Source organism: Onychostruthus taczanowskii, unplaced genomic scaffold, assembly GCF_017590055.1.
Source record: "Onychostruthus taczanowskii isolate IOZ18803 unplaced genomic scaffold, ASM1759005v1 scaffold27, whole genome shotgun sequence".
NCBI lineage: Eukaryota > Metazoa > Chordata > Aves > Passeriformes > Passeridae > Onychostruthus > Onychostruthus taczanowskii.
This window is the reverse complement of record NW_024500017.1, coordinates 4998428-5236852: the sequence shown is the minus strand read 5'-3', so window position 1 is coordinate 5236852 and position 238425 is coordinate 4998428. Positions and strand designations below refer to the sequence as shown.

The 238425-nt window shown below is 43.1% G+C and overlaps 5 protein-coding genes and 1 non-coding gene across 9 annotated transcripts; 3 read left to right on the top strand and 3 right to left on the bottom strand.

Moving 5' to 3' along the window:
• Positions 1–1189: 1189 nt before the first annotated feature.
• CUNH8orf76 (chromosome unknown C8orf76 homolog) lies at positions 1190–10157 on the top strand. The gene is made up of 6 exons (XM_041407630.1): positions 1190–1787; positions 1904–1999; positions 4303–4446; positions 5239–5756; positions 8664–8796; positions 9878–10157. Exons 1-6 carry the CDS (start codon positions 1674–1676, stop codon positions 10082–10084), a joined length of 1212 nt encoding a protein of 403 aa, XP_041263564.1. The 5' UTR covers positions 1190–1673; the 3' UTR covers positions 10085–10157.
• Positions 10158–18738: 8581 nt separating this feature from the next.
• Positions 18739–28928, bottom strand: FAM83A (family with sequence similarity 83 member A). The gene is made up of 4 exons (XM_041407605.1): positions 28344–28928; positions 25344–25511; positions 23971–24095; positions 18739–19285 (listed from the first exon to the last, which is right to left on the bottom strand). The coding sequence occupies exons 1-4, from the start codon at positions 28917–28919 to the stop codon at positions 18739–18741; spliced, it is 1416 nt and encodes a 471-aa protein (XP_041263539.1). The 5' UTR covers positions 28920–28928.
• Positions 28929–30856: 1928 nt separating this feature from the next.
• On the top strand, positions 30857–30929 carry TRNAM-CAU. Its single transcript has one exon. It is a non-coding gene; the product is annotated as a tRNA-Met (tRNA).
• Positions 30930–32264: 1335 nt separating this feature from the next.
• On the bottom strand, positions 32265–55603 carry TBC1D31 (TBC1 domain family member 31). Its single transcript, XM_041407506.1, has 22 exons — positions 55487–55603; positions 53063–53209; positions 52391–52506; positions 50345–50523; positions 47841–47992; positions 47233–47392; positions 46833–47033; positions 45481–45657; positions 44605–44684; positions 44355–44501; positions 43943–44076; positions 42823–42956; positions 42070–42249; positions 40858–41090; positions 40142–40291; positions 38820–38955; positions 37887–37961; positions 36022–36159; positions 34995–35189; positions 34442–34589; positions 33285–33401; positions 32265–32600 (listed from the first exon to the last, which is right to left on the bottom strand). The coding sequence occupies exons 1-22, from the start codon at positions 55561–55563 to the stop codon at positions 32464–32466; spliced, it is 3213 nt and encodes a 1070-aa protein (XP_041263440.1). The 5' UTR covers positions 55564–55603; the 3' UTR covers positions 32265–32463.
• A 179-nt stretch (positions 55604–55782) lies between these two features.
• Positions 55783–72240, top strand: DERL1 (derlin 1). Of its 2 annotated transcripts, XM_041407507.1 has the most exons (9): positions 55783–55859; positions 56183–56383; positions 58392–58503; positions 61689–61753; positions 64452–64478; positions 66444–66539; positions 67199–67251; positions 68428–68538; positions 69610–72240. In XM_041407507.1, exons 2-9 carry the CDS (start codon positions 56231–56233, stop codon positions 69746–69748), a joined length of 756 nt encoding a protein of 251 aa, XP_041263441.1. In that variant the 5' UTR covers positions 55783–55859; positions 56183–56230; the 3' UTR covers positions 69749–72240. The 2 variants fall into 2 exon arrangements, with proteins under 2 accessions (XP_041263441.1, XP_041263442.1); XM_041407508.1 differs by lacking the exons at positions 55783–55859; positions 56183–56383 and adding an exon at positions 56469–57148.
• Positions 72241–85495: 13255 nt separating this feature from the next.
• ZHX2 (zinc fingers and homeoboxes 2) lies at positions 85496–131511 on the bottom strand. Of its 3 annotated transcripts, none has more exons than XM_041407589.1 (4): positions 131429–131511; positions 129050–129107; positions 92905–95593; positions 85496–87698 (listed from the first exon to the last, which is right to left on the bottom strand). In XM_041407589.1, exon 3 carries the CDS (start codon positions 95408–95410, stop codon positions 92909–92911), a length of 2502 nt encoding a protein of 833 aa, XP_041263523.1. In that variant the 5' UTR covers positions 95411–95593; positions 129050–129107; positions 131429–131511; the 3' UTR covers positions 85496–87698; positions 92905–92908. The 3 variants fall into 3 exon arrangements, with proteins under 3 accessions (XP_041263523.1, XP_041263525.1, XP_041263524.1); XM_041407591.1 differs by lacking the exon at positions 131429–131511 and adding an exon at positions 111911–111967; XM_041407590.1 differs by lacking the exons at positions 129050–129107; positions 131429–131511 and adding an exon at positions 111882–111966.
• Positions 131512–238425: the final 106914 nt, after the last annotated feature.

Sequence of the window (238425 nt, the reverse complement as noted above, 5' to 3'; positions counted from 1 at the left end):
CAGGGGCAAGGAAGAGCCAGGGAAAGAAGAAATGGAGAGGCAATTCTTTGCCCATGACTTACTGAAACCACAAGTCAGCTGCTAGGCCCCCTGTGTGGCACTGGGAATCGTGGCTCTCCTATCACTGATTTACCAGACAAAGGCATTCTCTGCATTGCAACACAGAGCCTTTTGTAGACCACGTTGGTATCCTCAGAAGAAACGATGGTCAAAACCCCCAGCCCTAGAGGACTCTGCAATCCAAGCTGGCAGCCAAGCAGCTGCTGTGGGATTTGCCCCTGGGAATGCCTTGCTTTTTGTGTTTTCATTTGAGCTGTGGCCATTTCACTTTGATTACTCATGTTCTTTTTTTTTGGATTTTCTTATTTTTGATTTGTGCTTATCTGTCTTTCTGGATTTTTGTGCCTTGTTCATCAGACCGGTGTGTTGCAGCACGACCTGCAGTCCTGGAGCAGGGGGAAAGGGAACGTGTGTGTCCAGTGTATGTGAGGAGCACTACAGGTGCTGAAACTGTTCCGACACTTGTGCCAACCTCCCCAGTCTGCCCCCCACGTGCTTTGCTTGCCTTTCTGCAGGCAGGAGGAAGCCAGATGGTTTTGATGTGCATATACAAGTGACTGTCCTCACCTACCTTGATACTTTTAACAGAAAGACTGAAGCATGTCAAGTAAACTCCTGATTCTCTCAAGACTTAATTGCTGAACAGTTTTCTCTGTGCTGGAGGGCTTGTTTGCCAACCAGCAAGTTTACAAGCAAAATAAACATTAATCTGCTTTTATTTTTCTGATCAAATCCAACTACCAAAGTTGAGTTTCTACCCTGACATTTATGCCAGGTCATTCTACATCCAGTCACAGCTCTGTTGGTATGGAAGAGTATTTTAAGAACATAAAAAGAAAAAAAACCCAACAAAAGCAAACCACGTTTTACATGCATTCTAGTAGGAAACCTTTAAAATCATCTATACAAGCACTGCTTTGACCTCAAAAGGTGTTTTGGTATAGACAAATTCATTGGCACATTTTGCAGGCTAAGGAAGTACTTTTCAGCTCACCTTCTCCAAACCTGAGTGGTGATTAGATGGGACAAAATGGACCTTCCTGCATGGACGGACTGGAGAGAGGAAACAGCCCGGCACAGCAGCCCCCTAAAACACAGCGCACTGTGCACAGCAGCAGCACAGCAGGGCAGGCAGCCGGGGCACGTACAGCTCTCAGAGAGCAGCCGGTGCCTGAGTCTCGGCACCCTGAAGGAGGTCTGGGATCAGGGTTCGCCTTGCTGTGTCCCCGATTTCCATAGCACAGTGTCTTCTGGGAAAGCCTGTCGTGGAAAGCCTGAAATTTCACAGAATCACACAATTTTTAAGGTTGGAAGAGACCTCTGGAGGTCATCCAGTCCAACCCCCTGCCAAGGCAGGGTCACCTAGAGCAGGTTCACATCTTCTGCTTCGAGACAGAAGTGAACTAAATGGAAAAGTTACCAAAACACATTCCCACTCATCCTATGCACGGCCACCAGGACGAGATGCTAACAGAGCACCTCCACAACCACGCAGTTAATTTACCAAGGCGCGGGACTGTAATCCAGCTCGTTACTGGAAGCACTTCCTTCCCTTTCGCCGAGCGGTGACCGAGCTCCTCCCCCTGCGCGGAGCGGGGCCGGCGGCGGCGGCGATGGAGCCGGCGCTGGGCCCGGAGTTCGAGGACTCCCTGTTCGCGCCGAGCCGGGAGCGGCGGGAGGGCGGCGGGGACGGCGCTCCGTGCGGAGCCAGGCACTGCGAGCCCCGCGTGAGGAGTCGGGGCGGCGGGAGGGCGGGCCGTAACTGCTCTGTGTGCTCTGTGTGCCCGCAGTGGTTCCACAGCGCGGCCCGTGACGGCTCTGTGTGTGCTCTGTGTGCCCGCAGTGGTTCCACAGCGCGGCTGACGCGGGGGAAAGCGCCGGCGGGATCACGAGCAGCAAGTTCCGGGCGGACTGGGCGTTCCGGCAGCGGGACTTCGAGGTATTTCCAGGACGCTCGCAGGTGCCGGGGAGGTTGTGGGGACACGGAGTGGGGCGGTCCTGCGGTCCCCAGTGTACAGCGCCAGGGTGAAGGTACATTAAGTACCGCGGCCTGCGGGTCTGGCGGCCGTGCCGGAGTTAATCCCGCTCCTTGTTCGTGCTGAACGGGCAGGGCCGGGGAGCAGATCTGCGTTCTGCCACGACCCATCCGGGAGTCAGCCTGCAGCGAACCGGGCAGGAACGCGGCGCTGCCCCGGAACTGATCCCAGGCAGGCGGGCGCATGGCAGCAGCTCCGCCGCGGGGCAGAGAGGGTGTCTGAGGGTGTCTGAGGCCGGGGAAGCCGTGGTCAGAGTCAGGCGTGTGGGTGCCTCTGCGCCCGGCGATAATGCCGTGTCGCACGCAGGCTGTCAGATCGCTGGCTGCGGCTCACCTTTCTCGGCGCTGTCAGAGGAAAGCTGCAGTGCCCTCAGGCTCCTGCGGAGCCTTGTGCTTGCCTTGTGCCGGGTCCCTGCCGCCTCCGCTCGCCCCGGCTGTCTTTGCCCGTGTCTGCCCCTGCCCGCAGTGCTCCCAGAGCGCTGCTCTCTGTGTGTGCGTCCTGAGCCGCTTTCCTCATCAGCGATGCTCTCCTGCCTTCTGCAGTGCTAGTTGCAGGATATGGTCTTTCGTTACCTTGTTTCCTTGTTGAAATCAGCATCTTCAGGCCTTGTTTCAGGTGTTGCTTCTTCTTGCAGCCTATGGTTTGTATTACAGGCTCTCTGATTTCAAAGCCCTCCAGCTGACTTCTGACTCTACTCCTTTGGCCTCGCCCACTGGATTTGTAGATCTTTTTGTACCTCGGTTGGCACTGATCCTAATGTTATTTCAGCACTACTGCAGCCCTGTGTATACCTGACAGATATTTTCTAGTCTCAGCTGAGATGCCCTAAAGGGATTCATAAAAGGGTGCTGATGGCAGAGCTGCCTCAGGCTGGTAGCTAAACAGGTCAGACTAGCTGCTAAACAGAACAGACCATTGCTTCCTAACTCTTCTGTTGCAGTGATTCATGTTAGAAATGTTTTCAGTTTTATTGCTAACCTAAATCACTGCTGGAACAAGAACCAGAGCTTGATTGCACATAAAATTACTGATTTGGAAGCATTGATCTCAGAAAGGGGGCTGGAAATACGTAAATAGGGATAGTGATCTCTTTTCTCATCATCAGTTTTTTACTTCAGGATAGGCCACTTGATAGGAGATGTCAAGGACAGCAGTGATCTGAGCTGTGCCCGTTTTTAGGATATAGATGACTGTAGAATCTGCTTGGGATTCATAATGCCTGAACCTTACCAGGTTATATCCTTTGTCACATAACAAGGCAAACAGGGCTGTCCTCAGCCCTGTGATCCATTTTCACCAGTGGCTGCTGCATGCACTGGGCAGGGGGGAGCTCCCTCTTTTGCTTAAGAATGAATGTGAGCTCAGCATCAGGAAAGAAAAATATTTCAGCCGTTTTGCTAGGAAGTATTTAGGGTATTTAGAAGCTCTTTCTGTTAGAACCATTAAAGTTTGCAAGGAATAATTAAATAATCATTTTGAGAGATGGGAGAATGAGCGCTGCTCTTTAGTCTTCTCTCTAAGCACTTACACAAAGGGAGAGAAATCAAGATTCCAGACTTAGCTTCACTGAATACTTAATTTAACGTATTTAAATGTTAATTGGAGTCCTGGTGAGTGCCCTGAGCATTAAGCTGCAGAAGTATTGCTCATTCTTGCCTTTTTCCTTACCCCAATTAATATTTATTTCAAGTACATTAAAACCAGCCTACAGGAACAATGGAGATTCACCTTCCTTCTGGTGTTCTCTGACTTACTGGTTATTTGAGGTGAGGTACTTGCAGGTTCAAACCTTCCCATGGAGATTGTCATAGTTTTGAAAGAAGGTCCCACAGATTTAGGGTGAGTTCTCAGATCACTGAGCTGGGGGGAAAGATGCCTTGTGTCACTTATTACCCAGGTCAGTAGATGATCCCTTCTGGATCAAGCGTGGTGGGAGAGAGGTGGACAGATGTGTGGTGAATCCTGCTTGGGCCTAAGCACGAGTTGGGATTGAGGCTGCTCATCACCGTCCAGGCTTGGCTGTCTGGTACTGGGCCTGGTCTCTTGCTCACACAGGTGGTAGCTGAGTCTGGAGAAATGCAAATGTGGACTTCAGGTTCTGAATTCCCTTTGTGACTGTAGTCCTAAAGGAAATGTGCTGTCAGGCTTGCTTTTAAATGCAAATCTCTCCCTGTTTTTTTGGCTTTTCTTCCTGTCACACTCCTAGAAAGCCCTGTGTGAATACTCAGACTGCCTGCTGCTCTTACCTGCCAGCAACATTGCAATGAGGCGTGATGTCCAGGAGGGCCAGGCTCGGTGTTTATCTCGCCTGGGAAGGCACAAGGAGGCTCTGGATATTGCAGAAAAAATGGTAAATATGTGCAGCCTTTCTTTTAGGCTTTGAACATAAAAACATTGCCAGTAGTTCTTTTATACGGACCATTTTTTGGAAAAATAATTTTCATGTGCATAATCCTTCAGGATGTTCAGTGCTCAGAGTATTTGGTAAACAGAGGGTAACTGTCACTGCAGATATAATCACTCTTTAGAAACTGGAACACCCTGTACCACAATAAGCTCCCTGTGCAGGGAAACTGGTAGTCCTGGAAGGGACTAAATATCATGCTCTGCCAGGCAGAATTAATGCAATGTAATAGGAATTATAAAAAAGGGAATAAATGAGTGCTTAAATCTTTCCACTATACAAGTGACAGTTCAAAACTCCCTTTTATTTCCTTATACTTGATACCAAACTGCCACCAAGAAGAGTATCTAACCACAAATTGAGTTTTTCCCATAAAGGAAAAATTCCAGAGGCTCTGAAGTCTGCTAGAATATTATTGATTATTTTGTTTTGTATAAAAGGTATTTATGCTGCAAAGAAAGTCAGCTTTAGAACACTCTGATGTGACATAAACAAATGACAGCATTTAGGACCTGCTTGCCTCTCAGACTGGGACAAGGCACCTAGAGGGAATGCTGTCAGCTTGATTGTGCAAGATCTGTATCCCACTGTATCATTTTAAATTAAAAGCACCATTTTGTACAGTTTAAAAATTACCTTGTGATATTTGTATGTCATTATTTAGGGAGACATTTTCTTAGGCTCTGAAGCATAATTCTATTCTACTCCTGTTTTTAACCTCTTTTCTTTTGTTTCTAGAGAAACAGCGCCACTAACACAGATCACTTAACGACGGTTCTCAACCTGCAGTTTTCCATTTACCAGGGTCTGGAAAATGTAGAAAAAAAGATGATGTGTCTGCAGCAACTGATCTGCTTACATCCTTTTAATCCCTGGTTCTGGAAGTTACTTGCTGAAGTTTATATGAGCCTTCTACAGAATTTGTCTCCATTGGTCATTCCAGAAGCAAATCTAAGTCAGTCTGAAGAGCTTTGTGTAAGTAATAGTAGTTTCAAAACATCGACTGGCAGAGAGATTAATCTGCAGCCTCACAGATCAGAGGGCCAGAAGGAAGGCCCTTGGTTCAGCCCCGCTGCAGAAACAAAGGGGGAGAATGCAGTGACTTGTCCCAGCAACCACGTAGTGAAAGAATTCCTCTGCACTTCAGGAGAACTGGAATGGACAGGCAAGGAGAAATGTGCAGACTCCAAGGCCTGGAAGCAGAACATGTTAAAGAAAGTTGGGATAAAAGCATGTGCCTCGTTTATTAGAGCAAGGTAACTCAGTGTATTCTTAGAATAATGTTAATTATCTAAGTCAAGAACAATGTAAAGCATATTTTTCCCAGTTTTTGTTTTCAGTTTGCCTTTTCAATTTAAGTGTTTGTTTCAGAGCTGGCAACCCTAACTTAGAAACACCCTACTGTTGCTTCAGATCTCAAGAGCAAAATCTGCTTAGTGTGGTGGCTGTGAAGAGTCTGAATCTGAGTGGAAAGACTAAACCAGTGTCACGCACAGCTGAGAAGGAAAGAGTTTTTCAATGAGCTTATAAATCTTTTCAAGTAATTATATACAAAAGGGTCTGTTCTCCAACAAATGCTCCTGCTAGACCATTGCTGTTCCCTGCTCTGGTATTAAAGATGCAGTAGCAGAAGTGCCCAAAGGGAAGGCACAGCCAGTCTTCCTTCTGCGAGTGCCACCTGTCTTATTTGCTTGAAGCCTCATGCTTGAGTGAAGATGTATTTTATAATGATACCCCAATCTGCATAATGGATGAGGCTGGCAAATGAACTCCGTGACAACTGATTGACAGGGCTGCATTAAAATGTTCTTTCCTTTTCTTTTCCCTCTTCCTAAAACTCTTGCGTACAGCAAAAATCCCCAAAACATAATCTTTCAAAGAGATAATTAGGAACTGGTTTTGTTAAAATAATCTTGGATGGTTTTTCCCGCTCTTGCCTCACAGTAATGTATCAGTCCTTGAATGTTTTTAAAGGCATCTTATGAATGTCCAGAAATGTTTACAGAGAACACTTTATAACTGGGGCAAGATTTAAGAATTTAAGAAATTAAAAAAGCCCAAATATTAGCTTTTAACTGTACTCCAGACTAAGAGATGAAGACTTTAATTGCTACTTGGAAGAAATTCATTGATTTAGTACTGATATTGAATGTTGAAGGTACATTTATATTAATAATTTGTGTTGCTTGTTTCAGTGTGTATGGTTCAGAACTGAGGCAGTTATAAATGGTGGCATTTCCTTGCTTGGCTGCACAGTTTCACAGGGTGTTACTGTGGTTTATATTTGCAGATACACTTGTCCAGGATAAGCTTCTCCCCTGCCCAAGGCTTATGCAGGTTGTCTAATATTTTCAGATCTGTTGGGTTTTAAGTAGGATCTAGATTTTGTATAAATGTATGTGCAGGATAAATTGCACCTGGAAAAAGGATGTTACCACTGATTTTTCTAGGAAATAAGGTTATCTGTTGATGCATTATGAACAATTGACTCTCATAGTTTTGGAAAAAAAATAATTTGAGTATTTTTTGTTTAATTTTCATTAAAAGGTTTTTGGTTTTTTTTTGTTTTACTACATTGATACAAATTTTGAAACAAAAATACTTTATAAATTAAAAATAATTTTCATTTTTGCTTGGAACCAACAAACCATCTGTAAATTCAGTGAAGTTTTAATGGAGAAAATCACATTTGTAAATTTTTATGTTGATAGTGTTCAAATGAAAGTTTTCATTTCAGATCTTGAATCTTTTCCTTAAAAATGCACACCATTATTATAGCACCAGCTTCACTTAACTTCACTAAATGGGATAAAAAAAGTTTGTTGGTGTTCTTTTTTGCATAAAGCTTGAATTAAACACATTTTCAGCAACAACACTGCTAAGTTCTAATGGTCCCTTGGTTAAATATTGTAGAATGATAGAATTCCAGGTTGGAAGGGACCTCAAGGGTCATCCTTTCTTGGCAAAAACATGATCTAGGCAAGATGGCCCAGCACCCAGTCCAGCTGAATCTTAAAAATGTCCAGCACTGGGAAATCCACAGCTTTCTTGAGGAGATTGTTCCAATGACTGATCTCATTGTAAAATACTTTCCTCTTGTGTGCAGTTGGAGTCGCCTCAGAATTAACATTTTACCTACTGTCCTTCATCTTTTCCATGTGGTTCCCTGTATAAAGGGAGTCTCCATCTTTTTTGTAGCTGCCCTTTAAATACTGAAACATGGTGAGGAGGTCTTCCCTAAGCCTTCTTTTGTCAAGGCTGGACAAACCCAGTTCTCTCAGCCTGTTCCCAAATGGCAGGCTTCCCAGGCCTTTGATCATGTTTGTGGCCCTTCTCTAGACCCTCATAAATTATCTAAAACGGATATTTATCTCTGCAATAATGCCCATTATTGTGAATTTCAGTGAGTTCACAGGAGATGGTGCAATATGTCTCTAAGTTCCCAGAAGTGTTAAATAAGCACAGTACTGTTAATCTGTCTGACAGTGGATTTGAGACAAATGCAGAGATACCTGGATATTTCCTCTGCTGACCTGTTTTGCAGCCCTTTTATGAGGAGGACGGTGGAACTGCCACTGTTCTTGCTGGTTGAGCAGTTGGTGATGGGGCCCTGTATGACATAAACCCCTGCTGTGGGCAGAGTGTGCAACCTTCAGCAGTTCATGGTTGTGACTTCTGGGGCACTGCCTGGAACATAAAACTGGTGAATGCTTTTAGAAAATAATCCAGGATTGGCCTGTGTGGGGGGATATTTGATATTTGTCCAAACCCTCACATTTGCAGCTTTCCAGGTTCCATAGGCACAAACATGCTGCTGTCTTGTTAGGCCATGGTGAGCACGTGATGACTCACAGGTCCCAGCCTCACTTTTGAATGGTGTGATGAATATATGGGGACAGAAATGTTTGCATAGAGCAACCAGAGCTATTGGCACCTTGTTTTTCAAAAATACTTCTCAGTAGTTCTGTAGCACAGATATGCAATATCCATGGTAGATTGATACACATATATTGGCTTCTTTGCAGTAGGCAAAAGTCAGGAAGAAGAGCTGTTTTAAAGTATTAAAGTGTTAATTAAAGTATTAATAATTTTGGTTGTTTTTAGGTCTGCTGACTTACTCTTTTTCCAGCTGTGCCAATTTTTAACTGTCTTTCTCATTCCAGGCTTTTACTTCAGCTTACCCAGTCACAACAGTTGTCCTTTGTGCTAGAGAAGAACAGAAAATGTCAGAAAGAAATTGATGACAAAGTGGCTCTGCTTGGTTTCGATGAAAACTCCTTGCTGTTGATGGCCAAAGTAAGAGGATGTTTCTTTGTGTGCAGGGTCTCAGTTCTCTGTGTGGACTGGTTGTGCTCAAAGCATGACACTGCCCTGAGCTCATTAAGTGTGCCAGGAAGCACAGGGAATTAGCTGAGGCAGCTGCTGGCAGGGTGTTACCTGGAACTGACAGAGGTGCCTGTCGAGCCTGTGTCACACAGGTGGATCTCTGATCTGCTGAGATTCTCCTTTCAGGAATGTGCAGTGTTGTTAAGTTTCTCACTGGACTTGTATTTGCAGATGCATCAGCACTGTGCATTTCCTGGGATTTACATTTTATCTCAGGAGTTTTAGATGCCCCAAAGTGAATCACCAGTTTGAAGTGGAAGTCAGATTATTACTTTGATGGCCACAGTAGTATTAAACACTTGCATAAAAAGTACTAAGTATTTCCAGAAAAAGCCAGAGACTTTCTTTTGCATTTCTTTGTTTTGTTTAATGTACTAGTTTTAAAAAAATAACAGAGGAGAACAATATTGCATTTAATCTCTTCACAGAGATTTAACATTTTTTGTGCTATTTAAAGAGCCTCTGACTTTTATTGTAAGGATCAAAATAAAGCCAGCTAGATTCTAACTTCGCTGTCAGCATTACAGCTTTAAGCCAAGCCACTGCTGGGCTGCAGGCAGTCAAAGGGATGGCATCCATGAGAGGGCAGTAGCACACAGGCTACCTCAGGGTTGGGAAAGGCTGCAAAAAGAAACTTCTCTCCTTGCTTCCCTTGCTGGGACATGCCCCAGGAGCAGTTCAGTGTTGACGATGATGCAAGGTGAGCACTGAATGCAGAGCTGGTCTTGAGATTTCTGCTGCTGTTCAGAGTGAAACACCCCTGTGCAAGTGCAGCCTGAGGCTGGAGGGGTTGTGCAGTGCTGAGCTGTGGTCTCAGCTCTCCCTGAATGCAGAATGCCAAGGCAGGCAACTTCATCACGGCTTGGAAACTTCTCCAGGATGGTGTGTGGTCCATGTGACAAGGGCTTTGCCTGTAAAGATCTGCCATGTTTGATGCTTTTTTCTCTGCAAGTTATTTTCTTGATTCTCTTCTTTCTTACTCTTTTTGCAGGCTATGGGGCAGGATCTTATACCAGAAAAACTAAAAGAGGAGTTTCAGGGTGAGGTAAAATGCATAGGCCCTTCAGCACTGTCATCACTGGTAACTGCTTCAGTCGTGGAATTTGAAATAAAATGGTTTGGTAATCTCCAAAATGATTTATGTCACTTTGATGGACAATTTTATTCAAACATTTATCTCCCACCTTCAGTAACATAGACATTTTGTTGTATTTATTCTTGTATCTCCAAATGATTACGGCATGATACATGCAATAAAGTTCATTTTACTTTTTTTAAGAATTCTTATTGTACTTCTTCAAGAGTAGATATAAATCTCTATATTTAAACTCTTAACTTTGCATGCTTTTCTTTGCTCACTGATATGTTTGTATTTAAAATTATAAGGAACACAGTGTAAAATCAAGCTTTCAGCTTTCAGAGGTAGCTTTCCATCATAATCCTCACCAGTTTGTGCTTGAAGTGTGTGTGGTTTTTTTGGAGGCCTGCAGTGCTGGTGGGATGGAACTTCCTTTCTGATGTCCAATTTGAAAATTTCTTATTATCAAATTTGATGTTGTTGCATTTAGAGCCATGGAATTAGCCATTTTCTTAAGTAATTATTTTAATATTTCTTGATTAACATTACAGTGATTTCCTCTTCAGAGATAGATAGCTAGAAATCTCAAATATATTTATGCTGAGAAATTGTCAATAACAATAATTCCATATCTTTTAGGAAGGAAATCTAAGTCATAAACATTTAACTTAAAACTAGGAGATTTTTTCCTTTTGAAGCCAAGTGTTTGTTGCAGGCATTGAACAAGCCATAGTCTTGTGTTCAGTGTGCTTAGACGAGAAGGAGAAGAACTGACAAGGTTGTTTATATGTACTGAAGAGTGTTTAGTCAGATCATATCCTTTGTAAAAGCCTGCAAGGAAGATCTTTGCTGTGAAAACTGGCAGTGTTGTTTCTGCCTCATCCAGCTCTGTCTGTTGTGCTTTCAGTTGTCAGTGACAACACTTTGCTTTGCTTTCTCAAGCACTGGTGCTGTGTGCTTTGGGCATCTAGAAGAGGGCAAAGATCCTCCTGTAGTTTCTTTCACTTGAAGTAGTTTACATTTCAGACAAACATGGTGTGCTCTTCCTCCATCTTCTCTTAAACTGTGAGACTTAATTTTTTGTAGCTTTCTGTAAAAGTGTTCTATAATGGATGTAGTTTAAAACTAGGAGTCTCTTAGACATGCTTTGCTGTCCCTTTTCTTCATGTGTTCCTGTGTTTTCTTTATGGAGTACTAAAGAGTGCCAAAACCTTAAAAAATTCGCAATTGAATGATGATTCACCATGTGTGACTTGTAGCTGCTACTTTTGGATGAATTTTAAATCTTTAAGATACTGATTAGGGAACTATCATGAGTCATATAATGGTTTGGATTGGAAGGGACATTAAAGATCATCTAGTTCCATCCCCACTGCCACAGGCAGGAACCCCTTCCACTAGACATCTCTGGTCATCCTGTTCTAGTGTCTCACCATTCTCACAGCAAAGAATTTCTTTCTAATATCTAAACTAAATCTACCCTCTTTAAGTTTGAATCCATTCCCCCTTGCCCTGTGACTACAAAAAAAAGTCCCTCTTTGTAAAAAGTCCCTCTCCAGCTTTCTTGTATCCTCCTTTATGTACTGGAAAGCCCCAATGAGATCTCCCCAGAGCCTTCTCCAGGCTGCAGAGCACCACTTGTCTCAGCCTTTCCTCATAGGAGAGGTGCTCCATCCCTCTGAACATCTTTGTGGCCTCCTCTGGACTCACTTCAGCAGGGCCATGTCCTTCCTGTGCTGGGGATCCCAGAGATGGGTGCAGCACTGCAGGTGGGGTCTCAGCAGAGCAGAGCAGAGCAGAGCAGAGGGGCAGAATCCCCTCCCTCACCCTGCTGCCCACGGAGCTTTAGATGCAGCCCAGGACGGGTTTGGCTTTCTGGGCTGCAGGTGCCCATGGCTGGGTCATGTCCAGCTCTCGCCCAGCAGCACCCCCAGGTCTCAGCACGGCTGCTCTCGGGCTGTTCATCCCCAGCCTGGATTGGTACTGGGGGTTGCCCTGACCCAGGTGCAGCATCTTGCACTTGGTCTGGTTAAACCTCATGAGATTCTTGAGCTTGTCCAGGGCCCTCTGGATGGCATCCCATCCTCTAGGTGTGTCAGCTGCACCACTCGGTGACACCGCTCAGTGTCATCTGCAAACTTGCTGAGGGTGCGCTCCATCCCTTCGTCTGCGTGACTGATGAAGAGATTGAACCCTTGGTGTGGTTTAGCCCTCTGCTAAGTTGACTGAAACATCTCCAGAAAAATGGAATATTGCCTTCAGCCATGTCAAATTACTTTTGATAGTTTGGTGAGTTAGTGTGATTGAAGCACATCCTGGGCAGCTGGTTACGAAAGACGTGACTTGGCAGTGCCCTTGGGTGAGCACTGGTGCACTCATCGTGCACCACAGAGATCTGCTTTAGTCATGCGAGCGCTTCGCTGGGCGGAAACCTTTGTGTGCGTTTGTCAGCGCTGTAGTCAGGTGGCCATGAAGCCCTCTTGAAGGGCTGGGGATGCTTTTAAGACTAAGAGGTGTTGTAATTCTTCAGAAGAGACTGTCCACAATGTGTTGTAAATTAATTACAATGTTGGCATCAACAGCAGAATCTTACAGCAAAGACAGCAAACGTGAAAAGCTTAATGCTAAATATGTCAGCAAAAAAATGAAACATGGACATCTCCCCCTTTTTTCTTGAACTGAAGGTCATAAGTAGCCACATGAAAAGGCTGTAATTTGTTTTGTCTCAGCTGTTAGGACATCAGAACACAGCTTTTATGGGATCAGGTCTGTATAGACATTTAATGGAAATGCACCAAATTATTTGGCTTCACAAATAGCATTGGAACTGTTTTAGCAGCAAATTAAATACTTGCCAAACGTTGTCATTTTGTGACTGAGATGTCCAAAATACACAGCAGCTAGCCAAGGTGATTTGGAAACTTTTTGTTATCTGTCCAGATTGTTTGACTTGACATTGTCACTTAAGCTGGGAACACAAAGGTTAACTTTCCACCGGTTCCAGGAATTAAAGACAAGTGGTAGCTCTTAATAGCAGGCAGTATTTTCTAAAACATAATAATAAAGCAAAAATGTTGATTTTAACTACTGCAAAGAAAAGAAGATGAATGCTGTTCTGAATGTGTCAGATAGTTACTGTACCAAATAACCAGTGTTTATTGCACTGGGGCTATAAAATGTTCCTTTGTTCCATTTTTATCTCTCATCTTAGCTACTTCATTTCTTCCTCTTTTGGCCTGCCTCTCCCTTTTTTGTGCCTCATCTAACTCCAGTTTTCTGTTTCTGATCATGTCTCTAGAGGGGCTTTGCATTTCCATTTTGCATTGAATGCTTCATTGTTGCCTCTACCTTCTGCATAATTTTACATCTGCCTGTAATAGATTTCTTCATTATTTGGCTTTTATATTATTGTTGGTATTAGTATATACATCACTACTCCATTCTGAGTTAAACAGCCAATTTTAGCACTGCAAATTGCAAGTGAGAATCCACTAACAGTTACTGAGGTTTGATTTTGTTATTTTAACGCTTGCCTGTGGTACAGGTGCTTTGGGAAGGACCCTCTGCTGCTGGTTCTGATGCTCCTGGAGTGATTGCTGTCTGCAAACACCATTATGTGTCTTGCTGTTGAGTGTTTGCTGCTGGCGTTGAGGTGAGGGACTGCATTAGCGCTGTAATTAGTAACGTTCACACAGTTTTTGTCACAGAGTCGCCCTTCACTTGGGTTGGAAGGGAACTTCAAAGGTCATCCAGTTCCAACCTTCCTGCCTGGGGGGGTTGGCAGGGAACTCTCCATTCATCCAGGTTGCTCAAAGCCCCGTCTAACCTGAGCTTGAATACTGCCAGTGATGGGGCATCCATAACTTCTCTGGGCCTCACTATGCTAATCATAAAAAAATTCTTCCTTGTGTCCAGTCTAAATCTACCCTCTTTCAAATTAAAACCTGTCATCCTGTCACTGGGTTGACCTTGGCCTGCTGCCAGGTGCCCACCCCAAATGCTCTATCATCCACTGTACCCCCAGCACCACAGGGAAGGAGAAAATAAGATGGATAGAAAAAAAGACCTGTGGTTCACAATAAAGATAGTTTAATAGAGAAAAAGCAAAGGCTGCACAAGGAAACAAAGGAAAACAAAAATGTATTTATTCTCTCTTTTCATCAGGCAGTCATTGTAAAAACGAGGAATCAAGGGTGTGACGTGGAGTCTTGCTTGTGCTCCCAGCTTAGAGGCACTTTTATTGCTGGCAGTAGCAGAGGAGTTTTAGGTAGTGCCAACTTCTGCCTTTTTTCTGGTACACATACACAAGCTAGATGAAAAATGCAAGCAAACCCATTTTGGCAGTAATCTAGGAACCCAGGTGGGACTCTGTGTGCTCCCCACCTGGTGAGTGAGGTGATGGCATATGACACAGCCAGAGTTCCCCCAATTGTCCTTGCAGGATCCACACTCCCTGGGAAGGTACTGAAACTGGGGACAGCATCAGTCATCGGGTTCAGTAGGTAAGGTAAAGTGGGGTTCACTGGTGACAGAAATTCTGGAAAAGTAGAAGAGAATGGGCAGTACTTCAGGACTGCCATCAAGCTGGGTGTAATTCTGTGTCAGGATGAGCGGCTGGAATGCTGGAGGGGAGACCCTCCGAGCACTGGCCCCTCTGATAGGAGTCAGTTGACCTTCCTGCCTCCTATGTGATACACTGTAAGGCAGAATTGCTTCATACCTGCTCACAGTTCCACATCACCTTGTCCAGAACAGGACAAACTGGAAATAATTTCCAAGATCTGTTGCTCTATCACCTCCCCAGGAATGGAGGTGCAGTTGGCAGGCCTAGTGAGGGTCCTGGAAAAGGAGGAGTATGCTGTGCAATGGTTGAGGGAGGAGTAACACCTGGATGGTCTTTGCTTTCTAGGAGGAATAACAGGGGAAGACCAGGGAACTGTCTGTGTCACAAAGGAAAAAAAAAAAAAAGGAAAAAAAAAGCAGCCTGTGGAAGAACTGGCAAACTGACAACAATGGACATGGAGAAGGCTGGAAGGCTGAGGTATTAAATGAATTTTCTGCCTCAGTTTTCACTGACATCCTCTCCTCTTATGCCTCTTGAGTCAATGGCTCTCAAGGCAGGGCCTGGGGAAGCAAAGTCCCTCCTGCTGTAAGAGAAGATCAGGGTCGAGAGCACCTGAGGAACCTGAACACACCTGAGTCTGGGACCTGGTGAGATGTATGCTAGAGTCCTGAGGGAATTGGCTGGTGTAGTTGCCAAGCAGTTCTCCATGACACTTGAAGTCATGGAAGTCAGGTGAAGTCCCAGGTGACTGGAAGCAGCCTGTGGAAGAAACAATCAGTGAAGTGGTCCCAGGTTCACAGGCAGCAAGCACAGGGAATGTCCTCGAGCACAGGCTCCTCTGGGTGCCTCTAGTGTGAGCAGCAATTGCCAGTGGGATCTGGTGGGAGTTGTGTGTCCAGGCACCAGGATGCACATTCCAAACCACCTGAATGGGCAGCACTTGCTCACAGGACACCAGCTGAAAGACCTGCAGGGCTAGTTCTGGCTGGGGAAGGGACACGGGGACACTTTGGAAAACCCTGGCCAAGCCCAGCCTATTCATCCATCTTAGTGCCAGGGTGTGAATGCTGGAGCAGATGTGGGATCCTGGTGCCCTGCAAAACCTCCCTTCCTGGTGCCTGACAGTCCCCTGGGCAGCGGCACTTGCCTGCTCTCTGCTCCCTGTGGTGAGGACACGCACAGAACCAGCCCTGACAGGAATGTCCTCATCGCTGTCACCACCAGTGGTGCTCTGACATGGCAGAGCTGCCCTCCAGAAAGCACTGGGGCTTTTCTAGGCTCTGCAGGGGCCCACATGGGCACTTAATTGACCTCCAGGGTGCTCTGAGGCCTCACCTGGGCTTTGCTGGGACCTCTTGGAGGCCCCTGCTACCCTCCACAGGTCCTCCCACTCTAAAAAAGTCTAAACATCCCCAAAAAGTAACTTTTAATTAGAAATTCACTTCTGTAGATAATCTGGAGGTTGGTATAGGCTACATTTATTGGAGCTTTTTAGTCCCACCCAGATCATCTTCAAAATAGGACAAAACAGGACAAAATAGGATGGCAGCAGGGGAATCCAATGGGCCTCAGCAAAGCCCAGATGAGATCCTGACTCACCAGGGAGAGTGACCAAAGCAGAGGGGCAGAATCCCCTTCCTGGCCCCGCTGCCCATGGGGCTTTGGATGCTGGCACGTTTGGCCTTCTGGGCTGTGTGTGCACAGCGACAGCTCACGTCCAATAAACATCCAATATTCCCAGGTTCTCCTCTGGGCTGCTCTCAATCCGATCACCCCATACTCTGCACAGATACTGTGGATTGCCCCAGCCCAGGTGCAGGACCTTGCACTTGGCCTTGTTGAACTTCATGGGGTTCACATGGGCCTCCAGCCTGTCCAGCTCCCTCTGGACAACATCCCTTCCCTCCAGTGACTCACCTGCAGCACTCAGCTTGCTGTCATCCTCAGACTTGAGGAGGGTGCACGGTGTGGTAGCCGAGCTTATCGGGGCCCTTCCCTTGGTGCAGGAGGACAGGGCAGGTCAGCACCTGCCATGGCCTTCCTGACAGTTTCTGCAGCTGAACGTTGCCCTTTCTCTCTAAGTTGTGGGGGCCTGTTAGGATTTTTAGTATAACTCATTGCTGACATTGTAAACTGACTGTTTTCCATCAAAACTGAAATTTCATCCACTAAATGTTCAAGTTCAGATGTTGTCTGAACCAACACAAGCTGTTTTCCTGATCCAGCTGAAATTAACTCACAGTGGTCCTTCTGGATTGCTACCTTGACCCTTACCTCCTTTTCATTAGCTATGTTCTCCAAAACTTTTGTATGCAAACTGTCTTTCCCCACAGAGGTGAAAAGAGCTCCTTTGTGGACTTCACAGATCATGGCCTGAGGAAATCAAGGTCTACAAAGTTCTACCCATATCCCCCTCTGTACCAGCCCAGCTGGGCCACAACAGGATCAGTGAAATGAACCATATTTAGAAAGAAAATCTTAATTAGTCTCTTTGGACACCTTAATTCTGTTCCTGTTGATTTCTTCTTCTTTCTGTTTCTTCTTCATCTGGACTTTGACTGCATGGGATTCATTCAGCTTTTGAAAGAGAACAGAGTAAGGTGTACACGGCAGGCAATAGAACATGAAGAAAAAAGTATTCTCTTTTATTTGAATGCTTGCTATATTCAGATAAATAAGCAGAATTATCATAGGAATGAAAATCAAATTTCCCTTCTCCCCAAGGAATCCAAAAAAATGTTGCTATGTACAGAATTTACAATTATATGCAATAGTTGATTATTATTATGGACTCCAAAATTTGGTTTTACTGGTTAAAACACCCATACTGAAGCTAGATCAGGATGTGTCTATCCTGTACCTCTCATGATGTTCTTTAAACTTTACAGGTATGCTTCCAAAATGAAGGAAGATGAGAAACCTTCTTCACCTGCATACAGTTATCATCATCCACAGTCTACATAATTACATTGTATTCCTTTTTTGAGCAGGTGAGAAGTCAGGAAAAACAGGCCAGAAGTGCAAATGTATTTAGGGCACTGTTTTCTGTTGGAGGCATATGAAAAACAATACAAAGCAGGTGTGGAACAAAAAAAATCTACTGATAAATCAACAGCTGTTAGGCATCTTGATAACTTTGGATGGAAATCCTTTGTTTCATGAATTTTCTTACTTTTGCTTACAGAATCTTCCTTAGTTTTCATGGATTATTTGGCAGAGAGTTTTTCTGGTTTGGTTCAAGCTGCAGAACCTCTGTAACTCCCTTTGTAACTCTAGTCCATGGGCACCACAGACACCCAGTTTATCTTTAAAAATTAGAGGCCATGAAGAACTCAGCGGTATCTCTAACTTCACGTTCAATCAGATGACACAGAAAGGATTTTAAAGATCCATGTGCAATTGAATGAATTGGAACTCAGTCCTGGTGTGTTACTAGTAGGACTTTGCTTCTTTAACTCAGCTTCATTTTCCAGCCTGCACCTTCAGAGATGCTCTGCATAAGGAAAGTTGCCCTGAGCTGGTAGGATTGGAGGTTTGTAACCAGGTGTGCTGGACACACCCGTGTTGCTGATGAGTGGAACTGAACTGGGGTGAATGTGTTTTCCACAACTGGAACTGTCGGTCTCAGTCCGTGTCAAGGGTACCAGGCCCCTTCCTAAGAATCCTTGGGAACAGCTGTCCTCGCTGTGGAGTTCAAGGAGAGAGCTCTAAGTGCTGTGGCAGGAGCTGTGCCTCCCTGCCAGCCCAAAGACAGTCCCCCATAAATCAAGATTAAGGTTTGATGAGAACACAAAGGTATCCTGCTGCTGCCACGGAAATAGCAGCCTTCAGTCTCCTTACTCAAGTGCATAAAATGCATAGTAGTAAACTGTGCATTACCCCCTTCCAGTTGCCTGGACATAAGAAAAACAGTTACTGTCCTTCTGGTACACAAATATGCTGCCAGGGGCAGGTGACAGGCAGCAGCAGTGTTGCACTGTGAGCAGCACTATTCAGATGTGTTCTTCCCTGGGATCCTGATGCACCTGAGGTTCACACATTAGCAGCCTTGGCTTTTTAATCAGGGAAATGAAGCATCCATAAGCAACAAAACAAGAGGCTTGAAATCATCCTCATTTGTATTATACAGAATTTCTATATTCATCAGTACACAAGTGATTGCTAAACAGGTCCTCACTACATTTACTTGGATTTCCAAACAAGGTGGTTATTATGCAAACAGGTTAGCTTTGTGGAGGCATCTCCAGGATGAGCTTAACCCTGTCCTGTTCGGTTCCTCTTGCCTGAGCCTTATAGGTCTGTAAATGTTCATGTTGTTATAGGGAACTGTGGAGTTTTCAGCCATGTATGGTGGCTGATAGTAGTTAGGCTGGATGGCCTTCTGTGGAGGCGGGGGGGTGAACGAGACATAGCTGTGGAAGGAATTGACTCGCTGGAGAGGTGACTGGGGGCTGAAGTTGCTGTTGAACATGAGAGTTCTTGGGGTCTGCTTGCTCTGGTGGGTGCTCCCAGCGGAGAGGCTGCTGAAGGGGTCGGAGAGGGTGTTGGCGCTTCCCTCGTCGCTGTAGGGGAGGCTGCGCGGGGGGGCCCAGCTCCGGCTGAACAGGAAGGGGAGGCTGCGCGGCGGGGTCCTGGGGCCCCGCACGGGCTTGGACAGCGCGTACAGGTGCCGGAACTCCTCGTCAAAGAGCTCCACAACCTGGCCCGTGAACTTGGAGAGGAGGTTGCGGTGAACCTGGCCACACAGCCACGTGAAGCTGGAAGAAGAGACAAGGTAAGGGTTAGAGTTAACGCCGCCGTCAGGAACTGCAGATCCCCCGCAGGGGTGATGCGATAGGCAAATGTGTTTTACTGCTGAAGCTTCTTGTCTAAACACAGGATGAAGATGGTGTCGAAGTTGAATTTCAGGTCAGTTCACATCAGTGCTCTTTAACTTGGATCAATCTTTGTTATTGCAGCTGCCTCTAAAACCTTCAAGAAACCTTGCAACGTTATGCAACCTCCTGAAGGGAGTGGTGATCCAGATCCACTGCAGGGATAAATGTCAGATACAATACCCAAGGTGTCTATTCCATGGAAAGGAGTTTAGACCCCTCTTTTGGGGACCTCTCTTCCACTCACAGTGCTTAAATTCCGGTCTTGCCATGTCTTACCTGCACACACATAAACTGTACCTTGTACCCTGCAGGATGCCATTCCACTTGGTAACTCTGTCATTCCAAGTGACATCAAAAAGAATAGGAAAAAAGAACCATCCTTTGTTTCCATTTTTCAATAATCTTTCTGCATTGGGCAAGAGAAACACTTAAAACCCCAACCTTCCTGTCACATCCCATACCACAAAGCAAGCTGCCACAACTGACAAATGCTTGTTTTCTTCACTACAGAGAAAATGAAATTACAAATATTTCCTACAGCATTTCCAAAAATAAATGTAATACTTTGCTATAAAGTAAGGGAGAAACACCACAATAGTTTTAATTCTGGTAGCTCAGAGACACACCTTGGGGAGAACCCACAACTTTTAAATTATTTTCCTTTTATGTGCTTCCCTAATCCACTCAGCAAACATAAATTTGTGCTTTTATAAAACCACAAGGCAGCTTGATTGTGTTGTGCAGGCTGTGCTGTCTGAGCAGCTGCAGCACCAATAAAATGAGCATAGTTGAGAGAATGAAATGTAATTACTCCCTGAACTGACCAGGGCTTGAGCTGTGCAGCAGAGGATACAGAGCAGAGGTGGATTTGAACCTGAGATTATTCTGTATTGGCAAAACTCTGCCATGGTTATTCCTGTGTGACTTTATTAGCTATGCTGGATTTGCACAAGGGCTGCTGAGAGCCAGATTTGGCTGTAGGTGTGTGCACTTAAAATCTTGTCACGTTTTGATAAAACTCTTGTGAAGCTCAGTGGGAGTGACAGCCTGAGCTGAATCTGAGGCAGTAAGACAGACAATTTACATCTGCTTGTCCAGAGCATTCCTGAAGAGGGTTGGGTTTGAGGTATACAGTGATTTTATACTGTTGCTTCAGCAGCAGGGGGAGGAGTGAAGAAATCAGTAGTTCAATGCCACTGGGCACCCATACAATTTATACTGTGCATTTTATGATTGGACATGAAAACACATAGTAAGTTACCAAAATTCATGCACTTCTCATCCACTGTGTTCAAATCATTCTAAATATGGACAAAACCTTGGGAGCCAGGTAAAGAGCAAGCTAACTCCCTGCTGGGAGTGTAACACCTGCTATGCCAGCTCAACATTGCCTTTACTCACTGAGCAGTGCTCTCTAAACCTTTGCATGCCCTTCATCTAACTGTTAAAGAGACAATAGATCAGAAATAAATACAAAAATGCACACAATTTTTCTAGGATATCTATATTGAAGGTTAAAAAATCATGAAAGGGCTGAGGTCTGAAGTATCGTGCTTATACTTTATGTGCTAGAGATAGACCTAGTTTATAAAAGAAAATTTACAGGGAAATATAAATCAATTACCTTGTAAATGGCTGTTAAAAGCATAACAGAATCAGAGGAAAAAAATCTGTTCTGCCCAATTTTGATAATTTACTCCCATATGTATCTTCCTGGAGTACCTGACAGACAGATACTAGTTTGTGGGTCATTGATTTTACCTGTAACCCATGTAAACAGAAAGATCAAATTAATAGCCCAGAGATTCTCCAAGAACCAATGGCAAATGGGTCAGCTCAAAGTTACAAGGTAAGATCTTTGTGATTATAGACAAACACTTGTGGACTTGTTGTGTAGTGAGTCACAGCAATTTACAGTTTGTGTACTTTGCTGGGGAACAAAACAGAGCTTGGCATAAAAGATTTCATTGGCTTAATTCTAAGAGAAAATGCATTGTTTAGGTTTTAGGCCTTGTTTTGCTCCTTAGTTTACAATTCTGAGTGCTCTTTTGGGACAGGCTCAGAGAAGACTGTTATTGTCACCAGCTGCCCAGAGGGATCACTTTTCTCCCAGGTTTTTTTGGGTGAGGCCCATCAAAAGAAGAGAAAGCACAAAGAAATGATGCCTGGCTTGGGGCCAACGCTGTATCATACATTCAGTCACAGACAGATACTGCTCAGCCATCTTTCCAGGGCTTTGTCCTATGTCCTGTTACAGACCCTCTCATTTATGATGTTCTCAATCAAATCCCACCTCTTCTGTTCAGCACTGGACTTGTTTTATAATGGGTGTCCTCTCTGCACTGCTGGAGCTGCAGTTCAGTAGGGATGTTCTCATCCCTGTGTTCACAGTGCTGCAGCAACGTGCAGCACAACACCCATGGAATCTGAAATGGAAGGAAGGAAGGAAGGACGGACTGGGGTTTTCAGCTGGGCTCAGGTTTGGGTTACCCTGGATGTTAGTGTTGCCTGCTGGTGGATAACCTGTGTGGGAGAAACCTGCTCCACCTGAAGTGATGCTCCTGGCAAAGCATGTCCGTGTTAGCTGTTAGGTGCTGACTCTGAAGAGGCCAGTGGCTTTCAGAGTGGCAGCCAGGGAGATACTCAGCTGCCCCTGGGGATCAAGGTCTGTGCTTTCTGCTGTTTTCATTTTGCCTTCTTTAGGAAGGCTGAGTTCATGCACTATCTAATTTCAAAGTCATTAAAAAAATGGAATAACAGTTACCATAGGATGAAGTAGAGTGACACAGAGACAGCAAAAAGAAATACTGCATTCTAACCCCTCACCATAGATACTGGTAATAAAAATTGAGAGTACGTCCTGAAGGGCTATTTTATTTCCTCAGCCTGTTCCCCCCACCACTATTACAACTATCACGCAGAGCTCAGCACTTTGGTGAAATTTGGTATTGTATTTTGAAATCTTTGTATCAGTTTTAAGATATACTCCAATTTGATCTCCAACAAATGAATTGCAGAAGAGCTTTAGTCTGTTTCACTCAACATCATTCTTGTTTATACCTAAAGAGGCTGGTGGATAAGATTTAAGCATAACAAAAATCTTTCAGGTTAATAAAGTGAGAGCTAGCAAGAAATGCCACATTCTGGTAGCCAGCTATAACCCATGTGAACTGCAAACTGGTGCTGGATGTGCTGAAGTTAAATAGTTTTTAATAGTTTTAAATACATTTGTTCCTCACCACCCTCTCTGTTTGTGTGCTAGATATGGAATTACATAGTTTGGCAAGGTACTTGAGATTAGAAGCTATTCAACAACAGTAGACAGAAGTGACTGCACAGGACTTCAGGTGTTTTTAGTGTTTTTGGTATTGAAAGAGAAGCCAAAAGGAAGCTTCTTGGTCAAAGAAAATAGATCTTGTTCTGTCCTCCTCCCACACATCCTTCACTTCTACTCTATACGAGTCCTTTGTTGGATTTAACACATCTTTGACCAGGGATTAAAACCACCCAAAATAACAAGAAAGTAAAAGTACAGTCAATAAAAAAACCCCAACCCTGAGTGTCCACTAAGTTTTGTCTGGTGGTTAATTTGGAAATGGAATGAAAAGTGGGTGCCTGTATTAGTGTACATCTGAGCTCCTGCAGCCCATCCCCAGAAATTCACTTTTTCCTTCGTTACTTTAGTTCTGTAAACTTCCTGGTGGCACAGTTTTATCAGACCAGAGGCATTTAAGCCTCCAAATCGTAAACTGGGATTAAGAAAATTAAATAATCCTTTAAATTAAATAATCACCTCTTGTATTTTTGTACCTGGATTTCTAGGATACACTTGGTCATTTGTGAAACATATCTATGTAGCCATGATGCTCAGAAACTTCATTTATTTGATGCAAACTCAGTCTCCTGAAATTCCCTGACCAGAGGATCTAGGATCTTACTTAAAAATCCAGTTGTTGAGATGCTACATCCATTACCTGAAATAATTATAGCAGCACAAACAAAACAAACAAACAAACAAAATTTTAAAAAAGGGGGAAAACGAAGCTACAGTAGTTACATAGATATATACTGGCTACCTGTTAATAAAACACACAGAAAAACAGTAAGTCTCTGAAGGATTTCTGTTTTACCTTTAATCACTAAATTTGTCATATGAAGAACAAATCCTCAGATAAGCTGAGTGACATATGCTGCATTAAGGGATCCCGAGGGAGACAGAAATGTATCATGCCTCATGATCACAACACTTGAGAACCTTAACAACGAGGAAAGCATAATATTAAGCTGTACACATTTCTAGCTTTGCCCCAGGGGTGCACTGGCAAAGTTGTTTACATTAGTTTCTGAACATTTAAATTAAAACCCATGTTCCATAAAGAACTAAGAGCAGCTTTAAAGCAAGTTAAGGAGATTTTTGAAAAATGGCACATATTTGAAAACATGAGGTGATTTTTGTTAAACAAAAGTTTCTTACCTTACAAAGATCTCCATGGCACTTTTCTTAGGAAGAAGTATTAAAAATCATAACAGAGTACCTAGAGATGAAGTGCAATGGCTTATCTCACCTGTATGATCCAGAAAGCACATATCTCCAGTCACAGATCAGAAATTTTTCTTGAATTTGTCCTGAAAATTTCCTGCCTGACTTGGCACAGTAAACCTCTCCAGTAACACTGCGGACTGAAATATTCTGTAAATAAAAATAAAACTGAGTGAATTACATGTCTTTTTAATAAAAATCAGACAGGGAGGGCCCTTTTCCCCACTGCCTTTAGCTCTTCACTGCCCGAAAGTCAAATTTCTTTATGGACTCTCTGATGTGATAGTTGAAGGTTTGTGTCCAGAAGACAAGGTCTCTCACTTGCCAGGGGTTCCTTGTTTCACTGGGGATATAAACCTGTGTGGAAGCTCATGCAGGTGGAGCTGAGCTGTGTGACAGTAAGTGACCCTACCCAGCCAAAAGGAACACGGATGTGTCCATAGCTGGGAGCAGCCTGCTGTCTTCCACGGACAGCCCAGGCACAATCTGCTGTAGCTGTATATTCCTTTGATTTACATTGCCCGTGCCATGACAGAGCAGGGCAAAACCTCTGCTCCTCCAATCCATCTGGGCCTGCAAGGACACACGTGCAAGGACACACTCTCCTTAGGAGTGAGGGTTTACAGGCATGCAAACACTTATGAACATGCATTATTAATTTCAGCTTCTTTATATATTTGGGATGGAATTCAGCTGTTGAAAACCAGGTGTCTGGTGTATGTGTAAGATGCCCTCAGGTCTCCTGTGTGCCCACAGCTGCCATTCCAGAGGTCTGTGGCCTCTGCAGTATCACCCATCCCCAGGGAGATGCCATAGGAGCTCTACAGCATCTCAAGCAAAACTGAAATAATCCCTAGGAGGTGTTCTTTTAAAGGCAGCTACTTCTGACAGAGATGAAGGCAGATTAAACTAACAGCCACCTAAATTTGAGAGCTTTTAGCACATTTTATCAGAAATGTGTTAACATTTTATAAGAACTTTAACACATTTTATCAGAAACCACCCAGTGCAACCAAGCTATGGCTATGCAAAAGAGTTTTGTGCACCTTCTCCCTGTGGCTGCCAGACCACAGCTGCTGCAGAGCTATTAAACAGAAGCAGCTCTAATGCCTATGTTAGATACCTCTAGAGGGAAATCTACGTCCGGTTTTAAGACTTGAGGGCCAAGATTACTTTCATCTGGGAACCTAATGGAAATGCCTTACCTTTCTATAATATCCATGGGAAAACGTAGGCATCTTCAAAGAGGAACTGGGTGTGCTAACACTACCCCAGGAAATCTCTTGCACCCTTTTAATTAGAAGGTGGATTGACCCTAGCATAACCATGCTTCCAGCTCGGAGTGCCTGCAGTTAGGCAGACAACTCTCAGCCTAAAAGCTTCACAGAGCCACGGTACCTTGAAGAGATCCTCAGAAATCTGCAGCTTGTCACACATCTCCGAGAAAAGATCTATACTGCTGTGATCGAGCAGCAGGTAGACAAAGACCATGCGCTTGTTTGCTGCCTCCAGGAGGTCACAGAGAATCTCAGTGTCTGTGAACACATCCATCACAATGGCTAACACCTTCAGAAAGAGAGCACAGCCATTAGCAGAGTCAATTTACATCATTTAAGGTTGCTATGAGGACACTGTGATGTAGTTTGTTTGTTTAAAAAAAATATTCCAATAACCACAAATATTTAGTTATATGTGCATATTTTTTCTGTTTTTCTCCCTATAAGTGCCTGAATCATTAAACTGATTAAACATATTGCCTCATTGTTTTATTCCTCATCTAAAGCCAATATAACACACAACATATGACAAGCTGACATATGAATTTGTAGGTGAGATTTCAGCACTAGGAAATACATTGAAATACTTACCAGAGGATGATAAGAATGTGGCTAAATAAAAGACCATAGCCCTTTCCACACGGCTCACTAGGTGTCATAAGCCACACACATTCAGCAAGAATCCCTGGATGATGCTTTCTCTTTTATGATTTACACCTGGACAGCCCTGGCTTTAAAAAGCCTCACCCTGTTCTTGTTGGTGGGGTGATAGACTCCGACAGCTCCATATTTTTTAAAACACTGATTTATAAACTTAACTGTTAGACTTTAATCACACATCCATGCTCCCTAACTCACAACTGGCAGAATACTGTAAAAGTCTCAGGACTGGGCATAAAAGCCCTGACAATTGTTTAAATGCACAGCTTGCAGCCAGTGTGGATCAAGGGAACTGTAAATGTGATACAAAACCAGTTCCATAGTAGAAAGTGCTGGTCTTGTCTGATGTCTGCTATTGCCCATGGAAAGGGTCAATTCAGCCCAGCTATTACCTGACTTATCTTCAGGAGGTGCTGGTTTCTCTACTGACTGGAGAGGGAACTTTGGTAACTGTGCTCATGGGATATCACCTTCAATCAAAACAAACTTTACAGCATCTCTGTAGATCTCTCTTACTAATTGCTTCCAGCTTGTTCTGAATCTTACTCCAAAGCCTATGCCCACACCTAACAGCAATCTTATTCCCCTTGCCACCATGAGGATATCCTACAAGACCAGGCATATCCTGTGCAGCCACCATCCTCTTTGTGCTGCCAAACTATTCGTGGAGCAGTGAGGATCCCACACCTACCTCCTGCTGCCAAAGCCTGGTGCTTCAGAAAGAGCTTTGCCATGGCTTGGTAAGCACAGTTATGTCAAATATCTCACATCTACACTTCCTGTTAATGCCCCAGCTCCAAACTATTCTCTCTGGCACTGCTCTTTACCACCTGTTCCCAATTTATATTTCTGCATCTGACTTTTCTCTCTTACTTGCAGTACTCCTCATTTCTTCTGCCTGAATTCCATTTTGTGATTTGCACTAATTCCACAAATGTGTTAAAATTGTAGCATCCCTTGCTAATCCTTTGCAGTTTAAGATCATCCATAAACACAGTCTTTATTCTGTTATTTAATTTTTTAATGCATATATCAAATACCAGGCTATCCAGGATGGACCCTTACCAGATGATAATTAACAACTGGTGTCATTGGAAAACTATGCTCAAAAAGCAGTTCACAAATTTATTTAAGTGATACTAACAGTGTCACAAACAGTGACACTGTTAGTGTCACTTCAGCACACTCTCGTAATGTAAATTAGGTTATTAAGAAGGTCATGTGAACCATGGGTTTATATTACATTTCCCAACTTTTTGCCCACAAGTTTTCTCTTCTTGGGACAGAAAATTGGTCTGGGTTGATATTTTACCTGATGCCTATTTACCTGATTTCCTATTATCCCAGAGACATTTCTTCTGTTTCTGCATCTTTCTGATGCTTCCAACTTAAAAGGACTGATCTCTAATTCCGCTGGTGCGGTAAGCACTTGTAGGCTTTGAGAGAGCAGTTGCCAACGGGGATCCTTCTCCCCTGCCATTACAGTCTGCGTTATCAGGGCCAGCACCTGCCCTTGCAGGGGAATAACAAAGTGGAAGGAATCCAGAGGGCTCGGAAGTCTGGGCAGCACTATTGCATCCTGGCTTGGCTCCTGACCATTCCAGGGTGAAACTGCTGCTGCTCTTTTGACTTTATATAAGGGTAAAACTCCTGGATGATGGTAAACACAGCCCTGAAGTGTCAATTTTTTTTCCCCCAGGAAAATAAGAGAGCTGCTAGAACACACATGACATCAGTTTTCGGTCCCTGCTCCAGCTGCTCAGTTCCTGGTTCCCCAGAGTGTGGGCAGCCTGGCTTTGGCTTGTGCCTGGCACCTCTGTGGCCGCCACCACCTGCATGCAGTCAGAGGCATCACCCGCACCTTTCCCACGTGCCAAGTTATGCTGCAGTCTCCGTATGGAGCCCACATGACATTTTAACTGATATAGGCAACATATTAGGGATGAAATGTCTATTTTCTGGATAATTTCCTTCCTCTGGGAATGGCTGCTGACAAACCAGACATATATGACTTTCTTTGGCCTCCCTTTCACCCACATCTCCCACAAATCCTCTCGAACAATTCCTAATGGTCGAGAGCTCACTTAGGCTTAATTCTCATTAATGGTGCAGTGGTCTGAACAGGTAAAACCATCCTGCTGGGATGAGGGTACATGAGAAGGGACAGAGCCAAGCTGCCCTTTCTGCAGCACATTTAATCCACTGAGCAAGTGGGAGGTTACAACAGAGGAGAGGGAATACTTTTTTTAAGCCACCAACAAAAAAAAAATCTTGGTGTGAGTTAAAAAAAAAATTTAAAAATCACTGCCTGTGTTCAACAACAAGCTCTTCACAGGCACTTTATAGAGCAAAGCTACACTGCAATGCACAGGGCTACCTTGGATTAAACACCATGTTCACCTGAGTTTGTAAGAGCAAGAAACAACTGAGAGCAAAGGGAAAGACAATTCTCTCCTCATACCTGAGTGGTCTTGTGGATGTACCGGCGTATGATGTCTCTAATGTTGCTGTTCTTCTCTGTTTGGAAATACACAGTGGCGGTGGATTTTTCCTTTAGATAGGGCTTCTCTGCTGTAATCCATGTGTGGAGCAGAGCCGGCTCACTGCTGTCAGAAATGGTGGGGAAGTAGGTCCCCGAAGGCAGTGACCCGGCGTCGTTCTGCTTTGGCGCGGCTGCCCCGTCCGCACCTGGGCACTCCTGTGCATAATAAGACTCCCTGGCATTATCCTTGATGTACTGAGCTTCCACCGAGGAGAGGAAATCCACCTCACCCTCTTTGCTTAGAGTTTGGAGGTAAGAGTCTGTCCCACCATCCAAGAAGGCGTCGGTGGCCAATCTTATGCTTTCGTTGTGGCTGAAGTCCACTTTTGTCAACTTCGGGGACTGGTTCTTGATATCCTCCAGCCTCTTCCTTATCTTGCCCATATGTCTGGGGTGGTTCATGGCTCTTTGTCGAAGCAGCCGATCTGCCGGGCAGGCACCATGCATATGCGTGCCACAGGCAGTGCAATCGTCCTTCTTGTTTGAGGACTGCATTCTGGCATGAAATCGCCTCGGCTGAACGAATTAACTATGAATAAAAATAAAGAGATCTTATTACCACAGGCAAATTCACACTCCCTGAATTTGTCTGTACAATTACCTTTAAAACGAACCTGACGCTTGCTTCTCAGGTGCTGGTGTACTCCGGCAACAATCTGTTTCCAGATGGGACACAAACGCAAAGCTGATTAGATTGCTTATCTGAGAGGCACCCACCTCAGCCCCAGGGCATACGAAGGATTCGAGTCAAATTTACCACGGCCGTCGGATTCGATTGTATTTCCCTTCCTGTCGCATCCTGTGAAATATGAGTGAGGAAAGCACTCAAGCAAAAGCAGGTAGGCTCCCAAGCATCATTGCACAATCTTCAAAACAGCTTGAGGCATCTCTATCTTCCCATAGTATTCGTTAGGGAGAAAATACAGCTCTGATGGTGAACTGGAACAGAGACAGCAGCCATGTCCATGGGTTCAGAACAGCAGAAAGGGTCATGGGCTCTGTTCTGCACCTACATGCTGCCAGGCAGGCTTAAAAATAAATGTGAAGCTCGTCACTGTGCCCCGTCCGGAGTATGTTGCTATTACCATAGACGATTCACTCGCTTATTTCTTTAAAGCTTTGTGACTACGCCATCCTATTAAAAGTAAAATACCCCTTCCCAAACATCCTGAATATTACGTGGAGGGAGGCTTGTGAGCTGGCTTCAAAGCATGAGAAATACAAACACTCATCACTTGATTGTGCGCAAAGCTGACTTTTTTTTTTTTTTTTTTTTTTTTTGGTAGGGGGGGTTGGGGTTTTTTTTTCCTTTTTTTTTTTTCTTCCCAGGCTGCAGCTGCTGGAGTCACGTTGCCCCCGTGGCAGGTCTCTGCTGTGTCATTAGCTGGACGGAGGCGCGGGTTGCAGCGGGGTGACAGGCCAGAGCCCGGGGGCAGCCGGGCCGGCCGGTCCGACCGAGGAGAGGCGGGGCGGGAGCGCCTGCCCGAGGTGTCCATACCTGTGTGCGTGCCGGGCTGCAGCGCCACGTGTGACACACTTCCCTCACGCGGGGGGGGGGACTGGCCCTCGCCCCGGCAGCGCTGTGTCCGTGCCACGGCTGTGCCACGGCTCCAGAGGGAGCGCGGCAGCGAGGGGATGTGCCGGCCTGGGCTCTTGTGAGGGCTGCTGAGGCCGGGTGTGGGCAGCGAGAGGGTCCCGCTGCCCCGGCCTCGGGAGCACGGGTGTCTTCAGGGACAGTTTTTCAGGGCAGCTTCACAGATTCTGGGGCTATGTCAGGTGCCCTATGGGGTGGGAGGAAGAAAAAAAAATCACACGTAAAGATGAGACAAAGAAGAAAACAGAAGAGTATGAAATGAATGGCTCGGATATTACTCCCGGAGCGACCACGTGCGGCCGAGGAGGGGCGGTGGCGGGGCCGGCCTGAGCTTCTGGGGTGATTTTAAAACCTACCCCGACCCTCCCTCCGCCCCCAACATCCGCCCGCAGCTGCCAGACGCGGCCGAAAGTCACTAATTATCTCCTGACCTGTTCCAAGCAATTAGGCCGAAAATGATGCCATCTAATTACCCTGACATGCAGGACTGAGCCCTGCCAATGCCGATCGGGGCCAGGGACGGCCCTCCCCTCCTCGGCCGGGATCTCTCATGGTCACTCCGGTGTCCCTCGGGGTCACCCTGGTCCCCCACATGAGCACGGCGGGGCTCCTCACAGGTTATACTGTGGTGCCTCACACTGTCACCCTAGCGAAACCCTGCTGTCACTCCACACGATCACTCCGTGTCCCCGCACGGCCAGCACAGGACCCGGCCCGGTCGGAGCGCTGTGGGCGGACGAGGGGCCGGGCCGGGCCGGGCCATGTCCTCCCGTGGCCCCGGCGGGGAGCGAGGCCGCCGGCAGGACCGAGAGCCCTCACGGAGAAATGCGTTGCAGCCGCCTCGTTAGCGCAGTAGGTAGCGCGTCAGTCTCATAATCTGAAGGTCGTGAGTTCGATCCTCACACGGGGCAAAGGCGGGTAGCACTTTTGCTCTCGGCCGCCTCCCCCGCCCTTTTAGCGGCGACAGACTCGCGCGACACCGCGCTCCGAGCCGCTCGGCGATGTCCGAGCCGTGCTTGTCGTGGTTTCCAAAGCGGCTGTTCACGGTCAAGAGCCCTTTTTGCCGGTGCTGGGCTCCCGGGAATAACTTCTGCGGTTGTTGTAGGTTTTAGGAGAGATTTTCAGCCCCTGCGCTGTCTGCGAGCCCGTGCAGGGATGGGGGGATGGGGAATGGCTCCTGCGGTGGCAGTGGGCACACCCGGCATCAGGCTGTGCTCGGGGGCAGCTTTTACAAACCATAAGCACGAACGCATATAGCCCATGGTACAGGCCAAAAGCTCAGTGGGTTTATTATTTCCCTTTAAATATCCAAAATGATTGTATGTCAACTCCAAGACAATCACCAGAAAAATACAATTTTTCTCATCTACTCCCTCTGCCTCCGAGATGATTCTGGCTTGTTGCATTTTTCTCCCTTTGAAAAGGAATGATGCCTCTTCTCCACACTCTGCTGAGGGCTGCAATGAGATTTCCATGGATCCTGGTTGCTGCTAATGTGACGCTTTCTACTTCCAGATGCAGAGGATGTTAAGGCAAGGAAAACCAAGTACCTTTGTGCTGTTAGGTTTTCATGTAATTTAACGAGAAGCAGAGAGGCTGTTCCCCGCCCCAGGTGACAGAAAGGTGCTGGTTAGAGGTATCATCCTGGGTCTGCCCGGTGCCTCAGCCCCCAGGGCCAGCACGAGCAGTGCTGCTCCCATACTGCTGCCCCAAAGAGCATCAGCAAAACCCCAGGGGAAGCAGAACAAATTAAGATCCCAGTCCTCATATTTTCACAGGGCCAAGTCTACCCCTGTATCAGCACTATGTGTAGCAATTATGGATGATTCACTTTAATTTACTTTGCCCTATTCCTTTTTACTGTAACACCACATAATGTTCTTGACTTGGGTCAAAAGCATTAGCCATCAGTACCACAAGCACTACAAAGAGCAAGGTAGTGCTAGAGGATTTGTTTAGATCCTCTCTCCTATTCTTTCTCATGAAATGAACTTGCTAATATGTGTAACAACTACATGCCTCTCCAGCAGGTGCTCCACACTCTCTCTGGGCCTTGGTTTCAATGTTTGGCTCTCGCTGGAAAGGATTCTTTTCTCTGATTGCAAATTTCCCTGCTGCAACTTGTAGAATCCACTTCCATATCACTGACAAAACCAACATTTTTAATAGTGATTTGTTTCTTCAAGTCAGGGCAGCCACCAGAAGTATACAAATACTGCACACTCAGTAACTTGATGGTAAAAAAATGAGTTTATTTTAGAAGTAAAAAATAACAAGAAGGTTACAAACAAAAGACATATTTTCTAGCTAGGATTTTATTCTTATATAAAAACATCTCCAAAAGCCTTTAATAAGTCTATGGTCCATCCTGAATCACAGTATACATATTTAGCTTTTCACTGATTAATAATTTGAAAGTGCAGCTAAGGTGCAGAGCAAATCATCTCAAGGTGACCACGTTGTAGCTGGGGAACGAGCTGGAGGGTGCCTGGCTTGGGCCCGTGAGGTGAGCCTTCGTCTGAGCCGCCAGACTTCTGCCATCAGCTCCCGCTCCTGGCGTGCCAGTTCTGCTCGTCTCCTGGCTAAAGACAATGAAGTGCAAGAAACTTAACACTGCAACCAGTGGTTTTCCATAAACACTACAAATACCTGTTGGAAACCAGACATTTCTGGCAGAGAAATGCTGGTTTTCAGTACCACTGGATGTGAGGCAGCCCTCAGACTGGTAGGAGCAAGTTCTTTGAAAGCAGTGCCTCTGTTGGCTACCAGGTCAGATGCTAATGGGGGCTACAGCAGGCCCAGAGGTTCCCATTGCTGGCAGACTTTTGTACATAAGGTGCACTGGAATTTAAACTGCTTTCACTGCCAGAGTAGCTAGGACAGACTAGAGGAAATTAGACTTATTCTTGACTATAACTCCCAGTCAGATTTTGATGAAAGACAGCTCTACAGCCTCTCAACATTCCCAAATCATAAACAGCTATGAAGACAGGAAAAACATGTGCAATATGATCAGGTCAGAATGCAATTAAACTAGGCTGAGGCTTACTAGGACCACTCTCATAACGTGACACACTTCAGGCACTTCTTACCTGCACCACCCCTGGAAGCAAAGACATTTTCTGCAGGTGTGAAAGAGAACACAACAATAAACTGGTTTACTATCTACTAAACACCTACACAACTAATGACTCAATCCCACAGCTGGGTGTTCCAGCAATGCTCTGAAACTAAATGTGAAAGAGACTCCTAACTTAAACACTTACTGTGTGGTGATGATGCTAATGTAGACAAATCATTGAGACAGATGCTTCCAGACCTTGGCCTCTGCTGGACTTCTACCCCCCTCTCTGTACACCTGGCCTTTACATCGCGCAGTCTCTCTGTGGCAAATGGAAAGAAGGGTTCTTTGTAACTTAAAAATATTGAAGTTTCTAGTGAATTTTTCTAGCTGGAGGTAAAACAGTTTTTCTCCAGGAAGCAAAGGTAGAACAATCACCCACTCCAGTTAATGGCAAGTACAATTTGCTCAGAATTAGAGGTCAATGTTTCTCCTCTTCGGGTCACAGGTATGCATCACGGCATTTCATTTTAAGGAATTACAGCTCTGTAATTTCATTAATTTCTTAAAATTCCCTTTAAGAAATTGCAGCTCTTTAAGAAATTACATGTGCTGTTTCTTCCTGTATAATTAATCTTCTGACAAACAGGCCACTAAGATCATATGGAATATGGCTACTCATGCTTGTAGTTTTAGGAGCCACCCACTTTAATTATGCACAGTTGCAAAATATTCCATACTAAAACATTAGGTAAATAAGGACAAAGGCTGAAAAAGTTTGCCCAAAGCAACACTAATCATCTAACCCTAATATTAATCATTAATGTTATGTAAGCCTTGGAAGCATGGTGGGGGGGTAGGAGAAATACCTGCAAAAACACAAAAATGCAGCACTTGAGAAGGATGTACTGACCAATTCCAGAAGCACATAACTGTGTTGGGGTTTGTTTGGTTGGGTTTTTTTTAAACAAACTTACTGGTATAAAAGCACTTACTGGTATAATACTGTGTGTCAGTATTATACCACTTCTTGGTATAATACTGTATGTCACCGGACAACATTATTTGACAGAAAATTTCTAATGGAAATTTGTTTTAAGATGAGCTAGACCTGTGCTCCTACCAAAATGCCATTTGTATTGCTGCATTTGATAGGTATCAAACTGAGCTTTCTTTCTAAGTCTGGCCTTGGAAAACAGATACATCTATTTAATGAAAGAATATTGTCAAAAAGCACTTATGGAGTGCTTAGTAAAGGAGTTATGCTTAAGTTTATCCCCAATATTGGACAGTTCATTTGTATTCAGTCATTGAATGCTTCATGCCAACATCCACACAGAACTGTGTTATCTAAATGCTCACCAAAACAGCCATCTTCCCTCTGCAGCTTCTCAGCCAATTCTAACTCATCATTCATTTTGTCATCTAAGAACTGCTTCCTGTGCCCATCTGCAGCAGCCGCCTTCTGCTCTTTCCCCAGTTGAGCTTTATTCTGTACAACGTCTTCCTGCTGTGTAACAGAGATATTAAATGTCTTCAACAGATGTGTTGCAAGGAAAAACCAACAAATAGAACCATCTGGATTATCACTGATTACACTTCACCCTAAAATCAAAATATGGTAGTCAGCTGTATGAAGGTTTCATTTTGAAAAATGTCTCATTCAAACATCTGGAGAAAGGTAGAAGTCTTGGGTCAGAGAATAAAAACGAAAGGAACTTACAGAAATAGGAATTGCTTTCCTAAGGCTAAAACATCCTTACCAATTCACTCTTATGCTTCCAGAAACTCCCAGTCAAAACAGAAAAGGAGAATTCTAACAAAATATTTCTCTAACACATTTCAGCTTTCTGCACTCCCTGTTACAGGTGGTTACATTTTTGCCAGGCCCACTTAGAAAAAGAAATGCAAATACCTTTTTTGATTCTGTCTCCCTCATGGCCTTCAGCAGTTCAGCTTCTTTCACCCTGTTGTCATGCAGGAGCTTGACAATCTCTCTGTAGCGCTTCACCCGGTCCTGGTCATCATGCCTGAGTCTCCGCTGTGGGTGCAGCCTCCCGTCGGTATCAGTGTGCTTCTGCTCAGCTCTGGCTAAATTTTCTTCAGCCACCTAATAAAACGCCTTTCTTACCAGAAATTCAGTCTATTCCAACTGCACAGCCTTACCTACAGACCAGGCAAGACAAACTGAGGTGTCTCCAGGATCCCTGTCAGATGTCCCTGCTAGAGCCACTAGCTGCACTCACAGGTGCAGCTGACATAAGATTGATACCTGAATGCCAATACTTCACCCACATCCATCTGCTTCCAAAAAATCAAATGCTGTTTACAAAATTTCAGACCCATATGTTTATTTCTAGACAATACACAAATGCAGATGCCAAGCATATGGGCAGTGGGATAGCTGCAACTATTTTTCCAACTGTGCAGTTACAAGTTCTGAGCTTGAAAATCTGAGCAATTCCTAATGTCAAGCTACACACATTCATTACTGCAATCTAGAAGACAGCTTCTACAGCAGAATTGCCTGCCAAGTACTACCAACTGAAATCTCCTTTGAGGCTATCTTTTATTTTGTTATGGTTACAAACAAAACATGTTCCTTATCAGGAGGATGACTTGTTTTGAAAAGCACTTTTGAGTCTTACATGCTTTCTGAGTTTTGAGAAGTAAAAAAATAAAAGCTAATGTTTCTGGCAGGTCCAGAGAATTTCAATATTATACAGCTGTTTGGACAATTCAGTCAAATTTTTGGAAATCTCAAAACTTAAACATAGAATACTAATCTATTAATATAGGTATCTAGAAATTAGATTTCTTTAGAAAATATTTCTATATGAACTTGAACTAGTTAATTACAGTCAAAATACTATTAGCCAGTACTACTTGTATAAGTTAGCATATTGACTCCCCAAACACATGTTAAGATCCAGTTATCTTACTGTATGAATTTTCTGTATTTCTTTATCTATTTCTATCAGTCTCTGAACACGTTGATCTTCCAGATCCATCTTTCTTCGATGGGCTTCCACCTCTTCTTTCATTTCCTTTGTAACTACCTCTTGGTCTTTGATTAGATGCTGCCAAGCACACAAACAAAAATTATGGTTGCTAAGCTACTAGCTCACATTAGTAATTCTATCTCTTTAACATTTATTAAAATTTCATTAAACTAGTATTTGAATATATCCACACATCTCATCCCACTACATATCATAACTGTTCAAAAAAGTCATAGACCCTGCTGTTTTATCCACTTGGAATTAGATGAAGCATGAGTCATAATAGTGGCCTGAGTCATGACAAGGGATGTAATTTCATTCTCCAGATTACTGTGGAGAATAAAAGCAGAATTCCAACCTAAATGAATTAGATTCATCATGAAAATATTCTGCAATTTATGGCAAATTTTAGCCAAAACCTCAAAATGTTTCATGACTATAAAGGGTGTTTCAGGGCACTGGGATTTGTAATAAACACATCGGCAGCTTGAACACAGAGACGATTTGCCGAAGAAGTACAACCCAGCAGCAGATCCAGAAACAGCATTTTAGCTTACCACCTTTTCTTCACATTCACCAGGGCACATCTACACAATTTTCTGCTACAGTTAAAACCCCTTCCCAGGCCTGTAGGAATCTACTGAGCAGCTGAGGCAAAGTCACCATCCTTTGAAGCTGGAGTAGGACCCTGGCTGACGGCAGCGAAACAGTGCAAAGCCTGTCTGCACAGACTCTTGTGGGCAAACAGGGATCCTCAGCCAGTTAAATAATTGCTACCTTTCTAGCCCAGAGAGGATGATCACTGTAGAATTAGTTCCTTAGAGAGCTGACTTTACATGTACTGGAATACAGATGAGCTTAGCCTGGTTTGTGTAAATGTAGCCACAATACAGTTGGCTGTGTACTGAATAAATAAATGCTAACAGAAATTTAGCCCAGTCATGCTCAATATGGATTATAACAAGTCTATGACCAAAAGCTTTAAAAAACTCAAATAAAAAATGACATGTTTCAAAATGAGGGTCAGAGAGCTGGATGTCTACTTCTCCTTTATTCCACTGGATCTAGACAAACTCAAGATGGGTACATGTAGCTTTGATTTCTCAACACTTAACTGAGTATTTTAACCAAAATGAACATTTCTAAAGACTTCCATTGGCATCCTTGCTTTGCAGTAATTTATAATAATTATTTACAATAATTAACTAAAATTTAACTTTAAACAGAATTACTGATTAAAGCCATTTATAACTGAATAGCCATATTTCTGAATAAATCAGTCATTTCAGAAAGGAGCTGCACATTCCTGATGAACCATCCACTCCTTTTTGCTTAATGATGTTGTTGGCAACTAGACATTTTTTCGTCACCTACATCAATCTGCTATACTGTTCTCTCCAGAAAATGCAGATATGTCTGGATATCACAGATGAAAAGGTGGGAGTTTCTGGATGAGGAACACATTGTTGTACACTTATTTCTTATTTACATCTTCCTCACTTCCCTCAAGCAGCTGAGCCCATAACTAAACCCTCTAGCAACCAAATGATACCTCAGCAGAGGAAAATAAAATGGGGAGGATCTGACTTTTTCACCCAAAACTCCCCAAGATAACACTGAATTGTGTTATTGCTTTTACAACACGGGATTTATTCTAAAAAAAAATCATTAAAGACGAAAAAGAGGAAAATACCAGGCCCCCATTTCTCCTCACAAGGTGTGGTTGCACGAACACAATCAAATCCAAGAACTTCAAATGAACAACCATTAAATACTTGTATTTAGTATAGTTCTCCAATAATTACATGTTCAAAAAGCTGTTTCTGTGATTCAGGTTCTATATCTTGGACAGCATTTGTTTCCTGCTGTCTCATAGATGCCTTGTGGAGAAGAGAAACACATGAAAATACACTAAAGAAATTCTTCTGCTTTAAAAAAACATTATCAAAAAGAATGTCCAAACCCCACACCCCTAAGTTCTGGTTAATTTTCTGTCATGTGAAGAATGGAAAATACTGCATAACAAAAGCACGGGGCAAGGTGGAGAAGAGGCACAGAAGAGTTCTGCATCCAGCCAAGCTATGTTAGGGAAATACCGGTCTTGAACTGATGTTAAAAACCTGCCACATGCAGCTCTGCATTGAGTAAGGAGTCCCTGAAGCCAGAATGCTGTGCAGGACAGGAGGCAGAAGGGGAAGTGGCTGCTTTGCACCTGGCAGAACCTGTGCTGAGCTGGAGCAAAGGTGTGTTACTGTGCCCTGACTGTGGGAACAGCCACCCCCAGCTTCACTGTGCTCTGCAAAGTGTGTTGCTGAGACACAAGGAATAGCCCTGCAAAGGCTCAGTATGTGCTCATGAGTTGCAAAACCTTCCATTCTCAGCACCATTCTCATGGCACAACTGCATGCCACGGTGCCTGGCTTAGTGATTAGGAAGCAGGGCCAAGCCTGGCCAGAGGCCACTGTGGAGCCTCTCAATCAATGGCAGAGTTAATTTGCAATCTGGACATACAGCCTACAGACAGCTGAGAATTCACTAGTCCTTTAAGAAGCTCATCACATTTTTCAACACTGCCACTAACTGTTAAATAATGCATTTACCACTTGAAGCAGTCTGCCTCATGCTAAAGACACCTCTGGGCTCACAGTATATCAACTAAAATTTTAGTTATGCCTTTTTTCCTTGTTTATTTTCCCTATTAAACCTTGCAGAAAATAATAGCTTGAGCAATACTCAACCTTTCTTGCAATTTTGTCATTGAGACGTTTCAGTTCCATTTGATCCTGATCTTGCTGGTAGTTCAGAAAACGTCTTCTTGAAGCATCTAAAAGTTGCAGTTCCTTTACTTTCAGTTCTCTTTTCACAACAGCAAGCCTTCAAGGCCAAAATGAACAGAAATAAACAAATAACAGAAATAATACTGTATATATAAAAGGTCAGTACCAAAGAGCACAAACACACAATGCAGTTAGCCATTAATCACTATGAGCTCATCTCCACCTTAAGAAAGCTTAGGATGGCTGCTTTCTTTCCTGTAAAATGTCCAGTTTTCATTTATGAGACAAAATTAAATTCACAGACACACATCTTCTAATGGCAATATCTCCAGTTAAGCTTTGAAGTCCTGTGGCCTATTTCTGTTCCATTTTAGTAAGTACTAGTTTAATGTTGCAAGGATCCAAAACTGGAAACTACTCCTTAGAATAACTGCCAGTGTCCTGGCACCTCTTGCTGCACAAAATTATTCCCAAATTTATTTGGTAAATATCAAACTCTTTCAAGGAACAAAACCACAAACTTAAGGATTAGTTTGTAAATAAAGGCCTGCTGTCCTCTTTAAAAAAAAAAAAGCAAACCACCAACTCTGTAGGTTACAGAGGTTTAGGAGATGTGCTCAAAAACGTGGTGGTTAGGGACAGGGTTTAGTGGTGAACTTGGCAGTGCTGGGTTAACCATTACACTTGATGATCTTAAAGGTAATTTCCAACTTAAATGATTCCACGATTACCTGTAGTTCATCTAAGAAATTATGGAGATGTTGAAATTCTCTTAAACCTTCACAACTGCAAAATATACAAACTTACAGTTCAGCTTCATTACTATCACAGCTCTTTGCTTATAAACTGATACACAAAGCAGTTGTTTTTCCAGATCCACTAGAAGTCCAAGACTGTGTACAGTGACTGATCTGATAAGCAACTCTTGTATCTGCAGTGTGGGTCTGCCCACAATGCAAGTCTGAAGTCTCAGTGTGCAGACACAGCAATTGACTGTTTAAGAGACTTCGCAATCTGAAGGAACCAGAAAAATGGCTGGGAGCTGACACAAGAATATGAAGTGACTTGACCTCTAATCTGCTGTATTCCCTCTAGGGAGTAATAGGCAAGGTAGTAATAGAACCCAGATCACTAATTCCCACACCAAAATATGACCCACCAGACCACAGTTATCCCACATTACAATTTATACAAATTAGTGGTTATTTCTCCTTTACTCATGGTTAAAAATGTAATAGAAGGCTACAGTAGCCAGACCCCTAATGCTTCCTGTATTCCAATACCTCTGTCTCTGCTCTGCCAACTTCTCTTCTTCCACTAGGATTTTTTGTCTCTGTTCTTCAGCTTCTTGAAGTAATTTCTGCTTTCGATACCAGGTTTCATCTTCTGCTTTCTGTTCCTGTGCTTTGGCTTCTGATTCATGTGCTAATTGTCTACATGGAAGGAGGTCACATGTTAATCATTCAAACCAAATATCAAGAAATTACTTGATTACTTTGAAATTGATACAGTTCTAGCAAAGAGCTGCTGAAATGAGATGACATGAAAGAATATGGCATCCCCTTCGTAGTGACAAAGTACATGAGGCAGAGGTACCACACTGACTGTTAGAGACAACAGGGTATTACAGATGAGTGTAGGTACTTTCTTCCCACATTCTTAACAAAAACTGGTTTCTTAAACAAAACTCCTGGCCCTTCAAAACTTGGGGCCCACAAGCTGAACAGAGGTTTAGGCTCTGGCTATGAGCTTCCAAGTTCGGTGACTTGTGGCCCAATATCTTCTGCTAATTAGCAGACATTTTTTTATTTAAGATAAGACTAATTATTTAATGTAAAAACATGTCAAACCAAGTAACTCTCAACCTTTAGCACTATTTCAAGTCCTTTTCCTGAATTTTCTTATCTCTCTTCTCAAGATTGCACATTACAACATACAAAGCCAGTTATGTCCACCTGTACTTCCCAGTCTGAGACCATCTTCAATTTCTCACTAATACCTCTCTCGCAAGTATTCAATTTCATCCTGTCTGATCTTCTCCCATTTCTGAGCTTGATAATTCACAATGAACGTGGGATATTTATTAAACACAGGGTACTGTCCTTTTGTAAGTGGTGTGAAGTCATCAAGCATATGCTGTGGATGGATTTCCAGAGGTGTAGCCTCCATAAGATGATAGGCTTCCTTGATCACAACATTAATGTCCACGTTGTTGCGATGATGAAAGAAATACTGTAAGAGACATGCTGCCATTTACATTCTACACAAGATTATGCACTTTTTTTCATAAATATATATTTATTTTTAAAACACATATTTGGGAATTATCATGAAAATTAGCAAGACCTATATTTCAATAGTTAATTTTAAAAGATTTTAAAGTTTTCCCTACCAATTCATAAAACATCACCAGCTCAAGTGACTTGAGCCAAACTTCTTCAAGGTGGGAAAGGATACTGTGGTTCTTTTCCTTGTCTTCAAATGGCAGCTGTGTAAGGGATTTGGGAAGCTGGATGTCAATTTAGAGTGTCCAACAGTGACTCCCTACCACTGGATTAACCTGCCTTGACTTTCAGTCTTCAGCCATGAAGGTCAGAAATTTCTCTTCTTGCAGGACTATTCTTCCTATCAAAGATCTTATCCACCAAGAAAATCTCTAAATGGTCATTATTAAACATAGCAATAATGTTATCTGCTTGATGTCAGTCAAATTGGCTGCTCATAAGGACATTTTAGAGGTGGAACTCTTTGTTTGCCTACAGAGATATTTTCATAAGAAAAAGAATCCTCTTCCCATGGAACATTAAACATAAGGAAACATTTTAATTTAGCTTCAGAGAACATCCAATAATACTACCTAATTTTGAAAATCTGACAAGAGGATAATGAAACAACATCACAGAATTATTGTGTATCATCTCCAGAGGCAGAAGTCCATACTAGATCCTCAAAAAAGAGACAGAATTATTTTGTGCTTGATGAACTATTGAAATCTTAAAAATGGCCTTTAGGGACATTAGAAAGTTTATGAAAGCTTTTAAAGTTCTCCTTGCATGAAACTGCAGGAAACAGCTCAATGTTTTACTCATTTATTGTGTATTTGTCAAGTACCAGATATTAATCTGGAAATGGATCTCCTTGTAACCTAACAACAGATACATAGTTTCATACATCTTTTCCACATGATTGACTTAAATATGAAAATGTTTACCTCAAAATCTGCTGCTTGATTACAGTGGAGCAAGGAAGCTCTGGAACATATAACATAGGCAACGACAATCATTAGAAAGTATGAAGGATGGTTGGAGAAAATATTGTCGAAGGCTTTCAGCCATTCTTCTCTTGTTAGAACCTCAGATAGTAGTGTTTCTAGGAGAGGCCAAGCATAAACCTGAATTATTTGGGAAAATTGACAAAATAATCCATTAGTACAATTTTACTATTCCTTTTAAAGAAACAATGTGATTTTTCTTCCCTTATACCAAGAATCTACTAATTTATGAAAAAGGAAATAAACAGATCATTTCAAGATAAGTTTCACCACCTACTCTAAACATTCAAAGTTAATCTGGGCTGATTACAAATACATTTCTTATTTCACTGGATGTCTAAATGTTCTGTTTAGATTTGTAAAGCTAAAATCATCCCTAATGATAAACAGGCATTAGAAAATTAATTCATCACACTTATGTTCATGTTAAAAAAGGCACATTTATAATTTGATGAGTAGATTTTTAAACAATGTGGACTTGAAAGCAAAGAACTTCTAAAGAATTAAAGTAGCATACATATGATCATGGACAAAGAAATACAGGAAATCAATGATATATTCTTTACATTCCCACATAATTCACTGTTATTTAATGAAAACTCCCCCAAACTAGAAATACATCAAAATAAAAGACCAGTGCACTGTTATTCACTGCAGTATATTTTTGTATACAAAAGCTGTCTAGACTATTACCTGTGAAGTCACATTGTATTTTATTAAATGCTGAAGTAGTTCTTTGTCATGATGTGCCAAAACATTTTCCATCATACCAAGGACATTAACTGGAGGATTGGGAAAGTACTCAAACCAGTGTTGACAAAAATTAACTGAAAGAGAACAAGAAGCTGAACACAATCCACTGTAATCCAGAGCAAAAGACTCATGACAGCCTTGAAGTTGGGTTATTTAAGATGTTGTTTCAGGCAGCAAAACCTATTTAAGATACTCCCATCTCCTCTGAGTATTCCTAAACCATTCCCACAGTACCCTGCTCCTCCAGCTGCACTGGCATGATTTTTTGTGTCAGTACACTGTGAACCAGACTGAAGAACTGATCTGGCTCAAATACAAAGTGAAAAAAAATCTGTGAGCTGTGGGACTAAGGCATGGGAGGCAGATGGGAATACTTAAATCAGTGTTTCTGTCGCACAAAACTATAGCCTGCCTCAAGTAATTTTTAACGCACTAAGAATAATTTCTGTAAACTTGGATACTTATTCACCAACAGCATGTGGTTGCACAGTGGGTATGTATGCTTGGCAGCACATACCTTCTGTAGACTTAGCAGCAGCTGCAACAACTAATTTAAGTGTAAAGCACTTTAATTTAGAATGTTTCTTCAGAAGACTGCCACAGCCAGCGTTCAGACAAATGTCTAGTTTTGAGTTACCACATGCTCAAGACAACTAAACAGAGTTTAGTTGAGAGATCATTCAAACCTTGAAAGAGATCATTCCCTGTTGGCTGGGAGCAGGTGACAGGTGGGGTGGGTGGCTGTGACTACTTTTCCCGTGTCTCAGAGACTTAATTATTATTATATAATTACACTAGATACATATGGTTTGCAAATGCTAGATACCTTTCAATTAGACATTAGAAACACTGTTAAAACTGCTAACTTTTTGCTAGAAACACTGCAAAATGAAGTCTCTTATTTTGAGGTTTTTGTTTAAAACTACATATTAATTCCTGGTAACACCATGGTGACCTATAAATAAGGAAATACCTTATTAATTTCAGCAGGAAAGTCTCTCTTGCTTGGGAAAGCTTAAACATGTTGAAGCATATCTGAGTTTTTTAAATCATTGCTTACCTACTACTGTAGCAACAACTTCAAAGCAGATCAGCTGGTTGTTCTGGAATAATTTTACAAATGGGAATGCTAGCAAAGGCATGTAAGGTGTCTCAGCAAAGATAGCAGACCAGTGGGCTAGAGCTGACAAGGTCCTGTACACAGTGGCAAACAAAAAAATGTGTACAAAACAATATTGATCCAAAACCAAACAAAAATACAGCATGTATTTTACAACCACAACATAGAAAGATTGTGAACTTCAAGACAGATGCAGGATTGTATGAGTTACCAAAACAAAACTGCATGAGGGCACTACTATGTCATTTTAGAATTTTTCTTACAGCTGCTTCCAGCTACTGGATACATTTCAGATGACTATATGAAAACAAAAATCTGTAATATTTTAAAGAAGTACAAATATATATTTTACCTCTGTAGAACTCTCAGCAGTTTCCCACTTTTGATGGGATACTCTTTCTGAATATTTACGAAGGCACTGTGGATTCCCCTATCTATCAGGCTACTGAATGCCAAGTGGTTTTCAGGAAGTTGTAATAAGGAACGCCAAACAAACATCCTGCAATTAAAATGCAGCCTTAGTCAAGGAAATTCTTTTTCATAGGCCAGTAAACACAAGCAATTTTAATTTGTGCAAGCATGAACATGCACACAAAAACCACCTGTACTTAGCTGGATATTCTCCAAATCCTTTCAATAAGGCCTGCAGACGATTCTTGTTTAATCCACCTGGCAATTCATTCTGCAAAACAGGAGATCAAGGATAAATGTAACCATTTTCTCTTTCTTTGCACTCTAATCGATGAGAGTGGCTAAATATTGAGGTTTATCACATAGTGTCAAAGAAAAAAATCAAACATGTATTGCTGTCTGCTACATAGTCCTGGGAACTTCAACAACAGCAAAAAGGTAATTTAATAATCATTTACTGTCTCCTGAACTCAAACAGCTATCATTGATTTCAGTCAGAAGCAGATCAGACCCAAACTGACTGAACTATGTACAATTAAATGATGGATATAGCAAACCATAAAGAATACTAACATAAGAAATAGATCATATGGTAACACATAAACAGGAATATATATATATATATATATATATATATATATAAAAGGCACAAGATAAAGACAGAGAGAGAAAATGACACCATCATGACAGAGGGGAATAAATGTATTTTATCACAGTAATTAATCTTCTAAATAATTAAGAAAAAAAGGAATGGATTCTAGGCAGACATTTTAGATGTGCCAGTTGGCTTTCTGTAGGGAAGCATATCAGATCTAGCAAATGCCAAATGTGTCACAAGTTGCTTGAACAACTGCAGAGGTACCCCAGACTGGAGGCAGCTCTGGCTGTGTCACATACTGTAGGAGTATGGACTAAATAGAGAGAGTAAATGGTACTAATATTTCCTTAAAATCTGCCCTGCTCAAATATACAAGTGCTTCAGTGCCTGAATTTATTTTTTAAAGCAAATGGCAATAAAATATAAACACTGCAGACTGAAGGACAAAATATTTGCAATTTCTTCCTACCTCTTTATTTTCAAGTGATGTATTTGCTTGCAGTTTTAGCAATCTGCTTTGCATTTTGCTTTGTTTGGATTTCCATGGCCGCTTTGACCTTCCTGAAGTCACTTTTGTGATCAGTTTATTTGCCTCTGATGTGTACTTGGGCCCATCTTCTACAACTTTGAACATGAATGGTGGAGGCTAGTATTAAGTACAAATACCTTGGTTAAAATCTTGTAAAACAGATTACACAGAAATATAATTTGTTGTTTATTTTATATGCCACATTTTTGAGTCTGATGGCCATAAAAAAGACTAGAAACACATTTATACTATAAATAAACAGATATAAATTGTATACTCCTGGAAAATGATGTCCACAAATAAAACTGCTCTAACTATGGGAAGGTTTATGTAGCTTCCAAGCTAACTCAAACATCATGTTATTTCCTTGCTTAGCAAACAGTAAAAATATAATTGGGATACTGTAGATGTGTATCATGTACTGTTCAGGTTATTTACTTTAGTGTGTTTCTCAACGTCATTAAAATATTTTGCATTTCTATAGCACCAGTTAAAAGAATACAGAAGACCTTTACAAACTTTAATTAGTCTTCAGTGTCAGGCAGGTATTAATTAATTCAATGCTGGAGATTGTGAAAGCAAGTGACAAAGTGGATATCCCAGTTCATGTCAAACCGTCAGCAAAAGTGCAAATGGAATGCGTGTGACATCTTTACACATCCTTCCTCAGCTCCAGCTCCATCATTATCCAGAGCTGGTTACTGTTTACTTCAAAGACATGGTGATAAAGATATATGGAATTCTGTATTTAGAAACCTGACTCCCATTAATAAATTAATGTAATAAAATAAGAACTGGTATTTAGAATGTTTGTCATTTAGGAAGGATTAAGAGTGTATGATTGTGCCATAAATGATGGGTGCTGGTATCCAATAACACAGTAAGAAGAACAAAATCACAGTAACAAAAACACCATTCATGCCCTCAGCTTAAGAGAACATTAGTTGCAAAATATTTCCTATAGGAAATGGAACAGAAGAGGCACAATTATTCTGTTTCCATCTCCCTCCAAAACACCATTACAAAAAGAAATTGATACACACAAATTGCTGTAGAAAGAAATACCATCTCCCCCTTCCAACCCTAGCACAGTAATATATATATATATATACCTTAAAACCACCAAATTACCTGACAGGCTGGAGGAACTATGAAAAAAACTGTACAAATCACTTTTTCTTTATTTATATTGTTAAATATGGCACCTCTGCAAACTACTGCTGATGCAAAACATATGCAGACAAGTATCATCTTTAAGAGGACTAACTGCTGTTTTAAGAAATGTAAAATACCTTATTTCCTTCTTGAGTCAAAGCTTGGACACTGTATAAGTTAAGGCTTCCATTTTCCATTACTGAGGCAATGTACCGTCCATTTGGGCTAATCACTGCTGTACTAATTCCCTCTTCAGGACTCCCAATGTCAAAAAGGAGTTTGCATGTTTCTATATGGATAAATCTCATAATGTTATCTTGACTTAACACTCCAAGGACCTACAAGTGAAAAGGATTCATCCATTAATACTGCCAACGTAAAACAAAGTGGAATACCTGGAACACCCAATTCAGCACAGTAACTTTCCTTTTGTATCATATACCCCTATACCCACAGAGCCCCCCAAAAACCCTCCAAGTATAGGTGTTGAATCCACTACCCAAATATTTCTGTCTTAAGCTTTATGAAAAAACTGACCTGATTGGAGCCCCCATCAAAACTGTCAGGGAGGAATTCCAGGTGACGGACAGCTCGCACCTTCTCTGGCATCTGGATTATTCTTATCAACTGCTTTAATTCCAAACACCATAAGTGAAGATGATTTGATTTCCCACCAGCTACCAAAGTCCGACCATCCCTGGATCACAGGCAAAGCTTCCGTCAGCATACTATAATTTAAATTAGTGTTAGCTAAAAAGAGAGATTGTTCATTTTGTTCTATGCCCTCAAATCACTTTTGAGTCAGCCATTATTCCTGTGATACCCTCCCAAAAGAACAAAATAGCTCCTAAGTAATAAAATTTGCTTTAGTAAAGGATAGGGTAAAATAAAGGATATTATAAAATAAAGTTTAAACCTTATTTTAGTGGTCACTAAAAATCAATCTAATTTATTTCAACTGTTGGGGGATTGTAATAAAAACTGCTGCTGATCTTTGCTGAAAGTATCAGTCACAGCAGAGTCCAAAAGCTTATCATAGTAGATAGCTTAATACTTCCATAAAACATTACAAATAAAGAAAGAGAACCTATTTAAAGCCAGAGTTTTTATAGTCTGCCTTTAGAATGTTTAAAATAGCAATTTACCTGGTAACAGCAAACACCTTATAAAATAATACAGAACCTTCTACAGGAGCTGACAACTGGTATTTACAGTGAAGAGTATCGAATTCCCATGCAAAAACAGAATTATCTTTGAAACAGCTGAGAATGGTGTTACTCAATGGAAGAAAAAAAACCTGGAAGAATATGGAAAAGAAAAAGAAATGGGATGTTGTCAAGGAAGTACATTTTAAATAACCGAAGTGCATGGCAAAATAAAACATGGCAGGTGTGGCTACTACTGTGACAGCCTAGAGAAGAGTAGGTGTGCTCTCCTTGCACGGGTTTAAAATGGTTGTACCCTTTGCTAAGCCAGTTTAACTCACAGAAAAAACCTGTTACATTTTATCTGTCTTGTTTTTATGACTGTTAAACTTTATTGTTTCCGATGAGTGCAGCAAGGACGCAATATAAACGCTGGGGACATCACTGGCTGAGATTATGCCAGTGCTACAAAGTTCGTAGTTTTGGTCTGAATGATCTCTTGGGTCCTTGCAAATCTGGAAATATGGATATATGGGCTGGGTTTCATCTTAGTGACTGAAAATTGGACATTCAGGCCAAATGAGTCACTTGACAGTGAGCAAAAGTAACCTGTGGGGAAAAGAGTCATCTCAGCTACCAGAGTAATTTATCTTCTGCTGTCTGTCCTCCTTCAGGGTCCCTGAGGAAGACTAGACAAAGAATTGAGAGCAGATGAATTTGTAAACTGGAGTACTAACAGTTGGTAATTTTCTGCTTTGCCATAGAAAAATACTACAGGATGGTCACAAGCAGCAGTTGAATAAACAGTGATGCTTTGGAAATAATCATTGTAGATGTGTTGTATTCTCATCTGCTTCATCTCCTCTCTGCTCACTCTGCACCTCTGTCTCTATCTTTTTCAATTAGCTTTGCCCCACACCAATCTAACAGAAGGTGTATGTTAGAGTGCAAGTGGGCTTAAGAGGCATCAAAAAGCACACAAGATGGGTGTGGCACTGCTACAGTGGCTCAGAGAGCAAGCAAGAATCCAGCTTTGCACACTGAGTGTCAGGCCTGTGGTCTAATAATAAATCTGAACTTCAGTAAAGCATGTATTTACCTGTATGTCTTAGACTGTGGAATAAGAATACCATTACTCTAAAGACAGGAAAATGAAATCTAGATCATTTGCATAATGTCCTATAAGAAATGGTAGTACCAAAGAGAGCAGGCTCCTGATTCCCAAATGTGATCTATTAATTAAATCATAATCTCTTACTGTTTGGCTTTAAATTTTTTTTCCATCAACATCCTCATCCTACCAAATTCCAAGAGCCACTTACCAATAAGAAGTCCCTATACATAGCCTACACAAAGAAAGAAAGATACTGAGAACTAGAAAAATCTCCACTACAGAAATGCATCCATCTTTGGAGGAAAGATGTTGTAATTATTTTTGCAACATGTGCTACACAACAGTTTTAATAAAACAAACAAACAAAAATTTATGGATGATCTTTCACAGTAATTGCTAGGTGACTTTTAAGCTGACAGAATTTCTGCCTGACCCAGAAGTGGGTGAGGACACTCAAATGACTAGCCTTGTTCTCTGCAAAAGCAGCACGGCTTTTTAGTGGCCAGCCTGACGAGAAGCTTGGTTTGAAGTGGTGTTTGTCAGACTATTCACTGCAGGGCAGCACGTGTGCAAGCCATGCTCAGGCACTGGGTCAGGACTTTCTGTAGTACTTAGACCAAAGTGCGACATTTGGTGGCGCAGGCAGACCTGTTTAAAATAGTGTAATGCTAAGGGAGACCTACTTAAACCACTCCTTTGCACAAACATGTCATCCTTCTCATGCCATGCTGTTCCAGTGTGTCTGTGTAGCAAACGGAAGCAAAGGAACCACTAGGCTGAGAAGCAGTGATTTCTTTTTGCTGGGTTCCTTTTCAGCCTCGTTTGTTCCCACATTCAGTGCTTTGCATGCACAGACAGAAGAGCTTTGAATGAGGCAGGTGGTGGTGACTGTTTGAAGTTACCACTATGACACCAAAATGTGTGCTTTGCATGCACAGACAGAAGAGCTTTGAATGAGGCAGGTGGTGGTGACTGTAGTTACCACTATGACACCAAAACTGCTTTTTAACAACACCCTTAAATCCCACTACCATTCAGGTTGGAATCAATCTACACAGGTCCTCTGAGCCCACCCTAGGCTAATGCAAGGTCCACCTAGAAGATGGTTCCAACTTCCAAGTTAACTTGGGTTAGTCAAGGTCATGTCCAAGCAAGTTTTGAGTATCTCTAAAGATGGAAGTTCCTTAAAAGTTCCTAGGAGATCTTTGCAACTACTGAGTCATTATTTCAGTGGTCTGGGTGATGTGATGGGATAAAGTTAAGATGAGATGCTCAATGATAAAAAACATTCACCTGTATTTTAAAGACTATAAATAATGTGATTTTAATATGTGATGTTGCACCTACTGTGATGTGCTTGTTCACCCTTTAGCAATTGCTCTTTACTCACCTTTTGTATACCCACAGACTGACGAACATTCAGCTTTCTTATTCTTTGAAAGGTGTCCAAGTCCCACAGTTGAGCTGTATCAGTGGAAGTAGTGATGGCATACTTGCCTGAGCCATGGACAGAGATGGAAGACACGGAAGATTCATGGCCTCTCATCCAACTAACTAGCTCCTGGTTTCCTGCAGAAGTTGATGAAAAAGATATGAGAGTCAGTCAGAGTGGAACAACTACTACTTTAGTCTTTATTGTCAACACTATGCTGTGAGAGACTTTTAAGCATAACTAGTACATAACTATTTACCATCACAGCCCAACACACAAGAAACAAAGGTATCAGTCTTCACATAGGTATTACACCTTAAGAGGAACAACCTCCTTCTCATCTCCAAATAACATTTTACAAGTTATGCTGAGTTCTGCACGGAAAGCCAACTTGCACAGACTTGATTCATTTAGCCTAAAAATCAATCTTAAAAAGCCATGAACAATGTGATCCGTTAAGTTCAGCATGCCTCATAGAATATCTGATGTGCACACCCACAGAAGCTGAGACTGAATGTTCTAGTTAGAATTCTGCACTTGTTTTTACTTGTGGACAGAATGTGTGAATGATTACACAACTATTTACAGGTGAAAAATAAAAAGGTTTAATGACAACGGGCTATGACTACAGAAGGCAGAGTCAGAAAGCAACAGCTCATTAATTCTTTTAGAACCTTAAACATTTTTCTGCTGTGCACTGCATTCTAAGGAAATGGTCCCTCTGACTACAATGTCTCCCACTTGTGACTGCATGATCACTAATCTTCCCTAAGCAACCAAACTGCACTCGTGGCAATTACACTGTTTACATTGGGTGGTTTGCCTGGCAGCCCATGGAGTGGTTCCAGCTACAGCTGTGGCATCAAAGATAGGAAATGGCTATAAAGCAGCTCATAAAGACTAACAGTCAAACTTTCTGCTGTGCTTACAGACAATGGAGTGCTTAAAGCTATCATCACCTGAGAGGTGACATGGGATGAGAGAGTGTCTTCTAAAGAAGGGGGTGGAGTCCATCAGGCAAGAACTGTCTAATACCCTACAGAACTGTACCAATTTAGGTGAGTACCATTCATATTTTAGAACATTTTTCAGTATGACTTGATATCTGGAAACAGCACCAGATGAATATGCACTACTCTCTGGAGTAATAAAGATTTCTCTAAGTGCATCCAAACATCTAAGATTGATCTTGCTGTTGTTGAAAGGAAGAGAAAGAGTGCAGAGGATTTCAGACCTTAACTCTGACTCTTTCTCTATTTTGAGGAACATTGTGCTACATTAAAATCTTCACAGATAATCTCAAGCCCTTAAACTGTAGATGAGTGATTCCTACAACTTTTTAAATATATTTAATTCCAGGTAATATTTGGATATAATGGAAACATTACAAATGCACTTTCTGATAGGTGAAGAACAATTTATGAAGAATGAATTGTCACTGCTTTGCACCTTCACCATTTAACTTCTAATCAGGACAGAGACACACAGCTGCAATGTTAATTTTTAATATTGCTTTTCAATAAGGATATAGAATTATGCAAATACTCAAAAGTATTGACATTTCTTTTAGTGTACATTGTCACTTTGTTCAAATATTTTACTGTAAATATAGTCAAGAATTTGTTCAGTTGCAAACTAACACACTGTCAACTAGTTTTGGCTTTATTTTAATACAGTACCTCATTCTAAGTAAACATACAAAAAACTGCTTAAAATGAAAGGTAACATACCTAACTACAATCCTGTGGTGGACTTCAGTTAAACAAATGCCTGCGTGACTCAGTGGGAATAAAGAACTTCGGCAAAGCAAAGGGTTCATTTAGGTTCATTTACCCAAGGACTATAACCAACATGGGCCCAAGCTTTTCTTTTTAGACACATGGCATGAAATACATAGTATAATTTCCATAAAACAAACTATCAAAAAATTTAAGATCAAAACTAAAATTATGTAAGTTTTCATGCCAATACAGATAGCATTTAAGCCTTGAAGTTTCTCCTTACCTGTATCAAAGCACTTAATGGAATAATCTGCCAAAGCCACAAGGAACTCTGTCTTTCTGCAGAGATTAAATGCCAAAGCAGTGCAAGCCTGCATTGTTCTCTGAACAAGGTTGAACCTATTTAAAAATACACATTTTCATTGTGTTAGGAAACTTTGGTTCACTTAATGTCAAGTGAAGTAATAATTTAATTGGTTTCAATATATTTCACAGAGAGAAAAAAATAAACTCAGAAGAAGGGAGTAAGGAAATAATATCCAATTATAACAGATAAAAAAATCAGTGCTAGTATTTTAAAAGTCAGTAGTAAAATGCTGAAAGACTGGTTGATGTATTTCTGCAAATGAAAACACTTGGTCAAATCTGCTGTAATTTGTGGCTCACTCATTGATCTGTACTGGCCCAAGAATAACTTCTGGTGGTAGCACTTAAGTTCTATGGCATTGCTGTTCTTTTTACAGTTGCAAGCCTCTGATCTTTTTGAGCAGCTAAACTAAATAAATAACATTTAGGGAGCCTACACAAGACACTGGGTTGAAATTTCAGCCCTGAGCAAACTCTAAAACTATCTAGTTAAAACCCAACCTGTGGGATCCTGTCCACGCAAGTTCCACACCCCTGAATGCTACAGATGCCTCAGACAATTAAGAAGTCTTGCTAGAAATATTCTTACCTGTTCCCATTCAAGTCAAAAACATATATATTCCCTTGGCGGTCTCCAGCGAGGAGAGAATCCCCAGAACTGTCAAAAGCCACATTCAGAAAATGTATTGTCTTTGAATGGTACCCTTGGACACTGTGAATGATGTTCACTATAACTCTGTGAAGAAAGCCAGCAAAACAACCATGCTTAGAATCATTTTATTACCATTTGTATCTGCAAGACATAGGATTAAAATGTTTCTATCTTAGGATTTTACAATTCTGATTTTCCATGTTCTATGAAAAATCTCCCATGAAACCCATGTATTTCTAATATAAAAAATATACTACAAAGGAAGTAATTCACTGGGTTGGAAGGTGGGTAGAACACATGTAAAGCAGATGGGGGAAATTCACCAATCACAATCCTTTTGTGTGGTTCCTGCTTACCTGACTTCCATTATTAATTAATAAGACTAATATATACTGATGTATCTGAAAGCCCAATTCAGCAAGGAACCTGGCTCATTATTACCACTGCAAAGAAATGTTCTTTCAAAGAAAACTGAGAAGCTGTACATTACTGTAAGAAACCAGTCTGTTTAGATGTGGGGAAAATCAATTTTAATATCACTTCTTTTCACAGTCTTCAAAAGTATTAGGATTGCTAAGCCTGGAAAAGAGAAGGCTCTGAGGTGATCTAATTGTGGCCTTCCAGTACCTGAAAGGAGCCTACAAGAAACGGGGAGAGAGACTTTTTACAAAGGCCTGGAATGACAAGACAAGGATGAATGGCTTCAAACTGAGAGAGTAAGTTTACATTAGACATTAGGAAAGAAATCTTTACTGTGAGGGTGGTGAGACAATCAGGCTCCCTAGAGAAGTTCTGGATGCTCCATCCCTGGAAGTGCTCAAGGCCAGGCTGGATGGTGCCCTGAGCAGCCTGGTCCAGTGGAAGGTGTCCAGGCCCAGGGCAGGGGGGTTGGAACTAGATGATCTTTGAGGCACCTTTCCACTCCAAACCATTCTACAATTCTATGAAGAAATCCTTATTTATTACTATTCATCTGAGCTATTATAGAACAAAAGTTTCCAGTTTTCCACTTCTATCCTTGTATGGTTCTGTCCACATAAAACAGAGCCAGATGCAGCAATGTGCAGAATCAGCTGTAAGAGGAAGGGTTTTCCAGGAAGCAAGAGATTGAGATTTGGAAGATCTGCCATTCCTGGATTTATTGCCTAACACTGAACAAGCCAGTCATTTTGTATTATCACTTGGATGTGAATTCACAGTTAAACTAAACACCAAAACTGTGCCAGACATTGGCAGGCTGATTAAAGACTGCAGAGCACTTGCAGAATGCTCTGACCATGGTTATATGAGATGCTGATAGTTCTCTGAGACACAGAATATGCTACCCAGAACCTTCACGGGGCTGTGGGGGTTTGTTACAAAGTCTGAGTGAACACATACAGCTTTGGTGCAGACTAGAGATAAAACTAATTGCACCTCACTGTTAAGCCCACTTTCTTCAATAAAAGGGCCAGAAGAATGAAATGAGAAAGATAAAATATTTTAAAGTGTAATTGAAATCTAGTGATGTTTGTGTGGATTTATGACATTAAAGACCCTAACAAATGAAGTATGACTTCTGCTTCTAAAACCATCCTGAAACAAAAGTACTTATCCCTGCAGCTGCAGCACCTCCTAAGACCTTTTCAGTGTCACTCTCCGCCTTTCAAAAGTTTCCCTGCAACTAAACTAAGCCAGGAGAACACAGTTAGGAGCTCACGGGGCTGGCCCCAGAGTCCCCCAGGACAGAGGCCCCCAAAGCAGCATTTGTGACGCTGCTCTTCAGCTTAGACCAGGCAGTATTTACAGAGCACACAGATTAATCTCCTGGAATTCCCCCACGGCATTTTATTCAATACAATTCCTAAACCAGGGTAAGTGCCGGGCCAAGCCGAGCGCGGGGTTTCAGCCTCCCCGGGGACCGGCTCCGCCTTCAGGAGCGCATCTCGTTAATGCGTGTAAGAATCTCAGAGCATCGGTGCTGCCCAGCGACAGGACGAGGAGCAATGGCCTTAAACTAAAACACAAAAGCTTCACCTCAACAAGAGGAAGAGCTCCACGTTGAGGATGGCAGAGCACCCAACAGGGAGGTCGTGGAGTGTCCCCCTCTGGAAACATTCCAAGCCACCTGGACGCGCTCCTATGTAACCTGCTCTAGGTGACCCTGCCGTGGCAGCGGGCTTGCACCGGATGATCTCCAGAGGCCCCTTCCAACCGCAGCCATTCTGTAACTGAGGGGAACGTGCTCCTTTCGTTATCTAACCGGGTATCCCCGGGCTGCCCCTTTAACCCCCCAGCAGAGGCTCAGGTGGGCCCGGGCCGGCCCTGCCCCGTCCGCCCGCTCCTCTCGGGCAGCCGCTCCCCCCGGCCCGGCCCCGTTACCCCCGCGCTGCGGCCGCCCCCGCCCTGCGGGTCCAGATGGGCCCGCGCCGCCGCTCGCCCAGATCGCAGCGCTCCATCCCCGCCCGGCGCCGCCGCTCCCGCGCTGTCCTCAGGGCTCCGCCCACGCTCCGCGCCGGGGTGCGCTACCCGCGTGGTACAGCCCGCTCCCACTTTACCAATGGGGAGGAGCCGGAAGAGTGGCGAGCGCTCCCCCCCAGATATCGGAGAATGGAACAGCTCCAACTGCTGCCTCGCGGGCTGCTGGGAGTTGTAGTTTCCCTCGCGGGCATCGCGCGGCCACCTGGGTGTGGGCGGAGCGCGGCCAGTGCCGGGCAATGAAGTAAAAACGAGTGAAAACGTCGCGTCCTCACAGGCAAGTGTGTTTATAACGCAGTGCAATAGGTCACTCCGAACATGGGTTTTGCAGCCTGTCGTAGGCACAGGACTTGCCGCCGGTTCCCTCCTGTTGCCCGCACGGCTCGGGGAGGGGAACGCTGGCTGACCCCAACAGCCCCGTCGCCCACCAGCGGCGGCTGCTCCCCGCTCCGCCCCCGGGGCGGAACTCCCGGCTGCCGAGGCGGGGCCGGAAGCGGCGGCGGCGGCTCGGCCGAATTCGGTGGCGCCACGTCTGGCTCGGGGCCCCCTCTGTGACCGGGCGGCGGGAGTGGCTGAGCCCTCGTCTCGTCTCTTCTTCAGTGGCCGGTTCGTGGCGAGACCTGGGCGGCGGCCAGGAGCGGCTGCAACATGTCGGACCTGGGGGACTGGTTCCGAAGCATCCCTCTGATCACGCGCTACTGGTTCGCCGGCTCCATCGCGGTTCCGCTCGTAGGCAAGCTGGGCCTCGTCAGCCCCGTCAACCTTTTCCTCTGGCCTGACGCCTTCATCCACCGCTTCCAGGTACGGGCCGCACTACCGCTCCCGGCGTGCCCCGCGGCGCCCGCACAGTAGCTCACTGTGACTCGCTGCGCGCACGGCCTTCTGGGAGTTGTAGTGCGCGGCAGTGTTGCCTGGCCTCGCTGGGGCTACGCGCGGGGCCGGCCGCTCCCCCGACTCCACGGCCGCACTGGAGGCGCCGTGCACCGAGACGGCGCCCAGGGGTGACCGGGGTGACCAGAGCCCCTCCGGCGGGAGTGGAGCCGCCTTCCCGCTCAGCCTGTGCAGGGCCTGCGGGCAGAGCACCGGGTAAATCCGGGCCCAGCCCGCGGGCCCGAGGGTCCACCGCGGTGACGGGCTGCGCGTCCCTGGCAGGGTGCAGAAGGAGGGCTGTTGCCCTTGGCAGTCCTGTAGTTCGTCTTGTGCCTCAGACTGGTGTGGTTTTTCCTACGTTTTTTGTGGGCGTTGTTGTGATGGGCCCTGGTTGTTGTGCCAAGGAGCTCTGTGGCTGTGGCTACAGGTGGCTTGCCCAGCTCTGTGTCATCGTGTGGCCGTGAGTTTGGGAGCTGAAACTTTGGGCTTGCAGGGTGTGGAAACATCCCAGACTGCAGCTGGCCCAGGGGGTTTTGAGGCAGAGCTGCAAGAGAGACATGGAGCTCCTGGGGTGGGTACAGTGGGGACAACAAAGGTGATCAAGGAACTGGAGCATCTCTGGTGAGGAGTGGCTGAGGGAGCTGGGCCTCTTCAGCCTCCAGGAGAGAGGACTGAGAGGGAACCTCAGCAGTTTCTGTAAGTATCAGAAGGGAGGTGTCAGAAGATGGACAAATGCAAATGGGCAGAAACTGATGCATGGGAAGTTCCACCTGACCTGGGTGATCATCCACTGGAACAGACTGACTGGGGAGGCTGTGGAATCTCCCTCACCGAAGTTATTAAAAAACTGAGTGCAGTCCTGTGTCATGTGCTCTAGAATGAGTGCTTGAGCAGGGAGGTTGGCCCAGATCACCCACTCTGGTCCCTTTTAACATGACATATTGTGTGATTCTGTAACAGAGTGCATTTGCACCTTCTGGTTTGGAATTTGAAAAAGCTTCTGTTTGGATTGTCAACTTCTGTGCATAGATATGGCCCATGTAAACTAACAACTGATGCCTTCAGGTATCAGACATGCAGTGTTTCTGGGTACAATAGCAATATCAAAAATGGTCCCAAACTGGGCATATTTTTCCATGCACTGTGATGTTACAGGTTCAGTGTTGGGGCGGGAGCACTTACTGGAGGAGATCAAAATGAAGGAATTTCAATTTTTAAATTTCTGTTATATCATCTCATCATATCTTCACTGAAGAAATTAAAAAAAAATAAAACCATGACTCTCTCTGTACCTTGATTCATGTATTGTTCCCAAAATTTAGTAGCATAAATGACTGGTTTTTCCTCTAGTTCTTTTATTCCTTCTTGAGCTGTGATGTTCAGGATCCCAATACTCAGTTTGGAAATGTTGCTGCTTAAAGAGCTCATTCATGAATGACCAGGCATTTTCTGTCCTTGCTACGTGCTGCCATGCAGTTGGCTATGCCCAATATTCATAGCTGGGAGACTGTCCCAGAGCAGATCCCAAATGCTCAGAGCAGCACGTGCTGTCTGGAATGGTACACTAAAGGCTGTGGATTCTTTGGCCTCTGTTCAACAGAGAAGAATGGGTTTTGTACGGCTGGTTTTTAAACAGGGTAGCATCCTTGCCAGTGAATCTCTTTTGCACTGCATTAAAGTCACTGCTGCAAAGATGTGATGGAAAGCAGTTTGCAAAGTTGTGTGTTATTTCTGGTGTAGTCTTAGTAGCTTTGCTTACCAGATAGAAAGAAAACACCACAACTAGAAAAGCAGGAGCAATCGATACTTGGGCTGTTTTTAATCTTCTTGATGTTCCAAGTTTTCATTCATTATCAAGTAATGAATGTAAATAAAAAGCCTGTGCAGATGAGTTCATTCTGCAGTTTATAAATATATCTTTCTCTTTTGATCTGGACAGATCTGGCGGCCGATAACAGCAACTTTCTTCTTCCCAGTGGGACCTGGAACGGGATTTCTCTACTTGGTGAATTTGTATTTCTTGTATCAATATTCCTCACGACTAGAAACAGGTATGTTGACCATTAAATTGTATGCACCTGGTGAACCCTGCCTGGAACTGATAAGAGGTGGCTCATCTCTGTGCCAGCTTATGTTGGTCATCATGAATCTGCTCTGAAAACTGATTTTCTGTGGCTGGCTCCTTCCCTTTGGCCATTTAGGATCTGAACTTGATACTTGTTTCAGTAGGAGGGCCTGGTGATTTTAATTGCTGGATTTAAGGAAGTGAGTGAAACAGATTAAAAGATGATGTTTACTTCTGGTTTTTTGTACCTGATGTTTTTTTTTTATCAGAGAAGGATGATAGAGCATAATGTAATAATGGGCTTATCCACTGGGAGAAGATAGCATCAGTTTTTTTCATGTTTTAATAGGGATGCTTACTTGTGTTATTCTTTTGTCTGTGTTGAATTGAGAGATACCTCCTTCAAAGGAAGTCTACCCCTCTGCCTAGCAGATATGTGGAAAAGTTAAGAGACTGGAAGGATTTTCAGTTAAGGGGAAAAATTAAGTGAAAAAAAGGAGATCAGATAATAGATGCGTTCTCTCAAAGGGATTATTGGTACAAGGTAGCTTCAAAACTGGTTTCCTTTTGCACTGCCCAGTTCATTAAACCTAGAAAAAAATAGGCTTAATTGACATAAATAATTAAAATATTTGCAAAGCCAGAATCTCCTGAAAGCCATTGTGATCAAGAATTTCAGTGTTGTTCTAATGGAGTCTTAGAACTGATGATGTAAAGGGGAATGCATTGGATGGTGATGTTGGGAAGTCCCACGAGAGAGGAGATCCCTGGTAGACCTGCCCTCCAGAGAGTATTGTAGAATCACATTTAAGTCTTAAGAAGAGTGGTAGGGAAGGGCAGGAGTGGTGCCAGGTTGTATTTGGTCACTTTCTTAGTGAAAGTTAAATACTGGTTTAATAGCTAGAAATGGTTCCTGCTTCCTTTTGAGCATTTCTGCAGTAGTTTATGAGCACATGAGAGTGCTCACAGTTCTGACTGGGCAAAGGTAGGTGTAGTAAGAGTTCCTGGTTAATTATGCAAATTAAAAGACCTCACTGCTTGTAGATATACTTACAAAATGCTCTAGTTGTCTGTGATTCTAGATGTGCTGTGGCACACATCTCATGAAAGGGAGTAAATTTCTGCTGTACAACAGATCTGGATTTTGAAACTGGGAAGTCATCTGTGTTGTTTGAACCTATGCATTTCTTTTATGTTACAGTCATTTTTCTGGATATAAATTAAATCCTTGGTTAGGTTGGCCCTTTCTCTGAAAAAGGCCTGAATCCTTCTGTATTGGGAAGGTATATAAGTTGTTGATAGTGTTTACAGGTGGAAGTCTGCATTGGTCTGTGCCTCCTGTTGTCTGTGAAACTGAGAAAGTGAAACTTCTATTTTCAGCCTTGTGCATGGTTTTTGAGCATACACTGCTGCTGCCTGCCAGCCTCAAATTTAGCTGTCAGAGACACCTGTATGGTTTTGTGCTGTGCTTGTCCTTTCCTAACAGGCTGACCTGTGACTTCCAAAGGAAAGGGAGATTGATGTGTTTCTGTTTTGCTTTGGTTGGAGAAGAACATAAAAAATATCAACAGAGTAAGCAGAATATGCAGAGTTCACTCCCCAGCTGTGTGAGTGATGAGATTATGGGTCTGCAGCTCTTCCCAGATGACTGGATTATACCCTGGGCCTCATGGAAGGACCCATGGGGTAGAGCTCACCCCATAGCTGTGCTGAGCTCTCTGGCAGTTTGTAGTCCAATTTCCTTAGATGTTCAAGGAAAAGTCAACTTAAATGGTTTGTCAAATACTCTCATTAGCAATCTTGTAGATAATGAGAAGCGAAAAAATTTAGAAGAATAATAATAATAGCTTTCATTTTCCAGTTTTGGATAGATTCCTGAGCTGGCCTTTCTACAGCCTTAGTCAGCTTCTTCTCTTAATTTGTTTTTATTTGTTGTATGGCAACAGTAAGGAAAAAACCTTCAGTTTCTGTAGTTTTGCAACATAAAACTTTCTGATGTATTTTTCAAAGCATGTTTTTTTTCCTGTCATGCAATTTGCATGGCTGACCTTAAACAATAAACTGGTATTTTAGTAATTTTGTTTTACATAAGCCATTCTAAAAAGCTAATGCTTAAAAGTAGATTTTCTTCATTTAAGAATTCTTCTGTGAAGCTGAGCAGTGCTCACATTAAGCAGTGGCATTCTTTCTAGGCATTTTGATGTTTAATTAGGAGCATGTAATTCAGGTTGTCCGTGATATGCTGTGTGTGTCACTGTCATTCCCACTGTCACTGTGTTTCACCCCCAATGGTCTGGGTCTTTTCCAGCAATATTCGCAGGCTTTCCTTTCCTGCCTGGGTTTCTATTATAGTTGATGGAACTCTTGCATGGATGCTGAGGTCTCTGTCAGCCTTTTGCCACAGTTAGTGACAGTGAGAGCCTCAGCTTTTCATGTTTGCAAGGAATTCCTATGGAGCTATTTTTTAATACTTGTCTCTGTCAGGTCTCAAACTCAACTGAGCATCTAAAGATCATTTCCTTTTATATGACCTGCAGGGAATGTTACTCTATTATTTTTGTTTCCAGTGTCCTGAAAAAAATTGACACATATTTGGAATGGTGAATTAGACAAGCAAGTACAGCTTAGAAGGAGCAGAATGTGCTGCACATGTGTACCCTCCTTGTCACGTGTGCTAATTTTTTCTGAAGTATAAAAGCCATTGCATCTCTTGAGTCTGATGAGATGATGCAAAGAGGATGCAATTTGCCTAAGTAAGGGCTGGCTTTCACATGACTCAGTCATTAAACTTGGTATTTCTACTTTTGCTGTGCATGTGTATTTTCTAATTCTGTGCTTCTAACCTGCAGTTTCGTATGAACGATGGGATCCTACTCCATTTTTGTTCTTATGTAGTTTAAACTACTTATCTCTAGAGTCAGTGTGTTCTTTTTCAAGTATAGACACTGCTTGTGCTCTAATGCAGTAGGCTGAATGTCTTATTTTTCAGCCTGTAGGTTGTTCTATTCTAAGGCTTTTTAAAATTTAAAAAACACTCGTAGACCACAGAGTGCATGCAAAGCAACTATTATTAACTGAGCTTTCTTAGACTCTGAAAAATAAAAGTTGTCCAAATTTTTAATCAAAATTTCAATGCCTTTGATGATTCAAAATGACTCTTTTTATTTTCAGGGGCTTTTGATGGAAGGCCAGCAGATTACATGTTCATGCTCCTGTTTAACTGGATCTGCATTGTTGTATCCTTCTCATCATCAAACTTTGAGAAATATTTTGGTTCTCCTGTTTCCACCTGAAGTATGTTTTCCACCTGAAGTATGTTCAAAGACCAGGTTTTATCAAGGAACAGTTTTAAAATGCAGCAAATGTTCCCAGGAGAGCTTGTAGAGTTTGTAAGTGTGTAACCTTACTTTAAAGGTAGCGAGTGGCTTGCAGGGAGAACACTTAATGATGTGCTCACACGAGTGTGCAGCGTGGGGATGATCTCTGCCTACACTGAGAAATGTTCCCAGGAGAGCTTGTAGAGTTTGTAAGTGTGTAACCTTACTTTAAAGGTAGCGAGTGGCTTGCAGGGAGAACACTTAATGATGTGCTCACACGAGTGTGCAGCGTGGGGACAATCTCTGCCTACACTGAGCATGTGCTGGGTGAGTGTCCCTGGTGCTGGCTGGGTTGCTTTGCTGAGCTGCTCTCGTGTGGGCTAGCACTGAATTTAGTGTGGTCAAGCTGCCATGTGCAAAAAGGACTGATCACTGCCTCCCTGAAAAGGAGAGATCCTTTACCTGCTGGGTACAAGTCATGTAAGTCTGTGAAAGCAGTGTTGTGATATCTTCACTGAGACAACTTCCTGAAGAAGCTGGGCTTGTTGGTTTGGGAATGCTGGGAAACATTTTTGTGGGCTGTGCTGTACCACCTGAATTTTCTTTTAGATCTTGAATACAAAACTGGGAGGAGTTGTTGATAAACCAGGTGGTTGTGTCACCATTCAGAGGGATCTTTAGAGGCTGGATAAATGGGCTGACCAATGGAATGAAGCTCAGCAAAGGATACTGCAGAGTCCTGCTCTTGGCAAGGAACAGCCTCAGGCACCAGGACAGACCAGGGACTGACAAAGCAAAGCATCTTCCAAAAAAGGCCTTGTTTGTCCTGCTGGACACCAAGTTGACCACGAACCAGCAGTGTGCCATTATGGCCAAAGTGGCCACCAGCCCCCTGGGCAGAAGCTTGCCTGCAGGTTGAGGCAGGTGATTGCTCCTCTCTGCTCAGCCTTTGAGAGATGTGTGGGGGCTGCACCCAGCTCTGGGTTCCCAAGTGAGACGTGGACACACTGGAGAGAGTCCAGTGAAAGGTCATGAGGGTGATTAAAGGGTTGAAGCATCTGTCACATGAGAAGCTGGGAGAGCTGGGATTGTGCAGCCTGGGGTGTTGTCATAGAATCACACAGTAGTTTGAATTGGAAGGGACCTTGAAAGGTTATCAAGCCCCCTGCAATGAGCAGGGACACCTTCAGCTAAATCAGGTTGCTCAGAGCCTCATTCAACCTGACCTTGAATGTTTCTAGGGGCAAAGCATCCACTATCTGTCCAGGTAACCTGTGCCAGTGTTTCATCACCCTCATAGTAAAAAATTTCTTTGTTACACCTAGTCTGAATCAACCTTTTTTTAGTTTAAACCATTACCACTTGTCCTATTGCAAAAGGCCCTACTATGCATTTTTGTCCCCCAACTCTCTCAGCCTTTCCCTAAAAGAGAGGTGTTCCATTCCTCCAGTAACTTGTCTGCTCCCACTCCAACAGGTTCATGTCTTTTCTGTACTGAGGGGTCAGGAGCTGAACACCCAATTCCACAAAATGAAGCCCAGGAAATTCTATTTAAATGTGAGAAAGACACCCTGTAAGGGCAGTGAAGCACTGGCATGATTGGCAAGAGAGGGTGTGGAACCTCCATCCTTGGAGATGCTCCCATTCTGTCTGTGCTGTTGCTGCCTCCTTGTAGCAATTTGCAGTGGCACAGCAGGTGGAAAAAAGGGTAGGGTGACATCAGTGTGAACCATATAGCAGGGAGATGGTGTGTAGAAATGCTTTATCAATACATTATCTCTAGTTGCATTCCACTATGTGGAGGGAATTGCTATCCTGCCAGTCCTGTGGAGCCACAGCTGTAACAAGGTGCACTTAGTTACATTGTTAGGAAGATGAAGGTTTTCTTTATGATTGCAGGTGTTGGCTGTGAGCATTTAATTAATGTAATTGTGACCTGACTTTCAAACTTGTCATTTAAAAGCTTCTGGCTGCTTGTTCCCTGTGTGATGTAAGGACCAATCTGGATGCATGATCTGGGAAAATGCTGGGTGTCATTTTATATGTGTTTATGAACTGTTAAAAACATCCTGATCGTATTAAAATCATTCAGTGATTATTTTTACTCAGCAGTTACTACAACAGTTTCTTTGAGCTCCAAGATGGGAGAGGAGTATTACAAGCCTGCATTGATGCACTTTAAGAAATTGCTTCTTTTCTATGACTCATTGGCAATATATTGGGTTTTTTTCAATAATCTGGTATTTGTTTATTTAGAAAACCAAAATGTCAGTGTTAAACTGACATTTAATGAAAGAATCCAGTTGTTAAGCTTTAATGTGCCTTTATGCAAGGTCTGATTGAGTCTGTAGCTAGCCAGTTTCATCAGGGAGGAAAAGCCAGTGTTCCCATCAGCCCTTGGAGTAATGATTTGAGGTGAGCAGGTGAAATACTGCCAAAAAGCAGTTATTGAAACAAAATTTGTACCTCTCTAGATCATTGGAAATTTTAACCTAAAACAGTGTAGTATTAATTCTGAATATTAAAGATCTTTGCATGTGCTTTCTGTGTGTCTGCAGCTTTTTGTTGTTGTAGTCTGTCAGGTTTTTCTGCATTTTCCTTCATGGTGCAATGACAGATAACTGGCTTGGTAATGGACATGCAGGTAAGTGTGGTGCAACTTCTTAGATAATAATTTTACAAAACTTTATGACTACTTGATGACTTTATAGAGAGCATTATTGACTTAACTGCTGAACATAGTTAAGCTACACTGTTCAGATTATATCAGAATGGACTGCTGTGTGTGTACTGTTAATTTTTCAGATTGGGTTGCCCTCAGCTGAAGGCACAAGCTTGGATCTGACTGTCATACCTAACCTAGTTAGGGAGCCAAGAAGTAAAAATTGTGTCTTTGTGCAGTCAGGAAATGCTTAGACTTCTACTAAAATGGACACAAGATGTCACCTGTGCACTATTTATTTTAATAAATGTGGCTCTCCTTTCTTATTTTTCTATTTAAAAATGATTCTTGGGTTTGTTAATCTTCTCAAATTTAGTTCAGTGTGCCTTTTACTTGCCAACAGAAGGTTTTTTTGGGGAAAAATACAGCTTCAGTTTGAGACCAGAACTGTGAAGTAGAAAGTCCTCACAGGAATGATTAAGATAGTGGTCTTAAGAACTGGTTTCAGTGAAATAATTCTTATCTTCCCAAATATTAAGGATGAAGATTGTGAAGTGTGTTTTGGGCACAACAGTGTCAGATAACTGCATGTCTTCAGTCTGCCTCTGCTGTTCTTATCTTCATCTGTGTCCAGTACCTAAAGACTGCACCAATATCTGTAGTATTCCATACAGAATTATTATTAGCATTTATTAGATCACTTCTCTGGTTCCCTGCTAGACAAAACCAGTGATCATGCATCTCTGTTCTGGAGTGAATTGTGTCAAGGGCCGTCCATAACTTTATACTTACACTTTTCTGTGGGGAAGTTACCACAAATTTTTCAAAAGCAGGCTGCAGTTACCCACACATTATATAATTTTAGACTGATTGTGTTGATTTGTATATTTTTAAAGAGGTACTTAATTTTTTTTTTACTTTTTTTTTTATCATCATCAAAGTATTGATTAAAGAAGAATCAAGTTTTTGATATAAAAGTGTGTTTTTTCTTAAAGACAAGAGAATTTTTACTTGTTTTGAGTGGCCTTTGTTGAAATTCAGAAGACAGAGTAGGATAGCTAGGCCTCTATTCCTGAGTCAAATGCGTTCAGGTATTAGATGTTGCTTTCTTTTAAGTAAAATAAAAAAGAACCTTTAAATAAGGTTCTTTTGTGGGGAGTCACAGTGTACCGTGGGGCTTCTGAAAGGCTGGATGGATGTTAGGATGCCAGCTTTAATGTGGAATCTGTGAAATAGCAGCACCCCTGAAGGGATGAGTTCTAACCTCTTTTCCAAACCCAGGAGCTGGTTACGGCATTCAGCCAGTTCATGGAAATGTTACTGGTGCAGCCTGCCCTCAGTTCAGAAATCAGCAGATGGCTAAAACAGTGCTTTGTGTTTCTTTCACTAGAAATAGTCCAGTTAGCTAATGCTAACTGAGTCAATGTAAAGTGTTTGAAACAACCTCAGCTCCTGGCATGGAGCTCAGGTTCACTCCAAGCTCTACCAAGGCTGCTGTGATACCCTGCAATGGGGATTGGCTGGAGCACCTTCCCCTAGGCTGCTCTCAGGACATAGGGGATGGATAACTTCATCTGGCCCCAGATGAGGGTGTTTGGGTTAGTGCCCTGACATGATTGTGGCACAGGTACAGGGCTCACTGCTGGAGGTGTGGGTACAAGCAGAATTCCCTGCAGCTTCTCTTTCACCTGGCACAGGTTTGGAACCCTTTGCTTTGGCATGGTCATGCAGAGGAGAATGACCAAGTAGGTTCTCCTCCTTAATTTTCTCAATAGTTTTTGAACAGATCCAGGGCACGTATTGGAAAAGATTCTGGGGCAATCTGAAAGGATTTCAGTGATGCACCATGCTTACAAACCACTTCTGAAAAGTAGCTGTTCTTTCCTGTTTGAGTTTCTTGTGCTTCTGTGAAAATAATGGTAACTTTGTCTTTTTTAAACATTGCAGTTGCTGATGATTCCACTCATCATGTCAGTACTTTATGTGTGGGCCCAGCTGAACAGAGACATGATTGTATCATTTTGGTTTGGAACAAGATTTAAGGTATGTCAGTCAGTGTATGGGAAAGATTTCTGTCCATAAGGTGCATGTGTAGTGGGTGAGGGGCTAAATAGAAATATTTTCTCTTCAAAAAAGTGTCTTGTACTCTCGCGTAGAATACTCTTTGAGATGCAGCAAAGTTCATAGTCTTCCATGTGGTATCACTCAGTGTGTCTCTACTGAAAAAGATGTCCTGACAATTCATTGTTCTGAAAAAAAGGAAAAAATTCCTAATAAACTTTAGCCTGGATAAAAGCTGAATGTAGTGACAAAATGTTGGTATTTTAAACTGGTTTTTTTTTCTGTGTGACCTTGGCTGTTTCTGTCAGATCTTGTAGAGAAGACTCTTTTGATCGTTTCTAGACCTTTTCAAAATCAAAAACTTTAGGACTTCATTCCAGATGCAAACTTCCTGTGGAACATAGGGTTCAAAAGGCACATTTGCTTATAATGTTTGAATGAGTATGTTTTGTCTAAAAATGTTAGTGGTTGCTCAGTTTAGAGTGACCTTTTTAAGCTGAATCTGCTTAAGTAAATAGATCAGGACCTGTGTAATGCCTAAAGCATTGAGATTATGATCATGCTTATTAGTGCAGTGGGAAGTTGAAAGCAGGTTTACATCTTTAACTTGTACTTACTCTCTCCATTGCATTCTTTTTCAGGCCTGTTACCTTCCATGGGTTATTCTGGGATTCAACTACATCATTGGTGGATCGTATGTATTTACTTATATGGCCAATTTGAAGTTATAAAAGCTTTTACAGCTATTTAACTTGCTGCTGAATTTAGGAGTAATATTAAAATAAGAAGCTTAAAACTGTATAATCTGACAGATAATGCTCAATGTCACAGGTGGTCATTTAACATAAAAGCAAAGAGGAGATGTGCATGTGAGAACTAGAGAATAGAATGTAGATGAGGGGAGAGTAAGGAGAGTTTGGTGTATTTTCTAGTAACTGCATGCATTAGGCCTTCTCCATACTAAGAAAGTAACACACTCTAAAAAAAGATGTAATCCCCTGGAACGAGACATTTTTACTGGTTTTAGAAACAAGTTTGGCTTGACTCTGATAGTGCTGTTACTTCTTTCCTTCACAGACTTGTCCAACCTGGTCTTTTTTTGTTCAGTTTGTTAAACAAGGGGAAATGGCAATAAGCCCACAGCGTGCCATATTAGCACTTGTTGAATTTTTTGGTCTCTCTTGGGTTTTGGTTTTTTTTTTTTTTTTTTTTTTTACTAAGCCCCTTGATGCAGAAATCCCCTCTGTGCACAGTGTGGGCCCCTTCATTGGGGCCCTGCATTGACTGGGGCCTCTTGGTGCTGCTGTAACATAATTAGTGACAATAACAAGTTTGTGGTTGAGTTATAAAAGGAAGAGATAGTACAGCAAAACCAAATTCCCTTTTCTGCTGTGCCTCCTACTGACTCATCTGTCACTTGTGAAAACTGCCTGCTCTTAGATACCTGCTGTTTCTATGCATGACAGAAGATACTCAAGGGCCTCCAGTCAGCAGTGCTTTTACAAAACTGGGAACAAAACAGCAGGAGACAGGTTGTCCAGTGAAAACAGCAGTAACTTCTGTAGCTCTGCAGACGATTATTTTGGGCGCTAATCACTATACGGTCTAATTCCCCAATGTAAACAAGTATTTAATTGTGTTTACAATCCAGAATGTAGAGAAGGCTTGGAAGGGAGGGTGGAACAGACTATTGATGTGTTGGCACGGGAGGTTGGCCCTTCTAAAGAAGTGGCTGCAAAATGCTGAGGGAAGGGAAATTTTCTGTGTGTCGTGACCCTGGCAAAGCCTGGTGGCAGGTGAACAGAAGATTGTCACTCATTTATTTTCAGAGAAGACAGCATGTGAAACCATTCTTTCCTTTGCTTTACAGAGTCATCAATGAGCTGATAGGAAATCTTGTTGGACACCTGTATTTCTTCTTAATGTTTAAATATCCAATGGATTTGGGAGGAAGGAATTTTCTGTCCACACCTCAGTTCCTGTAAGCTGACTTGATTCTTTACTTCACTATTTGTTTGGTCAATTTTTTTGTATGGTTCATGAGACATATATATGGTGGGATCATAAAGTGTAAAATACTTTGCCAAGACAGCCTTCTTCAGACTCTCATACAGACTGAGCTGGTGAGTCATAAAAAATGTTGAGTTACTTGTAAATGGCCCACGTGATAGTTCTTTGTTGCCCCTTGAAATGGCTTATGTCTTTACCCGTTCTTAAGCATGAGAATAAATGTCATAGTTCTGCTGTTGAATTGAGCTGCAGTAAAGAGAACTCCCTAACGATTATCAGATGGTATATAAAAGAACTTTTATCCTGTAAATCATCTGTTTTCTGTATTCCCATGTATAGTTATAGTAGCTACCAGTTCAACAATGTTTGTAGTTTTAGACTTGTGCAGGGCTATAAATGATTCTGCTTCAGTCTGTACCAGTCCTCACTGGGGTTGCAAGTCTTGGTTTTTGAAGTGCTTTTTCTTGAGATATGTTCAGTGTTTTGGTATTGAAATACTGTGATCAGAAGCCAAAGTTTGTAGTTCAGTTGCCCTTGTCCACATAGTTTTGGGCTGCAAATACTCCTCTATCAAATTTTAGTTAGCAGCTCAGTTAACCTTTTTTGTAATGTAAAGTGTTGAATTAGAGTTGTACTTTCTGTACAAGTTTCAGTGAATAGGGAAGCTTTATATTCTAATTCTGTGCTTGCAAGCCCATCTGGTAAACCTAATTTTCCACAATGATTAGAAGACAAGATTGTTTTTAAAAATGTCTTTGAAGGTGGTAACAGCTCTGAAACTGCCCTCAGTATTGTTGGTTCTGTGCAATTCTCTTGTTACCATACACATCCCAGAGATGGAAGTTTCCCAGTATTTCCATTTGTCAGTGTGCTGAGGGCTTAGATTTGGAAAGAATTGTCTGAAATTCTAGTGGGAAAAGTCAGTTTTATACAAAGTGTATCAGCTAAGAGGAAGTGCATGGAAAAGTGGAAAGCCCAGCCTTGGCATTTACCTGCAAGGTCCAGCTGTTTCTCTAACTCCTCCTCCTCTGGTTTGTCCTAGTTACCGCTGGCTGCCAAACAGGAGAGGAGGAGTGTCGGGCTTTGGTGTCCCTCCTGCCAGCATGAGAAGGGCTGCAGAAGATCAGCAGGGTGGTGGAAGACACAACTGGGGCCAAGGTTTCCGGCTAGGGGACCAGTGAAGAATTCCTGCCCTTGGAAAACGGCAACTCTTCGGTTTCAATTGGACCGCTCCTGGTGCAGAGCATGCTTAAGAACTGAGCTCTCTGCAGTACTCTTGGATTTAACTGATTGGAAAGAAAGAATGTTTCTGGTTCAAGAGCAAATTAAAAACTCCAGAAGGAAAAAATGTAGATCTTGCTCCAGGTTAGCCAGTAGTGTCCAGTGTGATTCTGCCATTAAAAATAAGCCTTCTTTATACAGTATTGTCTGTCACAACAGGATCCATTGGCTATCCTGTTCCACAATGTGGTGGAACAAGCTAGTGGTATTTTGTCTTGCCTGGTATGTTAAAAGCTTTGTTGACCACAGTAAAGTAAGAATCTAGTGTGAGGCAGATGTCTCAAACAAGCCCCCAAGTTAGGAAGCTGACTTTTTCCATAGCTGTGCTTAAGTCCCAGGGTCTTTGGAAACATTATTTAAATGGTATCTCTCTGATGCATTCATAAAGCAAATTGCAAATGTTTCATTTCTGTTATTAAGCTGTGTTTTGAGCAGAGCTGTTTCTTGCCATGCAGCGTTTGTCCTACCTGCTACATCATGGGCTGGGCAAGGCTAAGGATTAGAGGGCTTTTGTTTGAAATGGCAATAACAGATACAGAATTGAAATCCCTGAACTCTTCATGGCATATTACAAAGCTTGTTCTGGTGAAACTGAAGTCTGGCATGATTTTTTTTCCCCCCAGATCTGTGAATTCTTGTCTTCAAGGTTTCTCTTTTGATTGCCAAATTGGGTAGCATAGATACTGCTTAAACTAGAAATGTAACATTGTTGTGGTTAAGGGTACTGACGGCAGCATTGTTTAACTGTATCTTCAGCTTTATCTTAAAAGCTTTAAGACATCTAAGAATCAAAGCTGGAAATAATATTTTGCAGGGTGAAGATACAATATAACAGATTACTGTAGGACTCTTTCATTGTCAAGTAGGAAATTGCATACACTGTTTATTAGCATCTGTACTATTTTTGGTAAAAATTTCTGACATGGAAAAGGGAATGATTCTGTACAGTAGTTTTCCTTGCACTGGGTTCCCATGGGCAGAGCATGTGGCTAAGATCCAGGAAGCCGTAATGCCAGCCTGTTACTGACTCACTGCATGCTCTTGAGCAAACTTCTTACTTATCTCAGTTTTCCTAGCTGTAAGGAGGACTTCTGCATGTCTCACAGCATTCTTACAAGACAGCTGTCCCTGACCTCCCTAGCTGGGAGCTGCTAGTGAGCAAGTAAGGCTTAGGTTTACATAAATCCAACACTTCAGCTAGGGACACAATTATTCTAAGCTTAACCAAGACTAAGTCAGAATGTAGTTGCTCACTTTTTCTTTTGTAGAGGAGGAAGAGCGTTGTCACTAGGATAAGTTTCAAGTCTGTCTGAATTGCCCTTTAGCATTTGTCTTTTTTTACTGGGTAGGTGGGGTACAGGAAGCTGTTCTGCCCCAACTTGGGTATCTCAGGTAACTGTGAGTAGGTGAAATGAATCTGGGCTGATACGTTTTTATTACTACTTTGTTTCTTCACTAAACTTGGGTTCTGAAGGTGTAAAAACTTGTAAATAGTAAGTGATGCAAAGCTGAATGGAAAATAAGCAGTTAGACTGGAAATTTTTTTAAAATGCCTGTTCCATGTCTTCAGTGCAACTCAGTTATGTTGATTTGGCTCATGGAGAAATGTAGAAAGCTGGTAGTGATTATACTGTGTGCTTAAGTTTTACAGGAACTTGGAGTTTAGAAATCACCTGCCATTTTTGTCTGTTTGGTGATGAATTTTAAAGATGCTCTTGTCTCTTTCTTTGTGTAAAAATGGTAGGTAGAAAAGAGGAGTGCAGTGTTGTAAATACAGATTTATCATGACCAACAGCTGTTATTTGATGTGGACTTGAATAGTCTGAGGATCATCATTTTGATAGGAGTCTTTTTAGTCATAGGAATTTCACAGTCTCCAAAGCATTTGTCTTCATTTTGAGTCAGGACCCAAATTTAAGTGAAGATGCAATAGTTTGTGACTCAGTTAAACCCCTGGCACACTCAAACTGCAAAATATCTCTGTACAGAAGGCCCAAAGGAAGGCTTCAGTGAGAGAAAGCACAGCAAAAGGCATTGTACTGGTCCACTGCACTGCATGGGGTCTTGCTTTCTAGTATGTCCTCCTTTCTAAATTAAGAGAAAAGGTTTGCAAGGAAAATAGACTTCTTATAAACCTTGCTTAGCTTCTGAGCTGCTTCAGGTCAATTTACTTTGTTTATGGAAAATTCACTTCAGAATTCCATATTACAAGCTCAGTTTGTTTGTTTCTCCATTTGTCACTTGACCTGAAGTGCTGTTTGTCCTCCCACATACATTAATAATGGCAGTCTCTTGTTAAAATGAGTACCTCCTTTCTTATTTTGTACAGATAATTTCCCTTTTTGTAATCAATTTTTGTTGGCAAAGTTTTAAATTAAAATTTTAATCTCTGTTACTGTCTTTGTTTTGCTAAATCGTATTTCAGCTTAAGACAAGCCTTGTGATCTGCAGGTCCATGGGTGTTGTCTGACAGCTGCACTGTGACACCATCTCCTGCTGTTGATAAAAGTACTCACAAAAATGGCCTGCTTTTAGGTGAGAGTCTTGTCTTCTCTGATCAGTTGCAAAATCATAAAGGCATTTTCTTTGTCTCTGTTTACACCATGAGTTTTGACAGACTGTGTCCTTCTGGGCTATTACCATTTTACAGCTGTTTTTTATGTACTTGATTATCAGTTCTTTGTAATCTGGGAGAAAGCATCCTTCTACCTACTCTAAAACTTTGTGGGATTGATACAGATCACTTACTTTTCCAGAGGTAAGCTTGGAATTCTGCAATACCCTCTCTGTCCAGACTGGTGTGCACAGCTGCCAGAATTCCTTTTGAGGCTCTTACCGTAGCTGATTTGGTGATGGACACATTGGGCATCCTCTGACTCTTCCAGCCCTCAGCATTCATCTGACTGCACTTTTCCTGTTTGTTACCATGGTGGCATCAAAGAAAATCATGGACTTGGTACAGAAAGGACTGTATGAATTAGTTGTGCTCCTTGTACTGGACAGGCTGGGTCCATGCTAAGTAGAAGAGCATGGCAAGTGTGTACCTTTTGATTTTGCTCCAGCTGCATAAAGAGTCAGCAGAAGAGCCAAGAATATCAAATCAAATGCTTCATCTGTCATTCCTGTCACTTCATCTTGGCAACAGCTCCTCTCTCAGCACAGCTCAGTGATGTGGTGTTCCAGTGACTTAATAAGAAATTACCTGTTGTCATCCAGTGGTTGCACTAGGAAAACTGAGAGCCTTTCATTTTCAGGGGAGCATATTGTTTGCACTGCAACATAAGATTTTCTGTATTTATGTATCACTGTGTACCTTACCAGGGAGGAGGATTTTGCCTTGGTGGTTCAGGTCCTGAGCTGGAGAGATACACTCCAGTTTACAGTTTGAAGCTTCTGATACAACAAGTCACTTTGTAATGACTTTGTTATCCTGTTCTGCATCTATCAGTTAAGATGATTCATACTCTCCCTTGTTCTGTGCTAGACTTAGGATGATGGATCCATCTGTACTTGCCATAGTATGACAGAGCACAAATTTTGGTGAAGATGTTCTTATTGCTATTGCCTGCACTAGTAAATGGATTTTCTTATTCTGAGCATCCCTAGATACTTATTTTGCCATGGATGATAGTAACAGTGTGAAGTTCAGAATTGAGTCTGTTGTCATGATTTGATTAATTAAGCTAAATACTGTAATATGTGCATATTAAGCAGAAGTACTTACATCTAAAAGGTGATGATGTGCTGTTCTCTAGGATTGAAAAGATGAGAACACTTCAGCTGCTTGTGTTTTTCAAGCACACTGTTCAGGTGATGAAAGGAATTCCATTTGCAGCCATGGCTCACCCTTTCATCATCTGGAACAGGATCTAGGAATGATTACACTACTTGGGAGCAAAAGTGCATGAAAGAGCTGTAGCTGTGAGATGCTGGCAAGGCCTGTGCAGAATCTTGTTGATGTTGGGTGGGGGAGGGGGAAAGGTGATGATGAAACCTTAATTCTGGTGCTTCATTTTTTAAAATTTTGCTCCTTCTCCAGAGGATAAAGCACTTCCAAAATGCCATTGGAATCAAATCAGATTTTAAGGCGATGGTTCTCTGACTGCCAGACCAATCCTAACCCTTTGATGAGTGATGAGGATCATGGCCACTGGAGGAAGTGTTCGACACCAAAACCACTGGAAGTAGTCCTCTTGCATCTGAATATTTACAAGTATTTCTTAAGAGGATGTGTGTATTTAGTCCTTGGACTGGGTGTGGATTAAAGGACAGCAGGTTGATCTGTCTATTAATGGTTTCATTGACTTGTCTTTGCCCCTGGAGGTGTGAGGATGCCTGTGCCAACCCTTGGGCTTGTGAAGCTGCTTGGCCTCTTCACACTACAGACTTTGGGTCACCTTGTGGCATTTAGTTAAATGGAGGAAGTTTCTTTACAGTTTGTTTCCCTTAGGTTTCAAGTTAGTGTATCAGTTAGCCCTCCCTAACAAACCCCAGGCTAGTTTGTAGTTAACCCTAACAGACCACTCAATTTCTTTTAAAAATCAGAGCGCCTCACCTACTGGAAAGGCTTTTTTAAGCATTTGTCTTCTCTAAGACTGACTGGCCTGGCACTGCTCAGTGTTGGTGCTGTGGAACCTCCCCTGGGCCATGGGGTGTGGAGTTCACAGAGGGCACATGAAGGGTTGGGCTGCTGCCTCCTTCTGCAGTCCATGGAGTGCCCCTCCTGCACGGTGTGGTTCCTGTAGAACAGAGGATCTGGATCACTGCAATCCAAACTGCTTCAGTTCCTGGTGCTTGTGCAGGTGTGCTCATAGCCCCAGGCTGTGGGGAACAGGTACTGTGATGGAGAAATGCAATTTGGGTTACATGGTGCCTTCTTTTTATATTTTGGGAAAGTGGTGTGGTGTTGGTGTATGAATGAGGTAGAGAAGCCTAAGGTACTGTTTTTCAGGTAAAAAAATATTTTTAATCAGGAAGGAATCTGTAGTTGCTGAGAAGTTGTGTTTTAAACTGGACTTGAAAATAGGAAAGAAAAACATTAATTAGTGATTGTATTCATTGATCAAAGAATGTTTTTCAAAGTGCTTTTTTATCTGCAGTATGGGCTCAGAAAGTGGCAGTCTCCATTCAGACTGCAAAGAAAAGCAGCACCTGTCTCTGTCCTCCTCTACTGAATCCTTAACCCCACAGAAGGAGGAGGGACAAAGGGAGATGCTGCTCAGTATTGGTGCCCTCACCTGGTCTCAGGGATGTGCCTTTGGCTGGAAGGAAGCCTTGACTGTGTGCCTGTTACACTCCTTTACCTGTCTTTTTAAGCAGTTGTCCATTGACTCTGAACTGCCTGTGCTTACTGCTGTTAAGAATTTAGCAACTGCAAAAAGAAAATGGCATGTGTGTGCCTTGGGCATGGGCCTCACTTGTTTTAGGGGTTTAAGCTGAGGAGTTGACTTTAACTAATGTTAATGTTTTGGTTTTTTCACTCTGGAGCTTTTACATACAGAATAATTTTCTTAAAATCCGATTCAAAGCTGCTAGAGGGTTTGGAGTTTTGAATGTATAAACGTCTAGGAAAGTTAATCTTGTCATGTTTTCTGTTCTGTCTCACTTTTCTTCCCCAAGGTATGTAAGATCAAAATCCAATTAATGTTGAAAAAGGACAGCAAAGATTCTGAAGCAGCTTCAAGAAGCTTGAAGACCCCAAAGCCTTATGCAGCTTATGGCATAAAGAGCTTTTAGTGTTCTTTTGGCCCTTGTGTTGTGTAAATTCAGAAACCAGACTACATCTTTAGGGATTGACGTTCTTAGAAGAACCTGGTCAGGATCTACAAGCAGGAGTGCAAAAGTTTTATAAAAGTTCAAACTTCTGCTGTAATTAGAAGTGCTCTGATTCATCCAGCACAGCAATTTTTGGTTTTTTTCCTACTCTACAGCTCTGTCTTAGCAACATTCAAACTGAAGTGCAGCCCTTGCTCATTCACAGGGACAGACATTCCTCTTTAGCTGTATCAACATCTGCTTTGGCTTTGGTAGTGCAAGAAGAGCATAGCCAGGACAGGGGCTCCCCAGGGAGACCAGGACACCCCAGCGTGCCAAAAAAATCCACAGGGGCTAAGAGGAAGGGGAAGAGTGGGAGGTGTGACCTGACAGTAAGCTTGATTTATTTACTTTCTTTAGTTGGCTGGGTTGAACTGGTGGGGCTGTACAGCCCAGGAGGGAATAGGACAGACAAGGATGAGGAAATGGCCATATCATTTTGAGGAGGTCCTGATTTGGCACCTCCTGGGTACAGCCTTTCTCAGGGTATGTCAGAAAAGCCTCTTTGGGATGAAAAGTGCTGTTCCTGAAGGCTGTAGAAGGGAAGGTTCCTTATGTGATTATGAAGGGGCAAAGCCTTGTGTGTGCAGAAGGGAGGTTCTTAGCTGGAGATCAAACCTGTGTGTGCCTGCAGCATGTACAGGCTTCACTGGAACAGGATTGCAAAGAAATTGTGTGGGGGGGGAGGTTAGGGTTAGGGTGTTGCAACATGAGAGTACTTTATTTGGGTGATACTGATGAGGATGAAATGCCTCAGGTTTTTATTTCTAAAATGGCATTTCAGTTATCTTAGGAGGTATCATGGGTTTTCTGTTTTGCTTTTACAGTTCAAATCAACCCTTAAAAGCTGAAATCAGAGCCTGTTTTTTTGATTGGGGCAAAACATTTCTGCAGCCTTTGTTTCCAGAGCTTTTATGGTGGTGGTGGCTTTTCACTGCAATAAAATTTTAAAAAAATATATATGGCTCTTGTCTGCGATGAGACTTGTATGTAGGAAAAAAGGCCTCACTTGAACCATTGGGTCAGTGGGTTTCTATCTCTCTTGCTCCCTGAGCAGGGAGTACCTGAAGGGGTTTAGGAACCTGGAGCTTCTGGGCAGTTTCTGTATTCATGGTAAAAGCTTCCTAGCATGTCTGTTGCTCTCATTGGGGTAGTTACAACCTGATTTTTTCATTTTTCATTTAAGTATTTTTTCATTTTTCATTTAAGTGTTATTTCATTTAAGTCTTTCTTCCTTATTTTTCATCTGAAACTGCACTCAAAGTATTAGGGCCAATTTTAATGTTTCACAATTGCACAGGAGGAAGAGGAGGGATATTTTCAGCTCTACTGCATTGGACCCACACCCACTGCCTGCATTTTGCAGAAGCAGACAAGCCTTACAGGGGCATGAGGTGCACCTGCAGAATGAAATCCTCATTAATTTAGAGAGCCTGGGCAGGCTGTAACACGGATCTTCACCCATTGCCTGCTGTGTCTGCCATCAGATATAAAGAACTCCAGACCATTTTCAGAAGTTGAGCCTTGCTGCTTACAATCATGTGCCCAGTAGCAATACTGGTTTCATAGCAATTTATAATCTTTCTTGCCTCTTCTGCTGTCTGTCATGCAGGCAGTAAATTACCAATCTCTATTTTTTTTTTCACCCCTTTAGGTGATAACCAGTCTAATACCTCTTCCCTTGCTTACATCCATCTCTGTTTTTCAGATATCAGCTACTTGTTCTCTCAGATGATCTGATGAATGTAGCTAGTTTAACTCAAGAATTCTTGTCCTTAAATGCCACTCGAGCTTTTGGAGTTGCTACTTCAGAAGGAGAATTTTTGTGCTGTCTTACCCAATCTTTTTCTAGCTGTTGTAACTGAGCATCTAATGGTTTCTCCAAACCTTCTCTTTGTTTCTGTACTTCAGAGTCACCCCATGGGGATGTGTATGGACTGTTTTGGGAGCAGAGGGGAGTGTGCAGTCATTGCAGTGTCACTGCAGACAGTGTCACTCTTCCCAAACAGAAGGGAAGCTGTGATTACCCAAATGGTGAGCTCTGCTTGCTCCTCACCTGGATTGTCAGACATTGGAAGGTCTCACCAGGCTGCAAGGTCTTGGATGAACCATTGCATTCACAAGGAACGAATTCATGAGGTTCACAGATCCACCCATTAGGAAATTACTTTTCTCATCTCTAACAAAGCGTTTCCCCCACCTTGCACCCATTATTCTGTCATTTTCAAATAACAAATTCCTTTGTGTAATGTGTCTTTCAAGAAAAGAAGAAATAGTAAGAGCCATTGATATAAGTTAATGTCATTTAACCTTCCTGGGCAAAGTGGTAGTAGAATTAGAGGAGAAAATCCTGTGTTGGAGGTATGGTGATACTGCACCTTGAAGGTCTGGTAAATCTCAAGGAACTGTATCAGTCTAATTTCTTGAAAGCAGACAGATAACAACAGGCCCTAGGGCAGTATTATCTGGTTAAGTAGCTAAGTGGGCAGGGGGATGTTTTAGCTGGATGCAGTTTCTGTGCTGAAGGATCTCAGCTGTGTAGCTGCTATTTGAGCACAGCTCATTGGGCCCAAATATTTACTGTACAATTTAATGCAAACAACATAAGCTAATGTGTCTGCTCCCCTCTAGAAAGTCTTTGTCTTCTAAATCTGGTCCTGCCAGTTCCTCAAAGTTCTCCTAGACCTTTCTGTGTCCCCTTGTGCATCTTGAATGAGATCAGTGACTTCCAAGGCTGGCTCTGGTGGGGTGGCTCATTCCACAGAGCTGCCCTCTGAAGCCACAAGGAAATCCTGCTGAGTAAGGAGAGTTTCTGTTAATGTGTAATCTAGTCATGATAAGACCAGCTAATAAAGATAAGGTTCCCAGCAAATGGTGGGACAATGAGCAGGGAAATGTGGTATGGAAAACTGTGTTTAATCATGACCCCTGGCTGCCTTGTTTAGAGGAAAAGCCCTGCTGAAGAGGATGCATGGGCATGTTGCTGAAGGGGAGGGAAAGCAGGAGGAATCCAGGGAAAAGAGTGGGAAGCAGGAAAGTGATTGATTGTTCCTCTGTGACCATGAAGGCAGCACTCTGACCCTGGGGAGGGCTGTCTAAGAGTAGTTTAGTCCTAATGCACTCATGGCTGCAAAACCAGAGGGAATTCAGTCCCACTCCATGGGTTGATCTGGTTTTTAATGCATGGGGAAGGGCTCGTTCCTGCTTGCTCTCTGGGGAATTTGGTGGAACACCCTGCCCTGGAAGTGCCAGCAGGGTGTGGGACAGTGGGGCAAGGCTGTGTGTCCCCATCAGCCAGGGGAGGGGCAGCACAGCACATGGCATCTCCCTCACATTTGGTGTTCTTTAACTCAGCACTGTTGTCACTGCCAAGATCATTTATGCTGGATACCTTGCTGTATCTCTGCTTTGCTTTTTTTTGACCTGAGGTGTAAATTAATCTATGGGCCAAATCACTCACTCTCTGGCCTATGAAAATTTAATCTTTTCCCCTTTCAGAGTAGTATCTTAAAATTGCAAGATTTGTTAAGTATATGCCAAAAGGTGAGCTTGCTGTTAGGTGCTTCTGGGCAGTGAGCAATTGTAAAGCCAATAAACGAGGGCAATTTTGTAGACTTGCATTTTTTCTGAGTATGCCACTGTGTGTCAGGCTTCAGCTTTGCTATGTGTTTGCCAGAAAAGCAGCCACTGACTGGCACTGCAGCCCTGGTAAAGAGCTGGGGAACGAGGGTGGGAAGGGACTTGAAAGAAAAATTATACTGGTGCCTTAGACCTGCAGTCCCTCTTTTTGAATAGCAGTTACAACAGAGACCTTTTGGGCATAACTGTTTTTTTCCCCACCCTTTTACATCTGTCTTGCAACCTGAATGGTGATGGGTTTAAGCTCCTAGCTTGGGGTCATATTTGAAGGACTGATCTAGTGTTGAACAAGCATGAGTGTCAATTAAGAAATGGTTACCTGCATATGATAATTCAGGGAGAACATGATTGAAAAGAAGTGCTGATTTTTCTTGTCTGTCAGCTTGATCCTTGACTTGCTTAGGTGCTGGTGAATGTGTTTCAGTAGTATCAAATTAATACAAGTTATGCAAGGCATGGAAAATAAGGCAAGTTCTAGCTGGCATCAAGAAATGGATGAGAAAACCTGATAAGCTCCAAGGAGCTTTTATATGTAGTCTTATGTTTGGCATGTTGGATTCTTTTTAAAAATTATTAATGCTGTAGCTGTAAAGATGAGCTAAGGACTTCAGTGTGCAGGATGCAGAGGAGCTATCGGTTTTGGCTCTACAGAGAACTGGGGTGAGGTTTACTGAGGAAGTGTCTGCTTAAAACAGACTAGCAGGAGCTCTTCATTTAAAAACTGCCCCATGCCTGTGTCCTTAGGTTCTTTTGCAACTTCTTAGGTAAATCAACTGCTTTTGCCAAAAAGCTGGGATGAGGAGGAGCACTAGGAGTTATGACTCTGGCAAGCTGAAGTTGCAGATGGCCACAAACAGTGGCTTGGGAGAGGTGGGAACTGCTCTTTTTCAGAAGGAGTGTCAACACTTCAGTGAAAATTTAAACACTGTAATTTTGCCTGATGAAGGTCAGGCACCTGCAGATGCCCTGAATTAGTGGGTTGTGCTTTTACTGACCAAAAACATTTCCCTCCTGCTAAGGGCCACCTGGAAGTTATTTGTAAGGAAAGCAGGAAAGTTTAATCAACCTGTATGACTTCAGTTCCCAAGTCACTTGTATTAAAAAAAAAAAAGTCACCTTCTAAATGAATAAGTAGGAGTGGGAGGTATGAGACTCAACAAAATAGGCCAAAAGGCCAAGCACATTATCAATAAGCCTATTCTGCTGCTGCCTAGTTGAGGACAAAGTGCTGAAGACATTGTTCAGTGCCACCACCTGCTCCCTCAGGGAGAGGTGTACTTCACTTTTGTTTAGATGTGGAAATGCCCTTGAAACTCAGCCACAGGGTGTGATTCTTGGGTATCCCATGCAGGACCAGGAATTGGACTCAATGATCCTGATGGGTCCCTTCCAACTCAGCATATGCTATGACTCTACAAAAGCAAAATCCTCTGAGAGGAGGTGATTTGGAGACAAGTTCGTATTTGGCAAAGCCTTGTCTGGGCCATGGGGCTGTGCTATGCCCTGGTGGCAGCAGCCCCACTCTAGGACAGTGCTGAGCACAGTGACACCAGGGCACTTTGTGGTCAGCGGTGCCCAGTCCAGTGTCCCTCCCTCGGATGGCACAAAATTGCTCTATGAGAGTCTGAAAAGAGAGTGGTGATGTCCAGGTTCAAGTGCAGGCCAAGTATGAAGAAAACAAAACAAAGCTTCAGCAGCCTCCTGTGATTTAGATGGGCAAAACTCCCATGCTGGAGGACAAAACTGCACTCTTTGGATAAGTGCTTATCGTTCTTGAAGCTGGCACAGCAGAGCAGAGCAGTCCATGCTTCAAAAAGCAAAGTAATTAATTCTCCTTGCTCTCAGGCTCAGCAGTCTCCGATACGCAATGCTGCACTGCAACCAGGCATGGAGAAACTTTCCCAATCAAAAGAAGTATTCATTTTTTTACTCTGATACAGCAGGGTTGATCTTCCTTCTAATATTAATGGAGAAAATGTCTTCCCTGCCTTTCCATGACCTTCAGTGTTTGCGCTTTGTGTTAAAATTTCCATTCCCCCTCCCTATTCAAATGCTGGCATTAAAAAGAAAAGAAAAAGATTAACATTCCTTTTGTTTAAATCCCTAATAAGGGAGCCTTAGAGCATGCCAGCCATCGGATGCAGGGGTAGGTCTTGGCTTGCACTCCTGGCTCTGGACTCTTCACCTGGACCATGCTGGGTCAAACCTCACCCCAACACAAGTGCTCTTTGCCTGCTGTTCGCTCAGTTGTGGTTAAAGTATGATGATAGCTGAGTCTGGGCTGGAGGTTTGGAGCTGTGCTTCTCAACCTAGGATATTTCTACTCATCCTCTCTTATAATGGGGCCAACAGTGCCAAAACCTCTGGCATCCTATTTCTGTTGCAAATGCTTCATTTGTGTCCCCTTGCTCTTAGCATGTGCAGTGGCCATCATCTCCAAATGTGTCACAAACAATAATGAATAACTATACCAATCAAAATTAGTGCTCATTTAAATTCCTGCCCCAGCACTGAGATGCCAGGGACTGCTGGGGTTATGGGAGGACTTAAAAAGCAAAGTATGTAAAAATTGATCATTTAGGTATAGATACATGTTACATGACATTGTGTGGCAAAATGCCTTTTGGTATTAAGGATTTGGTGTGAGTGGTTCAGGGCGGCCAAAGAGGCTGAATGGTTCCACGCTTCTTGGTCTGAGGAGATAACAACACTCCTTAAACCATGAGGGGTTTAATTGCAGGTGCTGATGTGTTTATAAAGCACCCTCGGCACGCTGTGACCTCCTACTGTAACGGAAAAGGAAATTCCCTCTGTGTGAGACTAAAACAGCAGCTGCAGCAATGGCCAGAAATGTTATCCAGGCTGGGGGGAGCACCTGGCACCTCCCCCTGGGGTTCCCTGTGCTGGTTTTGGTTGCGGTAGAGTTAATTTTCTTTTTTTAGCTGGTTTGGGGGGTATGTTTTGGATTTCTCCTTCATTGACTTGAATATGGCAAGGTCCCTTCCAACTCAAACTACTCTGTGATTCTCTAATATCCCAAACCATTGGTCATCCTCAGCAATAAAAGTTGTGGAAGAAGGAAGGAGGAGTGGGATGTTCAGAGCGATGGTGTTTGTTTTCCCAAGTCACTGTTACACGTGGTGGGGTCCTGTTCTCCTGGAGATGGCTGAACACCTGCCTGCCCACGGGATGTTAATGAATTCCTTGTTTGCATTGCTTGTGTACATGGCTTTATCTTTACCTATTAAACTGTCTTTATCTCAACGCACAAATTTTCCCACTTTTACCTTCCCAGTTCTCCACTCCATCCAGCTGAGGGGGAGTCAGTGAGCAGCTGTGTTGGGCAGAGGTGCTAGCTGGGGTTAAACCACAACGCTGCCCAAAACAGGTCTCTGGGAAAGGAAGATGGATGGAGGATGCTCAGGAAGGAATTTAAAGGTGGAAGGAAATACAGCAGGAAGGTGAAAGCTTTACCTGGAGACCTGGGCAGGAGAAGACATGTCCTGGCAGGATTATGTGGGATGAGGGTCTCTGAGACTCCCCAGTCCCAGGCTGCTCACTTCTGCCCTTGTGCCTTTGCCCCTTGTAGAGTGAAAGGCTTAGAAATGCCAATGAAAGAGCAATGATTTGATACCAATATAAAATGAATATTCTTTGTTGGGAAGTCAACTAGGCCAAGCTGAACTCAGCTCTTACCTTTAACACATTTATTCAGCAGTCTTATGAATACCTATATACATCTCAGTTTCTCTGTCCATAAACTTGGGTTAATGCTTTTATTCCTTTAGCTGTCTTACAGATGTTTGCAAAACTAATTATTTTTTAGATTAAAATTGCTGCACACTAAATTTTACACAATATATTGCATTGGGATGATCCAGACTTTTAAGAAAGATTTTTAAAAAAGAGGAAGGTTTAAGGGTGAGTTTGTGTACTGAGGAAGCGACAAAGATGTCCCATTTACTGTGCCTGAGCCAGCTTGCTGGATGTGTTAGGTACATGTAAATTATGAGAATTTTAATATAATTGTGACTACCATTTTGGTGCATCAGTTGGAGGGAAATAAGAAAACCACAGACCCCCCTGCTTTTGCTTGCTGTGCTCAAGGCGTGCTGTGTGATTTGCTGTGACAATTACCCGGTCACTCAGCTCTCACCTCTGTCCTAGCCAGAGCTTGCAATAATCTCATTGGGATAATTCAACTGCATAACACCCCGGAAACCCTGCCTGGTGCTTTTTATGCTGCTTTTCCATTCCTTCACTGTGTATCTCACATTCTCTTGCTTTCACTGAATGCATTCTCTTTTCCTGCTGTGTTATGAATATTTTTATAGATATGCTCTAGAGCCACAGGTCCCATTCATAGCTGCTTTTCATTACCTAGCAGATTTCCTGCTCAGGTTTCTCTTTTTACCCAGCAGACAGTAAAAAAGTTCCTGTCCATCAGTGGTGTGCTCTCTCCTTGCTAACAAGATGCCAAATGGACTTCCTACCATGTTGTCTTATGTGCTTCTAAAATTTATTCTTTTCCTCTTTCTGTAAACTGGTAAGATTTCAGGATGCATCGTTTTGCTACCTAAGAATATCTGAGGGCTACAAGATGAAAAATGTTTAAGTGGTTAAATTTCTGCTGATGGCAAATATAATGCATAAATATTACTTATCTTGGTTCCCATTTTACCTGTGTATTTCTCTAGGTTGTTATCATCACATAATTATCATTATGTTCATAATCATTCAGGTTTCTTGTATAACCCAGCACTTTCCTTCCAGTTTGTACTGGTCCACATGGTGCTGGGACACTCCTTCTTCCAAGAGTGATCCATGCAACTGCTGAGTTTCTTCCATGCAGGTGCAGGTTTCTTGCCCCATTCACTGTCTGAATTTCAGAGTGACACATTAAATGAAATTCCCAAAGGTCAGAATTGGAGATTTGAGGTAAGAAATGTTGCTATTGCACAACTGTGATTGAAAAGTGAAGGTTTTTTATTATTCTTCCTTAGAAAAATAGTATTTGAGAAAATTGAACTGAATGATTTAGACTGCAGGGAGTTTATAGTAGCTTAAGTTGCTGCCCCAGAAGTAGCCAAGGCTTGGTTAAATGGGGCTTTGAGCCACCTGATCTATTGAAAGATGTCCCTGCCCAGTGCAGTGGTGATGAATGAGATGATTTTTAAATGTTCCTTGTGATCCAAACCATTCTGTGATGCCCTTCCCTGTTGTCTGAGTGGTCTCTCACTATTCACATTTAATAAGGCTTCTGACATGTCTAAACTGTGTGTTATGATGTACTTGGAGCCCCCAGATCTCTAACACCAGTATAGAGCTTCCCAGCATCTTACGGACCGAGCACAAGAATAATGATAATCCTTGTCAGCAAAAATCAGACAAAATTAAAAAAGCAGAGGCCACCTAATTCAAGTTGTTACTGACGTCCCAGTGACAGATTCTTCTACAAGTCACATTTTAATCTTGTACAAGTTTAAAAATCTGATTTATTTTTACCTTGTGTTTAACTAGATTTCTTCTGATTAGAAACTTCAACACTTAGGTTAAAATGGCAATCAACACCTGAGCACCAGGGACTGCTGCTGCTGGGGGACCCTGCCCAGGAAAGGCTGTCCTGAGCCGTCTCCTTGCTGCAGGGCTCTGCCAGGACAGGCCCTGCTGGCCGTGCTGCAGCAGCAGCTCTGGGGTGCAGGGCTGTGGGAGGAAACTCGGTGTCAGCAGCGTTTTCATGGTGTGCAATGAAACTCCAAGGCCCTGCCCCAATGGCTGCCGTGCACAAACAATGTCCCGATTGTCCCTTGCTGCTCCTGGAAATGCAGTCACTGTGGCTGTGTTAATTAAAAACAAAGCCTGCTTGCCCTGCCCAGCTCCCACAGCCACGCTGGACCAGCCTCTGTGGGCACCTGGGCTGCTTTAAGCTTGGCCAAAAGGGCTCCTGGGCTCGGCTCTGCTGGGGTCTGAAGTTTGGTACCACACCACGACCTGCCTGCACAAAACCCCTCAGTGCCACCAGGCTGCCACGCTGGCCAAGGCTGTGCCAGCCTCTGGCCAGCCTGCTTGCTGGGGGACAGCCTCAGATGTATTATCTGTGTGGTGATAGACTGCAGGGCCACTGCTATTGTTTTATTTGAATTGCAGATATCTCAAAAAGCCCCACTCCTGAGCCCTAATCCACTGTATCTGCGATGTACAAATAGAGAAAAACCCAGGTGGGTCTTGTTCTTCCTAAGCTCCCTAGGAACACTGCTAGTTAAGTAGGTCAGTGCTCCAAACACACAGATGTACAACACATATCAGACAGGAGAGATGCAAACTGCAATACTAAGCCATCAAGTGGCTGTTAAAAACATCATAAGGGCAATTAAAATATTACCATCCTATCATACAAGCAGTGGAAAGAAAAGTGGGAATTAGTTTCAGTTAGAGCTTTGGAGTTCTGGACAAGCATCTTCAGATGCATCTTCTTTTTGGTCACCTGATCTGTGCATCCATGACTGCACAGGCATCTGCCTCCACCCTGTGATGAACACCTGAGCTGGGTGTGATGGGACATGTGCATGCTCCCTGTCTGGCAGCCTTTGCCCCAGGGAGCAGCTGATGTCACTTCCCCACCTTGTGCTGTTGACTTGTGACACACAAATGCAGCGAAGTGCTGCCCCATCCAGTCACTCCTCTTCAGCAATGAACAACTTTATTGCAAGGGAATTTGCTTGTTGCCACCCACTGCAAACCTCCCTCTACAGTTATATGTTGTGCTGATGATTAATAAAAATTAACTACATATGGGTGAATCACAGGGGTGGTTTCATTCATTCATTCAGTTTGTGAATCTGCAATCAGAATAAAAGGTGTTCCCCAAAGGCTCATTCCCAGGCACTATCTGCATTCTTCCTGCAGGAAGCACCTCACTGACATGGGGGAATAAACATTCACGGAGTTCACTTTAATACAGTTGGTATTTGCCAAATACTGCAAAACCAGTAAAACCCTCATCGCAGCTCTAAAGGCATCAAACTCCTGTGCACAAAGTTTGGGCTGAGGTTGGGTGGGGTTTGGTTTTCTTGGGTTTTATTTATTTATTTTAGAGTAAAACAAAAGAGTTGAGAAAAAAGTTACCAAAATTTTTAGCCTTTGTTTTATTGAGTTACAACAAATGAGCAACAAGTTAGAAAAGTTGGATTTATTCAAACTCCCTAGCATCCTATTTGTGCAGTGTACTGAAAGGTGGGCAAGTTTTCCAACCCCAGCTCATCAGAGGAATGAGCACTGAACAGCTCTTTGCACCCAGGCTCCTGCTGCCCTCTGCTCCCTCCTCACACATGCACAGACAGACATCCCCACACAAATCCAAATTAGCAATATTTGAAAAAAAATGCACTCAGGAACCTAAGAGTGATCTAAAAATTTAGTGGCAAGGGTTAATAAGAAACTTCTGTTGTGCGCTACAACGTCTAAAGCTGGAGGGCAGCCTGCTGGTTATGGTGTCCATCACTGTACCAGCCAAAGAAACACAAATACATTTGGATTATGAAGCATCTTCATTTCCTCATTCCAACCCCTCTGGGAGTTATACTGCATGTTTAAACAAAAAGTGCTTAAAAAAACCTCCAAACCAATCATCAAAAAAAGGCATTCTGGACAAATCTTCAGAGACCCACAGCTGGGGCTGGCTGGTGAAAAGTGAAGTACAGGAGCTGGAGAAGACTTGCCTTGTAGAAGCATGGAAAAGCAGAGATTTAATTATTTGAATCAGTAGCAGGTGGCCATAGAACAAAACAGAAAAGTCAAAACAACAAGAGAAAAAACCAAAAAAACAAACCCCACTGGTCCAGAACATGATTAACTGGTCTGAAATGTAAACTGGAGTGGGGATCTGGGCTCAGGTGTTGATCTGCACCAAGACAATTCCAAAAGATTGCAACTCTTTCTTAAAACACTTCAGAAAAAAAACCCCAAAATCTCCCTCTTCCACAAAAGACACTTCCCTCCCCCCATCCAACCCCAAAATTTCTCAATTGCATTATATGCAAGAATAACTTGCACTTATTAAAAAAATTAACAAAATTTTTATGTTGTACAAATCTGTTCCAGTAGAGGAAGAGGCTGGGCAGGAAAATGGGTAGGAGAGAAACTAAGAGAAAACTATGTACAAGGACCCTTTCCTCTCTCTTTCTTCTCTTTTGTAATGCAGTAGTAGGACTTTGGCACTATCAACAATTCCATGGTGATGCTCCATGAGAATATTTCTTCCCACTGTGCCTCCACAAGCGCAGTTTGAGACTTGGACTCACAACACACTCTCTCACTCAGGCAGGAAAATAGAGATTTCTTCTATTTTCAGAGAGCATTTCCCCTTCAACATCAGGACAGTGCAGCTGAGGAGTACCCCTGCAAAAATTACAACAGCAGCATATTATTTTTTAAGGCACTATGAACGGTTTGAGCTGTTAACTATGACGAGACCTGGTTTGCATCCCTGCATGTATGGAAACACTGTTTTGTGTTAACTGTACCCTGAGGCCTATCCTTATCACAGCCTCATCTGGTAGGGTGTTGCATTTTTCCTGCATGTAACACCCAGCTAATAACCCCCTATAGACTTCTAACAGGGATATGTGGTCCAGCCTCAAAATGATGCATGCACGTTTTTGGGGAAACTACTTTGAAACCACAGGACAGACAGTGCTAAAACCAAGAAGACTTCAGGTCTTTCTCCCCCACTAAATCCCCTTGTAATACTTCCCATTTTACATGATTTTAGAAAATTATACACACTAAAAGACAGTGGAAAAAGTTGGATGTGCCTGTGCTCTGCAGAGCAGCCTCCTGGTTCTGCTATCTCTCCTGCACCTACATAAAGGCTGCACAATTGGACCAAAGATCAAAAGATGACCCCTCAAAACCCAACCTTCAAATAGCCACCAATTCACACATATCCCCAGTTCCCAGCAAAAAGCAAGGGCTCTATGACAGGGATTATGCTCAGTTTTTCCACACTGAGGTGTGAACGTGCAAGAAGTGCAAACATCCTCTTCACCCACCCTGCAGCAATGCTCACTGAAACCTGAGCTGGCTTGTTATTTCACACCTCTTATGGATGTTGCTGTCTGGTTTGTTACTTCCCACAAATGCAGTGGGCTCTACTGGCATCTGCAATGCAGTCAAGCCCAGGGAAAGGCCATAGGCTTGCACCAACATCAAGGGGAAAAGTCCTCCCGCCCTTGAGACCTTCCCACACAGGCCCCTGTTTGTCCTGACTCACTGGAAAATTTTAATTGCTGCACTGGGTTTTGCTTCTCCCTCTGAAATCCTTCATTATATTAGAGCTGGAGTCTCTAACGCACCTTACTTGTTTCAGGGGAAAAACCATGTCCTCCCTACTTCAGCCTCATTCCCTCAAAAGTTTTAGGGTAACCTGAAATCTGCAGAAAACACTGGTCAAGGTCAGTCCCATGCTGAGTTACTTCAGGATCCCGACTTGGATCCCAGCACCAGTAGCAGACACTACTGTGAGCTTTCTAAATGAAAGCCTAAGCCTCAAGAAAAGGGAGAACTTGGGCAGAAAGTGAGAAACCCCAGTGATGTTCACTTCTGGTGGTTTTGGACATTGAGGAATGCACTGGGTCACTGGCAAGCAAGTCATCTCTGCTCCTGAAACAGTGCAGAAGGAGCTGGAGATGCCAGGAGGACCCAGACTACCTCTGAGGCTCAGTATCATGCATTCAGCAGATACAATGGATGACTGCCTTCAGGCTTTTTTTTTTCTAACTACTGTGCAACTTTCACACATGGTTTGACTTTGGCAAATCTCCACAGAGCAGATGTCACAGCCATCAAGATCCAGGGACTTCAGCTACCTCGTTCCCACCATGATCCACAGGCTTTGGTGCCTGTATCTTGCAGGGTTCATGCTTAAAAAAGGAGGTCATGAAATAACTCCAAGAAAAGACAGTTTACTGTGGAAAGGTGGTGATGGGGGAAAAAACCAGATCATTCTGAGAAAAAAACAAAAGCTCTGATCTTGGGAAATCCCGAAAGGGAGACAACACTAAAGAAAGCCAGCAGAAGCTGCCAAACACTCTGGCACGCTCTGGTCCTGCTCTCCTGTCTGAGCTGTAGTTTGCTGTGTTTAATTCAGAACCAGTTTCTGTTTGTTGAGTTTGTGCAAAGGAGGACAAGGGACCCAGTTCTGACCCGTGCTGTTGGAAGGCAGGAACCTCTCTACTGATGGAAAGGGAGCTACAGCTCTCTCGTGACAAAGCAGTTGGGCCTCACTCCAAGAGGGACACAAAGCTTCATGACAGTCTCAGGAACACTTCCAGAGATGGCTTTAAGTGCACCCTACAGCAGCCACTCAACATCTGGAAGGCCTGGTACCCTATGGGGACAGGTCTCCCAACCCCACTGTTCAAGAAAGCTGATCTGCTCCATGGAATAAATCCAATTTTGCCAAAGGCTTCAGATACAGACTTAGTAACAGAGCCTCTTCTTAGTCCCGGGATGGCATTGCAGAGGCTGGCACGAATCCTGCTCTCACAGAGGCCCAGTCCCTTGTGAAATTCCCTCTAGCTGCAGAATCTTCCAAACATGGATTAGTTTTGGAAAAACTCGGTTTTTTAAGGCATAAGGTCTGTGTAGGCTATAACACAAATGCTCTCTAGTAGTTCCAAAATCTTCTAAAGCTACATACTGGAGAAGAGAGTGACTGAGATGGTCTGGAAGAACTGAGATTTTACAAAAGCCACACACAAATTCAGTCAAGAAGGGTATGGAGTCAATCATCAAAAACCATTCATTTTGGACTATGTAGATCAAGCTGGCAAAAGAGCAACACCACGAATATGAAAGGAGTATGCTTCTGCCTGATGTATGGCTCAGCAGTGAGAGACTCACACGGTAAGTGTGGCTGTGTGAGAGACAAGAGGAATCCCTTGTCAGCTCTTCAGTCCACCTCTTGCATGTGGTACCTGAAGAGCATGTTAGGAAAAATCAAGCTTTTATGACAACTGACAGAAGTAAGTTCCCTGTCAGGTCATACAAAAGTCTCTGCTTTTGAGTCATACCCTGGATGTCACTTGGGATAACACCTTGTTAATTTAACACCAAAATTTTAGCTGAAAATTTCTAAGACTGGCTGCCCAATGAAAGCTTAGAAAAAGTAGCTGAGATTATTCCCTGAGCCCATCAGCATGGGGTATAAAGACCCCACTTTTTGTGTCACAATGACTGTGGCAATGCCTCCATGTGTGCACCACACAGCAGGCACTGGCATTCCTCAGCTGAGACTTACAGGCACAATATAGGAAAATAAAAAAGACTTTTTAAAGTCCCCAGAGCAGCACACTGAGAAACTGGCAAGGAGCAGAGGACAAAAGGACCCTGTGACCATTACTGCACGCTGTTAGCAGTAGAAGCAGTAGAAGTCCTGTTCCAGTACACCTTTTCTCACCTTTTCTCAGCAGGTGTATTTTACACACAACCATCAGAAAGCTCTTCATCAAAAGGATCATTTGGCAACAGTTTAACTGAGATTACAGTTCTCATAAGAATTCCTCTCTCATAACACCTGAGCACCACCAGAGCCCTGAAGCTTTATGGCCAACATCTGTCCCAGGGCACAGTGGCAGGAGGTTCACTCCACTCCTGACACTGCTCACGAGCACAAAACCTACGCTGCTGGAAGGGAGCTCTGCAGATCTTGGTTTCATAGCACAAGAGGTTTGTAAGAAACAGGGGTTTCAGGCAATTCCCCCTGCTCCTGCCTTCTTCTCCACTGCCCCTCTGAGCCCCTGGTCAGCTCCCTCTCCTCAGAATCAATAATTGTAGCTGGAAGGGGGAAATGTTCGGGAATAACAACCCGGAGAAAAAGAATCCCACAATGCATTTATTCGTCACACGTTTGACTTTAAAAGGCAGATCAGATCCTGGCTCTCCCTCTTATGTGGCTGCACAAAAGTGGCACCCCAGTGTGCCTCTGGCTGATGTTCCCACATCCTTCTTCCTTTAATCCCTGCCTTTGAGACACAGGTAACACCTGTTCCTCACATCCCTAATTACCAACTCTTCAAGGAAAATGGAGGACAATGCCTTGCAATGCAGTCTGAATCTTTAAGATATTTTGTTATAAAGATGCTGTCATAACATTTCTCAAGATTATCTAACAAAATTCATAGTTAAAAAGAATACCACTTCAGGATTGGTTTTTTTTCCAACTCAGAGAATGTCCAAGAGACTCTGGGACAAGTGCTGCACATGGAGAAAGTGGCATGCTAGGCAGCAGGGCTTGCTGCCAAAAACTGCACTGCTGCAACAGGTAGTTCAATCCAAGTACTGGCAGCTGTAATAGCAGAAGTCTTAAATACAAGTGTGGAGGCACTTCTAGCAGTCCTGGCTTTTTTTAAAAATTTTTTAAAAAAATTTTTATTTTTAAGGAATTGCTAAATTATATTTTACTTTTTAGATGCCAGAAAATTACCAATTTTCTCAAACAGGTGTTCTCTCACTACAGTTTTTAATGCAGGATGCTGCTCTTTCTGTAGGATAAGCTCTAAAGTTGTGGTTTAAGGAAACTCCAGCTTGGGAGACTACAGTTTTTAATGCAGGATGCTGCTCTTTCTGTAGGATAAGCTCTAAAGTTTAAGGTGGTTTAAGGAAACTCCAGCTTGGGAAAGACAGATTCAGGTATACTGAGCACAAAATGTTACAGGTTACAGTGAACTCAATTCAATTTTTAAGAATTACTGACAGTGCTTGTGCTTGTTCCAGATTTACACCTGTGCAGTTGCGATCAGAAACAGGTTTCAGCTCTCCAAATAACAAGTCCTTTCGCACTGGGAAAGATCATATGACCCCCTCCTTAAAGCCAGACCCGGCAGCTTGCTTTTAAATTCAAGATCCTGTGAAGAAGAGCTGCTAAACACCCACACAGCTTAGTCTGGGGCATTTCCTAAGCCTCTAGTGAGAGCAAGCAGAACAAAGCGAGACTGAAGAGAGTTCTCACTTGCAAGAGGAAGAAAACACATTTGCATGAGCCACTTCAGTCCCACTTTTTTTTTTTTGCTTGCTTTTGCAGAAAGAGGCATCTGTGTCCTAGGCCCTTCCCCCAGTGACCTTTTGTTTTCAACATGGCAGGATGCTGCAAGGGAAGGACCTGAGATGCAAAAACAGGCACAGCCTCCATTCAGTGATCTCTCAGTAAGGGGGATATTAGCAACTACTGTTACTTACTATTTCTTTGTGTGGGTCGGCTAGCATGTTTTATGTAAAGTACATACAGGTTGTTTAAAGACAGAAAGTTTTAATCACTTATTGAAAAAAAAAAAGAAAAAGAAAACCTCCAAAACCTCCCTTTATCCAGGACTTGACCCACAAGCAGACAAAAAAAACAAGGCAAATGGCACTAACCCCTCCTCTATCATGCAGTTAGCTTTAATTTACAAGCAGAATGGGTGTCTCTTTTGTTCAGGCACCCAGCAGGCACAAAGTATCCGGCAGGGATGGGCTCCAGGGATTTACACTGAAGCGGGGCTATAGAATGCTAGAAGCACACCCCGCCAAAGGCAGGCTCAGGGAAACAGGGCACCCTCAGCATTACCTGTCTATACGTGGGAATTGTCTCCAGATATACTTTCAGAGTCCAAGTCTGGCAGCTCTGTGTGGCCCTCGGGGGCCGTTTGGCTCCAGCTGTCCATACAGTCCGAGGCAGCGTCATCCTCGCCCACCGTCACCTCCACCCAGTTGACCTCTGCTGGCTCCTCGTTCTCCTCACTGCCGTGGCCATCGTGGCTGTTGTTGCACTCCAGCCTGTCTGCGCCCTCTGCTTGATTCCCCAACAAAGAGTCCTTCAGTGGTTCACAGTCTCTTTTTGCTCTCACCACTGGTTTCCCCCCATTCTCTTCATTCAGTTTTTTATGCTCCTGGTAATGCTGCCGAGACACCTCATTACCATTCTTTGGACTCTCAGTGTGTTTTGAGCTCCTTTTCTGGCTTTGCTTGTTATGACCATCACCAGCATACTGCTGCTGGTACTGGTCAATCCATTTAAGTGACCCTGTTCTTAATGAAGACCGGTTTTCCTTGAACCAGCGAACTATTTCAGTTCTCGTGAGCCCGGTCTGAGATGCCAACTGGTCATACTCCTGGGGTGATGGCCACTGGGTCCTTGCAAATGTGCTTTTCAATAGATGAATTTGCTCTTGTGTTTTCTTCAATGTGGTGGAGGACCCAGATAAAGCACCAGGGAGCTGAGAGCTACCCAGAAGTTCTGCCTGGCTTATTGCACCATTGGGAGTTCCTTGATCCTTAATTTTTCTGTATGATCCCATTGAGTCCAAGACAGCTTGCTCCATGCTGTCCCTTATCTTTCTCCGCTCAGAGAACCATGAATCTATCTCCCTCCTACTCAACTTAGTCTCTACTCGAAGCCTGTCCAATTCTCCCTGGGTAGGAAAAGAGCATTTTAAGAAACTCTCCTCAAGGGCCCTAAGCTGCTCCTGAGTTTTCTCTTTGAATCTCTGGGGGTTAAAATCTGTGTATGGGTGAAATGACCGGCCATGTCGACCAGCTGAAGGTGCTATTTGATCTTTCCCTAAAGCATCACCAGGAATTTGCACAATGCCCCTCTGACTTCTGTACCTGTGGTCACTGAACCACTTTTTGATCTCACTCCTGGAAAGACCTGTTGCGTCTATAAGCCGGTAGACTTCTGCATCATCAGGAAACTGGCTTGCCATGAAACTGGCCTTCAGCTCTGCTATCTGCTCCTTGGTCTTTTTCCGCTCGCTGGCTGGGGTCGCTGGAACAGCACTCATCTTGGCAGGAATCTCAGGCACCTGAACTATGTGAGGACGCTTGGCCTCTGGGGCACTTGATAAGGTTTGTATTGTCCTCTTTTGCCCCTGGTTTGGGGCAACAGCAAGTGTAATTGGTGAACAGGAAACAGTTGAACCATTTGACACAGGAGTCAAAACCAGGCCAGTCTGGCCCAGTATCTGACAAGGCAAAGCTGTCTGGATGATGGGCTGCGGCATTTTTGCAGTTGCCAAAGGAGCTGGCAGGACGGTGATGGTCTGGGGAACTGCCTGGATAGTACCATTGAACATCTTCTTCCTTGCTTCCTCCACTTCTTCAGGAGACCAACTTATACCATGCTTCAAACGTTGCGTAGCAAACCAGATTCGGATTTGTTCTTCCGGATGTTTGGATGCTGCCGTCAACCACGACAGCTCTGCTTGTGTTGGGTAAGGAAACTTATTAAAGGAGTTGATCATGGTTGCATTAGTGTCCAGTGCAGAGTTGTATTTGGTGCTGTTCAGAGGGACCGGGACCTTGGGGACAAGGTTGATATTTGGTGGCAGCTGTACAGAGGGCATGACATGGGCTAACACATCATGGAGAAGGTCTCCATTTATACAGGCGATAGCTTCAGTGGCTTCAGTTATGATGCGGGGCAGAGCACCATCCACGTGGTTTTCCGTACCTCCCTCTTCTGGCTTTTTAGATCCCTTCTTGGTTTCCCCTTTAGGCTTTCCCAGTTTCATCACGGGTGCTTTATTTGCGCTGGCTCCCCCATGCAGTGAATCGTCACACTCTGCATTTTCTAGCCCACTGCTTGTGACAGTGACATCATTAGTGGCGGCCTCAATAGACTGCTCTAGAACAGTCTGATTATTGCGTTTAATTAATTTCAGTTTAAAGTTAGTCTCTCCCGGGTGGTATTTTGTGTTGTGGTCAGATAAAGAATCGTATTTTTTGGTTGTGAAGTTGCATTCAGCACAGACATACAGGGGGTTGAGAATGACATTTGGATGCTGCGTGTCAACGTGCTCTGTAAATTCATTTAAGTTTTGTGTCGAGTAAGGGCAGTACTTACACTCATAACCACCCTGCGGTTTCTTAGACTGATTTTCACCCGGGGGCTTCGCCTCCACCACTTCGCAGTCTTTGACTGAGTTTTCTGAAGGCCAGATTTTTTTGGAGTCCTGCTGCAATGCACCAGTCCCCTTGTCTTTAGGAGTCTCTACACCCTCAGCACCTTCCTGCTCCACGACTTCAGAACTTCGCACCATACAGGGAGTTGTGGACTTTCTTTTGCTGGCCATGGCAGCTGCTGGCAGTGTGCTGTTGTCCTAGATGGTGGCTTCTTTTGACAGGATGAGCAACCAGCTCAGTAGATCTTGCAAACAGCTCCAAACTTCCCTGATTATTTGACTGTTTTGTCTAAAGAATTTCTGCCTTGGCTGTGACCCTCAGCTTCGCCTGTAGACCTGTCAACTGCATGACACCTGTGAAACAAAGCACATGTTGTTATCCACTGATCAATCAAAGTTTTAGCAGAAAGCCACAGCTCAAGATGAGTGCATTTGCAAGGCATGTGTGTATTTTGGATATTGCCGAACACTTCTTCCTCCACGTCATCATTTTAAGAGTCAAAAATCTTCTCAAATAGAAGAAAGTCATGGGTAATTTGCAATGAAGTGCACCACAGGAAGAAAATTACTGGAACAAATAAGATGAACAGACAGGGAATTTTAATTTCCACTAGACTCGATGTGTTTAGTTAGGAAAAGAAGAAGATAGTACTATAAATACTGCATCTTTTTATAGAAGCTGCAATTCTATTAATTACTATTTTGAAGTCTGCAGCTTTGAAATTGAGTGTGATTTATATTAAACTTAATTACTTCCCACTGTCACTTACCTTGTAAATATGACTACTAAATGACTGTGGTTACTAATGATGGGTGATTTCTAAATAAAGCTATAGGATCTGCCTTGGTTGTAAAAGTAATGGCAGAAGGAAGAGTTAATGTAAATCAACACTTCCAAATGTCTGTGTTTTGAGAAAAGGTGGGCTCAAAGAAACTGTAGCAGAAAACTACAGCAGATTTGTGGAGGCCTATCAAGTCTTTTCCAGACAAGAAGTTTCCTTAAAACACAACTTCGCACTCAACATTGACAGAAATAGCTACCAAAGGCCACAGAAGCCCTCAGATACCTCTGAAACAGGGTCCCTTTCTGTGATCCCACTGATGTCCCAACTTGGGCATGTCACTCCCTAAAGAATTAAAAAAGCCGAACCAAAACATTTCAAAGCTTTATTTTTAATGCTGAAGCACTTTTGAAAGTTCCCAAATGCAGGAATTCTGTAAAATGTATTTTCTGAAGGCTAGGAGGCAAACATCAGTCAGAGCAAGCACAAAGAAAAATTACACCAGCTTTTTTAGGATCTACACACACTCATCAGGACTGGATGGAGGGAAAAAAGGTCACTTCCTTATTTGACAAGATGCTTTTTAAAATTTACCACTGATTCAAATTTGTTATACTTCCTGGTCAGGTGGTCTCTGGTTCCATAATATTTCTATGGTCTTGACACAAAACTCGGATTTAACAATCAAGAAGTTCTTGGAATTGAGTGGGAGACACACTGGTGTTTACAAACCAGAGAAGGATGGAAAGTGGGGATTTGCAGAGCGGGTCAGGCCTGCACCGAGTTCTGCAGAAGTGTTCTAAACGGAGAATTTGAACTAGAGATCCAATACAAGATACCCCAACCCTTGCAAGGGGGACAGACTGGATGATCTTTAAAGATAATTTCCAATCCAAACCATGATCTCATGTCTAACCAAATGCACATTTGCTTATTGTGAAGATTGTAAATGATAAGCTGCATCCAGAACTGGAGACATGAAGATCTAACAAAATAAAATATCACTGCAGTCACATCTGGACACATCCAACATCAGCAGTGCTGTCCCTGTATCTGCTCCTCTCGCTGGAGCCTTGGTAGGAGCGAACCTGTGAAAGCAGCTGCCAGCTCCTCGCTTGTGTTTGCAGCTGAGGAACACGCTGCAGGTCTCCAGACCACAGTGCTGCTGCTCTGCCTGTCACAGATCATCCCAATCCTGTACATATGGAAACTCAAACCACACACTGCCAGAGGAAGCAGCTCCAGCTGGGGATAAGAGCAGGGATGGCAGCTCCCCGCTCTACGCACTCAAAACCCAGCATGAAGCAATTCCCCATACATGAAACACTCCGTGTGCGAGTTTGCCACGCAGCACCTTCACGGATAAGGCTCTTGTGAAACTCAGGCTGTGAAACACCAAACACACCATGGAGAAGATCTCATGCGCATTTACTATGGTGTAGTGCTTTGTGTTCACAGCCACTGCCACCCCTGCACCTCCCAGCCCTGACACAGCCCAGGCACGCTCCTGCACACTTGGTGAAGCATCAGAACAGCTGGCTGACTTTCAAGAGTGCATTCGAGCTCCAGGTGCTTCCCTGGGAAAGACAGCGTATTTGCTGAGCTCTGTGAAACAGGGATGGGGCTGCCCCCAGGCTTATGGCTCTGCCTTGGTCAGGGTGACCCAGTGCTATTTCCCCCTAACCTAGGACCACCAACATTGTCACCAGCATTCCCCAAAGCATTTGCCTCTGAGCAATTCCTTTCTTGCTTATTTTTTTTTCCTTCTGCCTTTTAGAGATAAACAAAAGAACAGTGAAAGCAATGATTCCTGGTTTTCTGTACATTTGTGCTGATTTACCGTTGAACTGGATCACACTGAACATTCCATATATTTCCACATATTCCTTCAAAATTCCCCTTCTACTTCACCTCGCAATTGTCCTTCCACAGATATTTTGGCTGTGATCTGTGACTTGCTGTATCCCACTGCAGGTGGGATCCAAAGCTAGAGACAAACACACAACTGTCCCAATGCCCATCTTCCCAATCACCCATTTTCAACTGTGCTTGCAGAAAATTAATTTGCTTTGAAGCTTCCTCCCTTATACCAAATTTGGCTGAAACAGGCCAAAAGATGAGAGACAGGGGCAGAATGGGCTCTGTAAGCCCAGCTGGTGCTGTGAACAGGGTGAAGGTGATCAGGTCATCTCACTCCTCCCCATAGATCCCACAACATTTGTGATACTGACTTTCTTAGATGAGGGAAGGGAGTGTCCTGGGCCAGGGCAATGAAGATGAAGCCACAGCTCCCGAAATGCTCCTCTGAGTCTTGCTCTCCCTCTCAGGCCACAGCTGCACCTAATGGTCTGCTCCTGTTTTAATGCATGATCTCGTGCAAAATTCATGTGGCAACATCAGCAAAAGGAAGAAAATTCAAAGGACATCAAAGACAGGGCAAGGCTTATTTATATTTCACTGAACTTCCCCCCACCTCCACAGGAAGAAAAAGCTAGGAACATAAAAGAATGTGATGGAAGAGAAAGAGTGGAGAAGGAGAAACATCTAGGTTACAGCTTTGAATCAATCAAAGGTTTCTTAAAAGTCAGACTAAATGTTTTGAACTCCCCCATCTCTGGAAGCTCAGCAAGCTCTCTGCTGCACCAAGCTCCCAACTCTTATGAGGGCAGGAGGACTGGCCTCAAACAAGGATGCTCCGATACAGAGGAAGGGCCAAGGTCCCTTCAAAACATATCTATGTGTGTGGAAAGATGAACAATTCTGTCTGCTACAGTTTTTCCAGAAAATTGTACAGATTGTTTCTTCTCTTCCTTCTTCCTTTCCACAGAGTGGTTTTCTGCATGTCTAATTGCTGGCTTTCTAACCCTACACTTTGAGTAGTTTTTTCTGCCACATGAGAATCATGATGCACCACAGAAATCAAGCACAAATCAAATGCTTCTTTTTCGAGGTCAATAAAAGAAACAAATGACTTTTAGCCTATGATGTGTAGTCTTGGGAACTCATAACTAGCTACAGACTGTCCCTTCAACCCACATCTTGAATGATGGGGAGGAGGAGAAGCTCAACACTTACCTGAGCAAGGAGAGTTTATTGGGATCTCCAAGCAGTGTCTCCTCCAGGACCTCAGTAAGGATGTCATTTGGGAGAAAGAAAGAAAAAGCTCCAAAAAATAACTGGACTCCTCTCCTCCCTCAAAAGACATCCTTGGGAGGTGCATAATGTACATTTGCAGGGACTGCCACAGCTCATCCCAGAACATTAGAGAAAGCATCAAGAGCATCTCACAGCTTTCAAACATGAGCCACTTGCCAGAAAATCAAAGCCCCAGCAGACAGTTTTAAGTATGCGGTGTTGCTCCTGACAAAACTGATAAAGGATGCCACTTCAGCTCCTCCAATGCAAGGCTTAGCAACTGGCACATCCTGAGCAGCCTGAGCTGCACCTTACCACCCGAGCCCTGCCCACAGCGTCCCTTCAAGGGGCAAAACCCACACCTGATATTCAATGCAGGGCTGCACCATGGTCAACCTCTGCCCCTAAAGCTGGCCCTGTTCTCCTTATATTTTGTTATGGACAGGACTGTGGACAAATAACTTCTTTTTTTGGGCTGCTGCCACTGTGGAGTGCCCACAGGAGTGAGGCGCAGGGGTGCAGTCAGCAGCTGCCTTGTGAGCTCGCTGTGTACTCACTGGGCATGGGGAGGGAGGAGAGTCCTCCTCCCTCCAGCTCACCTGCCACATCTCTTGCTTGACTCCCCAAACTGCAAGGGGTCGAAACAAAAAAAAAAAACACAAACAAAAACTCATATTTTGAATTTTCTTTAAAATGAACAAATGCGCAAAGCGGCAAAAGGCAACCAGGTGAAAAACAAAAGTGCTTGGCTCCAAGCAGAATCTGTCATTGTGAATGAGGTTAAAACCAAACCACAGAGAACCTGTGTGCAGGAACAAGAACTTTAAATTTGCTTTGATTCAGTAAAGCCATGCAGGACAGAAGCACACAAGTCAGAAGCAATGCCTTCTTCTAAAGTTATCTCCCCGCAAGTGTGTCACAGCACTCATGAGCAAGGGCCTAACCGTCCTTCATTTAATTTCTGAAATTTGTTTAAATAATGAAATAATCCTGCCACAGTCCTCTGATCAACTGAACCCCTGTTAAAACAGCTACAGAGCATCTGACAAGAGAATGAAGTGGGATCTTAATGGCAACTCTGTGCATGACTGAGGAAGTGCCAGATTTCCTATCCCAGCCCCACACTGGAGAAACTGCAGAGAATCACATAGGAAAAATAAACCATGTTTTTAGGCCTGGCTGGCACTGGAAAATGCTTGCCTGTGTAGCAATGCCACCGTCCATCAGCATAAGGTAACTGTACAGTGAAAGCTAAGGAATGATAACAACAAATCCAAAAGGTTTCTCTTGCTGAATATTGAAATCTTTTCACTCTCTCGCATCTTTACCTAGTGCTTATAGCTAAATTTTACACCCTACTTCCACCACAACAAAAGGCAAGTATTTCGGTAGAAACTGAACTCCTTTTCTGCACTGCTGTTCCCACAGGCTCCTCCAAGGTGGTGGCAGAGCAGGAATTTTCCACGGCACCTGGACACAGCTCAGTTGCACAAAGCATCATTCAAAACCCTGCGCGCTGTGGCTGGGGAAGTGGTAGGGCAGGGGGGAGACAGGGAGAGATGCTGCTTGTTTTCCTTTATACCAGAAACATGAATGAGTCTGGAAAAGGCTGTCTAAAGACAACCAAATTTGAAGGTACATCTAATAAAAAAGCATGGAAAACTTATATTTTAGCAGAAATGAAGAAGTGCATCAGCATTATCACTGTTTTGTGCTGTACCTTGCTTTCAGCCAAGGGCTGGAGTAAAGTAAACAGAGGCTGAAAGAGGTTGAACCTCCCCCAGGCAGTGCAAATGGATCTTTACTCTTCACAGATAAACCTCACTTTTAAAAACAAACAAACAGAAAAAACCCAAACACTTTAGGGACACTTGTGTAATTTGCCAATAAAATCTTTCTTTATTTTTTCATCTTGCTGCATTGTTTGCTCTGCCCTGTGCTGGCAGAGAGTTCCCAGCACCTGGCCTCATTTGAAAATGAGCAGTGGGAAAACCACCAGCATGAGAATAACTGCAAATAAGCACACAAATATATAGCAGTGCTCATTTGCAAGGGCTGGCTGATGTTTGAAGAGGGTGGAAACATTTTATTTTACTGCTTAGGAGCTCAGTCTCCACAAGCAGCATCCTCTCTGCTACACAGGACAAGCAGCAGCAAATTACACCCTTGTAATTTAACACCCACACCCCCCTTGTCTGAACATGACATTTAATATCACAAAGGTAAAAACTCCTCCTTAGAGCTTTCCCACGCCCCTTCCCCAGCTTGAGGACACAGCAGCAGTAACAGAGGAGGAACACAGCACAGAGCTCACCAGCAAGGACTTGGGCACAAAATGTTCAGCCGCTGGGTTCTTTTGGAATACCATCCTGCTTTATTTCACAGGAAGTGGATCTCAGCAAAGCTCAACACAGATGCCATGCTCTGCCCTTGGTCACCAGCCAGTGTCCACCTGCTGATCACCACCTTGCAAACACTGCAGGTTGTGCTTAAGGCAGAGACACCACCTGCATCCTTTTTCCTGAGCTGAAGAACTTGCCACCCCCTCCAGGACGTGTGACCAACCACACTGTGAGGGCCCCAGTGACTCTGCTCATTCCTGGATACCTTCAGCCATCTCCTCTCACAACCCTCCAAGCCTGTGGGTCCCTGGATGCAAATGCTGTGTCCCTCTGTGTGTCTCAGATTTTAACACTGTGTGGCTGCCCAGAAGTCATGCTCAAGTTCAGAGCAGAGCAGAAACTCCCTGATATTACTTGACAGCACCGTAAGACCCCCTTGACCATCTACTCTTTGTCCGAAGGCTGCAGCAGTGCAAACAGAAGCAGCACAGGGCAGAGCTGACATCCTGCTCCCCACCAGAGACGCTGAATTCACGTGCAGTAAAGCTGTGGTAACGTTTTTCTCCTACAAACACAAGGATGAGAAGGGAGATACACATTTCACTGTGCAAAGAAAGAAACATGCCTAGGGTGATGTTCCTCCTTCCTTACAACTGCTTTCAGCATGCAGCTGCTACAGTAATATCAAAAAGCACATCAGCAAGCACAGCAAAAAACATGCTGTTGCTCTCCTCTGTGATAAAACACTTAAGAACATTGCTTAATTACATACAGAAGAATAAGTGGAAGCAAACCAGGGCAAATAATTCCTGCGTGATAGATTGTGACTGTAACGATTTACCAAAAAAAAAAAAAAAAAAACACCAACAAAAAACCACACAGAAAGAAAGGCAGGTTTTGTGAATTAGGGCAGAGCTTTTAAAACAGCATTTAAGTCAGACCAGCATAGAGCTCCAATACCTCTACAGTTTTTTGTAAGCTGAATAAATCCCAATTAAAGGGGAGGTATACATACTGTTATAGTAGCAATTTTTGCAGATGTGAAAAAATAAAATTACAAGTTTGCATATGTTGGTGTAGACATTTCTAATTATAAAAAAATTCCCACACAGAGGTCTGTAACAGGATGCTGTGACCATGAATATTTTTCTACAGGAAAGCAGCAATTGATAATTTTTCTTTCTTTAAAGGATCAGAGACTCACACCTTTCAAAGGTGATCAGCAAACCAAAGTGCCTCTGGGAATCCTGAGTTCTCCAGCAACAAGTCCTGTGAAACTGGATGTCAACATGTGAATGGGGGGCAGAAGCAAACCCAGTGCACATCCCACCTCTGCCCTGCACCCCCTACAGCACAGTCACTGAGAGACTGTAAAAACACAAAGATAAAACAAGAATCAAAAGTTTTGGTGGGCTGAGGGTAGAATGAAAGGGTTTTTAAAAGGCACCAACAGTTGTAGAAAATCCCAGAGAACCGAATGATGAAATTAATCACATGAAAGCTGCCTCTTAACATTAACAGCTCAGCTGTGATGCAACCACTATGTAGGGATAGAAGAACTTACTCTGAAAAACATGGGTATTTTGGGGAAAAAAACCCCTTTGTAGGCTTCACCAGAATAGGTTGTGTGGCGGCACCATGCAATAGGCTTATTTCAGAGTACACTGCTAACAGGCTGTTCTTTTGAACTAAAATGTTCTCATTCAAGCTGCTGTTAAGCCAAAGATGTGGGGAAAATGGTGGTATGAACACAAGAGGCCAACCCCTTCCCAGAAATGGGGAAGCTGAACATTGCACGCAGTGAATTTTCTATTATAAGTACCAATCTGCAATCACTGGCTCCTACTTTTTTTGCCTTTTTTTAAATGCAGGCTTAATTCAGTTGCTAAAAACTAATTAGGCCTGACTAGCTTTTTTGCTTTTTTGGAAAAAATCTACTCATGATTAGAAACTGCACTTTGCAAACTGGTCCATGCCCTGAAAAAATACTTATATTGTAGCAACAGTCACTTATTCCACCTAATCCAGTGGCCTTAATCTTGATGAAGGCAGGAGATGGTCCTTCTCCAGGAGGGCACTCCAGAGCAGGAGGGAGAAGAACACTCAAGTGCCACGGTGTGGACATCATCCACGTTTCCCTCCTTCCCAGCCACTGCTTTCTCCTCCAGAAAAAGGGCTGGCAACCCACAGCTTCCACACAAAATGGGACACGTGGGTATCTGTGGTTGCTGCAGCTCCCACTGGTTTGTGAAGTTGGTGCAGTCTGGGAAAAGCTTTTTTTTACCTCTGCAGTGTGTGCTTCTGCCAGAGGCACGAGCATCCATGTCCTGCTGGACACCTGACTTGGCTGCTGCCCTGCTCTGGGACACAAAAGGACCCCAAATCCCAGTGGCACCTGACTGCACCCAAACCCCAGATGGTGATGGTGGATGCCCTGCTGAGACCTTGCTCTCCCCCTTGGGAAGGAGGAATACAAACTGAACTCTTCCAAGCAAGGTGATGCATGAACAACCCATGCAAGGTACAGTCAGGTACACCAGCAAATGTTCTCAACACCCAGGGGCTGGATTGATCCTCTGTCCAACACCCTCCACTGGCGGCTTCCAGGGGCAGCAAGCACCAAAATAGCAGTCATGTACCCTGTCAAAATTATCTCCTTTAATCAGTGGTGTGTTCAGTGTTTACTCCTAGGGTGGGTACTTGCATGTTCAGAAGAGAGAAATAAAGACCAACAGACTTCTTATAAGAGAAATAGGAAAGCTATAAAAACATTCATTCTAATAAGTTTAATTACTTATCTGTGCAACTCATTGAGTTCTCATCACTGGACTAAATTAAAGTCACTGGATATAAATAATTTTTCATACTGAGTTTTCATCCAGCATCATGTGGTAGGAGGACAAGAGACTCACAGACACAAAGTAAAAATTATCTGTTCAGCTTAGTGGGTTAAACCCTGGATGAATCTGTCTTTTATTTTATGCAGAAAAAAATAGTTTATCCTGTTAGAATGTTCAGCTTAACTTCTTTTCAGATACACTTTAAAGAGCAGTATTTTTTCTGGGAAATGGTGGATATGTCAAAATAAGTATTCTTTGCTTAGAACAGTTTTTTAGTAATAATTTCTTGTTTGTTTAGATCAAATATCTTAACAGTAACATCTGGTCCACTTTCTCCTTCATGTCATCGGTCATTCCATAACACTGCCACCTAGACAAGGAACAGCTGTACACATTTCCAAGTAACTATATATTTTATATATTATCACATATTTTTTCTCTTCAGATTTTATTGTTACTATAGAGACACTCTAAGTTACATTCTTCCAAAGCAGAACGAACATGAGCTGTGACAGAATCAAGACATTAAATTTTTTTACTTTGCTTACAAAACTTAAGCAACAGTGCAGATTTCCTGCTTAGTACTTCTTAATACTACTTGGATCCCTTTTCAAATTCTTCTGCTCTGGGAACCACAGCACCCTGCCTTTAGTCAGTTGAGTGTCAACTTCTTCCAAAATAAAATTACCAAGGCACTCAAACACTTTTGTAGGTGTATTGCAATGCGAAAACAAAATAAAAATCGCATGCACATTCTAGGTGTGCCTCTTGCAAGGCTGCAAGGCAGAAATGAGCTCTAAATTTCTCAAAAAAAAAAATACTCCAAGAGCTCTCACTTCTCAAGAAGTAGCCCCTAGAGCGCCACATTTCTTGGCTCTGGCATGTACATGGCACAAACCACAGCAGAAAAGGAGAAAAAGCCCCCAGAGGACCTGATGGAGGGGAAGGAGAGAAGGCTAAGGCCACAAGACTGTTTTGGTGACCACTTCTAAGAAGCATTTAAATTTGAGGGTAAAAGAAAAGAGAAGAAACTTCTGCCACCAGCATGCCATGTCTCAACAAGACAAGCAGTACACACACCTATGGGAGGTTTGGGCCAACTCTGTCCAATATGGGAAGCAGCCTTTCCATCAGCCTCATTCACTACAACTGCAGCACTGAAAGAGTCCATGGAACACCCAGGAGAGAGGAAGGAGCTCAATAATTAACAGAAAACATTGGTAACCTGTGTGTCTATAGCTGCACAGCTCCCCGTTTGACTCACTCACGATGTATTAGAAAAAGGCAGATGGTTTGTGATTTGTACAGCTAATGAATCACTGCACCTCTTTCCTCCCTCCCCAATGGCTTCTCTGTGTATCTTCACATTCCCCAGTGAGACCTACAGATTGGAGGATAACACACTACAAGCACAGCAGCATAATGTCTCCTGCCACAGGATGATTTTACCTGTGGCCCACAAGCACTGCTGTTCTCTCCTGTCCCCATTTCCCTACCCACTCACTTACACATTGGTGAACTCAACAGCTTCAAATTGTCTTCACTGACACTGCTTACACAGCCTGAACCTCTGCACTACTGGGAAAAGCTTCAGTACATGGTAATTTTGCCTTTTAAAATATCAAGTCTGGCTTATAGACTGTAACAACCAAAAATACTAATTTCCTGAATGGAAACTCTTGAGCTGCAGTACTAGATGCTATTGAAGAAGCCCAAAAGCTGGGTTTGGGGTACAAAGATATGTCTTGAAGCCCTCCATGCAAAATATTTGCACAGCAATGAAATGGAAATGTTTCACATCAACACTTCCATAAGCAGGAGTTTAGACACAACTTTTTCAAAACAAGACCACTCCTGGAAACTCTCACATGACTTTTAACAGGACCTGAACACCAGTGACCTCCAAACTCAGCCAGGGGATACCAAACCAATCTGATGTCCAAGGCACTTCAGGGCAGCTCCAATTTTAAGCACACAGAGTCAGCTGTTGGCCTAACTCACACAGTTCAGTGACCTGCTCTATTAGGAGACTCCTGTGGTACAGATGAACCCCAATATTTCTAGGAAGGCATTTCCTTTCTCAAACCTGACTCAATTTTGTCACAACTATAGCGAGACCCCAAGCTCCTAGCCAAGACAGAGGAAAAAAAGCAGCATGTGGGAAAGTTGGCTGCTGCTGGTTAAGGAGTGAGATGCTTGGGAGACTTCCACAGGCAGTGCTTTGCATCAGTCTGATCTCCTCAGCTTCCTGGTGATGAGCAGATTTGGTTCAACTGAAGGGCACTGCACGTATCTTGCTGTAAATAATTTTCAATCACTCTCATCCTGGTGCATTTTACATCACCATTTGTTGTGCTCTGCTTGCTTAAAGAAAAGGCTGTTTTAAAAGTGGCCTGGTGAAAAACCTAAGTTCCACACTTAGGGGCTTTTCTTCTCTAAAAGCAGCGACATCACTTCTATCCACCATGTAAAGCAAGTACCTTTTTTAGGTCTTTTCCCCTCACGTAGGAGCCTGCCTTAGATAGTTAATGACCTGTGGTGACCACAGAATCCCACTGGTCCAATATTTGGAGGCTTTAGGGCTGTGAAGATACCTATCCTCACAGCAGGCTTGTGAGTTAAGGCACTGCTATTATTCCCATTGCTCAAATGGGCAATTAAGGCACGAAGAGAACATGGCAGAGGCTTTGCTAAATGGTCAAGTCAATTTACAGCTTGCTGCCACCAAAACTGGGTATCAGAGTGCAAAAATCATGCCTTACCCAAGGTCTTCAGCAGGGCTGGAAACTGCATTGAGGTTTTTGGTTACTGCTCCAATCTCCAGTAAATTCAGGTTACCCTCCCAGCTCATAAGTGGAAAACATTTAACAGTGCCTGCAAAAGCAGCTGATACTCTTAGATTAGGTCCCAGCAAAAAAGCACCAAAGTCACAAAACCACCACAACTTTCACCAGGAGGCTCATGGGAGGAAGCAAAAGTCTAAAGATAAAAGATCTGAACTCCTCTGCCTTCTCTCAGAAATCACTCATTGGGCCATGTGCACATATACAAGAGAGAAGCTTCTCTGCCAAGGTTGCTAAACCTCCCCCTGTCCTTACACAAAACAAAAGCTGCCTTCCTCTGCAGCTGCTGCAAAGCATACCATGAGCAAACCACACCAACTCCTCTGCTCTTCCTCTGCTTGAATCCTGAAGTTCAAGAACTCTTCCCTTTTACACATTTTTTGCCAAAATTCTGGAAAAAACAAGTATTTTAGAGAGGGTTTCCACAGAACAGAGATCTTCTCATGACAACTCCATCTCACACAGAGTCTGTGGGCACCATCAATACATTTGATCCCTTCTCTCTGGAGGCCCTGGATGAGTTGACCCACACCATTTTCAGTCAAGAGCACACATTTTTTTCTGCTTTTTGGTGATACAAGCTGAGCATTCCTAGAATGAATCACATTATTCCTTGGTCAGTTCCTCAGTCAGCTCTGAGGTCAAATGCTGAAAAAGTGACCATCTAAAAGATGCTTAGTTACACTGTTTCTGTAATTTGAATCACATGCTGTACCTGTGCTTTTTGAAGTTGTTTTACTACATCTGCTGTACTTCATCTCTTGCAATTCCCACTCAGATCACCCCTACATATCATCTCCCCCTTATTACCTACAAGTTTTATCTCAGCACTTTGTTTTCAAAGTGTATTTCATTCTCTTTCTCTTATTAAGCACCCAGTCCTCACACATACAAAACACTTTGTTTTAGTGTAACCCTAGTGCATCTGTGTGACAGAGAACCTACCACATGTTCCACAGAAGAGGCTGAGAGACAATAAATAACAAGTCCAGCAAGATCCTTTTGAAACATTTCATGCTTTCCCTTCACTGCAGATTACATAACACTTTCCTCTGCTCACTGGACATTTGAGGCATCTAATACAAGGCCAAGACACCAGCTCCTGTCTGCCATCAGAAACCAGCTGAAGCATCACTGATGTTCCAGATGTCTACACCCTATGAAATGTGAAATCAAAAACTGTTTGAAGTTATTCACCAAGTGACACTATCCTAATTTCTTCAGTCATCCAAATATTTTTTTTTCCTTAGGAATATCACTGATTATAAATATAACTTGTAATTAACCCCCCCAAAAGCCAAACAAAACCCCCAGAGTTAGAAAGCCTTTCAAAACTGTGCTTACATATGGGGAAAAGGCCTGTCTTGCCCCACAGGATGCTGAGGTTTCGGGTGGGTATGAACAGTTTAAGTGTCCCTATGGGCACCTATCAGGCAGGCACACAAACGCCATTTTCCCTCTGGAGATCATGGGATCAAATGAGCTTCCTCTTCCTCCCTGCAGCACCCGTGGCTGCTGTAATTTGTCACAGGGCAGAGCCACTGCCCTCTGTGCACAGTAACAGTTCTGCTGCCGGGAGAATTTGGCACAGCCACAAAGGACCTTTGTCCGTGCCAGAAGTGGAGCGCACAGTGCAATCCTTCCCCCTTGTCACACAGAGCTGGGTTTCCATGGCTGGGTTGGAAACACTCCCCCAGTGACTGCAACCCACAAACCCAAACACTGTCCCCCTCCCCAGCACAAGATCCTTCTTCCCCTATCAAGGGCTGCAGGCCAGTGGGGAGCAGTCACTGCTTTTGGGAGCCTTTAATTCTGGTGAATTCTACCCAGACTTGCTGCAAGAATGAGTCTGAGTGAGTGCCAGAGCTCTGCCCTCAGACTCTGCACAACTTTTTCCACCTAGATACTACAAGACCACCTGAATATAAAGGTCTCCAATTTCCAGGTATATTCTTGTCTTGAATAGGCCAGAAACTTGTCAGACTGATCTGATCTCCTCTAACAACATGTGATTCCTTTGTGCAACATTTCTCTGTTTGTGTTTGATCTGCCAGCCTGTGTGTGCATGTACGTATAACTTTTTTTTTTCAAAGCAGCAGCTCTGAATTCATGCTGTCCCACCTTTCCCTCAACTGGCCCTTGCAATGAGGGTCCCAAGGCCAGGAGATGAGCTGCCAGCATCTTGGAGCTCTGGGAAAGGATGCCAACATGGGACATGGGGGACAGAGGATGAGCACACCCAACACTATGCTGCTGGAAAAAAAAGTAGGATTTAGCAGGATGCAAATGTCTCTGCATTTTCATTTCACTCTAGAAATACAAAGAGGAAATGATTACTGAATCATTCACAAACTATTTAATATCCTAATTCAAAAGAACCAGGGATTCTTCTAGAAATATACAACGAAAGACAGCAAAAAGGATCTTTGGAAGTAAGACCTGATATGTCTCAAAAAATAGCAGGAATCGACACAGTTGTAAATACAGTGAGATTAGCACAATCCAAGCCTTTGGAGACTTTTTCCACAGCCCATGACACAAAGAAGGACATGTTTCATTTCTTCTACTTCTCATTTGAAGCAACAAGGGATACTGATCAAAACAGTTCCTACTTTCATAACTGAGTTTGATCTGGACCATCCATAGCCTAGATGATTTGGCACAAAAAATCCCTTATAATCCCAAACCCCAAAAGGAACCACGCTTCACATGGAGAAATTATTACTATATTGAGGAATAAAATGCCAAGGAAAACAACAAGAGAAGGCCTGGCTAAATGTCCCATTCATTTATTTCTAACCAGTGGAAGGGTTTGCCATCAGAACACCGAAGTGTGACAAAGTACTTGGCAGTTGCCTCCTCCCATCTCCTCCCACACGTTTTAATCCCAGCGTGCTCACTATTCCCAGCTCTGCTCCGAGCCAGAGTCAGCCCAGGCATCAGCATCTCTGTCTCCCTGGTGCTTGGATTTCCCCAGGGGCTACTTCATAGCTCCTCCAGATGAAGAAACTGTAACAATGATGCTTGAGCAATACTTGAGAAACGCAGAAAAGGAGGAGAACTGCTCCATAAAACAGTTTCCCAGTGAAGGGTATTTGTTTAATTTTTTTTTTTAAAGAATTTTTTTAAACTTGGTTTCTTCTCTTCCTGTTTCTGGGATGCCAGGACCAGGCCTGCAGCAGCGTGCCCAGGGCTTATGCTCACCCCACTGTCTCTAGCAAATCCTCCTCCTTCTTGCTCTCTCCTCAGAGCTGCAAAACAGGCTCCAACCATCCAGTCATCCAAATCCAGTGTGACACCAATATTCAGCATTTGTTGGCCAAAACACGTGTGCTCCTTCCAAGGGAAGGAACAAAAACAAACAAAAAAACCCCCTTAATGATTGAATTTCAAAAGACACTGATACTGTGACCAGCTTGCATTAATTTAGATGGTCACCTGGTTTTATAATGTTTGTGAAAATTCTTCTCTTGAAAAGAAGCAGCCACCAAACACTCCAGCATGAACGCTGTGCGATGTGGCAGTTCTTTCCATGGCAACCCACCAGCACCAAGCGTGCTTTTCTCCACAGACTTTGCTGCACAGAAAAGGAGGGCAGGGAAAGAGCTGCTGCAAAGCTCTGGCTGTTGCTGCCATCCTGGCAATCCTGTCACCCCTGGGAACCAAATACTTTGGGGAAAGGCAGCACTTCCACAGCCTCACTGCTGAAACATGGTTTAGCCCCAGCTGCTAACCAGCTGCTGGATCATTTGCAGGTTGGTTGGTTTGCTTGCTTTGTAAAGCCCAATCAATCTATTTTGTTTCCTAAACAGCATGAAATATTATCTTTTTAGACCCTAAATCATTCCCCACACAGAAGGGAGTGGAATTAAGGCAACTAGGCCATGCTCAGATGGTCTCCACATGCAACAGGAGGATGCTCACTGAGGGCATCTCCTTCTGGAGGACAGACAGACCTGCCACTGCCCTGGGCAGCCTGGCCAGGGTGGAGGGCAGGCAGGCAGGGCACCCACAAGCTCCCTGATGCTCTGCTAGGACCAACTGGAAAACAGTGAGGCTCCCAAGCTTGTCTCTGCAATTACACATTTTCCTTCTAAACATTCCCCCTGCCCATGCTCTTTGATGAATACTTCAGCAATTCAGCATCCCCACACACTTGGAAGCTAGGATCTTTGGCTAGTCCTCAAGTTAGCCATGTGGCCAAACCTCTTGTGTCACTACAGGCAAAACAAAACTGACCCACAAGCCAGCTCCCCAGACTTCCTCCCCTGCCCCTCATCTCAGAAGCACTCCCTACCTGCCTTATCACCTGCAAGGATGCCTTAAGCACGGTGACAACCCAGACTGGAGTGGTCTTGGCTTATTTCTCCTGAAGCTTTATGTGAAAATTTAATTACACAGCAGTTTCTGAAGTTTAGGAAAAGCCATGTTCCACAGCAAGAGCTGATGCTATTATTTGAAGTGACCTGACCCCAAAATCCAAATAAGAAGCAGGGAGGGGGAGAGACAATAGTGCCATCAGTAAGGATGGAGATGGCAGAGACTTGAAACCAGATCTCAGAGGAGCATCCATCAGCCATGACCTCTCATATCTAGCCTGGGTTTCAGGCTTTCCCAACAAAAGCATTGACAAAACAGACACTTATGTGGACAGCTTCATTTCCAGCAGATCAGATGCCTTCTGGCAGGGAAACACTCACCCATGAACATTTCCTGAAGCAATTCCTACCTCAAGACTTTTGTGATATTCAGGGAACTAGGTCAAGACTTACTGCAGGCTTCTCACCTGAAAGAGGAGCCAAAGAAAAAAAAATAATGAATTACTGTTGTCTTTTCTCCCCAAAGTTCCTCTTCTCTTCATTATTTCTTTGCCTTGTGGAAGTGATCTGCTTCTCCTACAAGACCTTTTGTCTTCTCTACCCTCACCAAAACATTCACAGAGTGAAGGAAGCTCAGGCAGAAGAAACCATACAAACTGTTCACACAGTTCCTGGCTTGTGTGGTCTCCAGAAATGCTCCAGAGAGGCAGTCCCTGCAGAGCAGGGCTGCTTTGGGCTTGGAGGGGAATTAGGCTGTATGTGATCCAGTTCATTCTGTTTCCCTGTATGTCCTGTGGACTCACAACAGTAAATTAAAGGATAAAATAATTAAAATTAAGAGGGGAGAGAAAGGGAACAAACAAGAAATCCTTAAAATCCCACCCTGCTCATGCAGGCCATGGGCCTCTGCTGCCTTTTTGAAAAAAATATTATTTCTAAAGCAAAGTTATCCCATGTGTGGTACTGCAAGAGAAGGAAAGGGAGCCAGGAAGCAGGAAAAGACTGCAGAGCCTGCAATGGAAAATCCTCACTCTGTCACTGAGCAGTCCTCTTGTAACACTTATTTTAATAAAGTGAATATGATGAAACACAGCCCAGTTGTACACAACACTGCTGAGAAATTGGATCCGGCTGCTGAAATCAGCTCTTGAACCCCTCCTCTCCCAGTACTGGCAGTTCACATCAGTTAGTTCCATCCAAACCACCCCCAGACAAGAAGGGACAGGAGAAATGAGACAGGATGGGTCAACCCCACATTTGATTCATCTTCAGAGCAGGGCCACTATGTAAATCTTTATTGGTTTCTTTTGTCACTCGCCAAGGTTCAAACGTGGCATCTCTGGCTTTCCCTAATGATGAAAAGGTGACGCTAACTAACAGACTTCCAGGGCAATGTCCATGGAACTTGGCCTTGGCTATTGCATGAGCAAGTGAGAAAACAGCCTTAATATTAGGTATAAGAAAGCAAATTTTAAAAGGGCCTGTTCTTTCTCATAATTTGCTTTTAATTCTAGATCTTATTCTTTTAAAACTGAATTCAAACAAGAATAGACAGATTTTCCTCCTTTTGTGGAATAAATCAGCCCAGCTGCTGAGGTCAGTGTTTTCAGACCAACACATGAAAGCAGAAGATGTGTCTGAGGAAATTCAGTGCTGGCTGATTCATCCTTTAGAAAGGATGAAGAACAACCATCCTGGCACATCAGGTTTGTTCCTTTGAAGACAAAACAATTTAATGTTGGTATCAATATGGCGGGAACTGGAGGGGGAAAAAAAAAAAGGCAACCCTGTCCAGACTGCCCTGAAATATCTTTTCAGGCTTAGATGCTGAACAATAAAAGAGGCTCCATGGTTCATCAAATTTGCACTGAACAGAAGTGAGGTGAAGGGCATCCTTCCTCATTCACTTCTTGCATGGTGGCTGAGCACTGCTTGCCCTCCTCATGTCCCCTGCCACAGACATGCACCCAGAGACCAGGGCAGCAAAGGAAGAGAACCACAAATTATACGACCCACTGAAATGTTTCCAGATGGAATCCACACTTCATGTTTCACAGGAAACAAAGCATAGCCTGAAACTTGTGAAAACAAAACTGCACAGCAAACATTCACCAAAAGCACAGTATGAGAGAAAGAGTAAAGAAAAAAAGTGCACTCGGGTTTAATTCAGATTTGGAGAAATCAAGAGGTTGTTGTTGGAGGAAAAAAAAAAAGGTCTTTTCTCCTTGGACAGCCCCATTTCAAGATGCAGGTACACATCCACACGATGTGTATCCAGCTATATAAAACCAGCACATGCCATCGCTGATTCCTTAGAGTGTAAATAGCATCAGGAAAGAAACACCTTTCAACCTGTCCCTCTGCTTGCTTTCAGTCCCAAGTGACTCACAAGAAGGGCTGTCTGAAGATGCTCAGTAGCAGGTCAATCTTTCCCAGCAGGTAGGAGAGCTATAAATCAATTGCTTTAAAAGGAAAAAAAAAAAAAAAAAGGCAAAAAAAATCCCCAAACCAAAAAACCCCTAAGGCTTGCTGGGAAGAAGTAAAATTGGGGGGAAAAAAGAGGTAAGATGAAAAGAACCTGTAATCCCTTTAATGCAGCACTGAACTTCTTCTGAAGAGAAAGCACAGTAATGATAAGAAAAGGAAAGAAAGGGAAAGAAGAAAGCAGCCCATTGACACTTGGTACAGATTTTATTTTTTTTTTTTAATGGGCATTAGGTCAGCAGGGCATTTTCCATCTGCCCTGCTTAAACCAGAGCTCTGATGATATTACATGTGTGATTTTAACACAGCATTTGTCTTGGTGGGACTGTAAGTTTGTTTTGTCTGTGTGTGCACATGGGTATTTTGATGGGTTTTCCTGAGGGGAAGGGCAATTTGTAAGCAGATGAAGAAAACAGCAGATGTTGGGTTGCACTTCTACTGATTTTGGGATTGCTTAGAAGGGAGAGAGAAAGAAATCATCAGCAAAAGAGGACTGTAAGGACTTGGAGAGGAAGGGAAGAGGAGAATGAAGAAGAAACAAGTTTGCCCTCAGCCTCCTTAAGTCGTTCTGAGTTTAGCTCAAATGGCCAAAGGGCAGCCTTGCTGCCCTGCAATCCCCGGGGCAGGGCCAGCCCGCCTTGACAAGCAGGGCCCTGGTCAGTCCAGGCTCTTCTCCCATGCCAAATGCACAGGAACTGCCATGACCCTCACTCCTGCCCAGTTTTTAGCCCAGCCTCCAGGCTTGCCCATCTCAACTCAGTCCTGGACAAGGCAGCAATGATAAAAGACATTTTTTTCCTGTATTTTTGCTAGTCATTTGATGATTCACATAGATAAAGAAATCACAGTCTTCCTCCTTTCCTCATAAAAAGGAAAGATCATGATTCCACATTCTGCTTTTCTTTCAAATTCCACAGTGCTTTTCCAGTCTAATTCAATAAGGACTGTGCAAACTAACTGGAGCCTGCAAGAGTTCCCAGTTAGCTGCTTGACTAACACAGTGGAAGTTAAGGAAGGTTAGTTAGAAGCTGAAGTCCATGTTTAAAACACAGATTAGAGACAGGTTCAGAAGTAACTCAGAAAACCATAACCTAACAACCTCAGTAATCTCTTAAGTTTAATTACCACAGTTTTAGGATAGTTGCCATAATTAGGCGTAAAAGATCCCTGGAGAACACCACCATTAGTACCAGCATGAGTTCTCACACACTTAACTACATGCAATGCCTTCTAGTTGCGTATATCCTGAATAAACCCAAAACAAGCCCAGACTCTTTTTCTGCCCATTGATAGGCAGCAGTGGTATTGCCCAAAATGGTCACTTGTTTCAGGAAACCTGAAGACTTGAAAAACATCTGGCAGACCTAAAGAACAAAGCAGAAAACATCCACATCTCTATGGGGAACCTCCATCACGTGCAGTACAAGTGTGTGCTGCCATGGATGGTGCAGGGATTCACTTTCTCCTTGGCATGTAAAGCTGGGGTAGGAAAAAGAGACCCAATGAGAAGCTTCATCTTCACAAGCTGCTGGAAGAACCACCAAGGAGTTTTACCACCAAGTAAAACCACCTTTACAAGGGGCAAGATAGAAATAGGGATACATTTTCAAATTTAATTTTACAATCCCTGAGGATTATATTCCAGGAAATTACTCTCTTATGTGAATATTGTTCCTGCATGACATTTTGGTCACATTATCTCAGACTTTTTTTTGGCACAATGTCAGATGGGATTCACCATATATTTAATGGCATGCAACACTGCTTCAAATATAATTTACTACAAATATAATTCACTACAGCCAGTTAAGAAAACCTTTTTCTTATGCTTCAGGTTACAACTTAACTCAGAAATGCCTTCACACAACACTCATCCAATTTTAAGATCGCCCATGTAGATTTCTGGAACTTTAAACAAGAAAAGAACACACACATATCCCAAGACAGATAAAACTGCTTTACATAAGTTAGAGAAAAACAAAATACAGTTTGACTGCACTAAATCATCTCAATCCTAATACCTTCTTGAGCATTATTGAGTTATTCATGCAAAGCCATTTCTCTGTATGATTCCTAGGCAGGATTTCTATGGCAAGAAGGTTTACCCAGATAACAGTTTTTCTCCAATCACAACGTCACTGCTACAAACCCAAACGCTCCTTGTCCCAAAGAGTTTACACACTAGGTCCCTGCTAATATGGGAGTCAGGAGGACTATTACATGTAAATTGCTTTGAAAGAGAAAAAAAAAAAAGGTGTTAAATATTGCTGTCTTCACCAGTCAATATACTTCAAAACTCTCCGCTAACACTATGGCAAAAATGGCAATTTTGAGCAACAAGCTACATGTTCTACAACTGGTGGCTCAGGAGCAACAAGAAACACCAAACATTACTGTCTCTGACAACAGCCCCATGCAGGCAAATTTGTTTTAGGGATAAACTGAACAAATTTCAACTCATGCAGCCAGACAGATTTTGCTCAAACCCTTCAGGCAATGGCCTGAGCGTGCTTGTACCCTGCACAGGGCAAGGAGCAAGTGGTACCACCAGAATGACACCAGCCTTGCCAAAGGAGGACCACCCTCCAGGCCCCCAATGAAACACGGCTCACTTGGGGTCAATTGCTGCTGTGCTGAAGGTGCACAGAGCAATGCGGCACCCAGCCTCTGGTGAGGAGCATCTTGCAGAAGGGATAAGGAGCAGCAGAGGAACACCAGGCACCTCCAGTAACTCACACAGGGAAGGATGCACAGACTGGCAGCATGCATGGATCTAGCCATGCTGTTAGCCACCTTTTTGATCAAGTGAAAAAAAAAACCCAAAAAACCAAAAAAAAACAACTCACCAAATTCACTCACAGGAATACAAAGCCCTCTCACCCACAGCTTCCAACTGTCTGGAATAAAATCCAGTATTTGTAAAGCAGATACAACCTAATTTTCCTTTGTCTTCCATACTCAAATCTCCAACATTATCTGTGTCTGTGTTGTCATCCCAGCTGAGGCTCCCACCAGCAGGAAGACAGGAAAGCCCCAGGACACACAATGAGATCTTTACAGAATGCCCTGGCCAGCAAACAGGACAGCTGGCTCCTTGGCTCAAGCAGATTTGGGAGTATCTAAGAAGGAAAGTGCAGCTAATTACATGAACTCTGAATATCTCTGTTTCCTGTGAGGTGACCCAGGGCTGTCCTGCCTTTCAGAGCAGAGGCACAGAGCGCTGCCAAGCTTAATCCTGCTAGAGTCCACTGGAAAGCAAACTAACAGCAACCAAGGAGGCTGCACAGAAGAGGGTGGTTTCTCCTGGAAAAAGACCAGGTGCTCCACAGTCGTGGAGATGACACAAAATGTGAGCACACTCAATAAACAGCTCAGGAGCCTCCACCTGAACAGACACTACACCAGGACCCAGAGCTGAGGCCACAAGCCTGCACTGCATGGAGCAAGAGCTAATGTATTTGAAATTTCATTTCTTGCAAAATTCCTACCATTTGAAAGCAATACAAAAGCAGCACATGTTAAAAGAGACATTCAGTCAGCTTGTGTAATGTCACTTCGGTGCTCAGGGTGTTGAGAAGGGATCCTGTAAGGAATAACTTCCAGGAACAACTTCTGGAAAATCGCAGAGCTTTCCTGTTGATGCTCATTATGATGATGTTGCCACCACTAAATTTACTGGTGTGTTTCAGCAGCCAGGGAAGAGCACAGAACACCTGAGCCCAGCGCTCCATTCCCCTGACACATCCCAGAGCACAGTACATAGATTGAGGAGAAGCCACAGTTAACAGGTATCCATCCATAACTAGCCTCAGACACCTGATGGGCACAGCTCTGTGTTTGCTGGCAGGCAAGTGATGTGTTGCAGAAGCCAGGTGTCAGAAGCAGGGACTGTGATTTGCAGGGGTAATTCACCAGCTACACCTACCAGTTGCTTTGTTGTGGTTTTTTTGGCTTTTTAAAAAATGTTTGCTAAGTAGGAAGCCCCAGTCACTGGCACGAAAAGGCTCCTCTCACAGACCCAGCACTTTTGAGCAAGGAGAGAATGGATGTACAAGAAGAGGGAGGTGCTAGACAGGTATGAAACCAAGCCTACCATGAGCCTGAAGCAAACTGAGATACTGGAATGATCACGCGGCTCTCCTAACCCTGGGATGCTGCTGAGAGATGCAGCCTTGAAACTCTCCACCCTTATAAATGAGATTTTTCCAAGTTTATTACTTTTGCAACCAGCTTATGAAACCCTCAAAACACCTTCCACTTGTTTTGCTGTTTAACTGCTCTCTGGAGTCACGTACCCCTCTACCAAGAACAGCTAAATCACTGCTTCTTTCCCCTCTGCTACCACTGCAGCTTTTTGGAGGTCACCATCTCCCTTCTCTCCATCCATCCTGTCCCTGAGTGCACAGCTTTGTGCGTACCAGATATATCACAACTGCAGAGTGCTGCTGGGGCCATCTCAGGGGCTGAGCATAGCTTTTTTGTTTTTTGGTTTTTTTCTGGTTAGCTTCAGGCTTAAAGGACACACTGAAGGTGTTCTCCGCTGGGAAAGGAGATGAGCACCACCATCCCCTCGTGCTTGCCAATGCCACCACGAGGGTGGCACATATCACATACCAGGGGATGAAAACCTGACCCCAGCCTACCCTATTTCCTTCCTATGCTCAAAATCACTCTTAGGAATCCCCAAAGGTGATGAAAGTTACAGCAGGCTCTGGAAGCTTTACACTGCTTTTAACACACAGAGTGTACCTCTGATTTCACTGCCACCTCTGGCTGTCAGGGCTAGCACAAGGCTAATGAATGCATCAGGAGTTTGTCCAAATGACACATTTACTCATTCAGACTCAGCTGGAAAGAGATGCTCAGAGATCCTCATGACATGCACAAATGCACCCTTCAGATTTTCACACACAGCAAAGGAAGGTGCTTTGGGATCGTCTCTTACAAAAAAGGGGCAGAATTTCTAAAGTAATAGATCAAAACTTACTGCTGCCACAGACAGCCCTACATATTATGCTACCACTGCAGAGATTTTTTTCCTTTTGATAGCATGAACCAAATGAAACATATTCATAAAGGAGCAACACTTACTAATAAGGGTGTGCTCCCCTCCACCCCATAGGAACATAAGGGCTGCTTCTCACCTGCTCACAAGTGCTTTTCCCCTAGTGCCTTGAGAGTATAATTTTTAGAGGGCTGATCCTGGCTCACTGAAGTCCTCTGAAATTTTGCTACTGACTCCAGCAGTAGCAAGATAAAAGAAGAAAGCTGCTTTTTCTCTGCACTCCTCCAGGATCAGAGGGATGGCTTGTCCATGGCCACTCAGAGGGCTCTCTTAGTAAAGTAAAACCATTGGAGATGTTGAGGAATACATTCAGTGGAGCTGCAGATTTGAGCTCCGGGTGGAGGGAGCCTGAGGCAAAAGCTGGCAGTGACCCTTTGCACAACAAAGGGCCCGTGTGCAGGAGCCAAAAACTCAGCAGGAAGAGCCCAGACTTTCATGCACATAGATTGTGGGGATGTAAAAGGCCAAGGATTCCTTTGTTTGATATCCCACCTCCAGAGGCACCAGTTCAAGCTGTTATTCTGTTATTGCACCATGATTATTTTAAGAATCTAGACATGTGAGACTCTGCCGTGGGAAAGCCTGGGTTGAGCTGGTAAGGAAGCCTGGTGGGACTGTCTGAGTGTAGGGAGGCAAGCAGGGCTCCCCTTGGCCACTGGAACCACCTGTGGTGAAAGGGCTTTGGTCCCAGCTCACTGCCAAAGCAAATCCTGCATGGTCAGACAGGAAAATTTCCTGAACAGGACAGCAAGGTCACATCAAGTTGGCATTCTACTGAATGCTTTATGGAAGAGCTAAAAAAAACCCCCAAGCAGCTCCTCTTTGCATTCACATAGTATATAATAGCTAATACACACTCACTAGATGAAATTACATATATAATGTAAGTAACATACACCACATTTTAATCCAATATTAGTAACAAAGACAATAAATGCAAGGCTATTCCCCATCCTGCTAGAGCTCGAGTCTCCTCCTGTAGTAGGTGCTCCTTCCAAGCACTGCACCCCCCTTGCCCTTCCCTACACTCACAGCAACATCTGAAATGCAGCTGCCCGAAGCACAGCAGGGTTTGATTCATCTGTTGCAAGCCTGGCTGGGTTTCAGAGCGTGGCAAACACAGAGATAGTCTGGTTTGAGGCACGCAAGGAAGAGTGTACTTGGAGAACTGCAGACAGGAAACGTGCCAAATTGTTTATACCTGAGTCATAAGTAATGCTGACAATGAAAACTGAGTCAACTCACAGACCACCACTGTGCTCAGTGCCTATGGGATGCTCCAGCCTAATGGCACTAACAGGGAAACTGGGACTAAGCACAAATGACCCATACAAACATCGCAGCTGTTTGGTGTGAAACTGTTGGTGATGAGATACCGGCGCTGCATTTGCTGCCTTAGGAGACAGGAGCACATTCTCCAACACACGAACAGACTCACAGGTCCAAGTGCTCCTGCTATCAAGACCTTGGGCTCCTGATTTCCAACAGACATCTCCATGAGTGAGGAGCCACTGAGAAAACAACATTACCAAAAACTACTGATGGTAGCAAAAAGAAGGAAATGTCTGGAATGGGTGGAGATGGAAAGCTCCAAGAAAGTTCATTGCAATTTTTGTCACTTCCAATCTCTCTCCTTTCAATTCACTGAACTCTATTCTATCCCTTGATGTTCTTGGTTATCAGGCAGACATGGAAGCAGCAGCATACCTTTTAAATCCAGTGGGACGAGTGAAGAGGAAAGCTAGCAAAGCCTGGTTTAGCTTCAAGTGGAGAGAACGAGGGTTTAAGTGAGGGGAGAAGATCCCATGCTTGGTAACATGGGGATTTGTGACAGACCACAGACTTGCAATGCAAGGTGTGTACAGGGATCCCAAATCACATACAAAGGAACCAAAACAAAACCCCACAAGCCTTGGGCTTCATTTTGGTGGAGTCCTTGTTACTGCAGTATCCATGAGCACTCTCGGTTAAGATATGCCCTTTGCTCCCACACAGGGCTTTCTGCCACCTTGGACCGACCCTTGTCCTCAGGGTGGGAAAGTCAGACCTGCCTGAGTGCATGTCATGCCTCTCCAGACTACATTCAAGTCCCAAATTACTGTAAATTGAAAATCTGTATAGCATGTTGCACCCATACAGGGAAGCTGAGTAGTTGATGCTGAGCTGAGGACCTGACAGGTAAACTCTCTCACAGCAGTCTGTGTTCACTCTGGAGCATTTATTTCCCCTCATAAATCACATTTCAGCTTTTCCAATACAACTCCTGTGCACATCTACACAAACAGAAATACAGGCTCCCACCTTCTACTTTTCCCCCCGATGATCCCAATTTCCCTCCCTGGGAACAGCTTTCCAGACCTGCCACCCATCACAGCACTCAGGAGCATTATCCATCAAGGACTCCCCCAAATCACTCAGCACCAGGCCTGCTCCACCACACACACTCCTGGCACAGCCATCCCCCCCAACAGCCCACTATTCACCTCTGCTCAGGGACAGGGACAGCAGAGCTGGCCTGACCTTCCTGGCTCCCCCATGTGCTGCCCTGTCAATATTTTCACTATCAGCCACCCATAACCTGTGGCATTTCTCTTAGCATATAGCCCAAGCAGGATTGCTATTCTGCAGCACTTGTCTCTATATCCTTTGCAAAACTGGGCCATATGATGAAAATTTCAGGTAGAAATGTTATTTCTGTGCCTTCTTGCAACAATTCCTGTTTCAGCTACTTAACCCACTGTCTTTTGATATTCAAGAGCATCACTGCTCAGACCTCTACCATGGCCAGTCACCATCAACCAAACCCTTCCCACCTCCTCCCAAGGAACAGCTCCACAAGTTCCCTTTAGTCAGGGCATTTGGTTCAAAGCTCTCAGCCCCCCTTGTCCCTCTGAGGTAGCCTGATCACATCTGCTAATGTAGCAGTGCTCACCTCCTCCACTCCACTGGTAATGCCAGCTTCATCCATCTGCTTGTCAGCTTCCCCCACAACAGCCACTGCCTGTCCCCACCCCATGCTGCCCCTCCAGCATGGCAGGAGCTCCCACCATCCCACTGCAAAGTCTGTCCTGGCTGCTGCCTTACAAGCTCAGTGGAGACCCACATTTGCTATGAAAACATGAAAATTTGGTTTTTGCAGTGTATCAGGTGCTTGGTGGTAGAAAATAAAAAGGATTCCTTCCCAGACCTCTGAGGAAGCAGCAGCTGAAACAGGTGGCTGCAAGCATGTGCTGCTCTGTGGCTGTCACCATCCACCCAGAGACCCTGCTTCCATCACAGCTCCCACCATATCCTGGGATCACCTTTGGATTCGATGGGGTTGCCACCAGCTAGCAGAGGGATTTAAAAAGACATCAAAGAACTTAGGAAGAAGTATGGGATGCAACTCAGAGGGATTTTTTAAAGAACTGCCTAACACACCCAAACTACTTGCTGTATTACTGCAGCAATAATATTATCACTCTAGTTTTGGTCATGACAATATACCTTCAATGTAAACAGGAAGGAAAGCCTTAATTCTCTTCCTGGCTTGCTGGAACGGTTTAGACAAATCTTTAGCACCTTCGTTTACATGCCTGGGGACTGGTTTTGCATATCTTTCTGAGCTGTTAAAACCCAGATGCCCAGCTGTGAGCAATGTGTAGCAGAGATTAGCTGTGCTGCTTTGGAAGGGCCACCTGACACTGTGTGACCAGAGCAGTGTGACGAGCAAGGACACCCTGCAGCCTGGAACACTCTTATGGACCACCTACAGAAATTCTATAGGTCATCTTTGCTGGTGGCATTCCTCTTGTCTACTTTTTCCCCATCTAGTTTATGGCTCAGAGTTAAATGGGGAGAGATAGACAATTCTGAGGGCTATGCCTGTGACCTGCCTCAAACATCTCTCCTAAAGCAGGGTGAAACATCTCTGCAAATGGTGCAGTCTTTCAGCTGATGCTGGAAGTGATTAGACAGCTACGATAGACTAACTGCTTAACTTCTAGACAGCTGGGGTGAAACACATCCTAATCCATCTCTCTAGGTTTACTTTCACTCATTTATAAAATGGTGTAACAGCACCATCCCAGACTCTGTGAGAGTGAGAGGCTGAGCTCATGAATCCCCTGGTCTGGGCCAGCACACTAATGCATGATGGAGGTACATACAGCCTCAGACCCATCTGCACAAGTCAAAACCCTCAACACCCTTCCCCTCCCCTCAGGAAATAAAGGTGTTCCCTTCCAAATAAGGTTTCAGTACAATATTAAGGAATGTGATGTGAATAGAGACAAAGTGTGCAATATTGAAGTTAATCACAGGAAATAGGGGCTGGAAGGGAATCCCATGAGAGCGACACATTTATTTCATTATTATATCACAGACGACATTAAGCATCCACTGAGTCCCTCAAGGCAGAATTCTTGCATAAAAAGCATCCCCACTTACCAAGTATGATAGAACCTGCAACTGTTCTATAAATAAAGGTTATTTACAAAGAGCTGTTAAATATTTATTTTTCTCTGGAGACTGAGCTCTCTGTTCATTTGTCTCCACCGCAGAATCATTTGGTATCAGGGAGCAGAGAAGCTCACCTAAAAAAAGACTAGGAATCTGTCCAGAGCCTGATCCGGACACAGCACCAGCCTCCTCCACAAGCTGGCAAGGAAAAGCATCCAACCTGACACAGAGGGAACACGAAGCAAGCAAAACAGGAATGATCTCATTCGGGAGGCAGAGGTAGAAGAAGGAACACCAGTGATACAGCAGTGATTAATAAATGCTATCACACTGCTTCGTCCTTACAGGGCTGCCTTGGCACTGTACATTGAAAGAAGTGACAACCTTCAATTGTGAAGAGTAACTGCAGATTCGCATTGCATTTGCTTTGTGTCTTAGGAACAAGAATACATCTCTCACAACCAATAAATAAGTGATTTTTTACTTTTTTTTTTTTAATTTTTGAAGCTGACAGATCAGGGTGGGGGACACATGACACAGGCTCAACCAAAAAAACCTGTGACTCCGGAATACACTTCACTGCTAACCCTTTGTAGTAGTAATTGTAATAGTTCTTACTCCAGCTTGCCAAAAGCTGTTTTAATTAAATATTAAAAAGCTATTTGTTAAAATAACGTTTCCATAGCAACTAGAGAAAGCTAAAATACCCTGGTGCTTCTGACTCACAGCATATTAATCAACCACCAGCTATTATATAATGAGCACCTCCCTGCAAGCACCAGCAGGAGCCACGGCACCGAATGCCTGAATGCAGAGCTGGACTCTGCTTTCTGTGTTTGCTGCCTGCTCCCAGCACAGGCAGGTCTGGGGAATTACCTGGGCTCAGCCCAGGAATCACATGCCCAAACCTTTTGGGGAGGCCATGCTGGAGTCCCCAGGTCAGTAGGTCCCCGTGGGGGCACAGAGGGGGTGGCACTGCGCAAGGGGAAGTTCTGGCGAGGGCCACACAGACAGTGGCACCCCACAAGCCCTCAGCAATGAGGGGCTGAGGTGGCTCCCTCCCAGCAAGCCCCACTCATCTACCTCCAGTGCTTGCCATGCGAATGCAGTGCTCATACCACACCTATTTCTGTATTTTTTTTTTACATTATTGGAATTATTTTTTGTAGCAAGCACCTTCGTACTATTAGGCCAACTGTGCAAAACTGAAGGAGTGATTAAATCTTGCAGGGACAAACAAGCTCGGCTGCTCAACCAGAAAAGCTTATTTCACAGATTCAAGATACAAATCAAGACAAAGAACGGCAAACAACCACTCCCCCCTCATATCTAATGCTCCCAAAAGATGAAAAAACCCTTCTGTGCTCTATCCATGCACCACAACAACGGCAGCCTCAGCCATCGAGCAGTTAAAGCTGCCTGACATGTGGCTGCTGCTGCCAGCCTTTGGGAGGCTTTGCCCCAGGGACACAGCTTGTGTTAGAGGCAGTGCAATGTCTCCCATTGCCTTCTCCATGAGGAGCATCACCAGAAGTGATGGGAACAATTGCAGAAGAGAGTTGAGCAGCTGAGGCCACAGCAATATTCCCTCAGGAATACTGGGATGGAGAAGTGCAGCTACATAGGTCAGATGGAGTTGGAAAACACCTTCCTCCTCCTCAGTGACTCAATTTTTTGCTTTTAAGCCCCCTTCCTCTTTTTTTTTTTTTTCCAATGGAAAATAAATCCCTAACCACACAGTTATTAACCAAAAGGAATGTGATGAATATTACAGCATCTGTATGCCAGCTCTGGTTTCCTGCTGCTTTGTTTGGGTGTCACAGACTGTGGCTATGACAACCACAAGCAGTTATTGGACTGATGTCATTTGTGACATCATACTTAATGGAAAAGAAAAGGAAGAAGAGACAGTATCAAAAATAAGAAGAATGGAGCAAGATCCAAAAGGACCACCACACTGGGGCTGCTGGAGAGCCAGGGAGAAGCAATCCCATCCTTACCAAAGCCCAGGCAGTACTCAACTCTTGGGAAAACCTGCCTAGGACTGTGATATGATCTGCTATGATATGAACTGCGGATTTGCAATTACATGAATGAAATCCTCTCACCCCTTCTCATCTTGGAGCTGTAATGGAGACTTTTGGCTAAGCCTCATCTCCCCTGACTAAATTTCTCCTGCTCTCCAACCAACTTCTCCTTCACATCTTTATCCTTCAGTTACAATAGTATTCCCCTCCTTTTAAAAAATAAAACAGTCTGTCCAAAATTTCCAGACAGTCGCCTGATTGAGCGCTGGGAGAATGAGTGTTGGTTTTGTGAGGAGTGCACTGTTTGGAGAGGTGGCTTTGCTGGTGACAAGTGCAAGTGACAATTTCAGGGCTGCTACAGCTAGAGCCCCATCTCTTGCCCCACATAAGAGCAAGGAGGTAGCACCACCATTGCATTTGGCAAAGCAGTTTCTCTGTGTAGTTCTGGCAACCCTAACACACTGTTGTAATTTTCCCTGCAGAAAATGCTTGCAAATTCACTGCTTAAGCTCCAAGAAACAAAAATAACCCCAAATTCATCTAAAGCTCATCTGATAAGAGAACAGTTTACTGCAACAAGTATGTATTTTTTCGAAGTTATACATCCAGAAACCTTGACATAAGTGAGTTAATTTTTCCAAGCTACTACTGCCCAACGGACAGTTTCTCTGTCCTTCCTGCTCCCCCACCAGACCTGCTGTGCCTTTGTAGTCCAACCCTGCAGCCAGCCCTGGGCATCCTGGGATCTGCAGCCACCTCACCAACCTGTCCTGACCCAGGGCATCCTGGGGTGGGAGAGCAGCCACACAACCAGCTGCCAGCTGAGGATGCTTCTCCCCAAGCACCTACAACCTGAAGGAACCCCTCCCCTGCATCCTCCCAGGGCTTGGTTCCCCACCAAGAGATGGCTCTGCCTTGCAGAGAACAAAACTCCATTGGCTGAATTCTGCCCATAATAAAGTGGGTATTGCTTTTAAACAGCAGGACAGAGATGCTGCCTTACAAAGGGATGGTGAATTAAAGACTAATGGGCGAAGCAACCACCACTCACAGCTTGCTCAAAAATGTCCCCAGATCCACTGGAAGTGGCAGGAGCCTCCCAAACCAACACCTTTCCTAACAGCTCATAACACAGCTCTTGGTCAAGGCTGCTCTGCAAGGATGTCAGTCAGAGACACCCCTCAGAGGGGACAGGCACCTCTGGGAGCAGCCACTGGCAAGATTCACTTCCAGCTGCTGGCAGTCAAACAGAGAAAGGGAAATGACAAGAAAGCCTCTTTTTCCTTCTCTCCATCAGTTCCCTCATAGAAGAACTGAAACATTTTGCAGAGCAATATTGCAAGAGGACAGAGAGAGCAGACATAGAGGAGCCAAATTCTTCTAGCTCTGGGTTTTCCTGAGCTTCTGAGCAGGAGGTAAGTTTCTCAGTCATAACTGTCCCACTGCAGCCATCTCATGCTCCCCAGTTCCCGTCATGCAGCCAGAGTGTGGCAAGACAGGTAAATGGGAATTTCCAGTCTCCTTTCATTGCTGAACTGTGCCTGTATCTTGCTGCGGTAATTTCAGAGCCACCTGAGACCATACACCAGTTGCCTGGGGAGCTTCCAAGGAGGCTACTCTTGGCTTTATCTCTCATCCTCTTAGCACAGCTATATCAGAGGCACCTGTGGATTACACGCCTGTATCAGCACTGCTTTGATTTGTTTTACTTTGATTTAATAACACAGACAACAGCTATGTAGGACCAGCAAGTCCTTCTCTGAAGAGCAGGAGCAGGTCTGCATGTTCAACCCCTTCGTGGAACCAACCACCCCAGGGGTGCATTAGGATATGGATTCATTAGGAACTGAGAAAATGATTCCCAGATTTCACACAGTCTACCTAACAGAAAAACAATCAAGTTTTGGTTCTGAGATGAGCAAAGGGCTTTTCTAGGATGTGGATATACTTTGAGAGACACAATATATACAAAGCACACTTCTGCTGAATTTTTTTTTCACTTAAATTGGTATCTATTCATCAGTCTGAACCCAACACAGCTGTAAAAAAATAGAGGCCAGAGCCCACCCTGGGCAATGCTTTTTAAGTGCCTCACAAAAAAACAAGCTCCACAGCTCAATTAGGAGGTCTTGTGTGGCAGTCTAAACACCAAGGAGTTAGAAGAAAACATTTGTGATTCAAAGGAAGAATATGAACCGTGGACCTTACCGTGGGAGATCAATACAAAACACTGTCATCATTTCACATCCCTTTTTTTCTGCAGTTACTGCACTCATTGCCAGTAACCGTCACAAAAGGCTGAAAGGAGGATTCCATTTTTTTGCTTACCAGTTTCTGAATGCTTGATAGGTGTTTATCAGGGTATTTTCACCACACCTTTACCAAACACAGATGGACTCAGTTTTTCTCCTTTAATAAAACTAGTCCTTTCTTTTTCAGGCTGATTTCAATTTGGGGTTTTATTCTGCTCTAGCCCAAATAGATTTTTGTTGTTGTAACAGAAAACAGGCTTAAGCCACTAAAATGAAAATAGAAACAAAACTCTGCTGATGTCCAAGCAACCACAAATTGCCATCACCACAGAACAGGGTAAAAACAGGAGTTGAGCTGATTATAAAAGCCTCAAAAAACCCCCCCCCCTTATTCTACCTCTCTGCTAATGAAATTTACTTACCTTACAAAAAGCAACGAAGTCCAGAACAACAGCATCCAAATTTTAGCCCTGTTATCTAGCCTCAGAGCAACTGCCTCAGAAGCCCCCCTGTGCCAGGCACACAGCCAAAGGCTCCAACCAGGATTTCCTGAGGTTCCTTTAGAACAGCACTGGCTGGCCCACCTGGAGAGATGCAGACTAGCCACAGCTGCTGGGAAATCCCAGCCCACACCCTTCAGCAGTGCACAGGGAAAGGCCCTAGGGCAGCTGCTCTTCAAATACACATTTTCAATTCATTTTTTTAAAAATATATATAGAAGCTCCTGGCTAAGGTGCTTTGAAGCAAGTGTCTCCTGTGATATATAAAACTTCCTTCAAAGCTATTTTATCCAATCAGGGAAGACCCAAATATTGATAGTTTCCTATTGCAATGACAAGGCTGCAGTGCTGTCCATACACACAAAAACAACATCACAGCCAATCTGTGCTCTTTTTCCATTGCAAAAGATGCAAGCTCACTTCCCAATGCCTCAACTCTTCAGCAAGATTCTGTCTTTCCATAGCTGGTAAAGCTTGGAAACAACAAACAAGTTTCAGATGGTGCTAATGGTCCATTCTGCTAACCATACTCTGAGTTAAATGCATTCATGTGGTTTATATCTGTAGTGAGATAATTATTCAGCCTATGTGGTAATACGATGCTGACTTTATTTTGTGGGCTGCAAAGAGGTGCCAAAGGCACTCAACTGGTTCCAAAATACTGGATTTGCTTGCTATAAACATTTCTTGAAATGTCTTTAAAAGAAAAAAATTAAAAGATTCTCCTTCTGTTTCAGCAAGCTTGGATTTCTCATGTAAAGGAAAATGGAAAGAAACTTACAGCACTTGATTTCTTACATCCTGTGAATCTCTCTGAAGATGAACAGTACTTCTGATACCTACAAAAGTGGAAAAAAACATGTAAGTTGGGGAGAAAAATAAAAGAGAATAACAGTCATCCCTTCTCCTTTACGACTGGTAATTTAGTTTTTCCATCAGCACCAGGAATGCCAGCAGGAATTCCAGCAATTCCCTTTTCCACTGACCACCACTGACAAGCAATTTGAAAGATTTGGTCCTCCAGCCCTTTTACAGTAACATAATGAACCTTGGGACTCTCTCAGGAGAAAAAAATTCCACATTTCTTAGGCCAAGCAGACAGTGGAGAGCGCTCACACTGATATCCTGAGATACCACCACTGTGGTTTGCACTGGAAATACCCACAAAACATTTGCTGCAGCTGCCATGTTCCAGAACAAACTCTTTGGCTATTGGGAACTACTACAAAATGCCATCGAAATTGTCCTTCTCCTCCCCAAAGGGACTCACCTGCTGTCTCCCAAAGCTAAAGCAAGTTTGCCTCATTTTTGGTTTTTTTTTTTTTTTCCTAAAAAAAAACAGGAGGAAGGTTTCACTTCAGCAGCTGCAAGAGCAGAACTGAATAGAAAAATATTCCCCTTTGGCAGTGGCTGTATACACACCTAAGAAACACAGTGCCCTCAGGTCTGCAAGAATGGCTAAAGAGATAATAAACAGCCAGGGGACTGCTCTGAGTAAAAGAAATACAAACAGAAAACCACCTCACAAGCCCCCCTGGAAAAGAGGCAGAAGCTTATTGATTGCCTCAGTGGGACTGTGAGCACAACCTGCATTTTCAGCTTAAGCTGAAGCATTTGGTTTTGAAACTCCAGACCCCTCTGTTATGTGGCCCGAGGAAGGTCGGGCCAAAAGAAACCACTTGGAGTCTTTTGCTGCTTCCCAGCAGGTTAGGTTGATATTTTTTTGGATCTTTTCAAAGGAAGATAGGACTTGATTTCCTGAAAGAGCACACTGGCTACTGGAGGAGCTGGGAAGCCAGAAGCTATTACACAACCATAACCATATTTTAAGAGTTTAGGCTAGAAAAAGCTGCATGTTTTTTCACAGATAAAAGGGAAACTGCTTCCCGCTTTGCTCCATCTAAGAGTAAGGCAAAAAAATGCTAGTTTCACTGAATTGTAAAAGAGAAATAAAACACATGGGATAGCTGCAGATTTTGTGCTATTTATACCTCCAACACTTTGGGACCCAGCAGGCCACCTTCTGCTGCTCTTCCTCCCTCTTTCGGGTCAAATTCTTCATTCTCACATGGTAGGCTTAGGATGAAGCTGTTTCTGTGTAATGGGTTTAGTCCAGTTATATTTTACTAAAACTGCTATCTGAAATTCTGCTTTTTCAGTGCTGCATCCAACACACAAAAGTGACCCTACAGCTTGCCAACAGAACTAAATCCAAACCAAGTGAATAAAACACTTCTAAAGAACAAGAAAATCACCTACAGTCCAACACAGTCCTGTCCTTCCCCAATCTCAAACCTCTGCTTAGAATGTTAAGTAAAAGAAATATATATGTGTATGGTGCTGTTGCTTGTTGGGACTGCAAATTGACCCTCACAATTTTTGGTACTTCTCCTAAAGACCCAGCTGGTGAAGCTTCTGCAAGGATCTTCTCCACTTTTTGAAACATAAAACAGAAAGAAATCTTCAGGTTATTCCATTCAATCCCTTGCTGTTGCAATCATTCTGCACAATCCTCTTCAGAAAGTATGCAAAAAGTTTCTGGTTTCTGCCCCTTGTGGCTATGAGAATATGACTTGGGTTTAATATAACAGCTCAGAAACAAGTTGGTAATATATGTGTGTATATATATATACACACACATACATATTTCAGATCTTTCAGACTATTTCACACTTCTGGGAGATCCGCTACTGCTTTTGAACACTTGGAGTTAGGCAACAGTGAAATGGAGGAGTCACAAACATGTTTCATATAGAAACATCAACTTTTTTCAACAGGTAGGTAATTACTATTGGAAACTCTTGCCTGAGTTTGCTTGTCTTGAGCATCCCTGCTGTAGGCAGCTCTTGAGCAGCCTCCCATGGGGACATGCTTACTCCAAGGCAGTACAAAGCAGAAGAAGCAGCTTTCCTTGCCATGAAAACACCACTTTCCTGGAATGCATCACAATGCTGGGATCAGGCAAATTCAGACCAGACCTCCCCTCTGCACCAGAGGCATTCATACAGCCATCACCATTTCACCCACATGAGCTGTGCCACACCAACACCCACAGAGTAATGGACAAGAGCTGGGGAGATCTGTACCTGCTGGCTCCCTGTGGTGTCATGGTGAGTGCATGTACGGAACAGTAAATGGTGCTTTCTGAGTTACCACACACCTCCTGGTTGACAGGAATTGCCTGTTTGTGTGTTTACGTGGCCCACAGCATGCAGTCAGTAACTCCAGCTATCCCAGCCAATCTTCATTCTCTGCACACTGAGCAGGAGACTCAGCCACCAGCTGCTTCATCACTCTAGATTCTTTCCAGTAAAACATCTCATGGCAAAACAAAATAAAATAAACAAAACAGCTTTTACATACTTTATAAACACCAGCACTCCACATGGTTTCTGCAACCCAAACACTACAGCATAAACCACCTGAAAAAGGGATTATTTTGCTTTATTCACCATGGAGTTTTTTACAAAAAAGAGAGATTGTCGAGATGTCTTCAGAGAGCTAAAAGGTAAATCTTGAGCTGCTGTTACGACAGAGAAGAGAAATAATGGTACTTTTTAGATGCTTGACAGAAAAGTTCCTTTGAGACTCTCTCAACCTACAGAAATTATCAATTTTGCAAAGCGTTATTTTACAGAGAGAAACTGAATTCAAGCCCTGAAAGCACTTGCTTTCCCAAGCTGTGCTTGAAATGAAGGAAAATAAACCTCACTCTCCTCTTGACTTCTCTTCCTGAAGATGCGGGTTTGGTGGTTTAAATCCTGGGGTCAGCTAAAAGCATCCCCATGGAGCAGGTCATGCCAACTCTCCACAGCTCCACCAGCTCTGGTGTTCCCCCCACAGCACTGCTGATCCATCAAATGGCCTGACTGCCCCAAAGCCCAAACTGGTGGTACAGGCAATAGGTCAGGAAAAACCTCCTTCACTACGCTAATGTGCCCAGGGTGTTTCCTCTGCTGCTGGCTCAGCGAGGCAGGAATAGAGCAAGCCCAGGGTGCAGGGTGGGGCACTGGCAGCCGCCCACCACGTCCCTGCTCCTCACTGCCTGGTGTTTGCATCACACTAGGCATTTATTAACTTTTCAGTGTAGCTTACACCTATATTTCCCTAAAAAACACCATGATCAAAATTACCACCTTAGTGATCTGAATTACTTCTAACAGCAGCCTAGCAATGCCTTCTATCGAGTTAAACATGCACAGCTGTGCTGGAAATGGGGGGTTTGCAGCCTCTCGACTGCAGGCTGTTATTACAGCGTGATTAGCAGATACAAATGTTCTTGAAAGTCGTCTCTCTCCACACACTGAAAATCACAGTCATCCCAACAGATCCCAAGAGCCCAACAGCTCCTGGCTGCTGGTCCAGGCCTTTTTAAGCATTCACCAAACCTGGCAGAGCACAGCACCATGGACTAACATGCTCACGAGCCTCCTTGCCTTCAACACCTTTTCCTAAAGCTATTAAAATTAACCCATCCCTGCCTCATCCCTACAACAGACAAAATACAACTGAAAGTCTACATCAAAACTCTAAATATGCTGTGAAAAAGCCACTAAAAACCCCCAAAGTGCTCTGAGGTCTCTTGATAAGTGCACACACATGGGGCAGACAGTGATGCATAGACAGAGCATGGGGTATCTCCCACAGCACTTCATCCCCAGAGGTCTTGCAGAGGTCTTATCCCTGTCCCACTTGGCACTCAGCTGTCCTTCTCCAGCCCTTTGAACAAAGCTTAAGAAGAGAGGGATATTTCCACCCCACACCAGCTGCTGCTGGCAGCCCCTGAACTCCTGTGGAAAACCACCAGTGCTGACCTGGAAAACACAGAGCAGGAGGCCCCTCCCAAGAGTCATCTTCTCCACCTCATTAGAGTGATGACCACTCGCACAAGGTCCTTATCCATGCTGCACAATTTTCAGGGATCTGTGAGCAGAAACTGTCCCAGACAGTCAATCCAAGGCTTGCACCATGCTGCAGCTCTCCAGCCTTAGCTTCCTCCATGAAAATTTCTATAAACTATAGGAATAGACCAAATCCCTCTTTGCAATGCCTTCTGATATTACCAGCTGCTTTTGAAAATATTACAAAGCACAAAAATAAGCAATGGGAAAACAAAAGCAAAATAAAGAGTAAATAAGATCAAAAACCAAATTAGCTGTCTTTAAAAGAAAAAAAAAAAGAGGGAAGAATTTAATAGTTTTAGGCACATTTTCACTGTGCAGCACTGTCCCAGAAACTATTCCTCCTCTCTGAGAGATTTAGTAGATTTCAGAAAACATATTCTTCTCTGCCAGGTTGAAACTGATCTCACATTCCTCTAGGGAGAAGCAGGAGCGTGATACTCCAGGGAAGCAGAAGGCTGAGCCAGGCAGCCTTGGGCAGCCATGGAGGCCACCTCTGCCTGACTGCCACCCCAGGGGACTGCTCCAGTTCCTCGGGCACAGGCTGCTCAGGGCCAGCTTGTGCCCATCCATAGTTCTACTTGGAGCTGGTAAGAAGTGGGGTGGCTGCTGGCAGCAGATGCAGTTGGCCTTGGCTACAAGGTGAGACGGGCTGGCAAGGGTCCTGGCCTGGCTTCCCTGGCACTGAACAGACAGACAGAAGTGATCCTGCCACTTCTCATCTCAGTGCTCTCAAAAAATTTGCAAATGAACAACAACATTAACCCCACAGCCCCAGCATGGGGAGGTGACCACTCACTTCCTCACTGAGGTCCTACATCCTTTCTGCACCTCACCTTCCAATGCTAAGTCTAGTTCATGGGGAACCAGAGCACTGAACGAGCATGAAAGAGAATGGGAAAGCATTGCTCAAAGTGAACAATATTTACTTTTCAACACATCCCCCAGCTACAGATGTCAGCACAGAGAAAGGTATATTAGTTTCTTTCCTATCTCCTTAACTGTTCCTAACTTCCTTCAACAAATCAAAGTGTTTTCTTGAAGGGTGAGAAATCTCAGTTTCATACTATTTTAAATTGGCAGCAAGGGGCAGGAGAACAAGGAGCAGAATGTTTGATTGCATAAGAAAATTCAGCCAGAGAGAGAAAGTGATGTCCTGTAGGGTTCTGGCTATGAAAAAGGTCATTATTAGTTTAATTGGCTTTTAGTAAGGCTAAACTGTTTCACATTATTCCTCTTAACCCTTGCATTTCAGACTGTCACCCTCTGGTTAGTTACCTATGTGCCTGTAGTAATGAAGGTGCTGGAAAACAGTAGTTACACCCCTCCTCTGCAAGGGCCATGAGTGAGAACTGTTTTCTAACACAGTGGTTGCTGCACTGTTGGACACTTTTTCTGCCCAACATATGTACAGCAATAACTTTTTATTTTTAAACAACCAAGCTGTGGACTGTTGACCTGCTAATTGATTTTCAACACCATGGGATGTCCCCTTATTTAGTCACAGAATCATTTATGTTGGAAAGAACCTTTATGTTAAGTTGACCACTAAACCACTTCCTAAGTACCACATCTACGTGTCTTTTAAATACCAGACATGGTGACTTCACTGGACAGCGTGTTTCAGTGCCTGACCACCCTTTCTGTGAAAAACTGTTTGCTAATATCCAATCCAAATCTCCCCTGGTGCAACTTGAGGCCACTTCCTCTCATCCTGTCACTGCTACCTGGGAGAAGAGACCATTCCCACCTGGCTACTGCCTCCTTTCAGGGAATTGTAAGGATTGATAAGGTCTCACCTGAGCCTCCTTTTCTCCAGGCTAAACACCCCCAGCTCCCTCAGCTGCTCCTCATCTGACTTGGGCTCCAGACCCTTCCCCAGCTCTGTTGCCCTTCTCTGGACACACTCCAGCACCTCACTGTCTGTCAAGCTGAGGGGCCCAGAACTGGACACAGGATTCAAGGTCTGGCCTCACCAGTGCTGAGTACAGGGGGACAATCCCTGCCCTGGTCCTGCTGGCTACACTTTCTGATACAGGCCAGGATGCCACTGGCCTTTTTGGCCACATTGGCTCATGTTCAGCCACTGTCAATCTGCACCCCCAGGTCCTTTTTCTCTGGGCAACCTTCCAGCCACTCTTCCCCACGCCTGTAGTGTTGCAGTCCCTGTGTTCAGATCCATCCAGGTGCCATACATGATACATGATATCTTCATTTGATGGAGATACATGGTGTAAGTTGTACAGTGGGGGACAGAGCCAAAAATCACACACTCCTTCCACCACCCACCATATACCCAAGCTCATAACAACAGCAGTGTTAACAGTAGGAAAAACACACAGAAAAAAAGAGAGAACTGATGCGAACACAACAAAAAAACCATGCTACACCACATCAGTCCCCATGGTCTAAATGGATGTACCAATTTGGGAAGGACAGGGGTCATCATTTGAGGCTTCCTGTAAAAGCAGGCAGGTGGGGAAAGTGTTGTGAGCAGCAACCCATCAGCACAACTTCACATATGGATGGTGCTAGACTGCAGAAACATCACCAGCTATTGTCACTGCTCAGATCCACTGTCACAGTGACACAATTCAAGGCCTCCCAGTATGACTGTTAGGTCTGGCCTGGTCTCTCCAGTTTCAGCCTGATTTCCTCACCACATGACAGAGCCCAGCAGCAATCACTCTTTTCCCTTGCTCTTTATTCATTCCCTCTTTTGTTTCCCTCAACCCTCAAGCTGAAAAGAAAAAAAAGGGAAAAAACCAAGACTGATCAAGACCAGACAGTGACTACATTTTGCTGCCATAAAAATAAATGCAAGAGGAAGGGGTTTCCCTTTTCCAGCTGTTTAGACCATTCCTACTTTTGGCTGTAAAGCACCAATGTATTTGCAAATTCCTGCCAAACACAGCAGCCATTGGTGCAAAAGCGGTGCAAAAAATTGAAATGACCACAGGATATAAACATAAAGCAAAAGATCACTTTGCTCCTCTCAAATAATTGTGTTTGTGCTTCATTTGCTCATGAAGACCAGCACTGTTAGGTGTTATTGATTCTCTTGTTTTCAGTAAGAGTCCATGTCCCTATACCTGGAAAGTTCAGTGAGAGGTGCCTGGGTCAGCCACAAGTAATCACAGAGCCACAAACAGACCATAGGAAAGGCTGTCCAGGGTCCCTTATATGTTGCTATATGTTCCTGCTTGGTCCTGAGCTTCAGCTGCTCTCCTCACTGCAAACTCCTGGAGTTCCTGTCTCATGGGAGCATGTCCCAGGGCATGTTCCTGCCCGCTGCACTTCTCCAGCTGCACAGCCCCAGCCCTGTCTCTTCAGTATCCCCATGCTCCTGTAAATGGAGCCACAAGGGGAAAGTCTGCACACACTGACACGTTAAAAAAAGTGGCTGATGCCAAGGACTGGGAAGGGTTGTGGAAATCCCCACAAAGCAGCTGCTTTTGTGGCCTTTTCTCCCTATCCTGGGGATAGGCAACACAGCCCGGGCAATGCGTCTGCTTATTCTGTTAAGAATCAGTAACTTTGGGCCCATCCTTCCCCTCCAGCTAGACTTTAAAGGCCAAGAACACAAAGGGATGAATAAAAGTCTCCTACAGCCTGTCAGTCTTGCTGTCCCACAAATTTATCCTATCAATTTATCACCTTCACTGCACTGATGTCTGTATTGAACACTAATTTGTTATGTGTCTGGGTACACCGCCCCGAACAGCCTGGGATGTTTTTGGAAACCAAAGCAACAGAGGTTCACTGAATGTGTGATTTCTCCAGATCTGTGCTGTATTGGAATAAAATTAATGTTTGGATCTGCCTTAGTTTGAGAAGTGGGCCCAGGGGAATCTCATGAGGTTTAACCAAGTGCAAGATGCTGCACCGGGGTCAGGGCGATGCCGGTACCAATCCAGGCTAGGAATGAACAGCCCGAGAGCAGCCGTGCTGAGACCTGGGGGTGCTGCTGGGCGAGAGCTGGGCGTGTTCCAGCAATGTAGCCCAGAAAGACAAACATCCTAGGTTGCATCAAAAGCCCCGTGGGCAGCAGGTTGAGGGGAGTGATTCTGCCATTCTGCTCTGCTCTCGTGAGACCCCACCTGCAGGGCTGTGTCCAGCTCCAGGCCCTCAACACAGGAAGGACATCAACCTGTTGGAGTGAATCCAGAGGATGCCACAAAGATGATTAGAGGGATGGAGCACCTCCCCTATGAGGAAAGGATGAGCGAATTGGGATTGTTCAGCCTGGAGAAGAGAAGGCTTCAGGGTGACCTAACTGCAGCTTTCCACTACCTGAAGAGAACTTACAGGAAAGATGGGTCAAGAATATTCACAAGGGCATGCAGTGCCATGACAAGGATAATGGGTTCAAATTGAAGAATAGGTTTAGGTTAGATATTATGAAGAAATTCTTTACTGTGAGGCGGTGAGACACTGCCACAGGTTGCTCAGAGAAGCTGTGGTTGCCCCGTCCTGGGAAGTGTTCAGGTTCAAGCTGCACAGGGCTCTGAGCAGCCTGGTCTAGTGGGAGCTGTCCCTGTCCATGGCAAGGGAGTTGGAATGAGACAATCTTTAAGGTCCCTTCCAACTCAGACCATTCTATGGTTCTACTGGAATACATCTGGAGCACCAGATACTTTTTATAGCTTTCTACCCCATTCAGGATCGAGGATATATTCACATTTCTGAGAGAGAACCCTGCTACTGCTTGGATACACCTTTGCCACTCACTCCAGCACAAACAGGTCTGAACCAAGGAGATAAAGTGCAATTCACATCCTGCTGTGAAGACTGTTCAGGAAAAATGCACTTTCACCTTTTAAAAATCAGATAAAATCAGATTTAGTACAAAATGTATCTTATCCTTCCACATAACCAGCAACATGACATTAAATTTCTTCTGTCTCATGATATATTTAATGAGGGGGAGAAAACCAGATGAGTGCACACCCCTTTCTCCAGTACCCCTTGTTATTCTTCCAGAACAATTCTTCAAAGCTACTGAGATCACTATATGTTACCTCCTTTTTGAAGGATCAGATACATTGCATCAAAAAGCATGCAGGAAAAGTTCTAGGGCATGAAACCAATTTTTGCGCACTTTTATCTGGGTCAGCTTTTCTATTGATTCTGCATTTTTTTAAAGTTAAGGGTTTTTTTAGTTTAAAAAGAAGAAAAAGAGAACGTCAGAACTCAAGTCAAACATCCACCAGCCAAGGACTGGTTTTGGTGTGTGACTCCAAATCAAAAAGGTAGATTTTTTAATAATAAATTCCATCTAACAGTGAAAGGGCATCTGGATCGACTTCTAAATTCAGTAAATGCCCTCTTCCCATACTGTCTATTTTCATTAATACCATTAATACCGTCTTTGCTGTTAAGTGTACAAAACTTAGCAACAGCTGAAAACATCTAAGAAAGCTAACATGAAACAAACACATCAAAACCACTCAGACACATGTTTTAGCATTAATTCCTCCCTTCCTTTCTCTGCTCCTCTGCCAAGTTTTCCTCCATGGTTATGAACTATTTGGCATGGCCTCCAGCTTTGCTTTATGTTGTTTCATCAACTGATGTGTGTCTTGAGGTGCTCTGAAATAGAAATAATAAGTAAGAACTGACCTAATACAGGTGACATCCTGTATTAGGAGGAGATGACTTATTGCAGATATCCTGAAGATCTGTATCAACTTCATCTGTACACACAGATGGTAGATGGAGGAAGGACCCTTCTTGGAGGACTCCTACCAATAAGTGATAGTTCCTAGTATGGACAATTTGGAGAATGTGCTTACAACTTCCGATGACAGCAGAATATAATGAATAAAGTAGTGGGGAATTTCAATTAGGTTGGTGAAAGTAAAGAGGTAATGAACTCTTTCTCAAGTGCTTTTCCAGAATGGAATGCTTTTAACTTCTGAGAGATACTTTTTGCATATTTTCCTGGTGGTGTGATGCTGGAAACTCCATCATATTGTCCAAGAGCCTGATTCTCAAAGGTATTTCTGCTGGAAGCTGGGTGCCTGCTGTGACAAACCTTGTTTCACAGGGGTCTGGGCACATGGGAACTTCCAAGTCAGAGCTCAAGAGGGGTCTGACTAAGCTAAGTGTCTATTCCCTGGCTCTGGGACACTTGTCTGGCATGCTCAAGATCCAGAAGATTGTCTGCACAGATCCACCAACCTTTTTATACTCACTTTTCCCAGTCTGGAGAACTCAGATGGAAAGATGAGTAATCATTTCCATCACACCCACTGAGTGGCCCATACAAAAATCCCCAGCCTAACCGATTTCTAATACACAAATGATTAAACCCCAACACTTTCTTGCCATGATTTTACCCCATTAAGCCTTGTCCTCATTAGGAACCTTACCAGTCCTGCATGAGGCTGCTGAATGCTGCCTCCAGCACTGCACATCAATAACTAAAGAGCTGCAGACAAGTGAGCTGCCCTCTCTACAGCAGGGCTGGAGGTCCCATTGCCCAAGGATGGCCCTGTTTCCAGAACCCGACCCTACTGTACTCCATCCATGGCCCAAGTGCAGTTATTAATATATTCTAATTGCAAGAATTATTGCTCTGTTACACTATGTCTTCTCTCTTCCCCCATGCATTAACTGGTTGCTTGGAGCTTTGCAATCCTTCAAAGAAAATGCTTTGAAAAATAAGACTGAGGAGGCTCACGTTAAATTGGGAAATGAGCACACCTTGCTGGCTACCCTGAAAAACTAGGACAGGCTTCTCTCCACCAAATCTCCAGGTATCTCTGAGGCAGCAACAGTCGGCACAATTCTTAAAATACTCACAGGCTGATTAAAGGCTGGCTTACAGCACTCACTAGACTTGTAGCATTAGTGCAGACTTTTAAAATCAAACAGACATGACGATTTATGAAAGAAACCTTCTCCAAATGCAGGACTGCTTGCTTCCAAATGAAGGACCCCCTTCCTTGCTCTCCCACCTCACAATACACCTAAAGCTCCCCTTGGGAAAGACTGAGGTACCAAAGTGGGCATGAGCAGAGGTATCCACACCTTGCATGTCAGTCCAAATTCAAACCAGCAGCTGCTTCAGTGTTAAAATTGGGTTTTAATCCACACTTTTCTCCTGACAACCAGCCACCATCCTGCTTCATCCCTTGCTGGGAAATGTGGCGCAGATGTCTGAGGGGAAAGCAGAGGGCTGAGCAGGGACAGCTGGCCCATGGATCTCCAAAATGTCAGAGGAGACTTTAAAACAAATATCCCTTCCCAACAGGCCACTTTCCCTGGGGGAAAGGTTTTCCCTTGTGTGCCACATCCCAGGCCCTCTCATTCACGTGCTTGGCTCACACTGGAAAAGCTTCATTAGTGGAGAGGAGCCGAGTGCTGCCGAGCTCAGTAACCGATAAAAGCCACACTGAGTAACCAGCAACATCCCCCCTCACAATAGGGGGAACAAGGGCTGCTTCCCTTCCACTGCCTTCCCCACCTTCCTCTCAAGTATCAGAGCACCCTCATGACAAAATGAATTTAATATGGTGTTGTCATCCTACTACGGATGAAGCAAAGCAATGCTAACAGTTTGGATTTACTCATGTCAGTTTAAATTCAGGCAAGGCTGCAAATCTGGCTTTGAGGGAGCCCACCACATCCCAGCAGTGCAAAGTGCAGACCCCAGCTGTGGCAGATGGTGCCCTGGCAGGGAATCACCCTGGCCACCACTGCTGGCTGCCCTTTCTGTGCCAGGCTCAGGGCTGCGGCACTCCAATGCCCGTGGGAGGGGGGTGGGTTCCACCTTCCTCGACACATCACCCTGTGCTGACACTCACCCCACAACCTCGACCATGCAGCTTACTAACAGCTCCTCATTTAAATATTTAGGGCACTTTGCCACAAATGCAGGTGCTTTTGTTCCTCTGCTCTTTCACGTGGTGGACTTCAAAAAACAGCTTTTGGCCACCTGTCCCACAGGGGACAGTTTAACATCTTGAACAGAGCTATCAGGCAAACAGGTTAATGGATGAATGTTAATGTACAAATATGCTGAACCCAAATGGACTCTCTAAAATGAGATTCAAAAATAAATACAGAAAATATAGTCAGAGGTCACCAGAGAAACCTACTGGTAATGTCCAAATTTATACAGAATCATAGAATAGTTTGGGTTGAAAAGGACCTTTAATTGTGTATTAATTACAATTAAAATGGATTTTAGTCCAATCCTCTGCATATACACAATTTCTCAGTGAAGGAAACATTGGCTCTAAAGGATCTCCTATAAAGCAAATTAAGTATGTAAATTAAGCAAATTAAGTACCTTTAAACAAAGCTCAGCAACCCTCTAAATCCAGGCAAGGTAGTTACAGCTCTCTTTAGCCTGTACTTCATGGATCTTCACAGCAGTCTGTTGAATCAGTCATAATTTTCCCATTTGTCCTTTGCAACATTATGACAACTTCTGAGTAACTGTGAAGCAGCCCAGCTTCCTCAACTGGAACAGCCTCCACTGTCCCACAGCAAACTGCACTGTTTGGATTTAATTTCTATTTATATGGCTGTGTTTTGTTGAAATGTGTGGTCTAAGCAAAAAACACATCCAGAGTCTTCACTGCCTTCATCCAAACTCAGCCATATGCTCTCACATGCCCCACTGAAACAACCAGGGCCCCACCTGGTACTCCAAAATCCCTTAGAGCACTCTGCCCTTCAGGAAGCTCTGTAGTGCCCTGTTGGAAGATGAACAGTGCTCAAAAATTTTATTCTTCGTGGAGGCTGTATTTAAAAAGATTTTCTACTGTCCTTGTTGGAGTTTCACATTCTGAACGTGTGACAAAGCAGACATCGTGTGCAAGGAAATATAAATTCTGACTGCACAAAACTACCCTAAAGCTACAACTTCAGGATTGGTTATGGACCAAATTTGACCCCTTGAATCAAATTGCTCAGATCTTCTCTGCTGCTAAAATAAAGGCAGAATTTTGTCCTGAAAGCTTCCTGTTGCTCCTCAGTTTGCAGCAGAGTTAAACTAGAGACCTGTCAAGTTTCCAGTCTGCACCTCACACAGCCTTGTCAAGTCATACAATCGGCAAGAAGCAGCCAGGGCAGGGTTTTATTGTCAGGGAATGTAAACAAGTAACAGGCAGTGCTGTTCATCTATCCCAGGTTGGTGCATATAATTTTAATTAAAGCATTTATGTAAATACAGATGCAAATCAGGTTCAGTATACCATCTGACAAATTACTATCAAAGACCTGAGGCTACTGGCAAATTATCAGCATGAGCTCTCATGATGTGAAGGTATGAAATCCAATCTTGGTCCAGACACTGTGTATGTCATTTGGCTTAAATTGGCAGTAAAACACCACGCTGATGCATACGAAAGAAGTTAAATAGTCTTCAATTTGAAAAAAGAGCACTGAGGAGGTAAATCAACATCCTTATAATTTGTCCTTTACACAGCCTGTGTCCAGCAAGAAAAAAACCCTCTTTGCATTTCTGCAACACCTACCAAAGAAACTCAAAGCATCTCTGAAATGTTAATTAATCCATACTCTCCCCAAGGGATATCTATTTTAAAGATCGTTATATGGAGCCTGCATTCATCTCTCATTTGCCAAAGGCTCGCAGGGGAAAAGCCACAGAGATCAAATCTGGACCTTGGCTGTGTTCCTCCACGTTCTCATCACAAGACCTCCCCTCCACAAAAATCATAAGAACTCACTCACACCACAGAGGTGTGAACCTCTTTGGCCTAGATATCACTGCCTCAAAGTAGTGTTAACTTCAAAACCGTGCTTAACTTGCAAAGACGATTACAAGACAAGAAAAATAAAGGAAAACAAATCACAAGAGAAAAAACTGCTCACTCCGAACATCTGAAAATTGAAGGAGTCTTTAGATCATACTGAAAGAATCTTATTTTTGGAAAATGAAAAGGTATGACCAAGGCAATCTTCACAGCAGTATCAGCAGCAACTTCTGCTATTTCTTCCCTCCAGGTTCAATTCCATCTTTAGGGCCTTGCAAGGGAAGAGCAATTCTCCTTCATTCAGAACCACCCAGTAAGACAATGCATGGAAAGAGGCAATAGCTCCTAAGGTTTTAAAGCACACTTAACTTGATCAACATCAATGATGTTTAAGTACATGCTTAACATTTTGCCCACAATACCCTCGTACATTTCCCAGGGTATGAAATTCCCACTGGCACTGACAGAAATGAAATCACATTTCCAATTTATTTGGAACAGATGCATTAAGTTCCTTGGAAACAATTGTTATTACTGCTGATGAAGAAGGAGAAGGAAACACAGCAAGGTTTGGAGTTACACAGGTACATTCAAAGCGTGACAAAATGTGACATATACATGTCATATCATTACTATGACAACAGTGTTTGGAAGATGTGTAGCAGCATTTTGCAAGCATATGGTCATATACTGGCCCCTTCCTGTGCTCAAAATGAAAAACAAAACAAAGGGACAGGAGTTAAAGGCATGAAACCACAAACTGGCCAGTTTGCATTCCTTTGCCCTGGTATCAGTTATAATGACTGCACAGTCATTCAAATGCTTTGCTTATAGACATGTTTATTTGCCTTTAGCATCTTGCTTCCAAAAAATCCAAAACAGCCTCTAAGAAACATACAGAAATAGCAAGTGTTGGTTTGGAACATTGGGACACCAGTGTGAATTCCTACAGTAACTGTGATTTTGTGGCTGCAGGGAGTGTGTGGAAGAGGGGAACAAGAAATGCTGATGTAATTAAGGAAATGATACGGAGGTCGCACCTCCTGTTATCTGCTGGAACAGAATAAATGTGAGAGCTTTATGCTCCTGGAAATTGGACATCCCTGCTTTCCATGGCTATTAAGAGAACTGGTGTACATATATATATGTGTGTGTGTGTGTGTGTATGTATATGAAACTTGCTGGAGAGCAGTTAACATTGCAAGCTCTGCTTCTCCATAGCACATCTGCATCTTTAATGGAGTACCTGCTCCAGCAAAATCATTTTCTGGGTCCCTTTTTCAAGAAGAAAAAGTGGCAAGTTTCACTGAAGGGCAGAGAGGGGATCAAGACTTAAAAAGGATGAGACACCCCCCCATACTAATTTTGGGAGAAAACCAAGCCAAAACCACAGCCTTATCATGTATTGGTTCCAAGTCAGAGCCCACATTGCTAAAAGAGGCCAAGTTTGCCATCTTGATGATTTCTTATCAATAATCACATCTCAGTAGACCTTTGTCTTATCTGACAACTTATTCAGGCAATTTCAACAGATTTCATGATTGCACTAGTTTTGCCAAAAGCAGTTAAGTGACTTGCAACATACAGGCAAACAGATAAATAAGAGATTTGCAGGTCTGATGTGGCCCCAGCTGGCACATCCTTAGGAAACTGTTTAGAAATCAGTGGTCCTATACTGTACTGAGAAGCTGAGCCACTCAGGCAGCAACTCATTACTCAGGGACATGGGTGCACCAAAGGAAAAGGAGAAGAGAGGGTATGGGTCCAGCCAGGCTGTGGGAGAGATTTTAATTCCCTGCCTGACCTTATGTAAACCATTTTTACTGTCCAGAGCTTCTACACTTAATTCTTGTAACAAAACTTTTACTTATCACAAATACTGGTGTGGTAAATACCCAAGAGGATACAAGGTGCTTGTATTTTAAAAATATGAGATCAAATAAGCACCAATAAACCACTCTCTCATCTGCTTCTCCAGTGAGGCTTGGAATAACCCTGAAGGCCTGAATAACCTTGTTCTTGAGCAAAGAAATGTGTAACTCTAAAATGCTGGGGAGGAAGAGAAGAGCAGTATTTCATCAAAGGACTTGCACTAGCACTCTAACAACATCATCTCTTGAAGGGAGCCAAGGGTTAAAAGCTGGTGTGGAAAGACACAGTAGGTAGTAAAAATACAACAGCATCCATCTTTCAAAACTCAAGGGGTCTTGAAAGAGGGTGCTAGGAAGCAGGAAGGGAGTTGCTCTGCCCAAGAGGTAAAGCTGTGCCTTGTTTCCCCTGTCTGCACATTTTTCCACCTTTTATTTTTGGATCTCACAACATTATCCAGCACTAGATGGCACAGAGCTAGAATAACAACCACCGTGCCCTGCTCCAGAGCGCAGCAGGAGCACTGGAACTACCCTGGAAAGGAGGGTAACAGAGAACATGGGACATTAAAACACATCTGTCACCTCTGTTTTACTTAGGAGGATTTAACAACACACCTTTAAGAACTTAAGAGGAACTGGTTTCCCAGAAGTGCTCCAGGAGCAGAAGAGCTCCCGTGTAACCCCGAACACTGTGCAATGGACAGGGCTGTGGCAGCAGAGCCGGGCTGCACAGGAGCCCTGCACGAGTCCCTCGCAGGCTGCAGAAAGTGCAGCTTCCCCAGCACAGGCACGCCGTGCCTCACTCGGGAATCACACCTCTCCCCGTGCTTGGCCAGGACGGCTCTGCTGGCCGGAGTCTGTAGTGTAGGCACGGCTTAACCCCGAGTTATTTTCAGCAGAAGGCAGGATGGGATGTGAGCTAACTTCCCAGTATACAGTACAGCCAGCGTCGTAATCCAAAATGCAGCTTTTGTGCCTTGCCACACAGAGCTGCTCAGTGCACTGGAGGTGGGGACCATCGGATGCTGTCAAGTAAGAGCCAGGATGCTGATGCCATGAAATAAATGGTTTTATAAACCCCCCAACAGGACAGTTTTCATTGATACACAAACTGTAGATGAATGCTGTTTCGGGCCATGTCACATCAGGTCAGCGCAGAAGGACCCACCATACAAGCAGGGCAGTCAAAAGGCCAATTTGCAGTCCTTAAGCCCAGGCAAGCACAATGCATAAACAGCATCACTGGGAAATATGTGGAACTAACACATCTCAAAGGAGATTAAAGTCTTCTGAAAGGCCAGGACAGCCTGATCACAGACTCCATCAGGAGCCCTTTTATTTGGCTGGCTGACCTGTTCCCCTTTTTCTGCCCATTAACTAGTTTTGCCCTTTTGTCTCTTTATTTTAGGTCTGGATAACATTTTCCTGTGTCAGAATTTACTATGACCCAAAGTGGCTACTGGCTGGAGTACCCACCAATCTAAACACATGAAAACTTAAAGGAACACTTCCAACCCTGTGTATCACCCCTGAGGACACAGACAAATACAGTTATAGCTAATCAACAGCTGGCTTCTGCTAAAAATGCTAGAGACCTGCAAGACCAAATGAACTCCCAGTACCACACTGACCACTTAGATGCCAAGATATCGCTTCAAAGGCTAGACTTTAGAAACCACTTTTCATAAATCTGTACAATCATATTTATCTTGACATGACTACATTGCCAGAAAAAGAATTACGATTTGTAGCATCTTCTAAAGCACAGTCCAGTTCTCAGTCCGAAAGTGCTGAAATCAGGAATTTGCCCAAGACTGCAAATACATGCTTTCTCCTTGGAAACACAGCTCACAGGCAGAAGATACATCTGGAATTCCTCTGCTGCCAGATACTTTTTTAGTTCATGTTGTGATACCAAGAACTGAAAGTTGTTTCTACTGAGAGCCCCTCCTTCTTCCAGTTGTTTCACAGGACAGAGTGAGTCTCTACGTTAATGGAAATGTTAATTATCACTATGTTTTCCCACATAATTGATGCTTGATAGCTGATGCCTTTGGCAGTGGTAAGACATGGCTCCCAACATTCTGAATTACACTGATCTTTCCTGTCCTCAGGAAAAGAGATTTTACATCTCTCACCTGTGATTCAGCCTCAAACTCAGAGCTGGAGGAATCGTGTCTGTTTTGGATGGCAGACTCCTCCTAACTACGAAGGAAAAGGTGAGAAACAGGCTCCCAAAACTCAGGTGGGGCTTTGTGCCCATGCTGAGAGGCATACCTTTGTTGAGGAAGGGAGCAGCTCTAGAAGAGGAGAGGCAATGGAACCCACTGGTAACTAAAAGCCAACAATGATCTCCTCTGCAGTCTCCACAGCAGCTGTCTCTAGAAGAGCTGCACCAGCCAGAGACTCAATTCTTGCATCTACCCATTTTCCAGCTTTTGGAGTTATTACCTCAGTAAAGAGTCACAAAAGAAGCTTAAGATCTGAGTGTTATTCTTGCAGCAGCAGAATCCCAGAAGTCTTCCCCAAAGACAATTATGCTACTTTTGAGGGCAAAAGTAGATGGCATTCTGTACGCTGCTAGAATATTCCTGGAGATCAGCACGACAAGGGAGTCCCACCAGTGCCTACTGAAATCACACAGGGCACAGCATGACCACTAAGTTGTGTCCACCACATTCACCATGCCATAGCAGTATGAAATAAACATTAACTTAAACTTTGTTTCAGTGAAAGGCTTTGCATTTCTACCCTAGCTTTGCTCCAGCAATTGAAAGGAATGGCTCCAGGAGAGAAACCAAGCATCTGTTGCAACTTGGTACGATGTGGGATGAAATATTCACACTCTGTAAGAAATAACAAGAAAGTTGTACCAGAGAATGGTTCTGATATGGATTTATTTTGCTACCTGGCTCCACTTCAGCACTACCTGCAACCCTAGAAGCTCAGAGTATTAAAGGGTGGTCATTCCTGACACACCCTGTATCTTCCAGACACAGAGGACTTTTTTTACTCTGAAGGCCAGCTGCACATGGGAAAGATCTTAAATACTGTACAAACTGGTCCTCATTCCTGGAGTCATACCTGTTCTCTTTAAAGCATATCTCCCTACTTTACCAAAAAACGCCTCCCACATGTATTTACACTAATGTTCACTCTGCAGATGGCTGTGGGAAAGAAAGAGAGATTTTAATCTGTCTGGTGCACCACCAGCTGAGCTGCAGCTGGGTTTCAGTGGACAGACTCTTTATTGCTGGTAGACTTAAGCAATGAGATGAACACAGTTTTATCTCCAAAATCTGAATGCAGGGATAAAATAGCTTCCCTGCTGTTTCTTGGTACCAGAGAGAACTAAAACAACTGGCTCCTTCCCAGGGCATTCACTACTCACTGCTCATCTCTGTGATCATGCAGGAGCTCTGTTTGGAAGGGACAGTAATGACTTGTAGCAATGGCTTCAGATGAGGCTTGGTGGTTGCCCCCCTCTTTCACACTAACCAGACTTCAATCAAAAGTATCATTACAAATGTTTTGGGCAAAACATTTCCATCCTCTGCTGGCTTTCTACTGCTTGGCTCCAGGCAAAATGTTCAACTTTTGTGCCTCAGTTTCCCCACCACTTAAACAAGAGTAATAAAACCTTCCCTGGAGGTATCAACTGGTGCTTGTATAGGAGGGTGCAAAGGAAAGCACTACAAGAACCAGAGATCATCAATAAAGCATCCAACATTGCCACGGATGCCTCAGCAAACCACCATTCCACTTGACCCCTTAGAGCCAGATGTGCAGCACTAGCTCAGCAAGCCAAAATACAGGAAGAAGCTGCCAGGTTCTTCATATTCATGAGCTTTTTAATAAAGCTCAACAAAACTTGGAGGCATGTTCTCTGCTGCTGCTCTTGCCCTTTTGCACAGCAAGGAAGTCATAAATATTTCAGGGGAAGAGTCCAGAAAATTTGCAAGACTGGTCCTAGCCTTTTACAGCATTAATGAGCAGGCCATTAATACTTAATGAAGCAGCTGCTGATCTCAGAGGTAAAGGCAAGATGAGAACAGCAGTGTTTGCCCATTCACTACAATGTGATAATGTGAAGGAATGGCTTGATCCTTCTATCAAATTCTCCCCATCACAGCAAGACCCAGAAGCTGATCACAGGACTTCCAGCAGAACCACACACAAGCCCCTGCCCCACTGCTGCCACCCAGCATGGATGGAGGCTGCTGGAAGTGGTCTGAACCAACAGTCCTGATGCTCTGTGCACATCTGAGGGACTGCAAAGGCTTCAGCCTGTGTCTTAAATGCAAGACTAATGCTCCAAACAGGCAATGCCTATGTGCAGGTGTGTGTGTGCACCCTATACCCACATATATGTAAAAATGCCAATAAAAAGAGTGGGTGTTGAGGCCTTTTAGAAGTGTCAACTGTTTGCTCAAAGCTGCACTTTGAAAACCAAATTCACAATACAACTGGGCAGCCAATTTCAAAGAACAATTTCTGCAATTTCAGCCTCAGATGCAGCAAGGACTTTGGTGAAAAGGTATTCCTGCTGTACTTACTCTTTCGTGTATCTGAACTGACATCCCTTGGCTGTATCTCTGCAGACAGGAAAGCACCTTGCAGAGAAGAAGTCACCTTTTGGCAACTCTGCTTAGGAGCATTACCGAGGAAGGGCACCACTGGCCAGACTGCTGGGTGCAACTGCAGCCCTGCAGCCCTTTTGTTTTGAGAAGAATTGGGTAAAAGTTTGGACACTGCCAAACAAACTCAAATTTTATCCCTGCCAGTATCACTGATTTTTAAAGGATTAGTGAGGTTTGTTTCCATCTTCCTCCACATTCACACGTATGTCGGTCCATCAATTCCAGCACAGTAACTTACTACTGGTCTAATGAAAACAGGGAAGTTGTGGTGAGACCCCCCACCACTTGTGCTCTGGAGAGTGGCCAGTGTGAGCCAGTGCACGCAGGAATTCAACACCACAAATCAAACACACTAAAAGCGGTTTTCTTCAGTCCTGCCGACCCCAGGAACAATCGGTCTCCTGGATGTCAGCTCACATCACATCTGGCTTGTCACAGATTAAGCCTTTTCTGCGGTTTTCTAATATGGGTCTGCACAAAAAGGAAGGACTGATAGCAGAGAGGCTCCCTGAAGACCCCCAGATGGGTAGGGACAGCCAGACTCACCTCCTTCAACAGCAAACTGAGCTGGGTTTGGATGCAATCTGAGTATCTCCCTTTTATATAAGTGTCCTTAGCACAGAGTGCAAAAGTTCATCTGTTCCAGCCGTTCAGGACTGGCAGCCAAGAGCTTTGCATTCAAAGGGAAGAGAAAAAGGAAAAGAAAAGCTTAATCTCAAAGTTACAGTCTTAATTCCACCCTCCAAACCAGAGATGGTTTAGTAGTGCAGGAGTCAAATGCAGCATTGTGCCCTTTGTTAAATAATTAACTACGATTTGCCTAATCTATCCATCCCCAGGTTCTCACTGAAGAGACAAAAAACATCCCCATCAACACCCCACTCTCACCTAAGCAATGAGCTTCCTACAGCACCTCCCGGGATAATCCTCTAGTTTTTAACAAAACTGATCCTTGACTTTTATCACCTTCAAACATGATTCTGCCTGTTGCTCTCAATGCAGATCAAAGGCGACCTTAGTAGATCCTTACTGTGCTATGACATAAATTTATTAACTGAAATTTCAAGTAATTATGTTATTCTGTAATTTTATTAAAAACTATCATTTGCCAAACAAGCTCTGGAAAATAATTACTACTCAGACTTAATAATAAAGTACATAATTAGCAATGAATGTATACTGCCTCTTTTTAAAATCCATAGCATGTAATGCTCCCTCATGCTTTAAGGGGGGAGTGTCTTAAAGTGATCATAAACACTGATGTAAAGACTTTAATACCTTAAACTAATTTAAATTACATTAAGGATGAAATGTTACATAGGAAGAACCCTGCCAGATTCAGATGTGTCTTGCGCTGTTCCTCACTCACACCATCTATTTTGCATAATTTAAGAACAAATATTTTAAAACAGCAGACAAGTAAAAAAAAAATCTTTAATAACCAGAAAAACCTACCCAACCTCACATGTTTTTTAATCAACTTACTATTAGCTGTCTGTTTCATTTAAAAAAGGAAAAAAAGTTGACATTTTACCTTCTCCTCCAGCAAAATTTTGATGCTAGGTGTGTGTTATATTTTCTGTTTCCAACCCTTTGACAACTTATTTTTTACTGATTTTACAAGACAGCAAAGGGACATGGGCCATTCATGCAATAGCCAAAAATTTATCAAGCTGCAACCCCAAACAAGCCAAGTGGCCACAGTAGAAGCTGAAGAACGTTCCAACATGAATACCTGTCAGTTGCAAAGACCAATACTAAAGGGTTGCAAATCACAGTCCTTTTCCACTGCTGTGCAGACCAGCAATCACAATTTGAGCAGGAGAAGGGTGTCTCAGCCAATCTGTGCCAGAAGTTCAGCATGGAACTCATCTGGGAGATGCTGCAGCAGGGCCTAGATACACAAGCCAAGCAGTGACCTTGCAACACACAGCAGCAGCCTACACCCTGAGACTCAGTAAAAGGATCAGGACAAGAGAGAAGGAACAAATAAAACCCCTACTTACACAGGGATGAACAAAATACAGGCAGATTAAAAAAAAAAAAAAAAACAAACAAAAAAAGCCCTAAAGCATGTTAGATGAAAACATGAACCAGTGTAAGTGGTCCTACTGCTTGTGCTACTGAGACGCAAATAGGAAAGGATGCCTTGAGTGCAAGGCAGGTAACCGAAAAATACGATCAAATTCCCACCTTGGCTGCAGAAATCAATACAGAGAGGAAACTCAGGTATGAATTCAGGTTTCCTGTGCAAATACATCATTCAAAATGCATCAAACTACAACTCACACCACTCCATGCAACATATCTCAAAGCTAAAAGTGTGGCAGAGCTCAGGTGATAATTCCCATCCCTCTTGCTGTCTGCTACCATCTGTAAGTAAAGCAGCCTGCAACAGCCACAAATCCTTTGCCACACAGTACTGCATATCATTTACACCACCATCAATTTCGGGATGCAGCTTGTGTTCAATACCCAGAATCTCCCTGCAAAGTACCTTGCACATTTTTCCCATTCAATAGCACAGTTCAAAGCAGATCCCTGTCTCCATCAAGCACCACAACAGCTCTTTGCCCACAGACGGAAAGGTGCTCTCCTTATCCTGTGAGCACCTTGCCACAGCAAGCTCCTTGTTGGGATGTGAACTGAGCCCTCCAAAAAAAATGTCAGGGTGGAAACAGACTGGTAGGGGAAGAGGTGAAGGAAGAGGGTACCACAAGGAAATTAAAAATGCAAATCATGTGCTCAACAATGATCTTCCTCCTGAACCGAGCACAGGGCGCAGACAGGGATTTGTGTACAATTTTTTAATTGAGAAGAACCTTATATTTAAGTCCCCCAGAATTTTTGTGGGAGAGTTGCAGAGGGCTGATGAGCACAGATTTGGAGCCAGCTAGCAAAGGGTGTCTGGTGCTTGCTCACCCCTTGCACCTAGGGCAGCTCTTCCTGAGGTAGAGAGCACTCACCCTAGAGCACTTTGTGGCTAGAACAAGACCATTCACTGCTCACCAAAGGGCAAGAACAGAGCAAGGAAAAAGCAGTTCAGGTTTCAGGAGATTAAATCCACCAGCTCTGCTCTGATTTGCTGCTCGAGAAGAGATGGGGCTGGAGCTAAGATCATTCCTATGTACAAGCTCTTTTCAGCATAAATAATATATTGTGACACTCCTCTCCTGACTTGGACATGTACCGAGTGTTCGCACACTCTCCTGGACCATCACACAGAGGGTAAACACATAAAAATAACACTGATAAGGCTAAGATCCAGGATAACAGGGCAAACAAACAGAATCTAAGGTACTCAAGTACATTTATGGTTGAAAGCAAAATCCTTCAGAGAGCTAAGATTTTTTTCCCTTTATCTGATTAAGTGTGGATCTTGAAGATTGTGTTTGCCTTGAGCAGTATTTCCCAAACCGCATCACCCCTCTGACATCACCAAGGCACACAGACAAGATGTCAACAGATACAAAGACGAGGGATATCCTGTGAAAACTATTTTAGCAATAGTGAAATTATGAGGATGCTCTCAAGAGATGCCAATCTAAAAGTAAAGAAAACAGCTCACTCCAAACACATCATTCTTTCTTGTCACTCCAATTGTTTTAAAACACATGTAGAGCCAACTCCTCTGTTATGCCGAAGAATCCCGGACAGGCAGAGAGAAGTAGAGGTTTCTTTAGGCACCACTTCACTCTGAATTTCTTTATCAGCATTTACACCTGCAAGCTTCCTACCTGCTGTAGTTGGGCAAAATCCTGCAGGTCCTCAGTGGCCACCAGCCCCTGTCCTCGGCAGCCTGGCATGAGCACGATGCACTTGCCAACTCTTCCATGCAGCAACCCCTGGCACTTTCCCAGGTTTGAAAAACCCACGTGAAGCTTTTTCAGCATCATCAGTCAGCTTTTTCAGCTGGTTTCTCAAAGAAAACTAAACCTAGACCTCAAAAAGGTCACAGGTTGGGAGGACCTGTGCCTTAGGTTAAAGCCCAGGTAAAAGGGCTACTGTTTCTCAAGAAAAAAAAAAAAGATATCCCAAAAATCTGCAACTGCAAGGTCATGACTCCTGGTACTGAATATCACTTGATGATAATGAAAAGCAGCATCATAATGGTGACAGCTGCAAGAGATGATGTGGTGTTGTGATACGGCACGAAATGATGACACAGACACTGCTGCTCTTGAGGGGAACAAAAAGGAAGAAGAAGAGGAACTTTATTTTCTGACTCCAACATTTATAGTTTTTCAAAGGTGACAGTGGATTGGAGGGTGACAGTGCTACCTCTCCAATGCCACTGGACAGACCAAGGGTCCATCAATTCTCTCCACCTCTATGAAAGAATGCAAAACATAGGTTATTTACAGAACTGTGTGTGAGAAAGTTTGTTGAAAGAATGCAAACATCAGAAGGCTTAACAAAATCTTACAAAATCAAAACAACAATGTGGGGATGCCAGGTAGTACATACATGAGTGATAAAGGACTCTGTAACTACCTTTGGCTGAGCAAAAGGAGGGCACTGGTGTACTGGTCCCATGGGTGGGAGCAGTGACAGTCATGTGGACTCCCAGCCAGGCAGCCAAGTGCTCTCCCTGGGAGGCAGCTGAGCACTCAAACAACTTCCTCGCCTTTCAATCACATGGAAATTAACAACACTCTTCATAGAAGACCAGGAAGGGGAATCTCTGGAAAAATGCAGAAAAAAACAGCTTCAGGGGAAATTAGGATTCTTTGGGATAACCCCATCTTCCACAATTTTCAAGAAAGCTGTACCAAAGCCTGGAAGACAACAAGCACCAAAGCTTTTAACAGCAGTGTGCTCCCAGCATATCATTTAAATAAATCAGTTTCTGGAGAGACAAAAGACAAGGAAAAACTCCCTGTGGTGCCTGACAGTTTGTGCTCAAGAGGATGCTGAAAAAAAACCCTCACAACAAGACATATTTGCTTTTGAGGTGGGTGGTAGGAAGAAGGAGGGGAAGGAATATCCCCAGAAACACTTGAGGCCAGAACCATCAGGACTTTCCTTCACTTCGTGTGAAAGTGAATCAGCAGTGCTCTGCCAGCCCAGCAGCAAAGCTTGGAGATGCTGCTGCTGTCTGCTTCATACTGGCTTTCACTGGCATGAGAGGAGGCAAAAACCTCCCTGCACCAATTCCCAGGCCACCACCCTGGCGCACTTTGAAACCCTACAAAACTTAACTGCTTCCAACTGGTATCCTCTTGGATTTTTGTCTTGCTAGTAGGATTTAAGAAAAAGAACAAGTATTTTCCCACTTCTGCTATCTAAGTGAAGTGCAACATAAAGTAACTGAAACTAATAAGCATAAAATTAGGCTGAGAAATGTAAAAAATAAATGTCCAAAACTTAGAGTGAGAAAAGGGAACACACACAAGAAAGGCAACAGGCGGGGCACAGACCGTGAGACATACTGGATTTTATTAAATCTCTGTGAGAGTGCCTTCAGCAGCAGATCAGAACCTGCTTTTTTGGGTGTATTAAAAAAAAAATCCAAACAAACCAAGATTCTGCTTGAAAAGAAAGGAACCATATTCTTCCCTATACAGTTTTGCTCACAGGACTTCTTCCTCCACTCCACTTTCTCCATCAAACTGGACAAGAGGTTAAGTAACGCTGAATCTGAGGCTTCTTAGCATCCAAGAATTCAAGGTCACTAACTCAAAAGAAGCAAGAAAATCTCTATTTGCTTGTTGGGGGAGGGGTTTTTGTTTGTTTTAAGCTCCAGTGAATGAAATATGCAGTTTTAACACTTATTAAAAATTGTGGGAACAACATACAATGAACTACAAAAGAGAAGCCAAAATAAACAGGTAATTTGAGGTTGAGGTTGCAAGTTTAAAAAATATTTAGTATTTAAGAGGAGAAGTAAGGTCAGGGTAGGAAGAATTGGGGGGGGAAGGGAAGAGAAGGAAAATCCAAGATTTCAGGCCTCTCATAGGCTCAATAAATAAATGAAAAGCAGTGCAAGACATTCTCATTCTACCCAACCCACTGCTCACATGAAATTAATCGTCTCCTCCACCAGTGCCAACTGGGACCACACTGCAAATCACAACATCAAAATGCTACAGATTAAAAGCTAACACTAAAGATTTATATCTCTGCACGTCACTTAATAAAGGAGGGAGAGAAGCAGAGGGCTGTTTCTCTGCAGAGCCAAAGCTAAGGGTTTGCTAAGCGGAGTAACAAAAGGCAAGTACCTTTGCTTTTAATCTTGCAACATTTTTCCAGGAAAGAAGATGAATTTCAGGCTGTGGAAGAGTTTACCAAGTGAACTGAAAGCCACTGTGGGCAGGTAATACTGGTCTTGAGGAAACTCTGTGACCTGCAGAGCTATTTGCATTTGCCAGGATGTGCCCATCTGTGAACCAGAGCCTCCACTGCCTGCACCTGCAGGAGGGGCTGCACTCCAGCAGTAACAAGGCTTCCCAGAGCAGAGGGTTGATGTGCAGACACCAAGAGCTGAACAAGCACATGACAGCAGGCATGTCTGCATGGGCACATCTCACATCACGTCTGTACCACCAACACTTGCCATGCGTTGTATCAGCCCAGGGCAGGACATGCCACTGAAGCAGCTGTGCTGGCAAACCCACGAGTGGAAGGGCTGTTACACCAGCAAAGGGACATTACTGCCAATGTCACATACTGAGACAGGGCTGGGATGATAAACTCGCTATCAGTACATTCACCCAAGGTGAAAGTTCGTGATGTGCTTGTGGGATGCTGACCAAACCAAAGCACCAGGTACCCTGCCTAATGAGATATTAAACATACACAGTCTCACTTTTTACCGAAGCCTGTAGTGATGGGACAAGGAGCAATGGTTTTGAACTGAAGGAGTGTAGGTTTAGATTAGACATCAGGAAACAATTTAAAGATCCCTTTCAACTCTCAGGCTGGGCAATCCCAGACAAAGGCAGCATGAGGCAGAGGTCTGCAGGACTTCAGAGCTTTCGAACCATGCAGATGGAAACTGCATCCAAGGCTGAGCCTGGACCATGGTACTGTTTACCCTGTAGTCTGTGTGGGTGGCAGTTGTGGAGACCTGCAAATTCCTCCCAATAAGCCTGTAATAGTTAGTTTGAGAGGCAAGCAAGTGGCGAGCAGGCTCCACTTTGCTAGATCAGGCCCCCGCTGGACAGCAGCGTGGAGAAGACACAAACTGCAGATGATGCTGGGGAGGCCTGTTCTCAGAGCAAAGCTGAATTCCCTCCCCCTGCCCTGCTTTCAGCACCCAGCATGGGTCCTTGCCCTCAGCCAATTCGCCAGAGGTTGTCAAAACTCACTGCAAGCTCACCCCCTCCACCAAATCCTAATGTGTGATTTCTAATCATGCAGGTGTTCCAGATCACCTTCTTCCCCACTGCTTCCCAACCCTTCCTCCCCTGTCTCCTCTCCAGATGGCAAATGCTCCCCTCTGTCCAACACTGACATGAGCCTTCCCACCAGAGCCCCACTCACTGCCCACTGCAGGCCACATGCAGTCTCATCCAATAATTCAAGGAGATTTGCACCATAATCCATCTCCTCAGCTATCAGAATCTCCCAGGACGACTTTTTTGAAGTCCCCTCTTCGCTGCCAACACCCAAACCTTCTCTCCTTGCCTGTGCTGTTCTCTCTCTGCTCACTGACAAAACCAAGCCATCTGAGCCTTCTGCAGTGCTAAATACACAAAATCATTTCACACCTCTCCCTCAGTTTCACCAGCAGACTCACAATACTGGTCATTCTACATAAACTCAGCTTATGGAAAATTCAGTTTTCACTGTAGGAACTGTTTTGGGGTCCCACAGTTCTGAAAAAAGCTTGCCAAATGCACTGTTTTATTTTCAAACTCACAACGTTTTTACAACAACCCCAAGTGCTAATTTTTAAAACAAAAACAAGCAACCAAACAACCCCTCTGCCTTGCAAAGGCATGGTGGTTTTGGGGAGAGGGCTGGCTTGGTGATTTCTGAACTGTCTCTGGAAGGCAAGGCTGGAATTGAACTGTTCCCTTCATCTCCCAAGCACACAACTTATTTTATTTCCATTTTGCTACACCTTCACAAACCAAACTCTCAAACATTACCCCATATGAAAAGTATTTGAATCATTCTGGAAATCAACAGCTCTTTCAGCTTTTCAGCAAAAAACCCAACTTACTGCTACCCTGGGACTGAACTGTATCATTACATCCCGTAAACTTCAGATCTATTTTTGAAGGGTTGATAAAATAAACTAACAACAAATACTAGTTCTAGCTGATGTGACACATGTAAACACACCCTGACAGAAGACCAGCAATAATCATAATGGCTTTAAGTTAAAGCCTTTATAGATTATTTTAGTGCCAACTTTTGTTTATTACTTACTTTCAGTATGAACAAATAGTATCATGTAGATGTGCAGTAACCTTTAGGGAAAGAACACATTTGCTGAATTACCCTCACACCTGAAAGAAAGTCAAACTACAATTACACTCCATGTGAAATGTAAATGCAGCTTTACCTGACAGCCATGCTGAAATCCCAGGGAATTCAGCTGTGACACTGCATGTTTCTGAACAAATTCTAATTAAAATACTCTTTCTATTTTTTTTTAGTGGATGTTTCCATTCCTTAAGTGGACACAAAGAAAAATAATTTAGACAAGGATCAAAACATTCCAACCAGAAGACACTCCAAATAGCATTTCTGAGGATCATCCAAGTTAGGGCAAAACAAAAAGTAATAAAACCTGAAGATGTCACACATGCAAATACAGTGATGTCACGTCTGGCATTAAAATCTTTGTCTTTTACGAGGATCAGCAAAACCTGCTGTGTTCTCATTCCAGCCTGGAGCAGTTTGAAACTGGTTTGAAAATGCAAAAAGAAGCCAGTAACTTTACTGTATTTAATGTTGGCTTTTTTTGACTTTTTATTAAAACACAATAAAACTTTCTCCTCCCCACAAGAAAAAACACTACGAACTTGGGTTGTTTCATATAAGGGATTATTCATTTTACAGATATTGACTAGAAATTGCTGATTGTAACTAGAGTAAAAAGGAAAAAAGCAAGTGGAATTTTGAGAGAAAGCGACTGGAAGGAGCCTGCTACTCTCCAAGACCAACAGCAGGAAATGTCCTGTGTGACAAAACTCTGACAGCTGAACTCTTGGGGTGGACAGGCAGGAAAAACGTCATTTTACAAAGGTGAGCAATCACAAGGTGTTTGGGCTGATGACTGAGCTATAAACACCTAGCCACGCTTTTTGGCACTGAGTTTATCACCGATAAAAGAAGAGAGGACAAACGGAAGAGCTCTTGGCCACTGCTTTCTGAAGAAGCCTCAGGGGATAAACATACATATGGGGGCAAAGTAAAACAAGGACCAGCCAATTCTTAGCATTTATAGTCTTCCCAATTGCTGGCCATACCTCGCTTTTCCTGATCCAGAAATCAATATGCAATTCTGTTTCAAACACCTGCTGAGTTCATACAACATAATGAAGCCACATCCACATTAGAAAGGCTTCACCACTACAGAAATGTATTACCCTGGCAAAGCACTCTGGTCACCGATACCTCTAAAACAATAATATTGCTCATCTACTGCTCTAATAAAACCACGGCAGCACACACCACTCCTAATACTCATGCCATTTCCCAGTAAGGCTGCATGAATGAGGTTTCTGCTAGACACATCAGACCTCCTCTAGTTACATCTGTGGCTCCACGACCCAGCCGCGGCCAGGAGGGAAAAACCGCGCACAAAGTTTAATCTGCAGTTTAAAAATAAAAGGCACCTCACTGACAGCCTTGTGCTGTGACCCTGTGCTGTCACACGTGCAGCTTCTCAAGGCAATGAACATTCTGCCACTCTCGCCCGCTGCTCCCCGCGCTGCTGCTGCGGGACCCGGCAGGCAGGAGCTGCTGATGCCCAGCAATCCTGATCCCCAGGTCCCCTTCCCACCCGGCCAGGAGTCCTATTCTTCCAATCCTACTTCTTCGGATGTTTTCTCCCCTTTTGCTCTCCACCTTCCAATCCAAAACTTTTGCTGTGTTCCCCTGCACGGCAGGACGCTCGCAGATTCACAGGGTTTCCAAGGAGCACCTGCCCCAGGAAAGGATGGGGAGCCGCCATCGGAGAGGTGCTTGGGCGCCCAAGGAGGAGGAAATCAGAGCCATGCCCCGCCTCCCCGGCCGTCTCCCTCGGGAGGGATTCCCAGGCTCTGAACTAACCAAAGTGCTCAGGAAAGAGCTGGGTATACGGATCCCCCAAAGTCAGACAGGTACTTCCCTGTATTATTTCCAAGTTATAGTCCTAGCAAAAGGCGGAGGCGGGGTGGGGGGGGTGGAATCAATATCCTTCCCTGTCGCCTTCATCGCAGAGGGAGAGAGAGAAGGGGAAAAAAAAAGACGGTTCTGTGATGGCTTTGGAAACCGGCTAAAATAAACGGGAAAGTCACCTCTCGTCAAAAAAAAAAAAAAAAAAAAAAAAAAGAAAAAAAAATAAAAAGAAAAAAAAAAAGTGGATATAACGTGCCAAAACCCGAACTTCCCCAAATCTCCCCATTCCGGAGAAAATAAAATGCCACGGGAAGGCAGAGCCTTTCGCCGAGGGTGGTGGAGGGATGGAGCAGGGCGCCCGGCTCTGCCCCGCCGCGGTCCCGGCTCGGTGCCGCCGCTCCGCCTCGCCGCTCCCCGCAGTCACCGGCAGCGAGACCCGCGCCACGACCACGGCGTTACGGGGGGGGGAGGGGGGGGTGCTGCCAAAGAGGGGAGGGAGGGCAGGAGGAAGGAAAAAACATCAAAAATTAAACCAGAAGAAACCGCTGCCAAGTGCGGCCGCGGGCGCGGAGCCACGCGCGGCGGCGGCGCCGAGCCCCTCCCGCGCCCCGGGGCGGCTCTGCCCCCGCGGCCCGGGAGCCCGCGGCTCCTCGTCAGGGACCGCGCTGACAAAATTCCCTGCTCGCCTCTACGTAACGCCCTGTCGAAAGCGGACGCCATATTTTGTGTTGCTGATGTCGACATAGACAAACGTAGACATGTTTCCCCCCCACTCCTGCTTTTCCCCCTTCGCCCAAACTTGCGATCGGGAGGCGGCGGGGAGCGGGGAAAGGGCGAAGGGAAGGAGTCTGCATGGCCAAAAATGAAAAATGTAGCTAAAATAATTACGAGCCCACCCCGAACAACCGCGCCCCCCCATCGCCCGCCCGGCCCGGCCGCGCCTCCCGCGGCTCAGCCCCACCAGTCCTCCATGCACCCCCTGCCCCGAGCGTGGGCTCCGCTGTCCCTGTGGTGACACCGCCGGCCCGTGCCCGGCCCGGCCCGGCCGGTGGCATCGCCGTCCCCGCCGCGCTCCCCTTCCCGCTCCGCGGACGGAACCACGCGGAACCTCCCGGTCTTCCAGGTGGAGCCGCGGTCGTAGGGGGCAACCCCCCGCCCCGGCCCCGGGCAGTTCGAGCGGTGGCGACGCCGAGGGGGCTATGGACCCTTGGTAGAGGGGCTGGGAGTGAGGACCCTCGGACCAGTATCCCGCGGGCTGGACCTCCCCGTGTTGGGATGGCAGCGGCTGGACTCTCGTTCTAGGACGTAGGGACGGGACCAACATCTCTGCATCGCATCCCTGCTGTAGAGACGGCGGGGCTGACCCCCCCGTGGGCACGGCGACGGCATCCCCAGGGTCTGGATGAGGCTGTGCCGTTGCCGTGGGACTGCCCTTCGGAAGCGGGGCAGATTACCTGGGGAGGTGGGAGGCACTTCTTCATCTTCGGCTTGCGATACAGGTTTTCCAAGCCACAGTCTTTTGGGTGGGCTTCAGGCGGTGGTGGGTTTTTTTTGTTGCTTTGAAGAAGGTGGTGTGTGTTTGCAAGGGATGCTACCGCAATCTCTGCTCCTCTGCTGCAACGCAGGAATCCTTTCCCCAATTTAAAACTGCCGTTGAACTCTTTGCCTTTTTTCCAAAGAGATGCAGACAGATAGGATCCAAGCTGTTTTCTGCTTACTTCAATGAATTAATTAAAAGAAATAATTTACCGATTGTATCTTGCTACTAGATAGCAGATCTTCCAACAAGTCCTGGCTAATAAGACTTAAGAGTAGCATAATCTCACTGTAACTTCAGGGATCTGCTATCTAGACGTGGTATCTTTGATTAGATCGCATTAGATTAATCTTTTAATTCTATTCTTTGTGCTCTACAGGGTTTAAATCTCGGCTTGCTTTGGCTCTCACCCTTCCCCATGTCACCAGCAGGTCGGCCAGGCTGCAGCCCTTAACCCCGCTGAGTAACTTTGCTGAGCATCGTTTTGTTTCTGTTCACCGTGTAGGGCTGGGGACTGGGGACCGGCTTGTGTTTGAGTGTCAGACGAAGAGCTCTAAGTTATTGCAACTGAATAATCGCAGAAGAACGTAAATATGTCAAAGCAGTGTCAAGAGATTTCTTTGCAGGGATACCCTTATCTGAGTAGGCGTGTTTTTGACTGCCTGACTTAGTCTCTCTCTGTAAGTATTTGATAACAGGGTGGATTCCTTCCTTGCTGCCACCAGCCCTGAGATTCCTGCTAACTTTGCTTTCCGGATGGAGGCTGTTAGGCAGAGACAAGCTTGGGCATACTCTCTGCACTTGTTGGGGGCATGGAAGATGCCCCTCAAAGCTTGCTGATGCTCATCAAACTCTGGTGTTCGTCTGTTAGTGGTTTTGATATTTTTTAATGGAAATTTCTTTCTCTTTTAAATATTTCTGAATATATTGTGTTTAACGCTCTAGTAGCTGTCCACCCCTGAAAATGTTTCTGATTTTTGAATACTCAGGTGCACAAATAAAAGTTACTTTAGGGCACAAAGATTTTCCTCCAGGATACACAATTTTTTTACTGTCTTAAATTCCTTTTTTACAATGTAGAAAAGAGACAAGCCGAAGTGTTTTAGCAAGACTACTATACTATTGAGTATCAAATGTTCTTGAAAGGGTAGATCAATGGAAAAGCAGGTGAAAAATCATCTGCTTGCTGTTGTCCTAATTGACATGTACTTTAAGGCCTGTTTAGCTTTTCTTGCATTTCCAAATGCAGAAGGCTCTTTGACTGATTAGGTGATATGGCAGCTAATGCTGCCTTTCAAGTGCAAAAAGGGCTGTCAGTGGGAGCCAGGTGTGGGATTTCAGACCTTAAGCTCGGGTTGTAACAAAGGCAGTTTTAACCTGTGGCCAAAGAGATCCCAGCACCAAGTAAGGCCCGCAGTGAGGCTTAGCCGCCTTCCCCAAAATCGTGGATGGTGCTGCACAAATTAGGAACTGGAAGGTCATTAAAAATGAGGCATAGTTCACTGTATTTAAGATGAAGATGATGTGGGTTTAAAATTGGATCAATTGTTATTACTATCCTATATGAATAAACTTCTGACAACTATTTGAGCAGGTGTGTGTTCGATGTTCCTGCTAGAGAAGCTGCTCACACTGTGACATCTAAATCTAAGAATACCTGCTTGTGTCTGGCTTGGCATTTTCCCACACGGAGGCACAAAATATAGTGCACAGAGATTGGTTTTGTGAATGTTTTTTGACTTGGTCATCAAATTCCTCCTCTGAATCTTGAGCAGTGGGACAAACAGGCTGTGTGGCATCTCTACCTGGATGCTGGCGTTTAGGAAACTTGTAGTTGGTCGGTTAGCTTGGATTCTGTCAAATTTATTTGAAGTTAAGTGAAATGATTGAAGATGTACTGAGTGATGGGAGAACAGTGTTTAAGATTAGAGTTTATAATTACAAAAGCCTTAATTCCTTGGGAAGTCATGCAATTAAAAAAGTATCAGTGATGAATGCAATTCAAATACTCTTAAAAAGTCTTAGTGTTCATTTATAAAAACCTAACATTAACATGACGCAGGGTAACATAGCAAAATGGAAATTGCTTTTGCAGAATATGCAAAAGGAAATTTGCAATTTTAAATTTCTTTTGCATAAGGCCTCTCTTTTTAATTAATAGCACAATGAAAGCCACACTGATTACAAAGCACAGTGAACATGCATGCACAATTTCCCAGGAAAGTGAGGGCAGAGTACTTGCTTGCTTTAAATCTAGTCCCTTGTCTGTTCCTTCTGTGCACCATCTCTGGGTTTAAAGTGACATCTGCTCCAGAAAGCCCTCAGATGAAGTTGCACTCTTGTCTGTGAAATGCCTTGGTCAGACAAAATGAATTGCGTACTGATCCGTAGTTTTCTTACAGTGTGGATATGAGTGTCTGACATAATGTATTGTCACATACATTTCAGTCTTTTTCAGTTTAATGGGTTTTTTCTGACTGTTTAATCCTGTGAAGTTGCAGGCTGAGTCAGCATTACAGATCTAATTCCCTGTCTTGGAGGTGCAGCTCTGACTTTCGCTCTGAAGGTACTGCATAAATATCCTAATAGGGAATGTACATCCTCTAAGAGCCACAACAGAGGCATGCAAATAAAAGTGTTTTCTGTTGAGTGCATAGCTACATGCTTCTCATTTTCATGCTGGCCTAACTCTGTGAGATCAAGTGGAGTTTTGCCTACAAGATGTAGCAGCAAACAGGTAGGCTGTGAGCTGTGGAATGGATGTGTTTGCTTCTCCCAGGGCAGGTGAACCAGCCCTTGGCTGGTGGGCCAAGCTACTGCTTTGGAGCTGGTTTTGGGAAGAGCCAAACCCAGCTTCTGTTGCTCATCTTACACCTTGCTCCCATCTCCTCTTCCACCTCATTCTTCAAATCCTGTATGGGCATAGCGATTTGCTGGCTCTCTGTTTTTAATGCCAGCTCAGTAGTGGAATCAGGCTTCTTATACAATCAGAAGGAGAAATTAAGGGAAAAACAAATAAAAAAGAAGTCAGCAGACGAACACTGCTACCGTTTTTCCCTTTCTTGTGGAGACCTTGATCTCTGAGCTGAGGGCAGGAAGCTGTGCTTGGCTGGTGGTGTGCACATCAATGGCTGAGAAACAAAGCTTTTTAGCCTGGTGGGGTTTTTTCACCACCCCAGCAAAACAGTTTCCCAAAGCAAGCTTTCTCCTTTGCTAAAATGCTTTGTCGCTCCTATCAGTGTTCTCAATCACCGGCGTGTGCAAATGCAAGCTGAAGCAGTAAGCACCGATCAGATGTGCTGTCTGCAAAATGAGATGTCAATATGAATGCACACAAAAAGGAAAACAATATCAAGGTCTGATCCAATTATAAGGGCTGATCTTATGATTTATAGTGCCCTTAAGCTGGGGGAAGCTGTCAGAAGGCAAGATGCCTCCCCTCCTGGAAGAAGGGCTGATGGGGAAGATTAGTTGCTAAGCCTGGATGGAGAGAATCCCCTGAACGCAACCTCCCTAAGCATTTGCACTCATCGCCTGAGCTTAAGATGGGTCCTGGCAAGAGGCACGCAGGCATCTGTCTTTTTCTGTTTCAAAAACTCCAGGAGAGCTGATCACTTATCACGGGAACCATCTGGCTTATTCTTACAGAGATCAACAGTTAGTCACTGAATGAACAAGGAACAAGCTGCATTGAAGTCTGCTCTCCCCATTAAATATGAGGACTCAGCCCAAGGTCTCTGAAGCACCACGTGCTTTGCCTGCTGCAGGCAGAAGGGAGAGAGATTTAATTTTGCCTTGAGGTTGCTGAGCTGCTGTCATGTGGAAGAGAGCTTCTGTGGCGAGCCGGGGGACGTCAGCGTCTCTGCAGTGAGCTGTGGTGGCCATGGGTATGGGGACCGAGGCTTTGCTTCCTCAAGGTCACCTCTGCCAGGGATGGAGAAACCCGAGGACGGAGCAGGGCTGCACCATGGCTATCTGGAAAGCTGGACACCATCTGCTCTGCCTCCAATGTTCACTGTTGATCTCAGTTCCCAAGTGCCAGGGCAGAGGTGGGAATGTGTCATCATCGTTCTGTGACAGCTGCTGAGGATGCAGGACAAGGCCATTGTAGGCTGCTGTGGGTCAGTGCTGCTGGGCTGTGAAACTTAGGGAGCCGAGTGTTTCACTCTTACCTTTGAGGAGTAAAACTCCACCTTGTCCCTGAAAGGATGCAAGCACATCTGTGTGGTCTTCATGCTTCGTTAGGAAGGACCATAAGAAATAACAGAGCCGGCTCCTTGCTAAAAACCTCTGAAGTTAGGCTGCCACTGTACTGACTTGTGTCGGGCAGTTAGTGTTTTAATAAAGCCTTTGGCAGCCTCTGCCTGCCCTCTGCCATTCCTATCAGGTTCCTGTGAAGGGTGGCTGGCTTTGATATGCACTGATGCACCAGGGGGGCTTTGCTCTCCCACCGCTGCTCTGGGCCTCCTGTAGCCAAGCAGGCTCCAGACTTTTTTGGACTTATCAGTGACCTGACAAGCTCAGTGAACTTGGAGCAGCAGCTTGACCTTTCTTGTGTATGGCTTGCAGATCTCACGTGAATGCTATAACCTTTGCTGAGAGTGACAGTTTGGGGATTTTTCTTCTCTTTTCAATGTTTTTTAATTTTTTTCTATTGCTCTTGCTAATTACTAAAGCAATTTTTAAAATTTAAATGAGGGCTTCCTCCCTCACAGCCCATCTGCTGTGAAATCACAGCGCACATCCTTTGTGACAGTTCAAGCATTGCCATGGCAACGTGCTGTGATGTGATCAGCCCTGAGTTATGACCTCACTGCGGGACCAGGCAGGCCAGGTTGCTTTGGCAGAAGGAATAAAAACCAACTTCTGTATTAACAAAAGTGGTATCTCGGCTACAAGCCTGTGGGATTTGTCCTGGCCTAAAAGCCAGGCTAAATCCCTTTCTGGAGCTTTTTACAGGACTTCAGTACTAGGGCTTGACAGGGGCATCTACTTAAGAAATCATCTATTTGTTTCCATAGAGAAAGTTACTTTCTTTGAGAAGTCTTTCCCACCAGTTTATGGCACTATTTCAGTAGAAATTCTTTGAATTTTTAAGACTTTTTTGTATTTTTTTTCCTCTCCGTTTTTCCATAGTGCTGGAGACCAAACTCTCTTTTTCCTATTTGGAGGCAGGTGCTGCCATGGCCAGTGGCAATGCATACTTCACCTGTGCTCCCCTGTGGCTTTGCCCCGACCCCATCCAGAGGATAAGAGTGCTGGGCTGAGTAGTTTGACTTTCTGAGGCATTCATCTCTCACCTCCCTGCCGAGCCTGGCGTGAAGGGTGACAAGGCTGAAAGCCTTTGTGGACAACTGGAGTGGATTAGTGACCAAAGACTGCCCAGCAGGTGTCATATCCAGTGTTATCCATTTCCAATTAACCAAAGACCTGATTCAGAGGCCCTGGTTCAAAGTAGGGGATTATTTTTTAATTTTTTTTTTCTTGTGTGACTCCTGCTGATTTTGGATCAGATTTTAACCGTCAAACTGAGCCTGCTCTTCAGGAAGCTATTTACACATGTAACTAATTCACCAAGACAGCTTGTATATTTATCTCTACCGTAGAGTGTGTTTCAGAATGTGTCTTTATCTGTCTGTTTTATAGAATACAGCATCTTTAGACCGATGGTGAGAACAGAATTGATGGGGTTCTTTGGCAGTTCTAGAGGGACTGGTGATACAATTTGCCACCTCTCTGGAGACCTGGATGCTTCGCAGGCAGCCTAGTTTCTCTATTTTATTTTGTGCTGTTTATAAGGATTTAAACAATACATGGCTATTAAATTACATGTATTAGCTGAGAGGTGTTTCGGGAAGTGGGGGAGGGAGTCTGGGAAAGATGATGCAGTTCCAAGTGGCACACTGCACGGAAGTATTTCACAGTATTAGACTTTCAAGTGTTGAGACTTTGTGTGCAATTTATATGATGGCATTAGCCAGGGGACTGCAGTGGGTCTGCCAAGCCAAGGTCTGTGTGGTGATGGAGGAGCACACAGCCCTTGTTTGCTGTAGGTCCCCTGTCCCTTATAGCAGAGCTGGTACATGAGGCTTACAGTCCTCACACATCTATTCCTCCCCTGTCCCTTTCTGAACATATGCAATCAATACAGCCCCAGTGCATTATTGATCAGGCCATTTAACTTTGCACTGGTGACTCCACTTTACCTGTTGAGTCAGAGAGCTGGCAAATGGTTGCTGTAGTTTTGTCTTTAAATCATTTTGGAAAGACAGCCTTGAAGATCTCCATAATTTTTAGGCTCACAACCAAAAGGGGAACAGAGGGGGAAGGACTCAAGTGTAATAATTGTCTCCCTCCAAAACTGTCTTTAAAAATACTCCCTGGTTTAGCTTCTTTATGCCATTTTACAGCCTCCAGCAAGTTTTTACAGCTGAGCTACTTTGCAGCCCCAGAAATTGTGGTGCAGCCCCTGAACTATTGAAGTGCAAATGACTTGACCGTAATCTAGGAAGATTCAAGAGAAACAGGTCAGATGTTACACTAAACACTTATGGCAACATATTTCAACAGCAGGAGGACAGAAGCAAGTTTTACTCTGGTCAAGTTTAATGTGAGAAGATAAAAATCTGTTTTCTGAAGGTGAATGTTATCAGTTTACTGGTGTTTGGCTGTGCAGGCTCAAAAATAACAATCCTTCTGTAACTCTGTGTAAATCAGAGTCCTAAAGTACTTATAATATTAACTTCATAAGCTTCACAGCACACCCATAGTATCAGCTGCTATGGTTATCCCAATTTATTGGTGGGTAACCAGAGCTTGAGAAAACTGGAGACAAGGTCTCCAGCGACTTTGGCTGTGGCCAAGCATTGATAAAAATCAGTGCCAACACTGGGGCTCCCGGGACTTTTGGCAACCCCATGCAAGGGACTCATGGCCCAGCCAGATCCCTGGAGTCTAAACCCACTGGCTTTGCTGTGCTGCACATTGTTCACCCCATTGCTGACACCAGGAGGAAGGCTTAGCTGTGCTTGCTGCAGGTTGAGGTAAATATTTATGAGATTTACCTGGATCTCAGCCGTGGCAGTAGGAATTTTCCTGCTTTCGCAGAAAAGTGTGTCTATACCACTCTCAGAAATAAGCAGTATCACACTGCTACAGAAACAATTTGAAGTTTTTATCCTACTGGGGCTCAGCCAAGAGTTTGTGTCATTTTCTTAGTAAGACACCTGCCCTTAGGTCCTCAGCACATAGATTTTCCCTGCATGCTGGGTTAGCTCCAGGATTTTGTCCGGCTGCAAGGCCATGCTAGTAAAATATTCTCAAAGTTTTGGAGAGCTGGATTTGCAAAGCTAGCTCCTGGATAACATGGTAAATTACAGGTTAGGCTATGTGTATTTACTGCAACTAAAGGGAAAAGTTTTTTTCTGATCTTGAAAATCCCAAAAAGGCAGCTTTCTCAGTGAAAAATATTTCATGACAGTACCCACCTTAAATGTCACCCTAGACCAGTGACAAATGTATGGTGACATTTTTCAACAGAGATGGTTAACTCATGTACTCCCTGTAAAATACTGATTTTCCTGCACTTTGAGAGTGTCTGGAGGAAAAAAGATAAAAAATTAAAAAATAAAAAAAGATTTATAAAAACAATGTGCCTATTGCTTCAGTCTCTGGGTGCATTTACATTAAAAGACACAAATTAAATTTAACATGATGCTGCCAACAACTGTGTTTTATCCAGGACTGAGCAGACAGGACAGGATTTAGCTTTTCAATAAAGCTATTGAAAAGTGGCATTTTAGGGGGAAGCTTGGAAAAGGTGGAGGGACACACTAACAGAGTAAGAGATAAAGGTGTATACCTTTATGAAGGCATGGACATGCATTTTGCTGCCTATGAACTGAAAATTGCCATCTGGTTTCAGAAAGACTCTTTCCAACATTAAAAGAGACAAAGATAAGGGAGCCCTTAGTCCCAATACAGTGAATTTGTTTGCAAGCTTTTGGAATTCAGTAATAGAAGGAAAAATAAATGTAGATTTTCTATATGTTTTCCTTAATGCTCTAGTATCGGTACAGATGTTTCAGAGAAATGCTGGGATCTGTTGTCTGGAGGGGAGGTGGGAGAGGGATTAATTCTTGTCCAGGTCCTATTCACTGCTTTTACTTATGTCTTAACACATTAATGAAATACATTTAAAAATAATTAGTATGCTAAGGATGGCATGATGGATACCAAATTTGATGCATAGTGGTACAAATGAAGATTAATATTAGTCATATCTGAATGATTTAATGAAGGATATAATGCCACCTGCTGTGTGGTGGAATCAAATTACTGTTTTTTGGTTGTTTTTGACTAGTTCTGGAAAGAAAATTATTTTGAACTAAGCTAATTTCCCTTTAATGTCTTAGATTTGTAATTAAAGATTCATGTGTTGAAGTTAAGCATAAATACTGTGTAAAATCACACATAGGAGAGGCCTATGATGTTAACCCACCATTCCCCAGAGGATACAGCACCCAGCATCTTCTAGTTGAGATTAGTAGCAGCTTCATTTTCTTCTTCTCTGCGGACTTGCAAGATGTCCCCATACATTTCCCTGCTTTTTACAGGTACAAAACAACATCCCTTGGAGGACAGGTCTTGGGCTGTTATTCACAGAGCAGTGCCAGAAGGAGATGTATATTCATACACTTAGTGTGTGGCACTTGCTGGAGCCATGCTGGGTTGGGACATCTCTTTGGTGGCTGCTGCTCCAGCATCTCTCAAGCCAGGGATGGCATGTGAATCCTGAGAGGGAGCAGTGATGCTTGGAGTAGGAGCCTCTGCTGGAAGCAGACCACAAGTGCCATCAACAAAAGCCATTAAAACCCAAGCCATGGCTTGGATCTGTTGCCACTGTGGACCTTTCTGAAGACTTGGAGTTTTTGGCTAATGGGTTGCTTTGCAGCTCAGGATGGCCAATGCAGCAAGAGCTGCAGTGCTGGAGTGTGCTGTGCTTCCTTGCTGTGTCTAAAGGCTGCATGGCCTAACTGCTGGATGGCATATTGTACATGGCAGACTGGCAGGCAGTGGTAACAAAATGATTTTGTCCCCCAACAAAGTTAATTGAATGAGATTTAGTGTTGCTAAGAGATTTGGACTGCATCCCTCGAACTTCAGGAGATTAGGCTGCCAAGCAGGAGGCACTGCAGAGGGGCTGGCACCATGCCAGTAAACAAAGCTTTATCAGGATGATATGTTAATATTTGTGTGTACTGTAAAATTAAAAAAAAAAAAAAAGGGAGGGGCAGAGTGGTGGACTGCCTCATCTGCTACTCTGGCATAGAAATTCCCATTGAAGCTTATGGTAACACGCTAATGCTTCTGCAAAAAATGTAAGTGATTTCAAAACAGCTTGGTTGCAATGGAAAACAGATGCCTAATGCAGTCCACCTTCATCTGTGGTCCCAGCAGATCTTACATGGGAAAATATTTGTTTTATGAGAAGGGCCAGAGGCCCCAGTTGACATCAGAATTGAATTTGGTGAGGGGCTTCTTTGGGATGCTGCAATGCTGACTCAGCAGGCTGTGGATGGATACAGGATTTCACTGCCTGGGCACCAAGCTGGCCATGCTTGGGTTCACCTTCATTGGAAAACTGTGTGACCATGTGAGTGTAAGACTGCACTTGAGGTGGCAAACTATGATGAAAAGCTCAGCCTACAGGAAGAAAAATGTGAACAAACTGATAAGAAATTCAGGCAGTGGTGAGACTCTTGTTTTCTTTCACCTGACACAATATGGACAGGGAAAATGCCAGGTGCACCACAGTGGATCCACCAGGCTGAGAAGAATTTCAGATGAACTTTGGACAATTAAAACATCAAAAATGGTTTCAAAATGTATTTTTCTGAATTAATTGCTGGAAAGAAGTTTATGGGAGAAGATAATGGAGTAGATGCTGAAAGTAAGAAACAAGAGGATGGTCAGGAGGGAATTTCCTGTTGGCTTAGCTAGTGATGTGTGCCATGGTTAGAAGAAATGTTTTCTGGATATGGATGTGTGTGAGATGTTTGAAAAGGCCCCTGGCAGTACTCCTGCCTGGTTCTGCTTGCTTACTGCTAGTAGTTTTTCGCCCTGGGGATTTGGGGGAAATGGATCTGAGTGTGCTGAATGCTGGAAGCACACATGGATGGGTGTGGAGTGTCACCACTTTAGTGACAGCTGACCTGAGTCTTATCAGAATCTGTAGTGATATTTTCGTCTGAGGAACACTGCAAATGTGGTACATCTGGTGACCACAGCATCAAAGTGTAGCATGGACTTCTTTCACCATATGAAAACTGCAGGACCTGCATAGGTGCTGGGAGAAAGGGGAAGACCTTGGGGTTTCATGAGATAAAAGACAGCACAGCCCACAGAGCTTAACAGTTTTAGCTCTGGCTGTAACACAGGAGCTACAGCTTTCCTTTTTTTGCCAATAGACCGGTAAAACCTGGGCTGTCCAGATCACACTTTTCCTTCTCTTCCAACTTACTGCCTGCTTTCTTAAGCACTTTGCCTAAAATCCTTGTCCCTGTGAGGCAAAATGGCAAATATCTCATTGGCTCCCATGGGACAGGTGCTATTTCTCAGCTACAATGACACACTAGCCCTCTTCACTGACTAAACTCTGAACCTCCGCATCCAGAAGTCACACAAAGACAACACGGAGGTCACAGAAAATCCTCATTTTTGATATAAAGAACAATCTCTAGGCTGATTCAGCTATTCTTTAGATCACTGGCAGGAAAAGTAAGGCTTGGGAGCCTTATGTAGCTCAGCCCGGATACAAGTTCAAGTCCAGCCTGATTAAATGCTGTCCTCTGTCTCTACAACACAGATCAGATGTATCTGCATGGGTTTTAGTAGACAAGTTTTACACGTACAAGATTTCCTCTTTGCCATCCCCGCACCTGCCAGCACTGGGGTGAGGTACAAGTACACCTGGCAGTACAAGTGTTTCTATAGCCTGCAAGCCTGCCCAATCCCTGAAAGACCCAGACTCCAGGAGAGGGGATGAGGAATGCATCAAGCATTTATTGGCTTTGCAGCTGATAGCTGGGTGAAGAATGATACTTGTGTATGTCCCATTATCTGGCTCTGGGAATAAGGTGATGATTCACTCCAAGTGCTTTATCACAGCTCCACATCAGAAGGGAACTATACAGAAAATCTCAGGACTGTCTTGACTTTTTCAGATTTGAATAATTATGTGGTGCCAATTGGTTGTAAGTTTTATATTCCTTTAATGAGGCTTTTCCATCTCAATAGTCAGTTGTTTGCACAGAAAAACTCCCACTTCATATTATTTTTTATTGCCCTAGGCTGTGTGCATCTAATTTTTTCTGTATCCCAGAAATGCTCTCTCCAGCATTTTGGGAGGATTCAGCTTGAGTTCTGACCTGCCTACTTGAGTGCTCAGGAAACACAGAGGTTTGCACAGAGCAGCACTCTGTGCTGACATACAACAGGAGCTAGGAAGCCTAAAGCTAAACTCAAATTCATCCTGGTGGAAAGTTTATTATAGTGGATGAACTATATCGCTGAAGAAAAGCTGGATTTATCTCCAAACACCACATCTCCCAACTCCATAGGAGTTCAAATGAGCTAATCCTAGCAACTTTAAATGATGTAAGGCAACTTTCAGTCCAAAAGCCTTTTCTCCTGTCAATTTTCTCCTGTGACTTTTCTCCATTTGTGTGTCTTTCCATGCTCAACTGGCATCAGCAGCAGAGAGGGAGGAAAATAATAACTACAGCAGTCACTGCCAGAGCAAAAAGGGAAATGTGCAACTTTTTTTTGTAACGTCCACAGAGGGGAAAACCATGAGCACAAACTTGTGTGCTGAGTTTAATCTTTACATTCCTTCTAATAAGCACTTATGTTGTATTAAAAAAAAATTAATTGATGAAAACAGGCCTTATATTAAAAGTATTAAATTTATATTGAAATTATTTTCTCTGGTTTAAGAAACACCAGCAGAAGGTGCTTTGTTCATATTTTTCTTTTTTTTTCTCTGGGTTGTGAGGATTGATTTATCTGTTCAAGTAAAATGCCAGTACTGAGACCATCACCAGGGCCCCTTGGAATAACAGCTCTCCATTTTTCTCCTCTGTATTTCACTGGAAAAGGGCTCCTTGGCTGCACAGGGATCTCCTCACTGACAGCCTCCTTCTGCTGGGGCTTCAGGACCTGATGGAATGAGGGGGAATGGAGAAGCTAAATCTCCTTCTCCTCTGGTTTTACTGCCATTTACGAAGAAAGTATCGGAAGTTCTTAGTTTCACATTTTGATCTCATTTCCCATTCGGCAGCTCAGTACAGATGTGGATTTTCCAAGCCATCTGATATGTTTGGATAATAAAAGCCTGTTAAGTCTATTGGGAAAAAGCTGATATACATTTGCCAACATTTTTGTAGATGTTTTCCAAGCACAGATTTCCAACTGAACCCCAGAGAGTGGGCAGTCTGGGAGCTGCTGGAGGGCTGTGTGCTTATTTTCATCCATTTTTTATGTGCTTAAAAAAAGAAAGAAAACAATTCCCTTTCTTTGTGAGCAACATCTCTAAAATGATATAATTCTGGGAGTTCTTGTACTGAAGACTTTCTAATAAAATCTTAATTCATATATTTTAACCTAGTTTTCTGTTTTTCTGCCAGAACGTTGAAAAAGTTGCACTCTCTTCCCCATGCTTGAAATGATGAGGGATTCTCACATGCTCTGAATCAGGAAAAGCAAATTAAAATCCTATACTATGTTTTTTGGAAAGTCCTTAGAGCTGTCAGTTCCCATGGGGAACTCCCAGGACATGATCTACAGTGGATTTTGGGCCACCTTGCAGACCTATTGTGAGATGGTTATTTTTCCAAGGAGATGTACCCTGGTCCTCTGTCCACTCCCTTCTGCCATTCTAAGTACCTCTGCTCTTTCTCTAACAAATATCCTTTCCTTCTGAACTGATTCTTGTCCTTTCAAGTTTCTTCTCTGTAGAACTACTCTTCTGTAGTTTTACAGAATAAAATAGAGGAATGTAAACTTCTCCTTCATATTTTCTACCTTCTTTCTTATGATATGTCCTCCCACTGAAAGGGCAAACACAATCTTTATAACTGCTCTTCATGAGCTGGAGAACTTACACACAAGGCTTTGCATGGATCCAGTGCATGTGGATCTAGAAAAGCATGTCCAAGTGAATCCAGGGCTCAGCACACACTGATTTTTCAAGACTAAGACTGAAGACACCATTGCTTTTTAAAGCTGTGTGCAGTGAGACCCTCCAGAGAACTCTCACTGGCCTCAGAAGTCAAATGTAAACTTCAGCCTTGTCGCAATAGAGAAAATTACATAAAAGCAGGTGTCTGTTCCCCAAAAGATGGCTTTGTTTTGCTGTTATGTGTGAGCTGAAAAGCCTCCTGTGCCTACTGAAGAAGGAAGATTTATTTTTTTAGAACTTTAATATAATTAGAAGATTATTCTTTTAGAACCTAAAAACAACAAAGAAACTTCAAACACTAGGCAAGAAAACTGTTACAGGTGACATAGCTGTAATTTGCTGACATTTTAATCAGCACAATAACACTGAAGATCATGATGCTCTGGCCCGTTTATTCTTTCCTCAGCTGTTCAGTTAATGGATGGATTAATTGGTAGCTGTCAAGCTTGAGTTGAATGTACTGAAGGTTTTTGCAATACTGCTTTGTCCACTTGAAGGTAAATAGTGTGGTTGGTTTCAGAAAAATGTCAATTAGAAAGCAATTTCCATGTATTCACAGCTTACTCAAAGTGTTATAATTTCACCCGATGCTTTCTATCCTTCTTGCTCTTTCAATGCTCATCTATTTATTTCTGTTATCTACTTTATTGCAAAGTCCAAGAGAACAGACTGTCTCCTTTATTGTATCCATGCAAAGTGCCCACTGCAGTCTGCCTTTCCTGCTTTCCTGCTTCTTGCAGGAGCTCACTGCAAGGTGCTGCTGCGATTAATGTGAGCATGGAAAGTTTGAATAACCTCCTTGTAGCTGCTCTGAGTGATGAATGTGTGTGAGCAAGTCTCTGAGGATTTTTCCTATAATAAAGTATTATTTTTCACATTAACAATTCCAAAATAACTGAACTTTGACTTGGACTTTTCAGTCCATGTTTCCCAGCATTTTCCAGCGTTAGTGTTCACTAAGCTGTTCTGCTGCTGAGAGTGAAAATCTGACCCCTGTGAACCTTACACAGTCCTAGGAAACAGTGGCCAACCCAAGCTGTCTTTTGCTGGTAGATTTTGAGGAGCAGATTTCTTTTTGTTTGTGACTCTATAAACTTCCAGTTCACATATAGCTTGAGCACATCTCTTCAAAAAGCATGTAAAAATATTTCAAATAAATGAGGATGCATTTTACAAATAGATATTTTTAGCTGGTCAAGGCAAAACTGCTTATTAAAGGACAATACTCCTTTTACAGGTGTATCACAGTGGTGGGGGTAGGGATGGACGAGGTGAAGGTTACTGGCTTTTTTGCTTAATTTGCAGTCTAACGCTTAAGATAAAGTGTTGGGACAGGACCTTGGAGTATTAGACTCTGAAAATAAAAATCCTACCCCATATTGGTTTTGGTAAGTCACTCATAATCTCTTGCTACATGAAAACCTTGTCTGTAAAGTGAGGACTGCAGGCAGGAGTGGGAGAGGTCTGTGCCATCCTGACTGCCACTGCTGCTTCTGGAACTGCTTTGCCACCCTGCCCTGGGTGCTACCTGTCAGGAGGAGGGAGAGATGTTCTGAACATCTGTCACACAGTTTCTAAGGCTGAGCTCCTTATCTGGTGGGCAGGGCCATGTCCTGTATCTGACAAGGTCTCTGCTAACTCTTGTTTTGCAACTTATCTTACCTGCACAGTGAAGCAGCTGATTTCAGCAGGTTTTGATGATTCATTAAAACATTACGAGTGCAGTGTTGGATGACTCTTGCAGTGATTATTGTCTCTGAACTTCTTTCTGAAAGCATTCAACAAGGGTGGAAGAGCATGGTGGAAAAGCAGTGATATTTAAGAGCTGTGGTTGTCTGTAGGATTTGGGCTTGGCACCCATTTAATGTTCCTAAACTGTGCCTGGATTACTCTGTATGACCATTGTAAGGGATCCAGCTAATCTGCAGAATTACATCACATTTAGCCATTTCTCATTGAAAGGCTGAGAAGAGCTGAGATGAGAAAGCCCATGGTGGTACAAGCAGTCTGTGTGGTTGAGTGAAGCCCACTTGGATGTCCAGTAGTACAGAAAGTCTGAGAAATTTTAGATTAGGCCATCACAAGGATATGGCCTAAATCTCCAGATGTGAGGAGCACCAAGTGATATGTAATGAGTGCTTCCTCGGTCTTTGAGTTACCCCACTGAATTTCAATGCTGTGGATGGTCATGCAAACTGTATATGTTGCAGAGAAGACAAATCTGAGTTACTGGAGAAAGGGATTAGCTGTTTCTGGGGCCTGAGGCCAGGGCTCTTCATCCAGATTAGCCCAGAGAGGTTGTTTTTTTTTTGGGTGTAGAATAAAGATTATAGTACAAAAAATCCAACAGATGCTTAACTGTCATGTTGTGAATGGCATCACTGTAATTAAATGCCTCAGCTTCTTGCCTTAAACAAGTAGTTTCTTTGAGAATTCATCACTGAGAAAAATTTTAAAAACCCAAATGGTGTGATATGGAAAGGGCAAAGGGGAAGACTGTGCTTTTCTTTCTCTTAATCTTGATTCAGCACCTAAAACTCCCCCTAGCAGGACCTGCTGCCTCATATGTGGGGATAATGTGGGCAGCTTTCCCAAGCTCCATGATCTCTCAGGAGCTTTGTGTTGGGGTGTGAATACCTTAGCTTTGCTTTGCAGATGGATGCATCAAGACAGAAACCTTAAGCTTCAATGCCATGACTCAAGTGCTGCATCACTGTGTACCTGTGAGCCTTGTGTTTAGGTCAGCTGCTGTCCTGTGAACTCAGACTTCCACTCAGGAATTCACAGTGAGAGTGGGAGCCTAAGGCTGGGATTTGCAGACGTCTGCCCAGGCAGAGAGAAATGCCCAGGTGTCAAGTCATGTTCTTGTGTGAAGCCTCTTTCTTTTAGTAGTTCCTAGCTGTGAGTGGGGAAAGGCTCAGCTCTTTCTTCTGACATGCATAAGATGCTCTTTGAAGGCACAAAGACTCTGATCCCTGTTTATCCTTGTCTGCCCAACCACATCTCTAAGGCAGGCGCTGATTCTTGGGTCTTCAGGGCAGCCTTGGTTTCCCTGCTGGAGCTTGGATGTCCCCAAGCCCTCCATCTGCTGGCACATGGTGTTTTGTCTCTTGCTGAAACACACCTTGAAAATACAAAAGGTGTGGACAACTTCTGGTCTGAAGGTCCCCTATGGAGCTACATCCCCATTTTGGACTATTAAAGGGCTGAATGTTACAGCTGAGGGAAAATATAAGTGTTAGGAATACCTGAATGTTAGATGCTACTGTTAGAAAAAGTAGGTTAGAAGTTCTCATTTCCTGCCTAAAATCTGTATCTAAAATGAGTTTCCAAGGTGAGGAAAAAGGCAGTGAGGCTCAGTTTCTTGTAGGTGCAGAACAGCCTCTTGATTTCCTGATTCAAAGTGTTTTTTTCCTCTCCTTTCCTTCTGCCACTATTCAATCAGAGCCAAATCCTTCCAGATTCCCCAGAGAGGGCTATCCCAGGTCTAACACTCATGCCTCCTGTGGTTCAGTTAAAACCAAAGGGCCTCAGGCCAAGCATCTCAGCTTGAGACCCTCAAAGTTGTTTGGATTCCCAGTGCCCAAGATGAAGGATGGCTTCCTGTCAGTGACACCTTCCTATCAGTGCTTAGGAGGGAAGGGCTTTGGCACACAAGACAGTTAAAACTTTGGGCGAGAGGTGTTTAAACACTTGGGCAGGATCTTTAGGATCACATGCAAACTTGCAAATTGGAAAGGCCCCTGACCTGTAAATCCCAAGTTTCAGCCCAATTTCCTGACTCTCCAGGTCCTTCTGAACAGCAGCCTGTCCTCCAGTGTATCACTATTCTGGTTTGGTGACTGCATCCTTGCAGAGAATGCCCCAGTCCCATCAGTCAACCCATTAAGAGAGACAAGAAGCAATACTGGTCCCAGCAGTGGTCTGAGGGATGTGTCCAGTTCCTGGCTGACAGCTGGACTTTGCAGTGCTGCTTACACCTCCCTCAGCCTGGTGGCACAGCCCATTTTCCACCCACCTTATTGTTCTCTTACCCAACCCACATTCCACCACTCTGATGATGAAGACACAATGGGAGACTGTCAAAAGTCCAGGGGTGCAACAACACTGCCCTCTCCTTCTCCTTCTCCAAACTGCTGGTTGCTTCATCACAGAAAGCAGATCTCTGCTAGCTTAGGCATGGTTTGGCTTATACCTGAATTCAGTCAGCTTTGCACCACACTCCCTTCACCTTCCAGGATGTGGTTCCATCTCCTTGCCTCCCCTGGAGCTGACATCCCTCCAACATCTCATCTGCTGTAAAAGTAATTGAACCTGATACTGAGCAACTGACTCCAAGACATTCCCTACAATTATCCAAACCACTTGTATTCTGGGAGAAATACTGATGATGACATTCAAGATGGAATAATTACATAGTGGAGTCTTGCAATATTTATGTGAAAGGTTATTACACCAGAACTCCAATTGTTAGCAAAATCACCTCAGGAAAACAGCATGCAGGGTTTGCATGTTGGTCTCCTGCTCTCATAATGCTCACTCATGTTTATGTGCAGACTTACATGGGTTTTTATTGCTAATATCCTTCTCATTAATAGCCCTTTTGAGTTTTATGGTATATCTTTTTGGCACAAAATCAATTGAGAGTTTCCAATTACGTTTGCAGAGAGAAGATGCTGTTTACATGTTGCTGTGTAGATATTGGACAGAGAGATCTATGTGGAAGCGTCAGGCTGGGTGAGAGACACCAGAGGGTTATTTGCAGGACTCCTGTAGGCAAGAGGACAGAGTTTGCTGCCAGTTACATCATCTTCTCTCAACTGGATGCAATAGCAGGACTGTAGCTGTGGGAGGGACAGGAGCTTCAATCACAGTTTTCCCTGAGGCACTGCGGGCTGGGAGATGCAGGAACTCCTATCCAGTATTTAGCTGAAGAAGGGCAGGAGCACTACAGGCAGTGCTGTGGGTCTGGCCCTTGGTGAGGTGGGACCTGCCTTAGTGCAGAGCTCTCCCTTGTGCACTTGTGAGACCTCATACAGGCACACAGTGCAGTGTTAGGCAACATGCCACATGAATCACTTTGCAGAGGCTGGAAAAATGTAACAACATATGGAGCTGAGTTTGAGGAAGGAATTGAAAACAAACGTCATAACTTGAGCATTTTCCTCCCATTACAGCTATTCACATGTGCCACTGATGCTTGATATGGGCCTCCCTGCTCACTGGGGAGATATCTGGAAGTTGTCACTGGAGCACTTGCTCTCCAGAAGTCTTTCACCAACTCTGTTTGCAGCTGCTTTGGATGAGGAGTGAATTCTGTGCTGACCTGAGTAAAACACACTATCTGCTTCCCTTCACAAGCTTCATGAACTTCTCTCACATCTCCATAGCCTCTGAGCTAGATTACATCTAACACCAGCAGCTGTTAAATAATCTGCACTGAGGATGTTTAGCATGACTTCATGAAGGACTTATAACCAGACATGGACCCTCTAGAAACCAGGTTCTAGTGGACACAGCATAGGCACTTGCACACCTCCTTAAAACACCAAAATGACTCCAATGTAGTCCAAGCAGGCAACACAGCTCCAACCAGGAGATTCCATTCTTTTCCCCAGGAAGCACAAAACCTTGCAAGCTAAGAAGAAACCAAGTGGGTGGCAGTACTTGCTCTGGTTAGGATACTAGAGGATACAGGTCAGGGGGAATATGTTATGCCTGCTGTTACAGATTTCACATGTGGCACTGGCTAATTGGTCTCTTTGGGCCTTGGGTCTCTAGCTGTGAGAGGAGAGAGGAACAGTGCCCTCTGCCTTAGCTGTTTGCACTTTGTCTTTTGCAATGGGCATGTTACCATACCTGAGGAGATTCAAGAATTACTCTGGGAACAGAAGCTGCAAGCAGGTTAAATCATTGAAAAAACCAACTTCAATACAGAAAGGTAAAACACAAGAGTTAGACTAGAATAAATTCACCTGAAAACAGGAACTCAGCAAGAGGTTGGACAGACTAAACCCACAGCATTGCCAGCATTAAAGATATGTCTGTTTAGGGCTGTCAAACAATTCTGCTCGGGCATCTCCATTGGTCAAGCTGCCACCCAAGTTGTGAACATGCACATCTGGCTCGCTTGTCTCCAGCCTGCAGCCCTGGCAATCACAGAAGTTATCCTTTCGATGTAGGAAGATTATGGTTAAAGTCTTCATTTCCTGGCTGTTTTTTGCATCCTGTCTCAGGGCATTGTCATTGCATTCAGCACTGCATTCCACTAGTGAATGGGGCTGGGGGGGCTGGAAGGGGTGTGGGGGGAGTGGGTGTGTGTTTCACTGAAGTCTTTCAGGGGTTGGTTTTAGGTGTGGGAGTCCTTGGGAGAAACTCATAATTTCATCATTAAAATTGTGCTCAGTGCTCTTGTGATGTCCGTTCCCTGTCTCCTGAATGTGAAGTTGGTTGTACAAAGCCAGCCGAGCACCTCCCCCAGATGTGAACCTCAAAATGCAGTTCTGTGCCACATGGTGACATCATTTAATAAGTCTCTGTTAGATGGGACCAGTGGGGACAGTTTTGGGGATTGTTACGGGACCCAGGGCTGGGAAAGGAAAGAGGAGGGGGTTCCCCAGCCTGGCACTGGGTGGGCAGTACAGGGGCAGAGGAGTCCCCCAGGCTCTGCTGGTGCCTGGGGCCCTCTTGTGGAGCAGCTGCCTCGTTCATCCAGGCTCAGGATTAGCTCCTGTTTGGAACAGGGCTCACTGACTTCTTTTGAGTTTCAGAGTGGCTTTTTTTGAGAGGCAGATTTTTGCTTAGGTCACTCCCCAGAAAGTGGTGTGGCAGCTCCAGTTTTACTGGGCCAGGCCCGGTTTCCTCTTTGACCCTCACAATTGGGCTGGGCCTCAGCTCCTCTGAGGGACCTGGGGGGATGGACAGTCCCTGCCTTTTTGCAGATAGGTGGAAGGATTCATTCTTTAAAGAGAATTTATCTGTCTGGAGCTGGCCCTTTTATAAATGCTACTCAACAGCTGTATGATGAATTCCCTGGAGAGATCCTACAGTGACCAGATGAAGAACAAGAACACATTATTTCTCTTCACTTCATATAAAAGGAGTTGGAGGTGATGAGGTGATGTCAACACCTATGTTGAAACTATCTGCCATTGAGTGGACGGAATCCCACCATTGTGCCTGAGAGCTTGGTGGGATCTGAGCGAATTCTGCACCTCGTCTCACTAAAGAAGAGCCCTTCGTGCTGGAGGCCCTGATGCAAAAAATTAGGTGTTGTTCTTTTGACTACTATATCCATGAGTATTCTTACTATGGCTCTGAGCCAGCATAACTTGAGTGTTAGTTTAATGCCTAAATGGGAATGGGATGTACTTAAAGTTATTTAGTAAATGCTCTGATGGAGCAAGAGGTGCACGACAATTAGCTGCAAAGTTGGTTGCAGTAAATAGAAGCCAAGGTGGAATCTGGCCAGGGATTCTCTCACTCATTTCCTTATCCCAGAGCACTTCACTGAGCTTAATGGGCAAAATGTGGCCAAGATTATTCTTTCCATAGTCTAAGTTTTCAACTAAAAATATCTGTAATCCAAGCTCATTTTCCTTTAACACAGATAGTCTTTGGCTTCTGCCATCTGGGACATGTACAGACCTGGTAACTCTGATAATGGTTGTTGTGCGTTTTCCTTTGTTTCCCAATATAAATCTCTGATTCCTCCGGCCCTGTGCCCCCCCCCACCACCTTCTGTGTCTGAAATTTGAATTTGTACAGGAAGATGTACCATCTTGGCTTTTTGGAATAGGGCAATAATGACCCTTCTGGTGTCCAGCTTATTTTCAAACAGTTGGAAAGACTCCCAACCCATTTTGCAGGGATGGCTCAGCCATCCATGCAGCAGCAGCTGAACTGCCATGAATTATAGCCAGATATACTAAAGATTCCTGAAACTGAAGCCATTTTACTCCAATACCCTGTGTTGCAAACGATGGTAATTCATGCTCAACAGCTTGTGAAGCAGCTGCTGGAGTTTGACGTTTGGACTGTGGTTTGCCAGCAGGAGAGGTGGTCCTGCTTCTTCCCCACCTCCCCAGTGCAGCTGCCTGCTCGTGCCATAGCTGTAGGAGGGAAAAAGCTGGCTGGCACAAAGAGTCCTGACCCACCAGAACTGCAGGAATCATTTTCCTGATGAGTGGGCAAACATATCATATACAACAAAGGGATCCTGTCTGATAAATGGAGAGCTCTGGCTTAAATCTTGTGAGAGCAAACCCAGCTTTCACAGAGCTGTCTCTGCTCCTTGCAGGGCTATGTTGGCCTCAGGTGTCAAGGCTCTGCTGGTATAAAATGAATGGTTATTGCACCAGAGGCCTTCAATCTGCAAGTGCAAATGTGACATAAATGGGTCTAATGAGCATAGGGCTTGTAATGGGTGACAGTTTAAGAGCTGCACTATGAAAATATGGTCCTCTGTGTCCCATTTTCTTTACTTGGCTTTCATTTACTTTCTCGTACATGTGGGGGAGATTAAGAACAAAGCACTTACTACTCTCCAGCATTTGTGCATGGCTGATGCCTTCCCTTTCAACACTACAAAAGAAGCAGGGACTACCTCAGAGCTCCACTGTGGATTAGCCAGGAGCCTACAAGAATGGCAAGGAGATTCCTGGTTTTCTGCAGTGCTGCAAGTCAGATCAGATGATTTTTATCATCATCTGAAGTCTCAAATCTGTGCATCTGCAAAATAACCAGGGCAGACTGTGAACAGTTTTTGAATCTACACTGCATATACAGTGTGTCTCCCTTCCTAATGACTTGTGAGCATCAACGAAAGGAGCACTGACTCAAAAGGGCCAAATACCAAAATGTAAGATTTTCTGAACACTGGAAACTGTCTTTGCTCTCTGCTCCACACCTTGCAGCAGGCATGTGAGAATGTTGCGCTTTAATGTGCGTCTGGAGACATTTCACATGAGGAAGGAGAAAGAGTGAAGTGTATTTCACTGAACATTTTGCAGGTGTGAATGAGGCAAGAACAGTGTTTAATTGTTCTCCTGCCACATACATGCAGTTACTTTTCCCTTTCAAAGACATACTTTCAACCTGTCACTAGGTACTCTTTCCTAGAAAGGCCAATTTGGTGAAAAGAGTGAAGCTATGTGGTGCCTTCCCACCAATGCCAGAGCAGCTGTTCCTCTGATTGCCAGTCATTCCCCTGCCTTTTCTTCCCGAGAAGCACAAACACAAATATTACAAGCTCATATTACTTGCAATTGTTCAGACAAATGCCTTAAGAGGAGTGGTATTGCTTTTCCCTCTGTATGCTGGTTTAGGGAGGCTGTTGATGCAAAAAGCTGCTACCATCTTTTCCAGCAATGAGGGAAACGTGGATCTATCCATGGAGGTTTTTCTTTCAGATACCTACTAGCCCTGCTCCCATCCCTGTGGGCCCCAGTCAGCCTGTGAGCTGGGCAGACGATCAGACAGGAAGAATGGTCTGGCTGTGCAGCCATTGAAGCAGGGCATCCCAGCAGATTTGATGGCATGAAGTTCCAGAAGTCTAAAGCCCAAGCTCCTGCTCCAAGAAGGACAACTTTAGTCCAGGTCTGCTGTAATTTTGCCTGTCTGAGTATTGAAAACATCCAAGTACAAAACCTTTCTGGGCAGTATTCTCCACTCTGTCCACACAGTCCAGCCCGAGCCTCCCATACCTGTCCCCCTTGTAACTACCCAGTCAGGTAGCTGCTGACCTCTGTTAGACCATCCCTTAGACTCCTTTTGATCAAACTGAACAAGCTCTTCACCTCCTGGAGTTTTCTTTACTGTGCTAAGCCTTCATCTTTCTGGTTTAGAAGTTTAAAAATAATCCCTCTCTCTATATTTTGTTTTTATTCTGCTCATTAATGTTAATGTTATTAATTAAATTTAAACAATGGTTAACTTGTCGTTCTTGTTGGTAATTTTGGTCATGACCCCTAGTAGTACATAAAAATACACATTTGCAGTACATAAAGGCCCTTGCCAAATTTACATAGGCAAGTAAGAGAAGCATAGTATGAACTGGTCTTATGATCCCCTTAATGACTGAAAGACTTTTCCTCTTAAAACACCCCCCACTTGTAAAAACATTAAAAGTGGGTTTTGCAATAAGTATTAGGTATTTATGTTGAATTCACTTCCTGGAATGTAGAATTTGTTAAAGTGTCTTAAAGTTTTTCTTTACAGATTTCAGTTCAACATTGAGATGCCCATTTTAATGACTTAGTAATGAGATGCCATTAGTTGATCCACTGCCAACCTTCCATTCAATAATTAGCCCCCCCACTCATAGCATCTTTGCTTGATCCTATCAAGCTTGTATTCACTTTGATTGGATAGAATGTTCATTGGCAGACACTAAGATGAGGCCCATGATTCTATTTATGTTCATCCCTTAAACTATTTTTGCCATTTAAAGGATCTAATAATTTCAGTTCTCTTTCACTCATGATTCTAGCTTAATTTAGTAAATTCTTATGCTCTATTTTGTGGAAAAAATTGAAGACCTTCACTCCTGAAATGAGCTGCTCTATTTTTACTGGTAAGAAAACATTCTGCAGATTGAAAGGTATTCACAACTTTTTTATGATTAGGAATATTAAAGTTTGAACTAGCCATGCAAAAATAACCATTTTTTGTCTTATAGAGTAAGAACAAAATCTCCCAGGAAACCCCTGCACTATGAGGAACTGTGCTCCTTGAAGTGTTTCTCATCTGATCAGGTGAAGATGTGCATTGCAGTAATATCTGTATCTGAGCTCATCAGACTCTCTTTATACCCAACAAATAGCAACAGACATGTTGCTATTTGGGTATATGCAGTTCTTGTCATCGCAAAGAACCTGTCTAAAGTAGCTGGTGTGAGCTGTTACCTTCACTCCAGTGACATAAAGGGATATCATTTGTCCCCACACATGCACCAAGAACAATTTGAGATGCTGTGCTGCATTTGACAACACCTGCAGGGGGCTGGCAGATATGGTGTAGGACCAAAAGGAAACCTGCAGACTTTTGGAACTGCAGCTGGAGACAGGCACCTTAGGTGGCACCAGGTGCCTGTGTTGGGGGGCTGGATCAGGACAGCCTGCATCAATCAGTGTGGTCCACGGGATATCAGCTTTGGAGATCATGCTTGACCTCTGACACTGCTCCTGGAGGAACTGGACATCTCATGGGTGCAGTGTCATGTCATCCAGCCCTGTGTAGAACTCCTAGGTGCTCTGGAGCACATCAAACATGGCACAGTTACATTTGTTCAACAAAATCAAGTCCTGGAGCAGACTGCTAGGTGAGTGCAGTACTAGTGCACATGTGGGCAGCTAAACTTCTGCCATTGAATCTGGAGGTGAATTCCACTCTAAAAGTCAGGTACCTCTAATTTCCAATCTTTACTACCAATGGTTACAATTTAGGATCAGGTAGGATTGACATCCTCACACTGGTCTTGCTTCAGAAGGTGTCTGTTTGCTAGTAGAGCTCAGTGCAGTGTAGCAGTGCTGACATATCCATTCCACTGGAGAGATGCCTGCAGTCATTCTTGGGTGGTGACTCACTGAAAAACTCCCACAGTCGAGACTATTTGTCCGTTCTAAATTAAACATCTTACAGTAAGAACAGAAATGCTCCCTTAGGATCTGCTGGAGGCTCTTACATGGAAAGGTATGTATGACTAGTCAGCTTCATACCTGGGAAGGGCTCTCAGTGAAGACAGAGGGACTTTGTAGCCCTGATTGAGCAGGAGTGTTGGACTGATGAACCTCAGAGGTCTCTTCCAACCTCAGCTGTCCTGTGATTCTGGGATCCAGTTGTTATACAGAACTGGACTCTGACAGCCTGCAGTTGGGTCAGTACAGCTGAGGTTTAAAATTGGGTACCCACATGAATAGTTTCTGAATCAGGATTCATAAAAGCCCAAGTGAAACATAAGGCTTCCATGAACTGGTACAGAAGGAGCAAGACTATGCTGGCTTCCACTTGGATACTGAGATCCTGCTGATTTTACTGAGACTTCCATATCTACAGAGCAGTTAGTAATGCAAATGCTTGTTTGGATCTGGATCTGAGATCAGAAAAGATGACAGCTGGAGCCTACCTATGTCTTGCTAATACTGTTTTTATCCATCACTACTAAATTAGTTTCTACATTAAAGCTGTTTTTACATTAAAGCTGTTTTTACATTTTTTTTCTCTCTCAGATTTTAACGGTTTATTACTAAATCTTGCTCTTTTGGGATTATCCAGTCATTAAAATTAGGTTTAAAACTGAGATTTAGCACAGAGCTTAGTGCAATCCATGTCTGACTATTATGTGATATTTAAAAAGGTTTCTTCTGAAGTGCATGGGACTTGCTGCGCTAAAAAAGCCAGGACAGTGAGTGTAGAAGCCTGGAAGATAAGGGAGCTAATGTGTATGTCTCAAACACTGATAGCTGAATGGCTGTGGGCCCAACCAAGGGCTGTTGGTATTAACAAACAGGGGTTGTAGGTAATACCACACTGTGAGAAAGAACAGGATGTGGCTGGAGATAGGGCAGCACTTTTTTGGCACAAAAGTCCTTGATCTGGCTCCTGGAGAAAGCCACAGCGCAGCACAGCACAAGTGCAGGAATGAGATTGAGAAGAGGGCATGGACTGTAGGGGGGGATGGAGACCACCAAAGATCCCAAAGCCTGCCAACACATTTCCAGAAAGGTCTGGAAAAACAGATTGCACGTGGTAACTATTTTGCATAGAAAGTGAAAAACTTATTTCCAGGGTGGGGAAAACTTGTCGCTACAAGGATACTCCCAAAAAGCCCAGTGCACTTGCTCCATGTGTGTGCCCTAGGACCCTGGACACCCCATCTGGATCAAGCTGGAGTCACAACTGCTGATCTCTTTTTCCCTCTTTCTTTTCTTTATCCCTCCCCCTTTTTAACCCCCTTTCTCTCTCTCTCTCTCTCTCTCTCTCTCTCTCTCTTCCTTTCACCCTACCCCATTTTTCAAAACGTACTGCTGTGTGCTTAGACAGGCGATCACAGACTAACATATCCATGCCAAGGGTGTATAATGTACTAATGGAACTTTGTAAGCTTATGTGGATCCTGAGTTTTGTTGTTCCTTTTGACCACGAGCATCTGTCAACCTTGCATGCTCCCCTCCCCTTAAAAGTGGGATGTCACAGTGAGCTAATGGACCACTGCTCTGAGAGCAGCCCCAAGACAATTTTTGACCAGCCCACTGAGATCCTTTGTATATCACAATTATACCTTAATATAAAAATGTGATTTGTGTGTGGCCCTGTAGTCTGTTTGTCACTTTAGCTTGCCACACAGCAGACAGAAAAGACCAATATCATCTGCATTTGATCCACAGAAGATTGTGTGGGATCTAACATGGTTTGGAACCCTGGAAGTAAGGTGTGGTTTAGTGGAGAGACTCTAATGAAACAGACACTGTACACATAGAAGTAAGAAAGCAAGATAATAAATTAATTCTGATAAATTGATAAATTAATTCTCTTCAGAAAAACCTTCCAAATTAACAGGTACCAGTATTAATACACAGATAAAACATGACTTCTTAAATAAAAGGGTGTGGAAAACAAAACTAATGCAATTGGAATATTGACACAGTTTCACCTGATTAGTTTTTCACGTTAACTTTTATAACATTAATAATAAAATATCTAGCCGAAATTCATGTTTAACTAAGTCATGACACACTGCAACTGATGTGGGGTGCTGCAAACCTGCAGTATCAGTTGGTTTGGATGAAACACCCCTGTATGAGTAGTGAAACAGTCTGCTGGGGGAGCTTCCTTCACTGGGGAATTTCACAAATAGGTCAGAGAAAGATGAGCTGGGAGGCTTCTTATGCAGGATTGCTTCTACTTCAGTGTTGCTTCTACTTCAGTGTTGCTTCTACTTCAGTGTTGAGTCTCCTGGGTTCCTGAAGCCTCTCTGGGAAAGTCACTCTCTGCAGTCTGCAAGAGTTTTTGAGCTGTGGTATTTCTTTGAATTGAGATATTCAGTGGTGCTGGAGCCCCCAGACTGATAACCCAGTGAAGGCCAACAGAGTTGGTTTCTAAGTCCTGTCACAGTCTTGATATTTAATGAATAATAATTGAGTTAAACGTTATATTTGCTTTCATTTTACTGCCATTAGACTTGAAGATTTACAGTAACATGCTGTTTTCATAATTTTTTCCAGTAGTTGCTTGTGTACTTTGGTATACTTTTCCAGTTCTCCTTTCATACACTACTTTCTTCATGTTATACTTCTGTAATCATAATACCACACTGATGATATTGGTTTTGATTAGTCAAATTAAGATATGAGCATGTAAGATCCAGGGAAGCTGTGAGCAGGAGTACAAATGTGAGCAGTACAACGGAATTCAGCAGGGCTCATTCACATTAAGTACCCTGGAAGCTGTCAGGAATCTAATGCTGAGCCTGAAAACATTCACCCCATGGTCTGAGCTTTTCCTAAGGATTCTACAGCCTCAAGGTCACACTGGACTCAGGGGACCTGCCTGGACATGGGGATCTCCAGGCAAGTGCTGGGCAGTGGCAGTGGGCTCTCATGAAGAGGAGAAACTGAGGAAGGAGTGTAATCCTCTTCTCAGACAGGGCTACTTCTAAGTAACACACAAAATCCATTTTATCTGAGTTTGGTGTGCTTATGGCAAGGGGATTGCAACTAGGTGACCTTTAAGGTCCCTTCCAAGACATTCCATGGCTCATTCTGATTCACTTTATGATTCTGAGATTTGATGACAAGTGACTATGACTTTTTCTGCAAGCTGTGTACCCTTTCCCTGGCACTTCTGCTTTCTCTTTTACCTTGTCATGCTGGTGATGTTTTTTCAAGTTGCATCCATTGCATTTCTGTTTTCTTTGATCTCTCTTTTTGTTGCTTAAATATGCATGTTTACAGAAGAATAGCAAGTACAACTCTTTTGCCTTTTGTATGTGCTTCTCTTTTGGGTGATGCCATGTGCTATTATTAGGCTGGCAGGGGCTATTATTTCAGCTATCCTGTCATATAGAAGAGTCTAGTTTTTTTTTCTTACAACTCCTAGAAGATCACAAAATTGTTTCCACAGACTTTTCATTTAACACATAATACCAAGGTTAAAATAATCAATATTGGCTGTTTTATTGAAATACAGAAAAACATAAAAATTTATTAAGTTTTTCCTTTTGTAAATTCTTTACTGGATTACAGCTCATATGGAAGTTAATATACCTAATAGGCCTATTACAGTGTATAAATTATAAAGCTTATATAAGTAGTATAATATAATAATACTGATAATATCTTAGAATTTGCAACAAAACCCCTTCAACGCATTCAGTTTAATACGTGGTCACAATTCTTAAATTTATTGTAGGTATTTGTAGCTCTTTGTGAATTTCTGTGGAGGGAAGGATGGTTATTCCTGCTTTGCTGATACTACAAAATGCAAAAGTTTCTCAGGGTTTTTTAGAGGTTCCACTTCATTTTTTTACATAATTCCTAATTTGTGCTGGATGTAAAACTGAATATTTTGTTTTATTTCATTGCTTGGGACTCTCCGTTTGCTCTGATTGATATTGCTGGAATTTCTAAAGTCTAAATTACAGAGTAGAGAGAAATATTCATAGTGCTGAAGGGATGATGGATTTTGCTCTGACTCTTTTGAAACAATTCTCTTTACCCTGAAATCTTAGGCAGATTAAAAATGATGATCTAGCTAATTCTCCTCAGGAACTGAAATTAGTGAGTTGTCCTGATTTATGCTATTTGTCCTGAAAGAGCTTCCTTGAGCCCTTGCAATGAGCAAGAGGAAAGTCCCACTATCTAGGATTAGTTCAAAAGCAGACTGCAGTAGTGAGGGGATTTGTCATCATGTAGTTCCAGAGACCTTTTGCAGGTCTCCCCAGGTACATTAATTTTAATCAGTTCTGGGATAGGGAAATTATTCTTGAAATTATCCAGAGAGAAAGCCTCTATTCCTTCAGTCTAATAAGAGAAATAACCAACTGCAGAGGGAGGATCCAGTAGTCAGTGATAGCATAGATAGATCCTAGAGAGATCCTAGAGACATCTCCCACCTTTTCCTCATCAGGAAAGCATGACTGATTTTCTTGCTCTTGACTTATGTGATAGTTTCTGTCTTGTGTTTCCTCCTGTTCCCATGAGCTGCAGGAAAGGAGAGAGCTGGAGGCTGCTGCTTTTGGTTCCTTCTTTCTGGACACCATTTTGAGTGATGGTGTCCAGAGAAACTGGAAGAGAACTTTGGTATGGCAGTTTTCTGCTGCTTGGTAGTTTTTCTGCTGCTGGAAAAGATTAATGAAGGCAAAGCAGCTTTGAACTGTGTGCAGCACTACCTGGGCTGTGCATGTGGAAACAGAACAGCTCAGCTGGGCATGGCAGCATGCAATCTGCCATCAGATGGGACAGAGTCTCAGGAAGGTGAAGATCTGTCCCCAGGGGACCTCAGAAGGTTGTGTCTGCATCGTGGCATGGCAGGGGGACAGCAGGTCCTGGCTTAGTGCTAGGCTGGGTGGTCTGGGTGGCCTAGACCCCTCTGTCAATGACAGGCTGCAACAGGAGCTGCTGGGATGGGGTCTTGAGGTCTTGTCTCTGAAGGATTCCCAACCCAGCTCCATTTCACCCACCAGGGAGCTGAAGGATGTCAGATGATTTGTGTGAGCTAAAAAATGAGTGTCAGCTTACTGCATGGCCAGTGGTTAAGTTTTCACATGCCCCTGCAGGGAAAGAGCTATTAAGCAGATGAAAGGGGACTCTTTTATGGGATGTCTGTGTATCCATCTACATTGCTTCTCACTGGTTTTGTTGGCAAACTGCTTTCTCTTCAGCACTAGTTCTACTTCTCCATTTATAATTTTATGCTTGACTCAGTATTATTGGTCTTTCAGAATGAACACTATTTTTTTACTCCTCATTTTTTTTTTTCAAAATGCAGTTGGAGGCCTGAGGGACAGTCACAGTGTGCCTGTAAAGCTCTGGAGGAGAAACAGTCCCAAGCCAAGGAAATGGTTGCTGCAGAGACCCTTCACGTCCTTGTGGGAATAGGAACTGCTCCATCTCACTAGAACTACCAAGGGAGAATTACTGCTCCTGCTTCAATGAGAAGCTGGCACACTTCAGTATTTCTATGCACATCAAGTCACAAGTGGTTCTGTTTGGTCTTTATTTTTAATTGCTGGGGTAGAAATAAGCTTTCCTCTGATTTAGGAGGATCCCCAGCTGGATAGAAGCCCCACTCTCCCAGGCAAAGAACCCACCAATGGCCTTTCCTCACTGAGCCACTCTACCAGGGTCTGGAGCAGGAAACATTTACACACCTGGTTAGCATAAGTCTGCAAAAGCTCCTTTTATTCAGGCTGCTGTTTAGTTTCGTTAGTCCCAGACTTAGCTGTCTGCAGTAATGCATTATCGATCTTCCCCGTACATGCAGTTAGAATTTATTACTGCAACTGTTACCTTGCTGACTTGTCCATTTGTAGTGTCACACATGACAAGGATTTTGAAGGACAGCAACAGCCAGCTGGGAGCACATGAGAGCTGCATTTGCAGCAGTACAGCTGACATAGCAGTAGTGACACAGCCAAAATTAAATCACCACTCCAGGAATACTTGGCAGCCCAAGCCCAGACTGGAAATATCCAACAAGTTTGCTGACATCACAGGTATCTTTTTGTTATCCTAAAAAAACTCCAGAATGATGTGGAATCTCATGTCATAAAATGTGACGTTCTTCAAAGTGTTGTTCCATGATTCATTTTTTTGGATGTGGTAACATCCCTCTCAGTGTACTACACACTCATTAATTTTCTCCCAGTGGAGAATTTCCATCTTCTTTGTAATTATTTGGGGATGGAAAAAAAAATTCCAGTTATGTCATTTAGTAGGGCAACTATTAGGGAAGACTGAGACCACAGGGTTTTAGCACTGTGTGATCTGAAGGCCATCAGTGTCAGTGAGTTCGCTGGCTCATTTGTGCAACAAATTCAACCTTCAACCTATTTAGTTTTAGAAGTGATATCACTAGTAAATATACTTCCAGGACTATGGTAAAAGTGACTTACAGAAGTGTGTCCTTCTGAGATAGGTTGAAGTTTCATCATATAAAAGCTCCTTATTTGCAAAAGCTGTTACCCTCTTCTGCCAGTGTTGGGTGTGATCAGTGTTCTCATGCCTAACTCTGTGAGAGCTGGGTGTTACTTTCTGACATGTTGGTTAACCTTGGAGTTTTCTAATAGGCCAAGGCACCAGGAGAGACCTGGCACTGGGATCCACGTGCTCCTCTGTGGGACTCTGCCTATCACAGTGACCACAGCACTGTTTCCTCTGCGTAACACAAGTGAACTTCTGAGCATTTAAAATTTGTTTTTATAATTTGAAAATCCTTTCCCAGCATTTATAAGCACATTTCGTGGCATGTAGTATGGGTGGAGACTAGGTCTTCTGTTGCAAGGAAACTCTCATTTTCCTTTCTGAACTGGAAAAGAAAAACTACTCTTTCCAAGTGAAATTCCAGGAAAGCAGATAAATGAGAAAAAGTGTTTGGTCTGAATTTAAGTATTTTGTAACTTTTGTAACAGAATTTTGTTCAAAAGTCCATTTCAGGACAAAGAAATAAAAACTGCTATTCCAAAAGGACCAAATAGAATACATGAACTTCACAATGTGTTCAATTTCTTTCTAGGGCAAATGCTATCAGAATAAACAGATTTTTGAAAATGCTTAAAATATTAAAAACCCTGAATTGTTTTGGCTCCCAAATTTCTTTAATGAGATCTTATTAACCAGCTAGTACTGTAAGTGTACCCCAGGGCTGAATATCCTGGCAGACCTTCTGGAATGTGCTTGCCAAATGTACCTGTAGAGCCCAATCCTGAAGTCAAAGCAAGAAAACAGTAGCAGAGGTGTATCAGACTGGGATACTTTGGAAAAAAACCCACTGATTACTGTTTTAAAGAGGGTTTAAAGCTGTTTTCAGCTGCTATGAATGCTGGATCCTCCTTTTCAAATTTTTTTGGGGACTGTCATTCTCCAGTTCCCTCTTGTAACTTTCTGAACCAGCTTGTAACTTCCTGAACCATGGCTGCTGTACAGTAGGGATTCTATAGCAATTTCATTTTTATTGAAGAACAGAGATGGAAAATTTAAGTAAGAGAATGAATAATTCCATTTCTAGTGGAGCATGCTGTGTCTGTTATTGTGGTGTTTCGTGTGATACATGATGTCCTCCGTGTAACTTCTTACAGGGATTTTAGTACAGGTACCTCAGCCTGCCTGTCAGAAGCCAGTATGAGTCTGAGAGACAGGAAAATGGGGTTTAAATCAGCTGGATAATCATGGTCAGGACTCTGTCATGTCTGGTGCTTTGGGAAGGTTGAAGTTGTGGGATGGAAACTGCTACTTGACTGCTTCTTTTGTGAACAGAGAGAATCTTTACTGCAAGTATGAACATAGCCTTAGGAGTATGTAAAATTCAACAGTATTTAATTCTGAAATCCCATGAGTTTTGTATTTTAGTGTCAAACTTTTCTTAATTTTCTTAATGTTTGTGCATGTCTGTGTATATGAACTACAAGTAGAATGTCAGTAGCCGCAAGCCCAGATTTTAGTTTTGGTAATCAATTTTGTAAATGATTATTTATTTTGTAGCACCTGAAAATAAATTAAGTTCTTGAAAAGAAATTGTATGGAAAAGGAGATTACAGTGCAATGAAGGATTTGACAGTTCAGCAAGAAGAGAGGGGAAGAAAATGGGTTATGGAAATTGGAATATGTGGTTACTGAAGCTAGTGTGGGTGGCTAGAAATAATTTTGCATGTGAAGTGTATGTACAACCCTTTTCTGAAAAGCATGTGAAAAGAGTGAATTTTTATTTTAAATGTAAAGGCTTTTCTCAGAAACGGTATTTGAGATCAGTAGATGAACAAGAACTCAGAATTATTTACTGAGGAAAAGATTTTTGGAAAAAGTGAAGCAAAATGCACTCCTCATGATCAGCCCTCTTTGTCTGACTGGAGCTTTTGTGTCTTGCAGTGACATTTCTCCTTTTCTTTATTGGACAAATATGTGAGTTGCTGAAGCCAGTTGGAATATTTCTTTGGAAATACTGCTTGAAAAGAAATCACTTCATTTTCAAAATAAAAACTGAGGAGAAAAATTCCTGGTTTTAGTCAAACAAACAAACAAAACCATGTTAAGGCCAAATAATTATTTCTCTGGTTTATGATAACTATAGGCCTGAATGCTTTTGTCTGTGAATTGGGTTGAGAGCCAAAGATTTCTCTTGCTTCAGTGGATGAAACCTGGATCTTATTGTGTAAAACAAAACAAAAAAATCTTTCTCTAGACTATTTTTGAAAGTACAAATACTTGGAGTTCCTAATAATGCAAATTCCTATGCATTCTCTACAGAAATGGGTGGACATGGTCATGCAAACAGATAATCTAACAACTGCGAGTTCAGAGTTTGCCTGACATCATTAATTGCTAATCAGACAAATTCCTTTACTTTACTGCAAGATGTGATTTGGTTGCCATAAAGACCATAAAATGTGGTGCAAATTCCTCTCAGCTGTTTCTTTTTCACTTTGGACATGTTGAGATGGCTTTTGAATTTCAGTGGGCTGAAGTAAAGGAGACCTTTATGTGCAGAGCTCTTGGGTATCTCTGGTCTGCCTAAGCCAGGCAATATTAATTGTATGGGAGGAAATTGAGATTATTTGCCCATTTAGAGATCATCCATCATTTTCAGAATTAAGCATCCCAGCAGTTCTCACATGAAAGTTAAGCAAGGGAAGGAGACTCTGCTTAATAGCATGTGATTGCAAGATAATGAAAGGTGCTAGGGCTTACTTAATTACCAGAGGTTTATCTGCCTGCCTGGTAAGGAGATGTCTGCCATGCAAAGTGCTAAGACAGATGGCCCAGCAGTCTGCTGGGAGTGCAGTGCCATTCCCATGGGAATGCTGGACTGATGGAGCTCACTAATGCAAGGAGCAGGGCTGTGTGTGCCTGGGGATGGGGTTTGCAGGTTTGAGCCAGTCTGGGCAGTGGTTTAGCTGTGCATGCCCCTGGGAGCGTGGCTGTAGCTCTGCCTGCATGCATTCCGGTGCATCCAGAGGATGAGGCAGGACCAGATGCAGGCTCACCAGCACCACATGAAGAAGGCAGAGCCTGTGGGGCTGAGGTGCAGGACAGCCAGGCTGTCTCAGCTTGCAGAGTTGCACCTCACTTATTGGTGAGTAATGGATGAGTATCTGCTCAGGCTGAGGGGTAGGTCCAAGGTCGAGATCGCCCCCACATCCTTGGGGCAGAGCCTGTGACTTAAGCTGCCCTGGAAGAATAAAAATTTTAGTTCCATGACTATTGTACCTCAACACAAGTATAGCCAAAAGGTTGAAGCTTCTGTTTCAGATGTTCTTAGCTTCATTAATTATACAGCCTTGTAATGACTGATTAAGCAAAAGAGCCGTTTAACACATCTGGCCAGACTGAGACAATTGCTGAAGTGCAGCTCTCAGCTGTGTCCCCAGTAGAGCTGTCCCATGTTTGAAGGTGCAAGGGCCACATTTCTTCTAAGGAGACTTCCAGCACTTTGGGACCGGATTCATCTGTGTGCTCTGGGCATGCAGAGCAGCCAACCTACTCCAGGAGTGGAGGTTGTGGTCAAAGTGCCTTTCCAGGGTCCTCTGTTTTGAGCTCTCCTGCTTGACTGTGTGAGCTCTGCATTGCCTCTTACAATCAGGCTCGTACCCATTAAATTTTTGGTGGCAATCAGTGTCCTTTCTATCACTTAATAAATGTTGTTTTGAGGATATGTGCAGGGAATTTGCACACTGAGTCCAAAATACAGTGTGCTGAGTGTTGCACTTTGGGAAAGGGCAATGTTAAGATGAAACCAAGTACCTTTGATGAAATCAGAACCTTTTTTTGTCATTGTTATCCACAGTGAAGAAGTTTTTGTTACTTCTTGATGCATGTTGCTGACAATGGTTTAACAGGTGTGATCCACCCACATTTGGCTGTATTTGAAAAGTGCGCACTGGCACTGCAGGTAGCGGGGTGTAAATCTTAGATGGTGATGGTCCCTGTATTGCAGAGCTGGGTCAGGCTCTGAAAAGAACTAGTGACCAATATTACAGCTTCTTAATGTTTATCAACACACAACTGGCTGTCTGTTGGGGGGAAAGATTTTTAATTATAGAAAAAAATGTGTTACACTTCATAATATCTAGACATGAAGGAACTTGAACAGTGCTGAAACTCCCAGTAACTGTAAAAGGCACTACTGCTCCCAATGATGGCTATAACTGAGGGATCTTAATAAATAAAATAATAATGAACAGCAGTTATTAAAAGATAGTAACTATTACCCTATAATAAAAGACAGTAAGAATCACAGCTGCTGTCATTCAAGAGCAGTGTGGTTCTTTGAAAGTTACAGCCCCCCAGCACCACCTCATCTGGAGATTCACAGCTCATATCAGGGTGAATCCTCCTATCCCTTTGCAATGTGCAAAACACAGATTTCTACAGCCAGCTGCTGGAAGGACCAGAAATGTGCACCCCACATCCGGATGAGGTAAGGCCCCTCTTCTGGAGCCTGGGAACTGCTTTTCTTCCTGACTGATGCTGTAATGACTAGGATATCCCATCTGTTAAAATACCTTGATGGATTCAAGGGGACTAAATTAAGTATTTCAAATTTTCAGGCATAGACAAGTGAAATTGCTTCTGCAGAAAATGTAGAACTAACAGGGTCTTTTTCTAAAATCCAAACAAGAACAAATTTTATAAACAGGTGGCCATGAACCTCATCTCTGTGTTGGAAACAAGCTGTGCCTATTCATTGTGAGCTACAGTTTTATTATTGACTTGGGACTGATATTACTGGCATTTGACATGACCACATCGCAATACTGGGTGCCAGGCCCTCTTCTGATTCACTTTTGCAGCACATATTCAGCTTCACTCTGGTTAGCTCAGGCCCAGTTTGAGGCAGTTTCCAGTCCTGTAGTGCTGTCAAGGTATTATAACATCACTGCAACAAACAGCTTCTCCCTGGCGCTGAGCACACGCCCAAGATTCACGTGAATCGTGAGGAAATGGTTCCCACTACTGAGTATATTAAGTTAAAGGAGAAAGTGATTTCCATAGTAACCACATATGGTAGGTCAGATGGTGACTTTCCAGATTTACCACCAGTGGTTTTGATCCTGAATTATTTATACAGTGAATTTAGCTTCTTCAGTCTTCTTGGCATGTTGCCTGTGGATCTCCATGTTAACATGTGGGAGAAAATGCAAGTGTTATATGTAGTGCCAGAAAGGCTTAGACTTGATGTTTTTATTCACAGATGAAACATTGCTATTCTCAAGGTAAGTATCAATGCAAATAATAGTGGAAAGTCTTAGGCTAACTAATCTACTTTTTACTAGGGACTCTGCAGTACACAGTAATTTGAATATGTTATAGGTGGAGCTGGTAGCAGTTGTATGCTTGTATTGCCAAACAGTTTTCCACCCTAGGGCCTGCTTTTCTTACTGAAACTCCTTGAAACTTAAAACCTCTTGGCTGAAATTCATCAATTCTCCTGTTTCTGTGGACTGTGATTTTTGGAAGGAAATTTCATTCAGTTGCAGTCTAAATTTGGGGGTTAAATATTGCTTTATTCACATCAAAGTTTTTATAAAATTGTTTTTCTGAAACTTGGCTACTTCTAACATTGGGAACAAGCACCCCAAAGCACAATAAAGTATTTTAAGATCATGATTTGCCTAATTTGTTCTCAGAAATTATAGCCAAATTTGGTGAAATGGTAATTTTTTTTCTTAATTTAATTATTTGTTGCTTTACCAGCCCTCTGAGGTTGTTATATAGTCCAGCCTTTCAGCTTTTACTAAAAGCAGACCTGTAGTAATGAGTGATATATATTTTATAACCTTGTGGACACCCTTTGTAGAACCTGGTGTAAGACAGTCCTGAAATCCTTATTGTTGGTAATTATTTCCAAAACTCACTGTAATAGACAGCTCTGTATGGAAGAGTTTCCTGCCAATGTGGTTGAAGTCCCAGCCAAGCTAAGACATTTCTACAGTTCCCCAGTGTGGCATTTTGGTTTTTGCTGGCTGGGGGTGGTGTTTTGGTCAGTAAGGGGTAGCTGAGAGCAGGTTAAGGTGCTTAGCACAGCATCAGCACCCTGGTCTGAGAGTTCCTTCAGCAGAATTTGGCACTGTTAAAACTGAATATCCTTTATACTTTGTCGTATCAGATACCATCCCTGGACCACAAGGACTCGTTGCACAGCTCCAGCATGCCAGTTGTCTCCTTTGCCCAGGAGTTTTCTGCCAGGGACACTCCCAGCCAGACTCTTGTACACAGGGAAGGGTGGGTAAGTAATTCTCTGGAAGGAGCAGAGGCTGCTGAGCTTTTCTGGCTCACCACCACAGGAAAAAACAGTGATCCCACAGAGATGGGCAGTGGCAGAGGTTGAAGGATGGACTGGTTTCTGCCAGACAGCAAAGCCTCGGGCTGGGGAATTCTGCCAAGGAAGATACCCAGCATGAGAATGCAAAGTTGTCCTGACCACTGTGAACCTGATGAATGTCAGCTGTGTGCAGGAGGTAAGCAAGAAGACAGCCACTGTGGAGTAGGTGTGCTGGGACACAGCTGTGGGGAACTACCACAGGGGCAAACAGCTGCTGAGAAATCAGGGATGGACACATGTAATGGTGCTTCTCTCTTTAACTGAGGCTCATAACAATGTTTGAAGCCAATAACATGTGTGGTTACCAGCAAGGTCCATATGCTGCCTTCCACCCCTTACCATGAAGCTGAAGGAATCAGAATCACATGACAAGTTTTCAGTGAGCAGACTTAGCTTAAAACATAAATTAGATGACCTTTAATGTTTCTTCATACCCAATCCATTCTACGTTTCTGAAGAGTGGTGTGTTTTGATTTGAAGCACATAAAAATTATCCTCCAGAGCTGCTGAATTGCTGATGAAAATGTGTCACTGAATGCTTCCGTGCTTCAGCTTCTTTCTTCAGTGATGGAGAGACAGAGGTTCATTCAGAATGGGTTGGGAGTGGATGACCATACTCCTAATGCAGGTATCTGAAGCTAGGCAGGACAGATGCAGACTGACACCTGTCTTTCAGATACCCTTTCTGTTCCACAGTTTCATGTGTTGGGTTCCTCTGTTTGGCTATTTTCTCTTACAGTCACCACTCCTTTTCAAAATCATCTTCACCAAAGCCAGGGTCCAGATGAGTTATTCAGTGGGTGAGAAATACAAACAGAATAATTTGGACTGGGAGAAACCTCTAGACTTCACCTGGCCCAATCTCTTCCAAGTAGAGCTGAATTTGAAATCAGAGCATGTTGCTCAGGGCCTTGTCCAACCAAGTCTTTAATATCCCCAGTGCTGGAGATTCCCCACCCTCTCCAGATACTTTCTCCACTGCTGAACTGTGCTGACAGTGAAATATTTTCCCCTTGTGTCTCTTTAGAATTTCCCTTGTTCTGGCTCAAGTCTTGTGTCTCTTGCCATGTCTCCAAGCGCCATATCCACATGTCTTTTAAATACCTAGAGGAATGGTGACTCCTATACTTCCCTGGACAGCCTGTTCCAATGCTTGACCACCCTTCAGTGAAGAAATACCTAGTTCTAAACTTTTCTTGGTGCAACTTGAGGCCATTCTCTCACTCTATTGCTTGCTACTTGAGACAAGAGGCTGACCCCCACCTTGCTACAGACTCCGTTCAGGTACTTATAGAGAGTGACAATACACTTTATAAAAAAGGATTCTGAGAGTAGTAAGAGAAGTGGGATAAACATCCTGGCATGTCCTGGAGGCTGGGAGGAGAAACGCCCCCCTGCCCCCCCCTCAGAGCATGGAGGGCTGATATTTGGCTTCTATCACAACAGCTTAATGTGATGAAGCCTCGGTGTGACCTTGTGTTAAATGGTGAAGCAAAGGTGCAGAAACGCTGCTGGTCGCAGATCGCGAGGTTCTGAAATGCAACACGTCCCGTCCAAGCTTTGCAGCCGTTCTCGGGCTTCCTCCTTTTTCCACTAGAGGGACCCAAATGCAAATAAAAGCTCTAATTTATCAGCTGCGGAAAAGTGTCTGGGGTCAAGTATACCAGCGTTGAATGAAAAGCAGTATTTTCTCCTTGCTAGAATTGTATTAAGGACTTGAGTCACCATTCATTGTGTCCGAGCTGGAAATGCCCAGAGAATTCCATCTAACACCTGGGATCTCATTCCAGAACAGTTTTTTTAGGCTTTAATATCTCAAAAATAATAGCTAAAGTAGCTGCAAACCAAAGAAAAACCTTGGCCATTACTCAGAGGGCATCCTTTTCTGGGCAGTGCATATTTCATTTTCCAGGTCCATTTTATCAGTGACCTCTCTGCTGTGGCCCCCTGACACTGCTCCTTTCTGCCAGATGACAGCAGAACATGGTTTCTGATTCAGCTGACTGAGGGGATGGGAATAAAAAAATCGCTCCTCTTCACTGAGTGTTTGCAACCTATTAGAAAAATGCTCAGAGGGATGTGGATATTCTATCCCGGACCTTTGGAAAAAAGGCAAAGGGGAAAAAAAAGCGGAAGGGAAAAAGACAGTATCTGATGTGTTTTGGTCTCATAGTGGAAAAAGCATAGGATTAACTGTTCCTCCCCCCCAAACAAGACTGACTAACAAAAGCTGCTTTAACTTCAAAACACCGCTGATTAGCTTCAAGTCAACTGAATAAATTTTCTTCCTGGGGAACAACATACTAAGGCAGGATGAGACAAAACCTATATTAAAAAGCTGATTTTCTTTTTTTTTTTTTTTTTTTTTTCCTAACTTGGGGGGAAAAAAACAAAAGCTAAGCACATGAGTGTGGTTTAACTCTATACACCACCGGCTCTACTAAAACCCAGCCTTGAACATCTTCTAACTACACATGTGTTTAGTAGAGGAACAAAGTTTTATTACTGCCTGGGCTGCACAATCAGTTTGGCTGCAGAAAGCTGTGACCATTTGTCCTGGTCCTGCAGGACTGCTCAGGGCTTTCCCTTAGCACAGGATCATGTTTGGAAACACTTTCACTGAAGGAGGCTAGGAACAAAACACTCTGGGTTTAATGAGCAGCCGCCTGAGCAAGCAGGATGGGAGGGGAGCAGGCAGCTGGACTTTAAAGCAGCAGCTGTTTGTGCTGGTGTTTGTTTTGTCCCTCTTGATGTGCTTTTCTGAATTGCCAGGCTCATATCTGTCCCTTTCTCACTCTTCTGTCACTGGCAAGTTTCCTCCTGCACTCTTTCAGCAAAGGCTTCTCTGCACAGCCACTTACTCCTCTTGTTCTCCCTCTTATCCAGGTTAAAAGGGGAAGGTGTCAAAGGTTGCCAGAAATACATCCTCTGGGCAATGTCCTTCCTGTCTGCCATGTATTGAAACCAAACCTCCTTTCTGTCCATCTTGGCAAGTCAGAGAAATGATCTCAGCTGGGAACCGCAGTCGAAGAAGAGGAGGGTGCTCTGGGCAGTGGCGCAGAGGCTGTGGAGGGAGAGAGGGAGAGATGCTCTGGCACATCTCCCCTGTGCTCAGCACAGATCCACCACAGCCATTCCCACCTGCCATGCCCTCAGCCACAGCCAAACCCAGACTGAACATGCTGGGTCGTTCTGGGGGGAGGATGTTGGGCAGTGCCTTCACACAGGTCCTGCTCTTCTCCCTGCTGGCATTCAGACCCCATCACTACATCAGGGAAGGACTGGTGGGGTGGCTGATTTAGTACACTCAATCTGCCTTGTTTTTAGAGGCAGATTCAATCAACAAAACAGGCATTTAAGGTTTGTGCAGTTTTTCTAAGTTTCTGGGGCAAATAAAAATATATTTTGATGCCGGTAAAATTGCTTTTGCCAAAAGAAAAGTGCTGTAAAAGCGTGATATGCAGTTATGTGATTAAGCTGGCAAAAATGCCAGGCCTCAGTACCCAGACTCACTGCTTCTTCTTTTGTTTTCCTGCAGGTCTTTGTATTTCTCTTCTGCCTTATCATTACCTGTTCCACACACTTCTCTCATAATCTGGTGCTGACAGTTTTCTATTAGACATAATTTCCTGACCATCTTGTGTATAACTTAGACATGCTGTAAATTTTGAGATTTATATGGAGTTATATGAACTGTGCTCTTGAGACACTTGAAAGAAAAACATTGAAATGAAAAAAGTTGGCAGAAGAAGTGCAGTTGGAGAGCTGTGAGGTCAATCCATAGGAGGTAGTTAAAGCTAGTCAGTGTGAGTTGGTTAAGATGAAACAGCCCCTCAGCTCTGTCACTGCTTGGGACTGAGCCATTAGTGACTGTAAGTGCTATGAGGTAGATTTGGGTGGATTCTCGATAAGAAAACTGCCTGATTTGCAGCATATTCTTGCTTGAAATTCACCAGTGTCTGGAAGCCAGGTGAGCTTGGAGAACATTTAGCAGCCAGTACTTTGCAAAAAAACTGGCAGAGCTACAACACTTTCAGCAACAAGAGTGAACTCTCCTTTGGGGGCATGCCTGCCTTAGGGGGCATGCCTGCCTTAAAACTGGTTCCTGTCTCTGTTCAGTGTTTTTTTTTTTTTCTTTTTTTTTTTTTTTTTCTTTTCTGGAAGTGTGCTGGTTTGCAGAAGAATTTGGACTTAGCAGTCATAGATGTACAGACAGATTTATTCTTCACCACTAAAAACAAGTCATTAGTGATTTTGGGATAGGGCTTGTAATCCTAACAACCCCCCAGATCTGCAGAAACTCTTAGCATTGGTACAGGTTGGTACTGACACAGTCCTAGCTCATGTGCTGGGACTGGTCTTGCCTGATTTTACAGCAAAACACTTCCCTTGCAGTTGGACTGTCTCAGTTCTGTCCTCACTGGTAGGTACCTGCTGCTGGCTTTGCTGACCTGGGCAGGAGAGAGTAAAGAACTGATGATGCTGGTGACCGTCTCTGTCTGTGGTGCCTTTTTAGATGCTAAAATGGAAAAGTTTTTAGTCTCTAAAATGGAAGGGTTAAAAATTATCCATTTTAAAAGAAGAAAATTTGTTAAAATCAGGGTCTTCTCAAGAGCCATGGCCATGTTGAAGGCTTGGTTTCAGATGGATGAACATGAGTTCATGTACATCTCTGGGCACTCTGCCCTTGCTGGGTCAGCTGAAGCTCAAGGAGGGTTGTGGAAAGAGTCTGCACCTGACTGATTGATCAGCCATCAGAGATCCTTGCTAAAACAGCTGACATGCAGGAAAGACAACGTGAAGAACTCACTTGGTGTGTCCTGTGGGTCAGTTCTGATTCATGGAAGTGTAGTTGGAGGCTGACGGAGGCACTGGGTGTAGGGGCGAGAGCTGAGGCTGTGGCCTTCTGTGAAGTGTCGTGTAATTTGACAAAGCAGGGCTCTCTCTCACTTTCCTGGGGCCTACCCTCCACCTTGCACATAATATCTGAGGCACCAAATTTCTAGTCTTCTGTAGCATCTAAGAAGAGGAGCTGAAAATATTTATCACTGATCCATTCAAAGGCTGCTGCTGAAAGAAGAGTGTATTGAGGTGTTTAAAGACTTGGAAGGCTTGAGATGAGTTATTCCTACTTAGGTTCATGCCATGAGTTCAATCTTTGGAGCAATTTGCATGGTGAAATAGTCATGCTGCTTTTTCATTTGCAAGCTGCAGTGAGAGGCTTTCCAAGACTTTAGGGTAATTTGCCTTTGTTTTATCACTAGGAAGTACTTTTGTCATGGCCAGGGGTTTGGCTGTTTGTTTTTTTTTTTTTTTTTTTTTTTTTTTTTTTTTTTTTAAATTTAGCCTGCATCAGACATCTCCTTATGGCAGGAAAGATTCAAAACAATCACACCATGGAAATAGCAGCAGCTCAAGACACTCCCATGACAAATACTTCAACATTAAAAGAGCCAGTTAGTAACACAAGCTCCGTTGTCAAGTGGTTTTATTTCTAAAACTGTATATCCAATGATAAACATCACTCTTCCACAATGGATGATATCTCACAGAGAGCAGCTAGATTGCTTCTTGGGGGGAGACAGACAAACTGAAAGGAAGCAAGCAAGCAAGCATCATTCCGTTTAGATTTTCTAATGTTCATCAAAATGAAACATATTTATCATGTTGTTGATTGCCAAGTAGTTATGTTGGCTTTTATTTAATGTGGTTACTAGGATTGTCTCTTTTTCAAGGGTCAGCAAATGAAAAAGGAATCTTTAATTTCTCCTTTGCTGTAATCAATTTAGAACTTTCTCTTGATCTTACTGAGAATAGGGTGAGGCCAATATTAATTCCATGTGATAAATAAGTAAAAGAAGAGTTCTTTGAAAATGGATTTTGAGCCGGCATTGTTTTGAAGCTCTGACAGAAAATAGTCAATGGTGGCTGATGTGCTGAGGCCAGAACCATTGTATATGCTGTCCATTATATTCCTTATTGCCAACTGAAAGCACAACAGTATTCCTGGTTCTGAGATCCTTTTTACCTACTGCTATTCACAGACAAAGAAAAATCATTGCATCTTCTCATAACTGACTGCCAGGAAAGATATCAAAATTTTTCATTTTGTTGCTGCTTTAGATTACAGAATGAAATTAGTTGCATATGCAATAAGGCTACTGGTGCCATGAGAAAATGATTTGTGACTCATGAGAAAACTTCTTAGCCAAAAATATACAAAGATAATTGGGAAATTATTTTTTTCCCCTATGTGGCAAGACATGTCAGCCATATATTTCTCACCACATAATTGGCAGGAAAATAAAGCAGTTTTATAGACTTGTATTGTGCTAGAATATATTGGTTACTGTAAACCTTTGCAATCACTCAATTACAAGGTACCAAAAAGAAATGAGATTCAACAACAATAGTTCAGGACTTTACTCAGCTCATAAGTACCTCCAAAGTTCTGATAGTATCCTTGTTTTCATATCCACTCATCTATTAATTTTCCCCTGAAAATGGTGAGGCTAAAAGCAGTAGGCTCAACCCAAATTTTTAGGTCTGTGTACTTAGATCAATAAAGCGTTATACACGCACTGCCTGTTTGTCTAGAAATTTCCATAGATTAAACCATAGTCATTAAATACTTTTAAAAGTACTAATCTTCCATCTCAGACATTGCTGGAGGCATTTTCCATATTTTAGTAGAGTAAGAACAGTCTCATCTCCTCTTTGAGAAAGCCAACCTCTTAAATGTGTAGGAAGTACCAGCTCAGTGCTGATATTGCCAGCCTTTGGATGATGCAGGAGGCATTCTCCCAGGAAGTATGTTTGGACTGATAGAGTTTTGTTTGGCATTGCAATGCTTTGTTACCTGGAATAACAGCATGTGCTTTGATCAGGAGGATATCCTCATGATTACCCCATAGAAATGTGACTAACAAGTAAATAAAATCTGTAAAATGCATTTGGCACAGTGAAAGCTCAGAACTTGATGAGATTTGGCTAATTTAGATTTATAATAAAACTAGTCAGTTTGAGAATTATGCCTAGTGCAGAGACATAGCAGGCTTGAAGTCCACAAGATCATCTGTTACAAAATAGAAATCATGTTTTCCCTTATTAGGATAGACATACATAATTTAAACTCACTGTAATACAGCTATCATTTGCTGGGCTAGCTGACAAAGGACCAATGATAAAGGAGAACTAATCCATCTTGGGATAGGAATAGTTAGCAGAAAAAGATTATATACCCTGTTGTATATTATTTCTTTCACAGAGTTCTTGGTCTGTGGAGTGTGTAGGTTGAAAAATATTAATTGAAATAGTGTGGGACTAAAACTATTGTGTGTAGGGTCCCAGCCTCATTAGCTGCAAAATTTGGAAGGTGTGGAGGGAGAAAATAAAGGGATTTCAGAGGCAGAAAATGTTCAATGCACTCAAACACCACCCTGAATATTTGGACCCTTGCCCAGCATCCAGGCCGGTGCAGCACCAAGCTGAGCGTTCTGCAGGGGAGGGATGTGGCCCTGCTGCTGCAGCCAGAGACTGTTTGCCAGGGGCTGGGATCCTGGGGATCAGGTCTTCCTGCTGCTTGAGAAAACTGAAAACTCTGCTTCCCTGATCCAGGATTGGGATGCAGGAAGGAAGAATGGAGCCCTGGGGCCACTTTCTGGTGTTATCCAAAGTGTTGAGGCAGCAAGCCTGCTTGGGTCAGTGCCGTGGGTCCAGAGAGCACCCATGCTGCTGGCCCTGCATCAGGCAAGGACTAAAACATCCACAGCAGTGTTTAGATAGGGCTAATGTTACCTGATGCCCTTTAGCCTATGAACATGTGCAGGTGAAGATGAGGTGAGTTGATTTGCTGGAAAATTTACAAACAAGCAGCTCAATCCCACCGTGGTGCATCAGAGCTGGAAATAGAAGACAGATTCCCAGATTCTCCTATGCCTATGCTTGAACAGTGAATCCTTAATTTAAAAAAAAAAAAAAAAAAAAAAAAAAAAAAAAAAAAGTTTGTGGTTGCTGGTAGTTTACTCCCTCTATTAACTACTAATAGATGAGCAATCTCTCACCTGAGATAGCAGGACTTGCACATTTGGAGATCCATCACTGAATGCATAAGAAAAGCCCTATTTTCTCTGATTTCTGCTTCATTTTTTTCTGAGTAAGTGGAAAGTGAATGCCACAAATTGAATATTAATTAGGCCAAATAAAGGCAAACCAGAAGGGAAACAAAAAAAGAACTGCTAGTAAGGATTATTCATTCAGTGGTTGGATACTACATTTGGAGAGCATTTCTGTCTCAGAAGAGTTAATGAAAGATACCAAGACACCATTAATGACTGTGGATGTGTACTGAGCAGTCAGCAAGCCCTAACTCTAATTTACTGAGGAAAATCCATAGGAGTCTTGGAGAAAGGGAAAAAGAAAGAACAATTTAAATGTCTGCTGCCAGAGCTTTTATGCCTTTATAACAGCTCCAGGAGATTTTTGGCTGCCACTGGTAAAATTCTTTAGATATCTTCTGATGTTTCTTCCCCCTCATCTCAGCATCACGGGTGTTGCACCTATTGGTTTTACCTACTTCTGCCTTCATGCTGCCTCTCTTCTGGCCTCCACCCATGTCTGTTATACATCAGGCCTCCTTAAATGGAATGACCATGCATTTTCTTTTGCTAAACACCTTTTCCTCTGATCCTGCTTGTTCAGCTGTGCTCAGGTGTCACTGCATTCTGGCTCCCAGGGGTCATTCCTTCTCCAAGAACCAATGATTCTGTATACTTTAAATTAGGCACTCTGTTGAACTGAGTTACTCAACTGAGTATGTTGTCAGGATCTTTCTTCAGAAGCCCATACATAGCTCCTGAGAGGCACCTGATACTACAGGGAATTGCTCCTGGTCTTCATCAGCCTTTTCACTCTTGGTCCCCTATCACACCCGCTGGCAGTTAGCAGACAGCTCACGTGTTCCATGGCAGCCCCCTTATCCAAGATCCCTGGGTGTAGGCAGCTGCACTGAGGTCCAGATAGGGACTGGTCCTACCTCAGTGCTGGTGGATGCTGGTCTGCACCTCTGCAACAACCCCACCCTTCCCTGCCCAGCCATGGACCCCATTCCCATCCCTTTGGCCCTGTCCAGCCATTCCAGAGCTGTGCCAACCCTGGTTTGCCTCACTGGTCCTGCTTCTGTCCTTATCCCAGACTGTGCCCTGAAATCCCAGCATGGCCTGGACCCACCCTGCTCCCCCAGTCAAAGTCTTTGCTGTTTGGTTTAAGCCAGTGTTGGGGTCCATGTGTCAGTGAAAATAAGCTGTACTCTAAAGGGCCACACCAGAAGTGTTGGCCTGAAGACAAGTACCACAAGCAGCTTTAATCACAAATCACACTCAATGGGGCAGCACAGCAGCCAAAATGGAGATAAACTGAATAACTTTGGAAAAACATTTGAGCAGATACAGCAGCTGATTTATTATTGCTCATTTTCTATGCACTTCACTGAACAGATTTTTCTGTTTATGAATTCTGTCTTTAATATTTTTATAATACTGGGAAACAGGCCTGGCCCAATCCTTGTACTCCAACATTCCCACAATTTTAGCCGTATTATGAATCTATGTCTAATTTCTGGTTTTCCAAAAGACCCCATCTTTCAATGGAGTGAGGCAGCATTCCAGAGCCATACAGACTTCTGTCTTGAAGAGTTCCAAATGTTGAGCCAGCTCTGAATGTGACGAGCTTACAGCATAAACCCCTTCCTTTTCCCTCCTTCTCTCTCTCTCTCTCTCTCTCATATGTGTGTAGGAATATGAACACAGTCCTATGAGGTTTAATGAATCTAACACATTGCTGCAAGGAAAATGGGCATTGCCAGGTGCAGTTTGGATTCGTTCTCTAGCTGAAAAGCTCTGACCCTCTGTGCTTCTGCATGGGATTAAGTCAAGGTGAAGGGCAAGGCTTGCTTTCATAACACATGAGATACTTTCAAATACTCAAGGTGTTTGGATGGATCTGCAAAATATGGTCCTAGGAGAGACTCAGGCTGCTCTGCCATGGTGCCTGAAGCACATGTGGGATCTCCTGGATACCTCTGATGGCAACAAAGTGAGCCCTAGATCATTCCTGACCGAAGATGCCCAGTGTACATGTAGCCACATTTGTCTTTAGGTGTTCCAGTTTGGAGCTCCTCTCCTCAATCTCCTCCTTTGTGCTAGATGAAGTGGATTTGCAGGGCACAGACTGGATCACCTTGGTGTGATGCTGCACAGGAAATGTCCAAGGGACATTCCATTTCCCTCCAGCTGTGGAGGGGAGGGTGTGGGAGTACCATGCTTGGCATGAGAGACTTGGCAGCAATTCATTGTCGTGTGGTACAAAACTCTATTTCAATATGGTTTGTTGAAACTACTTAGGGAAACTGTAACCTGAGTGCAGGCCAAGCAGAAAAGTCAAGTGATGTTCAGATTAAATTGATAAGCCATTGAGTTGTCTCTTCCTGCATCTTGAATGAATGGAGCTTAATAAATAATTTTTAATGGGAAACAAATCCATGCATTGCATACAGCTCTGAAAATTGTCAGGCTGGAAGCCAAGCAAAATAAGTTTTAGGATTTTCTCAGCTTCATAATTGTGCTATTACACTGTATGATAGAAAGTGGGCTGTGGCATTAATTCTGCTCTCTGGCATTAAAAAGAAGAGGAAGTATTTCTTCCTTAATTGACAGATAACATTTCATTCATGGGGCATTAGCAGAATTAGCTTTTTGTCTACTGAAATAGTTTCTGTGTTCCTGATTTTACATGATTTAACTTTAGTAATAAGGAACTCTTTTATTTGTGAAACACTAATCTGTATCAAGCAGGAAAGAAAAAAGAAGTCACTTATAGGAGACAGGGAAGAACTGCAAACTTTTAAAGTGAAGATAAACTTTTAAAGTGAAGATGCAAATCTGCTGTTTAAATGCACTGCAATGAATATTTGGAATCACCCCTAAATATCCTTATAAAGGCTACTGGCATTTTATGGTCTCCTTGCCACTGGGTTCAGCTCTTTGCAGGCTGTATTCAGGTTCACAAGTCTTGGGTGCTGTGCAGCAGGGAACTTCCTTGAAATCATTGTCTGGAGGTCACTGCTGGATTGGTGCATTAGTCTTATCAGCAATAAACACTTTTCCTTCTGTGCTCAGTGTAGTGTATCCATTTACTATTATTACTATAGTTACTCTTTTCATCTGGTCACAAAAGTCTATGTTTGCAGTTTCTCTTTTTTCAAGGAGGGAGAAAAAAGCCAAATGGCTGCTATTTATGAGAGTAAGGTGGAGTTTCTGGCAGGTACTACAGGGATCTTTGTTCTTTAGGAATGTGGATAATTTCGGCAAAGATTTTTGCAAACATTTCACATCACTTCAGTCATGGCAGGAGGGTCAAAGCATCTTGAATAAGCATGGGTAGGTCTCATCTCCCAGGCACAAGAGATTTGGGAGGACCTGACTTTTGCATCACTCTGTTGCTTTAATCAATGGCCCAGCCTTCTGAAGGTTGGCCAGAGCATTCCTCTGGCCGTGAACTATGGAGATTCTCTCTCACAGTCAATGTGGTGTGAGTTTGGTGGGGAAAATTGGTTCACTCCTGAAAGATATTGGCAATGTGCTGACATTATTGTATTATTTAGTGAGTGCTGCAAATTGCTCTGAAGACAAAATTGTCTCTTCCACCCTTGGAGAGAAATTAACCTGAAATGTCAAAGCACAATCATTGAAGCCTCTCTGCTCATCCTGTCACCAGGCTGATTCTCTGTGCTATTTATGTATGTTCATTGTTTCCATTTCTTGCTCTGCCTCATTGTGATAAATTGTCCATAAAACAAAAAAAAAACCCATCCCAACTTGTTACACTGATTTCATCTTCCAGCACACTGTCTAGGGATGGTAGAGAAAGGTACTGATGAGTTGTAGAACATTGTTTCTTATCAAAGTGCTTAATAGCAGCTGAATACCTTGCCAGAAAATATGAGCTATAATCAGTGGAATTAAACAGTCCTAGAGGGGAAAAAATATTTTTGTTGTTGTAACTTATCCAGACAATGTGAATGTGAAACAGAGCTTGAGGTTAGTTTACCATTTGCTCTACCTATTATTTTCCTTTAGCAGAGGCTGAGGTAACTTAGCAAGCACTGGGAAGTCATGTTTGCAAGACAAGAATTTGAACCCTCTGGAGCAAAGAACAACACTCACTGCTGATGGGTCATTGGCAGGTTAAAACATTTTAGCTCTGACCATGTCCAGGGATGTGACTGCTTTTGAAGTGGTGCAGGGCTGTGTTCTTCATCACTCCTGGCCAATGAAGACATCCTGAGGCATACTGCAAGGGACATCATGTCAGACCCCAATTCAAGAAGCAGGCTTCACTGTATTTTGGTTTGTCATGTAGCCCCTGTTTATTTTAGTGATGTGTCATAGATCAGAACTTTAAATAGAATAAAGAAAATTTTTAATTACAGGAACCTTCTATGAGGTCTCTAAATACAGATTTCATCAAGTAAAAGCAATTTTTTTGCTTCCCAATCACATTGAGAAACCAAGAGTTTCTAGTAGCATCACTTGAAGTTGCTGAGCTGTGCTATTTAGGTGTACTGGAATGAATTAGGAGTTTCTTTCCAGGCAACCTTTTCTGACAGAAACGCTGACAATGACTCTTCCTAGTGAAATATCAATGCAGAAGAAAAGCCACATTCCTGCAGTGCTTCCCAAGTCTTATCCTGAATACTTTTTCCTTATTTTCTGCTTGTGCTTAAACAGCTGCCAGGCTTCACCAAAGAAACAACCTCTGGTTAGTGCAGGGTTATTTGATATATGTTTAAGTGCGTGGGGGATCTATTCTGCTGTAAGGAACATTTAAATGCAAGATATCGTATCTGGTTGTAGAATAGCTCTGAATGTATATTAGTTGCTCCCCAAGACATTAAACAAGTAACAGCTGGTGTACTTTTAAGACGAACTAACAGATTTTTCTACTCCTTAAGTTTTGAGGGCAAAGCTGAGTGCAAAGCCCTGCATAATTATGTAATATTAATACTTTAAAAATAGTAATTATATATATTTTGATTAAATGGACTCTGAAGTTGAAACACTGAGGTTCTGACAGGAAAAAGGCAAAAATATTTTTCATGAAGACAGTCGGACGTGGGAGCAGGCTTCCCAGAGAGGTTGTGCCATCTCCAAACTGGATAAAACACTGAGCAACCTGATCTGGTCTCATGAGTGTCCCTGCTTTGAGCAGGAATTTGGGCAAGAAACCTGCTAAAGTGCCTTCCAACATGAATTCTCCTAGAAGTCTAACATTCTATATATTTTGATGGTGCATTAATGTTTCACTTAAGCAAGTTTATTTGTGCTGGTGTTGTCAAATGCCCTCCACAGGGGTTTTCCCAGATAAAAGATTACTTGCAATAGCTGGATCAAGCAGATCATCTGGCCTGGGGTTTGGGACACAGATCATTAAGTAAGTGTGAGAGGAGGCACAGAAATCTCACTGCTTTAATAGCAGTTCTGTTCCACAGCTCTGCACACCTGCTTACCTGGTTAAAGGCTGCTGGGTGCATGTTGGAGGGATAGTTGGGGGTTACAGTGCACCTTTTTATTGCAAACTTTCCCTGCTTATTAATGGCAGGGTGGGAGAGTATACAAGCCAGGGAGTTTGTGACCCAAGTGGCCACAGAGTTGTTTTAATGCCCTGCACAGAAATAGCACCATTAGGGGTAGTGGTTCTGAACATCTCAATGTACTGGTGCAATAAAGGGCTTCCAGGAGAAAATGGGATGGGGTTGTTGCAATTGGCAAAGCCTGGATTTTAGCTGATCTTGTGGTAATGGACTTGGCTCATAGGACAGGACAGTGCTCTGGAGCACTTTCAGAACAAGGAGACAAAGCTTGTGCTTGATGACTGAACAAGGAATACAGATGGAGATTTGTACTAGAACAATAGGATGAACAAGAGAAATGCCTATTGTTTTAAATGGATTCCCAGAAATAAACAAATGTAACAGAATACTACTGGCCTCCTTTTAACTTATGCAGCTTTTATTTTCACTGCTAATCCTGGGAGACTCTTTGGTAAAGTCAGTGAGTGTGCCAGCATCGATCTCACAAGAAATCCCATTAAAAAAAAAAATTAATCTTAGTTTTGAAATATTTCAGACCACTCTCCAATAACAATTTTCATATTTCACTTTCCCATCCCAGCTTTGGGATGGATCATGGGAAAGCTGGGTGAAGTGGCTGGGTCCAAATGGATTCCTAAGCTCCCCTGAAGAGACCCGGATGGTTGCAACAGTGGATTTGCTTCTCACCCTGCTTTAGTATTCATTTATTTTTAGCAGTTTTGGCCACTTGCTTGGGAAGTTTCACATCTGAAGTGCTTAGGCTGCTTTCAGACCCACCATCTTCCCAGTCAGGAACATTCCAGTAACGGCTCACATGGTCCTGGCCTTAAAGTATCTGCCCTGTGATAGAAATACAAATGCAGTAAGGGAATGCTGCTACAGTGGACATGGGGGTTTTTTGTGAGGGTGTCATTTAGGGGGTGATTTGATGCCCAAAGTGTCTCAGTAGAATTGGTTCAGCAGCTGCACAGTCTTTGTGCAGTTAACGCTGCTCTTAAATACCTGCTGACAATACTGAATTGATTTTCTTTATTTGCTTCTGCAGACCTTAAAAACATATTCCTATATGAGACTATCCCTTTTCTCCATCTACCCTTGTTTGAATGCACTACTGATCTTGGACACAAGTAATGCATACAGTTCTTAGATTTCATTCCAGATTCTGGTCATTTACATGGACCAACTTCAGAAGAAGTTCCTGCTAAAAATGAAGGTCACCAAATCAAAACCACGTCTGTGAGCATTAAACTCCCTCAAGCACAGTGTTGACTGCCAGGCTGGCTGGGGGAGCAGCCCTGCTCCATGCAGTTCACTGCACAGTTTCTTTTCAAGAAGGGTATTGGCACAATGCAATGTGTGTTGCTGAAATGCGTAAACACTGAGCTCCAGATGCAATGAGGTTGCCTGATTTTTCTCTTCTCCAATGTGCCCTGATGAGTTTGGGGTGGGTTCCAGTAATTTAATTTGTGATATCTTTTAGATCACTGCAACTACTCAAAAGCTGCAGACAGAGGCAAATAACATTTTGTAATATATTTATTGAATGGTAATGTAAACCAGAGAAATCTATAAAGAAGGGAGGAAATCATATTCCCTGTCTGGGAGGTACTGAACTGAATTTTAAACCAGAGAACCAGACATGGTTGAGGCTGAGAAGGGAAGAGGAAGAGTTCAGCTAACTTTCCCCATAAGAGCTAAATTACTGGTGAGACCATACGATATTTTTCTCATTTTCTGTACTTCTGACCTCCCTTTACAAATAGACATGCTCACATTTTGACCGTCTCCCCTGTTTCTGAAAGTATTTCCCTTGATAATGGTTTACATAAGATTCTTTTATTTTTCTCCCCAGAGGATGAGTTGTTCTTGCAGCTGGAGTCCCTTGCCAGAAAGTTCTACCATCTGACTGCTTCTTGTGTGTGAAGAGTAATAGGACACGGAGACAGTGGAGCTGTTTTTACTGTGTAAGGCAGCAGTTCCCCTTTTCATACCACCATGGCTGCTGAACAGCATGGAATGAGAAAAGGCTCAGTCTCTGTAATGAAGTCAATATCTCCTCATCTCTGAAAAGTAAGAGGAATTTCAACCAAGAGAGCAGACTGGCTTACTTTATCTTAATTTCTCATTTTAATTTCTACTTTGCGTTTCTCAACATGTACAGTACCTGCTTTTTTTGCAGTCACTGGGGAATAAATTAGCTTAAGACCCTGCTTACAACTACTACTCCTTCAGCATTTATACAATTTCTGATCAACCTATACTCGACACGTAACCTATACTCCTTTGTTGTAAAGATTTCCATGGGACTTGTGTTCTCCAGGCCAGATCCTGTTTTGTTATTTTAGTTTAAAACCACAGCACTTGCACTGAAACCTTAACATTTTATATCTCCATCCACATCTATGAAATCAGTGATTCACTAGAAGTATTTTGGATTTGCACTGGATAAGTTGAATATGACTGTAAAGAAATTTATTGTGTAGATTTACTCCACCAAATAACCACTGTTGTTATAAATCTTTCAAAACTCAGGTTAAATGAATTTATAGACTGATGCTGATATTTTAAGGCGCACTTTCTGGAAGCTGTTTTCTAATAGACCTCAGGGTTACTATTATGTAGATTTTGCTCATTTTTCTCTGACTGTAATAGGCAGACTTAATTTGTGTCTTCTGAATTTTATGTCATAAATGCAGTTGTATAGAAACTTTACATTTAAACAGAGTGGGAGCTTCAACTAAGAGAAAGCATAGGTTACATGCAATGAAAGACAAGGGCATTCAGATAGTTTCTACCACTGTCATTCCTCAAAAGATAAAATTATCTGATCAAATATTTAAATCTGCCTGAAATGTCCAACAAAACTGTATTAGAGAAAATGGCAGTTGACTTCTGATTAACTTTGTAATTTTATAACATTTTGCCCCATTAATTCTTCATATAAATGCACTTAACAAAAGGCTAAGTTAGACTAATTCAGGCAGGCATATTTTAAGGTAACACCTATATTTTGAAAGTTTATAATTTTCTTAACAATGTGAAAAAAGCCTTGGACAACATAATAAACACTCTAAGTCTAATTAACAGTCTAAGACACCACAAATGATTTCTGCTAAAGATGATGAGCTGACAGCTCTCTTTGCTGCCAGCCCTCTGTGAGGAGCATGTTTTCTGCGTTCCTTGGTCTTATTCTGGAAACTTTGTCCCCAGGTTTTGACCTAGACCCTGCCATCATGCTGTGCTTTCTGTTTTTTACTCTAAGGTATGTCTGTAGCTTTGGGAACAAGGCTGTGCTGTGTAAAGCCTGATCCTCCAAAGCACAAACACTCTGCCCTTGATGAGGTACATGCACAACATTTAACTTGCACACCAATTTTTGTCCCATAGATTCTGCATGAATAAAATGTATATATGCATGTAACCATTTTCCTGGATCCTGCCCACAGTGCTCAGACTTAGAAACTCTGAACCATATTCTGTCATTAATGAATCACCATGCATATTGTTCATACAGCTTCAGCTGTGATGAACCTCAGCTTCTGGCATGAGTCACTCAGGAGGGGTCAGAGAGGATAATGTGGACTTTGGAAACTTTTTCTCCTGAAAGGACAGACACACTTCACCCCTCCACCTGTACTACACAGATAATTTCTGAGACCACACATGGGTTTTACATGGGCTGCAGAAGAGTCAGAAAAATACAGTGGTCAGGGCTGAAATTCACCCATCTGTGCCCTGATGTTGTGTTGAATGATGTGGTGTCCTGCTGCCATTCCCAGAGCTGCCCAGAGTACAGCCAGGCAGTAAATCTCAACCCACAGTGTGAGAGACAGCCCTTCACTTGGCATTGCATCTCATGGGAACAAAGGAGTGCTCTTACTGAGGAGAAAAGGTCTGGATGATCCTGAGACTGACATGAGGTAAACACATATTTGAAACATCTTGGTATTTATTTGCTTGTTATTTTATGGTAGAAAGGCCAAAGATCTAAGAATACCTTTTTTTCAAGTCCAGACATAATCTGCAAATACAACTGAAGAGATTTGGGCAACCTCAACTTTCCTGTACCTACCAACAATAACTCCTTCCACTTGCTCTAGGAAATATCCCTGATCGTAGTAAGGTGGCTGGAACTCAAAATCTTTTCCTAAAGATTTGCATCCCTTACAGCTTCTGATTTTGAGTTGCAGAAGAAATATTCTGGTCACACCAAACCCAGGCCATGTAAGCAGGACATTTAAATCCTCATGTCTTTCTTGAATTCTTTATGGTATTAGAGGTTCCTGTGCTAAACTGAAGGAGTTACATTACTTTGGCATTTAGGCTCAAACCATCAGTCCATAGGCTATGAAGGGATTTATATGCAAACTTCTGTTTTTGAATACCTGTGTATTCCAGGACAAAATGGGCCCTGATATGAATGAAGGCAATAAGTACCATAACTGAATAAAAATCCTTTGAGAACTGTCAAGGAGATGTCCTAGGAAACTGTCAAGGAAGTTCAAAGTTTACCATTTGCTTGTTAGCAGAAGTTTCTTGAAAGCACAATGTAAGTACAGTTCCCAAAGTAGTTAAACTGCTTTTTGAAGCTCCCACCTCTGGCATAGCTCAGAAGGAGCAGTAAAACTGCACTCCTGGAGAAGAGGAGGTGACCTGTGTTAAGCTTGCTTTGCTAATAAGGTGCAATAGGAGTTCAGTTCCTGAGAATAAATTTCAAACAGATCCTATCCCTAAAATTTTGTTTCCTGATGGAAAATGCTGGCAGAATTGATTCAGATTTACAGTGAAGTGGTCTGTTTATATAGTTGCAGTGCCTGAGGGCAAAACTATCTTTGTATGTGCTTTTCTGTAGAAACAACTTTTTAGTGCTCTATTGTTATCATTAAAGTGTGATTGCCCTTTATGTGGTTAAAAATGTTTTGAGAAGGTACAATAATCTTGGAGATTAGCAGACAAGAAAGAAATAGTCGTTTTCTTGTGCATGAAAATGCTCCTTTCTGAAAACCTTGTAACAAATCTTTTTAGCCATGGCAGGAATAGGCAGAACTGTAGCCTTGAATCAATACCTGTGGGAGATGATGACTAACAGACCCAACAGAGTTTTTTGTTTGGAGGGGAGTGCTTAAACTTCTGGAGTTGGTACCAGCTGTTCCTTTGAACAATGCTGTACTTATGATTCAGACCAGGGCAGTTGCGTTGTAAGCAAGCAAAACTGATTATTTCCCTTCATATGCTTTCTAAAAAAAACATTTTTAAAATGGAAAGAAACTTTAGGTGGGTCTGAAAGATAGAGGAGCCTCTAAAGTACTTGTGAATCAGTTTTCTGGTGTAACTGCATCCACATGCAAAGTTATTGAAAACACATGTGACTTGGATAAAAGATTACATTTAAAGAAGGGCCTAGAACTGAGCTACAGACAACAGGGTCCTGTGTTTCATCAAACACTGAGCTACACATTTTCAAATGTTTCATGTTAAGAGAAAATGTTTAGATGATTTTAAACAGGGCACTTCTCCATTTCCATTCACTTGCTTATCACAGACCCCTTATGAGTGTTTCTGTTACAGAATAATCCACCAAGGCCATTCATCTGGTTGCTTGCTTGGGGGAAGAAAATTGAGTTACAGTATGTTTACTCTAAGGAATGGTATTATGTATTTGTAAGGTTTTGAGCTGGGTGAGCCAGCTGGGGAGAAGGAACAGCAAACACAAAAACTTGCCTGAGATTCATTATCATCATTATATTGCTCTGCATTTTCAGTATACACACTGATAATAACTAGTATGTGGTGCAAATCGTATTCGCCAAATCTCTAAGAGAAGCTGATATGAATTCAGACAATTAGGTATTTAAAAAAGGCTGAGATACTTTAAAGTAATTAACAGGCAATGCAGAACATGATCCAGTTCCATCTGAAAAAAGATGTTTTAGATACCCAAAACTCAAATCATGGTAACGGCACTGTAAATTGTTTACTAGGATATGAGCTGCGCTGTATTTTAAACAAAAGTAGTTTGGGGCTGGATTCAGCTTTCCCTGTGTGTAGGAAGTGCTTTTAGCATATTATATATAGTTAGATTCTCCATGAACTGAATCCTCTGTGAATTTCTAGTCTCTCTCCAGCTATCCTAATTTTCCTAATGAAGCATAAAGACAAAGTCTACCAAAGGAATTTGGTATATTATTGGTCCAGACAGGCCTGGTTCTGTAAGCAATAGCTACAGGAATAAAGCTTGAAATGCATCTTTGTCTTTGACTCCTGCATCCCAGTCATGAAGTGTTTTTTGCTGGAGGCAGTGGTGTTACATAGCCTGAAACAAGGCCTGCACTCCTGACTTTAGTAATGCTGTTTACCTACTGAGCCCTGCTGGTAGAGATGTGAATGACATAGTGGTCCAGAAATACAAAATTATTTTAGATTAATGATGAACAGTGAATGTGCATCAAGATCAATAGGAAATAGAATTATTTTTCACTACTGTGTTTGGCAATTTATTCTGTCTCAAGCAACTAATAACCACAATCTGAAAAAGCTCCAGCGATTGTGGGATGGAGCACTAGCACCTCAGTGTCTCAGGCAGTCTGTTCCTGTTTAATGGAGGTGAACCTTCTTCCAAAGGTCTCTAAATACAGAAGTGCCAATTCAGACATGAAAAGCTAGAATATGACTGGACTTTTTAAAACTGTATTTAGTATTTTATAAGGAGACAAAACCTGACCAAACTATTTTTCAAAATGAAGGAGATAAGCAGTGAAGACCAGCTGTGTCCTTACCGATTTGGAAGAAATCAAATCCAGCTGTGAAAGTACCATGCCAGCATCTCAACTGAGCTCTGGACTGCCAGAGAGCCAAGAAGATCTCATCCAACTCTTGTGTTTTCACTGAGCTGCTCTCCCACCTTGTGAAGAAGGCTGAGGTCCGATAAACACCAATGGGAATTTTAAAGGAGACGGCAGGCGGTCAAAGGGAATTCACAGGGTGGGGACATGGCCTGCTGTGCAACAGACTGTATAAAAGATAACTCTCATCCACTGCTCTACACCCCATAGTCAAACTCCTGTTAATGCCACCTGACACAGTAACATCAAGAACAGGCTGCTCCCTGTGGTTATCTGCTGGCAGTGGGACAAGTGACACCAGTGTGGGGGCATGCCTGTCTAGGCACACGAATATTGTAGGAATGGAACAGTTTTGAGATTTCTTTCCTTTTGTGCAATTTGGCTTTTAGATTCTTACGTTATGAAGGACAATAGATGATAATATCATAGTATAAATCAGTATAAAATAACCATTGCTAAATTAGATGAAATACAATGAACAATATTGCAATGCACTGATAGCCAATTTGGGAAGGTTTGATTTCCAATGAGAACTATGACACAAATGTAGACAGATTTGCATCAAGAAGAATGTAAACAAGTTCTGAATTTCAGCTTTCCTCTGAACTGGAGGAAGAAACCATCCACGTATGCAGCACTTGATAAATTACTCCCTTCTGTTTATTATTAGCATTATTTAAAAAAAAAATTGGTTTATGATTATTTGTTTTGGATAGCAGAGCTATCCCTGATTCTTGAAGGCCTCCAAAGTGTCTATCATTAGCAAACATAACATTCACCAGAGGTCATTCTTCAAATCCAGAATGAATATTGCTGTTTTTCTTTGCCAAATGAAGATACAGCCTTCAGGGCCCCAGTTTCTGCTACAGTCTTCTTCCTTGGTCTGGTGGGGTCGGGAGAGTTAATTTTTATACCTAAATAAATAATGCATGTATAATAACAGGTATTCCTAAAAAGCATAGAAACAATTAAACCTATATTAGACATTATCAACCCACCCTTCTTCCTAAAGCGTGGAAACAAAGGCAGGACTTGCATGTCCTTTACCACTGTCTGTACTGTCGTAATGTTCTCTAGTCCTGATTTCTGACAAATATCAGGTCTCACCATATCCTTTCTGCCCAAAAGAGGAGCTTTCTACTGTCAGTGGTGCTGTCCCAGTGGTACTTCTGGGTTTTGAGTGTCCCATTAACATCAGTGTCAGCATCCTGCACAGCCATGGCCACACAGAATTGTTGCATATGCGGGGACATGTTTGCTTGACTAGGACAGAGTGGAAAAAAAAAAGAAAAATCACACTTTTGTGTGGGCCCTGAGGAGCCCCAGGGGTGTTCTTCAGAGGCTGACAAGACTGTTGTGCCTGCCTAGAGCTCATGGCATGGAGGGCATTGACTTCAGGGCTGGGCAGCTCTTGACAGGTAGGACCAGGACGGAGAGACACGCTCTCACTGCTTGCTTTCCCCTGCCAGTACATGCTGCTCCTGTAACTTCTAAGCTTCAACCAGTCCTCCTGTGTCTGTTGCTAGGGGATGTTAATGATCCTGTAAATAATGTGGTCTACAAACAAAGGCTGAGTTGAATTTTTCAGCTTTTGAGTTTAGGGAAAATCATTGCCTTATATTCTGGCTATTTTGACTGTGTCTATACTAGTAACTAAACTAAATGAGGCTGGGGCATAGGATGAGGACTGTCCTTCAATAGCCTATATTGTGTATTTGTTGGCTTGCTTGTTGGTATGGTGTTGGCCCATGCAAGCTAATATTCCCCCAGACAGAACCCTGGTGTGGTTCAGAACAGGTCAGGCACTGTTTGTAATAGGAAATTTGGATTAATTTCTCTCTCTCTTTTTTTTTTTTTTTCCCCCTTGGGGAGGGAGAACACTGTAGCCATATGGATGCAAACTGTGCTGTGCTACTGCATGCAATGCCAGAAAACAGCCCTTGTGCATTGTTTTAATTTGTTTAGATGTAGCTTTTGATGCCTAAGAAGCAGACAGTTGCAATCTGTGGAGCACAGACCGGGGTCTTCTTTGATTTCCTCAGTCCTAGTGTTCTGTGGTACTAAATGAAACTAGGTGGAATACCACATTTTTTGTCAAACAAACCTGGAACAATTTCTGTTGCCAGGAGATTCCCACATGCAATGAGCAGTCTGGTGCAACCAAACTTGTACCTAAAGCAAAACTCCATCAACAATAGCACATGACCTATGTTTTACTAACAGATCAGCATAATTAATATGGCACTGCCCACTTGTCTTGTGATGGTTAAGACTAAACTATCGCTATAATACCCTTTTACCTTGGTCTCCTGAGGAGGTAAATGGAATAGGAGAGTTATCTGATTTGCATCAATCCGGCAAGTGTAAAAAGTCACAGCTTAATAAAGATGCAAGCTAGAATGACAATTTCCAGTACTTTTGCTTAGGGGGTAAGATAAATCTCATGTAAATTTGGTCACCTAAGTGGTAGGTGCTCAGTCCAACTTTCCAGTCCAGTTATCACCTCTAGAGGCTGATTCTTGACATGCTCAGAGAGGCAGGAGAAATGTGCTCTGCTGAACTCAGATACCAGATTTTTGGGTTGCTGTTATCCAGGCATCATTTATTCATCATTTATTTGCTGTTTTCTCAGCACTTTATATATTTTCTTTCCTGTCACAAGCCCACATATTTCTTTCTCATCCTTCATTCTACTTACCTTGCATGGCTTTGTCTTACTCTTTGGCAGCTCAAGAATTTGTTTCAGGACTGGTCAGTCAATAGACAGGTGCCTGATCCTCCCCCTGCAGGGAGCTCCTCTTTACAAGGAATCATCATTTTGTCCTCCTACTCTTGCCTGGTTTAGGGTTAGGTGGATTGGGTCCTTTTTCCTGGTGCACCTAACTCTAAACTTTGACAAGCAAAATAAATGCATATAGATTGGTGGGTGCTGTCTGGATCCCATACCACTGTTAAGCTGTTTTCTTGTTAAAGGCTTTTCCTTACCTTCTATTCTGCTACAAACAGCTGTGGGGTGTGAGACCATATAATGAAAAGAAAAGCTTATTTTAGGGCCAGCATTAAAAAGATCTTTCTCAATTAGAGAGGTCTTTCTCAATTAGTCCTTGGATTTAGAGATTACTGTTGATTAAAAATATCATTCCATGGGCAGAGCTGTGCTTAGAAATGGGTGGAAAAGAAAAGGCAGTATTTTCGTTCATAAGCTTCCATGGAGAAAATAGGATAATAAGACTCTTCCAGCACATGGAAAAAGGCAGTCTGAAATCTTGGAATTAAAACAGAAGCATCTAAACCATTGGTAGAAATAAAATCTATCAAAGAGAGAAAATGAGCACGGTAAACCAGAGTAAAGGAAAAAACCCCATAATAGAATCCAATCTTTCCATAGTTATGAGGCAGGACAGTGAATGAGGAAAGGCCATAGGACAATTGAGTAAATGGCTAGGACAATTGCTACAGCAAATTCATGAGGGAACTCTGCAAAGTGGAACTAAAGAGGGTCCCATCTTGGCCTTTTCCTTGCTGGTTGCCTGCATTTGTTGTTAATTTCAAAAACCCCCTTTGAACAGAAATCAAGAAAAAATCCAAACAAACAAAGCAAACACTCCTTTTTCTTCCTGCTAATATATAGAAAGTCAGCCGAAGATTTAGGAACATTGTGAATGCCAAGTAAGACATTAGATTTGTAGTTTAGTTGTCTTTAGTGTTTTGAAGATGACATTTAAATGTCATATTGCTTCAATTCAGGAGGGGGAGCATATATTTACAAGAAGACCTTAAGGAGAGCATTCATTTTAGGTTTGTTTAAATTTCTTGCTCTCTATTTTTTGAAGGAAACAAAACAAAGCAAAGCACAGACTATAAATTTCCATTGAATATGTTTGTTCTGGTACTTTTTGTATTGTTATTGCTCAGTTCAAATACTGCTTATTTCTACAGCTGTTTTTGGAAAGGAAAAAAATAAAAAGCAAAGATTTAATTCCTCAAAAGGCAATGGCTTTAATTCCATCTTTCTTACCAGAGTAGAATGTTTGAAGCAAAAGGCTGCTGACACTTCTTGAGTTTATAGTCTCCTTCTGAAGCCCTGGGAGACATAGCTTTATTTTGTTTTGCTTACTCAGGTGAGTAAACTCTTGTCATAAGCTCTTGGCAAGACCCAGCAGTGACAAGCAAAGGGTTAAGATGTTGTGAGAAATGGTATGGCTGAAGTCCCAGCACACTGAAATCCACCCCCCTAATGGCAGGCTTTTGCTTTAATGTTAGCTTTACCTTCTAATCATTATCTAAAGGGTGAGAAAAACCCCTTCAGCCTGTAAAGCAAAGGGATTGGTTGGAAATGAAATCCAAGCCACTTTGGTAGGCTCTGATTCATCAAGTGCAAACAAGCCATTTGCCATCTGGTAATTACCTTGGGGACAGAGGTGTAAATCCCGGCTCCCTAATCTTCCCCTCTTTAAGAAAACATTTTCTCCTAGGTGGTCCAGATGGCGAGGGGCCTTCAGACAATGCAGAGAGGTGACCAGTGATGGGCTGCTCCAGTGCAGCAGGAGGTCCTTGGGCTGGGGAGGCAGAGGAGGGAGAGAGGGATGGAGGGAGGGATGGAGGGAGGGAGAGCTCTCCTTTGCAAACGGATTGTCAGATGGCTGACAAGTGCCACACAAGTCTGTGTGAGAAAGCTCTTCATGGGATCCCACACAGCCCTGCATGAAGCACCCCCATCCCTAGGCTGGTGGAGACAGTTGTCAAGGATGAGTCTGGGTACAGGCAGAACCAACCAACAGGGTTGTTCTTTCTCTCTTTCTATGTTTATTTATGCATCTAAACTACGGCTGGAATGCCTCTTTGCAGTCATACTGATTAAATGACAGCCGTGTCGATCCGTACCTTCTAGGTTCAAAGAGAGTTGCCTTGTTTGCTTTAGGAATCTAAGCTGAAGGGAAGAGAACTCAACCAGGCATCTGAGCTGGCCCTCACAAGAAAGAAGAAACAACATTATTTTGGAGGCTGTTTAGTAATGATATCTGCAGTGCTTCCTTTTGAGAGGGAGACTCCTATTCCTGTGACTTTTAAAGCAGCCAGAAGCTAAATTGGACCACTTGAAGAGGACGGCTTCTGCTTCTCAGATTCTGACCTGGTTGCTCACTTAGTCCTTGGCAGATGTCAAAGAGCTCAGTATAGGTCTTGAGATTCCTTTCAGTGACAGCTCACCCTGGGGTTCAGGGCTGCACCAAGGGGCTGCCTCCTGCTCTGCCACAGGCTTAGAATATACCATACATTTCGGAGGGGTGAGACGGGGCATACCGTTCAAACAAAATGGAATACAACAGTGGAGTACTTCATAGGCTCTGGGAAAGAACCAAGGAAGCAAGTGGAGCAGGGCATTAATTTTTTTTCTCAATGCTCATATCCCTTGTAGAGTCATGGCTTTAATTCCCAAATCCCATGTTTTCTGACCTGGAGGCAGTCACTAGTCACACATCAAAGGCGCATCATTGGCATGAACTAAACTGAACTACCAGGGAGGTAAATAAAAGTGGAGCTGCAGCTGTCAGATAGGAAACCAAAGGTCCTTGACTTCACCAGGGGTGGATCAGAAATTGTAAATGACACAGCTTGCAGATAATTCCCCCTCTTCTAAAGGGCCTACAATTGTAAAGAAGTGATCACATAACCTGCACCCACAGACAACCTTTGGATGACCACCACACTGAAATAAATGGGCAGGAGATCTTTCTCCTTTTTAATGCCTTTATTAAAGAGGTTCAGCTCAGGTGGGGAGAAATCGACGGGTCGCGCCCACGCCGCCGCTGTCCCCAAGAGTGGCACGGAGGAGGAGGGTGATGCAGCTCTGTCTGCTGGTCTGCAGGCAGAGCTGGGGACTGCGTCCTCACGGGAGATTCGCAGATTCCTACTTTTCGGTCCAACACTTCGGGTCCCCTCCTTAGTGAACATCCTTTGAAGTCAGGGTGAGAAGCAAAAAGGATTCAGGCAGGCACTGGACTACGTGCCCATCTTTAGTCATAACCTAGGGTCCCCTAATTCTATATTGGTTCATTGTTTTTAGGGGTTTTCCTGGAGAATGGGAAGGTTTGGAGCAGTGCATTTCTCATCTGCATACGTGGTCTCAGGCCACTCCTATTTTCCTGGTCCAGGTGTTGCTCCCGGTCAAGCATCAGGAGGACAATGGCTAAATCACCAACCATTGACGGACAATTAAAGAAGAACTCTTAACAATGAAGCAAATTTAACAACAATTGGTCTAACCGGTTTTAGCTCTGTAACCTTAAACAAAAATAGATAACTTTTTATTCATAACACACACCTCCAGAGCTGCTGCACAAAACCACAGGTGGAAGCAACAAAGCACCTCTGGGCCAGGAGAGCTCCATGGGAGCTACGAGCAGAACCTGGGAAAAAGAGATTGAGTTTAGAATGATCTAAAAACAAAAGCTATTTTATTAGATGTAGCGCTGGGAGGCAAATTTAAAACTATTTAAAACTGTGCCTTCAACCTACTGATTCTGCAATGTTGCCCTTTTTCCTTTCAATTTCAGCAATTTGATGTAATGGCTGAGGGGTTTTGTTGTGTTTTGGGTTCATTTTGTTTTGTTTGCTTGTTTTTTTTGGTTTTGGTTTTTGGTTTTGGGTTTTTTTCCCCTCTGCTGTGATGTACCCAGAAGGAGTGGAATATTCCCGACCTGTATTAATTAAAATGGATTGTGCCTTTGCTAAAATCAGTACTTAAAAGTACCAAAAGAGCTCAATAGCTCAATTTTCTAAACCTAATTATACTTTCTAAATATTTTGTCTTTTAAAGAAAATTTCATCATTATGTGTATAATTCTAAAGACTGAGTAATCCCAATTAAAATTACTTAGGACCACTGTTATACTTCTGGTTAGGCATTAACATCTGATTTGGGATGAACTAAGCCCCTAAGTGATAATCTTGCTATTGATTGAAACATGTAAATGACTGAATTTTGACTATATTTTTAAAATCTTGTTGCTATGCCCATATCTTTTTAGATTTTTAAAAAATAAATATATGGAATATGGCAAATATGAAGCATGTAAGAAAACTTCCTGGCTTTTTCCTTCTTCAAAAACATGTGAAAAAAATTAGGCTATTGCTGGAATTAGAACAGTATTCAACAGTAAAGGGTTAAGAAAGCCTAATCAGAAAATGCTGAAATAAACTGTTAGAATTACTGAGGAATTTTTCCAATTGTTTTTGCCAAAAAATTATATCTTGAGTTTAGTTGCAAAACCCTGTGCTTCAATATTTGGCAAGTGTGTTAGATGTCTTTAAAATCTGCCATAAATTCATTGTTGATGTGACTGTCTATAACAGTAGCACATGCCAAAATGGATTTTCCCCATGGAAAATCAGCCACTAATTTGGTTTCAACACTAGGTATCATTCTTCTCTCACAATGTCTTTGGTTTTGACCGCTTCCAACACGGTTATTGGTGTAACACTTAACTAAACTAAACACTTGCTGGGTTTAGAAGGTGAATTTTAAACCATGGCATCAGGAGATGTTCCACCTTTACAGAACTCCAGTTTTGCCAATGTGGAGAGGTTATTTCCCCACTCTAGGCTGTAAAGCTCTGATATACTATATTGTTATTTTCTGCTCAATTCAACCTAGTTTCCATGTGCTGTTTGAGGGCACAACTTTCTCTTTTGCAGTTTTTTACAGAATTCACACATTTGAATTTTAGGTCAAATATATTCTTCCTAACCTCACCATCTAGAATGTGATAATTACTAGTGAAGCTAATGGATTTTCATGAGAACTTTCAAACTTCAGGTACAAAACCTTTCCATTTATATTTTACCAACAATACAACCCAGTTTCCAGCAGTCAGCTATGAGCTCAGTGGTTCATGGTTCATGGCTCTAGACTTCTTCTTCCCATTCAGTTTAGTACTTTACAAAGCCCATACCTTTGGGAGTCCAAGAAGGCACATGTGCATTTAGGAAACACTGAAGATGCATTACAGACAGTTCGTAATGCCATGCTTATCACTTGGTTTGTCAACAACCTTAATTTCCCTACATTATTTTTGCACTCATTTACCCCTCTTAGAAGGATCACACAGTCTGAACTGAAAGGGGGGAACATGATCTCAACCTGAAGGCTTGTTAAACTGCACTGTGTTTATAAATGTTGTGGAATTCCTTTGTATTTACAGTAACTGTCAAAACAGATTTAATCCTTTAAGGCTTCAAGATGTAAATTTCTTTGCTTGTGTGCTGGGACATTTTATACTGGAAAATGTTGTATATTTTCCATATGCACTGTGGTCTTCTTAAAAGTGGGTAAAATCTTAGTGGGTAAAAACCTACTTACTTGGGGGATACTGTGAAGCCTGAGAAGGCAGGAAAGAGAATGGGAATTCAGTGGCATGATAGATTCATGGCCCAGACATTGGGATATGGATTGGAATAAATATGGGTACTGAGAATTAACAACTAAGTATCTGAGGCTTTCCTTGAGCTCACAAGACTTTCTACTTTCTCTACATGTAGCTACAGCAGACTAACAAAATCAGTGTGGGGATGACTGCATGGCTTGCAGAATGCTCAGACCTGTCCAGCTTATTTTGGGACTTGCTTGTGATAGCAAATGCCAAGGCATCTTCTAGAGCACAGGAGAAGTGGAACAAGCCTCATACAGCAACTGAAATGTAGAAGGAAAATGTTATTGTGGTAAAAGGAAGCTGCAGGTTTTTAACATTGCTACTATTTGTGGATTAAGAACTATAGGATTGATTATACATTAAAAATCCTTTACTTTGCAAGGAAACATTGAAAGGGTTTACAAGCTTTCACTTAAATGAAAATAAGCACAAATGTGTAACTATTTGTGTTGATTTCATTCTGAAGATGATACTGGATCTTGTGGGAGTCAGTGGGACTTTTGCCATTGACTCACACAACGTAGATTCAGGATATACTGTACATTTGCATTATAATGTACTGTTATACAGGCTGTTATAATTAGAAGTGAGTTTAAAAGCTGGTACTTAACTTTGTGTTGCAAATTTCCAAAAGTCTCATATTGTCTGGAGCTGAGGTTTTGGTTTGGGCCCACCTCCAGGGCAGGGAGAGTCTGATTAGTTTTAGAGTCTCTCTGAGATCTTGGTCAGCAATATTTTCATATTTTTGTGGTTTAGATGATGTATGATGTAGTACGAAAGCAATACTTTTCACTCATTAATCATATTTCAGAAAATGGGAATCACATGACAAGTAGAAAACCAAAGTATGAAAATGAAGACAGGAATTATGGTAAGTGATCCAGTGCAAAAACTTCTATTGGACCAAGAACCGCAATCAGAAAAAAAAGATTTGTGCTGAAAATTTTCACAGACTTTTTTTCTTGTTTGAGGTTGTTTTTTTAATCAGAGATTTCTATAAGTTATTAGTCTAATAAACCTAGCAAATTATTAGGTAATACTAAGAAAATAACATTTTGGTTCTAAAATCTTTGCAAAAAAAGCATATGCGTACATAAATAAATTTCTTAAACAGTTGTTGATAAATTATTCTGCTGAAGATTACTATTATGTGGGGAGTTTTTTAGGGAATTGAGAACTGAAGTAAAATACATTATATTGAAGGACTTAAAAGCTAAGTAACTGAAACTGTGCCTCTACTTACCAGGCATAACTTGATTTTAAAGTTTTGGGATTTTGCTGGTAATGAAAGGACTAATAATAACATCCCACCACCACTGGTGACAGAAGCAGCTGCTGCACTAGAGAAAGTAAGTTCTTGACTCTTCTTTATGTGTCTATTTCTGCAGTTAATCCTCCCCAGTTCTCATGAGTAGGAGTTCAGAGATTCCCCCATCCAGGAAAGGATGGATTTTAGCAGCCATAGATAGATTGAGGAAGTTTGAAGGATTTCTTTTGAGGGTCCAGTTAGTGCTTTTAGCTCCACAGTGCTCCTTGGTAGGAATCCCACACTGTGCTTTTGCTCAAGGTAAAAGTTGCTTTCTTTGGGTTTGTTTTAAGCCTGCTGCTTGCTGGCTTCCTTAGGCACCCTGAAGTGATTGCACTGTGACAAATGAGCAGTATCTTCTTCCTCTTGGATGTTATAAACCCTTATTCATAGTCAAGTCTGCTGTCAGACAAGAGTTAGCTCAGAATCCAGCACCTCTGTGATGCTTGGGAGAGAAAATCTTCACGTATCTCAGGGGGATGGGGCTGTGATGGGCCTGTGATGCCCAGGATTCACAGCCCATGTGAAAGAAACCTGCAGGTATGTAGCGGAATTTACTTTGGGAAACTTGGGAGCTTATTGCCATTTTTCTAGGTAAAATATGCTGTGGCATTCACATTTTCTGAAAAATCCCTTCACCCAGAATTTTCCTCCTGGGAAGCTGAGAAGCCTCAGAGAAAAAAGAAAACAATTTTATCTCATTTTCTTCTCTTGTGTTTTGCTCCTTTGGTATGTGGCTGGAGGTTGTTTACCAACAGGTAGTTGTTTCATTGGGTTTCTGATGTGAATTGTTTTGACTTATTGGCCAGTCAGGGTCTAGCTGTGTCAGGATTTTGGAGAGAGTCATGAGTTTTCATTATTATCTTTTTAGTCTTCTGTAAGTATCTTTCTGTATTCTTTAGTATAGTATAGTGTAGTATTCTTTAATATAATATAGTATCATAAAGTAATAAATTAGCCTTCTGAGAACATGGAGTCAGATTCATCATTCCTTCCTTTGTCCGGGCACCCTGCAAATACAATAATATGCAGCTTTGGAAAAGCCAAGTTCAGGAAAACAGGCCTAAACTAACATGTTGAGAATGAGCATAGTGACTGGTTTTGTGTTGTTTTGTAATGACAGCAAAAGCTGTGTTTTCCAATGGTGGATGTTACCTTTCTTCAGTTTCCTTCTCATTACTTGTCTTTGGTTTCAAACAATAAAAACCCCACTGAACCTACCAAAAAGTCAAGAGAAAACAACTTCTGGTGATGTAGTGGGTGGAAAGCCTAGGTAGGGACTGAAATACTGCGCTCCCCGAGAAATGATGGAGAACAAAGGAAGCCTTAAATGGAAGGAGGAACTCTGTGTGTGTGTGCACTTGTGTATTTGCAAAACAAACCTCAGAGCTCCAGGGTGATTTATTTATTTGCAAACACTGCTCATTAGGACAGCCTCCTGAGATGCCCATCTCATCTTCTTGGGGGTCTCCACCCTGCTTGTAAAATGAAGAATGATGCATAAGGCTGTAAAATGAAGAAATAAATTTCTTTGCAAAACAAAGCCTAGCAAGGGTGCCTCATTGCAAGACATGCTCCTGGCACAGTCATGAGGACTGTAGTCACCAGGAGTGTGGACAACTTGTTAGGAAATAGGAGGAATCTTGAAGTGCTAGCATGCAGTGGTACATAACATTTGCTTAATGAGCAGCTGAGGTGTAACAATTATGGCTTTCCTACAGAAAAACAAGTCTTAAATTCTGTGTGCTGTCACTTGATGGATCAAAGTGAATTTAAGTTTCAGGGATGCACATACTAACACACATGTACAGCTGTACTCAAGCTAAAAACTTGTATGTTAATCTTTGCTGTATTGTAGCAATGGAGTACTGTTGTTGTGAGTTCCATGAGAAAAATCAATGAATTTTAGAACTTGATTTTAATGTTTTTATGTTTAAACACTTTCGATGTTTTAATCCAAACATCTGGGTAGAGTGATCAATCAATTGATTTCATCATCACATTTCTGTTTTTAAAATATAATTGCCAAACTCACTTTTACAATTATTGCATGCTGGGTAGTTTTGCCTTGCAAAATTAAAGCCATCCTCATCCCTTAGGATAGGCAAGCACTTACAACACTTCCTAAAACTGTGCCATGAAATACTGTCAAACATCAAAATTGGCCCAAAATTTTTCTCTTGCAAGGGAAAGTGCATTCAAATATAATTTGGATACCTATACAAAAAAAAAAAAAAAAAAAAAAAAAAAAAAAAAAAAAAAAAAAAAAAAAATTGCAGTAAATATCCTTTGGATTTTGTGAGTCTGAAATCCCATTATTCCTCGAGGTAGGCTATTGCAGTAATGTGTTTATAAAAAAACATGCAGTTATTCTTTGACAAGATACTTACTATATTTTTTTCAGTGATTCCTTTCCAAAACAATTTCAGCAGTTCTGAATATCTGGCCTGAAGTTGTCTTTATGTAACAGCTGTACTTTGCACTACTAGAGACTGGCTCCAGGGAAACCACTGTGGTCTTTCATTCCCAAGGCTTTAAAGCTCAATTGATATGATAGACCACAATGACTTGGAATGAGGATTATGGTCTGTCAGTAAATAGCATGGTATTATGTATGTACCATAATACAGTTACTATGATTTTTCAAGACATATTCCTGGAAGCTTCGGTCATTTGTGTAATAATATCTCACCCTATGATAATTTATGTGTAAAAATGCTTTGGGAATGCAAACAGGAATTGCATTGGTACAGGTTGGAGATACAGAACATCAGGAAGCAGAGGCTGCATGAATCTTAATGGTTCCCTATGCATTTTATTCTGAGCCTGCCTCTGTGTTCTTAACAGCATACTTCTGTAGCCCCCCAGAAATTCAGGTTATGAATAAATAAGGCCAGGGTGCATGCAAAAATGAATTGCCAGAGCTTTTTTCCTCTCAATTTTCCTTCGCCCTCAAGAAAAATGTGACTAAAGCAATTTTAATCTTATCTTGCTCATAGTTCTATTGCTTTTCTTTGGCTTTCATGCTTTCACTGAACATAAGAAGGAACTTGCTTAATTCCAGGTGATTTTTTCCCAGATTTCCACTTAGAGAAGTCAGAAACAAAACTGTATGTGGCAGAGGGTGGCTTAGTAAGATTTAACCACGGTAGAGGGAAGGTTAAGATTCTTAGAACAAGCAGAAGCTCTAGGGCATTATGTTTCATTTGTAACATCCACATATATTGCTGATATATTTTTGAGAGTGATCTCATGGCTCATTGACACTAGTAATTTTCTGACTTTAGTTTTTAAGGATGCTTTCCTCCGTAAAATGGGAAATGTCTGTTGATGTACTGCAAGGGTGCTTTACAGAGAGTGTATGAAGCAATAGAAAAGATGTTAGGAAAAAGGAAGGTTCAGCCATTCTTTTCTCTGTTCAAAGAAAGAATGGACAGGGCGTCTGGCTTGTTTAGGGGAAAAAAAGAGAAAATAAGGAAGGAGAACTCAAAATAGAAAGTAATTGTAGTTTTGAATGAAAGCAGGATTTTGGCTGGAGCCATAATCAGAAGACAAGTTCACAACCAAGCACTAGCAAGGGAACCTTTCTTACTTTCTTAAGCACACTGGCTCTTATTTCCTTCTATGGTCAGAAAGCAACAATGTTTGCAGAGTCTTGGTGCTGAGTTTCCATAAACAGAAAGAATAAATAATTTTTTTCAACCTACATAAATTTTTGTGTAGGAAGAAACAAATCTAGAAAATAGGGCATGATGTGCAAATGAGAGCTCAGCATTTAACTGTGCCTTGTCTGCAACCCTCTGCCCAGAACTGGGTGAAGATATGGCTGTTTCTGCCCTCAGTAGAGATCTGTATAGAAAAGAGGTCAACCTCACATCTCAGCTCTTAACAGGCTCTTAGACATGCAAACAGTCTGAAGGACTAGAAAGCTAAACTCCCCACACTCAGCTACAGTTCAGCCAGAGAGAACGGTGCTTCACGTGATTTATGTGACATTGTGTGTGGTAAGTGAGTGTGTTAATGTATTTTTTCACTCCATATTTATTGCCTGGCTAGACTTCCCTTGTTCTGACCATGTGCTCTTTTCTGACAGATCAGGAAAGTCATAATAAGCAACTGCTCCTTTTCTACAAACACTCTTGCATTTGGAGCCTTGCAAGATCAATCTTCCCTCTATTTCTCTTCCCATGGAACAATGCTGTAGAAGAGGCCAGGCTGAGACAGTCAGAAACTGTGGCCCATTTTAAAGATGATGGAGCATAGAGTGAAATGTTCATCCTCTTTGATAGAAAACTCTTATTTGTTTCCCACAGCTGAAAATGGATGTAAACCAAAAGCTGGTGCTGTGTTAGGCTAAGTTGTTTCTCTGTGGAGAAGCAGCTAATGGAAGCAGAGAAGAGAAAAAAAAAAAAAAAAAAAAAAAGAAGAGCTGAGCCTTCAGCGACACAGGCACAGTAAATGCAATCAACAGAAAGGACAAGGCTGTAAACAATGATAATCTTTGCTAAACCAATCATACTCTGAATGATACTTCATATGGTATAGGCTGGGCCTTGGGTTGTGTATTATGGATTTAGACTTGATCTCCTATGATAGATTGTGATACTAAATCTTCTTCTGAGGTTGTCTTGAAATATTTGGCTGTGCCTAAATTGTGCTTATCCTGAAAGCAGAGCTGCTGGGCAGTGGTACCTTACTGCCATAGTATCAGCACAGTAAAAAATAAAGATTTTTGCATTTTTGATTGCGCAATCAGTCAGACTGATCAAAATCTATTGATAAATATGCACTCATTCTTCTATATGCATGGAAATCTGCTCACATGTAGGTGTTATCTCCTCCCCAAAGCCCCAGTGCCCCATCTTAACTATCATTAGATGCTATCAATGTAAGGTGCCTTTATGAGATAGAGGCAGTGTTTCTTGTCTGTAATCACCACACTTAAAATACATTGTGAGGACACATGTTCCATTTGGGAACAGCAGAGGTGAACTCATCAAGGCCTGTGAGTCACAGTTGCTGTTTCTTTGGGTGTACATTCATCACCAAGAAGGAGCTCTGTGGGCAGGTTTCTCCTCAGTATGAAAGTATGTAGACTTTGGTGTGTCTTTGTAAGTGAAGTGTCCAACTACTATTATAGGAGACTGAAATCAGGAGTCAGATGCTTCTTCTAGGGGTTCTAAGCAAACCTGAGATGTACAGGGTACTCTTGGTGTATGGCTGGTACCCTGGATAGACACTTATGTGTTCATCAGCCCTGTGTGGATGCCTCAGACACTCTGGACAACTCCAGTGGCACCAGATACTTCTGCTTGGGCAACTGAATCTCCAACTGATTCAATTCTGTCATTAAACTTCCAGGCACCATTCAGCTATCAGCCTCTTGCTGCTAAGGTGAGCTGTTCTCTGAACTGACTCAGTTGTTTCAGGCATTCAGTACCATTTAATGTGACCTTGGGCATCCTGAATTTCTCTGGCTGTATCTGTTGCTCCAAGGAAGTAGGAGTCTCCTATAAACTTTGTGTTGACTCTCCAAGCCCACATGGGCCCAGATACAGGTGCCTGTGATGGCAGAAACCCCCAGTGTTTAGGCAACTGAACTGATAACTGTTTCTCTCTGCAATGGAATTGCTGGCTCACAAGTAGGTATCTGTATTCAGATATCTGGGGTCTTATTCTTGAACTGTAACTTGCCCAGAGGGTCAGTTTCTGAGCTTCATTCTCCCAAGATATGCTGATTTTCAATCTGAGGCACATGGTAATATGTAGATTGGTCCTGACAGGTCTGCAAAAGATGATTTAGTAAGTATATGTATGCCAGAAAGCTGAGCAGGTATGTGAAATTTTGAAATTCTCTGCATCAACACTGGAGATTCTGTAGGGCTTCACATGTTGAAGTGCTTATAAAATTTGTGTTGAAATTTTAGACACCAGACAGAGTGTGTGGGTGTGCATGCTGTAGCCCTTCCCTTGACAAACTTTTGAAGACAGAGGTTTTGGCAGCATGGAACTGTTTTGCTAGGCTTAACTAACCACAAATAGTTATAAATGATAACATCAGAAACCCCATACTGTTTAGACCAATGGTCATTCTAGTGTTTAATTGCCAGCAGTGGCAAAGAAGATGGTTTATTAGGACAGCATTTAAGTCTAGTCCTTTTAATATCCTGGTTAGTCTTTTTAGCTTTATTTTATGGACCTGATTTCTATAAATTTGTCTATTGCCTTTGTGAAGTTTGTGTATTACAGTCTGTACCAAAATGGCTGAAATCCATTTATTAACACACTGTAGTCAGCTGGCACCTTAACAATCATGTGTGTGGATATTATTTACTAGTATTTAAAATTCATGTTTCAAGTGTGTTCTGACCTCTAGATGGTCACAGACTTAGGGTGCCAGGCTCTGTAAGAAGCTGGACTGCCCATAATCTGTCTGTTGGGCAAGGGTTTGCTGTTTTTCTTGTTCCAGGAAAAGAATAACGTTTAAAGGGGATGTTATCTTTGTGATTTGGAATATTTTTTTCCCCATGATAAAAGAAAAAACATGAATGCTTTTATTTTAAAAATATTTGAGTGGAACCTTTGTTAATGTTGTGAAACAGTGGTAACTCTGAGTCACAAAGCACTTAGCTGAGATACTATACAACTTGCAATTTGTATCAAGTCCCTCCTTCTGTTTTCATTTTTGTCTGCACCCATTTTTCATCTTGACTTGACAGGGTCAGGATGTAGTCTTAGAAATGGAGCATTTATCTTGCAGTGATAAAGTTTATGCCTTTAATGTTACCTTTCAAATGTAACAGAAGTTGGACAAATTGTCTGGGTTGTTTCAGGGTTTATTTGTTGGCGTTCTTGCTGGTTATGAGCATTCCCTATTTATTTCACACAGCTACTCAATTCCAATTCATTAAAGCTATTTAGTCAGCTATTTACTTCAACAGGACCAGACACCTGCTGAGAATTATGCATGTGCTCAGATGTTCTTCTGAATCAATCTTTTCTTGGAGAGCTGTCAGGGACGACCTTTGGGGGTTACTGAAAGTGACTTATGATTATACCTAAGTCAGATCCCTATGTATTCGTGTACTACACTATGTAAGGAAAGTTAGGACTATGTATGTCCTGACTGGCTGTCTGCATCCCTGGTACTTGGCCATAAAAACATGTTCAAAGCAGAGTCCTCTCTACCCTCATCTTTTTAAAGTTACCCCTACCTGCTGCATTTTTTGAGTTTTCTTTTCTTGGTCTAGGAGGTCAAGGCTAGCAGAATCTCACAACATCCAGCCAAAACCCGAGGTAAATTTTGGGAACAAATTGATGTGTTCTTCCTTTTTCTCATTTCAGCTTAATAAAATCTTCCCTTGTGCAAATTCTCAGCGAGCGAGAAATTGACATTTTCCAGATGATGCAGGGATAAAAACTGGGGATCTGTTCCTTCTTTTTAAGTAAAAAAACTCATTTAAAGCCAGCTTGAAATTTTGCCAGCAGGAGCTGGACTCACACAGATTTGTCTGAGTGAAATGGGCAGTGGGAGGAGAAATGGAACCATGCTCCAGAGAGGCAACCTGAAGGGGCACATTTGAAAGAAGAGCCTGTTCCTCTAGTCAAAACTCAGAGGTGGTGAGTGTGGTTTCACAAACTCTGTATGCAGCAGAGCATCTGAAGGGCCTGCTCAGGTATCTTGCTGAACTCGTACCAACACTGATGTCTTCGAAGGAAGAGCTTGAGATCAACAAAATTCTATGGTGTTGAAATATGACTCTTCCTGCCTCCACATGTCCATGTGGATCTGTTGGTCTGTACACAAGGCTCATGGGGTGAAAACTCTCATATGAAGCTGATGTATCAGTCTTAACTTGAACACGGCCTTTTCTCTCCTTTTTCGTGCAGAGGGTAAAGGATGTGGCCTTATCTTGGGCACTCCCTGACTCCTGTCAGTTGGTGTCACAGTTGGAATGTTATTTCAATCCAATTTCTTTTATCTGAAAGTATTTATGTGAGCAGATAAAGCATTAAGCCTTTATCCTAAAGTGCCCTGCTCCACTTTAGTGCTCCAGATAACATTGACTTGTGCTGGAGCTGCCACTCAGTGGACAGGAAATCAATTCTCTCCCCCATTCTCTGCTTGATCTTTCATGGTGGATAATGGGAATGTGTGTGTGATGCTACTGACAGACCTCAGGATGCACTCCATTAAGAGGTTAAAGGGAATCTCATAACTGTAGGAATCTGCTTTTTTTCCCTTGCTGTAGTTGTATTTATTTGAGGTGGGGAGAAGAGTGGGACAGTTCAGACCTGTTTGCTGTTTTTCTCTGACTTGAAGTCTGAGTTTAAAAGCCAGCAGGTCTCCTCTCACTCTTCTCATCTCTCATAAAGAGCTTTCTCAAACAGGCCTGTCAATGTAGCTAAGAGAAAGTACTGTTCAGCATGTTCTATCAAGACAGTTCTATCAAGATCCGTCTTGAAGTGGAATACATGAGATATATGGATTTGAAATGCAAAACCAGGAGCTGAAATGCAGTCAAGAGCTTTCTTCGACTGACAGAGCCATTTTTAGGAGGAAGCAGAAGAGCTGGGAATGAAGGAGTGAAGCTGAGGCTGGAAGAAGGGGAGCAAGGAGAAAGATGTTTTTAGTTTTGCTTTTGTTTCCCACCGTCCTACCCTATTTTTAAATTGACAATGTATCAAAATATTTTTCCCCAAATTGAGCCAGGGTTTTTTAAAAAAAAATATTTTTTTTAATGTGACAGTGACAGTAAATCATCTCCGTATCCTTATCTCAAGCCATGGGATTTTTAATTTTTAAATCTCCTGCCCTGCTGAGGAGGGGAAGGTAGAGAGAGCTGGGGTCTGGGTGGCCGCTGGAAGTCAGCTGCAGCTGAACCACCACAGCCATCCATGCACTCCCTGAGGTTAGTGCTAGCAATCTCCATAAGAAGTTCTGGCAAGTTAATTCAGATTTGTGGACTGGGAGATGGGACATTAAATTACATTAAATTGTTATATGCAAAAAAACTTCTGGACACAGAGGTTCTTATGGCTGCACTTAGTTTTAGGAATGTCCCTGATATAGGAAGAAGGACATGACAGATGTAAGCTCTGGTGGGAACACAAAGAGGAAAACATGCCTCCCTACATAGGTCTGTACATACATAGGAATTTTTGGCTTTGAGTTATAACAAGTAATTAAAGAGAAACAA

Coding starts and splice junctions, on each gene's coding strand:
- CUNH8orf76 (XM_041407630.1), top strand. CDS start 1,674: ATGGAGCCGGCGCTGGGCCCGGAGTTCGAGGACTCCCTGTTCGCGCCG. Junction 2,000..4,302: donor TCCGGCAGCGGGACTTCGAG/GTATTTCCAGGA, acceptor TCACACTCCTAG/AAAGCCCTGTGTGAATACTC. Junction 4,447..5,238: donor TGGATATTGCAGAAAAAATG/GTAAATATGTGC, acceptor TTTTGTTTCTAG/AGAAACAGCGCCACTAACAC.
- FAM83A (XM_041407605.1), bottom strand. CDS start 28,919: ATGCAGTCCTCAAACAAGAAGGACGATTGCACTGCCTGTGGCACGCAT. Junction 25,512..28,343: donor ACATCCACAAGACCACTCAG/GTATGAGGAGAG, acceptor CTCTTTCTGAAG/GTGTTAGCCATTGTGATGGA. Junction 19,286..23,970: donor GTGCTTTCTGGATCATACAG/GTGAGATAAGCC, acceptor CTCTTCTTCCAG/CTTCACGTGGCTGTGTGGCC.
- TBC1D31 (XM_041407506.1), bottom strand. CDS start 55,563: ATGGAGCGCTGCGATCTGGGCGAGCGGCGGCGCGGGCCCATCTGGACC. Junction 47,993..50,344: donor AGTCTGTGGGTATACAAAAG/GTGAGTAAAGAG, acceptor ATATTCTTCCAG/GTTTTTTTTCTTCCATTGAG. Junction 38,956..40,141: donor TTGGCAGAGCAGAGACAGAG/GTATTGGAATAC, acceptor TTGGCCTTGAAG/GCTTGCTGTTGTGAAAAGAG.
- DERL1 (XM_041407507.1), top strand. CDS start 56,231: ATGTCGGACCTGGGGGACTGGTTCCGAAGCATCCCTCTGATCACGCGC. Junction 56,384..58,391: donor CCTTCATCCACCGCTTCCAG/GTACGGGCCGCA, acceptor TGATCTGGACAG/ATCTGGCGGCCGATAACAGC. Junction 64,479..66,443: donor GCTTGGTAATGGACATGCAG/GTAAGTGTGGTG, acceptor TAAACATTGCAG/TTGCTGATGATTCCACTCAT.
- ZHX2 (XM_041407589.1), bottom strand. CDS start 95,410: ATGGCCAGCAAAAGAAAGTCCACAACTCCCTGTATGGTGCGAAGTTCT.